The sequence below is a fragment of the Macaca thibetana genome, chromosome 1 (genome assembly GCF_024542745.1).
Source record: "Macaca thibetana thibetana isolate TM-01 chromosome 1, ASM2454274v1, whole genome shotgun sequence".
NCBI lineage: Eukaryota > Metazoa > Chordata > Mammalia > Primates > Cercopithecidae > Macaca > Macaca thibetana.
In genome coordinates, this window is record NC_065578.1 from 150,661,748 (window position 1) to 150,950,105 (window position 288,358).

Here is a 288,358-nt window from a genome sequence, read left to right on the forward strand (position 1 = left end):
CCTCCAGGGAGTGGTCTTGGCAGGAAGCAGACAGTTTTCTAGGGCCCATGTTTGACCCAGGCTCAGCCCGTGGGGTACTCAGGCTGGGAGCTTTGACTCTAGAGGGAGAGAAAGGTAATTAGAGATGGTGCACATCTGTAGTCCCCGCTACTCAGAACTCTAAGGTGGAAGGATTGCTTGAGCCTGGGAGGTCAAGTCATGGCAATGGGGTTGAGAGTCCAGCAGTCCATGGCAACCAGTAGCTGAACTCACACGGGCATCCTGACCCCGAGGCTGAGTGGCTGTGACTAGGTTCTTAGCTACCTGGCCTTCAGGGTGTTCCCTGCCCATTTTCCCAACCCTGGTTTGCCAGACACTAATCAATTCTGTAAACCATCCAATATTCTTTCTCATCAGTTCGTTCCTAGCTTTGAGTTAGCCAAAGTGAGTTTGCAGCAAGAGCACTCACAGATACGACCTACATACAGGTTGTCACACTTCACCCCTTTCACTCACTGCCCCGCTCCTTGGTGATGTTAAATAAAATGTATAGGAGCCCATTATTTTGGACTGAGGTCCTGCACTAGGCCCCAACAGACCAAGCCAAAATGGAGTCACTCATGCTAAGTGCTGCATAATCAACCTGAAACTTTATGAAGCAGGAAAATCCCCTAACAGATCACGTTTTCCTAAAAACAGGAGATTTACGGCAACCAATTGGAAAGAGCCCAGTCAATCTGAGCTGGCAAGATAAGACAGTCCTCTTTCCTTTAACCCTTATAAGGAAAGCAACCTGATGTTAACTCATCTGCTTTTTTGTGGTATTCTGTTTCCTTGTTCCTGCTCAAGCTACCTTACAATGGATCTGTCGTGCCGAGTGGAACTCCCTCTATTTTGGAAGAGATGCTGTCTGATTCCTGGATCCCTAATAAAAGCCAATTAGGGCTGGGCACAGTGGTGCATGCCCACAGTCCCAGCTACTCAGGAGGCTGAGGCAAGAGGATCACTTAAGCCCAGGAGTTCAAGATTGTAGTGAGCTATGACTACCCCATTGCACTGCAGCCTGGACAACAGAGTGAGACTTTGTCTCAATTAAAAAAAAAAAAAAAAAGGTTGGGTGTGGTGGCTCACGCCTCTAATTCCAGCACTTTGAGAAGCCAAGGCTTGGCAGATCACTTGAGCACAAGACCAGCCTGGGCAACATGGCAAAACCCCTTCTTTTACAAAAGAAATAGCTGGGCTTTGTGGTGCACACCTGTAGTCCCAGCTACTCAGGAGGCAAAGGTGGGAGGATCGCTTGAGCCTGAGAGGTCAAGGCTGCAGTGAGCCGAGATGGCACCACTGCACTCCAGCCTGGATGACAGGACAAGATCCTGTCTCAAAAAAAAAAAAAAAAAAAAAAAAAAAGCCTATTATATGTTTCACTATGTTGAAATTTTATTTTTTAACAGAGCCCTTGGCTGGCCAGCTTAGTGCATAAAAGTGAAGATAGCGTGGCAGATGCCAAGAGACCCGCAAAGGGACTGTGCAGATTCCGGAAGTGAGATGTGGCGGTGGCGGTGTCGGGAAGGGCAGAGCAAGAAGAGCAGGAAGTCTGGGGTTTCCCAGGCCAGATGCTTGTCTACCCTCTACTGCTCTCTAGTGGTCAGAGTCGGAAGCTGGGCAAACCTTTCAGCTTTCCTCCTTAGAACAATGTCAGAGCAAGTGGGGAGCACAGAGAAGAAGCTCCCAGCTCTACAGGTCAGAGCACACTGAGCGTCATAATTCTTTATAATGGGGCCAGACCAGCTGGCAGGGCGGTGACAGGCAAGGCGCAGGGAATGGCATGGGCAAAAGCATGGAGACTTGAGATTATATTGCACCATCAGAGAATGCAAACTATTTGGTAGGACCAGAAGGTAGGGTATGGAGAGGATGGTGAAGAATGGGTCTGAGACCAATGGAACAGAACAGAAGCCTCAGAAATAACACCACACATCTACAACCATCTGATCTTTGACAAGCCTGAAAAAAAAAAAAAAGAAATGGGGAAAGGATTCCCTATTTAAATGGTGCTGGGAAAACTGGCTAATCATAGATACAAAGCTGAAACTGGATCCCTTCCTTACATCTTATACAAAAATTAATTCAAGATGGATTAAAGACTTAAATGTAAGATCTAAAACCATAAAAACCCGAGAAGAAAACCTAGGCAATACCATTCAGGACATAGGCATGGGCAAAGACTTCATGACTAAAACACCAAAAGCAATGGCAACAAAAGCCTAAATAGACAAATGGGATCCAATTAAACTAAAGAGCTTCTGCACAGCAAAAGAAACCACCATCAGAGTGAACAGGCAACCTACAGAATGGGAGAAAATTTTTGCAATCTACCCAGCTGACAAACGGCTCATATCCAGAATCTACAAAGAACTTAAACAAATTTACAAGAAAAAAACAACCCCATCAAAAAGTGGGCAAAGGATATGAACAGACACTTCTCAAAAGAAGATATTTATGTGGCCAACACACATGAAAAAATGCTCAGCACCACTGTTCATTAGAGAAATGCGAATCAAAACCACAATGAGATACCATCTCACACCAGTTAGAATGGCAATCATTAAAAAGTCAGGAAACAACAGATGCTGGAGAGGATGTGGAGAAATAAGAATGTTTTTACACTGTTGGTGTGAGTGTAAACTAGTTCAACCATTGTGGAAGACAGTGTGGCAATTCCTCAAAGATCTAGAACTAGAAATATCATTTGACCCAGTAATCCCATTACTGGGTATATACCCAAATAATTACAAATCATGCTACTATAAAGACACATGCACACGTATGTTTATTGCAGCACTATTCACAATAGCAAAGACTTGGAGCCAACCCAAATGTCCATCAATGATAGACTGGATTAAGAAAATGTGGCACATATACACCATGGAATACTATGCAACCATAAAGAAGAATGAGTTCATGTCCTTTGCAGGGACATGGATGAAGCTGGAAACCATCATTCTCAGCAAACTAACACAGGAACAGAAAACCAAACACCTCATGTTCTCACTCATATGTGGGAATTAAACAATGAGAACACTTGGACACAGGGCGGGGAACATCACACACCGGGGCCTGTCAGGGGTGGGGGGCTGGGGAGGGACAGCATTAGGAGAAATAGCTCATGTAAATGACGAGTTGATGGGTGCAGCAAACCAACATGGCACCTGTATGCCTAGGTAACAAACCTGCATGTTGTGCACATGTACCTTAGAACTTAAAGGTTAATAATAAATAAATAAATAAATAAATAAGAAGAGTGGGTCTGAGAGATGGCCTGAGGCTTTGCCTCAAAGGGAATGTAGAATGCATCATAGACCATGGAAAGCCTTCCAAAGGTTTAAGCAGGGGTATAGCATAGGGATTCCTCCTAGAAAGAAACATTATCAAATTTGCACTTTAGAAAGATCATTCTAGCAAGAGTGTGAAGTATGGAATAGAGAGGCTAGTAGCTGAGGCCCTGCGCTGAGTAATGTCAGTGGGGACAGAGAAAGGAGAACCCATTCATCCTTTATTCATTCATCGAAGACATATGCTGAGCATGCTGGAGTTGCAAAGCTGCACCCGGAAACTCACATTCTCCCCTTTCTGCACAATGTGGAAGAAAGCCACAGACCTGCCCACATACTTGGAGCCCCAAAATCTTGACCGTCGCTGGCAAGGGTTGAGCCTGATTTGTGTGGGCAGTTCAGCTGCTTTCTTTTTTAGCATCGATAACTAGCATACTGATTAGGTAACAACTCTAAGAATTGAATACTATTATATTGCCATTTTATAGGAATAAGGAAATTGAGGCATAGCAAGGCAGATTCCACCCAAGGCCAGCTGGCTCCTGAGTCTATCCTCTTAACCATTTGCTATTCCTGCCTCTTTGTGCCAGTCACACAGCAATGCTCACAATGCTCAGAACAGCTTTGGGGAGTGTTTTGCCTCTAAGTGTCCTCTACCTTGTTCTCTAGCCTCATTCAACCTGTTTCCTGTTCCCTGAAAGTCATTTTATGGCTAAATAAATCTCAACAAAATGTTAACTCTGAAGACAGGCACCTCCTACCTTCTCCCCTAGACCCCTCATTCTGATTGGAGTCCTGGTGTTTGCCACAGTGTCTGTATTTTCAGAAGGTTCATGGGTGCAGGATCCCACATTAGGACTCACAGGGAGGGCTCAGCCTCTGACCTCAGAAAATTCAGGTCCCAGGGGGAGTCAAGACAGATGAACTATTCAGTCTGTTCCTTACTCTAACGATCAGCATCTTCAGCTAACCCGATGTTTTTCAATGTAGTTTGAGATTCTCTAAATTGATTTCATGACCCACTAACTAGCATCTCTAATCACATTTTATTTAAATGAAATTGAATGAAATACAAAATATGAAGTGTATTGCATATAGTAAATTAAGAATTGTTTCAAGAAAATTTCTGTTTTAGTTGTGTGTATCTGAGTGTATATGTGTGTGTGTGTGTGTGTACATGCTTGATTACAATATAAAATACATTTCTTACTGTGAGACCAGTCAAAAAGTTAAAGCACTACATATCTTCATGTTTTCTCCCTCTGGCTTCGCAATAATTGTTTGCAGCAGTTTTACAACCTATGGTTTGTTAAAGGAAATATGAAAAAAGAGTTTTGATCCGAGGACCCGTGAGGAGGAGCCAGGCTGAGCCAGCACACGAGGGAAGCCCTTGGCTCCAGACACTGCAGCAGAGCCAGGGCTGGCCAAAGGGCTGCATGGGCAATAACTGGCTCACACTGAGGGCCCCGCTCCTCACCTGCCTATCTTAAGCCACCTGTTCTCTCTCTCTCTCTCTCTCTCCCTCTCTTTTAATAGAGATGGCATCTCACTATGTTGCCCAGGTTGGTCTCAAAACTCCTGACCTCAAGCAATCCTCTAACCTCAGCCGACCAAAGTGCTGGGATTACAGGCATGAGTCACTGCACCTGGCCCAGTCACCTGTTCATGAAAACCCCAAGGCTCGCTGCTACCCAACCCGAGGTCAAGACTGGCCAGAAGGCGTGCAGATGCCCTCTTGCCTATTCAGCTGTTGCCTACTGGAGCCTGGTCTGCAGCTCCCACTGCATCGCTCAGGCTGCCAAATGGGGAGGAAAAACCACGGAGTGGTCATAAGCTGTTCTTCCACAGGCTCTTAAGCATTTGTCTCTAACCAACCAGGCCTGGCATATGTATTGACTTTATTTATTTATCATTATTATTGTTACTTTAGAACTGGAGGTCTTGCTTTGTTGCCTAGGCTGGTCTTGAACCTTCTCACTCATTGCTTGGACCAGCTGGCACCCCTCGGGTGTACCCCCAGCAATCCTCCTGCCTCAGCCTGCCGAAGTGCTAGGATTACAGGCATGAGCCACCACGCCTGGCCTTGAATGTATTGAACTTATTCTTCCATGTATCCCCAGCATGCACCCACTTTCTGTGAATGGGAGAGTTGTCTGGCCATGGCTCACTGGCCTGTGGGTTAGCAGGACCCATTTGGCTGCTTCTCAGAGGCTCATCCAACCAGAGTTGCATCTTCATTTAGGGAAGATGACCTTCTCCAACAGGGCCCCTCTCCAGACCTTACAATCACAGGTATGCCTCTGTGTGGAAACCACATAAATGCACTCATCTTTCCTCCACAAAACTGAAATTCCTGACACCCCCCACTCCCCACCAACTGGGCAGGGTGGTTTTATTTTTTTCCAAGAAGCAAATATTCTAGAAGTCAGAGAGAGTGGGGCCCGGAGTCAGGCAGCCTGGACTCTCATCTCAGATCTGCTTGTGAAGGAATGTCTGTGGGCAGGTTGTTCAGCCTCCCCAAGCGTCAGCGGCCTCCCCTGTAAAGCAAAGGATAATAATAGCTCCTATTTCAGCAGGTTGCCATGAGAATAAAATGAGGTAATACAGGGAGGCTGGTATCCCAATACTCAGCATATAGTAAGTGCTCACTAAATCCTACCTACCATCATTGTAATGACTGTGGTTATTATGACAGTCTCCAGGCAGCCCTAAAGTGGCCATAGGTCTGAGAGCCCCACAGGGCACCTCCTGGTTGATTCCCCAAATCCACTTCTCCATCACCCTCACTGACCTTCTTCCACTGTGAGGCCTCCTGCCTCCCACAAGACCTGCCTGCTGTCTCACCTCTTTGTAGCTCACCTTTCTTCTCTACCCCAAGGCTGGCTTTGAGGGATGCTGGCTGCACAGTCCTTGCCACAGTATGCACAAGATAACATGGGGTCTGGCACGAAAGAACCTGGGTTAGAGTCCTTGCTCGGCTGCTGCCTGTAAGGAGGCATGGCTGCATCCTTCAAGTAAATCGGGATGGACCGGAGACGGGTACCAAGTCTGAGACCCCACCAACGAAGATGGTCTCACCCATCAGGCAGGGCCCAGGGCCTAAGGTGTGTGACCATGACTCCTTGCTGCAGATGGAAGTAGCAGCTAGCGTCCGGCAGGCAGAAGGATGTGTCCTGGGACCGGGGAGTGGAACCGGGCGCAGGCAGGCAGCCTCTGTCCATCTCCAGGACCAGGTTCAAGGGACACACAATGGGAGCAGGACCTCAGATGGAGAGAACTGAGGCTGGAGCCCAGACATACAACCTGGGTGGGGAGAGTTTCTGTGATGTCTTGTTTTCATGGAAAAGTCTTGGGCGCACACACTGGTAGGTGAAGGTTCACCATCTGCGGAATCCACATGGGGACAGTCTATGAGCACAGGTGATGATGAGCCCAATGCTGGGATTTGCTGCAGCGACCAACCCGGGCCCTGAGTCCTGGGTCAGCCTGGAGGGGCTGAACCCCTCCCTGCTGAAGCCACTGTGTGGGGAGGGGCTGTTCTGTTCCTGGGGCTTCCTGCCTGAAGATGGGTGTGGGCCAGTCGGAACAGAGCCTGCAGCTGGCTCCGCATTCCCAGAGCCAAGAGGCGGGCATGGGAAATAGGCTCACAGAATACTCACTGTATACTAAGAGATATTTGTCTCCTGAGCCCACTTTTACTCTTCTAGAAGGCGGGAATGGCGATGATTTCCAATACATAAGTTCATAGGCATGTTACGAAGTGAATACAAGGAGTGGTTTGCAAACAGCTAAACTAATGTTCTTATAGTGTTATTAATTATCCCTGGGGTAAGTACACAAACCTTTTTCATGTTAAGGATTTTACAAGAATCACTACCATCTAAAGATAATACAACAAATTGGGAAAGTGACAAAGGTTTCTGAAATCAGAAAAGGCTTCCGAGCAAGAACAGCATTGATTATTACTCCAGCCATGGTGCGGATGAGTGCCTGCATGGGGGAGGAGGGGGCAGAGTTATTTTGGCTCCAAATTGGCAACAAAACAGGGCTTTTAGTTCTTCTGAACCAGATGATTGCTGGCCCCAGGGCTTGGCTAGTGTTCAGGGATGGGGTCTCAGTGGTCAGTCAGAACCACAGCCTGAGACCTCCCTGTCCTGAGCCAATCCTAGGACGTCTGGGGAAGGCCTTCGGCCAACATGGGCAAGGTCAATGGTGGAGCAGGGGAGCTGGGCTCGACACCACCCTTGGGGTTAAATGAGCTGAGGCAGGGAAAACAGCATCAAGACAGCACTTCTCATACGTTGAAGAGATTTTTGTGATGTTGCAGTTATTTTCATATCTCCCCATGCCTTTCACCCTCTCAACAAGTCTGCCTAATTATTATCCTTTTTATTATTATTATTATTATTTTTCTTTTTTTGCAACAGTTTCACTCTGTCGCCCAGGCTGGAATGCAGTGGTACGATCTTGGCTCACTGCAACCTCCACCTCCCGGGTTCAAGCAATTCTCACACCTCAGCCTCCTGAGTAGCTGGGATTATAGGCGTCCACCACCATGGCTGGCTAATTTTTGTATTTTTAGTAGAGACGGGGTTTCGCCATGTTGGCCAGGCTGGTCTCAAACTCCTGACCTCAGGTGATTTGCCCGCCTTGGCCTCCCAAAGTGCTGGGATTCCAGGCGTAAGCCACCGTGCCCAGCCCTATTATCTCATTTTTAACGGAAGAGACAAATAAGACTCAGACAGAGTGATTGGCCTAAGGGCACACAGCAAGCTACTGGCCAAGTTGGGATGAGAACCTCTCCCCGTGGTGTTTGGAAGGACAGAGTCCCAGGACCAGGGCAGGAACAGACGTGGGCTGCAGTTAGGAACTCAGTGGAGTTCAGTGGACCGGGGCCTGGCAGGTCCGCACCCAAAGGCAAATGGAAAATGTCTCACTGGATTAATACAGCATCTGGTGGTGGCAGGTGGGAGATATGTCCTTTCTTTTTTATAGTTTTCTGTATCGATCTGGAACTTTGTACAAGCAAGCTTTCCATTTACAATCAGACAAAATAATCAGATTACACTCCAGGGGTCAAGGGGCTGGAGATCCCACCCACATGTGGCCAAGGTAGGGCCCTTCACCCACCAGCAGCTGCCCTTGTGGGCAGGTCTCCGGTCTCACCATACCAGAGCCCCCTGGAACGCTCTTTTCCTGAGACGACTTCCAACCTCCAGTTCTCTCAGCTCAATCTCCCTCTTGGCAGTCATGGCTGCCCTCCCTCATTCCTCGAGGGTTTTCCAGCAATCCTTTGCACACAGTTCCTTGGCAGAAGATTGGGAGATCACATGGCTGAGTGACGGTGTTTTCTGACTCATGGAATGGAAAGAAACACTACACACAAAAGCGGCACACAGGGCCTCCGTTGCGAGCTGGGCTAACTACTTAGTGTGGGGGAAGTGATTCATCCGAGACTGCCTGGCGAATGCACGTGCTCTCAGGGCAAGGGCAGCGCAGCACTGGGCTTCTCAGGCCAGGCCCCTCCCAGGCAGACCAATGAGACCAGCAGCGCTGCCCGCAAGGGTCCGGGGCTGCCATGAGCTGACCGAGAGGTGTCTGAGGAGGTTGCAGACAGTGGCTGGAGATGGGAGGTGAAAAAGTTAGAAGATCCAGGTTGGGAAAATTTGAGGAAGAAAGTAGTCAGATAGGTGTGAGCAGAATAGGTTCAAACTCTCCTGCAGACCAGGACACAGGCTCTGACTTCTCCACACCACACCCCAGGCCCACCAGGTACAGCAAACACATGCTCGCCATCATTGGAAAGTTTCTAATAAAACATTTATTTATTTATTATTATTTTATTTATTTATTTATTTGAGACGGAGTCTCACTCTGTCACCAGGCTGGAGTGCAGTGGCATGATTTTGGCTCACTGCCACCTCTGTCTCCCAGGTTCAAGCGATTCCCCTGCCTCAGCCTCCCGAGTAGCTGGGACTACAGGCGTGCACCATCATACCCGGCTAATTTTTTTGTGTGTTTTAGTAGAGACGGGGTTTCACCATGTTGGCCAGGATGGTCTGGATCTCCTGACTTCGTGATCCACCCGCGTTGGCCTCCCAAAGCGCTGGGATTACAGGCATGAGCCACCACACCCAGCCCATTGATTTATTTTTAATACAAAGGCCAGGTGCTATCTAAGTCCTTGACTTGTGCTATCCCACTTGATCATCCTAACATCCCCATGAGAACATCAGTGAACCCATTTTGCAGATGAGAAAATTCTATCCAGAAACACAAAATAACTTGCCCAAGGTCACACAGCTACTAAAGAAAATCCTAACCCAGATCATCTGGCTCCAGAGTCTGTACTTTAAACACAATGCCTCTCCACAATGCCACCTAGAGAGCTCCTACTGTGGGCCAGACACTGTCCTTCACATACCTTACTGATTTAATCCTCACAGAGACAATGCAATCAAAGTATTATTGCCCCATTTTATTTTTTATTATTATTTTATTTTAATTTTTGTTTGTTTATTTGTTTTTGAGACAGAGTCTCACTCTGTCACCCAGGCTGGAGTGCAATGGTGCCATCTCAGTTCTCTGCAACCTCTACCTCCCGGGTTCAAGAGATTCTCCTGCCTCAGCCTCCCGAGTAGCTGGGACTATAGGTGCCCACCACCACACCCGACTAATTTTTTTGCATTTTTTAGTAGAGATAGGGTTTCACCATGTTGGCCAGGCTGGTCTCAAACTCCTGACCTCAGGTGATTCACTTGCCTCAGCCTCCCAAAGTGTTGGGATTACAGGTATGAGCCACCATGCCCGGCCATCCCATTTTAAAGATAAGAAAACTGAAATTCAGGCTGGGCGCAGTGGCTCATGCCTGTAATCCCAGCACTTTGGGAGGCCAAGGCAGGTGGATCACCTGAGGTTAGGAGTTCAAGACCAGCCTGACCAACGTGGCAAAACCTCATCTCTACTAAAAATACAAAAATTATCTGGGCCTACAGGCACACGCCTCCAGTAATCCTAGCTACTCGGGAGGCTGAGGTAGAAAAATCACTTGAACCTGGGAGGTGGAGGTTGCAGTGAGCCGAGATCGTGCCACTGCACTCCAGCCTGGGCAACAGAGTGAGACTCAAGAAAGAAAAGAAAAGGAAAAAGAAAAGAAAAGGAGAAACTGAAGTTCCAAGAGGTTAGGTATGTTGCGCAAAGCCAAAGCCACACAGCTAGTAAGTAGTGATGGGGAGACTCACCCAACTCAGGTAAAGTCCGTGATCTTCACCACAGCATCTGTGTTCTTGTCACTTTCTGGGACGGTGTTTCTCTCTTCTGAGTCCTCCACCCTGTGGTTTGGATTGGTTGGAGTTCGACTGAGTAGTAATGGCCACTTGGTTGGTTTCCATGGCCTGGCATGTGCTATAGCTGTAGGAGAGGGTTGCCTGTATCCGTGAGAACAAGGAAGCCTTCAGGAGAGAACTCAGCCACTGCCACACCCCAGTCCTTTAGGAGGCAGTCAGGCTGCTGACAAAGGGACCTCACGCTCCTCCCACGCATTGCCTGGACCAGCTGGCAGCCCACGGGGGTGGCTTCAGGCAGCCTCCCCAGCAAGGAGGAGAGGGATGGAGGGCTGGCTGGAGGAGCACATGGGGAGCACTCCTCAAACACTTCCTAGAGGTCATGGAACCAGTGCCAGAAGCAGTTCTTATTAACCCAGAAGAAGAGACTTCTGGCAGGGGAGAGATGCCTCGGGACAGCATGGTGGTCTTTCAAGTCACTTCCTGCTGCACAGTCCTCACTCCAGCTTTCTCACCAATCCTCCACCTACACCAAAAGATCATCTCTGGGTTCAGGTCACCCACCCAACTCCACTGATGGATTTAGGCTCATTTAATTCAAACTCGACTCCATTTCAGCCAGAACCAGGCATCTCCAGAAAGGTAACTTTGCAGCAAACAAAAATGTATGAAACCAAATAATGCAACCCACAGGAAGAGAGCTGGCTTGAGATTACCTGCTGCTTGGGTTATCTCAGTCACTGATGCCCACATTGGTGGAAAATTAACTCCTGAGTATGTGATTTGGACTGTCACCTGGCAATGCATGTTAACAGGCACGCCTACAGGTAGAATGACACTTCAACACAAGTCCTTGGCTTTCCCAAGTTAGGACTTCTTTTACTGGGCCTGGTTTCAGAAGGAGCCAGAGACTGTTGTTGAGCAGGGAGGAGAACTTTCATTTTCTTTGTACATTTGCTGTTTGCATTTTTTTCCCCTGCCAGCACGTATGACTTGTATAATGCAAAGATATTTTAAAGACGCCTGACAGAGACAGCAGCCCTGGGTGCATGTGCGGCCTGCAGCTCGCTGATCTCCAAACCCCTGTCGGCAAGGCTGTCAGGCCTTCTGTAGGGAGGATGGGGGAAAAAGCAGCCTAAGAAGGAACTGCACGTCCACAACTCCCTCCTGGGACCTGCAAACCCGTTCTTTTGCATTCCTTTGCAGGTCACTCTAACTGCCACATCCAGCTCCTGATCTGCCATCTGCTTCTTTTCCATCTCTTGTGGGGCATTTCCCAGCCCACCACTGATGTGAGCTCCTCCTGAGTCAAAGGTTCCCCTCTTGCAGGCCTCCTGCTCGGCTGACATCCTGGACCAGGCAGGCCACCCTCATTCCACTTCCCCTGGGAAGACACCTGGGTCTGGCGCCTGCCCTGGATTAGGGCTGGCAAATTAGTTCATCCAGGACTAGAAGAATGGAAACAAACAGACTCATGTCTTGGGGCTGACTCTGAAAGGTCCAATGTTATGCCCAACAGAAAAGCTCACCTTCCTCCAAAGTTCCTGGAGCCATCTCAGGATGCCCAGGGCAGCCTGTTCCATTCCTGACAAAACCCTAGACGCCCACACACTGCCCAGGTTGGTGGGTCTGGCCATGCTACCGTTTGGATGTGGGTTGTCCCCGCCAAAACCCATGGTGAAATTTGATCCCCAGTGTGGTGGTGTAGTAGGAGGTATTTCTGTCACGGGGCAGATCCTTCGTGAATAGATTCATTGGTGCATTCTGGCTCTCAAGAGAATAGATTAGTTCCCGAAAGCAGGATTGCTAGGAAGAGTCTTGCTTCCTCAGTTTCTCTCTCTTGCTTCCTCTCACTCCATGTGATCTCTGTACACACACTCACTCCCCTTTCTTTTCTCCATGAGTTGAAGCAGCCTGAGTCTTTCACCAATGCAGCTGCCCAATCTTGAGCCTTCCAGCCACCAGAATTGTGAACCAAATAAGCCTCTTCCAAATAAGTCTCGGGGTTTTTTTTGTTTGTTTTTTTGTTTTTTGTTTTTTTGTTGTGAGACAGAGTCTCACTCTGTTGCCCAGGCTGGAATGCAATGGTGTGATCTCAGTTCACTGCAACTTCGCTTCCCAGGTTCAAGTGATTCTCCTGCCTCAGCCTCCCAAGTAACTGGGACTACAGGCACGTGCCACCACGCCCGGCTGATTTTTTGTATTTTAGTAGAGACGGGGTTTCACCGTGTTGCCCAGGCTGGTCGAAAACTCCTGAGCTCAGGCAATCTGCCCACTTTTGCCTCCCAAAGTGCTGGGATTACAGGCATGAGCCACCACGCCCGGCCTCTTTTTTTTATATATATAAATTGCCTAGCCTCAGGAGTTCTGTTATAGCAACACAAAACGGACCAAGACAGGCCGAGACCTCCCAAGCGAACCCTGCCCATGACTAAGTTGGTGACTCTCCCATTCTTCTCAAGCTCAGCCCAGAAGCAACAGGCCAAGGACTGCCCCAAATACCCCAGGAGAGCCCTGGCCCTCCTCCTCAGCTGGGGACTGTGACAAGAGCCACAGCAGCACCTTGCATGTCAACAGCATTCAACAGTTTTCAGAGCACACTGACAGCTTCAGAGTGTATATAACCCAGTGAGGAAGGAGAAGCAGGGGTGTCACCTCCATCTACACAGTGAGTAAACTGGGCCCCGTGGCTGGTGAGTGGGAGCTAGACTCGAGCCCGTGCCTTTGGACTCCCAGGTGAAGGCTCTTTCCTTCAGAAAGTGGCACTTCCTGGTGTATGTCATGCATCTGGGATCCCCAGCCCCCTGGGCCTGAGGCCAGGGAAGCGCCAGGGTCCCAATTCTCCACATTCTTCTGGTGTGGCCCCCGTGAGCGCTTGCCTCCTTGAACTAGGCCTGAGCACTGCCTTCTCCAACTAGCGACAAGCAGAGGCTCAAGGCGGGATTCCTGCAGAGACATGGCCACTGGTGTCCCAGCTTCCAGAAGGCGAGCATGGGCTCCTCCCTCCAACCCTCCAGCCCCTGGTTGACAGCTGTGAATATGGCAGGAATAGAAGAAGGCTGTAGGTTTAGGATAGAGTGAAGGTTTTCTTTTTTTTTTTTTTTTTTTTTTGAGACAGAGTCTCCCCCTGTCGCCCAGGCTGGTGTGCATTGGCCGGATCTCAGCTCACTGCAAGCTCCGCCTCCCAGGTTCACGCCATTCTCCTGCCTCAGCCTCCCGAGTAGCTGGGACTACAGGCGCCCGCCACCTTGCCCGGCTAGTTTTTTGTATGTTTTAGTAGAGATGGGGTTTCACCGTGTTAGCCAGGATGGTCTCGATCTCCTGACCTCGTGATCCACCCATCTCGGCCTCCCAAAGTGCTGGGATTACAGGCTTGAGCCACTGCGCCCGGCCAGAGTGAAGGTTTTCTAAGCTTTGAGGCCACAGAAGCACATTTTTCAAGTTCAACTAAGCACAACAGCCTAAATAAAATTGGAGGAGCTGCTTGACTGATGTAGGTTTGGGGCTGGGCCCTGCCTCCCCCACCCCAACAAGGCACCCCCTCACTCCCCAGGCCCTGCAGTCACCTGCAAGGAATCCCTAGACCACGTCATTGCATAGTTTGAAAACCATCCCAAAGTCCTCCTGGCCGAGAGCTCCCTGCCTTGGGGGAGCTGTGTTTTGTTTAGGTTCAGCAGCTCCTCTCTGCCAATCAGAGTCCTTGAAACCCCATTTGGGGTGACCTCCTTGGGCAAACCAGGCCGCAGTGGGAGAATGACAGAAAGTCAGGGGGTGCAGAGGGGGTAGTTCGCTAATTGTTCTCCCCCATAAATCCTGCCTGGGGCCCAAGGTGTCCCTTCAGCCATGACTTCAGGACAGTCAGACAGGACCATAGATCAAAGGTCCAGAGGGAGGAAAAGAAATGATGCTTGTCCCTAGGAAGCTCCGATGATGATGGAGAGTATGCGCAGGCACAGGCACGCACGCACACACACACCAGTTCAAACAAGAAATCCCACAGAAGCAAGCCCAGAACCCAGAGCCTGCAGGGCAACAAGCCTCCGAGTGGGCTGCTGACGCGAAGGCAGGGGCTGAGCCGGTGAGGCGATTGGAGAAAAGTCTTCAAGGAAAGGGCATAAGGTAAGAAAAAAAAAATGCCTGAGGCCGCCCCAGCTACCAGGAAGGCAGGTGCTACACATGGCCGGGGCCAGAGCATGCCAGGCAGAGCGTGCCCTGTGCCGGAAGTGAGGTGGAGCACTTTCCGGGAGGTGTCCAAGATGATCCCGGTTGGGATGTGTGAGGGGCAGCAGTGGGAGACAGGGCAACTAGGCAGAAGGGACCACAAGCCAAGGCATTTATCTGGGGGAGAAATCCACTTGCACCCAGCCCCTGGCATGTAGCAAATGTAAATGAAATTATGTTTGAATGGGGGAAAGCAGAGAGGGAGGGAGGGAGTGGATCCTTTAGCCAGATAATCCTTGTCCTTGAGGGAGGGAAGGAGGAAATTAAACCATTATCAATGAGGATTTATTTTTTGCTGAATGACTTTACTGAATAAGCTGTTTGGAGCTTGTAAAGATTAAACCCTTTAAAAGAGACAGAAGGGAGAATTCTAGAGAGATAGTTCAGGGAGTTTCCGTTTTGGTGTCAGTTCCCTGCAGCTTCTGAGTAAACACCTCACCCTCCCCAGAGGATAACCATAACCCAGTGACAAGGGCTTCCCAGATGAGCCACCCCTTTCCTCCCACACAGGTAGCTGGGGGCCCAGGAAACTGGAAAGGTAATCTGACAGGAATCTGAGCTTCCTAGGAGGACAGGCCGCGGATGTCTCCAGAGGCACTGACTGTCAGAGCTGGCATGCATAGAGCAGCTCAGAATCCCCCTTCCCCAGCTCAGCTCTGGGGCCTTCTTACCCTCACACCTCCTTCCTCCCCAGGGCTGAGAAGGCCCTGGTCCTCCTGGGAGCCAGTCCTCAGCACTGCCTGGCCAGGACCCATGACCTCCTTTGAGCTTCCCAAAGCTTTCTCCTTTGAGAAAGAATGTTCCCTATGAACTCTGTTTATCTACTTTCAGAACAGGCTGGATCAGGTAGAGGATGAGGAGTCAAGTCAAACTTGGGGTGTTCCTAAGGGCAAGAAGGCTGCACTGTGCCTTACAGAGAGCGTCCGTGGGTTAGGTAAGCTTAGATCAGGCATGAGTTACAGCCCAACGTTCATGAGCCAACAATAGAGAGTAAATGAGGTTTCTTTACATGGAAACACACAAAGCAAGGTTAGGTATTGATGAGTAGTCAGTATCTTCTGGGCCCCAAACCACAGGCTGTGCCTCATGCTCCTTCTGAGCCACTCTCCATCCTCACTGCAGCTGGACCTGTGGGGACAGGGCAAACAAGAGTGTCTGAGGCAGGCGCAGGGTGTTCACCCACCTGTCAGCTCTGGGTGGGAGAGGGCATCCCAACGATATAGTGTCCAGCTCCAGTGGCAAGAGTTAGCAAGGCCGTGAAGAGTTTGGCCTCAGCTTCGGGTCTTGTGTGGATCCAGATTTGCAACCTGGGAAACTCCTACAGAGCTGCCCTGAGGCTGGGGCTCCTCTGCCCGTGCCATGACTTTAGACGATGTGCACGGCCAAGTAGGGCAGCAGGTGGAGAGAGGCTTGTGGCTGCAGAAACCTTCCTTTCTTCGGCCCCTCCTCACATATTCCTATCCACTCCCCACCGCCCTGCCCCAGATGCCTGTAACCCCTCCCCACTGAAACCCTGACTTTGGCTTCCACCCCATCTTCCACTGCCTGTCCAGTACTCTTGCCCTCACCTTTCCCTAGAGATTCCTGGAGGAACCCCTCAGTCCCAGGACTGCAGGAGAAGCAGAGGGCGCCCCTCCTTCTCGCAGCCTGAGCCTGAGCCCTGCGGGGGAGGCTTGCTGGGGTGGCTTCAGGTGTCGTGGGTCCCACAATGCCTCACTGACACGTGAACCGGGTATGACTGGGCCTCTGTGACCCAAGCTGAGGACTAACCCACCACTCATAACACGGTTTCTATGGGAAAACCAAGCTCTGATTTTTGAATCATCAACCCACTGAGGGTGGAAGTCCAAGATCTATGGTGATTTGCGTGCTGATGCAAGGGCAGAAGTCACAGCCCAGAGCCCATAGCGGCTGCACCGCTGGGTCCCCAGTCCTCGATGGCACCAGCCAACCTGCCCTCTCGACCCTCCACAGCAGCTCAGGCCCCCACTCCACGGCTCCCCCGCACCATCCTCATGCCCGGCGAACTCCTGCTGCCAGTTGCTGTGAGACCAGCACACCGCTGGGCCAACAGCTTGCAAAATGCAGCCCATGCTCACCATTCATGGATTCTATACATACAAATTCACCTACTTGCAAAATTGTATCTGTGACCCCAAAATCAATACTGGCTGCACTTTTGGGGTCATTCTCAGAAACACACAGAGTGGGGAAGAATGAGGGCTGCTCAACACGCACATTCCCAGCGGGGATGGAACAAGGCCCGCTCAGCCTGCTGGCTTCAGCTCCCACAATGCAAACAAGAGTCTTTTTTGCAGGCTATTTGGTACCACATTTTTCATGTTTTTGTGCTTTGTGTTGGTGATTTCACTGTTTAAAATGTCCCCTGAGCATATTCGAAGCAACCTGGATGAGGCTGGAGACTACTGTTCTAAGTGAAGTAACTCAGGAATGGAAAACCAAACATTGTATGTTCTCACTCATAAGTGGGCACTAAGCTATGAGGATGCAAAGGCATAAGAATGACACAATGGACTTTGGGGACTCAGGGGGAAAGGGCGGGAAGGGGATGAGGGATAAAAGACTACAAATTGGGTTCAGTGTACCCTTCCCAGGTGATGAGTGCACCAAAATCTCACAAACCACCACTAAAGAATTTACTCATGTGATCAAATGCCACCTGTTCCCCAATAACCTATGAAAAAAAAAATTTTAATGTCCGCCAAGCAGAGTGCTGGTGTTTGTTCCTAAGCACAAGAAGGCTGTGATGTCCCTTACAGAGAAAACACGTGTATCAGACAAGCTTCTTTCAGACACAAGTTATGGTGCTGTTGGCCATGAGTTCAGTGTCAATGAATCAACAGTAGAGAGTAAAGAAGGTGTCCTTAATAGAAACATACATAAAACAAGGCTATGTATTGGTTGTAACCAGAGGCAGGCAGGAATCTAACCCTGTGTTTCCCCTAGGAGCAAAGGTTCAGTATCTGCTCATTTAATGTTCAGAGACTTCATAAAACATAACTACCATGAAGAATAAGAATTGACTCTACAGATACCTGTGCACCTGAGCCCACCTGGATTTAGTGAGTCAGAATTCCCTGGGCTTAGGCCCTGGCACTTGAGTTTTTCAAAGTTTCACAGGCAATTCTGATGCTGGGCCTACATGGGAACCACCACAGTCCAATGTCAAAACAGCCTGCGGGTCCCTGGACAGAGCCAGGTGACAATCTCAAAGCATAACTTTTGGCCACAACCGTGAGGTGGCGTGTAACACAATGTTGTGTGGTGAGCATAGGGCTGACTCAGTGTGAGGGATCTGGAGACTCTGAGTGACCTCAGGCAAGTCATCCAACATTCAGTCATCCAACACTCAGTTTCCCCATCCACAACATGAGGATAACAACACCTGTGCACAGTGGGGTGTTTGCGTAGGGAAGATTCAAACACGTCTTATGGGCTGGGACCCCAGGAGTACACTGGTGTGAGAGACTAAGGATGAGAAATAACTCATCCCAAGAGAAAGACTAGAGGTCTTGGCCCGAGAGTGATGAGCACCTTGCCGGGGAGGTCCAGGAGGAGGGACAGCTTGGAGGACCACTTGGTGCTGGTCACTCAGGTCAGCCTCTAGCCTGATCCTTGAAGGCTTGAGCCTAAGGAGTCTACAGGGAAGGCTGCTCGCTCAAGAATCTTGGTGAGACCCAGGAAGTACACGTCCACGCAGCGTCAGAACTGACATGTGGCCGAGGGCAGGTGCACACGTCTCCCCTCCAAGGAGGGCGCCATGCACCACAGCAGTCCGGGACACTCTGTGGGGGAGGAAATCTTCACAGGCAGCATCCCTCCCTCCACCTGTGATGTGGCACCTTCTCTTTGGAGGCACTGAGGGCAGCTGCTGCAGATCACCCCAGATGGCTGGAGTTGGGCAGGTGAGGAGTGAGCTCAGGTGGGATGCTTGCTGGGACAAGCCCAAAAGGGAGACCTGGAGACGCTGCTGAGAGACTGGGACAAGTGCAAAGCCTGAGAAAGGCTGTAGTTCCTGTTTATGTGACCGGTTTCTACCCCAGACATGTATGGCTGGGGAGTGGGGGTCAGAATCAGACACCTGTCAGCTCTAAGTGGCTGATTTCCACCTGATGCCTTTAATAACTGCACTGATCGCTATTGAAGAGTTTTAAAATGGTGCAGAGAGGGCCACACATCGGGGCATTTTGTATCAGTCCTTTCGGACACACCCCTGGCAGAACAGGCAGAATTGACAGCAGGCTCCGAACTCCCACTGGTGGGCCTGGGTCCCACTGCCTTCCTCTACAAACCAGAACCAGGTGGGACCTATGGGTCTGCAAAGCACTGACAAATTCCCCCAGTGAGGCTAGTGCTGGCAGAAGAGGTGTGCCCAGGGCGTCACGGTTCTCTCAGAAGCCTGATCTGTACTGTATGCCAGCCATTGTTTACCCTCCTAGCCTGCCTTTCTGTCAACACTTATATTTTGCACAATGCTTCTTTGTTTGCTTTGGGTTGAGAAACTGTATTTTTTTTTTTTCTTATTCACAATAGCCAAGATAGGGAAACAACCCAAATGTCCATCAACAGATGAATAGATAAAGAAAATGTGACAAATACATACAATGGAATATTATTCAGCCTTAAAAAAGAAGGAAATCCTGCCAATTGCAACAGCATGAGGAACCAAGAGGGTATTATACTAAGTGAAAAAAGCCAGACACGGAACAACAAATACTGCATGATTCCACTTAAATGGGTATCTAAAATAGTCAGACTCATAGAAGCAGAGAATAGAAGGGCAGTTTCCAGGGGTTGGGGGAAGGGGAAATGGAGAAATGTTGCTCAATGGGTATAAAGTTTAGTTATATGAGATGAGTAAGTTCTAGAGGTCTGCTGTACAACATGGGGCCTGTAGTTAACGATACAGAATTGCACCCTTTAAAATATGTTAAGAGGCTAGATCTCATGTTTAATGTTCCTACTACCAAAAACAAACAAACAAACCAAAACACAAAAGAACACAAGAAAATTTTTGGCGGTGGTTTTTAGTAACTAAATTTTGGTGATGCTATCACAGGTGTATGCATATGTCCAAACTCATCAAGATGTACTCTTTATATGTATGCGATTTTGTGTGTGTCTATTATACTTCACTGAAGCTTTAAGAATGATCAAAACAAAACGAAACTGTGTTCCCACACACACACACACCACCCCCATACAAACACGGAAGAGCTAGGCAAAAAGACAATCTATAATGGCAGGAAACTGCTCTGATCCTACCTGGTGGGCCACCTGCTTTGTGGAAGTTTTCACCTCTAGTGTTCATTATTCTTTCTTCTGAGACTGTCCTCCTGGCCCCTCCCCGCCTCCTCCTCAGCTGCGCCCCCATCAGCCAGAGCTGCTCAATCAGTCCTCAAGGGCCATACATGTGTGCAGGGCTCCCAGCACTTCCTGCCACATAGCAGGTCCTCTGTGGATGTTGGGTTCCTTGTCCTTTCTTTTCTTTTCTTTCTTGGGTTCACCTTGCAAAGGGGAACCAGTCAAAGACTCAGTCAAGTTACTTCAGGGAAAAGAGATTTTCTCCGTGAGAAAGACACTAATGGGGAAGGAAACAGAAACCCACTCTATCCGAGGCAGCCACCTTCTCTGTACCCTCTCCCAACGGCCCCAAGTTCTCCCACTCAAGTTTCTCTCCTTCCTTGGCCCAGCTTCTCCATCAGTTCTGCTCACACTTGAGCGGGGGCATGGAGAAGGCCATGGCCTCTCCTCCTGGGAGCATTTTGAGGCCAGGCCAGGCCACAGGTAAGGTGCAGATCAGCAGGGAGGCAGAGTGGGAGGTGTGTGCTAAGATGACTGGAACTGAGATGGCACCTGTCCTTTCTCCCTGAGATGTGGAGGCCCGCACATGGAAGAGCTGAGAACAGAATTACTCGCCTCTCCAAGGATAAGCCAGCCCTTCTTTCTCAGAGTAGAGCAGTTACTAACCACCAAGGGGTTATACAACTGCTTTTGATCTCCCTAGGGCTCACAAGGGCACAAAAGGCCCCCGTAGTCCAGGAAATTCATGTTAGGGGTTGGGATCCCTTAACACTAATGTCAGAGAATGTTAAGAAGGTATCATGGAGGAAGCATTACCACCCCAAGGGCGAGGCAGCAAAGGGGTGCATTTGCAATGATTAAAACTTAGAGACAGGAGCATCTTGTGGGGCTGGAACCAGACATGTGGTGAGGTAGGGGGTGCCTGCCGGCTGGTGTTGGCCTCTGAGTTGGGGGTGATGAAGTTAGTTCTACAAGTGTTAGAAAGATTGTAAACTGAATCTAGCTGCTGCTATGGTAAGGAACTGCTGCTGCCAGGGTGAAGAAGTACTACCGAAGCCGCTTACAAGAACAGAAGTAAACAAGAAATAGAAGGTTTCCCTCCAGCCTTCCAGTACCCCTTCTAGCGCCCCCTACTGGCTGAATCCGATAGGAAGCTGCCGCCAAAGCCGAAAGTGGTTTGCCAAGTCCCAGCCCTACCATCACAGAAAAGAGAAGAAAGACTAGTGTGACCAGGAGCTGAAGCCTGAGCCTGCTCCCATGCACGTGTGTGTGTGTGCACACATGCCTGTGCTCACAGGTATACACCCACACCTGGATCACAAGCGCCCTCCCCACAGATTTCATTGTGGGTCCTATGCCTTGGGTGTCACACAAAGTCAGCAAACCTCAAGGCCCTGACTGCAGAGACTTTACTGATTCTCAAACTCCAGACTCAAACATCACCCATCATCGCCCCACCCCCAAACAGCCACCAGTTTGAGTCCTTTCTGTAAAAAGGAAGCTCAGAGTTCTCCATCTCTAGAGAGATACATGGGCTCTCAGGGAGAAAATGTCAACAGCAACCACCCCATGTCCTGGAGGGGACTCCAGCAGAGGCCCGGGGAAAAGCAAGCTCTGCACCAAACTGCCCAACACGTAGTGAACACAACAGAGCTCATTTACCAACAAGAGGCACACACTAAAAACATTCTTCTGGTCTCTGTTTAACCCAGGTCATTCTGTCTTATTAGGTCCCTCTGCTGTCCTGTTGTTTTCCACCACTGTGCATTTCTGTGTCTTTCAGAGCATGTGTCACAGTGTGCATTTTTTTTCATCATGTGCTGACTGCCTATCTCCTCCTCTATATTGCCAACTCACAAGAGTGGGGCCATGCCAGCTTCTTCCACCCTTATAGACTCAAGGCCTGGCACATCATAAGACTCAAGTGTTTGCCAAGTGAGTCTATTAAAAAATAGAAAATGGCTCTAGAGGCATTGAGATAAATGGACAGGTGATGGACCTGTAGATTGGGGTGTATGTGACATAACAAACTCTGAGGAATGTTGTGGAAGGCAATTGCTCTCCTGTCCTACAAACCATCTCCAGATCAAGAGGACAGCAGGCAGGAAGGCAGGATGACTGTTCTGCCATCATGGTGTTTCTGCTGTGCTGTGGCCCTGTTCAGCCCTGTACACCTGTAGAGATTAGAGCCTGAACCCAGGCTTCTCAACTCATCCCAACTTCACCTCTGCTTCTTGGAAGGCATGGGGCTCATTGAGTGTTAGAGCTGGTGGGACCCCATAGATTACAAAGGTGGCTCCACATCACCATCACCCGGGGAACATTTAAAAATATCAGTGTCTGGACATTACCACTGGTTTCAATTCTTTGAGGTCCACAGTTCAGTGTAGCATAGTGGATGCCCAGAAACATGAACTCAAGTCCTAACTCTGCCACACACTGTATGATCTTGGCCAAGTTACTTGACTTCTCTCTACCTTGATTTCTGTAAAGTGGAGATGACAGCAGCATCAATCTCATAGGCTTGTTGTGAGGATCAAAGTCAACAATGTATGTGAAGCTCTTGGTGCAATGTCTGGCTCAGAGTAAATACTGAATAAATGTAGCTATTATTGAAATTATTATCTCACAGCTACTTAGCGGCTGGCGTGGGACGAGCCTCCTGATCCTGGATCCAGTGTTCTTTCCGACACGTCACTCTGAATGTGCACACAGCCTGAGGTCAGACTCGGCAAGGCAAACATATAGTTGCTATCCCTGGGATCCTTTAATTAAACTGTATGGAATAGAGAACTGCCCCTGAGAACCAAGAGCAGATCTGACCCCGGGAAGCAGAGAGCTGGAGAACACAGGAGTTTGGCAGTGCAGCTTTCAGGTCCTTTGGGAAGCCATTTGGCTGCCTCTGTTAGCATTTCATTATGGAAATACTGGGAACCAAAAATAGAAGTTCTTGAGGGAGCTTAATCCTCTGGGCTTTACAAAACAGCTGCTGGAGAGTTCCAGGAATTGACCACCAGGGGGCACTGTCGTCCCATGCAGGCAGCTGCTGGTGGGTCGGACCAGGACAGAAGCTTCCGAGAAAAACCCAACACTCTTCCGCAAGCTCCTACCCCAGCCTGCCTTGCTCAGGACTCTATGGCTGGGATCCCTGTAGATCTCCACAGCTCCTGGTCCTAGAGAAACCACTTTGCAACTCAGCCCACTGCTCTCCTCTTTGGGGACCCTTAAGAGCAGAGCAGGTTCCTACATTTACTTAATCAATCCTTCCTCCCCCCACCCCAAAACCAGGACCTAGGGCAGTGCTGGACATATAATAAGCAAGAAATATGCATCTTCTTTGTTGATTAATGGATATGTGAAATCAGGTGTAATTGATAAATTGTGGGACATCTCAAGTAACACAAGTTCAATAAATTGAGCTGTAAAGGTCTAGTTTGCCTTTATTAGCAATTCATGAACTGGGCAGCATCCAGTCCACAAAATAAAAAGGAACTCCCATGAACTGAGCTAAGGGCTGAGCTTTACAGGCAGAAAAGGCTGAAGAAAGTCAAAACAAGGAATAAGATGCAGATTGGCCGCTTCAAAGTTACTTTCCTTATTGAGGATCTTGTTAGCTTAATGGGATATGACTATCAACTCTCTCCTGATTTCTCAGAAGCTCAGATCTTACAAGTAAATGGCTTTGTTTTTGGTTTCGTGGTGTGGAACCTTAGCATGAGTGACTCCATTTTGAATGGGTCTGTTGGAGCCTAATGCAGGAGGTCAATCCAAATAATGGCCTCCCATACATTTTATTTAACAGAAGGAAACTGCTTGATCTTTGAAGGAATGGCAGAGAGAGTGCAGTGGTATGAATCAGACAGAGGTTATGAATGACATTTAAGGGGAGGGTCACGGATAAATGGGAAAGGGGAAGAAGTGAGAGGGCTCAGGTAGGAAGGCAACAGATGTATTTCAGGGATCCTGAGTAGTAAGAGATTCCTCAATGTGGAGGCCAAATCCAGAAATCTGGGGGAGATTAGACAAAGGAGTCCCAGCCACAGCTCGCATGGCCTCCAGGTGGGCATCACCGGCCACCACAGCCACTATTACCTCTCGTATCTTTGGGGTGGCTTGCAGCTGCCACCAGCAGGTTCTGAGCTCCCACAGATGGGCCTGGGTCCCACAACCTCCCTCTGGGTGATGCCATGGGGCTTAGTACCCTGAGCCTGTATCACACATCCTTAGTCCGAGAGAACTTCTCTCAAATGACAGCAGATCTTGTTCACCACAGAATTCTGTGAAGACTAGAGCACAAGAAATACTTGTTAACTAAAGGATTAAATTATGTGTTTAAAAAAAACCAAACAAAACAAAACAAAAAAAAAAAGCAAGGCTGGGTGCAGTGGCACATGCCTATAATCCCAGCACTTTGGCAGGCCGAGGCAGGAGGATTACTTGAGGTCAGGAGTTCAAGACTACCCTGGCCAACATAGTGAAACCCCGTCTTTACTAAAAATACAAAAATTAGCCAGGTGCAGTGGCAGATGCCTGTAATCCCAGCAACTTGGGAGGCTGAGGTAGTAGAATTGCTTGAACCCAGGAGGCGGAGGTCGCAGATTGTGCCATTGCACTCTAGCCTGGGAGACAGAGAGACAGACAGACACACAACACACACACACACACACACACACCACACACACACACAGAAGTAGAGTCTCTCTCCACAGAACCTCCAGGTACCTTCCCTTGCTACGATTTTACAATATCTGCCACCAGCTCAGTGTGCCACATTCTAATTCCAATGGCCCTGGGGTGGGGCTCCCTGGAAGTCTCAATCTTCAGGCACAACATGGCAGAATGGAAAGTGCCCAGGCTGGAAGGAAGATTTGCCTTGGAATCTCAGCTCCAGCACCTCTCCTCTCAGTTGTCAGAGGTGTAGTTTCCATTGCAAGTTACTTATGCTTCCTAAGACCCAAGCAAATGTTAGTACCTCCTTGAAGAGAATCAAATTAAGCCGCAAACATGGCATGCCAGCACCTGGCTCATGCTAGCCCAGTGCCACTATTGCAATGACCATCAGCACCGACTTAGACGAGAGGCAGGGGTAGGGGCAGTGAGGCAGGAAGTAGGCTTCAGCTGGGAGAGGCAAGGACAGGGTAGAGGTAACCACAGCCAAGGGGAGGCAGCGAAACTCAATATTCCAGGAGGTTGGGGGATGGCAGGGGAGCAAAAGCCTTGCTCATGCACAGGGAAAAGACAGCAGTAGCCTGGCTGATCAGGCTACTCTGAAATAGCTGCACCCACCAGCCACCCACTGGAGACCTGAGGCTTCCGCTCCCTGACACCTCAGGGTCACACCCACTCCAGGTTCTGCCTCCAGCCCCGCTTAGTGTCTCAGCTGCTGGATTTTCCCTCTCTCAGGATCTCCTAGAGCCTGGCTTCCTGTGGACAGTTTGCAGCCAGCTTGGCAATGCTTTCCAAGCACCCTCCCAGCCCGTGCTCCCAACTCTCACCCCACAGTTTTAGCATGCAGAAGCCCCATGCCCTCTAATAATCCCAGAGAGGAGGTGGTGGTGACAAGATCCGGGCCTTGGGCAGCACCTAGAGTCAACCTTGGTGGAGGGGTAAACTTGCAAGAGCCAGGCCACGAGCCCGGCTGGAGGGCAGGGAAGCTGAAGACCTGGGCAGAGGCCAAAATGTCACGAAGGGGCTTGGTCAGTCCAGCACAAGGGGTCCACACAGGCACACATGATATTAGACCCTGGCAGCAAGGCTGAGTCTCCCGCTGGCAGCTTCTGAAGCCCTCTGACTACCCAGATAAGGTACTGGACAGGGCAGGGCAGCCAGAAGAGGCCCTTGGTGACCCTACAGAGAGGGCACAGGGGCAGCAGCCCAGGAACTGATGGGGCAGATGGTCTGGCTGATGGAGCAGCTCCTCCAGTCCGTTATTTCCCTTTGGGCTTCAGAGCAGGTGGTCTCCAGGAAGCCATGAGACTAGGCGAGGCAGCTCAGAGGGCACGCTGGCCAGCCAAGATTCGGTGAGTGAGCAGTGAGGGCGGAGTTTGTTTTCCTCCCAGCCTCGAGGCTTTCCTGGACCGCCCACCGTGGTTACCATTTGCTGTGGTGGTTGCCAGGGGAACCACTTACTATTTTTATATATTCCCCAGATGATGAGGCTGCAGAAATGCTCAGGCGAAGTTGGTCCAGGAGTAATCCTGGAAGCGATGCCCAAGCAGGCTCTGCTGGAAACTTGGCTGGAGAGTGGGAAGCCACTCTGATGTTTCAGGAATCAGATGCGCATCCCTGAGTAAGGGGTGAAGGAGGGTTGCAAGGAAGGCACGTGCCCTGGGTGAGGGAGCACCAATCCATTGACTCATTCATTCATTCACTGCTTGTCCATTTGCCCATCCATTCACTTTATCTCACATCAAAGGTGCTGGGCTTGTGCTACATGATACAGCAGTGAATAGGGCAAGTGTGTCCTAGCCTGGTGAGGAGGAAAACACAAAGTAAATACAATTACGGTTCACTGGGATCTGATACCAAAGGGGCATGTCAGGTACGTGTGCCCACCTTGGCAGAGAGGGGTCTGAGAAAGCTTCCTCAAGGAAGTAATATCTAAGCCAAGATAGGGTTTTACATGCAATGAGAGCAAGTAGAAAGAACATTCCAGGCAGAGGAACAACAGCATGTGCAAAGGCCCAGGGGAGACTGTGAATACAGCACGTTCTGGAACAAAAGTCACTTAACTTCTGGAGTCAGGGCTAGGGCCCAACCCAGTGGGAGGAGGAAAGCTGTAGAGACCCAAACCATCAGGGGGTTGGGGGTGAGACAAACTGCACCACAGTGGGACCCCCAGGCACACCTGCTATTAGGCCTCTGGCAGCAAGACTGCAGTCCCAGCAAGGCCCCTGGGGGAGAGGAGCAGGCTTCCCCATTGCCCTTGGGACTCTGGGAGAATCTATAGGGCATCAGGGAAACCTGAGACCCTGAAGGTGTACAAAGGAGGAGCTGGGTTAATGCTCTCAGTTCTTGGCTGGGCGGGATGTGTCCAGGGATGAGGAAGAGAGGGGGCGCTGTTCCTCATCCGGACTTCTTAGCCGGACTTCTTCCAAACTCCAGCCTGTTGTCAAGACCCTGGACACATGCCTAAATGCTTTCTGCTCACTTACATCCCTGCATCTGCTGGGAAGTCCAAGATGCTCATTAGTGTAGGAGGTGGGAGGTGGGATGGAGTAGAAGAGGAAGAAACAGAGAGAGGCTGATCCCGCAGGTGTCAGTAGCCTGCTGAGCATGTTACACACACAACTGCATCAAATTCTAGCACCAGCAAGGGAAATGAGTATTTTGGCTTCATTGTAAAGATTGGGAAACTGAGGCTTAGAGAAGCTAAATTAGTTCTCCATGATCATACAGGTACTAAGTGATGAAACCAGGATTCAAACGTAGATCAGTCTGACTCTAAAACCTGTCTCTGTCCACAAGGCAAATGTGATTTACTGCATGCACACCTGCTACTTGACCTCAGCACTGCAGATTCAAAGATTAGATACAGTCTCTTTTGTGAGAATCAAAGGAGATAACATGGGAAGTAACCATGGTGGATTGTATTTTCCCAAAATGGCCCCCCGCCCCCTGACCTGAGGTGGGACTTTGTGCTTACCTGCCTTGGTGAATAGAAATGATGCTGCCTGACTTCAGAGGCTGAGGAGGGACAGTCCTGCCGCCATGCTGTGAGAAGTTACTCATGGAGAGGAGTAGAGCTTCCGGCAGCCAGCATCACTCACCAGAAATGTGAGTGAGCCCTCATCATTCCATCTGACACCTGCCACAGACATCAGGGGCAGAAAGGCTATGCCCACTGCACCCTCTCAGTCCCCGGCACACAAAATCTCTGAGCATTATGAGTGGCTCCATCCTGAGTGATGTCATCATAGTGATGCCACTGAGTTCTGGGGCAAATGGTTACACATCTGGAATGAGAACTTTGTAAACTGTAAAGTGCTATACACATGTAAAACGTTATTAGTAAACCTGAGCTTGGCACAACAGGATTGTGTCAGTATCTGAGGAAGTAATCTTGTGTCTCAGGCTGAGTTCTTCCCAAAAGCAGAAACTGCAACAAAGGTTTGTGTGCAGGAACACACATTTAGGAAGTGATCCATGGGCTCAGGCATAGGGGACTGGGAAGAATGAAACTGGGAAGGAGGCTCAGCCAGTCCAAGGCTGTGTTGTTGAGCTGACACCACTGTGGGCAGCTGAGGCTCAATATCACTGGAGGCCTTCTGAGGAACCTGTAGAATGAGCCTCAGGGCTATGGGGAGACTGTGTCTACCCATCCGCTATCAGCTGTAGGTTGCGCCCAGAGGATGTTAATTCCTTGCACCTGCCGGTTTGCAGATGTCCCAGAACAACTTGAGCAGCTCTGCCTGGCAGGGAAGCCCAGGGAAGAAAGCTAAATCAGGCACTGAGAGATTACAGCTGGACTGACAGGCTGTGAAATGGAGCATAAAAGATGACCAGCACAATGTGGCATTAAATAATCCTTCAGGCAATGATTGCATATGATGTCCTGGACAGAGGCTCACAGGGATAACTTCTGCCTGGTCGGTCACTTTGCCCACTGGTCTGCTCAGGCCTCTCCGGTTAAGCCTGTGCAGTTCCAGGCCTGCCTGAGCAAGGCCCTAGTGTGGCCCTAGTGTGCTGGAAGCCACCATCCATCGGAAGGGCCAGCTGCCTTCTCTGGGCCCTGTGGGCGATCTCTGGTCATCACAGTGATCCAGGGGAGGGCCTGGAGCCAGGGCATTCGCTCCCTGTCAGGGGCCAGGCTCCAGCGACAGATTTCCAGCTTCAGCCCCTCACAGCAGCATCTCGTGAGGCTGGCGGTGCCCAGTGGACCATGCTTTTTGGAGATTGGGGCTTGAAAAGCAGCCTTCTGAAGGAAGTCAATGTAGAGGATGAGTTTGCTTTGTTCAGACCCTTGGGTAGTGGTGGTGAGGAAACCCCCTGGAGCAGGTGCCTAAAGTAGGGGGTGAGCGTCTTGGGTCCAGGATAGGGCTGAGGCCTGGGCCAGACCTTAGATCAGGCAAACTCTGCACAGCCTCCACCTCTAGGGACCCGGTCTGCCGATCAGACCCCTCTGCCCTGCTCTTCTTTGGGATAGTCAACTCCATCACTTACCCTCTGGGGCATTTAATTCTTAGCAGTCTTTGTTTGCTTGTTTGTTTGTTTGAGACACAGTCTCATTCTGTTGCCCAGGCTGGAGTGCAGTGGTACGGTCTCAGCTCACTGCAACCTCCGGCTCCTGGGTTCAGGTGATTCTCATGCCTCAGTCTCCCGAGTAGCTGGGATTACAGGCACGCGCCACCATGGCTGGCTAATTTTTTGTTGTTGTTTTGTTTTTTGTTTTTTGTTTTTGAGAAGGAGTCTCGCTCTGTCGCCCAGGCTGGCATGCAGTGGTGCGATCTCGGCTCACTGCAAGCTCCGCCTTCCGGGTTCATGCCATTCTCCTGCCTCAGCCTCCCAAGTAGCTGGGACCACAGGCACCCACCACCACACCCGGCTAATTTTTTATATTTTTAGTAGAGACGGGGTTTCACCATGTTAGCCAGGATGGTCTCGATCTCCTAACCTCGTGATCTGCCCGCCTCGGCCTCCCAAAGTGCTGGGATTACAGGTGTGAGCCACCGCGCCCGGCCTAATTTTGCATTTTTTAGTAGAGACAGGGTTTCGCCATGTTGGCCAGACTGGTCTCGAACTCCTGACCTCAGGTGATCCACCTGTCTTGGCCTCCCAAAGTGCTGGGATTACAGGTGTGAGCCACTGCGCCTGGCCCTTAGCAGTCTTATTTCAATAGTCTGAAATACAGAAACGGGCTCCACGCAGCAAAACCTTGTTTCCTTTTCTCCTGTTACATGGCATGGGGACTGGCCCCCAGTCATCTGCAAGGGGGAAGGCTCTGTGCCCCAGGCCCCAGGAGCTCAGAGAGGGAAGGGTACTGATCAGCATTCTGGGTTCAAGGAAACACGTTTCCTCTGAGAGGTCAGGGAGGGGCTATATCTCAGCAGAAGGAATTTAAATGTAGAGAACTTCACAAATTACACCAATATCAACAACACTCCAATGCACCGAACACCTACTGCAGACAAGGCATTGGGCTTCCTGTTGGAGATGCTGAATTGGAACTTGTCGGAACTGGCTAAGAACCCAGCCCCCTGCGCTCTCCCAACGTCCTCCCTCCTTCTTCATCCCAGGGTGGCACGTGGTCGCCCTGGAGCCCCCCAGCTGGGAGGAGGCTTTGACTCTGCTGCTGGTGCCGGTCAGTCCTCGGGTTTGCCCAGGACAGAGTGGTTTTGTTTTCCGGGATGCAGGACTTTCAGTGCTAAAACCAGGAAAGTCCCAGGCAAATCAGAAAGTTTGGTCACTGTAGGAGAGTGTGCTGGGCCTGCAAGATGCCCCTGTTTGAAGGAGACAGGCTCACAAACAGGCAATCACAGCAAAGCAGGTGAGTCTAGGCTAAGGGGATCACACAGGAGGGGGAGGGCTGCCTGGTACACATGCACCTAGGCTGAGTCTTAAAAGGAGGATATGAGCCTTCAGAGAAAAGAAACCATTATAGACATAGGAGCAGGAGGTGCATGAGGCAGAGACTTCAGGCCTCCCAGGATCTGTGCGAGACTTTCTTTAGGCCCTGCAGACCTCAATGATGCAGATTCTAAGGCTGATCTGTGCCCCCTCCCCTGGGGTTGCACCCACCCTTTCTGGAGCCCACACAGGCTGTCGATTTCTTACACACGGTCCTGGCTGGCTGGCAGCCTTTGATGTGCACTCAGGGAACTGGGCAGGGTTATCCTGGGAGAGGTGGTGAGCCTGAGACCATGAGGGAAAACTGCCTTCATGGGGGCAGAGTTCGGGAGTGGAGCAAACGGTGGTGTTGGAAAATTCCCAGAGCCTGAATTTGGAGACCTTGACCCACTGCAGAAATCCGTGTCTAAGGAGTGGAATTCTACCCACCCTCCCGCCCCCACATTACATGGTGATGTAGGGAGTGGTGGGCACGTAAGTAAAAGAAGTCATCTCTCAACTGTTCCCAAGGACTTGTACACTATTTATTTGTACATCCTGTTTTGGGGCCAAATGTCCTGATACAAACAACTTTGGCTTCTAGAATTCTAGGCCAAAAAGTCCTATCTGATAAGATCCAGGCACGTTACTCTTGGATGACCATCAAGCTCCCACCTTCTTGAGTGCGACCCAGAGGTTTACCATTGGACTCCCCAGCCCTGAAACACATTAAAGGTCAAACCTTGTCCTCAAAGTCTCTTGAGTTCTCCTTGTGATGACTGATAAGGCAATAAGGTGGTGTCTCAAAGTGTGCCTGGGCCCGTTTGTATCACAACTTCCTGAGCGGCTCACTACAAGCACTATTCCAGGCCATGTTCTAGAAATACTGAATCATAAGCGCTGGGGGTGGGGCCCAGGAATCAACATTTTGAACAATCACCTTAACAGATTATTCTGCTTAATGTGAAAATTCTCTCTTGGGGGCAGTTGCTATTTATTTTAATAAAATACAAGTTTTATGTCAAGGAAATTCATCTCCACTGTAAAATGTCCAGGATCCATCTAACACAGCATTTCTCAGCCTCAGTATGAATGAAATTTCGAACCAGATAATGCTTTGTCAGGTGCATTACAGAATGTTGACCAGCATCCCTGGCCTTGAGATGCCAGCAGCATCCTGCAGTCATGACAACCAAAAATTTAAAAAAAAAAAAAATGTTGCCAGACATCACCCAATGTCCCCAGAGGGAAAAATCCACCCCCTCTAACTAAAGGGGCTTCCTCCTAAAATCTGACGTCAGTCCAGCGTAAGGAATATGCCTCTCCATTCTTGGAATGACCTCCGCCAGGCTCCGCCCACACTGACACCGGTCCTCCTCACCAGTCTCCAGCTGCACATGCGCTGAAGCCAGTTCCCATCCTCACTCCAGCCGGGTTTCCTGCCTCCCTTCCCATTGCCCACCCTCCCACCTCACCACTCTCCTTTCCTGCCCCATTGCCAAAATGCCCCACCATCCAGCCCCGTAGGACTATGGAAGAACAACACAGCCCACCCACTTACGTGGGGTGCTGACGGGGCTCCAAGGAAATGGCCTCTGGGGAAGAATTCTCCTTTTGTAAAAATGGAGAATGTTTATTTTTGTTTTGATTATAAAGTGAACATGGTCACAGCTGAAAATTTGGCAAGTACAGAAAAGTATAAAGGTCGCTCAAAATCCCACTGCCCAGCCAGCTGACACTGATGTCTAGGAGGTGTCCCACTTTGGCTCTTATTGGCTCCTGGTGTACGGACAGGGGTCCCCAGGTAGACAGAACCTCTGACCAAGGACAAAAGGAGGCATTTATTCTTCCAGGGTAAGCATCTGTTTTATTCAGATCTGTGTGGCTCAGGGGCTCCAGGCAGCCCGTTTTGCAGGAGATTCAGCACCTAGTGTCTTCCTGACTCATTCTTCCAAGAACCTGCTCCTGCAGGTGGAACATCAGAACTCGTCCTTGATGTCAAAATGGGGCTGGTCTTCAGGCTTGAAGTCCAGGTTAGGGCTGCCATCCTCATTGAGAATTCTCCGGGCTGTGTAGCCAACGATGGGGTATTTGGCTTTGTACACTTTGGTGAAGACCTCATCCAGGGCCTCCAGTTCCTTGGCCGTGAGACCCGTCTTGGGGAGAAAAGCACAAGAAACACAGGAGATGGGGTAAGGGGATGGTGTTTGGCACTGGCCTTTCTCCATCCCTGCCTTGCCCACATCCCTAATGCAAGAGAAAAGGTATCTCAACAAACCAAATAATGGACAAATGGCTTAAGAGACATTGCTGTGTGGGGCAGGTGGGAGGGTATAACATACGGGGAGCAATGCTTCATCACACTTTGCAGTTTGACTGATGCAAGGATGAAAGACTCCAAAGAGCACCATGACCATGCTGGGGTGGGGCAGGGCGTGCCCTGCTGCATCTGCATCCCCTTCCTTCCCCGACTTAATTCTCCCTCTCTCTACACTCCTCCCATTATACATTTGGCACCTTCCCCTTTCTTAAGTTCTTCATTCATTTTTGTAATATTGTTACATTCATTTTGTTATAAGTTTGGCTCATCTCAATTTATCTCAATGTCAGTTTGATGTTGAGCACTGTTGGGGGAAATTCCAGCCTTACTGTTGGGATTATTTAGACCTTGAATAGGTTTTAAAAAAATTTTTTTTTTTTTTCTTTGAGATGAAGTCTCACTCTGTTGCCCAGCCTGGAGCACAGTGGCACGATCTCAACTCACTGCAACCTCCGCCTCCTGGATTCGAGCAATTTTCCTGCCTCAGCCTCCCAAGTAGCTGGGATTACAGGCATGCACCACCACACTCAGCTAATTTTTGTATTTTTAGTAGAGATGGGGTTTCTCCATGTTGGCCTAGCTGGTCTCAAACTCCTGACCTCAGGTGATCCACCCACCTTGGCCTTCCAAAGTGCTAGGATTACAGGCATGATCCATCACTCCCGGTCTAAAAAATGTTTTAATGCTATCTTCTCCTTCACAGAAATATAAGCATAGAGGGAGACCTTTCTTCCCAGTCTAGATCATCCACAAATCTACCAAGCATGGCCTGGGGAATGGGTCTCAGAGACTAATAGCAAGACTGTAAGGGGCTGAGGGGACGGGGTGGCAGGTACAGATCATAAGGAGCATTAGGTTGCCAAAGCAGGTTGGGGCCAAATTGTGATGATCACTGAGTTGGATCACAAGTTCGTAAGAGTTTGGACTTAACTCTAGGCAACAGACAGCCACGGAAGGTTTCTGAGTCAAGGTGACACGGCAGGATAATCTATTTCAAGAAAATGCCTAGCCACCACACCAAGCGGACCACAGGGGTAAATAAGCCAGTTAGGAAGCCTTGCTCCTGCCCAGAGGTAAAAAAAAAAAAAAAAAAAAAAAGAAAGAAAGAAATAAAAAAAGAAAAAGAGAAAAAGGCATGGACAAGGAGGTAGAGCATTTTAACAAAGGCTTATAATCTGGCTCACAGTGTCATGGGTGAGGTCTGCAGGATCCAAGGACATCTTGGCTACCCCTCTAGTGGAGTCCTTCCCGGTCAAGGCATTGTAAGGGGCTCCTCGTCCATAAAACTCTGTAGTGGGGAGGAAGGAAGAGACGTGAGTGTGGGTTTACATGCAGAGTAACCTGGAGCCTGCACGTGGGGGGCTCCCAAGGCCCCTACCCAATCCTAAAAAAGGCTCCAAGCTCACAGAGAGGCCAAACAATGGCGACATAAAGTCCAGTAAGCCACCCCAGCCATCAGGTTGGATTCCATTCATTCTAAATGTGAAATAAGTCACACATGCAGGCTGAGCAGGGATTTTCAGAAAATACAAAATGAGAATAGTCCCCCTAAAACTTTTTTTTTTTTTTTTTTTTTGACAGGGCCTCACTCTTGTCCAGGCTGGAGTACAGTGGCACGATCTTGGCTCACTGCAATCTCCACCTCCCAGGTTCAAGCGATTCTCCCACCTCAGCCTCCAGAGTAGCTGGGACTACAGGCATGCACCGCCATGCCCAGCTAATTTGTGTATTTTTTGAAGAGATGGGGTTTCATCATGTTGCCCAGGCTAGTCTTGAACTCCTGAGCTCACATGATCCACCCACCTTGGTCTCCCAAAGCGCTGGGATTACAAGCATGAGCCACTGTGCCCAGCCCCACTCTCGCTCTTTTTTTTTTTTTAACCTAAGTGTTAATACTGAGAAAATAGTCTCTTAAAAATATAAGAGACGCAGGCTGGGTGTGGTGACTCACGACTGTAATCCCAGCACTCTGAGAAGCCAAGATGGGCGGATCATTTGAGGTCAGGAGTTCAAAACCAGCCTGGCCAACATGGTGAAACCCCAGCTCTACTAAAAATACAAAAAATTAGCTGGGCATGGTGCTATACACCTGTAATCCCAATAACTCGGGAGGCTGAGGCAGGAGAACTGCTCAAACCTGGCAGGTGGAGGAGGTCGCATCACTGCACTCTAACCTGGGCAACAGAGCGAGACTCTGTCTCCAAAAAAAAAATTAAAGATGCAAACAAGAAAAATGTTCCTTCTTCTTAAATGTTTGTGGAAGCCAAATCTATTTCCATTCAGCAGTGTTTGTTATCAAATAATAGATGAACCAATATAAAACTACCTCCAAGATATCATTAGTAGTTACACTAAATGGCACTAAAATGTTCTGTAATGTACTATAATGCCAACTCTTTACTAAAGAACACTTCTCGGCCGGGCGCGGTGGCTCACGCCTGTAATCCCAGCACTTTGGGAGGCCGAGACGGGCGGATCATGAGGTCAGGAGATCGAGACCATCCTGGCTAACACGGTGAAACCCTGTCTCTACTAAAAAATACAAAAAACTAGCCAGGCGAGGTGGTGGGCGCCTGTAGTCCCAGCTACTCGGGAGGCTGAGGCAGGAGAATGGCGTGAACCCGGGAGGTGGAGCTTGCAGTGAGCTGAGATCCGGCCACTGCACTCCAGCCTGGGCGACAGAGCGAGACTCCGTCTCAAAAAAAAAAAAAAAAAAAAACATTAAAGAACACTTCTCTCATTGCTTCAACTAGGGTAAATCATCAAGTTTGAATTTAATTCTACAGGCAATGGAAAGCCATGGAAGGCTTTTGAGTAATATCATCATCAGAGGAAAAAACCCCTACTGAAGTAAAACACTGACAAAGATTAACTCAATCTGCTCATTTAACATGGAAGGAAGGCCAGGTGTGGTGGCTCACGCCTGTAATACTAGCACTTTGGGAGGCCAAAGCGGGTGGATCACAAGGTCAGGAGTTCAAGACCAGCCTCGCCAAGATGGTGAAACCCCATCTCTACTAAAAATATTAAAAAATTAGCCGGGGGGTGGTGGTGAGTGCCTGTAATCCCAACTACTCAGAAGGCTGAGGCAGAGAATTGTTTGAACCCGAGAGGCGGAGTTTGCAGTGAGCCAAGATCGTGCCACCACACTCCAGCCTGGGTGACAGAGTGAAACTCCGTCTCAAAATTAAATTAAATTAAATTAAAACTAAAAAAAATAAAATGGAATGAAACAGACTTACCTAATGTTCCCTCCCTTTCCTCACACCTCCAAGTGCTGCTCACTCTGGCTTCTGTGCTCCCTGGAAATGAAGATTCAAAATGCCACACCACTTACCCTTTCCGGAGGTGACATCAAACACCACTCCCTTCACTGCCAAGTAGATGGGCTGATCTTCCTAGAAAGCAGGGGAGAAGCTGTGAATAGGAGGGGAAGAGCTGGCTCTTCCAGTGCAACTTAGTTAAATCTTCTCCCATCACAAGCTGAGCAAAGAGCAGTGGGTCAAGTCCCAATGGCCTTCTGTTAAGCCTGGTCCTTGGTGAGCTTGCCACCTGCCTGGGCAGCGTCATGCCCATGCACAGAAATTTGGAAAAGTCATAAAGTCTCATGACAAGAATGTGGCAATCCTCTCCTTTATAAAGAAAATCAGGGGCCGGGTACAGTGACTCCCACCTGTAATCCCAGCACTGTGGGAGACCAAGGCGGACGGATCACCTGAGGTCAGGAGTTCAAGACCACCCTGGCCAATATGGCGAAACCGTACCTCTACTAAAAATACAAAAATTAGCCGGCCATGGTGGTGCATGCCTGTAATCCCAGCTGCTCGGGAGTCTGAGGCTGGAGAATCACTTGAACCCTGGAGCCAGAGGTCGTAGTGAACCAAGATCATGCCACTGCACTCTAGCCTGGGCGACACAGTGAGACTCCATCTCAAAAAAAAAGAAAATCAGGAACTGAAGCAACTTCATGGAGATGAAAATTCAAAAGAATAGTAAATGATGAATTACTTATCAGTCCAAATTTCCTTTCCTCTTCATCAATAGTCATACATTGATGTAACTGATACGAGCGATCTATTTTATATTTTGCTTCTTATAGGTAACATTCCTTTATATAAACATTCCCACCAAAATGACTGTCCCTTAACCAGCTCCATGGGGCCCCATCTTTTTTCTTTTGAGACGGAGTTTCGCTCTTATTGCCCAGGCTGGAGTGCAATGGCGCGATGTCAGCTCACTGCAACCTCCGCCTTCAGGGTTCAAGAGATTCTCCTCACTCAGTCTCTTGAGTAGCTGGGATTACAGGTACCTGCCACCACACCCAGCTAATTTTTGTATTTTTAGTAGAGACAGGGTTTCACCATGTTGGCCAGGCTGGTCTCGAACTCCTGACCTCAGGTGATCCACCCACCTCGGCCTCCCAAAGTGCTGGGATTACAGGCATGAGCCACTGCACCCAGCAATCTCCTCTTTTTTTTTAACAATAAAATCTTTATCTCCTCCTTAAACTACTTACTTGAAGGTGTAAGTGCTAAGAGGAAGTCATATTAAAGGGGAAGAAAAGAATGTTTAGTGTTTTTGAGGCCGCAGAGTGACATAGATACCTCACACACATGCCACACAGAGGAATGGTCTTATCAGTAAACAGAGCATGCTGTGGTGGTGAGTTCTGACCCGGTATAGATGGACATCCAAGGATAGCAGAGTCCCCAGGGACAGACTCTCAGGCCCAGGAAATGGCAACTGAGAAGGTGGAGGGTGGGTGGAAGGCTTGGGAGTATAAATGCAGACGCAGGAATAGAAGTGACACAGAGACAGCCAGGCACAGTGGCTCCCAGCACTTTGGGAGGCTGAAGTGGGCAGATCACTTGAGGTTAGGAGTTGGAGACCAGCCTGGCCAACATGGTGAAAACCTGTCTCTACTAAAAATACAAAAATTAGCCGGGTGTGGTGGTGGGTGCCTATAATCCCAGCTACTGGGGAGGCAGAATTGCTTGAACCCAGGAGGAGGAGGTTGCAGTGAGCCAAGATCACATTACTGCACTCCAGCCTTGATGACAGAGCAAGACTCTGTCTCCAAAAAAACAACACACACACACACACACACAAAACAAAATAAAATCAGCCACTGCACTGTAGTCTGGGTGACAGAGTGAGACTTTGTCTCAAAAACTAAACATAACTAAAATAAAATAATCTTGTGAGGCAGGTATTACTATACCCATTTTATAGGTGAAGAAACTGAGGCTTAGAGTTTACATAACCTGTCAAAGGTTTCTCTGCTGGTAAATAAAAAGTCAGGAGACTCATACCTGTCTGATTCTAAGCCTTTGCCCTTCCTAGGGCAATTCTTCCTTATTGAAAACTTGAATGCCAATCTCTGGCCTGCAATTTGTAGACAGTGAAACCCTGCTATCATAACAGGTGTGTGACAAGGCAAAAGCTACCGGTGAACATGTGCAAGCGATATCTCTACCTATCGGGGCAATTTTGACAAGAGTTGAAGAAAACAAGGTCCAAAGAAAGGCACTTCGGAACACACTACCTTTTTTTGCCTATTTTCATTTTTGTTCAACACACTCACTCTGTAACCTGTTATCTACAGGAGAGGTCCTCAAAATCACTTCCTCTATACAACCCTTACTAGAATTACTGGGAGAATGGAGTTTTAAAGAAGCACCAAGGAGATGCTGTCCAGATTTTTTTTCTTTTTTAAAATAGAGACAAGGTCTCACTATGTTGCCCAGGCTGGTCTCCGACTCCTGGGCTTCAGTGATCTTCCCAGCTCGGCCTCCCAAACTGCTGGAGGTGTGAACCACCACACCCCGCCCAGATTTGTAGCAAGCATTCGAAGAGAATATATACCAAAGATTTTTCTATTCCCATATGTGAATGATTTAGGGAGCCATGCTATGGGATCACTCTGAGGCCCTACGATGCCTAAAAGGAAAGAACTGGCTCTTGGTGTGGTAGATCCAGAAGACAGTGTGGTTTGTGAAAGACACCAGCAGCCAGGACACCCATGCTTCACGGATTTCCCATCTGAAGCTGCCACTGGAGAACCACACAAGCCCCTGCATGGGTGTCTGAGCTCTCTCACCTTGAACCACACAGCAGGATGTGTGACTGATAGAGGCAGGTCTGCCTTGGCTCTCATCCAAGAAAGAAGGTTTTATATACAGTAGAAACAAGTCACTCATTGCTAGATGTTTCAGAAAGACTTGTTACGCAGTCTTGTTATACAATCCACAATCCCACAGCAGAAACTCTTGGGATCAGATATGTTTTCAATATGAGAATTTGTCAGATTTTAGAAAGGTGTTATGGGGAACATACCAAATATGACGCAATACCTCTAGGGAGGTACAAGGCAACACCCATAATCAAACATGTTAGTATTTCTCCAGTGAAACATGAACATTCACACTAAATGGGATAAAGACTAACGTAGACTCGTAGCAGCTCCAACAAGGTTCTGTCATCAAGTGATTTTAGATCAAGTTGGGTTTTGCTGTCAAATGACTTGTGAAAAACAAAAATGTCTAGGTTTCAGAACTTACTAGATTTCTGTAGTGCATGAAAGGACTGCGGACCTGTTATAATGACTCTTGCTTGTATCTTTAAAAAGATAATAAAACTAATAGTAGCTAACATTTATTAAGGCTTACAGTGCTGAGCCCTATTCCAGGCCTATGCTAAGCCTGTGCACACCACCATCTCATTTAATGCGGCACTCACAAAACACCTGCTTAGAGGAGGAACTCTTTTTTTTTCTTTTGGTAGAGGTGAGGTCTCGCTATGTTGCCCAGGCTGGTCTCAAACTCCTGGCCTCAAGCAATCCTCCTGCCTCGACCTCCCTAAGTAAGTGCTGGGATTACAGGTGTGAGTCACCGCTTAGGAACTCTTATTATAACCATTGTGATTATTTATTTTATGTGTCAATTTGCATAGGTTACTGTACCCAGTTATTCAATCAAATACTCACCTAGATATTGCTGTGCGGGTATTTAGAAGTGTTTAACATCTACAATCAATTGGCTTTATATAAGGAGATTATCCAAGATGATCTGGGTGGTCCTAATCTCATAGTTGAAAGACCTTAACAAGGCTGGGTGCAGTGGCTCACCCCTGTAATCCCAGCACTTTGGGAGGCTGAGGTGGGTGGATCACAAGGTCAGTTCAAGACCAGCCTGGCCAAGATGGTGAAACCCTGTCTCTATTAAAAATACCAAAAAGTAGCCGGGCGTGGTGGTGGGCGCCTGTAATCCCAGCTACTCGGGACGCTGAGGCAGAGAAATGCCTGAACATGGGAGGTGGAGGTTGCAGTGAGCTGAGATTGCACCACTGCACTCCAGCCTGGGAGAAAGAGCAAGATTCTGTCTCAAAAAAAAAAAAAAAAAACACAAAGACCTGTGGGCTACAGCATCTGCTCCTGCCTGAGGGCTTCCAGCCTGCCCCTTCTGATAGCCTACCCTATATATTTCCAACTTGCCCAGCGAGCCCCCGCGATCGTGTAAACCAATCCTTATTGATAAACCATTTCTCTATCTATATATAGTTGACCCTTGAACAACACAGGGTTTGAACTGCATGGGTCCACTTATATGTGGATTTTCTTCCACCTCTGCCACCCCTGAGATAGCAACACCAACCACTCCTCTTCCTTCTCAGGATGCAGACCTTTATAATGATCCACTTTCACTTAATAGTAAATATATTTTCTCTTCTTTATGATTTTCCTAAGAACATTTTCTTTTCTCTAGCTTACATTACTGTAAGAATACAGTATATAATACATATACAAAATATGTGATAATCAACTCTATTCTTGGGTCTTGTGGTCAACAGTAGGCTATTAGTAGTTAAGTTTTGAGCCAGGCATGGAGGCTCACCCCTGTATTCCCAGCACTTTGGGAAACTCAGGTGGAAGAGTTGCTTGAGCCCAGTAGTTCGACACCAGCCTGGGCAACACAGGAAGACCCCATCTCCACAGAAAATTAAAAAGATAGCCGGGTGTGGTGGTGCATACCTGTAATGCCAGTAACTGGGGAGGCTGAGGTAGGAGGACTGCTTGAGCCCAGGAGGAGGCTGTAGTGAGCTGTGTTCCTGCCACTGCACTCCAAGCTTAGCAACAGAGTGAGACCCTGTCTCAAAAAAAAAAAAAAAAAAAAAAAAAAAAAAAAAAAAAAGAAGAAGAAAAAAGAAAAAAAATTGTAGCTTTGGGGGTAGTCAAAAGTTATACATGGCTGGGTGCACACCTGTAATACTAGCTACTTGGGAGGCTGTAACAGGAGGATCGCTTGGGCCAAGAGTGCCAGGCTGTAGTGCACCATGACTGTGCCTGTGAAAAGCCACTCACTCCAGTCTGGGCAACATAGCAAGACCCTGCCTCCAAAAGAAAAAGTTATATGCAGATTTTTGACTGCATGGGTGTCGGTACCCCAAACTCCTGTATTGCTCACGGATCATCTGTATAGATATAGATATCCAAATGGTTCTGTTCCCTAGTGAAACCTTGACTAATGCAAGTATCTTACAGATGAACAAAGTAGAGACTCAGAGAGGTTTAGTAATTTGCCCCAAATCACACAGCAGAACAGGAACCCAAAACCAGGTATGATCCAATGTATTATACAAATTGTGACACTTCTGAGTCAAAGGGGGTGTTATTAATAATTATCCCTGGATAACAGGCATAGACTAGAACAATCTAGGTCAAACAACAGCTCAGCATAGCTTGAACCCACTGCACTCAACTGCCTCTCTCATCCCACACTCCCCTCCTCTCTCTGGCTCCTTCCTTCCACCTACAGAGATCCTCAGGCTCCACTCCCAAAACAATTGTTTCCTAACCCTGTTTTCATCTCAAGGTCCTCTCTCTGTTTCCCTCAGTTAAATTTCAATCTATAACATCAACATCAAAAAACCAAGGGTCTTTTCTCAGTCCTCATCTTGCAGTTCTGGCACTCTTGCTGGAACCTCAGTGGTGAACTCTCTCTTTCCTTAGATTTTGTGCCAGCGGTCCCAAAGATCATCAGGTCAGTTGGAGAGTCCCTAGAAGGAAGATTCCAAGAACTCAGCATATAGTTCTACTCACAGCTGGCAAGGAAAAACACAGAGGTAGAATCTAGGGGAATCTATGTGTAGGTTTCCTATGCTCTCTCCCTCCCATGAGGAAAAGCACTCTTCCCCCAGCAACAAAACTTGACAACGTGTGCCATTCTTCTGACAGAACATTCTTCTGCTAGAGATGCCCATTAGACTCAGCACAAGAGGTTTTCAATGGGGGCTGGTCACATAGGGCACACTCTGCCTAGCATATACAGTGTTCAATACTAACCTCACCATCTGTATATACAGCCTAGGCAAGTGAGCCCACTCTTATTGGGTGAGAAATCTAGACACCAGACAAGTCCCACCCTTGCAAGCAGGATTTTCTAAGGAGAGCAGGCCTGTCACGTTAACTCTTTTCTGCACAGATGCCTGGACTCTGAACCATCTGGTTCCCTCTACTAATGGCAAAAAGGCATCCCTTAACATCCTCACATCCCAGCCATGTCTCCCTCCCTCGGTGTCCTCACTGACTCATGGTTCTAAACGGCCTCTTCACAAATGACGCCCAAACTGGCGTCACTGCCTAAGGGCCAGGTTTCTGACACCCCCTTGCAATCCCAGTCCATATAAGGCCAATTAACTCAGGAATTAGGGAGACCAGGCCAGAGGGTTTTGAAAAACATCAGGCCCCTTCCAGCTCTACCACTACCAGGTGGCAGGCCTCAGTTTTCTTATGTGTAAAAGCAGGAGATGGGTTCCTGCCAGCTCTGAAATGCTATGGTACTATGACCTCACCCCAATGCCGTTCCCCCGCTCGGCATTTAATATCAGCACCCCAGTGGTCCTTGTCATGAGCAGCATCTTGCTGCCACACGACACAGCCATCGCACCAGTCCCAACCAACCCAGGTGGACAGGTGGTTGTGAGTTTTCTGGACGCCTCTAGACTATTGATTGACGTGTGTGGGTGTCTGTGTGTGTGGGTCTCTATTGACTTGTGTGGGTGTGTGTGTGGGGGGGGGGGGTCTCTAACCTGCAGTTCACCCTCTACGCTCGCTTTCAGCTTTGGGTGAGCCCCAGGGGCACAGGCATAAAAGTGGGTTTGAGGAGTCCGATGCAGAGGAGGCCTGGGATACAGGAGCAGGAAAAGGAAGTGCAGGCAAAGACTGGCTTATCCCAGGACCTGTCCCAATTCCTACCTAACCCAGGGAGCAGACTTTGCTTCCCTCCCTCCGTCCCCCGCCACTCCCCACTATGCATGGGCACAGTAAGCACCTCAGCTGATGCTAATATGAAAACCAGAAAGTTCTGAAGTCTGTACGCAGATCATCAACGAAAAGGCGGCTAGAGGGGGAATCTCCCGGGGACCGAGGGGGAAGCTCAGGGTGGGGTATGCGGGCAAAGCGGGGCGCTCCGACCGTTGAGGACTCGCCCTCAACCCTCGGCCATCCGTCGGGGCCTAGATATAGGAGGCCCCGCCGGCCCGGGCAGAGCGCGGAGCCGGGTCTCCGGAAGGGGGCGCCCGCCGCGGGCCGCGCGTCCCCCAGGCTTCCTGGGCCGCGGGCGCCTCCTGGGTCCCAGCTCGGCTCACCGCAGACCGGACGCGATCCCGGGTCTCTCGGCCGGTGCCGCCCCGCCTACCTCCTCCCCGCCATAGCGGGCCAGCTCCTCCTCGGTAAAAAGACGCACTGGGGGCCCCCGCTCGGCAGGGCGCGGAGTCTGCCCAGCCCGGGCTGTGGGCAGCCCCAGGGCCAGCGCTAGGACCAGGGCCAGCGCTGCCAGCGGCCGCAGCCGCCGCCCCGGCGCGGGGCCCGCCATGGTGAGCGCGCAGCGCTTGGCAAGGCCAGCCAGGGCAGCGGGGTCTCAGCACGCCCGCCCCGCGGCCGGGAGTCCCAGCACGCCAGCCCAGCTGCCCGGAGTCCCGCCCCGCGCCCAGAGCCGGCCAGAGGGCGGGGAACCGATAGCCCCCGCCCTCCGCGCGCCTCCTGCGCCTCGGGGTGGGGCTGGCAGGGCTATTCGGGCGGCGCAGCTGGAAAGCTGGGAACTAGGATTGTAATCCTGAACTCCTAAATCCAAACTGCAGACTGGAAGTTACCAAAAAATGTCACAGTGGTTCCTTGATCAGATACAAAGATGACAGAGCCCGACATACCAGGACCTGGAAAGGTGTATTTCTAAAATAAGACCCCTGCTTTTATTTTTGGCTGACTTTTTTTCTTCCTAGTTGTGTTTAAGTTTCTGGTTCCCAAGAAGATTTTTGCAAAGGGTAGGGTGCTGTCACCGATATGCCCTGAAATAATAATAGCTAACATTTGTGCCAAACTTTGCTCATTACTTTATGCAACAAATATTTTTTGAGTACCTGCATGTACCAGGTCACTGGGGACTCATCACTGAAGAAGACAGATCCATGCCCACTTGGAGCTTACATTGTGTGGGCAGATAGACAATAAGATTCTAAGTATTATGTTAGATGGTGGTGAATACTAGGGAGAAAAAGCAGGGCAAAGAGATAGGGAGCACTGGGATGGCCATTTTATTTTATTTTATTGTTATGTATTTATTTATTTTTGAGACGGAGTCTGTCACCTAGGCTGGAGTGCAGTGGCACCATCTCGACTCACTGCAACCTCCACCTCCCGGGTTCAAGTGATTCTCCTGCGTCAGCCTCCAGAGTAGTTGGGATTACAGGCACCCACCACCATGCCCAGCTAATTTTTTTTTTTTTTTTAATTTTTAGTCAAGATAGGGTTTCACTATATGCTGGCCAGGCTGGTCTTGAACTCCTGACCTCAAGTGAACCATCCACCTCATCTTCCCAAAGTGCTGGGATTACAGGCTTGAGCAACGGTGCCCAGTTATGGGATGGTCATTTTAAATAGGCAGGTTAGGGAAGTCCTCACTGAGAACATGGTATTTGCCTAAAAATCTACAGGAGAGGAAGGAGGCGGTCTAGAGGGAAGAGCACTTTGGTCAAAGTAACAGGCTCATAAATGCGGAGGAATGAGGATACCCGGCTTGCTGGAGGATCAAGGGAAGGTAAGAGGGATAGATGAAGTCAGGAAGGAAGTGGGTAAGGGAGTCAGGGTGGATCTTGGAGGCCTCACAGGTTATTTTCCAGACTGGCTTTTACTCTGAGTAAATGGAATAGAGGAATTAACAGAAAAGGGGTCTCATTCCAGACCCAAGAGCAGGTTCTTAGATGTCCGCGGCAAAGAATCAGGGCAAGTTGCAGAGTATAATAGTTAAAGTAGTTTATTAGAAACTATTCCATTTCTAAGCCGGGCGTGGTGGCTCACGCCTGTAATCCCAGCACTTTGGGAGGCTGAGGCGGGCGGATCACAAGGTCAGGAGATCGAGACCTTCCTGGCTAACACGGTGAAACCTCGTCTCTACTAAAAATACAAAAAATTAGCCGGGTGTGGTGGCGGGCACCTGTGGTCCCAGCTACTCGGGAGACTGAGGCAGGAGAATGGCGTGGGCCCGGGAGGCAGAGCTTGCAGTGAGCCAAGATCGCGCCACTGCACTCCAGCCTGGGCGACAGAGCGAGACTCCGTCTCAAAAAAAAGAAACTATTCCATTTCTAATAATAGTACTACTCTATTTCTGAGTAGTATACTTGCTTGCAAGTAGTAGTAAGCAAGTATTGCTTATATAGGAGCACCTCTGCCTTCAATGTAATGCTTGCTTTTATAGGGCTACAACTAGTGTACTTTATTACAAAGGCCTATGATCAGCTTGTGACAGACTATTAGTATTGTTATTCTCTTGTGTAACTATTGATTTCAGGGAAAATTTATGGGTGTACTGTTATCTTTAGAGTGAAACTCTTTTTTTTTTTTTTTTTTTTTTTTTTGAGACGGAGTCTGGCTCTGTCACCCAGGCTGGAGTGCAGTGGTGCGATCTCTGCTCTCTGCAAACTCCACTGCCTCCCGGGTTCACGCCATTCTCCTGCCTCAGCCTCCCTAGAAGCTGGGACTACAGGTGCCCGCCACCACGCCTGGCTAATTGTTTTGTATTTTTAGTAGAGATGGGGTTTCACCATATTTGCCAGGATGGTCTCCATCTCCCAACCTCGTGATCCGCCTGCCTTGGCCTCCCACAGTGCTGGGATTACAGACATGAGCCACAGCGCCTGGCTCTTTTAAACTAAGAATACCTTTTTTCCATTATCTCATTTCCTCAACCATAAACATCTTGTGAAGAGTGCCTATCTTCCTGGGAAAGTCACCCAGCAGATTTGGCTTTATCTGACCTTTATTCAAGATGGAGTCACTCTGGTTAGGACACTTCTGACATAATTCCGTCCTCCTTTCTACAAGTAGACCCTTAATCCTAAGGGGTGTAGGGGGACAGAAATCCATCTTTAGTAACTTCTTCAAGCTGAACAGAAGTGATGATATTCCTGCCTAACCATTAGGATCCCTTTGCCTAAAGTAGAGAGCTAGCCAGTCAGAGAGCATCTGTATAGTGAGGACCAATCCTACATAATTCTAAGTCCTGGAAAAAGGTGAAATCTAGAAAATTAATGTGTTGAATTTAAAGAAGCATTGAGTAAGCATAACTTTTATTCCTACATAAAAAGTACAATGCAATATATTCCACAGCACAAAACAGAATGGATAGAATTATCCCAAGCATGCTAAACAAAAAAGTTTTCGAAGGACTAGGCAGCTGTTAGAACCAAGCTGATATGGGGTCAACTGACAGCATGTCAATGGCAGAGATATGGGTGTCAAAGTCTTTTGTGGCCTGAGTAATATTATGTGAATAGTCTGGAATATATACATAACATTCTGTTTTGATTATAGTACAAGTTCCCCCTTTGAGCTGCTGTTAACATGTCCAGAGCCATAGGTTCATAAGGCTGTCTGTCTAATTTGAGATGTTTCTTCAGTCCAGAGGGTAAGGGCATGGGGTATATTATTGAAAACTGCAGCTGTGTTTAGCTACGGCTTTGACTTGAAGCTCCGTGTCAATTGTGGCTGCCTGTGGGGAGAAGATAGTGTCAGACCTCTGAGCCGAAGCTCAGCCATTGTAACCCCTGTGACCTGCACATATATGTCCAGATGGCCTTCAGGAGCCGAGAAGTCTGGAGTAGCCAAAAAAACACAAAAGAACTTAAACAGCCAGCTCCTGCCTTAACTGATTGACCAATCTTATGACATTCCACTGTTGGGAGCAAGCCCCTCAAAATCTGCCCATAAACTGGCCCCAAAACTGGCCATAAACAAAATCGCTGCAGCACTATGACATGTCCATAATGGCCCTAATGCCCAAGTTGGAAGGTTGTGGGTTTACGGGAATGAGGGCAAGGAACAACTGGCCCGCCCAGGGTGGAAAACTGCTTAAAGGCATTCTTAAGCCACAAACAATAGCATGAGCGATGTGTGTCTTAAGGGCGTGTTCCTACTGCAGTTAACTAGCCCAACCTATTCATTTAATTCGGCCCATCCCTTCGTTTCCCATAAGGGATACTTTTAGTTAATTTAATATCTATAGAAACAATGCTAATGACTGGTTTGCTGTTAATAAATATGTGGGTAAATCTCTGTTCAGGGCTCTCAACTCTGAAGGCTGTGAGACCCCTGATTTTCCACTTCACACCTCTATATTTCTGTGTGTGTGTCTTTAATTCCTCTAGCGCCGCTGGGTTAGGGTCTCCCCAACCGAGCTGGTCTCGGCAAGTGGCGCCCAACGTGGGACCTCAAATCCAGGCCAAAGGGTCACCGGAGTAACGGTTGGAACGGAAAACTAGCTGGAGGACACCCAAGTACTCTTAAAGTAATCCCCGTGGTGAGTAAGAAGGGGAGCTCAGAAGCATCAGGGTAACAGTGGGACAGGTTTGTGTTCTGGTTCGTTTCACCTTTGAACTTTTTAACACTGATAATGAAGAGGAACAAGAGTATAGCAAAGTAGCAGAAGAGATTACAGAGCATGTTTATTTGCCAGCTGAAGCTAAAGTGGCAAAGGAAGGAGAGGTTCATCCCTACCCTTCTGCACCCCCTCATTATTATTTTGAAGAAAATGACCCCCCAGATCTTTTTTTCCCAGAGGACACAGGGCAAAAAGTAGTTGCCCTAGTGACTGTTTGAGCAGCACCTTGAGCAACTGCTCTTAGTTCTATTCAGGCAGCAATTCAGCAAGCTAGACGAGACGGTGATTTAGAGGCCTGGCAGTTCCCTATTAGAATACACCCCCCAGATCAAGAGGGAAATATTATAGCTACATTTGAGCCTTTTCCTTTTAAATTACTCAAAGAATTAAAACAAGCAATAAATCAGTATGAACCAGGTTCTCCTTTCATCATGGGACTGTTAAAGAATGTTACTGTTTCCAGTCAGATGATTCCTACCGACTGGGATGCTCTTACTCGAGCTTGTCTAACTCCTGCTCAGTTCTTACAGTTTAAAACTTGGTGGGCAGATGAAGCTTCCATTCAGGCTGCTTGCAATGCCCAGGACCAACCTCAAATTAATATAACTGCAGACCATCTTTTGGGAGTTGGTGGCTGGGCTGGTTTAGATGCACAACTGGTCATGCAGGATGATGCCATAGAACAGCTTAGGGGGCTGTGCATTAGAGCTTGGGAAAAAATCACTTCAGGTGGAGAACAATACCCTTCCTTTAGTGCTATAAAACAGGGACCCAGAGAACCATATGTTGATTTTATAGCTCGGTTACAGGAGTCTCTTAAAAAGATGATTGCAGATTCAGCTGCTCAGGATATAGTGTTGCAGTTATTAGCTTTCGACAATGCTAATCCCGATTGCCAGGCTGCTCTGCAACCTATTAGAGGGAAAGCACATTTAGTTGATTATATCAAGGCCTGTGATGGTATTGGAGGTAATCTGCATAAAGCTACTTTGTTGGCACAGGCAATGGCAGGACTGACAGTGGATAAAGGAAATACTCCATTTCCTGGAGCTTGTTTTAACTGTGGGAAGCATGGTCATACTAAAAAAGAACGTAGAAAAAAATTAGCAAGTCAGGCCACCAGATAGGGGAAAAAAGAAAACTGTTGAGCCTGAGATATGTCCAAAATGTAAAAAAGGAAAACTCTGGGCTAGTCAGTGTCACTCTAAGTTTGATAAAGATGGGAACCCGATTTTGGGAAACGCCATGAGGGGCCTGTCCCAGCCCTGTTCTAAACCAGGGCATTTCCAGCTAAGGCCATTCCCTCACCCCTGAACAACGTCTGTCCTCTGCCACAGCCTGTAGTGCCACAGTAGATTTATGCTGCACAAAAGCTGTGAGCCTTCTGCCTGGGGAACCCCCGCAAAAGGTCCCAATAGGAGTCTGTGGACCCTTGCCAGCAGGGACAATAGGATTACTTTTAGGAAGGTCTAGTGTAAGTTGAAAAGGCTTACAAATACATACAGGAGTCATTGATTCAGATTACAATGGGGAAATTCAAATTGTTATATCTACTTCTGTTCCCTGGAAAGCAGAGCCAGGAGAGCACATAGCATAGCTCCTGATTGTGCCATATGTGGGAATGGGAAAAAGTGAAATTAAATGAACAGGAGGATTTGGAAGCACAAATAAACAAGGCAAAGCAGCTTATTGGGTAAATCAAATTACGGATACACATCCTACCTGTGAAATAACTATTCAAGAAAAGAAATTTTGAGGTTTGGTAGATATGGGAGCAGACATTTCAATAATTTCTCTGCAGCACTGGCCGTTCACATGGCCAATTCAATCCACTCAATTTAACATAGTTGGAGTTGCTAAAGCCACTGAAATATATCAAAGTAGTTACATTTTGCATTGTGAGGGGCCTGATGGACAACCTGGGACTATTCAACCAATTATAACTTCTGTACCTATACATTTATGAGGAAGAGATTTGTTACAACAATGGGGAGCACAAGTTCTAATTCCAGAACAATTATATAGCCCTCAAAATCAACATAGAATGCATGAAATGGGGTGTGTCCCAAGGACTAGAAAAAAGTTTGCAAGGTTTGAAAGAACCGCTTCAAGCGGAAAAACAAAGTTCCCACCAAAGATTAGGAAATAATTTTTAATGGCAGCCACTGTTAAGCCTCCAGAACCTATGCCTTTAAAATGGTTAACAGATAAGCCAATTTGGATAGAACAATGGCCGCTAAGTAAAGAAAAACTGGAGGCTTTAGAGAAATTAGTTGCTGAACAATTAGAAAATGGGCACATAGCTCCAACATTTTCTCCTTGGAATTCTCCAGTTTTTGTAATTAAGAAAAAAATCAGGTAAATGCAGAATGTTAACTGACTTAAGAGCCATCTATTCAGTTATACAACCTATGGGAGCATTACAGTGAGGATTGCCTTCTCCTACTATAATTCCAAAAAAATGGCCTTTAATTGTCATGGATTTAAAGGACTGTTTCTTTACTATCCCTTTAGCTGAGCAAGACTGTGAACGGTTTGCATTTACAATTCCTGCTGTAAACAACCTGCAGCTGCTAAGCATTATCATTGGAAAGTGTTGCCACAGGGCATGTCAAACAGCCCAACAATTTGCCAGAGGTTTGTAGGGCAAGCAGTTGAACCTACTCGTAAAACATTTTCACAGTGTTACATTATTCACTATATGGATGATATACTTCGTGCTGCCCCCACTCGAGAAATATTATTCCAATGTTATGATCACTTGCAAAATTTGACTTCTCGTGCTGGTTTAATTATAGCTCCTGTCAAAATTCAGACTACTACTCCCTACTCCTACTTGGGGACCTTAGTAAATGACACTACCACCATGCCACAGAAAGTAGCCATATGTAGGGATAAATTAAAAACATTAAATGATTTTCAAAAATTACTGTGGGATATTAATTGGATATGACCTGCTCTAGGCATTCTTACCTATGCCATGAGTAACCTGTTTTCTACCCTTAGAGGAAATCCTAGTCTCACTAGCCCACGGCAATTAACAAAAGAGGCTGAGGCAGAGTTACAACTGATTGAAAAGCAAGTCCATAAAGCTCAGATAAATAGAATAGGTCCAGAGAAGACTCTAGATTTGCTAACTTTTTCAACTCAGCGTTCACCTACTGGTGTTATTGTCCAAGAAAAGGGCTTAGTAGAGTGTCTTTTTCTTCCACATATTACTTCACAGACTCTAACTCCTTATTTAGATCAAATCGCTACTATGATAGGGATTGGGAGAACTTGGATTGTTAAATTACATGAACATGATCCCGGAAAAATTATTGTCCCTCTCATGAAAGCACAAATACAGCGAGCATTTATAAATAGTCTTACTTGGCAAACCCATTTAGCTGACTTTGTGGGTATTCTCGATAGTGGTTTTCCTAAAACGAAGCTGTTTCAGTTTTTGAAATTAACTAATTGTATTCTCCCTAAAATAACTAAATTTAAACCAATTGAAGGTGTTGAGAATGTTTTTACAGATAGGTCTAGTAATGGTAAAGCTTCTTATTTTGGCTCAAAAAGTAAAACTTTCCAGACATCCTATACTTCAGCTCAAAAAGCAGAGCTTGTAGCAGTGATTGAGGTATTGACTGCTTTTTATATGCCTATTAATGTGATTTCTGATTCTTCATACGTGGTTCATTCCACACAGTTAATTGAAAATGCTCAGTTGTGATTTCATACAGAAGAACAATTGATGACAAAAACAAAAAAGGAGGAGAAATAGGGATTATAGGACAGCCCATACACAATTGAATCTAGCATTATTTGGTGAAAAGATCCAATAACGAAAAGGCCCAATAATAAAAAAAGTTAAGAAATAGGTAAAATAATAACTTGGGGTAGAGGTTTTGCTTGTATTTCTCCAGGCCAAAATCGACAGCCGATTTGGATACTATCCAGACACCTAAAACCTTATCATGAGCCAGATGCCGAGGAAGAGACTCTGGGAGCATCCCGAGGACCCCCCAGTTGCAGCCATGTTGAGACTAACGCTGAGGAGGACCCCCAACTGTCACGAGCAGCATGCGTCGAATACAGCCACCTACCTGGGACAGATCAAGAAGCTGTCACAGATGGCAGAAGAAAACCTAAGGAAAGCCAGACAACCAGTCACAATGACCTTGAGCATTCCTTCAATAAGGGCTGATAATAATGCCTGAATGCAATCACTCTGACACAGTTACACATGCTTTCTGATCTCAGTATTTACCATAATAAATCTGCTCCTATAATTGAGGCATACTGCCCTTAAAAATCTGTTTTGTAAACAGGATTGGACCCAGTTGGAAAAAATGAACATACTTGTTTAGGAAGATTGCATCGCAGAACAGGCAGACTTGTTGCAAAATGATTCCTATGGAATCATTATTAATTTGTCCCATAAGGGGATGTTTAGCTTGAATTGCACCTCTCAGTCTGCATGCCACGGTCACACTATGTTCAGATGATCTGAACAAAATGGTCAGATGGTAGAAATGATAAGAAGTACAGCAAAAGTTCCTATTATCTGGAACCATGGCGATATAGTGGTACCTCAACTTCAAATGATATGGCCCGCTCTAGGAGCTTCACATAAGGATTTGTGGAAACTATTAAATGCTCTTAGTAAGATCAAAATTTGGGAAAGAATAAAAAAGCATCTAGAAGGACACTCTACAAACTTGTTTTTGGATATAGCAAAATTAAAAGAACAAATATTTAAAGCATCCCAGGCACACCTGACCTTAATGCCAGGAACTGGAGTGCTTAAAGGAGCTGCAGACAAATTAGCAGCTAGTAACCTGTTAAAATGGATAAAAACACTTGGAAGCGCTGTGATTTCCATGATGATGGTGCTTTTAATCTGTGTTGTTTGTCTTTGTATAATCTGCAGATGCAGATAAAGTAGCTCACCATGACAAAGCTGCCCTTGCTTTTATCTCGTTGCAAATCAAAGAAGGGAGACATGTTGGGAACAAGCCCCCCAAAACCCGGCCATAAACTGGCCCCAAAACTGGCCATAAACAAAATATCTGCAGCACTATGACATGTCCATAATGGCTCTAACGCCCAAGCTGGAAGGTTGTGTGTTTACAGGAATGAGGGCAAGGAACACCTGGCACACCCAGGGTGGAAAACTGCTTAAAGGCATTCTTTTTTTTTTTTTTTTTTTTTTTTGAGATGGAGTCTCGCTCTGTCACCCAGGCTGGAGTGCAGCGGCCGGATCTCAGCTCAGTGCAAGCTCCGCCTCCCGGGTCTACGCCATTCTCCGGCCTCAACCTCCCGAGTAGCTGGGACTACAGGCGCCCGCCACCTCGCCCGGCTAGTTTTTTGTATTTCTTAATAGAGACGGGGTTTCACCATGTTAGCCAGGATGGTCTCGATCTCCTGACCTTGTGATCTGCCCGTCTCGGCCTCCCAAAGTGCTGGGATTACAGGCTTGAGCCAAAGCCACAAACAATAGCATGAGCAATGTGTGTCTTAAGGGCATGTTCCTGCTGCAGTTAAGTAGCCCAACCTATTTATTTAATTCGGCCCATCCCTTTGTTTCCCATAAGGGATACTTTTAGTTAATTTAATATCTATAGAAACAATGCTAATGACTGGTTTGCTGTTAATAAATATGTGGGTAAATCTGTGTTCAGGGCTCTCAGCTCTGAAGGCTGTGAGACCCCTGATTTTCCACTTCACACCTCTATATTTCTGTGTGTGTGTCTTTAATTCCTCTAGCGCCGCTGGGGCGAGCTCAGCATTGCACCATTATGACTTGTTCCTGCCCTGCCCCAACTGATCAATCGACCTTGTGACATTCTTCTTCTGGACAATGAATCTTATGATCTCCCCACCATGCACCTTGTGACCCCCTCCTCTGCTAACAATAGATAACCACCTCTAACTGTAACATTCCACTGCCTACCTCAGTCCTATAAAGCTGCCCCTCTCCTATATCCCTTCGCTGACTCTCTTTTCGAACTCAGCCCACTTGTACCCGAGTGAATAAACAGCCTTGTTGCTCACACAAAGCCTGTTTAGGTGGTCTTCTATACGGACACACATGACAGATAGCCAATGGGTAAAACAACCAAGAAGTCTGCTTTTGTCACTTATGATTAGCTCTTACAGTTTCCCAGTTAAATGGGAGAGATTATAATCTAGTGAGGATACATCCTGGGAGATGAGGATGACCCTATGTACATCTTCCAGTCCAATTATAAGGCATGTATGGTCAGCCATGTGACCCACATGCCCATAACCAACCCCAAGGAGAATTATAAGCACCTAGCCATAAAGACTCATCTTGCCATCCCATCCACATTTGGCTAGTTACAAGAAGTGTGCAATTATAGTGTTGGGGTAGTAACCATTCCATATTACAGGTTTCAGTGTGGTGATCACTGCTATTGTCTTTCAAAGCATAGGGGCACTCTGCCTAATACCTGAACTTATACAGCTGTCATTCATTCATCATGTACAGTATAACCTAAAGTCAGAGTGGAGTTTAATTTTCTGATCAAACTAAAAAGAGGCTTCTTTGTTTCACGGTGGGAAGGGAAAGGGCTGGGCCCTGTTTTTCAGTAGAAGGGAAAAAGGGTTGTCCATTTACCCCAATCATAATAATTTCCCCATATGCTCATAGTGGCTGGCAGGATGTGCCAGGGCAGCCTGAGGTGGAGGAGGCATTAATTCTGTGCATACCCAGCAATCAGTTTTGTTGTGTAGGGAGGCTAAAGTTTGTGCCCATTTGGCAAAGAGATTGCTTCTTAGCTGGTTCCAATACGTGTGCAGAATTAAGATGTTAATCCACATCTTTAAGTTACTCATCCTTCTTGTTTCTCCTGAGCAGGCACCAGAGATCAGTGGTTGGTACACAGGAATAAGTGAGATCAGTCTCTTATGTTCCGGCAGCCTGTGGGACTTCATAAGAAATGGGTTTAATTCAAGATAAATGAACCCAGCTGCTTATTCCTTGAAGTTTAATTGCAGTTGGGGTACTTTGTACAAGTACTTTGGGGAAAGTTGATCTAATGGAGACCCTTCCTTCCAAGTTTTTAATAGAACCCAGTTTCCTGGCTGAATTATAACATGATCTTCTTTCTTAGTTGGGGGAGGAAGTCTCTGATTTCCATATTCAAGAGCTTTTTGCAACTGACCTAAGTTAATAACATAGTCTGTAATTTGAAAGTATCTATATCGACTGGGTGCAGTGGCTCATGCCTGTAATCCCAGCACTTTGGGAGGCCGAAGGGGGCAGATCATGAGGTCAGCAGTTCAAGACCAGCGTGGCCAACATGGTGAAACCCCATCTCTACTAAAAATACAAAAATTAGCCAGTCATGGTGGTGGACCCCTGTAATCCCAGCTATTCCAGAGGTGAGGCAGGAGAATCGCTTGAACCCGGGAGGCAGAGGTTGCAGTGAGCCGAGACTGCGCCATTGCACTCCAGCCTGGGCGACAGAGTAAGACTCCATCTCAAAAAAAAAAAAAAAAAAAAAAAAAGTATCTATATCTACTAGGAAATCTGCAGTTAAGAAAGGACTTCCATACATTTTTTCGAAAGAGCTGAGCTACAAGTTTCCCTTAGGGGCAGCCAAAACTAGCAACAAGGTCACGGGCAATAGAGACAAATAGGTTTCTGATGTTTCCTGGCATAACTTGGCAAGAGTTCTCTTTGAAGTTTGATTGGCCCTTTCTACTTTTCCTGCAAACTGTGGCTTCCATGCTGAATAAAGGTGATACTGAATTCCTAGAGCCAATGATATATTTTGGGTTCTTGTTGCTGTGAAAAATGGGCCATTGTCACTCTATAAGCTTTTAGGCAGCCCAAACCTAGGGATTATTTCCTTTAATAAAAATTTAGAAATGTCAGTTGCCTTTTCAGACCAAGTAGGAAAACCTTCAATCCAACAAGTAAAGGTATCAATGAATACTAATAAATATTTGAATCCTTCCCATGGGGGTATTTGAGTGTAGTCTATTTGCCAGTCTTCACCTTGGTGTGTTCCCCTGTGCTGAACAGGCTTTGCTAAAGGAGGAGGTAAAGGTTGATTATTTGGGTTATTTTGGACGCATAGTTCACAGGCCCAAGTCCCTTGTTTTACTGTTTTAAGAAGGTCTTTTCCTATAAAAAGACAAGACATCAATTGAAATAGGGAATCTCTTCCCAAATGAGTAGAGTCATGCACATGTTTAACCACTTTGCATTGATCAGTCTTTGTACATACAGCATGTCATTTTCATTAATTAGCCATCTGGAAGGGTTTCAAGTTAATCCATGGGTTTTAGCTCATTCCTGTTCTCCTTTAGTATACTCTGGCTTTATCATCACCAGGGCAGGGGGTACCGACATGCCCACAAAGTTGATTGGCTCCCTTAATGCAGCTGCCTTGGGTATAGCACCTGCAAAAGAATTTCCTTTTATTATAGTGGAGTCTCCTTTCTGATGCTCTCTGCAGTGACTCACAGCAACTTCCTTTGACAGCAGGACAGCATCTAGTAGATTTAAAATTTCCAAGTGGTATTTTTATATGGGAACCCTTAGCAGCAGTTAGGAATCTCCGTTCCTTCCAAATGATAACATGAGCGTGAAGACCAGAAAGGCATACTTGCAGTCAGTGTAAATGTTCATTCTTAAATCATTTCCCAATTGAAGGGCTATGGTAGGAGCCACTAACTGCTTCTTTTTTTTTTTTTAGAGATGGGTCTCACTCTGTCACCCAGGCTGGAGTACAATGGTGCAATCTTGGCTCACTGCAACCTCCGTCTCCTGGGTTCAAATGATTCTCCTCCTCAACCTCCCGAGTAGCTGGGATTACAGGTGCCCACCACCATGCCAAGCTAATTTTTGTATCTTTAGTAGAGACTGGGTTTCATTATGTTGGCCAGGCTGGTTTCAAACTCCTGACCTCAGGTGATTCACTGACCTCGGCCTCCCAAAGTGCTAGGATTACAGGTGTGAGCCACCGCACCCAGCCAATTAACTCCTTTTTGAGCTGAGCTGGAAGCTGTTAGAGCCTGGGCTTTGTTTACCTCATGCTGACTGGCAACAACCTACCTGGCTCTTCAGTTTCCCTGATACATAAAACTGCTCCCATTTGTAAACCATTCTATTTCAGGATTACCTAGTGGCTCATCTTTTAAGTCTGCCCAGCTGGAATAAATTTGCTCCATAACTTGCATGCAAGAATGATCTAGAGGGTCCATAGCCTCAGGCAGATAAGTAGCCAGGTTTAAGGTTTGGCATCCTTTAAGAGTAATAACAGGAGTGTCTAAACAATAAAGCCTGATACTTTAATAAGCATATCTTGGTTATCTATAGGTATCCTTTGGCTTCTAGAACCTCTTATACTTGGTGTGGTGTCAAAACTTCCAGATCTTGCCATAAAGTTAGCTTCATCTACCAGAAAAGCAGTTGCTGTAACTGCTCTGAGACATCTGGGCCATCCTGAAGCCACATGGTATAATTGCTTAGAAAAGTATGCCACCATTTAAGGGATATCTCCTAGTTTCTGGACAAGAATGCATAGGGTTGTTGATTGTTTTTCAGCCACTTAAAGGAAGACTGGTTTGTCAAGACTGGGGATTCCTAAGGCTGGAGATGTACTCTTAGAGAGTATTAAAAGCATGTTTATAATTGTTACCCCATTCAGAAGGATCTGAGTCTGCTCCTCATAGAGCCTCATCTAAAGGCTTGGCCATATGCCCAAATCCGGGTACCCGTAAATGGCAGAATCCTGCCATCCCTAGGAAAGCCCATAATTGTTTTCTAGTTTGGTGTTCTGGAACACCAAAAATAGCTTCTTTTTGTACCAGGGCTATTGCCCTGGTGCCAGGAGTTAAGACGTATCCCTAATACTTAACTTTTGGAGTTGAAATCTGGGCCTTGGCTGGGTATAATAGCTCACACCTGTAATCTCAACATTCTGGGAGGCTGAGGTGGGAGGATCACTTGATTGAGCTCAGGAGTTCAAGACCAGCTTGGGCAACATGGCAAAAGTGTCTCTAAAAAAATTAAAAAAAAAAAAATTATCTGGGTGTAGTGTGTGCACCTGTGGTCCCAGCTACTCGGGAGGCTGAGGTGGGAGGACTGCTTGACCCCAGGAGATGGAGGTTGCAGTGAGCTGAGGTCACACCACTGCACTCCAGCCTGGGTGACAGAGCCAAACCCTGTCTCAAAAAAAATAAAAAGAAAAGAAATCTGGGCCTTGTACAGCAAGAGTCTATATACCCATTAGTTCTCAGAAAATTTAACAATGTAATGGTGTTATTGTCTGAGTCCCTTTTGGTTGGGCTAGCAATAAGCAGATCATTAAGTACTGAATAATGGTGCCCTTATCCAATCACAACATTTTAAATTCTTTTAGCCAGCACATTTCCAAATAAATGAGAGGTATCTCCAAACCCCTAGGGAAGAACTGTCCAAGTTAATTGAGAAACTAAATGACTATGTGGGTCAGTCCATTCAAAAGCAAAGATGAATTGCAAGTCAGGGTGCACCAAAATACAGAAAAAGGCTTCCTTAAGATCTAAGATTGTAAACCAATTAGCATCCCCAGGGACCTGGGCTAACAGCCTATAAAGATTGCATACTATAGGATGTATGAGAACAACAACCACATTGACAACAAGGAGGTCTTGAACAAATCTATAGTCTCCACTTGTCTTTTTAACTGACAAGATTGGATTATTACAGGGAGACTCAGAGTCTCAGCAAACCAAATTGCAGAAACATATTTATTAGTGGCTGGATTCCTCTTTATGCCTCTGTTCGCAGAGGGTATTGTCTTTTCCAGGGAATATGAGACACCAGGTTTAAGTTAAATACAAACTGGAGGGGTATTTAATGCCCTCCCCAGAAGTTAAATGTCCCAAACCATAGGATCTATTTGGGAGGTTACTACAACATGCAAGCTAGCTGAATCTCTATTAATTTTTCTCCATTGTTGTGGAGAGAAGTAAAAGCAATTCCTCATCCACCTTGTAATTTCTGAAAGAGACTACAGTTTGAAGCTGAGTTAATAAATTTCTTCCCAACAGAGAGGCAGGGCATTCAGGCATTAAAAGAAAAGCATATGAAGTTGTGAGCCGAGATTGTGCCACTGCACTTCAGCCTGGTGACAGAGTGAGACTCCATCTCAAAAAAAAAAAAAAAAAAAGACAAGAAACGCATATGAAAAAACAGTCCCTGAAGAGCAGCTTAGAGGATGCTAAAACAGCACCTATGAGCTTGTCCATTTATCCCTGTGACCATATAGTCTCGGGATGATAAAACCTCTTCATACTGCATCAAAACAGAGCAAGCAGCCCCTGTATAGAGAAGGAAATTAATATTGTTACCTGCCACTTCAAGGGTTACCCCAGGATCCTCCAGATATATGGTTTTGTTGCCCAATGAGAGCTGTAGTGGAGGGTCTTGAGCCCTGTCAGTCTTGGTCTTCAGCACCTAAACCAAGGATGTCTGAGCAAACCCAAGAGTGAGTGGTGCGCATTCGCTCTTCCCAATGGCCAGTTTTCTTACAGCAAGCACATTAATTTATATTCAAGTTGTGGTGATCTGGAAGCCCAGATTGGGGCTTTCTGCCTTCTAGCTTCCCTTGCCAAGGCTGAGAAGTGTAAGGGCAATCCCCATGTGGGTGGCAAACTGAAGGCCACAGCTAAGAGCTGTCCCTTTTGAGAAAATGTCTTAAGTTTTCCTCCTTTCTCTGTGTTGTCCTTGTTATTAAAAACCATAAATGCCATGTCCCAAAACTGGTTCATAGTAGTCTGGGTACGCAAGGTTGCTTTTTGCAGTTTCCAGTGGATATCAAGAGCAGACTGAATTATAAAATGTACCCCCAATCAGGTTTGCCCTTTTGAAGTGGGATGAGTATATTTCCTAATTACCTCAATTGTCCCTGAAACAAAGCCAGATTCTCATCTTTACCTTGGGTAACTTCCTTCACGTTATCATAATTAACAGGTATTTTTCATACATGTGTTTATCCCTTCTAATAAACAAGTGATCATGTGATCTCTCCTCTCTGTCTTCACTATTCCTTTGATCATTCCATCCTGGATTTTGATCAGAAACTGCAATACCCCAGGCCCTGTAGATAGTATGATTAGAATTGTGGGATAGCATTTCATTTGTGTGTGTCCTAGCTATTCCCAAAATCCATTGCTTTTCTTCCACTGTACAGCAGGTGAATTACAAAATATGCAAATCCTGCCAGGCTAAATTATGTCAGAGTTAGTTTCTCAAATTCATCTATAAATTTTCCTGGGTCTTCAGAGAAACAACCAAATTTTTCTTTGCATAATGCCAAATCAGACATAGAAAAAGGGACCCATACCCTTATAGTGCCCTATTCCCATTTGCCACTTTTCTAAGCAAAGATTTTCCTTTGAAAGTTGCTAAGAGGCTCCACTATGGGTAGTACTGGTGGGGCTGGGTTCCTCAGGGAGTAACGGGTACAGAATAGGACTGAGCCTCTCAGAAGGAGGTAGATGTAAAATAGGGCTAGAGGGTAAGGAGGAGGAGATGAAGAGGTCTCAATAGAACTACTAGAAGGGCTAGAAGGGACAGGGGCAGATACACCTGAAGCATTGAAACTGACTGAGGCTTGCATTGAAAGATCATCTAGAATATCTAATTATTTTTCCTCTTTTGTTTTCATTAAACATGCACATGCTTGTTGTAAAGTTTTAGCCTGACTAAGCAACAAAAATGTTTGAACGTATGGTATTTCACCCCATTTTCCCCCCTGCTTGCAAAACAAATCAAGTTGAAGTATACTATTAAAGGCTGTAGTTCCATTAGGTGGCCATTTTTCTTGACTTTCCAAATAACATTATTATTATTTGGAATAATAACATTATTATTTGGCCCTATTAGGGCCAAACAATATTACATAAAAATAAAAATTTCTTTTTCTTAAGCCCACCTAATTTAAAATGGTCCCAGTGCTCTAATATGTTACCCTAGTGGCGAACTTTTTAGGATTCAGGCTGTGTTACCCACGAGGGGAGCAGGTAAAGGCGAAAGTAGAGATCATCATGAATGAGATTGTACTGCCACTGGCCGAGCTCCGCTAAAAAGGATGAAAGAGCTTTCAGAGCCAAATGAGCAAGGGAAAATGATCCTGTGGTCACTTTTTTTTTTTTTTTTTTTAATGAAAATAGAGACAAGGTCTTGCTGTGTAGCCCAGGCTGCTCTTGAACTCCTGAGCTCAAATGATCCTCCTGCTTTGGCCTCCTAAAGTGCTAGGATTACAGGTGTGAGTCACTACACCCAGCCCCTGTGGTCACTTTAATTCAGCTATTCATATTACCCAAATAATGAGTTGAGCCATTTGCACTAGAGAGACCACAATAGGGGACTTGACAAAAGAAATGTCTCACTAAGCAAGGGAAATGACACAGACCCAGAAAGGAATGTCCAGGCTCAGGACAGTGATGGCAAACAGGAGGAGACTTACATGGTCTTGCTGTCTGTAACCAAGAAGTAAAAGTCATTTGATTAATGAGCAGATGAAGAGGAACTGCTAAAACCGAATCTCCAATTCCCTATCCTAGAGCTGTTTGTCTACAGGGGACTGGCATAACTGCTGCCTGGCTCAATCATATTACCCTGGAATTTTTCATTTAAAATGTGTAAGTACTGGCTGGGTGCAGTGGCTCACGCCTGTAATCCCAGCACTTGAGGAGGCCGAGGTGGGTGGATCACTTGAGGTCAGGAGTTCAAGACCAGCCTGACCAACATGCCAAAACCCTGTCTCTACTAAAAATAAAAAAATTAACCAGGCATGGTGGCACACACCTGTAGTCTCAGCTACTCGGGAGGCTGAGGCATGAGAATCGCTTGAACCTGGGGGACGGAGGTTGCAGTAAGCTGAGATCACACCACTGCACTCTAGTCCGGGCGACAGAGCAAGACTTTGTCTCAAAAAAAAAAAAAAAAAAAATTGGAAGTACCAAGTTTCAATTAATCTTTCGAGATAAGGGGAGGCGATAAATAATCCATGTAAATGGGCTACATATAGGGAAAGTAAATCTTGCAGAACCGTTCATCCCCAACGTATCTTAACAGTATGCGGGAGCAGACAGGCGAAGAGCCGATAATCCGAAGGCAAATGAGGAAAGTGAAAGTAAAAAAAAATCACGACTGGTCAAGTGAGGCCTCTGAAAAGCAGCAGTAAAACACAGCAGTAAAGCATAGACAGCAAGCAGGAAACTGGCAGGTAGCAGCCTTTAATGAGCAGCCACGTGTTTGCAAGGAGGGCTAATCTAAAGGGAGTAATGGTTAATATCCCGTCACGCTGAATCCATATCCAGCTATGAGGATGTGGAGGGCCTCCAACCCTTCCTAGTTGGACCTCTAACTCAGTTTTAGACAGATGCCCCTGTCCTTTACCAGTATAAAAACATATTCCGGCCGGGCGTGGTGGCTCACACCTGTAATCCCAGCACTTTGGGAGGCCGAGACGGGCGGATCATGAGGTCAGGAGATCGAGACCATCTTGGCTAACACAGTGAAACCCCGTCTCTGATTGTCATTTTCTACTTGAACCGAGACATATTTTTCCAAAGCACTTGGAATCAGTCACCGGCAAGAAAAATGGAAAGTATTCTTTTTCAAAATATTTTATTTTATTTTAAGTTCCGGGATACATGTGCAGAATGTTCAGGTTTGTTACATAGGTAAACGTGTGCCATGGTGGTTTGCTGCATCAACCCATCACCTAGGTATTAAGCCCCGCATGCATTAGCTATTTATCCTGATGCTCTCCCTCGCAAAATAGAAACTATTCTGAACAGAACAGAATGGCTGAATACAGGGAGCCAGTTACACAGGTGATGAAAGAAGTTAAGACAATAACCCTGAGGCAACCCAGAGAGTATCAACAGCAGTAGTCACCATTCCAGCCAATGGAAGGGTAACAGTGGCGTTTATTTATTTTTATTTATCTTTCTTGAGATGGAGTTTTGCTCTTATTGCCCAGGCTGGAGTGCAGTGGCACGATCTCGGCTCACTGCAACCTCCACCTCCCGGGTTCAAATGATTCTCCTGCCTCAGCCTCCCAAGTAGCTGGGATTACAGGCATGCGCCACCACGCCCAGCTAATCTTTGCATTTTTAGCAGAGACAGGGTTTCTCCATGTTGGTCAGGCTGGCTTCAAACTCCCGACCTCAGGTGATCCGCCCACCTCAGCCTCCCAAAGTGCTGGGATTACAGGCATGAGCTACCACGCTGGGCAACAGTGGTGTTTATTAGAGTCTGCGGGCCTGGGTTAACCTGGCTGAAGCTAGGACCACAAAAAGCCTTTGTATCAGAGGCTGGAGCCATGGAAGGGAAACTGCAAGAGGCAGAGAACAGGGAAAGAAAAGCCCCAGCTTCTCCCTTGCCCTGACTCCTGAAAGTGCCTCCTGCTAAGGTATAGATGTAAATGATTGCCAGCCATTATTCTAGAGGTCACAAGACATTGCAACTTCCCCAATTACTCCTGCAGATAACATCACTATTGTAGAACCTCAGTTTGGCTTTTTGAAATGTCTTTTCCGGGGCCGGGCGCGGTGGCTCAAGCCTGTAATCCCAGCACTTTGGGAGGCCGAGATGGGCGGATCACGAGGTCAGGAGATCGAGACCATCCTGGCTAACACGGTGAAACCCCGTCTCTACTAAAAAAATACAAAAAACTAGCCGGGCGAGGTGGCGAGCGCCTGTAGTCCCAGCTACTCGGGAGGCTGAGGCAGGAGAATGGCGTGAACCCGGGAGGCGGAGCTTGCAGTGAGCTGAGATCCGGCCACTGCACTCCAGCCTGGGCAATAGAGCGAGACTCCGTCTCAAAAAAAAAAAAAAAAAAAAAAAAAGAAATGTCTTTTCAGGTTTTTTGCATGTCTGACACTGATGGCTCTACCTGGACCCACCAGTCACTCCTGTGGCCCCACCCAGCAGTGAGTAAGCTCACTGGAAGACCATTTCCCACACCCCTATGATTGCAACCCCAGCCAATCAGTAGCAAGCACCCATGGCCTAGCCACCCGTACCCCATCCCACAAACTACCTTTGAAAACCCCTGGCCCCCAAATGCTCGAGGAGATTGATTTGTGTAATAACTCTGTCTCCCTGTGGCCTCAGTCAAACTCTTTCTTTACTGCAATGCCATGGTCTCAGTGAATTGATATTGTCTATACAGCAGGCAGGAAGAACCCATCAGGTGGTTACACTACATGACCCCAGTTGTCCTCTCCACTGACACTGCCTTCTGCTTGTGCTTCAGCCTAGAGCCTGTGTGTCGTACCTGTGCCTTCTGCCTGTACCCACACAGACTATCATGTGCTGGTCCCTTCTTGTCATTCAGGCCTCAACTCAAAAGTAACTGCCATCAGGAGGCCTCTCTTGACATCCCCCAGATATATTAGCATCCTACCACCCTGGCCCATGCCTTCTATCTTTTTATAAGGACGAGTCATATTGGATTGAGAGATCACCTTACTCCAATATGACCTCCTCCTAATTACATCTGCAATGACCCTATTTCCATCTAAGGTCACATTCTGAGATACTGAGGTCTAGGTCTTCAACATATTTTGGGGGGACACAAGTCAATTATAACAGGAATCTTTAGGGTATAGATGATAATTCAAGCCATGAGGCTAGAGGTGACCACTTCACTAGCCCCTACGGAGTTCACAGAAAGGAGATGGAAAACTAGCTTTGGGGCTGGGCATGGTGGCTCTCGCCTATAACTCCCCCAGCACTTTGGGAGGCTGAGGCAGACAGATCACTTGAAGTCAGGAGTCCGAGACCAGCCTGGCCAACATGATGAAACCCTGTCTGTACTAAAAATACAAAAATTAGCCAGGTGTGGTGGCAGGTACCTGTAATCCCAGCTATTTGGAAGGCTGAGGCAGGAGAATCACTTGAGCCCAGGAGGCAGAGGTTGCAGTGAGCCAAGATCGCCGCACTGCACTCCACCCTGGGTGATAGAGCGAGACTCCATCTAAAAAAAATCAAAACAACAACAATAACAAACTTAGCTTTGGGAAAGGCCACCCTATAGAGTTGAGGTGAGGAGAAGCCAGCAGAGAGGCTGAGAAGGAGCAGTAACTGTAACTGTAATAGGCCTGTTGCCTGATGTGTGCAGCAAGTCAATATGCCAAGACAGGGGGTTGCAGTAGAAAAAGAGGCTTACTAATAGGGCCTCCAATCAAGGAGATGGAGGGAAACCTCAAATCCTCTCTCAAGGAGTTTGGGGCTTTTCTAAGTGTTTTTAAGGAGTAGGCTGAAGTATGGAGACTGCTGATTGGTCAAAGAGAGCAGGACGAAATCATGGGACAGAGAAAGAAGCAGCTGTATTCTCATGCTGATTCCATTCCTCTGTTGGTGTCTTCAAACTGGTTGGTGTCAGCTGTTTCACTGGAATTTGTGATCTGAAAAACATCTTAAGCAATATATTTTTTTTTTTTTTTGAGACAGAATTTTGCTCTCGTCACCCAGGCTGGAGTGCAATGGCATGATCTTGGCTCACTGCAACCTCCGCCTCCCAGGTTCAAGCGATTCTCCTGCCTCAGCCTCCTGAGTAGGGAGGCTAGGGAGGCTGGGATTATAGGTGCCCGCCACCATGCCTGGCTAATTTTTGTATTTTTCGTAGAGATGAAGTTTCACCATGTTGGCCAGGTTGGTCTTGAACTCCTGACCTCAGGCAATCTGCTCGCCTCGGCCTCCCAAAGTGTTGGGATTACAGGCATAAGCCACTGCGTCCAGCCTTAAACAATTCTTAAACAAAAGCCTTATGATTCTAATGTCAGAAATCCTACCTATAGGAGCAGTGGAGATGCAAATGGTCAGTATCTAGTGCCACATGACTTTTGGTTACAAGGAAGTGGGTCAAAATACAGCCTGATTAATGCTTAATTATAACTCTATTTCTCTGCAGAATTCATGTTAACCCTGTGAGGAGGGCTTCAAAGTGAGGTAGGAGCAGGCTGGGAGTGTGTGGTGTCCTGGAAGCCAGGGAGGAACATGTATCAAGGAGGAGGGAGGATTAACCAAGTCCACTGTGGCTGATAAATCAAGAAAGAGGAGAATGGGAAAATGGCCATCTGATGTGACAACACTGAGGTCACTTGTGACCTTGACAAGCACTGTTCCAGTAGAGTGGAGGGGAGTAAAGCCTGACTGGTGTGTGCTCATGAAGGAATGGGAGAGAGGACCTGGGGGAAGCAATGACAGAACACTATTTACATTTTTATGGTCTGTCTCTTCACACTTGCGTGAAAGAGCCACAAAAGCTAGGACCCAAGGGTATCTTATCCATTTCTGTATCCCAGTGCCCAGCACATTGTATTTGTTAAGCCATATTTTATAGTTTATTAACCAGTATCTCCTTCAAATGTGGGAGCCCATAATCTTCCAGTTTGGTCACACCAACAAAGACTAGAGAGGAATGATAGGGTTGGAATAGAATTCTCTGGTTCCTTCCAGCTCTAATATTCTATGATTGTGTGAACTTGTTCTATCAAGTACCATTGTAATTAATAGAGTAAGGAATTTAATTAGTGGTCTGCTGTTGTTAATTTGTTTGGTAAGCAACTGTTAAATGAAATGACTGGAATCAGTGTTCCATTCATAAATTCAACAAACATTTGTCGAGTGCCTACAATGTGTTAGGCACTATATATATTGTCCCATATAACAGATGTAAGAGCAGAAGGCCTGGGATGGGGTGAGTGGTCAGGAGAGGTGATGGGGACCTCCCACTGCTAATTCTGCAGGAGGTCCAGGGTTCTTTGATGTGGCTGGTGCTAGTCTGCTTATCACTGAGGAGAGAAGAGGCTCCCAGTGGCCTGAGTGGAGGGGTTACCAAGCTGCAGCTGCAAGGGACACAGAGCAGCATTCACCAAGGCACAACAAGCAGCCTCTATCTGCTTCACGACTGAGGAGCTGAGGGCCCCCACACAACAGCTGTTTCAGGCAGTGGGAGGAGAGGAAGATGTGGTCTTCAGGTCCACCCTGCCACAGGACCAACACCAGATTTTACGCCACATCTAGGGCTTGAGGCTTCTTCTGTGGCTGAACAGCGTGTTTGGGCTTTCTCTGCACGATCCTTTCTTTCTGCTTTCATAGGCCTTGTCAGGCAGGGCAGGGTTTAGCAGTTGCATTCTAAGGCGAGGAGGGGAGCATTGCATGACCTAAGAGGGGCAGAGCCAGGACAAGAACCTAGGGGTACTCCTGGCCCTGGAATAACGGAGAGAACATGGGCTCCGCAGTCTACCCCTGGATGAAATGCTCTTCATTTGATTACCGCTCCACCAGCATCCTTTCTGAAACAAAGTACCTCAGTTTCCTCATTTGTAAAATAGGGAGAAAAATGTCCTCCTTACAGGGTTCCTTGCAGAATCAAGGGCATAATGTGAGTGAGAGCGCTTTGTAACTAACATACAAAGTGCTCTCCAGACATTTGTTACGGTTTTAAACCGCCAGGAAAAGCTTCCTCTTGCAGTTACAGATTAGGGGCTCCTACTCATCTGACTTTGTTCCACTTTCCACTCCTCTTCTCCGTCCCTCCCCTTCCAACAAAGAGAGGAAGTGAGAGACGCAGAGGCACGCGTCTAAGGACCAGTTTAGCTGGCCCAGGGTCACATGCAAGATTTGCCGCCCCACGGGGTGAGAGCCGGTGTGAGGGGCGCCCCCGTCCAGAACTACATTACCCATCAACCCTTTCGCGGCTCCCGGGCGGCAGCGACCAGGCGCATGCGCCGAGTACCGCCACGCCTGGTCTCCGGGACACCCCTCCGGACCGGATTCGCCTAGCTGTGCCGGTAGGTCCAGGTGCAGCTGCCGCAGTGCTGCCTCCCGGCGCCGCGGGCTGTGGCGGTCTCAGGTGTGCCGAAGCTCTGGTCTGTGCCATGATCCGGCAGGAACGCTCCACATCCTACCAGGAGGTACGAGGTTGTGAGAGACGGAAGGGAAGTTTGAGGCGGAGGAGCAGGGTCCCGGGGGTCTGGGCGGATGCGGGCCGGGGTTGTCGGGGCTGCGCGGCAGAGGGCTCTTCCGAGGGACGGGCGGGTGCGTCGAGGGAGGGCTCCGGGGGTGCAGAGGAGCGGCCCAGGGGCAGGAAGGAAGCGGGGCGGCGGAGCGGGCGCCCAGCCTCCTCCATATGCTGCGGGTCTCATGGCCGAAGTCTAGAGTAGGGTCCCCGGCGCCGCGACCCGTAACCAGCAGGTGAATGATTGAAGCTACCTGAGGCCCAGCCTTCCGCGCTCCGGGGCGGAGCGGCAGCCCGGTGGCCCCGAGAAACCTGGCGTTCTTTGCAACAAGTGGAGCGCCCGCGCCCTCCTCCCAGCGAGAGCTGATGCGCGGTCGGCATCGTCGGCATCCTCCCCCTCCAAACCTAAGGCCTCGCGGTCCCCGCGGCTGGTGACAGGATTGATTACCTGTTTTTTGGTGACCGCCTAACTTTGAAAAAGTGCCTTCATGGACTTCGCTGGTTCTCGCTCTTCTTCGTCTCTCCCTCCAGCCTCACCTCCTCCCACGACTTTATCACTTTCCAGTTCTTTGTCTCTACCCTGTCCTGCGCTGCAGGCTGTGCGTCCAGCGCTTCCTCCAGGCAAGCCCTGCCTCCTGACTTCTCCAGCTATGTTAGCGAAACTGCCCTCCTCCTCCTCCTCCTCCACTTCTCGGGCCCCAAACCTTGGTCATCTTTGGGACCCATCCTCTTCTGTGCCCCTCCACCGTGCCCCCTCAGTGGCCAAGGTCAGGCAGTTCCAGATCGGTCCTCCTCCAGTTTGTGTCCTTGTGTTTGCTGTAACCTCTGAGTGTGATACTGTGTTACCATCGCTCCCTTCAGTCTCTTATACTCTCCAGATTTACCTTGAGGCCCTGCCTTGACCTCGGAGCATTCCTTTTTTCTCAGACCTGACGCTGCCCTTCGTCTGCCCAGAAGAGTCCAGACTTCTCAGCAAGCTCCCAAAGCTCTGTACAGCACAGCAGCCATGTCTACCATTACCTTTGCCACCTCCTTACCCACCTAGGGTCTGGCCACAGTGGAAACTCAGTTTTAAAATGTGCTTCTGCCTCTGTGCATGCACTCACTCCATTTCTTCGTCAACCCTTCGCCAAGCTCCATTTGGTAAAATGCCCCCAGAAGTCAAGGGCTACCGCAAGTTCCATGTGCTTCATAGGGGTCCACTTTCCAGACCCGTCTGGCATTTCTGTCTGTCCTTCTCATACGAACCTGCTGCCTTCAGTCTTAGTCAATAGTTACTGCTGTACATATCTCCCTTTGTAAAAGACTGTGATTCACAGAAGGGCTGTGTGGACTATATAAAGCAGGTGACTTAGCCCTACAGTGGAGGGAGAAGCCAAATTGAAGGTAGATAAAATCTACCTAAGGCTTGCCATTTTTTAGTGTAGGATCTCGGCTGGAACCTGGCCTTGGACAAATTTCTATATTTCTCCTCCCATCCCCTTTATTCCATCTGTTTTCTTTGTCTGAAAGGAGTCTGAGGGATTTTAACCAGTGCTGTGGATTCCATGGCCCCTAGATTCTGTACCCTGAACAGCGGGGGAATCCTGGGGAAAGAGATGTGTCTGAAAGTTTTTAGGTTTAGAGGGTGTGGAGCACAGTGGATAAATTAGGGATTTCAAGTCAGAAAGCCCATGTTCGTGTCCTGGCTGTGCCTCTTGCCATTTGTGTGACTTTTATTGAGTCACATAATTTTCTGAGCCTCAGTTTCTTTGTCTGAAAGATGAAGATAATAAAAGTCCCTACCTCTCAGGGTTGTTTGGGGATTAGATAAGTTGGTGTGGAAAGTGCTTGGCTCAGTGTCTGGCAGATAGTGACCCCACAGTGAATGATAGCTCTTTTTAACAGGGTGTGGGCAGCTCCCGCGTCTAGGGTGCTTTGGGGGTCCTGGCTTAGCAGGAACATGTGCCTCACTATCCACACATAGCCGGCCTAGCAGGGCTTATAAAATGTTTATTAAAATATAGTCACTTATCCCGCTTGCAGGGCCAAGGCCCAGGGTAGACACAGTTTCTCTTTGGAGGCATTTTCAAGGTGGAAGGCACTGGAAGGGTGCCCTCCCCTTGCCTTCCTCAGAGGCCTGTTCTGTGGTGCCTGTCTCTCCCTTCTTCAGAGAAAGGGGCCACCCAGAGAATGGCCGGCATCTTTCTTGCCTGAACCGTTCTGTGAGTGTACCTAGCTCTGAGTAGGTTTATTTGCTGAGAGGGGATTTTTCCCTGGGGAGGGTGGGATATACTGAGAATTTGGCCAGGGGCAGACAAGGATGCAGGCTCATTATGGCTGCGGGTAGTCAAGAAGGGAACTCAGTGGGAGTGTGTTAGCACCTGGGTCAGGGTCGACCTGGGTGAGGCTTGGATCAGGAAACTTTGAGACTTCCCAGGACTAACATCCTCCTCTCCCTTTGGCCAGTGAGACCTCTGGGACCCCTTTATCTGTGCTCCCACTGGTGGCTTATATCTCTTGGTGCCTTCACCAGCTTCCCTGCCCTTTCCCACTGGTTGCTTTTCTTTTCTTTCTTCTTTTTGAGATGGGGTTTCACTCTTGTCACCCAGGCCGGAGTGCAATGGCGTAATCTTGGCTCGCTGCAACCTCCGCCTCCTGGGTTCAAGAGATTCTCCTGCTTCAGCCTCCCAAGTAGCTGGGACTACAGGTGTGTGCTATCATGCCCAGCTAATTTATATATTTTTAGTAGAGATGGGGTTTCACCATGTTGACCAGGCTGGTCTCGAACTCCTGACCTAGGTGATCCGCCCACTTCGGCCTCCCAAAGTGCTGGAATTACAGGAATGAGCCACCGTGTCAGGCCCTGCACCTGGCCTTTTCTTTTGTGCTTGGAGTGCTTTAAATTGGAGATTTTGCCTGATTCTAAGGGGCAGGAATGGAGTCGTGGAGAGGGAGATAGAAGAATAGATGCATAAGAGCTGTTTTTCACTTGTCTCTTGGAGGTGAGTTTTTAATGAAAATGTCTTGAAACCTTAAACACTAATGCCGTGAACCTGAGAAAATGCTTGGGAAAACTGTCCCCTCTTCCTCCCAATTCAGGGATGGCTTCTCTTCTAAGCTCTGGTCTTGACCTCTCTTGCCCTCCTCCTTAATCCTACAGAGACTTGTTGATTATCATGGTATCCTTTCCGTCCTTCTACCCTTCTCAGTGGCATAATTGTCCCCATTTGACAGGTGAGACCATTGATGAAGTGAGGTTGAGATTGCTGGCTACCAGGCTGCTGATTGTAATTAGCACCTGTCCCTGTGATGGATTGCCTGCCTGTCCTTCCTGCTGTGTGTTGCCATTTGCAGCCCAAGTCAGTGGACTTCAGCCAGAGTGCCACAGAGAGCTCTGACACCACCTTCACTGTTCCCTCTTTTCTCTCAGCAGACTCTAAGCCGCATTTCCTCTTCCTTTGGGAAGTGGTTAAGACCGTGGGCTTTGGAACTAGACCAACTTGGATTTGACTCCTGGCTATATCTTTCCCTTTATGGCCATGAGAAATATTGTGAGTTGAATTGTGCTTCCTTAAAAAAGATATGTTGAAGTCCTGACCCCAGGTACCTCAGATTGTGACCTTGTTTGGAAATGAGGTCATTGCAGGTGTAATTAGTGAAGATGAGGTCATACAGGAGTAGGGTGGGCCCCTAATCCAACATGACTGGTGTCCTTAAAGATGATGACCATGTGAAGACACAGAGAGAGCACACCTTGTAAAGATGGCAACGGAGAGTGGAGATTGGATGCCTCTACATGCCAACAAACTCCAAGGATTGCTGGTTGTCACCAGAAGCCAGGAGAGAGGCATGGAACAGATTCCCTCACCACTCGCAGAAGGAGCCAACCCTGCCAACACCTTGATTTCAGACTTCTAGCCTCCAGAACTGTGAGAGAAGACATTTCTGCTGTTTTCAGCTGTTTGGTTTGTGGTACTTGGCTACGGTAGTCCTAGGAACATAGAGGGCAGACAGTTTCTTGAGCTTTCTGAGCTTCAGTGTCCTCATCTGTAAAATTGCTGTAACGCATTCTACATCATGTGGTTTTTGGTGACGATAAGTGAGAAGCAACTTCTGCTTTCTTATTCTAGTCTAGAAAAGCAAGGCTGACATAGCTGACCCGTCTTTGCTCTCTTTGCTTCTCCCTTTAGCTGAGTGAGGAGTTGGACCAAGTGGTTGAGAACTCAGAGCTGGCAGACGAGCGGGACAAGGAGACGGTCAAAGTCCAAGGTCCGGGTGTCTTACCAGGTGAGTGGGTTTGGTGCTTTGCTGTGCTGTTGCTGCAGCCAGATGCCCCAGTCCAGGCACCTTGCCAACTGTGGGAGAGGAGGACCCCCCTTCCCTGCACCCTGGTGTCAGGTCTTAAGTATTGCCCTAGTTTTAAAGCCATACATATTTAACCAGCCTTGGAACAGAGGATATGTCTAGGCTGGTATCCGCTCTTAACTCCAATTTGAGCCACTTCCTGAGGCCAGGTCATTGCATACAATGGCAAATGTTTTGGATCGCTGCTCTTCTGTTCCTCTTTCCCTGGAAGCTGCTAGCAGGTGAGCCTCTAATATCCAGGTCAAAGAAGGTCTAATAGGCACCCCCTTTCAAATACAAGGCCTATCCAGTAATGCTGCTCAGTTGGGTAAGCAGGGTCCCATCAGTCAGTTGGCATCTTATGGAGCCCTATGGCAATGTTTGACACCGCTGACTACTTCTTCCTCCCGGATACACGCGACTGCCTTAGCTTCTGTGATGCAACACTTCTCAGGCCACTCCTTCCAGGCTCCATTGCGGTCACTCTCCAGCTCTTGGACATGGAATGTTGGTTGCAGGCCCCTTTCTCTCAGTCTCATAGGCAGTTCCACCCAGGCCTGCTCCCCTGCTTCAGCTACTGCTTGCTCACACATGACTTCCATATTTACATCTCCAGCCCAGAGATTACCTACAAACTCCAAATTTATATATCTTGTATTTCCAACTGCCCATGTGATAGTTCTGCTTGGATCTCTCAAAGCTTCCCTCAACTCCACATGTCCAAAATTGACTTCATGATCTTCTCAGTCCCAGCTTGGTCCTCTTCCAGTATTTCCTGTTTGCAGGAATGGTACTACCACTTACGCAGCTGAACTTCAGAGCAGCTCTCCATTCCTTCCTTCCCCTTATCCCCTTTTTCTCTGGCCCTCAGTCATGCTGATCTTTTTTTATTTTAGGCCTCATTCCCTCTCACCATAGGGCCTTTTTGTTGTTTTATTTCTCTGCCTGGAATTCACTTTCCTTCATCACGTAGTTAATGCCTAATCATTCTTCAGCTTTCAGCTCACTCATTTTTTTCTACAGAGCCTTCTCTAACCTTCTGGCCAGATTACCTCCCACCCTCCAGCACTGTCTCATAGTCCACACGCCTCTCCTTTCCAGCTATTGCTGTTGGAATGGTGTGTTTGTTTGTCTGACTAATGTCTGTCTGTTCTACTACAGCAGTCCCCGACTGTTTGGCACCAGGGACCGGTCTGGGGAAGACAGTTTTTCCACAGATGGAAGTTGGGGGATGGTTTCAGGATGAAACTGTTCCTCAGATCATCAGCCATAGTTAGATTTTCATAAGGAGGGTACAACCTAGATCCCTTGTATGTGCAGTTCACAATAGGGTTTGCACTCCTATGAGAATCTAATGCTGCAGCTGATATGACAGGAGGTGGAGCTCAGGCGGTAATCCTCACTCACTGCTCACCTCCTACGGTATTGGCCCAGTTCCTAACAGGCCATAGACCCATATTGGTCTGTGGCCTGGGATTTCACTAGAATGAAACTCCCTGAGGGCAGAGACCAGTCTGTTTTGCTCACTACCCTAGCCTTGACCACACCATAAAGATTTGTTGAGTGAATGAATGAAGCCCCAGCCTGACTTCAGCTTCTTGGGTGGATCCCATCTGTTTGTGGGAGAGGGGAACAAGACAGGAACTAATGTGATTCTGCCTGCTCCTTAGAGAAGACTGCATGGAAGGGACTGGGCATGGTGGCTCATGCCTGTAATCCCAGCACTTTGGGAGGCTGAGGCAGGTGGATCACCTGAGGTCAGGAGTTCGAGACCAGCTTGGCCAACATGGTGAAACCCTGTCTCTACTAAAAAATACAAAAATTAGCCAGGTGTGGTGGCACGTGTCTGTAATCTCAGCTACTCGGGAGGCTGAGGCAGGAGAATCGCTTGAACCCAGGAGGCAGAGGTTGCAGTGAGACGAGATCATGCCACTGCACTCTAGCCTGGGTGACAAGAGTGAGACTCTGCCCAAAAAAAAAAACAACAACAAAAAACTGCCTGGAAGGAAGGAAGCTGGAAGGGCAGCTAACACTTCCTGACTGCTTCCCCTGTGCCAGGATCTGTCCTACCCCATTGCCCCATTTAATTCTCACATCAACCCTGTGAGGTGGTTATCCTCCTTTTACAGATGAGGCCCCCAACCTTAGGGAGGTTGAGTAAAGCATGGGGAGGTCATATAGCTGGTAAACACAGACTGAATCAAACTCTGCCCGACCCAGTGGTGTTTTCTTTTTTTTTGAAACGGAGTCTCACTCTGTCACCTAGGCTGGAGTGCAGTGGCACAATCTCGGCTCACTGCGACCTCTGCTTCCCAGGTTCAAGTGATTCTCCTGCCTCAGCCTCCCGAGTAGCTGGGACTGCAGGCGCGTGCCATCACACCCGGCTACTCTTTTATTTTTAGTAGAGATGGGGTTTCACCATGTTGGCCAGGCTGGTCTCGAACTCCTTATCTCAGGTGATCTGCCCATCTCGGCCTCCCAAAGTGCTGGGATTACAGGTGTGAGCCACTGCACCTAGCCTACATCAGTCAGTGGCTTATAAAAACTATTTTAAGTGGTGGTAATCCCAAAACTTTGGAAGGCCAAGATGGGAGGATCTCTTGAGGCCAGGAGTTTGAGACCAGCCTTGGCAACAAAATGAGATCCTGCCTCCACCAAACAGACAAAAACCAAAAGCACTCAAACAAAACAATATTTTAAGCATTCTTTTATTAAAGCCCAATATGTAAAAGATAGTGGCGTGGCTAACCCTGCCTCTGACATGAGGCATTTCCTCTAAAGCCCTAAGGCTCCCGGGAGAACAACTTGAAAGACCTGTATATTAGTTTTCCATTGTTTCTATAACAAATTATCACAAACTTAGTGACTTAAAGAAGCACAAATTTATTATCTTACAGTTCTGGAGGTCAGGAGTCCAAAATAGATCTCACTGGGCTAAAATTAAGCTGTCTTGGCAGGCCTGAATTCCATTCCAGGGGCTTGAGGAGAGAACCTGGTCTTTGCCTTTTCTAGCTTCTGGAGGCCTCCTGCATTCCTTGGCTTGTGGCCCCTTCCTACAGCTTCAAAACCAGCAGTGGCTGGTCGAATCTTTCTCACATCACTTCACTTTGACGCTGACTTTCCTGCCTCCTTTTCCCATGTTTAAAGGGCCTTTGTGAACACATCGGACCCACCCAGGTAACCCAGGATAATCTCCCTGCTTTAAAGTCAGCTGATTAACAACCTTAGTCCCATTTGCTGCCTTAATTCCCCTTTTCCATGCAACTTGACATATTTACAGGTTCTAAGGATTAACACTTGGACATCTTTGGGAGCCTATATTCTGCCTACCACACCATGCACTACCCTGTTGCCCCCAACCAGAAGTGCATAGATGGAGGTAGGAGGAAGAAGAGGAGGGGGGCCAGACTTGGAAAGATGAGGCTCGCCTTTGTGTTTCCTTTCATAGAGAAGTGCCCAGGTAAATCAGGAGGTGGCCCTAATGACCTTGGACCTTAGCAGCCTCTCTTTTGCCTCAGATTCCTGAGGCTGCAAAGCCGGGGGTCAATCAGAATAGGAAGCCAGGCCTCAGGCAGAGCAAATTTTGGGAATCATTTTCATGATTATTAAGTAAGTCTGTTATGTTTACCTGTGACTAGCGATCTTGGATATTACAACTGTAAATGTTTGGGAAGTTCAACTGGCAAGAGCATTCCCACTTGCTTTGGGGGAACCAGATGGGCTAGGCTCATTCCTTTCTAAATCACGGAAGATCCAGGTCTCAGGAGTCTATTTGGCTGGGTCAGTAGTGAGTTGGCTCAAATTTGATGGACTGATACAAAACTCTCAGAGCTCATTTCTTGCCTCTGAGTCTTTTTTTTTTTTTTTTTTTTGGAGACAGTCTCGCTGTGTCAACCAGGCTACAATGCAGTGGCATGATCTTGGCTCACTGCACCCACCACCTCCTGAGTTCAAGCATTCCTTATGCCTCAGCGTCTCGAGTAGCTGGATTATAGGCACTTGCAATCATTCCTGGCTAATTTTTGTATTTTTAGTAGAAATGGGGTTTTGCCATGTTGGCCAGGCTGGTCTCAAACTCCTGACCTCAAGTGATCCGCCCTCTTCAGCTTCCCAAAGTGCTGGGATTATAGGCGTGAGCCACCATGCTCAGCCCCTTTGAGTCTTATAATAATAATAATAATAATAATAATAATAATAATAATGGTAACGATAGTGGTTGCCATTTTGAGAGTGCTTTCATGTACTAGGCCTGTGTAGGGCTTTTTTTTTTTGAGATGGTACCTTGCTTTGTGGGCTGGGCTACCGTGCAGTGGTATGATCATGGCTCATTTCAGCCTCCCAAGTAGTTGGGACTGTAGGTGTGTGCCACCATACCTGGCTAATTTTTAAATTTTTTTTTAGAGACAGGGTCATTCAGTCTTGCCGAGGCTGGTCTCAAACTCCTGGGCTCAAGTGATCCTCCTACCTTGACCTCGCAAAGTGCTGAAATCACAGGTGTGAGCCACCGCTTCGAGCCTGTAGGACTTTTTATATACACTTTATCCTGTAATCTTCACGGCCACTCTGTGAGGTGAATGGTTAGTCCTAGTTTATAGATGAGGAACCCAAGGCACAGACGTTAAGGAACATGCTCAGAGCTCATAAGTGGCAGGGCTCAAATCTGCACTCAGGGCTACCTCCGAAGGTGTCTTGACTCTGGCTCAGTTGTTCCTAGATGAGAGCTTTCCTGCTCCAAATTCTCCCTTCCCTGTAGCAGATCACTTCAGGACTGCTTCACTTGTTATGCCAAGTGCTAACACCACAGAGAGGGTGAGTAAGTTCCTCCAGGAGCTCAGACACATAGAGACAGAAGGCCAGTTACCAAAGAAGAACTTGTCCCTCCTTCTGAGCCTTCCTTGACTTCCCTGATGAGGTCCCTTTCTCCCTGTGATATGCTTTCCTTTGTAACAGTTAACACAGTTGATAGGTCACATTTATTGAGTTTAATTATTCAGTTAATTGTTATCCACCCCTTGGCAGTGCCCCACAAGTTCTGTGAGGCACACAGATTTTGTCTTCTCCTCCTTTACTGTTACTCCAGTGCCTAGTGTGGAGTGTAGTGGTAGTGTGGAAGTATGACTCCGTAGAACTCAGACTTCTATGGAGTATGAGTACTGTAGGTACTCAGTACTTATTTGTCCTATGGGGGAGAGCAGTGGGTATTTAGAGCAGGACAGCATCTCATCTAGGAGCAAGTGAGCCAACTGGAATGAATGAATGAGGGCCAAAGAAATGGTAGAGTCAGATGCTTCAGAATGAATGAAGTGGCCTGGCCCTGTGGCTCACACGTGAAGGGGCTCACGCTGTGGCTCATCCTAGCACTTTGGGAGGCCAAAGCGAGCAGAACACCTGAGATCAGGAGTTCGAGACCAGCCTGGCCAATGTGACGAAACTACGTCTCTACTAAAAATACCAAAAAACTAGCCGGGCATGGTGGCGGGTGCCTGTAATCCCAGCTACTCGGGGGGCTGAGGCAGAAGAATTGCTTGAAGCCGGGAAGTCAGAGGTTGCAGTGAGCCGAGATTGTGCCATTGCACTCCAGCCTGGGTGATAGAGCAAGACTCCATCTCAAAAAATAAAAATACAAAAATTAGCCAGGAATGGTGCACGCCTGTAGTCCCAGCTACTTGGGGGGAAAAAAAAAAGGAAGGAAGGCTGGCTGGTTTGTGAAGGTGGGATTACTCTGAAGGAAAGGTAACACGTAGGTGAAAAAGAAGAGACTGGCTAGGGAAGGGAGATTACATGAGCAACTGTATAGAGATGGGAATAAAATAGGACATGTTGGAGATCATGAATAACACGGTGTGGTTGGGGCAGAGGGCTGGTGAGCGAAGTAGAGGGAGGTGAGGTAGGAAAGAGACTTGGTCAGATTGTGGAGGGGTCTGAGTGTCAGGGTCTGTACATTATCTAGTAGGGAGCAGGGGGTATTTAAAAGGATTGGAACAGGACAGTAAGAGGAGTAAAGTGGGGATTCAAGAGATGAATGTGGCTGGTTTAAGGCAAAGGGAGACAACCATGCTGCGGCAAAGGCTGATGTGAGAGGCTGCTTTGCTGTAGCGGAGGGGGAGAAGGAAAAATCAAAGAGCATTCTTAATTTTGAAGCCAGGCGGATGGGAGAATGATACTGCATAGAGATGAAGCCTAGAGAGGCAAATGGCTCAGAAAAGAAGATGGCCAGGTGTGGTGGCACGCCTGTAATCCGAGCACTTTGGGAGGCTGAGATGGGTGAATCATTTGAGGCCAGGAATTCAAGACCAGCCTGGGCAATATGGCAAAACCCCGTCTCTACAAAATCACAAAAATTAGCCAGGCATGATGGCATGCACCTATAATCCCAGCTAATTGGCAGGCTGAGGTGGGAGAATCGCTTGAGCCCAGGAGGCAGAGGTTGCAGTGAGCTGAGATTGCACTGCTGCACATCAGCTTGGGCAACAGAGTGAGATCCTGTCTCAAAAAAAAAAGCCTATCTGTTGTTGGCATACTGTCAGTTGAAGTCGAGATGGCCCAGAGGCAATGACAGATGCAGGATGGACAGGAGAGAAGGGAGGGCTGGAGTTGTGCAACCTGGAGAAATCCCATGGGGGCAGGGTCACAGGAACAGATGGAAAATGAGCAGGGGGGCTGTGAAGACTGAGCCTCACAAACATCCCCATTTGGGGGACAAAAGAGGAGCTGGGGCTGGAAAAGGAATTGAATGGAGGGCCTGGAGGTAGGAGCTGCAAGAAAGGAGGACAGTGCAGCAGAGGTTCAAGTTAAGCACCCAAACATGCGGGGTTGTAAATCAGTTTTATTCTCTGGAATACATAATTCCCTACCAAAATGCACTAAAAGCTTTAGTCTATTCATTTCCTGTCTATCAACTGAATCAGAACCAATTAGTATTCTGTTCAAAGGGAGAAATGACATCAGACATGCTAATAGAATAAGCACTTTCTTACATCAGAGATGTAATCAAACTGAGGAAAACCCTCGGTTAATTAGTCATTACAATCAGTTCTCCATGAAAACAACTGTATATAATGGGATAGACAAAAAATTCATACATTGGACCTTATCAAAATGAAAACCTTAGCTGGGCATGGTGGATCACGCCTGTAATTCCAGCACTTTGGGAGGTCGAGGCGGGTGGATCACCAGAGGTCAGGATTTTGAGACCAGCCTGACCAACATAGTGAAACTCTGCCTCTGTTAAAATACAAAGTCAGCCAGGTGTGGTGGCCCATGCCCGTAATTCCAGCTACTCAGAAGGCTGAGGCAGGAGAATTGCTTGAATCTAGGAGGCGGAGGTTCTAGTGAGCTGAGCTTGTGCTGTTGCACTCCAGCCTGGGTGACAGAGTGAGACTCCATTCCCCTCCCCCACAAAAGAAGACCTTTTGTGTATCAAAGGACACTATCAAGAAAGTGAAAAGACAGCCCACATAATGGGAAAAAGTATTTGCAAATCGTATATCTGATAAGGGACTGATATTTAGAATATGTAAAGAACGCCTACAATTCAACAATAGAGACAAATAAAACTCAGTTTAAAAACGGGCAAAGAATCTGAATAGACATTTCTCCGGAGAAGATATACAAATGACTGGGAAGCACATGAAATAATGCCAACATCATTAGTCATCAGGGAAATGCAGCTCTAAATCACGATGAGATACCACTTCACACCCACTAGGATGGTTATAATTTTTAAAAATGGATAATAAGTTTTGGCAAGGATGTAGAGAGATTGGAACCCCCATACGTTGCTGGTGGGAATGTAAAGTGGTGCAGCTGCTGTGGAAAATAGTCTGGCAGTTCCTCAAAAGGTTAACTACAGAGTTACCATATGGGCCAGCAATTCCACTCCTAGGTGTATATTCATGAGAAATGAAAACTTACGTCTACATGAAAACTTAAATCTCCCAAAAACGTGTACCTGAATGTTCATAGAAGCTTTATTTGTAATAGCCAAAAAGTGAAATAAGCCAAATGACTATCAGCTGATGCATGGATAAGTAAAATGGTACATTCACACAATAGAATATTATTTGGCAATAAAAGAATGAGGAACTGGCTGGACGCGGTGGCTCACACCTGTAATCCCAGCACTTTGGGAGGCTGAGGTGGGTGGATCACTTGAGGTCAGGAGTTCAAGACCAGCCTGGCCAACATGGTGAAACCCCGTCTCTACCAAAAATATGAAAAATTAGCCAGATGAGGTGGTGTGTACCTGTAATCCCAGTTACTCAGGAGGCTGAGGCAGGAGAATCACTGGAACCCAGAAGGTAGAGGTTACAGTGAGCCAAGATGGTGCCACTGCACTCCAGTCTGGGTGACAGAGGGAGACTCCGTCTCAAAAAAAAAAAAAAAAAAAAAAAAGAGAATGAGGAACTGATGCATGCTGTAACTTGGATGAATTTTTTTTTTGAGACAAGATTCTTTGTTGCCCAGGCTGGAGGGCAGTGGTGCCATCTCGGCTCATTGCAACCTCTGCCTCCTGGGTTCAAGTGATTCTCCTGCCTCAGCCTCCCAAGTGGCTGGGATTACAGGCATGTGCCACCATGACCAGCTAATTTTTGTATTTTTAGTAGAGACGGGGTTTTGCCATGTTGGCCAGGCTGATCTTGAACTCCTGACCTCAGGTGATCCTCCCACCTCAGCTTCTTAAAGTGTTGGGATTACAGGCGTGAGCCACCACGCCTGGCTGTATCTTGAAAACATTATATTAAGTGAGAGAAGTCAGACACAGCCACATATATGATGCCCTTTATGTGAAATGTCCAGAACAGGCAAATCCATAGGGACAGAAATTAAATTAGTGGTTGCCAGGAAAGAGGAAGTAACCACTCTCAGGTATGGAGTTTCTTTTTGGGTAATTAAAATTTTCTGTAATTAGATAGTGGTGGTGGTTATACATCTTGTGAATATACTAAAAACTGCTGAATATATTTACTTTATAAGGGTAAATTGTATGGTATGTAAATTATATCTAAAAAAGAAGACACAAAATTGACCACACTAAACAACAGAAAAAAAAGGTAGGCAGAAAATTCAGAATGCCTCTTAGCTCAGTGCTCCCTGCAAGGTGGAGTTTCACAGGATTACAGCAGACAGCCAAGCCCCTTTCCTCTGAATAGAGGTTCCATGATATTTTCAAGAACTGAATTGCCCATCACAGATCCCCTTAGTGGATAAACTTGCATTCTGGGACAAGTTCAGGGTTTTTGAAGGAATTCTGTCATGGGTTTTACAAAGCATATAAACTACCTTTCCCTGGGACATCTTGTGCATTATTTTTGTCTTCCTACTACCCTGAGTTTGCATTCATTTAAAGGATGTGTACTTTTAAAGCACATTCATCCAGTTTGCCACAAAAAGCCAGTGTTCAGTTTTCTCACTACAGAGTGCGTGGGACATTTTATCAAATAACCAGCACCTTTTTTTTTTTTTTTTATGATAAAGTATAATGGTGTCTAGTTTTAGAATTGGAGTGTTACTTATAGCAAGTGTGGAGGATAAGTAAATAGTTTTACAGTTTTTATTTAGATCACACTCCTATTTGTGGATCAAGAAGAGCCCTGTAAAGAAGCTAAACTTGGCTTCTGTGAGTAAAACAGAAGAGAAGACTTTTGGTCAGTGTTCCCATGAGAGTAATTTGTTCCAAGTACCTCTACCAGATGAGTTGCAGTGATGGAATTGGCATGTGACCTTTTTGTTTTATTCCTATTTTTAGAATTTTCAAGGACACGTAGGGAGAACTTCATCTCTTTCCCTAGCCAAGGCCATCATGAAGGCAAAACATTTCAAATCATGTTTATCTGGCTTAATGCAGAGTGGATACACCTGTCCACAAATGCCAGTTATTGTTCCTTTTTATTATGTTGTTCAGCCTGGATGTAGTATAGAGTTTGTCTTAGAAGTTTTCTGGGCCAGGCGCTGTGACTCACCCCTGTAATCCCAGCACTTTGGGAGGCTGAGGCAGGCAGATCACCTGAGGTCAGGAGTTCGAGACCAGCCTGGCTAACATGGTAAAACCCTGTTTCTACTAAAAATACAAAAAATTAGTTGGATGTGGTGGTGCATACCTGTAATCCCAGCTACTCGGGAGGCTGAGGCAGGAGAATCGCTGGAACCCAGGAGGCGGCGGTTGCAGTGAGCCGAGATTGCACCATTGCATTCCAGCTTGGGCAACAAGAGTGAAACTCCATCTCAAAAAAAAACAAAAAAACAAAAAAAGCAAAAAAAAAGTTTTCCAGGTCAGGTACAGTGGCTCGTGCCTGTAATCCTGGCATTTTAAGAGGCTGAGGTGGGTAAATTGCTTGAGTGCAGGAGTTCTAGACCAGCCTGGGTGACATGATGAAACCCCATCTCTACAATAAATACAAAAATTAGCTGGGTATGGTGGCACGTACCTGTAGTCCCAGCGACTCAGGAGGCTGAGATGGGAGGATTGATTGAGCCTGGGAGGTGGAGGTTGCAGTGAACCAAAATCATGCCATTGTACTCCAGCCTGAGTGACAGAGCCAGACCCCACTTGAGTCCAGGAGTTCAAGGCTGCAGTGAGCTATGATCATACCAGTGCACTCCAGCCTGAGTGACAGAGTGAGACCCTGTCTCTTAAAAAAAAAAGAGAAAAAGTATTTCAGACTTCTCTACTTGTTACGAAGTTATATTATTTCAATTACATCTTTTATTATTGATGACTGTAATTTTAAATATTATTGCTCACAGTTGTATAGGGAAAGAGCATTGGGCTAGGAGCCAGGACTCTAAGACTCTCTCATTCCGATTGTGCCAGTTACTGGCTGTGGGATCTGGATTGTTGTACAAAGAGTAGAGTTGGGCCAGATGGCCTTTTAGGTCCCTATCAACTCTTAAAAATTAGATTCAGATGTTATGCAACAAATCAGTCACTTCAGAGTTCCTTCAGTTTTATCTTGTGATCTTTTCAAACCCCATTAGAATGTAGTCGGCTGGTACTCATTGCCACTGCAGTTATGAGCAGCTCATGACAGTGGATGTATTTTCACCCACCAGGTTTTGAAGGATACCCATGGTCCCATTTGGACCGTGGGAGTTGGTTGTACCTTCCAAGCTAAATAGCTATGGGTGGGTTCCTGTGCATAGATCCTGTGGCCCTGCAGCCCAGCTACAGCTGACTGCTCAGGGGTCAGCACTCAACAAAGGGAGGCCATCTATAGGCTGGGCATGAAGGAGGTCAGTGTCTTGTGAGGTATCTGGTGGAACACCCTATACAGGATACTCTCTGGGGGAGAATTTGAATGCAAGACTCATGGAGAAGGACTTAGTAAAGTGGAGCAGGGTCATGAGAGAAACATGTAAAGAAGGCAGAGAGCAAAGGCATGAAGGAGCAGAAACTGACCAGTGTCTGTTAGCAATAGGTAGAGGCAAAAGTGAAATCAAACACAAAAGAAGCTGAGATGAGAAAGAATTGCTTTAATTCCTTTTGGACAACTAGAGCTGCTGTGGACCTTGGTGGCTTAGCTCTCAGCTATCCATTGGGTTTCCTGGGCTCTCACTTATCCTTGTACCTGTAGGGTAAACCTCCACTGCCCATAGTAACTTATTCCTTAAAACCTAAAGGGGCCTCACAGACGGTTCTGGAAATTGGCATTCCTGTGTAAAGTAAAAACTTTAAGTATTTTGCCAAAAAACAGCAAGGAACATTCATTGGTTTATAGTTTTACATGCTTAATTGCACTAATGTTCTCTGATGGATTGAGTTAGCATGGCAAGACTTAGTTCATCTATTATTTGGGTTATTTATTCATTTGACAAACATGGAAACATTACATGCCTACTATGTGAAAGACACTACATTCTGCCCTGCCTCCGTTTTATTTTCAGCATATATCTTTTCAGATTTATTTTTCAAAAGAGATTATAGTTCTATGATCTTTATTTTTGCTATTTTCATAATTGAGCACTTCATTGTTTGAAGGGTAGAGGGTACATTCTGTTTCTTTGGTACCAATAATTGTTACCATTGAGCAGGCCCTATGTAATGCATTTTGCAACATTCTCTCATTTACTTCTCTCAAAAATCCTGTAAAATGGAAATGATAAAAATGTAAGGCTTTAAGAGCACTGAGTAACTTGTCTAGGATCATGGAGTAGTTAGTAGCAAAGCTGCAGCTGGAGCTCAAAACTCTGACTCTAAAGCTCATGCTCTTAACCACTGCACAGTATATCTGCTCTTTCAGTCAGAAAATAAATGAATAATGGAAACCAAATTATTTCTTCCTTAAAATTCTCCTTGTGGTTTAGGTGCAGAACTAACATGACCCCCTCCACAGAGTCTTTGCTGATAACTGCCCCTCTCCCTGTGCTTCCCATTCTTCCTCCAGTTGAAGGAAACCTAATGTTTTATACCCTTACATCTTTCTGAATTCTGTAGCACTTTGGATCAGAGACCATCAGTCCTTCATTTGGTGTCTCCCTGAAGCACCTAGTACAAAATCTTGCATGTAGAGTTGGTGCTTGATCTTGTATAAGTAAAGAATGAATTATTTCCTTGTCTTTAGCAATCCAGGAGGCTTGGATAGTTCTGTGCTGCGCCTGCTTTTGTGCTTTAAATAAAGTAAAATGAAATAGTTATGAGCAGATACTCTTTTGTGTCTTTGTATTTGAAATCTGCTATCAAAGCATATGGTTGGGTTTTGTTGTTAATCCAGACTGACAGTCTCTGCTTTTTAATTGGATGGTTTAGTCCATTTACATTTGATGTAATTATTGATATGGCTGGATTTGACTACCATTTTGCTGTTTTCTATTTGTCTTGCTGGGTTTTTTTGTTTGTTTCTCTGTTTTTTCTTTATTGCAAGTTATAAACCTTACAATATTGTTGAGTAATTTCTGCTGTAGGCAGTCTTAACCTTTTTTTAAGTAGCTTTTTGTTTTACTCACTTATTTAACATTTTCAGTGCTCTTTACATCTGAGAGTTACCATCTAAATGTCAATTCCTTTTAGCTTTCAGAATTTTTGTTAGCATGCATTGTAGTGCAGGTCTGCTAGTGATGAATTCTTTCAGCCATTGTGTTTCAAAATATCTTTATTTCATCTTCATTTTTGAACTTTTGCTGGTTAGAGAATTATACTGGTAGACGAAAAATATTTTTTGTTTCAGCATTTGAAGATGTTCCGTTGTCTTCTGGCCTCCATTATTTCTGTTCAGAAATTGGTTGTAGTTAGTATCAGTGCACTATATGTAATATATATCTATGTATAGATATATATATATATATTTTTTTTCCCTCACTGCCTTCAAGATTTTTCTCTTTTCTTTACATTAGCAGTTTGACTATGATTTGCCTCGCAATTTTTTTTTTTTTTTTTTTTTTTTTTTTTTTTTTTTTTTTTTTAGTTATCCTGGTTGGCATTTATTGAGCTTCTTGGATCTATAAGTTGATGTCTTTCTACAGTTTTGGGCCATTGTTTTTTTCAGATTTTTTTTTTTTTTTTAGATGGAGTTTTGCTCTTGTTTCCCAGGCTGGAGTGCAATGGCGTGATCTCAACTCACTGCAACCTCTGCCTTCCGAGTTCAAGCGATTCTCCTGCCTCAGCCTCCCAAGTAGCTGGGATTACAGGTGCATGCCACCATGCCCAGCTAATTTTTGTATTTGTAGTAGAGACAGGGTTTCACCACGTTGGCCAGGATGATTTCGATCTCTTGATCTTGTGATCCACCTGCCTCAGCCTCCCACAGTGCTGGGATTACAGGTGTGAGCCACGGTGCCTGGCCTCAGATATTTTTTGTGACCTATTTTCTGTCTCCAGTTACATGTCATTACACTGCTAGATACTGTAACAATTATCTGGGCTCCATTTTTTTTTTTTCTTTCAATATTTTCTTCAGATTGGATAGTTTCTATTGATTTAACTTCAAGTTCACTGACTCTTTTTCTGCCATCTTTTGCTATTAAAATATACAGTGAACTTTTTACTTCATTTATTTCTTGTCAGATCTGGAATTTCCATCTTTTTTTTTAAATTTAATGAAACATTTTTACAGTGGTTAGATACATATAATGTAAAACTCATCGTCTTACCTATTAAAATGTATAGCTCAGTGATACTAAGCACATTCATACTGCTGTGCAACCATCACCACCATCCATCTCTACAAAGCTTTTTCATCCTGCAAAACTGAAATTCTATATATTTGGCTGTTGTTATTAGTTTCTGTTTCTCTATTGATCTTGTCTTTATTCCTTATTCAGATATTTTCCTTTAAGTGCCATAAAGTTCCTCTCTGCTAAATTGCATCACTGGGTTATCTTGGTGTTGGTTTCTATAGATTGCTTTTTTCTTGAGTATGGGTCACATTTTCTTGTTTCTTAGCATGACTAGTGATTTTTGATTGAACACTGGACATTATGAATGATGTAGAGATTCTAGATTCTGTTATGATCTTCAGAAGGGTATTTTTTTTCCTTGGCATATAGTTAGTATGGCAAGATTTAAGCTCAGCTCTAAACTCCTATCTCCACTGCATTAGCCGTAGTTGAAATCTCCATGCAGTTCTTTCAATTTCCAGTTGTTACTTTGTGCTGGCCCCCTTGGGTTCTCCAGCCAAGGATCTGAACATATATTTAGTTGCCGATTTGGGAGTTTCACCCCCTATGTGGCTCCCTCCCTTTCAAGGTTTCGTCTGAACTTTCTGGCTGCCCTTCCAGCCCTGAATTTTGTCCCTGTCACTCTGAACCATGCCTTATAGGGATTGGCATGTATTCTTAGGCAAAAAGCTACAGATGTATAAATCTCACCAAGTACAGTTCTCTTTCAAGGGTAGCCTCTCTTTCAATTTCTACCTGCTTTTGATCATTCTCTTAGTGCCTTCAAATAATTTAAAATATGTTGTCCAAAGTTTATAATTGTTGTCTGTGGAAGGGTGATGTGACACTGCTACTCTGTCACTGTTGGAAGCCAGATGCCAAGCAGATACCTTTTGGGGCCTATGTTCAGATGCTTCCCTTGTTCTCAGCCTTGTGCAAACCTGGGCTGTGGAGGAAATAGGGCTGCTTCTCAGGGAGTTCCATTTTCAGCTGAGGAGCAGAGAGGGCACAGGGAACCCTGTGGGAGTATCTTAGTCAGCTCGGACTGCTGTAACAAAATGCCACAGATGAGTAGCATAAACAATAGAAATTTATTTCTCACAGTTCTGGAAGCGAGAAGTCCAATATCAAGGTGCCAGCAGGGTTGATTTCTGGTGAGGCCTCTCTCTTTGGCTTGCAGACAGCTGCCTTCTCATTGTGTCCTCACATGAACTTTTTTCCTGTGTGCTTGTGCTCCTAGTGTCTCCTCCTCTTATAAGGATTCTGGTCCTATTGGATCAGGCCTCATCCTTATGGCCACATTTAACCTTAATTATATCCATGAAGGCCCTGTCTCTAAATATAGTCACACTGAGGGTTAGGGCTTCAACCTGAATTTGAGGGTAGGGGATACAGTTTTGCCCATAACAGAGATTAATCTAGCTTCTAGTCTCAGGATTTTGTGAGGGAGGTAGGGGAGACAGAGTTGTGTTGTACCAATGGCATCAGGACGTGTTTAATCAGTCACCATGTAAATGCAGAATGTTCCAGGCATAGCATGAAGGGCTAAGGATTCAGTTATGGATAAGACTGGCCCCCATCCCTGCCCTCATGGAACTCACAGCCTAGGGGGAGAAAAAGATGTATAGACATGACATTGCAGAGTGATGAAGTAGGGGACATTCAGGAAGAGGTGCCCAAATAAAGGTTAGGGGTCAGGAGAGGCTTTTTCAAGAAAACGTCTGTCTTTCTTTTTTTTTTTTTTTTTGAGACAGAGTTTCGCTCTTGTTGCCCAGGCTAGAGTGCAATGGCACGATCTTGGCTCACTGCAACCTCCGCCTCCTGGGTTCAAGCGATTCTACTGCCTCAGCCTCTTGAGTAGCTGGGATTACAGGCATGTGCAACCATGCTCAGCTAATTTTGTATTTTTAGTAGAGACGGGGTTTCACCGTGTTGGTCAGGTTGGTCTCGAACTCCTGACCTCAGGTGATCCGCCCGCCTCGGCCTTCACAGTGTTGGGATTACAGGCGTGAGCCACTGCGCCTGGCCTATAAAATGTCTTTCTAAATTAAAATGCTTCCATGGAAGGATAGCGTGACCAAGCTACTCTGTCACTGTTGGAAGCCAGATGCCAAGCAAAAAGCTTTCGGGGCTTAGGATGAGTGAGGCGTCAGCTGTGGAAGAAAAGAAAATCAAGCAGAGGCAATGGTAAATGTGAGAGGCTCCTGGGTTGAGCAGGGCACGCCAGAAGAACAGAAAGTCGATGAGGAGAGGTAGAGCTGGGAGAATTGGGGAAGTGGAGTGGTGAGGCATAAGGCCAGAGAGGTAGGCTGTTGGATTGTAACTGCCTATCCCTCTAGAGAGTAAACTCCTTTTTTCTGTTCTGTTTTTTGCTTGTTCTTTTAAAATTTTTATTTATTTTTTTATCTTTTATCTTTTTTCCTTTGAGAGTAAACTCCTTAAAGACAATGAATAAGTCTCCTTCAGCTTGGTGTCCTCTGCCTGGCAGAGAAGCTGTGTAGTAAATGTTTACAGGTGCCCTTTGTTAGGATTTGTGGGGGTGAGGTGGAAAGGTTGGGCGTGCAGGTGACCTCACCTCCTTGGTGAGGTAGGCAAGGGCCTGGAGGTTGCTGACCATCTCTGGCTGTACCTTGTCCCTGTGTCCTGGGTCACGTGGTGTTTTGTTGTTGTCAGGCCTGGACAGCGAGTCTGCCTCCAGCAGCATCCGCTTCAGCAAGGCCTGCCTGAAGAACGTCTTCTCGGTCCTGCTCATCTTCATCTACCTGCTGCTCATGGCTGTGGCCGTCTTCCTGGTCTACCAGACCATCACAGACTTTCGTGAGAAACTCAAGCACCCTGTCATGTCTGTGTCTTACAAGGAAGTGGATCGCTATGATGCCCCAGGTAGAGCCTGCCCCTGGGCCAGGCATCAGGGCCCCAGATCTAGGGTGTCGGCTGGCAGATACTCCCTGAGCTGCCATTGTATTTGTGGCACTATGGGCAGGGCAGAGGAGTCCAACCAAGCATAGTCTAGGTATAGCGTCTACACCCAAAGAGCTGCTATTGGGAGTGTGGTACATGCTGAGGAGAGAAATGAACAGAGCCTAGAGTAGCTATTGCAGGCTACTAGAGGGGTCAGGGAAAGTTTGGCAGAGAGGTAGGATTTGAGCTGGGCCTTGAAAAGCACATAGATGGGAAGAGAGTGTCTTTGGGATGGGGATCAGCAGAGCGAAGGGGTGTCTAGGGAGGCAGAGGGCTTCTCTGGAGAGGATGAGACTAACTTGGCTGGGGCCAGAGGGCAGGGATGAGGAGAAGCAGGAGTCAAGGCTGGACTGTGGGGTGGGGAGGGTGATAGGGGAGGTGAGACCATTCAAGGTAGACAGGAACCCTGCCTGGAGAGGGACTCCCAGGCCACACTGGGTATACCTGTCCCACTGGGGTGTCTGGTCCCTGAGTGGGAGTCCGCTCTGCTACAGACCAGGCTGTCTGCTCTGGGCTACAGGCTGGCACTGGATGCTCTGGGGGCTGTAGAGTAAATGAGGAGGCATGAGCTGTGTGACTTTGGCCCTGTCTACCCAGTGTGTGCCACCTGCTCTGTCCACAGATGCCCCTGAGTGACCTGCGGGAGGGCCTGCTCACATGGCAGAGTCAGAGTCCAGGTGCCCTCTCTCTGGGGCTTCCTGCCAGCCTCCAGCAGAGTCAGTTGTGCTGGTCATGGCTCCTCTGCCCATCTCTTCCTGTCTTGTGTTTGTCCCTCTTCTCTGTGTGTCTGCTTGAGTCTTCTTTATCTGTAGGTTTTACTTTCTCTGTGTGGTCTCTTAGTCTCTCTGAAGTCTGTCTCTGATGCCGTGTGCTGCCGTCTTAGCATTGCTGCCCTTGAGGCTGGACAGCTACTGTCCGTAGAGGTGCCTGGGCTGGGAAGAGGGAGGGACTCTTGGGATGTGACTCGCACACTTGGGGCTCCCAGTCTAAGAGACAAAATGAGTTCTGAGGAATTCCACAGCTTAGAGCCTCCCAGCGATTCTGCAGGTGGGTGTTGGCCCAGAGGGATGGCACAGCGGGGCTGAGTCAAGAGACACTCCCTCGGAGGGTGTGGAACAAGGCTCTGAGGGGGACCGGGTTTTGATGTGGGCATCAGGGTGGCTGGATCCCAGGTTGGCCAGGGGCTTACTGAGGAGGGGCTTGTGCCCTCTGCTAGAGCGGGGCTTTCTGATGCCAGGGGATGTGGCTTCTCACCCTCTGAAACCCTTTTCTTCTCCCTTCCCTGCAGTCATCCAGGAAGTCCAGAACATAGGTTGTTGGTAGATGTGAGATGATTTCAGGGATGTGGTCAGGACTGTGATTTCTGACACTTGCTTTTCCTGTTTGTGCCCCCAGGTATTGCCCTGTATCCCGGTCAGGCCCAGTTGCTCAGCTGTAAGCACCATTATGAGGTCATTCCTCCTCTGACAAGCCCTGGCCAGCCGGGTGACATGAATTGTACCACCCAGAGGATCAACTACACGGACCCCTTCTCCAATCAGACTGTGGTAATTCCTGTCTGCCTGAGCTGGGTCTGGGCAGCTGCTCCGTTAGCCCCACACCCCTTCTTCCACTCACTCAGTGTGGGGCCTTGGTCCCCAAGCAGACATGCGGCTGTGCCACGTGGACACTTGGCTGTGGTTGGCTCGTTTGCATTCAGGGAGGACAGTGAGGCCTCCAGCCTTTGCTGAGTAATGCTCAGGGATTCCTGACAGTGCGGTGAGACCCTGTCCCCGATGGAAGAATGACAGGGCTAAAGGGTGGGGCTGGTGGGATATAGCGAAGTGGGTCCCATACCTGACCGCTTGACAGAATTGCCAGGATACTTTTTGAAAATACAAATTTCCAGGTTCCATGTGAAGCCAACCGAATTATAATTCCTTAGGTGGGGCCTGGGAATCCGTAGTTTGAAATAAATATGCCAGTGTAAAGGAGTGCTGGTCTGGGGACAACGACTCCTGGGCCCTGGGCTGGCCGTATTGTCATATACAACAGCATGGCTGGGAAGGATGACTAAGGGATGGGGTTCGGAGTGCCCTGGAGGAGTGGCACTGCACAGGGTTTCAAAGGCAGGGTAGGCGTTTTTGATTTACATCTCATTTCCTTGCTTCAGAAAGGATTGAAAGGGGCTACAATAAAGTTTTCCAGATGAAATTGGGAAGGAAAGGTTTTCTAGGCAGAGGAAATTGCACCATGACCTAAAGGGAAGAGACGACATGTTGTACTTGCGCCTCTGGGCACAACTGCAGTTGGTGGCGAGATGTTTCATAGGGTCAGGAGCGCTGGAAGACTAATGGGTGATGAAGCTGTGGACAGAGTAATGGCCAGATGAGAAAAGAACATGCATCGTGCTGTAGAGCCTCACTTGCTCCCTTGGGTAACAGGGAACTGTTAGTGGGTTTTAAGATGAAAGAATCACACTAATATTTTTTCGTTAGTATGTGTACGCTAGGCCCCCTCCTAAAATTCTGCTGAAATGATTCTGTAAGGAACGAGCTAAAACGGACTAGAACATTAATAATAGCTTTGCACATAAGGAAAGGATATCACCAGTGGACCAGACATTTTGAGGAACTGGTATAAAGTATGAAAAAGAGCTTGGGCCAGATTGGTGGAGCAAAGAAATTAGAGAAAACCCTAACCCAAAAGAGATGCAGGAGAGACCTGCTGGAGAGGTACAAGCTTTCCTGCCAAACCCCCAGCTTGGAATCAGCGCTGTTAGAAAGCAGGGTAGTCATTACTGGACTGCCTGTTGGCTGGGCCAGACACACCCTGTACCCTCCCCAGGTATGCAGAGCCGCTGGGGATGGTTGCTTCTGGGTAAAAGACCCTGGAACCATTCTCTACAGAAGCTAAGGGAAGATTCTTTGCTTAGGCATAGGAAACAGAGCAGACTTCTACAATGGAAAAGGAGAGAGAACTAAAGGAAAGGACTCTTCCCAGAGTAAAACACACTGGAATACTCAGTGTGCTTCCACAGAGCATACTTAGCTTTCCCATGCAAGGGAGAGGCCTATTAGAGAAACAGAAATTTACTACTTTGGAAGAAATCAAAACCCAGACCTATACTAGTCAACCTAATCCTTCATTCATAAATAAGAATGGAGAATTAATGGTCACTAGACATTTGCATGAAACCAATGACAGAAAAAGACCAAGATGGACAAATAGAATGGACTCTAGAATAGGGAAATGGAAGCTAATTAAAACAAAAAGGAAAACAACTTTTAAACAATTCCAATGTGGAGTTATATGTATAATAGAAGCTCTCTGTCTGGATTCCCATCTCCCTTCATCCCTCTGTAAAACACGCTAATGAACACTCGTGGCTGCTTCCGGCCCACCAAGTGCCTGTTCTCTGGATGCCCTCTTCTCCTCCCGCAGTTGAAGGGTACGCTTACGAGGAGTTAGTGAGGGTCAATTCCAAACCCGTGTAGGCCAGTTGCACTTGTTACAATAGTTACATGATTCGACTAAATAGTGTAAAAACCCTTGAAATAGGGGCACAAAGAGAGAGTTGTTTTTATGGAAATGAAGTTGAATGCAGCTACTAGCCCCCGGCTCTGAGTGATGGTTCGTCTCCTCCATCAATTCCTTGAAGTCCACAAGCTATAAACTAACAGAGAAGTTATCTCCTCCCTATCCACCAAGTTTCCTACCCAAACCAGCGTATAGCAGTGGAGGAAGAACACGATGAGAGCAGTAGAGCTCCCGTTTGGAAAAGGACGAAGGGGAAGGGGAAGGGCTGCTCTGCAGCAGTGCTGGAACCCTGCGGGGTGGGACCGGGGAGAACGCCTTCTTGGCGTGAAGTAAGCTCCTTGGTTTGAACCTGTTGCTGCCCTCAGAAAGAGACTCCTATGTGCTCTGGCCTTGTCCCTGGAACTTCTGCCTTGGTGGTAATGCTCTGTGGCCATATCTGAAGTGGATATTAGAAAATACGCCCTCCCTGGTGGCTGCACAGCTTGTGCCACTCACTTCCTGATTGTGTGAGCGGCTTTAGGGCTAAACAATCACAAACTGGGAGGGTGGCTTCTTACCCGCCTCCTCCTCCCATTGCCTTTGTTTGCAGTGAGATTTCAGAAACGTGTAGGCTTCTGGCTGTTCGCATCTAATCAAGTCCATGTGAAAGTGACCCTAGTGGAGGGTCTCATCCTGTTATATTTGTAACACCTTTGGAATTTTGTGATTTTCTGGTGCTTTCTTTCATGCTCTCAATTTAATGGTAGTTATTTTTTATCAAATGCTCTGTCTGGCACAATAAGGTTTGCCACCTTTCCAGCCTGCGGGATCCTTATCTATTTCCTTACTGCCCGCCATTTTCCCACCGCCCAAATGTTTGGCTGCTGCCTCATTTTTAGATTTTTTTGCAACCATGAAACATTCCAGTGTCAGTTAACAAATTGTGTATTAGTCAGAGTATAAGCTAAGCTACCGAATAAAAACAAAACCTGCAAATACGGTGGCTGAGATGAGGGAGAAGTCTCCTCTCTTTGAGAACAGTCCTGGCATGCAGGCTGTGTGGCATAGTGGCCAGTGCTGCCTCATAGGATGGTCCAGCCATGACTTTTGTCTTGTCACTGTGCTGTCCCCTGGGCATTGTTCTGGTCCATGTGGGCAGTGTGTGTGTGTGTGTGTGTGTGTGTGTGTGTGTGCGCGCGCGTGCACATGCCCACGCCTGGGAAGGTGAGAAGTGGAGGGCAAGCAGTTCCCTTTTCAGGAAATGGCATGGAGTTGAATGAGTCTCCTTTTCTTCCACACATTAGGAACTTCATCACATGGCTACATTTGAGGGCAGAGATGAGGCTCCAGCAGGGGGAGTGGATTCTGCTGAAACCTGGGTTGGGAAAGCTGTTCTAGTACTAAAGGAAGAAATGGGTAATAGAAACCAGGGACAGTGCTCTCTGTTGCATACTTAAAACGAAATGGCACAGAAAGGTTGAAAAATAAGTAAGATGGACAAAGCTGTCTTTGGAAAATGCAACGAAGACCAGAAGTGGCAATATTAATAGTCAGTGTGGAATTCCATATGAGTTGATGTAAAAGACATTTTTTTCTAAAGTTAATCTACAAATTCAGTTTCCATCACAGTTAAAAGTCCCAGTGGATTTTTTTGTGGAACTAAGCAAGCTAGTTTTAAAGCGTACTTAGGGGAACACGTGTTCAAAAATAACCAAGACAAGTTTGGGGATGGGGAAGACTAGTGGGGAGGGCACCGGCCCAGATCTGGGAACAGTGGAAAACCACAGGAATCAAAGCAGCATAGTACTGGACAGAGACAGACAAATGTGTGGGCTCTGCTAGGGCCAGGAGCAGACACAGATGTTGGTTCTATATTGAATTTAGTATAGGATAAAGCAGGGAGGGGAAGAGGCTTTAAAACCTGTCTCTATGCATTGTTTGGGAAGTAGGAGTTAGAGCCCTATTTCACACTATATGCAGAGCTTAAAGCCAGATATATAAAGTATGTAAATGTAAAAAAGGTTAAAAAATGCTATAAAGAAATAGAGGAGAATATTGGCATAATTTTGGCTTTCGTCAGCAAGCAAAACCCAAAGCTATAAAGAAAAGGTTTCTTTATGGTTTATAGGTTTATAAGTTTCCCTATAGTGCCTTCCCTACCAGTCTTCCCCATCCCCAAACTTGTCTTGGTTATTTTTGAACACGTGTTCTTCTAAGTATGCTTTAAAACTAGCTTTCTTAGTTCCACAAAAAAAATTCATTGGGACTTTTAACTGTGATGGAAACTGAATTTATAGATTAACTTTAGAAAAAAAGGTTCATAGGTTTCACTACATTAAATTTAAAGTTTCCATAGGACAAGTGACATTGGAAACAAAGTTGAAAGAAAAATGGCAGACTGGAAGAAAAGATTGGCACACGTAACAGATGAAAGTGAACATCCTTGCTAAATTAAGGGCTTCCATAACTCAAACAACCAATGAGAAAAGTGGACAGAGAATGAGCTGCATTCAGCTCTGGTTGGGCATCGTGTGGGGGAAGCTCCCCAGGAATGAGCATGAGTCCCAGCCCGGGCCTGTTCTCGCCTGAACAGGAGGGTCTGGCTAGTGGTCCCTTTGGAGACCACTGGGCAAGGAGCTATGGGCTTTCCAGTCAGTGCTTCTGCCCTCAGACCCAGAGACCTCTGTGTGCTTTCCCAGGACTGAGACTCTGTCCTTTGTCTCTCTGCAGAAATCTGCCCTGATTGTCCAGGGGCCCCGGGAAGTGAAAAAGCGGGAGCTGGTCTTCCTCCAGTTCCGCCTGAACAACAGTAGTGAGGACTTCAGCGCCATTGATTACCTCCTCTTCTCTTCTTTCCAGGAGTTCCTGCAAAGGTGGCCTTTTAGAGTTCACAGTGGGCTTATTGTCTACTTTTGATCTCATTCCAGCCATGTACATCCCTGGGCTAGAGATGGAGGGCTGAGGGCAGGGAAGGGAAGGGACATTCCCCGATGACTCATTGGCCCAGGAAGGGACCTCATGAGCTCGGCTGGTCCACTCAACGTCTTATCACAAAGTTAAGCGAAGCTGGTGTGGAGGAGCACGCTGGCTGTCCATGCACATAGTGCTGACTGGTTCTGGAGAGATCGTTTGGTCTCGCCATTGCCTGGGGCTGCTGAGGAGTAGGGGAAGTTGCCTTTGATTTGTAAGTCCTCTTGAGGGCAAGTTCTTGTGTGGTTCCTTGGTTCCAGTCCCCACCCCTCCAGTGTGCACAGGACCCATGTCTTGCCCCTAGGGCTCAGTGTGTGTTTGCCTGAAATACAGTTGGCCCTTGAACAACTTGGGGTTTGGGGTGACCAAACTTAACCACTCCTGCCTGTGCAGCCAAAAATTTGTGGATAACTTTTGACTCCCCCAAAACTTAATTACTAACAGCGTACTATTGACAGAAGCCTTACCAATAACATAAACCACACATATTTTGTGGTTATATATATCATAGACTATATTCTTATAAAGTAAACTAGAGAAAAGAAAATGTTATTAAGAAAATCATGGCCAGGTGTGGTGGCTCACACCTGTAATCCTAGCACTTTGGGAGGCGGAGGTGGGCGGATCACAGGGTCAGGAGATTGAGACCATCCTGGCTAACATGGTGAAACCCCGTCTCTACTAAAAATACAAAAAATTAGCCAGGTGTGGTAGCATGCACCCGTAGTCCCAGCTACTCAGGAGGCTGAGGCAGGAGAATTGATTGAACCCAGGAGGCGGAGGTTGCAGTGAGCCTAGATTGTGCCACTGCACTCCAGCCTGGGCAACAGAGCGAGACTCCGTCTCAAAAAAAAAAAAAAAGGAAGAGAAAATATACTTACTCTTCATTAAGTGGAAGTGATCATTGTAAAGGCCTTAATCCTCGTCGCCTTCATGTTGAGTAGGCTGAGGAGGACGGGGATTGGTCTTGCTGTCTCAGGAGTGGCGGAGGCGGAAGAAAATATGTGTGTGAATGGACCCGCCCAGCTCAAACCTGTGTTGTTTAAGGGTCTACTGCATCTCTAGTATGATGATGGAAGCTCCGCCACCTCTCTTAGTCTTTGATTTACAGGGATGAATGTCCCCTGACCATCAGAAAGTTCCTGTCTGCTCCACACACACTGCGTTGGGGTCACACCGTGGAGCCTAGAGGGCAGGAGAATTTTCTTCATGTGCCTGAGCTGAGAGAGACTCAGTTCCAGGTCCGGCTGACCACAGAGGCTCCATTCAGAGCAAGCGGGGAGGCAGCTACCGGGGCAGCAAGGCTGCTCCCCAGTGGACGTGCAGCGAGCTGCCTCCATTCCACACCACTGCTGCTTTGTTCTTCCACCCCAGAGCCTCTGCCTTAGCATTTTTCCCCCTTTCTGCCACCTAGAATTCCTCCCTTCCCTGCTTCAAGCTGGCCATCTTGCCTTCCTCCTGGAAGGCTTCCCCCGGGATCCCCCCCGACTCCACACTCCTTTTGTGAGCTTCCTCAGGACGCTGCTGCAGTTTTTACTTGTTTTTACGTTCGCTTTGATTTTGCTGCATCTGCACTGTCTTGGGGCTGATGCTGTAGGTGTCCCACCTGGCTGAGAGCTCCCCAAGGAACCCTCTTCCCCTCTTTGGGCTTTCCAGAGGGAGCTGACAGGCCAGTGAGGGCTTCCTCAGGCTCTGCTCAAGTCCAGAGTTCTCTGAGGAGCTGCGAGCGCCGTGTTCTGAGGAGCTTCTGCGAACTTCATTGCCGACAGCTTTGGTAGCAGTAGATAGGAATGATGGGAGGAGGGAGGAGGATTTCTCCCACTGGGAGCTTCAGGGATCATGTTCCTGCCTTGAGGCCAGTGACAACTCCCCCTCCATTTGGAAATGAAACGGAGAGAAAACTGGGATGGGCCTTGCTTTTGCTGGTGACTGACAGCCCTGCTGAGGCAACCACAGTTTGGAGAGGAGGCAGGGAGTGGGCAGCATCCTGGTTGTGCCAGCAAGGAAACCAGCTTGCAGTGGGGGCTCCGACTCCTGCTGCCAGACCTGGATTGACGTGCATCTTCCTTCTCCTTCCTTCCTCCAAGCCCAAACAGGGTAGGCTTCATGCAGGCCTGTGAGAGTGCCTATTCCAGCTGGAAGTTCTCTGGGGGCTTCCGCACCTGGGTCAAGATGTCACTGGTGAAGACCAAGGAGGAGGATGGGCGGGAAGCAGTGGAGTTCCGGCAGGAGGTAGGTGGCTCTGGCTTTGCTCGAAACTGCTGGTGACTTTTCCACATTCAAGTCTGAGGTGGAGGGAAGCTTTGCAGAGAAGGGTCCTTTGAGCAGGGCCTTAAGGGTGAGTAGGCCTTGGTCAAGATGAGAAGGGACCCCCATGGAGGGCTTCATACGCTGTGCCAGAGAGTCTATGTGTGCTTCTGCAGACAGCGCACATACCGGCCAGTCCTCACAGAATGCATGTGTGGGGCAGAGATCACTGCGGCTTGCAGAGAGGTCAGTAACTCGTCCAGTCGTGTCTGATGTCCTGTATCTAGCAGCACTGTGAGGGGCTGGCAGTGGCATAGCAGATTGATTATTTGCAGGGAAGAGAGACTAGACACAGTAGTCCCAAGTGTGCATGTTGATCCTTTTCCTAAGGTCCTCTTCAGCTCTCATGGGTGTCACAGCAAGAGATGCCAGCTGTATCTCCTGGCTGCTAGGCCAGTGGGCTGAAAGCTTTTTGTTCATTTTTGCCATTAGTAAAGACTTTTTGAGCATATACTCCATATACATACAACTTTGCAGGTGATATAACATACTATTATTGTCCTAATGTTATATACATTTTAAACATTCAAAAACAGAAATGTTAAAAGGATGAGATAAAAATAAATACTAAAAAAGCTAGTCTTTTCCTCCTGTATCCCAGTGGCTCATGATGCTCATTTGGAGCAGAAGGACACACTCCAGCCAACTAGGCTGTCACTGGCCAGAAGTCAGGCAGGAGGGGACTGTCTTGGATTAGTGGTAAACAGGGTCCTTTCATGAGCCCTAGCTCCTCAAACTAGTCCAGGCTGGATACTTGGAAGAGGCTCAAAGCCAGTTTTCTTCGAGGAAGCAAGGCTATTTTTCCTGCCTTGGGAAGTGGCAATCCCTCCCGGTGATTGGACCTTACAGTATTCCTGTTTTGTAAGATAACTGTTATCTCCCAGATTTTTGCATCCAAATTTGCTCCAAGAAATTCAAGTCCTTTCTTATCTGGCCCCACAACAGCTCTGAGGAAGGAGACTGTGTTCACTTACCTAAGTTCAACCCCACCTACCCTGGCTCTTCTGGTAGCTCCCACTGTGATTTGAAACCAAAGGGTGAAAACCCCAGTGAACCTTTACATTTAAGAAATTTTAGTGTCTTTTATTACTGTCTAAATTGGAAGTCTTTTGTTGGTGTTATGAGCTCCTTTGAACACAACTAACTAATGTGTTTTAAAATCACATTTTAGAGTTTAGAATGCTCTCACATAGGCATGCCCCCGTACTGTAGTGACGTAGGCATTTTGTTCACCTTTGCGGGTGGCAAAGCTGAGGCTCAGCTTCGATGATGGATCCGAGCCTCTGGGTGGAGCTGGTTTCTGCCTTTGCTACCTGTCTGCTCTCCGTTACGCCACACAGCCTCTTTAGTAATTGACTACCAGATCTCACCAAGCACCTCTACTCAGTATTTACAGGGAATGCTCAGCTGTGTGGATCTATGCGGCTGTGCTTTGTCCCTGTAAACTTGAAGGGTTGAAACAAGGGTTGAAAGTTCAAACAAATACTTGGTCTGAAAACCAAGTATTTTGAAATTTGGGATTTTTATTGCTTTTAATTGTGAGTCTTACATGGTAGTTTGAATATGGTTTATTTTTTATTTTTTTTTGGAGACAGAGTCTTGCTCTGTCCCCCAGGCTGGAGTGCAGTGGCCCGATTTTGGCTTACTGCAACCTCTGCCTCCCAGGTTCAAGCGATTCTCTTGTCTCAGTGTCCTGAGTAGCTGGGATTACAGGCGCCCACCAATACGCCCCGCTAATTTTTGTATTTTCAGTAGAGACGGGGCTTAACCATGTTGGCCAGGCTGGTCTCAAACTTCTGACCTCAGGTGATCTGCCTGGCTCAGCCTCCCAAAGTGTTGGGATTACAGACATGAGCCAACATGCCTGGCCTGAATATGGTTTAATTGTGAGTACGGATACCTAGTGACAAATTTCAGTGACAATCCCAAACACCTATTGTACATCACAGATCCCATTTCCCCAGAGAACTGTGGAAACCAAGGTAAAGCCTTGGCTCTGCTACCAGTGTCAGGATCTTGTATATATGAGGTTTTTGCCACTCTGTCTCCAAAAGATAGTGTGAGGAGAACCACAGTCTATGATCCCCTGCCTACTCTCTCTCCTTTCCCTGGACACAGGCGAGGAAAGGGCACACAGAGGTGGTAACACTGCTTTCTCTCCTCCATATCTAGACAAGTGTGGTTAACTACATTGACCAGAGGCCAGCTGCTGAAAAAAGTGCTCAGTTGTTTTTTGTGGTCTTTGAATGGAAAGATCCTTTCATCCAGAAAGTCCAAGATGTGAGTATTATTTAAGATTATGATAGCAAAACTCCTGCCCTGAAGCATTTTGGCTCATTCTTGTAGACTGATAAGTCTACCTACCTGTCCTCATCTTTTTTTCATAGTACAAATCGCTTGTAATTTATATGTATGGCATCAGTGTTACGTATTCTTTGTGTTTGGTCTTGTCTTCATCACTAGACTTTCTCTGTAAAGGAGGGGGACTTTAATTTTGCTCATCATAGTTTATCTGGGATATAGTGGAGTGCTTAGCGCAGAGTAGCTGCTTAGTAGTAATGTTCATTGAATAAATTGAGTAGAAAGCATTAAGTTGCTACTATACAGGTTACTGCAGTTGCAAGTTATTCTTTTTCTTAATGGTTCTCTGTAGGATAAATACTACTTGTAGTAAGAACAAAATGGTACAAATAATTAACAAAGCATTAATTAATGCCATATTTTTAAAAAATTGATAAATGTACATATTTATGTGGTACATGTAATATTTTGATAGATGCATACAAAGTCTAATGATCAAAAATCAGGGTAGTTGGGTTACCCATCTTCTCAAACATTTTTAATTTCCTTGCATTGGGAACATTCTTCTAGCTATTTTGAAATATGTAATACATTCTTGTTAACTATAATTGCTCTACTGTACTATCATGTCATCTATCTTACTGTATTTTTGCACCTATTAACCAATTTCTCCTCATCTCTGCTTCCCCCAACCCCTCCCAGCCTCTGGTAACCACCATTTTACTCACTACTTCCATGGGACTCACTTTTTTTTAGCTCCCACATGAGTGAGAACGTGTGATATTTGTTTTTCTGTGCCTGGCTTATTTCACGTAACATAATGTTCTCCAGTTTCGTTCGTGTTGCTGCAAATGACAGGATTTCATTATTTAATGACTGAATAATATTCCATTGTGTATATATACCACATTTTCCTTATCCATTCATCCTAAGTGTTGATGGACACTTGAGTTGATTCCATATCTTGGCTGTTGTGAATAGTGCTACAGTAAACATGGGAGTGTGGACATCTCTTTATACACTGATTTTCTTTCTTTCTTTTTTTTTTTCTTTTCTTTTTTGATTTCCTTTCTTTTGGATATGCACCCAGCAATGAGATTGCTGGATCATATGGTAGTTCTAGTTTTAGCTTTTTGAGGAACCTCCATACTGTTTTTTCATAGTGACTTTAATAATGTAAATTATTACATTAATCATAGTGTAAATTATTACATTAGTCATAATGTAAATTATTACATTCCTACCAACAGTATACAAGCATTCCCCTTTTTCCACATCTTCACCATCATCTGTTACTTACTGTCTTTTTGCTAGTGGTCATTTTAACTGAGGGGAGGTGATATAACCTTATTTTGGATTTGGTTTGCATTTCCCTGATTGATTAGTGTTGTTGAGCATATTTTCATACGCCTTTTGGCCATTTGAATGTCATCTTTTGGGATAAATGGCTATTCAGATCTCTTGCCCATTTTAAAATTGGATTATTTGGCTTTTTTTTGCTGTTGAGTTGTTTGAGTTCCTTATATATTCTGGTTACTAATCCCTTGTTGGATGCATAGTTTGCAAATAGTTTCTCTCGTTCTGTAGGTTGTCTCTTAACTTTGTTGATTGTTTCCTTTGTTGTACAGAAGCTTTTTAGCTTAATGTAATCCCATTTTTCTGTTTTTGCCGTTGTTGCCTGTGCTTTTGAGGTCTTCCCAAAAACATCTTTGTCCAGACCAATGTCCTAAAGTATTATTCCAGTGTTTTCTTCAAGTTTTATAATTTCAAGTCTTAGATTTGAGTCTTTAATCCATTTTGAGTGGATTTTTTTATATAGTAAAAAATAGGGTCTAGTTTCATTCTTCTGCATATGGATATCCAATTTTCCCAGCACCATTTATTGAAGAGACTGTCCCTTCCCAATTGTATTTTCTTGGTGCCTGTGTCAAAAATGAGTTGGCTGCATATACATGGATTTATTTCTAGATTCTGTGTTCTGTTCCATTGGTCTTATGTGTCTGTTTTTATGCCAATACCATGCTGCCTTGTTTACTATAACTTTGTAGTGTATTTTGAAGTCAGGTAGTGTGATGCCTTCAGCTTTGTTCTTTTTGCCCAGGATTGATTTAGCTATCCGGCATTTTTTGTAGTTCCATACAAAATTTAGGATTTTTTTTCTACTTCTGTAAAGAATGTCATTGGTATTTTATAGGAATTGCATTCAATCTGTGGATTGCTTTGGGTAGTGTGGACATTATACTAGTTCTTCCAATCCATGAACATAGAATATTTTTCCATTTTTTGTGTCCTGTTCAATTTTTTCATCCCTATTTTACAGTTTTCATTATAGAGATTTTTTACTTCTTTGGTTAAATTTATTCCTAGGTATTTTATATTTTTAAAGCTATTGTAAATGGGATTGCTCTATTTTTTATTTTATTCTTGCATTGCTATAAGTTTTTTAGATTGTTTGCTGTTAGCATATAGAAATATTCCTGATTTGGGTGTGTTGATTTTATATCCTGTGACTTTACTGAATTTATCAGTTCTGCCAGTTTTTTGGTGGAGTGTTTAGGTTTTTCAAAGTACAAGTTCATGTCATCCACAAACAAAGACAGTTTGACTTCTTTTCAATTCGGATGCCCTTTATTTCTTTCTCTTGTCTAATTGCTCTGGCTAGGACTTCCAGTATTATGTTGAACAAAAATAATGAAAGTAGGCATCCTTGTCTTGTTCCAGATCTTAGAAGAAAGACTTTCAATTTTTCCCCATATGATGTTAGCTTTGGGTTTGTCATGTATGGTCTTTATTGTTTTTAGGTATGTTCCTTCTATACTCGGTTTGTTGAGATTTTTTTTTTTTGGACACAATTTCATTCTGTCTCCCAGGCTGGAGTGCAGTGGCATGATCACAGCTCACTACAACCCCTGCCTCCCAGGTTCAAATGATTCTTGTGCTTCAGCCTCCTGAGTAGCTGGGATTACAGGTGCACATCACCATGCCCAGCTAATTTTTGTATTTTTAGTGGAGGTGAGGTTTCGCCATGTCAGCCAGGCTGGTCTCAAACTCCTGACCTCAAGTGATCTGCCTGCCTCGGCCTCCCAAAGTGCTGGGATTACAGGAGTGAGCCACCGTATCCGGCACATTGAGAGTTTTTATCATGACAGTATGTTGAATTTTATTAAATGCTTTTTTACCATCTATTGAAATGATTACATGATTTTTGTTCTTGATTCTGTTAATGTGATGTGTTACATTTATTGATTTGCATATGTGAATCATCCTTGCATCTCTGGGATGAATCCCACTTGATCATAGTGAATGATGTTTTTAATGTATTATTGAATTCGGTTGACTGATTTTGTTGAGGACTTTTGCATCTGTGTTCATCAGGGTATTGGCCTGTGGTTTTCATTTTTTGTTGTGTCTTTGTATCAGGGTAATGCTGGCCTTGCAGAATGAGTTTGGAAATATTCTTCAATTTTTTGGAATAGTTTGAGTAGAATTGCTATTAATTTTTTTTTAGTGTTAGATAGAATTTAGCAATGAAGCCATCAGGTGCTGGGCTTTTCTTTTGTCACTGCCTCTATCTTGTTACTCATATTGGTCTATTCAGGTTTTCTGTTTCTTCATGGTTCAATCTTGGTAGACTCTGTATCCAGGAATTTTTCCACTTCTTTTAGGTTTTCCTTTATTGGCATATAGTTTTTCATTAAGTCTCTAATGATCCTTTGTATTACTGTGGCATCAATTGTAATGTCTTTTATTTTGGTCTGATTTTATTTATTTGGGTCTTCATTCTATTTTTCTTAGTCTAGCTGAAGGTTTATTGATTTTGCTTAACTTTTCAAACAACTAACGTTTCTTTTTTTTTTCTAAAACGGCGTCTTGTTCTATCACCAGGCTGGAGTGCAGTAGCGCAATCTTGGCTCACTGCAACCTCTGCCTCCTGGGTTTAAACGATTCTCCTGCCTCAGCCTCCCGAGTAGCTGGGATTACAGGCACCCGCCACCATACCCGGCCAATTTTTGTATTTTTAGTAGAGACAGGGTTTCACCATTTTGGCCAGGATGGTCTTGATCTCTTGACCTTGTGATCTGCCCGCCTTGGCCTCCCAACATGTTGGGATTACAGGTGTGAGCCCCTGGCCTGGCGTCAAACAGCTAACTTTTCATTTAAGTTTCAGTTTCATTTATTTCTGCTCTGATCATTATTATTCTGGTAAATTTGGGTTTGGTTTGTTCTTTTCTAGTTCTTTGAAGTGATCATTAGCTTATTTGAAATCTCTACTTTTTTTGATGTAGGCATTTATTATAAACTTCCCTCTTAGTACTGCTTTTGCTGTATCTCATAGGCTTTGGTATATTGTTTCCATTTTCATTTGTTCGATGAATTTTAAAATTTCTTTCTTAATTTCTTCATTGACCTTTGGTCACTACGGAGCATCATGTTTAATTTCCATGTATTTGTACAGTTTCCACAATTCCTTATTATTGATTTCTGGTTTTATTTCATTGTGGTCAGACAAGATACTTAATATGCTTTTGATTTTTCTCAATTAGTTGAGACTTGTTTTGTGGCCCAACATATGGTCTCCCCTGGAGAATGTTCCATGTGCTGATGAGAAAAATGTGTATGCTGTAGCAGTTGGAGTTTTGAGATGGAATCTTGCTCTGTTGCCCGGGCTGGAGTGCAATGGCGCGAACTCGGCTCACTGGAAGCTCTGCCTCCCGGGTTCACGACATTCTCCTGCTTCAGCCTCCTGAGTAGCTGGGACTACAGGCACCTGCCATCATGCCTGGCTAATTTTTTTGGTATTTTTTAGTAGAGACAGGGTTTCACCGTGTTAACCAGGGTGGTCTCAATCTCCTGACCTCACGATCCGCCTGCCTTAGTCTCCCAAAGTGCTGGGATTACAGGCGTGAGCCACCGCTTCTGGCCGGATGAAATGTTTTGTAAATGTCAGTTAGGTCCATTTGGTCTGGAGTATAGTTTAAATGCAATGTTTGTTGATTTTCTGTCTAGATAATCTGTCCCACTGTTGTGAGTGGGACGTTGTGTCCCCTACTATTATTGCAGTCTGTCTCTCTCTTTAGATCTTTTAATATTTGCTTTATATATTTGCTTTCTCTGATATCGGATGCATACATATTTACAGTTGTTATATCTTCTTGTTGAATTGACTCCCTCATCATTACATAATGATCTTTGTCTCTTTTTCCAGTTTTTGACTTGAAGTCTATTTTATCTGCTATAGGTATAGTTAAACCTGTTTTTTTATTTACATTTGTGTGGGATGTCTTTTTCTATCCCTTCATTTCTTTTTCTTTTTTTTTTCTGAGATGGAATCTTGCTCTCTTACCGAGGCTGGAGCACAGTGGCATGATCTTGGCTCACTGCAACCTCCACCTCCCAGGTTCAAGTGATTCTGCTGCCTCAGGCTCCCGAGTAGCTGGAATTACAGGCATGCGCCACCACACCTCGCTCACTTTTGTATTTTTAGTAGAGACAGGGTTTCGCCATGTTGACCAGGCTGGTCTCAAACTCCTGCCATCAAACAGTCTGCCCACCTTGGCCTCCCAAAGTGCTGGGATTATAGGCATAAGCCATTGCGCCTGGCCTATCTCTTCACTTTCAGTCTGTGTGTCTTTCTAGGTGAACTATATGCTGTATGGCAGCATACAGTTGAGTCTTGTTTTTTAATAAATTCAGCAATTATGTCTTAAGAATTTGGTCCATTTACATTCAATATTATTACTGATAGAGAAGGACTTACTACGGCTATTTTGTTTTTTGTTTTTTGGTTTTGTAACTTCATTCTTCTCACTGTCTTTGTGGATAAATGATTATCTCTTTAAATTCCTTACTTTTTATTTTTATTATGTCCATTATAGGTTTTGGCTTTATGGTTGCCATAGGGCTTGTAAAAAAACATCTTGCAGTTAAAACAAGTTATTTTAAACTGAGGACAATTTAACTTTGATCACAAAGAAACAAAAAACATTTACAACTACACTTCAACTCCATACTTCTCACATTTTGACTTATTATATCTATTTATATATTATTATATCTATTTTTATTTTTGTATTGCCTGTCTCCTTTTTTTTTTGAGATGGAGGCTTACCCTGTTGCCCAAGCTGGAGTGCAGTGGCCCATCTCAGTTCACTGCAAGCTCCGCCTCCAGGGTTCACGCCATTCTGCTGCTTCAGCCTCCCGAGTGGCTGGGACTACAGGTGCCTGCCACCATGCCCAGCTAATTTTTTGTATTTTTAGTAGAGACAGCGTTTCACCGTGTTAGCCAGGATGATCTCGATCTCCTGACCTTGTGATCTGCCCACCTTGGCCTCCCAAAGTGCTGGGATTACAGGCGTGAGCCACTGTGCACGGCCTGTATTGCCTGTCTCTTAACAAATTGTATTTTTTTTTTTTTTTTTTTTTTGAGACGGAGTCTTGCTCTGTCGCCCAGGCTGGAGTGCAGTGGCCAGATCTCTGCTCACTGCAAGCTCCGCCTCCCAGGTTCACGCCATTCTCCTGCCTCAGCCTCCCGAGTAGCTGGGACTACAGGCGCCCGCCACCTCGCCCGGCTAGTTTTTTGTATTTTTTAGTAGAGACGGGGTTTCACCGTATTAGCCAGGATGGTCTCGATCTCCTGACCTCGTGATCTGCCCGTCTCGGCCTCCCAAAGTGCTGGGATTACAGGCGTGAGCCACCGCGCCTGGCCAAATTGTTGTAGTTCTTATTTTTGATCCATCTTTTAGTCTTCATACTAAAGATATGAATGGTTTACACACCACAGTTACAGTATTACAGGATTCTGAATTTGTCTGTGTACTTATTTTACCAGTGAGTTTTATACCTTCAGATGATTTCTTGTTGCATGTTAGTGTCCTTTTATTTCAGATTAAAGAACTGCCTTTAGATTTTCTCATAAGAGAGTTCTAGTGGTGATGAATTTCCTCAGATTTTGTCTGGGAAAGTATTTCTACTTCATATTTGAAGAGTTCAGTAGCTTTGCTGGGTACAATATTTTTGGTTGGCAGTTATCTTTCTTCCCCCTTCAGCACTTTGAATATGTTGTCCGACTTCCTCCTGACATGTAAGGTTTCCACAAAGAAGTCTGCTGCCAGATATATCAGAGCTCCTTTATCTTGTCTGCTGCTTTTTTCTTACTGCTTTTAGGATCCTCTCTTTGCTTTGACCTTTGAGAGTTTATTATATATTTTAGTGTGGTAGTCTTGCTTGGGTTGAATCTACTTAGTGTTCTTTGACCTTCTTGTACCTGGATATTCATATCTTTCTCTAAGTTTGGAAAGTTCTCTGCTATTATTTCTTTGAATAAACTTTCTACCTCTGTCTTTTTCTCTACCCCCCTTTTAAGGCTATTAATTTTTTTTTTTTTTTTTTTTTTTTGAGATGGAGTGTTGCTCTGTTGCCCAGGCTGGAGTACAGTGGTGCGATCTCGGCTCACTGCAGGCTCTGCCTCCTGGGTTCATGCCATTCTCCTGCCTCAGCCTCCTGAGTAGCTGGGACTACAGGCGCCTGCCACCACACCCGGCTAATTTTTTGTATTTTTAGTAGAGATGGGGTTTCACTGTGTTAGTCAGGATGGTCTCAATCTCCTGACCTTATGATCCACCCACCTCGGCCTCCCAAAGTGCTGGGATTACAGGCGTGAGCCACTGCACCCGGCTAAGGCTATTGACTCTTGATTTAGCCCTTTTGAGGATATTTTCTAGACCTTGTGAGTATTCTTCATTCTTTTTTTTTTTTTTAATTTGTGTATTTTCAAATAACTTGTCTTTAAGCTAATTCTTCTGCTTGATCAATTCTGTGTTTGAGGCACTCTGATGCATTTTTCAGTTTGTTAACTGTACTTTTCAGCTCTAGGATTTCTATTTGAATTTTTAAAAATGATCTTAATCTCTTGAATTTCTCTGGTGAATTTCTGAATTGAGTCTTTGTGTTTCATTGAAGTTCCTGGAGTTTCCTCAGAACAGCTATTTTGAATTCCCTGAGTGGTCACGCACCTCTGTCTCTCCTGGATTGGTCACTGCCATCTTATTTATTTAGTCTGTTTGATGAGGTTGTATTTCTCTGAATTTTTCTGGTGCTTGTGGATGTCTGTCTATGGGCATTGAAGACTTAGGTGTTTATTTCAGTCTTCACAGTCTGCCCTTGTTTATACCTATCTATCTTCAGGGGATTTTCTACAAATTGAAAGGTGACTGATGATGAGTTCCCTAAGCATGTAGTCACTACAGCTGTTTCAGCACTAGAGGGCAGTCTAAGCCAAGTTACACTGTGACTATTTTGTAGACTTCTACATGTCCAGCCCTCATGTACTTGGGAAGAAGGATCAGAGAGAATGCCCTGGGGGTTCCCAGGCCAAGTCCCTTGCTTACTTTGATCTCTTTCCCTCAAGGGGAAGGAGTCTCTCTCTGCTCTGAGCTGCCTGGAGTTGGGGAGGGTAAGGCAGGTACTTTCATGGCTGTCACAGCTGGCACCACTTTGGGTCCCTCCTAGACCAATGCAATACTGGGATTTGCCTAAGGCCACTTTAGTCAGCCAGTGGTGAAGCTGGCTGGGGTTTGGATCCATCCTGCTAGGGTGGCAGATTGCCTTTTGGCCAGGGTGGGTTTAGAAGTGCCATTTGGGAGCAATGGCCTATAATTAGGGGATTCAGGATTCTTTCTGGTGCTGTGTTTTACTGTGGCAGGACTGGTACTAGATTCCAAGGCAAAGTCCCTCATACTGTTCCCTCTCCTTTGCCCAAGCAGGAGTGTTCCACCATGTTGCACTGCCTGGAGTTGAGGCAGCTGGTGTCATGCTGGATCACACCCCAAACCCACAGACTCCCAGCCCAGTGCAGTACCAGGGCTGTGGTTACTACGGCCTGGCTGCCACTGAAATTATTTGGGGCCCAAGGCCACTTTAGTTTATTGTAAAGTGGGCCCAGACTTGGTTTCCTCCCACCGGGGTGGCAGATGCCTCTCTGATCTGGGGTGGGCCTAATACTCTTTTCACGGGCTCTAGCCTGGAATCAGGGCCTCAGAATTCTGCCTGGTGCTCTGTTCCCCTGTGAAGTTCCAATGCAAAGTCTCAGACTCGCCTCCCTCTCCCAAGCTCACAGATTCTCTCTGCTGCACTGCCTAAGTTCGGGGGAGGGGTGGATAGGCAGCGTGAGACCCTCCTTTCTACTCTCTTCAGTGTGTCTTTTCCTGTTATTGTACTAAACCAGATACTGGGATATCTCACCTGATTTTTTGGCTCTTGTGTAGATACTTTTTTACATGGATAGCTCAGTTTGGTGTTGCTGCAGAGGACTATTGCTGGAGGGTTCTCTTTAGCCATCTGGCTCCACCTCCTCTAATGTCAAATTCTGACTCATGACCTTGGAAGGGGAGAAATAATTGGACAGCTTTGCTAAAGGAACATTTAAGACACACCGTCCACCAGAGCCAGGCCCAAATCTAGTATTAATTGGCATTCAGGTCATCACAATATGTCCTGATGTGATCGTGGTTTATAGGAAAGTTTCATAGCTGAGACCCAAATGTGTAAGCTTCCAACCCCAGGTGGGGATTCTGTGATATGGATGTGCTTGCTCTGCTATCACCCACTACCACTATTCATTATGGACTGGCAAGGCTTTGTATGAAGAGGGATGTGCAGAGGCTTATTGCATCAAGACAGGGGAGAAGGGCTTGCAGCTCGTTGGGTAAATGTGTGATAAAACATTTTTTAACCTACTATATTCAGTATGAGGTACCTATTATGGGCCAAGTGGAGCCCAGTACCCAAGGCATGCTGTACTCAGCTTCACAACAGTCTTTATATATAAACAGTGGTGGTATCACCATTTTTACATGTGAACACTGAAGTGCATACTAAAGTCACCCTGCTAAATTGAGCTTGAAAGTATTTTATTTGGGAGGCTGAGGCAGGCAGATCACAAGGTCAAAAGATCGAGACCATCCTAGCCAACATGGTGAAACCCCGTCTCTACTAAAAATACAAAAAATTAGTTGGCCATGGTGGCACGTGCCTGTAGTCCCAGTTACTCGGGAGGCCGAGGCAAGAGAAGTGCTTGAACCTGGGAAGCAGAGCTTGCAGTGAGCCGAGATCGTGCCACTGCACTCCAGCCTGGGTGACAAGAGCGAAACTCCGTCTCAAGAAAAAAAAAAAAAAAGAATCAAGACTGAAGCAAACCAGTAATCCTATGTTTGTTTCTGTTTGCTTCACAGATAATCACTGCCAATCCTTGGAACACAATTGCTCTTCTCTGTGGCGCCTTCTTGGCATTATTTAAAGCAGCAGAGTTTGCCAAACTGAGTATAAAATGGATGATCAAAATTAGAAAGAGATACCTTAAAAGAAGAGGTCAGGCAACGAGCCACATAAGCTGAAGTCACCTCGCGTTGTTTATAGAACTGTCCACATCAATGGGAGTTGTCATCACTTCCACTTTGTAAACTGAGCTATCAACAATCCTGTACTCACTTGAAGAAATGGGGCCTTGCTGAGAGGAACAGCATGTCAAACTGGAACTTCTAACCTCGCCCCAAAAGAGGCCGTGTAGAGCCTAATAGAAGAGAGCTAATAGATAACCTACACGTTATTTAAATATTTAAATTATTAATAAACTTTCTAAAGAGCTGGCCAATGACTTTTTGAATAGGGTTTGTAGAAGATGCCTTTCTTCCTGTTTGGTTCATTGTATTGTATTAGGTTAAGCTCTACTAGGGTAATGAAGGCTCTACTTTTCACTTGTTAAAAGTAGACAAAAGAGTGTGATTTTCTTTTTCTAAAAATCCTATCAAGACGTGCAAGTCATGCTTCGGAGCCTATGCACTGTACACAGAGGCAAAACCCTATGACTTTGGCGTCATCTGCTGTTGATGTCTAGCTTCTGACATGCTCTTTGATACGTTAAATGTTAAATGAGACTTTAAAGCTACTAGAAACTAGTAATTAAGTTTCTTAATGGGCTGACTAGCCACCTACTTGTCTGGCTAGAATGTTTGTTGATGTATGAGTTTAGATTAACACTCAAAAGCACTAAGGACAGATGTACATACTAGGTGCCTACTCAGTGTATTTTGATGATTTCATTAACAGGTAAATAAAAGGTTAATACAAAAGGAATGAGTGTGACAGTATGCATATCTGCTCAATCATCGGGCACAATTGTTTTCATTTGGTGACTTCCAAAGACAAAAAGGTAGTATGAGTCTGGACTCCCAAGATGGATGGATCTGACTCCCAAGGTATGTTCTAACTGCTTCCAGGGAAGGGTTTGTTAGGCATGGTGACTGATGGCAGGTGTCCAGGAAGAGTGACCTGATGCCCCCGAGTAAACTGGGTTAACTCTTTACTGTGTCCACAAAACTACCCATCACCTGAGGAAGGGGCACACGCAGTATGACTCTCAAACAGCTTTTAGCCTAGCCTTTGACAGAGATGAGTATGCATTAAAAAAAAAAATCTATTTTTCACATTAAGGTTCTAAAAATTGTTTCTGGAGTTTTAAATTATCTCTGTGCCTGTTGCTTCATAGAGGACTTGGTAGCATTTTTTAAATTTTGTAATCTGGCTTCTGATAATCCAAAGGGAATAACTCAAATGTTTGAACAGGCATTTTAAATGGGAAGAAACTGTTTTTTGATTGAATGATTAAAAGTGAACTGTATAAAGAAATATTCCCTGCCACTTTTCTGCTCCACAGAAGCATGAGAATTCAAGTTTTAGCCTAGGTCTCTTTATAAAATCTTATTTTATTGCAGGGCAAATGCAAAGCCAGGCATAAAAGCTTACATTAACAGTACTGATAAAAAGGGGGGGTATGTTTTTTTAAAGCATGTCTAACAATCTGTCACTTTTATTTATTTTTTCTTTCTTTTCTTTGGAGACAGAGTCTCACTCTGTTGCCTAGGCTGGAGTGCAGTGGTGCTATCTCAGCTTATTGTAACCTCTGCCTCCCAGGTTCAAGTGATTCTCCTGCCTCAGCCTCCCGAGTAGCTGGGATTACAGGCACGTGCCACCTCGCCTGGCTAATTTTTGTATTTTTAGTAGAGACAGGGTTTCACCATATTGGCCAAGCTGGTCTCAAACTCCTGAGCTCAAGCAATCCACCCGCCTCAGCCGGCCAAAGTGCTGTGATTACAGGCGTGAGGCACTGTGCCCGGCCAGTCACTTTAATATTACTTAAATATCTAATAAAATTTGTTTCAATGAACATACTATATTCTCTATATTGTAGAAAGTTGAGGTCGGGCATGGTGGCTCATGCCTGTTATCCCACCACTTTGGGAGGCTGAGGCAGGTGGATCACCTGAGGTCAGGAGTTCGAGATCAGCCTGACTAACATGGTGAAACCCCATCTCTACTAAAAATGCAAAAATTAGCCGGGCGTGGTGGTGCGTGCCTATAATCCTAGCTACTTGGGAGGCTGAGGCAGGAGAATCACTTGAACCAAGGAGACCATGCCACTGCACCCCAGTCTGGGCAACAGAGCAACACTCCATCTCAAAAAAAAAAACCAAAAAACAATAGTCGAGAGACCTATTAAATGTGCTTTCATGTAAGCACATAATTAGGAAGTCAACGATTTTACCTTTTCAGAGAGAAAAACCTTTATTAGCTGTAACCTGTCAAAATCTACTCTGGTTGCTCTTCAGTAAAAGAAATATACCTTCTACAGAATAAGACATTTAGACATAACCTTCACTTTCTGGAAAGGCAGGTGCTTGCCTTTTCCTTCTGTTTTGTGTAGGATCATCATTTTTAACTGTGCTGTCTCCCAGCTGTCAGCAATACTGGCTGACCCTGGGTGAGTGTAGAGAATCTGGAAGGAACACCTTAACCTGATGGCCATGACAAGATGACTCTGCAATACCTACTACTTGAGAAAAATAAAATATGAGCTATTGTTGTAAAAGGAAGAATTCTGGTGTTCTTCCTTTTGGTACAGTGCTTTCATGATGACCTGGGAGTAGTGTACACACCCTGTACTAGAGTTTATATTAAAGCAGAAGTAAACATCAATAGTGGATAACACTTTATTACAATAATGTCTGATTTCTTTTTTTTATGAGACAGAATCTTGCTCTGTCACTCAGGCTGGAGTGCAGTGGCGCCATCTTGGGTCATTGCAGGCTCAAGCGATTCTCCTGCCTCAGCCTCCCGAGTAGCTGGGATTACAGGCGCCTGCCAGCATGCATGGATAATTTTTATATTTTTAGTAGAGACAGAGTTTCACCATGTTGGCCAGGCTGGTCTTGAACTCCTGACCTCAGGCGCAGGTAATCAGCCCGCCTCGGCCTCCCAAAGTGCTAGGATTACAGGCGCGAGCCACTGCGCCCAGCCAATAATATCTGATTTCTAACTGTGCCACAGGCTCCCTGCTCTTCACTAAAAGTGCTATTTATTATGGATTATGAAAAACTAGCTTCAAAGTAAATTAAACCTATCCTGTTAACATACAAGGACATGAAAGATGATGGAAGGATATCCTAGAACTTAGAATTTTATGCAAATGTTCTGTAAAACATATTTTGGTAAAGGGCTAGAAGACTCAACCTTGGCACACAATCTTCCTATTTTTAAATTAGACTTCATCCCACAATTTGTCTTAAAAGTTTCTATAAATATACGTATGTATGTAAAAAGGGGGGCAGGCTTCTGTATGCCTAAGCTTAGAGCTAAAAGAAGCAAAGATGACATAAGGCAAAATACAAACATAGACTTTATTAAATGCTGCTCAATCCCCCAATGAAGATCTTTCATTACAAAACAGTTTTCCACACAACTGCAAGTTAAGAGATTGGAATGGTACTCTGATAACAAAAGATGTGAGAAATACTTGACCAATTAAAAACATACAAGACCTCTATATAGTCAACCTTTTCAGAGCTCTACAGAGGAAGCCTACTGCATTTCCTTTAAATAAAGCCAGGCAGTGACAACTAGTGCTCTGTATCACCACACTGTGGGACTCAAAGCCTCCATCCCTGGGTCAGGAGGGACTAGGTGAAGGGCTGGTCGTGAGGACTGGAAAGGCCCTGCCTTCAGCCTTTGAGAGGAAGAGGAGGAATGAATTGAGAGGCAAGCTGGGTAATTCACCTGAGCTGCCTCTACCCATCTGTTACCACTCTGGGGAATTGCAGAGGAAGGGGGATATTCGTGAGGAACAATCTGAAGAATTTTGGTTTACTTTCCCAGCTTTTATTTATATTTTGTGCTTTAAAAAGCCTGGAGATTTAAGGTTTTGCCTAAATTCCAGAGTACAGTAATATATTTATTGAGGGAGGGGTTAGGGCAGGTAATTCCCCCCATCATATTTCTGGGTGAGACAAAGAGAAGGGTAAGGATGATACCTTAGTTTTATTTTAGGAAGTATTCTTTTTCCTAGGATGTAACTAAGGTTTGCAGCAGTGTGAAAAGCACATTATAAAAGGGAAAAATATACAGAGCAGACTACCATATCTATGTGCAACACAATCAAAGAAGAATTCAAGTCATAATTCTTACCACTCCCATAATTATCTCACTCATATCATAGATGATAAAATTCATTCATTTCTGTGAAACTTCAGAAGTGACACAATAAATCCAATGATTAGACAATGGTTACAATATACTGTGGCCATGATACAGCACAGGGCTACGTTTAGTCCATATATTTTTCCATTTACAGTTGCCAGAAAAAATTGGCCTTTTAATTATATTATACTGATGAGGTTTGTTTTGTAATTTTTACATATTTCAAAAAAGCATACAAAACTGTGCCTATCCGGCAGAGGTGGGAGGCTTTTTTTTATTCGGCACTTGTATTGCTGAGAATACTGTGCATGTTGTAAGCACTATTCTGTTTTTCTAGAGCTTTCTTTAGCTTTAGCTCCTCTAATTTTTTCCATAATTCTTCACGTTCCAATTCCTTCTTTTTCTCTCTGTAGATAAACCAAAAGTTTTGTAATCAGAAATTATTTCAGAACCCAAAGAGAGGTGCTGTTTGACAGCTTACTGGAGAACACATTACTCACCCACATTTCACTTAAATCTGTCTGCTAAAGCTTTGGAGTCCACTTACCTGGAGCACCTAATTTCTTCTTGTCACTCTCCTAAATGTACGGAGTCTGCATCTTCTGTACCAGCTAGACATTACTACTTGCTTTCTGTCCCCTACACATTATCACTACAACACTGTGCTTTATAGTCAACAAGGTACTTACACGTTAATTTTCTCATGTTAACATCTTGCAGTTGTAGTAGTCCAATCACTATTACAAAGGCTGAAGGGGCTGGCCACTAGGTCAGTAGGAAGCACTTCCTTCACACCAGGCAGAAGCCACATCATTTTTGCCACTAACAGCCACATCTCTAGCCACTAACCAGTTTGTATCTTACTATGTCCTATGTTTTACATGTCAAATGAAAATTTTAGTTTCAGTAATCTCTCTATAAAACAAAATGAAAGTCAAAATATTTCATACGTCGTTTCAACTACTTAATTTCAGTTCTAAGGAAAACATTTCCGAATAACTTGGACCAGTCTATTCTGAAAGGCTACATGAACATGTAAAACATAGGCTTATAATTCTGCAGTTATGAGTTAAAAGGACAAATCCTTTTAAAGGATTTGCTGATTTATGCAGATAAGAAAAATTGATTATATTCTTAGTCATGCGAAATATGTATTTTTCAAATACAAGTTTCCTATGATCCTAGTCATCTTATTTTTCTTCCCATTGCTTCCTGAGGCTCAAAACATGTACTTAATTTCTATTCCTGCCTGAATGCTGCTATTTAAAGCAAATAATGCATAGAGTTAGTTATTAATGGGCTAGATGGCTTTGAAGAAAGGCTATCCATTTTCTACTTTAAGATAACCATAACTAGGAACTTGTCAAAATAGATGAGCTTTTCTAAACAGAACAGGTAATATGCTTACTAGAAGTAAATGGTAACTATTATCCTCAAATGATGGGTGGGCTCAGGTACACTGGTTACTAACCACTTAAGTTTAAGAAAGCGCTTCTTGAGTTTGAAGTAAACATATGAGAAGAAAGTAATTTTTGAAAGATTATCTTATAGTAATTTATGAAATTCTCAAAAAGAAGTAATCACTAAGCCATGTTCCTAAAGGCTGATATATGCTAACATTTATACTCTAAAATATGTATTATTGCAAGGAACAATATATTAATAGTACCCTAAGCCATATCATTATGTGAATTCCCTCTTCCCAAAGGAGAACTATGCTGACATTAAAATACCACCTTCTGATAATCCATAGCCTAAGAATTACCTACTGCTAACAAAGAACACTTGAAAAGTAAAGCTCACTCTGGAAGCCCACGTGGACAAAAAGGATTTCCGTAAATGCATGGATTAAAAAATCAAATTGTACAAATTGATATTTAAAATTCAGCATAAATTATATTTCATATGCAGATGCTAACAGACTGAGGAAATCTAAGGCTCAGAATGAGATAAACAGGATTTATGATCCACATTAAAATCATAATCTAACCATTAGAGGAAGTAAATTATGTAACTACCCTCAAAAATAGATGTTACTGCTTTTTCTGCTTTAACAAATTTATAAAAATACTGGGGCTAGTTTATCTGGAAATGACTTATGTGTTAAGAGACTTTCACATTGTAATTTTTACTATAAGGTAATTAACTTCTTAAATATCAAAATCTGAACTGAGAGCAGATACCTTCCTGAACTGAATCACATTCAACTAACATAAAATGTAGAGAAATTTTGTAATTCAAAATATCAAATACCTCTGTCTTTCAGCTTTGTATGAGCTAGTAAGGTCATCGAAAAGCTTGCCATTCATTTCCATTAGGGTTTTCAGCACATTGTATACCAGTGCTACAATGGTCCTGAAATGAAAATGAGCCAGTCCTGAGTTATGATACTGCTAACAGAGAGGAAATGTTAACACTATGGTCTCTAAAATGGTTTAAAGGTTGGCTGATTCATTTAATCCATTTTAGAGATGATAAAACTGAGGCTCAAGAGGTTTGTAATATGCTCAAGGTCATACAGCAAGTGGTGGTAGAGAGAGTCTAAGAAAAATCTTTTCCACTTTATCATGCTTAAATTGTAGTTAAAAATGTTCACTATAGTTATCTTCATTTCTGCTTTACAGTCTCATGTCTGAAATCCTGAGTAACAACATTAAAAGATGAAAAAGATCCAATTACCAAAACTTATAAGAAAAGTAGAAAGCCAGATAAGGATGTTAAAGAAGTTAGAATATATTACCCTTAGCACTTCGGCTTTCCCCTAGGACAGTGCCACTTATAGAGGTGAGACTATACACTGGGAGCAGACCAACACAACTCTGCATTAACGAAGTAGTTTGTGCATCCTCTGCAAATGTTCAGTTGGTCTCTCCAACAGGGTTTCACCACACTCTGGTGCAGAATGGTATACCAGATAGTCCACCCTCCAGGGAGATTTGCAATTTTAAATTGATATGAAGGCTGGGCACAGTGGTTCATGCCTATAATCTCAGCACTTTGGGAGGCCAAGGTGAGATCATCACTTGAGATCACGAGTTTCAGTCCAGCCTGGGCAATATACTAAGACCTCAAGTGTCCAAAAAAATAAAAATAAAAATTGGCTGGGTATGGTGGTGTACACCTGTGGTCCTAGCTACTCGGGAGGCTGAGGCAGGAGGATTGCGTGAACCCAGGAGTTTGAGGCTATGGTGAGCTATGATCACACCATTGCACTCCGGCCTGGGCAACAGAGCAAGACTGTCTCTAAAAAAAGTTAAAAAATAAATTGACATTAAGACCACATAGTGAAGAACATACACACACATTTATAACTTGATAAAGGTATATGTATATAAAATACAAAACAGAATACAACTGATGTTAACCTTGGAGTAACTTCCAAATCTGTAATAGGTTTCAGGTATGAGTTAGGAAATCAATGACAAAAAGGTTTTAAAAAAAATAAAGAAAGAAAAATAAAAATACGACCTATATAAAAGATACTTACGGATTCCAGTGTTCTTTGGAAATTTTGTACAAACTGGCAAACATAATTGGCAGAATTTTATCAATGTTCTCCTCAATCAAACTAAGAATATATTCATTATTCCAGAAGTACAATGCCCTTTCTGCAACCTAAAAAAAGACATTTAGAGAAATGTCAAAACTAAAATAGGAAAGAAATACTAGTGTAAAGTAAGGGCTTCACTGAAAACATCATACCTGAAAATGAGAACTGGATACACACTTGGATATCTGCTTGAAAAGTGGCTCTTCAATTTTTTTGAACTGTGTTGGTTCAATGACATCTAAGATTTCTTCAATTTCTCCTAAAAACATCACCTAGGTTAAAAAAATTTTATTTTAAGAAACATGATAAATTATGTGAAACTAATATAGAAACCATACAAATGAGAAGGTTAATCTGCAGAGTATACAATGGGCAAAAAAAATGTCTGGGTGGCACAGAGTTTATTATAGCACAAGTCTTCTACCAAGTCTGTGTACATCTCCCGCTCGTTAGCAACAGCAATACAGCCAGCCCAAAGCAGCATAGCCCTGGGATTGACAAGTTCTAGTAAAATGCACTACATTTAGTGAACAAAACCCACCTCTTTCTGACTGCAGGTTTTTGGCCAAAATTTCAGCAGTCCTCTGATCACCTGCGAAAAAGAAAAAGTTTAGCGTGAATTTAACAATGAAGCTAGTTAATCCCAGGGTATTTTCCATAGCTATGATTATATCAACACTCATTCTGAAGTAAATCAATATTGCTTAATATATAAGTGTATAAGCAGACTTTCTGCTCAGCTTTAGAATTTTATTAATTCAACAAATATTTACTGAGTGCCTACTATGTACCAGATACTGTTCTAGATGCTAGGGACACACTGATGTATAAGATAGATGAGGTCTCTGGTTTTCATAGAGCTTACATTCTAATGGAGCAAGACCAATGCAAGTGATCAATTAAACACATAAAAATTTAATAGTATGTGCTGCTACTTTTTTTTTTTTTTTTTTTTTGAGACAGAGTCTCGCTCTGTCGCCCAGGCTGGAGTGCAGTGGCCGGATCTCAGCTCACTGCAAGCTCCGCCTCCCGGGTTCACGCCATTCTCCTGCCTCAGCCTCCCGAGTAGCTGGGACTACAGGTGCCCACCACCTCGCCCGGCTAGTTTTTTGGTATTTTTTAGTAGAGACGGGGTTTCACCGTGTTAGCCAGGATGGTCTCGATCTCCTGACCTCGTGATCTGCCCGTCTCGGCCTCCCAAAGTGCTGGGATTACAGGCTTGAGCCACCGCACCCGGCCAGTATGTGCTACTTCTAAGAAAATAAAGGAAAATACAAGTTGGTGGGGTAAGAGGGAGGTTATTTTAGGGAGAAACCTTAAGGAACAGATGATTCCTGTTATTTAAACCAGTATGAAGCACAAAAAAGAGCCGGACAGCTTCCCAGTCTATTTCATGGCTAGTACAATCTTTATAACCAGAATACAATGAAACAAAAGAGACTATTCTTATTTATTTATTTATTTTGAGACGGAGTCTCACTCTGTCGCCCAGGCTGGAGCGCAGTGGTGTGATCTTGGCTCACTGCAACCTCAGCCTCCTGGGTTCAAGCAATTCTCTGCCTCAGCTTCTCGAGTAGCTGGCATTATAGGCGCCTGCCACCGCACCTGGCTAATTTTTGTATTTTTAGTAAAGACAGGTTTCAACATCTTGGCCAGGCTGGTCTTAAACTCCTGACCTTGTGATCTACCAGCCTCGGCCTCCCAAAGTGGAGACTATTTATTTAAATAAACATAGTTGAAAACATTTGCATTAAACTGAATCACAATAGAAGAATGCTATATGCCTAATTATAACTTATTCCAGAAATGCCAGGATGGTTCGATTCATAGGTTAAAGGGGGAAATAAAAAACAGATCATTTTAAAAGATTTTCAAGTCATTTGACATTTTTAATTAACTATATATTCTGATAAAAAAATTAGTAAGCTAGAACTAAATGAATTTATCAGAAACCACCAGTAATCATTCTACACAATGATTTATTAGAGACAGGCTGTAAAACCATCTAGTCCTGGTGGTTTTGTGGAAGTAGATCTTTGATAGCTTTTTAGGTTACTTTATAGTCTGTCTGGTTCAGTAATGTGGAACACTAATTCAAATTAAAATTGAGAAGAATATTGTTTTGGAGATAATCCAGTAAGATAACAATGTGATGAATAATGTTGGAAAGGAATACCAGAATTACAATTACTTGTGTAAATATATATTTATATATCCCCTAAAACTTAAAAAAAAAAAAAAAACCTGCAAGTTACTAGAGTAGGAAAATTCAGTATGTGGCCACATTAAAAAATATGTATATAAAAATCAATACCTTTAAAAACATCAGTAAAAATCAGATGAATAATAAAAAAGGTACTTTTCATAAGAACTGTAATGTGCATAAAGAATAAATTTGCAAGAAATATTTAAGACATATGAAGAAAAGTATAAAACTTTACTGAAGATCATAGAAGATTACAAATACAGTTATATGTCATTTAATGATGGGGATACGTTCTAAGAAATGTGTCGTTAGGCAATTTCATCATTTAAACATCGTAGTGTGTACTTACACCTAGATGGTATGGCCTACTACACACCTAGACTGTATGGTGTAGCCTTTTGCTCCTAGACTACAAACCTGTACAGGATGTTCTTGTACTGAATACTGTAGGCACTGTAGGCAGTTGTAACAACAGTATTTGTGTATCTAAACACAAAAGGTACAGTAAAAATATAACATTATAATCTTATGGGATCACCATTTTTCTTTCTCTTTCTTTTGGAATCACCATTTCTCTCTCTCTCTCTCAACATTTCTCTCTCTTTTTGATGAGGCCTCACTCTGTTGCCTAGACTGCAGTGCAGTGACATGATCAGAGCTCACTGTAACCTTGAACTCCTAGGCTTAAGTGATCCTCCTGCCTCAGCCTCCCAAGTAGCTGGGACTGCAGGTGTATGCCACTGCACCTGGCTAATTTTAATTTTTTACTTTTTGTAGAGACGAGGTCTTGCTCTGTTGCCCAGGCGGTCTTAAAGTCCTGGCTTCAACCAATCCTCCTACCTTGGCCTCCCGAAGTGCTGGGATTACAGGCATGAGCAACCATGCCCAGTTCCATTTTTCTTTTTTAAGAGACAGTCCAGTCTTGCACTGTCAGCCAGGCTGGAGTGCACTGGTGTGATCACAGTTCACTGCAACCCCCTAGGCTCAAGAGATCCCCCTACCTCAGCCTCCCAAGTAGCTGGGAATACATTCCTGAGCCACCACGCCTGTCTCGGACTGCCATTTTATATGTAGCCTGTTATTAAACCAAACATCATTATGCAGCACATGACTGTAAATAAGTGAGGTGGTTCAATAATGTGCAGATATTATTTTTCCTGTACTTGATTTATAAGTAAATTTAATATAATTTCAATCAAATGCGAATTGAATTATTTTTTGGAACTAGAAACATTTATTCTAAAATCCATAAATATAAGCAAATGACAACAATTGTTTTTTTGGTGGAGGGAGTTAATAGAACAGAACCTATATTATGGATATCAGCAACTAAAACAAGATGATATTGGCAAATAAATGGAGAGAAAAGATATATATGAGTATCTAGACATACTCATGTATATATGAGTTTTAATATATGACAAAGGTGGCCTTTCAGTTCCATGGGAAACAGTGGTGGTCCTGGGACAGGTAGTTCACTATTTAGAAAGGAAAAATGTAACAGGCTCCTTTGGTTGGCAGCCTTTTATGATGACCTCGAGGATGAGCTTGTTTCCTGTCCTCACACCCTTGTGTAATCCCCTCTCCTTAAGTGTGAGCTGTCTAGTGTGACTTGCTTCTAACCAACAGAATGTCACTTCATGAGTAAGTTACAAAAGATTGTGACTTCTGTCTTACTAGTAGACTCTTGCTGTCTTGGCTTTGATGAAGTAAGGTGCCATGCTGGAGAAACCTAGGTGACAAGGATCTGAGGGCGGGCTCTAGCCAACAGCCAGCCAAGATCTGAGGCTCTCAGTCCAACATAACATGACAAACTGAATTCTGCCAACATACATGTGAACTTAGAAGCAGATCCTTCCCCATCTGACACTTTATATGAGACCCAATTTCTGGCCAACACTCCAACTGAAGCTTTGTAAGAAACCCTGAAGCAGAGAGCCCACCTAAGCCATGACCAGATTCTTGATTCACAGCAACTAAGGCAACAAATGCTTGTTATTTTTCCTCCCAATGGAACTATATTTTCCCAAAATGTTGCAGATCAGTTACAGCAAACAGAACTGTGACCATCACGGAAAACTGTCACTCTCGGCTTCTTTTTGACCACAGCAGCTACATGGAAGCAGCTGCAGCTTTGATAAAGGCCATAAATGCTTGCTATTTTAAGCCAATAAATTTTGTGATCATTTGATATGCGTAATTGAAAATGAATGCAGGCCAGGCATGGTGGTTCAGGCCTGTAATCCCAGCATCGATCCTGAGATCGATACCAGCCTGGGCATCATGGTGAAACCCCATCTCATCTCTACCAAAAATACCAAAAAAAATAGCTGGGCGTGGTAGTGCATGCCTCTAGTCCCAGCTACTTGGGAGGCTAAGGTAGGAGGCTCACCTGAGCCTGGGAGGTCAGGGCTGCTGTGAGCCACAATCATACTACTGCACTCCATCCTGGGTGATGCAGTGAGCTCCTGTCTCAAAAAAAAAAAACAACCCAAAACACAAACAAAAAACCCAAATGCAGTTCCTTACCCTCATCATACACAAATTTCAATGTCGGATAGTACTAAATAATGAACAGTGGGTTGACTAGTTGCCCCCAAAAAGATGTCAATGTGGGCCAGGTGCAGTGGCTTACAACTATAATCCTAGCACTCTGGAAGGCTGAGGCAGGCAAACTGCCTGATTTCAGGAGTTCGAGACCAGCCTGGGCAACATGACGAAACCCCGTCTCTACTAAAAATACAAAAAAAAAAACAACTAGCCAGGCGTGGTATTGCGCGCCTGTTATCCCAGCTACTCGGGAGGCTGAGGCACGAGACTGCTTGAATCTGGGAGGTGGAGGTTGCAGTGAGCTGAGATCGTGCCACTGACTGCACTCCAGCCTGGGCAACAGAGTGAGTCTCTGTCTCAGAAAAAAAAAGAAAAGAAAAAGATAAAAAAATTATTTTGGGGCTCAAGTTAGATTTTCTTGGAATAAGAAAGGTGTTTTGTTTTGTTTTGCTTGTTTTATAAAAATGCAGCTTTGCGTGGAAGGAAAGGTTTACACTGCCAAAAAAATGAAAGTTTTGAAAGTCATGCCGACTCTTCATTTTTTTCCTCTTTACATGGAAACTTAGCTGTAATGAATATTTAGTTAATTCTTTCACCCTGTACTTTTTTTTTTTTTTTTGAGATGGAGTCTCACTCTGTTGCCCAGGCTGGAGTGTAGTGCTGTGATCTCCGCTCAGTGCAACCTCCGCCTCCTGGGTTCAAGCCATTCTCCTGCCTCAAGCAATTCTGCCTCAGTCTCCCAAGTAGCTGGGATTACAGGTGCCCACCACCATGCCCGGCTAATTTTTGTATTTTCAGTAGGGATGGAGTTTCATCATGTTGGCCAGGCTGGTCTTGAACTCCTGATCTCAGGTGATCCGCCTGCCTCAGCCTCCCAAAGTGCTGGGATTACAGGCTTGAGTAATAAATGAACAAAAGCTCTGAGCTAGTTATAACTTGTAGAAAGCTTTGATATGAATGCTTGCTTTCCAGAAAATTAGTATTAAGGCTCAAACCCAAGTAATATGGCACTGGAATGGCCTATGTTAGAAACTGCAAGATCTCTGTATCGAGAGATCTTTATGAGTTGGAAAATATTTTCCTTTCTTAACCCGGGTATTTATCTTCCTCTCTCCCCTCATCCTGCTCCTATTTTCATTAACCCAGCTCAGCCAAGCCAGATAAAAGCTGAGTAACTGGCCATCATCCCTTGCCCTAATCGTCAAGTGCTTTTGTGTTTTTTTTTGGTGCAATCTTGGCTCACTGCAACCTCTGCCTCCAGGGTTCAAGTGATTCCTGTGCCTCAGCCTCCCTAGTAGCTGGGATTACAGGCACACACCACCATGCCCAGCTAATTTTTTTTTTTTTAAGTAGAAATGGGGTTTCACCATGTTGGTCAGGCTGATTTTGAACCCCTGACCTCAGGTGATCCGCCTGCCTCAGCCTCCCAAAGTGCTGGGATTACAGGCATGAACCACTGTGCCCAGCCTCTATCTTCCAGTCTTTAAAAATAAATCACCTGTCTTACTTGTCCACCCCAAATTAATTAAAATTTTATTTGTATACTATTTACCAAGCATGAACCATGACTTTTCAATATGTGTTATTATGGGTTTTCTTTTTCTCAATTCTAATGGGAGTTATCATGGATTTGTATTAAGGTTTTACTTTTTTCTTTTTTTTTTTTAAAGACAGTCTCACTCTGATGCCCAGGCTGGAGCACACTGGTATGAGCTCAGATCACTGCAGCCTACGCCTCCTGGATTCAAGCAATTCTTGTGCCCTCACTATCTGAGTAGCTGGGACTGTAGGCCCGTGCCACCATGCCCAGCTAATTTTTGTATTTTAACTAGAGACAAGGTTTCACCATGTTGGCCAGGCTGGTCTCAAACTCCTGGCCTCAAGTTATCTGCCTGCCTCAGCCTTCCAAAGTGCTGGGATTACAGTTGTGAGCCACTGCACACCCAGCCAAGTTTGAATCAACTTCAGAGGTTTATGTGGTTTCATTTGTAAATATATGATTTTTAATTCTCCTGAATTGTCTTTAAAAACTGTTTACAGCTAGCTGGGCGTGGTGGCTCATGCCTGTAATCCCAGCACTTTGGGAGGCTGAGGTGGGCGGACCACGAGGTCAGGAGATGGAGACCATCCTGGCTAACACAGTGAAACCCCGTCTCTACTAAAAATACAAAAAATTAGCTGGGTGTGGTGACGGGTGCCTGTAGTCCCAGCTACTTGGGAGGCTGAGGCAGGAGAATGGAGTGAACCCAGGAGGTGAAGCTTGCAGTGAGCCAAGATCACACCACTGCACTTCAGCCTAAGTGACAGAGCGAGACTCCGTCTAAAAAAAAAAAAAAAAAAAAAACTGTTTACAGCGGTTTCTAGAAAACACTGTAAATCTAGAAGTAAAAAAAACTAAAAAAATTAAGGAGTAGAAAAATGTCTTTTGTTCCATTACACAAAGTTCAAGTGAAAGGGAGAATACTAAATATATAATTTTTTCAAGCATCCCTAGGGATAGCCTGAGAAGGCTCATAATATAGTAAAAATACATATATATTTTAGTTTTAATCCTTCAAACCCTTTGCTATTTACTAAATATTCATTAGGCTGCTGCTAAAGTGATTGTGGCTTTTGCCATTACTTTTAAATCTTTTAAAAGCACCAACCTAATACTAGGTAAATATTTAGATTTAACATGCCTAGAAAGCACTCTCTCAAAATACTTATACTTCACACCAAGGTTAAAAAGTTTTCTATGCTTTTATACTTTTCTGTTTCCCCCTACTTCATCTTTTGTTTTTCTTGAATCATCAGTAAATTTTCATAACTAATTATGTTTTCACTCCTGAATTTTCATTCTAGAGGCAAATAACAGTAGAATTAAAAGACTAAGTTGCCTTGCTGGTTCATAAACAACTTTTATTCCAAGATTACATCTTAAATCACCAAAAGCAAGGAAATGTTTTCTATCCCTATCAAGTGGTTTATCGTTAATGAGTGGCAAAAATTCTATTATTAAAAACAAAACAAAATTCAAGGGAGTAGTAGTTTTGGGACCCTCGAAGTATGCTTTAATTCCAGAAGGTGAATGAAGATTTAAAAGATTATTGGTGAAGACAGTATGCATATAAAATTTCACTGTGGTCATCTGATCCTATCATTGTACATCTTAACTACTACATATTAATAGTAGTCTATATTTTGGTTATTCAAGACATATAACCATGAGAACTCTCCCCTCCTAACCCCTTCTTTGAATGCAGATTAATCTCACATTTCTTCTTCTAAATGATTTTAGCTTAAGGTACATTATTTTACTTAATAACTATAAAGGCTATAAAAAGAAAGCTACAATGAAATGCTATTAATGCAGACCAAAAACATGAAAATACATAGAACACTTACTGGCTCTGTTAGTGTTGTATCTTTCTCCAGGAACTGTACGACACAATATGCTAGCTAAAAGGTAAGGGACAGTTTATAAATATTACTGAGTGAGATAACATTTAATAATGTAGGATTTTTTTATATTTAGCCAATATTTTTTAGACTACCTCATTTTGACAAATTATTTTGATATATAAAAATATACTCACAATTGTGAATGAAATTGTGAAATACCTCAGTCATGAAACTATACTCACAATTGTGTAACTTTTTAGCCTTGAAAGTAACTTCAAGTTTAAAAAAGATTTTTTGCAGTAATTTCTGACTATAAAGTTAACTGAAGTAAGACTAGAGCTAACAATTTAGTTTTTCAGCATGTTTCTACATATATACCTATGCTGATATATTATTCTCTAAATATTAATAGAAGAGACCAAAATCTCTCTAACTAGGTCTAGGTTATTGCAGCTGGAAGAAACATTCTGTAGATATGTGGGATTTATTGGAAGTCACATATTAGGTCAAGGCCTGGACTAAAATATGAGGAAAGTGTGTATCTTACACTTAAAGTGTAAGTGTAGATACAGAAATTAAATAATTGGTCTTAACAACTAAATATTTTAAAATGATAACAAAAATTTGCTTTGGGTAATTTTGTAAGCAAACTGCTTATACTTAAAACTGTCATCTCAGTATTTCTCAATTTCTCTGCCTTTATATTTGCCTTTGAAATAATATTCATTTCATTTGAAATTTTTCTGAAACTTACCTGAGCATGAAACAAAGCTAATCCTTTTGCAGTATGCATAGGAATAAGAACCTTCATTAGAAATTGTTTATGTTCTGCTTTCAGTGGCAATGCAAAGCCATTGATAATACTGGAGGGAAAAAAAGGCAGGGGAAGGGTTAAGTAGTTACTACTTTGTTTCTAAAAGCTGTCATATCCATGAGTACATAAGGAACAGTGCTCTGTTTCAATCCTGGTGTTGTATGACCGTTCATCTTCAAACTACTTTAGGAAGACTATTACTATGAAGTCTGTTCCTCTAAGTCATTTGATGATTCCAAAAGAAAATTAGGACTGTCAGTTAATTCCCAAGTAATTTCTATCTTTATTTTCTATCAAACCTGTCACTTTATGCGATGTTGCCTTTATTTTTCCCCCCAAGGCCCCAGGAGAGTCAGTATCATAATATTGTTAGAACGTTCAATATTTTCTGAAGTAAATGGGTAGTTTTTCTTACTTTGTTGGATAATCTGAAATTAAGAAGTAGTTCTCTCCACAATCATTTTCTACTATTAATAAAGGAAACTAAAATCATTCTCTAAATAGTAACAGAGGCCGGGCGCGGTGGCTCAAGCCTGTAATCCCAGCACTTTGGGAGGCCGAGATGGGCGGATCACGAGGTCAGGAGATCGAGAGACGATCCCGGCTAACACGGTGAAACCCCGTCTCTACTAAAAAATACAAAAAAATAGCCGGGCGAGGTGGCGGGCGCCTGTAGTCCCAGCTACTTGGGAGGCTGAGGCAGGAGAATGGCGTAAACCCGGGAGGCGGAGCTTGCAGTGAGCTGAGATCCGGCCACTGCACTCCAGCCTGGGTGACAGAGCAAGACTCCATCTCAAAAAAAAAAAAAAAAAAAAAAAAAAATAGTAACAGAAGGGTCTAAAATTCTCTTAATACTAATACGTAGTGAATAAAGAAGGCAAAATGTTATGGCAAAAGGTAATAAGAATTCAGTTGAGGCTGGGCGTGGTGGCTCATGCCTGTAATCCCAGCACTGTGGGAGGCTGAGGTGGGTGGACTGCCTGAGGTCAGGAGTTCAAGACCAGCCTGGCCAACATGGTGAAATTCCATCTCTACTAAAAATAAAAATACAAAAATTGGCTGGGCGTGGTGGCAGGCGCATGTAATCCCGGCTACTCAGGAGGCTGAGGCTGGAGAATTGCTTGAACCCGGGAGGCAGAGGTCGCAGTGAGCCAAGATCGTGCCATTGCACTCCAGCCTGGGCAACAAGAGTGAAACTCCAACTTAAAAAAAAACCAAACAAACAAAAAAACTTCAGTTGAGAAACTATGGGCTCTACATTTAAACTCTAAAATATGACATAATTTCTTCAACCCCAGCTAAGATTTTAATACATAAAACATTCAAAGTTACTTCTTAGAACAAAAAAACCTGACCTACCTTCCTAATATTTCAAGAAGTTCAGCAACACCATTGAAATGTTCTGTTTCATATATAAACCTGAATTTAAAATAAAGACAGATGTAATCAAAATCAAACTTCAGAAAACTAAGAGAAACAGGCAGGAGGGTGAAGAAATCAATCCAAAGGACAGCTATTAGAAACACACAAGCATGTTTTGGGTCTTATCAGCTCTTTTGCCCCAAACCAATTAATTCATATCAGTCTTACAAAAGATCTGTTTCCTAATGAACTACATATGCCTTTGCCAAAACTTGCCATATGTGAAGATAACAGATTGTCATTTCACCTGGAATATTCAACTTAATTTATAAGAAAGATAAGTTTTCTCAAAGAAATACTTTTTAAAATAAGAAACCTCTAATTATAGGGAAATCCAAGAGAAAAAGGCCCATATGTAATAAAGCCATTTTTAATCAGAATTTCTTTAAACCTGTAACTATACAGGCTGCATAGCTTTCCAAGATTAGGGTTGCCTTTAAAGCAGGGAGACATAAATAGAATAGGGTAGATATTTGAAATGGGCTTAGGAAGTGATGACAGAGAACTGCAGAAGGATACTCACTCTAGAGAAGGCAGGTGTTACTCATCTCTAATTGTTGCAATGTGGGAATAGTAACCAAATTTTGCCAGATCTTCAATTAATTAAAACAAACCAAACCTTAAATGTGGCTGTTGTTATGAAATCTCCTGATCTGAAGCAACTACTTAACAGATTAATATTTATAAAGTACACTTGGCTCTCTGTATCCACAGGTTCCATATCCGTGCATTCAATCAACTACAGATCAAAAATATTTTTTAAAAATAAATACAAATTTAAAATATAGAATAACATATATTTGCATAGCATTCACACTGTATTATTATAAGTAATCGAGAGATAAAGTATACAGGAGGATGTGTGGACGTTATATGCAAATACTATGCCATTTTATATAAGGGACTTTGGATTTTAGTATTAGCAGGGGCCTTGGAATCAGTCCCTCACAGATACTGAGGGATGACTACAAGCAAATGATAGGCCCCACATAAGAGGATTGCTTGAGTTCAGGAGCTCAAGACCAGCCTGGGCAATATAGTATACAGACCTTGTCTCTACTAAAAGTCAAAAAAAATTAGCCAGGCGTGGTGGTGCACACCTGTCGTCCCACTACTTGGCAGGCTGAGAGAGGAAGATTGCTTGAGTCTGGGAGATGGGGGCTACAATGAGCTATGTTCTCACCACTGCACTCCAGCCTGGATGACAGTAAGACCCTGTCTCAAAAAACAAAGACAACTTGAATACAAGAAGATATGTAGGAGGAAGAAGTGCAATATACAATAAATGATTAATTTACCTGAGGAAAATGTTGTTAATTTGTTTTCTGATGAATGCTCTTAATCCAAGAAATTTCCCATAAATTCGGTGCAGAACAGTCTTCAGGAAGTCACGTTCTCTGGGATCTTCACTATCAAAGAGCTCCAGGAGCTTTAAAAGAAATCTGAGAAATTACTTTTAAAAAATAATTGAGCTAAAGCTTTATTCTAATTTTGATTTGAAAGATTATCCATGACATCTTTCAAAAATTTTTTAGAGTTCTGCCTTACCACACTGACTTTATTCTTGCTAAGTAATGAAGTTGAGGAAAAGCTTAGGGAATATTTCTTCTCACTTATTTCACTTCAAAATATGACATTTACAATAAATATAAATATTTCAAAAAGTGGATTTTTCTTTACCTTCCCACTGATTTTAAAATTCCATCCTACTCTTGAATACTAAACAGGCTCACAATTTTGGAGTGTTAAAATTTGGGATTTTTAATGCTTTTTGAAAGTCAAAACTACATGGAAAATCTTTTAAGTTTTTAGATTGCAAGTCATCAAATAGTTTAAAAAAATCCATGTGTAAATGTATATTTCTAGTTTAATAGAAAGATGTACACATACTAAGACTACTTTTTGTGAATTTACAATAAATTCAAGATAGTTACCATGCCAACAGTTGAAAAATTAACGTTCAGTTATTAGGATAAAATATTGGCAGATACATACTAATAGAATAGAAATCAGATATAAAATAACACTAGAATAAAAGATGAGGCCAATTTTTTTTTTTTAAAGACAGAGTTTTGCTCTGTAGCCCAGACTGGAGGGTAGTGATGCAATCACAACTCACTGCAGCCTCGACCTCCTGGGGTCAAGAGATCCTCCTGCCTCAGTCTCCCAACTAGCTGGGACTACAGACGCATGCCACCACGCCCAGCTAATTTATATATTTTGGTAGAGATGGGGTTTCACCATGTTGCCCAGGCTGGTCTCAAACTCCTAAGTTCAAGCAATCCGCCCTCCTCAGCATCCCAAAGTGCCAGGATTATAGGCGTGAGCCACTATGACCAGTCTATAGCTTTTTCAGCTTAGCAAATAGCTAAAAAATTTTAAACCAGTTCCACAATCAGCACTCTCCTATACCTCAACTGGCCCAATCAGCGCACTCCTATATTCTGCACAACTTTTCAGCAAAACCTGAGAGAAGAGACTTTTGAAAAAGTTAAAGTCAAAATCTCAAATTTCCATTTACAATGGTAAAGAAACTTAATTTCTTCTGTCAAACCAATATTATATTTTAAACATTGAATTTTCTTAGAAAAATATAAAATACTCTCTTTAGAGTACAAGTATCTGTAAAGCTGTCAAGGAATTTTATGTTCTGAACTTTCGTGTTTATAATTACAATAAAGATAGCAAGCTCTAAACCTCATCAGAAGTTCTTATTCCATTTTGTTTTGAATTATATATAATTGCTAACACATGCATCTGAAACCACAGTGGATGACTTAAGTCATATTTATATCTCCCAAAACAACTGACATACTTATAGTTTCCATTCTTTGTTTGCTAGGCTGTTGAGGCCCTCATGAGACTCCAGCAAAAAATATCTATGGAATATGAGAATTTTTGTTACTATACCTAATAAGTTCAGATCAAATTATTCTAATTAAAAATGGCAGCCAGGCAAAGTGGCTCTCAACTGTAATCCCAGCACTTTGAGAGGCCAAGGCGGGCAGATCACTTGAGGTCAGGTATTTGATACCGGCCTGACCAACATAGTGAAACCCTGTCTCTACTAAAAGTACAAACAAAAATTAGCCAGGCATGTCGGCACACCTGCAGTCCCAGCTACTTGGGAGGCTCAGTCAGGAGAATCGCTTGAACCTGGGAGGCAGAGGTTGCAGTGAGCCAAGATCCAGCCACTGCACTCCAGCCTGGGCAACAAGAGAGAAACACCCATATAAACTGCTAAAAGCAATTACTGGGCCCTAGCTTCTCAGATAATTCAAACATTTAAAGTAGAAGGTAGAAATAGATCCTGCTCCACCAGTTTTATTCTTGCTGCCCTCACACCACAAAATAATACAGCAGCCTAAACACCTCAAGCTCTAGACTAACAAAGCACTAAGGCAACTGTTCCCCTCAACCTGTTATTGTATTAAATACAATTTCTTTTTTTTTTTTTTTTTTTTGAGACGGAGTCTCGCTCTGTCGCCCAGGCTGGAGTGCAGTGGCCGGATCTCAGCTCACTGCAAGCTCCGCCTCCCGGGTTCGGGCCATTCTCCTGTCTCAGCCTCCTGAGTAGCTGGGACTACAGGCGCCCGCCACCTCGCCCGGCTAGTTTTTTGTATTTTTTTAGTAGAGACGGGGTTTCACCGTGTTAGCCAGGATGGTCTCGATCTCCTGACCTAGTGATCCGCCCGTCTCGGCCTCCCAAAGTGCTGGGATTACAGGCTTGAGCCACCGCGCCCGGCCTAAATACAATTTCATATGGCATTACTAGACCTCCCTACTGTATCCCACACAAGAGCTGCACAAGGAAATAAACAGGCGTTCATTTACAATTACCAAAATAACATAACTCCATTTAATCTAATTTTAGTCATGATTAAAATGTATATGTTACTGTTAATACACACCTAATATTTCTTTATAGTTTATGAATAGCTACTTCAATGGTTCAAGGAAATATTTTAGGCTGACAATGTTCTTCATTTATCAATCTTTCACAGCAACTGCTCAGAATACTTTATATGAGGTCAAGGGTAGTTACGAATGACCAAAAATGAGCTCTAAACATACCAAACTCACATTCGTAGAATCTTTATCATAGGGCACATACAAAGTAGTCTGAAGGATAGGAAAGGTCCTTGCAATGATTTTAATCCTGGCCTCAGCATCAAATTCCTAAAGAGGCCTGCATACTCAGGCCTAGAAAGGCTTAGTCTACTTCACAATTTTCTTTGGGGCCGGCCAATTCTATATAGTTAAAAAGGGGCCTTTAGGCCAGTGCAGTGCCTCACACCTGTAATCCCAGCACTTTAGGAGGCTGAGGCGGGAGGATCCCTTGAGGCCAGGAGTTCAAGACCAGCCTGGCCAACATGGTGAAACCCCATCTCTACTAGAAATAGAAAAAAAAAAAAAATCAGCAGGGCATACCCGTGGTGCGTGCCTGTAGTTCCAGCTACTTGGGAGGCTAAGGCAGGAGAACTGCTTGAACCTGGGAGGTGGAGGATGAAGTGAGCTGAGGTTGCACCACTGCGCTCCAGTCTGGGCAACAGAGCAAGACTCCCTCTCAAAAAAAAAAAAAAAAAAAAAAAGAGGCCTTTAAATTTTTGAAAAGGTTTTGAAAATATATATTCTTAGAAATTGTGAATATGTAGGTTCTAAAAATAACAGCTAATAACCAGTTTATATAAAGAAAAAAGGCATCACAATTAACTTTACCTCCTTATATTCTTAATGATTCCATTTTATCTGTGGTTTAGAAATTGGGTGGTGGGATGCTTAGGTGCAAAAAGGAAAGAAAAAGGGAAAGGTAATTGATACTTAATGACAGGAAAGGAGCCTAAAGCCCAAATTCCTCACAATGATTCTATTCCTTTTTTCCCCTGTCATTTCAAAGTCCCAATGCTTAAAATATATGTCAAGTTCAAAGACTTACAAATGTAAAACAAAAGATTTCCCTTGGATTGAATGGTCATACCAAATTTTCTTAGATACTGCAGAAAGGCTTGTTTTTCTGGTATTTATAAAATAACTATGATACTTTAGGATTAAATAGGATAATCTGATTGACTTCATTAGACGCTTACCCTTGATAAAAATACTCATATTCTCAGAGCTACTTCACTTTTATTCTAATTGTTTGGCAGTAATATTAAGTGCTGTCAAATTAAAATAAACCATTAAAGTTTTGAAAGACTACTCTATTTTAATCATAAGTTAATAAATCATTGCTAAGATGAATATAAGAGAATCTAAGACAAAAGAGTTCCTTACCTGTTGTACGAATTTCTGATCAATGTATCGCTTTGCAATGCTAGGCTGGAAATCAGGGCTCTCCAAAAATCTCAAGAAGAATTCATATACCAACTATGAGAGAAAGTCAAATAAAAGCTAAGATGATGGCTATAAAATATGACCCTAAATTATCACTTCATATTAAAAACACACCTGTTCTTACCAACTTAGTAGGGAGATTTCAGATCTCATAATGAGATCTGAAAATGTAATGAGTTGATAAAAAAATTTTTTAAAAAAAATTCATGCCTGTACTCCTAACATATTTTAGGAAGCGGAGGTGGGAGAATCACTTGAGCCCAGGAGTCTGAGACCACCCTGGACAACATGGTGAGACCTCTGTCTATACAAGTAATCAAAAAATTAGCCAGGCATGGTGGCGTGTGTCTATTGTCCCAGCTACTGGGAGGCTGAGGTAGGAAGATCCCTGGAGTCTGGAGGTCAAGGCTGCAGTGAGCCGCGATTGTGCTGTGTCACTGCACTCCAGCCTGGGCAACAAAGTGAGACTCTGTCTCAAAAATAAATAAGTAAATAAATAAATAAATAAACCCAGAAACTATATATTCACAATTTGGTTTCCTAACATGATAAACTTTGAGATTTATTTATTGCTTTACATAACTTGATGCAAAATGTTAAATTACAGGAGCTAGAAAAGAAGGACAATGCCTATAAAATTAAATATTTCTTAATGAAATATATTCCTATTTTGTAATCCATACTCACTAGTAACAGGCTCCTTCCCAGTGGACTACTACCTATCTCAATTTAATCACTACAGAGTCTCTTAAATGCAGAGTCAACAACCCCCAGATAAGACAGGCAGTGTAGCCAGGCGCGGTGGCTCACGCCTGTAATCCCAGCACTTTGGGAGGCCGAGGTGGGCAGATCATGAGGTCCGGAGATCGAGACCATCCTGGCTAACACGGTGAAACCCCGTCTCCACTAAAAATACAAAAAATTAGCCAGGCGTGGTGGTGCGCGCCTGTAGTCCCAGCTACTTGGGGGCTGAGGCAGGAGAATGGCGTGAACCCGGGAGGCGGAGCTTGCAGTGAGCCGAGATCGCGCCATTGCACTCCAGCCTGGGCGACAAAGTGAGACTCCGTCTCAAAAAAAAAAAAAGACAGGCACTGTATTATTAATTTTTAAAAAGAAAGGAAAAGAAAAACTTCTGGTCTTTCTATAAAACCACAGTAGGAAAACTAATTAAATCAAAACCAGCATATCCTATCCACACTTGAGAAATAATGAACCAAATTACATAAGTACAGGGCTAGAGAAGAAATGTCTGTGTACCAACCACAGCAAATAAACTAGAAGTCACAGCAGGCCTTCTATAAAACTGCTAAGCAACCTACAAGTAATAGGAAATGTGCATTTGCTACCACAAATCAGAATTAAATACTTGGTTGAGCTTGTCACTATCACACCTGCTTTCAAGGAGAAAGGCAAATATGACTAAAGTTTTTTTTATTGTAACCTAATAGCTATAAAAAGGCAGAAACTTAGACCAAAATGTATCTTATTAGCTATTAAACAATATTATATCAATTTAACACCCTAAAAATTAAAAAGGAGGATTCTATCCCAAAGCAAAAACAGTCATTCAATAAACATTTAGGTAGCCAGTTAGATTAGATGCAGAAGGAAGAAAAGGGAAAAGAAAGATTGCTACGCTAAATTAATAGACGTTATAGCAAACAAAAGCACTACCAGATCTAGGCCTTATCATTCACCAAGTAACAACACATTTTTATTACAGTGAGTTCAGTAACATTCTATGGCTAACAATGGTTTGGGGATCTGAGCAAATACAGTTTTGCCTGATGTATCTCTGCCCAACTGTGGAAAAGGAGTGATGCTTATCTGGTCTAATGTTACCTAATATTTTGTGTTTATTATAAATTAAGGATATAACAAGAAATAAAACTTGATAGCAATTTAAGTTTTTATTCATAGACAATTTTCTAATCAAACAACAATAAAGATAACAGATAATTTTGCTTTGGGGTATACACATGCAAAAAGATACACAAAACTGATCACGGAGTGCTCTGAAAAGTCGGCACAGTCTCATGGACTGCTATGCAGTTTCATTAATGGCACAACTTACTCACTCAATGCCTATTTTCATGTCCAGTACTGGGCTACGTATAGTATGAACAGACATTAGGGATAGTATGGCTTAAAAAGCCCATTCACTACACAATAATTATATTACGTGGCACAGACTATAAGTGCAGGAGCTATTTAGAAAAGGGCTGTATCACTGTGGAAAAGGTAGGAAAAGCTTTAAGGAGGATATGCAACTTGAGCCCTGTATTTGTTTCGATTCTGGATCCTCAGGAAGAGGATGGCTTTTATTTTATAGAAAGGTAGCAGCATGTCTTGATTGAAAAATATATATATTTATTTATTTTTAGAGACAGAGTTTCACCATGTTGCCCAGGCTGGTCTCGAACTCCCGGGCTCAAGCTATCCACCCGCCTCAGCATCCTAGCGTGCTGGGAAATCAGGTGTAAGCCACCATGCCTGGCCTTTTTTTTTTTTTTTTGTCTTTTTAAGCAGCATGTCTTGAGATCAAGAGAGTGCAGAGTACAGGTTGATGGTATGGAATTATAGACTCCAAATCTTTATGCAAATCCCTGGAGATTCCATCATAAGGTGGGATCAGGTTAAACATGAGCCAAATGTAGCATGTATTAGCCTATCTACTCTCCCTTCTTAAGATCTTCATCAGAAATATAGGGCCTAAGGCTTAATAGTTTTCAGAGTAATAGCCTGTCCTATGGGAGACTTTTATGACATCAAGCTACAAATCAAACTGAATTCTCTAAACCATATATATAAATTGAAACCTGTGCCATTCACGAATACCACATATAATTTCTTTCATAGTTTTCATCTACATTATTTACCTGACACAGTGAACATTAGGTGATCAGTCAAAATTAGCAGCAAAATGCTGTTATGCTGCCAACTTAGCACCACTAAAGAGATGATGACAAAAAGTTACTTAAATACATATTGAGGGCCGGGTGCAGTGGCTCACACCTGTAATCCCAGCACTTTGGGAGCCTGAGGCGGGTGGATCACCTGAGGTCAGGAGTCCGAGACCAGCCTGACCAACATGGAGAAACCCCATCTCTACTAAAAATACAAAATTAGCCAGACATGGTGGCGCATGCCTGTAATCCCAGCTACTTGGGAGGCTGAGGCAGGAGAATCGCTTGAACCTGAGAGGCAGAGGTTGCAGTGAGCCGAGATCACTCCATTGCACTCTAGCCTGGGCAACAAGAGCAAAACTCTATCTCAAAAAAAAAAGAAAAGAAAAAATTATTGAATAGTTATCCCAAATAGAGGTAGAAGACACACTAGTGACCTACAGAGCTGGAAATCTTCAAAATGGAATAATCGAGATTATGCTTCTATAAAATTTATAAAATTTATCCTGTCCCAGTGTCACTCTCTATATACCCCATCCTACATTTTAAAAAATGTATCACACCCTAACATAGAATGTATGCCAGTTATTTTATTATTATTTTGTTCTTCTCTGCTAGGATGTAAGGGATTTTGCTTAGTTCAGTACTTTACCCTCAATGTTTACAAAAATGCTTGACGCACAACAGATGCTTACTGAATGAATGGAAATCACATTTGTTAAGAGGTTGTGTTTCTATGTAGTCACTGAAGTTTTTCTATGGTCTTATTTTCTTTTTTCTTTTTTTTTTTTTTTTGGAGACATAGTCTTGCTCTGTCGCCCAGGCTGGAGTGCAATGGCGCAATGTTGGCTCACTGCAACCTCCACCTCCTGGGTTCAAGCCATTCTCCTGCCTCAGCCTCCTGAGTAGCTGGGATTAGAAGCGTGCACCACCACGCCTGGCTAATTTTTGTATTTTTAGTAGAGACGGGGTTTCACCATGTTGTTCAAGCTGGTCTTGAACTCCTGACCTCATGATCCACCTGCCTCAGCCTCCCAAAGTGCTGGGATTACAGGTGTGAGCCACTGCGCCCAGCCTTCTATGGTCTTCTATACAAATAACTTGCTCCAAGAATCTAAGAAACAATGTTGCAAAGAAAAACACACATTTCACCAATGAATTCAGTTCACTAATAAAAAGGACAAACTTCACCAATGTTCAATGTATGGCTAGTCCTTCTACTTCTGTACACCAAAAATACCCTAAAAAATGAAAGCTAACTAAAAAGTATAGGGAATTGAAGAGTGTAATCTTACCCTCCTACTCAGTTCTGACCATGTCTTTCCTAAAGGAGTTAAAATAAAACATAAAATTCTGGTTTTCACCATTAAAAAGACTTGGGAGAAGTTCCAACAGAAAACAGCATGGATGATTAAAGTATCTGAAAAATAAGACCTATACAGAAAGCGAAAGGAATAGAAATGTTTGGTTCAGAGAGGCAAAGACTGAGAAGCAAACTTTAATGATCTACAAGTACCTAAGAGGCTGCTTTCAAGTAATACAGGTGACCAATGTTTTCCAACCTCTATTAAGAGGAAACTAACGTAAATAAGGTTTTTAACTGATTTAATATATAAAAGAATTCATATAAAAATTAATGCATACTCAACTATATATTACATATTAAGCACCCAAAAAGAACATTGCCTGGGATAAGGTAAACATTAACAAAATCTTAGTTTTTTAAGAATCTGTTTTTCTCTGTAATCCTTGTGAAAACAATAGATTCTGCATAAACCTTGAATAGTTTAAATACAGTCAGCCTAGGTTTTTTTCTTCTGCTCTTTCATTCATAAGAACTAAAAAGATAATAACTATTCACAATTAAAAAGGCCAAAGCAATAAAAGTATTTCTTAACCTTATATAAAAGATATTCCTTTTTATTTTTGTCCCTATAAAGTTAGTGCATTAGGCTATGATTCCTACCATTTTGGATTCTTAGCCCGTGAAAATATTTAAAATATAGTATATGGCTAAGAGTTATCTGAATGTAAAGGTGTACACTGTAAAACATGTATGTTGCCAGTTTAAATTTCTAATTATATTGCCCAAACAGAAAAGCTCTCTAATCCCTAAAACACAAGTTATTCCTAAAAAGATCTATGTTCTAGGCACTATCCTACACAATTAAATCTTAATTATCTGTGCCACTAAAGTAATTAATAAAAGAAAGTGAAAATACACAATCTGCCTGTATTCCAGGCTAGTACAGCAGCCAAGTGTCCTAATTATCTAAAAGTGCAGAAAATTAATATATTGTTAGTCCTCAATAGAAAGCAATAATACTTAGGAAAGAAATGAGAAAATAATTTAAAACTGTTGTACATTAATAGTTACCATATGATACGACACTTAATAAATTAGAAGATATAACCTATCCCCTAATACTGAAATGACCTTCCTTGTGTTCCTTTATCTCTTTTTATTCCATTATTTCATTGCTCATTAGTATTTCCATTACAGTGTAAGAATAAGTAAAAAGAGATAAACTTTTATTAGCACATGTTTAGAAAATTCATGAAAAGGGTGGGGAAAACAAAGGCTTGAAAGGTTTTGAGATTACTTGTAATTACTCTCCCTCATTAACAACTAATGTTTATTTTCCACCATAACAAATTAATTTCTAGTATCTAGGATCTCATAAGCTAAATGTAAAATGTAAACTGTTAGTACAAAACAAAAGAATTCCAGGTGAATTAAGCATACATTATAACAGCAGAAGAAACTTTCATTGAGCAAATTTCTTCAGTGCTACAATTCCCTATAATCTGTCAGAGTAGCTTTAATATTCCATCTAAAAAAACTTAAGATGATTAATAATGTAGCTACATGTACTGACAAATCCTATAAATCAGGTCACTTCAGTATCTACCAGTTTCTGATGTCCTTAGACCATTTAATTGCCAAATTTAAAAACTGTATGCCAAATTTTGGTTTCTAGAAATTTTGGTTTTTGGAAGGATTTTTTAACTATAAACATATATATCTGGGGCAGAGCCTTTTAATCAAGGCACCATAGATGAATGAGAATTTCTTGTATCTCTGGGAATTTGTCTTGAGAGAGAACTACTTCTCAAAAATCATAGTTTGGGATGGACACAGTGGCTCATGTCTGTAATCCCAGCACTTTGGGAGGCTGAGGTGGATGGATCACTTGAGGTCCGAGTTTGAGACATGCCTGGCCAACATCTTTACTAAAAATACAAAAATTAGCTGGGCATGGTGGCAAGCACCTGTAGTCCCAGCTACTCAAGAGGCTGAGGCAGGAGAATCATTTGAACTTGGGAGGTGGTGGTTGCAGTGAGCCAAGATCACGCCACTGCACTCCAACCTGGGCAACAGAGTGAGACTCCATCTCAAAAATAAATACATAAATAAAAAATAAAAAATCATATTTTGAAAGCAACTTAGCACCTCCTAAAATGTTAAGAACCACTGGTTTCAGGGAATTTAAATAAAACCTCAAATCATACCAGTTAAAAATGGAAAGCATATTGTCCACTTGGCTCAATTTCCACTGTTACTTTCCATGAGCATATAAATATATCCTAATGAAAACACTTTCTTTAATTTTAAAAATTCAAAGACCAAGGGGTCTCTTTCAGACCATTCAACTACATCTGATTAAAAAACCAGCTAATGAGAATTTTTCATTATCAGCTTATCAACTTATCAGCTAATGAGAATTTGTAAAACCTTTGCATATCAAATACAGCATTATTAATTTTATACCAACTATGGAACAAAATTTCATATAAACTTGTGTACAGTTCTATTAAAAAATAATTTACCACTTTGGATTTTCTAGTTCTGTAAGCTCTAATGTGCTGACATATCTTAAAATTGTTATCAGTTTTCATTAATCCTAGGACTCCTCTCCATCTTATTTGGATGTATAGGTGCTACACAGAATGAATAAATTAATAAATAATGAGGCAGAATACTGCATAAAGTATCCCAAATGATATAAAATATAATTTTCTTTCTCTCATTTTTTTTTTTTTTTTTTTGAGACGGAGTTTCCTTCTTGTTGTCCAGGCTGGAGTGCAATGGCGCTATCTCGGCTCACCACAACCTCTGCCTCCTGGGTTCAAGCGATTCTCCTGCCTCAGCCTCCTGAGTAGCTGGGATTACAGGCATGTGCCACCATGCCCGGCTAATTTTGTATTTTTAGTAGAGACGGGTTTCTCCATGTTAGGCTGGTCTCGAACTCCTGACCTAAGGTGATCCGCCCAGCTCGGCCTCCTAAAGTGCTGAGATTACAGGCATGAGCCACCACGCCCAGCCTCTCTCATCTTTTTATAATAACAGAAAATGTAAAGGTCACTACAAAATATAAGTACTTGCAAAATTTAAAAAAAAATCAGCAAATTAATTGGCATTAATACCTAGAATCCATATATAAATGAAGAAAATTGAACAGAGCCCCAGAGACCTGTGGGACACCAGCAATTATAGCAACATACACATAAATGGGAGTCCCAGAAGATGAGAGAAAAAGGGCAGGAAAAATATTTGAATAATGACCAAAAATAACTCAAAGATTATGAAACATTAGTTTACATAATGAATTCTAATTGTAACTCAATAAACAACAAGTAGAATAAAGTCAAGAAGATCCACACCTAGATACATCATAATCAAACTGACAAAACTTAAAGAGATAACGTTTATAGCAGCAAGAGAAAAATGACTTTTCACATACATAATGAAATCCTCAGTAAGATTAATGGCTAACCTGTCATCAGAAAACCATGGACGTAAGAAGACAAATGGGATGACATGTTGAAAGAAAAAGACTGTTAGCCAAGAATTCTATATCCAGCAAAACTCTCCTTCAAAAATGAAGAGGAAATTAAGACATTCCTAGATAAACACTGAAAGAATTTGTCATTAGCCAACCTGCCCTACAAGAAATACTAAAGAAATTCCTTTAGGCGGGAAGCTGAGGTGGGCAGATCACGAGGTCAGGAGACAGAGACCATCCTGGCTAACATGGTGAAACCCCATCTCTACAAAAAATACAAAAAATTAGCCAGGTGTGGTGACAGGCACCTGTAGTCCCAGCTACTCAGGAGGCTAAGGCAGGAGAATGGTGTGAACCCAGAAGGTAGAGCTTGCAGTGAGCCTAGATCACACCACTGCACTCCAGCCTGGGCAACAAAGCGAGACTCCATCTCAAAAAAAAAAATTCCTTCAGGCTTTTGAAGAAATAAAAGGACGCCATACAGTGTCTCAAATCCACAAAGAGAAATAAAGAGCACATGTAAAGATAAATACACAAGTAAATATAAAAGACAGTATAAATGTATTTTTATTTATAACTCTTACTTTCCTCCTTTACAAGGCCAACTGCATAAAGCAATTACTGCAAAACTGTGTTGGTGAGCACATGATGTGTAGAGGTATAATTTGTATGACAATATCACAAAAAAGTGGGGAGTGAATAGATGTATACTGCGCCAAAATTTTGTATACTATTGAAATTAGGTTAGTATTAAACCAAACTAGATTGTCTCAGAATGCTAACTGTAATCCCCAGGATAGAGAGAGAGAGAGAGAGAAAGAAAGAGAGAGAGGAAGAGAGAGAGAGAGAGGAAGAGAGAGAGAGAGAGAGAAACAGAGAGAGAGAAGGAAGGAAAGGAAAGGAAAAGGAAAAGGAAAAGGAAAGGAAGTAAAAAAAAAAGTTATATATAGTTAAAGAACAAAGGAATGAAAATGGCACCCTAGAAAACACCTATTTAACACAAAAAAAGTAGTGGAAAAGTGGAGGAATAAAAAAGACATAAGTCACAGAAAACAAATGGCAAAATGGCAGTTGTAAAGCCTACCTTACCAGTAATTACATTAAATATAAATGGTCAAACACTCTAATCAAAAAGGCAGAGACTGTAGAAATTATTTTCAAAACATGATCCAACTGCATGCTGTTTACAAGAGACACACTTTAGATTCAAATAGATTAAAAATAAAAGGATGGAAAAGATATATCATACCAAGAGTAACCAAAAGACAGCTGGAGTGGCTACACTAGTATCAGACAAAATTAACACAGAAATTGTGACTAGAGACAAAGGACCTTTTCAGGGCCATCTATAAAGAATATATAACAATTATAAACTTATATATACTTATCAACAGGGTCCTAAAATACATGAAGCAAGAACTTACAGAAATGAAGAGAGAAACAGACAAGTCAATAATAGAGACTTCAGTCCCCCTTTAAAATAACAGAACAGACAGAAGATTAACAAGGAAATAGAAAACTTAAACAGCACCATAAACCAACCAGACCTAACAGACTTCTACAGAACACTGTACTTAACGGTAACAGAACACACATTCTTCTTAAGCACACATAAAACATTCTCCAGGACAGACTCTATATTAAGCCACTGTATATGTCTCAGTAAGTTTAAAAGTATTGAAATCATACAAAACATATTCTCCATTCTGCAATTATAGAGGCAGTAAAAAAGAAAAACTTTAAGAAAAAAAGTATATCTCTAAACATACTGGAATAAAATTAGAAATTAATAACAAGGAAATCTGGGAAAATCACAAATAGGTAGAAATTAACACATTCCTAAATAACTAATGGATCAAAAGAAAAATCACTTAGGAAATTAGAAAATATTTTGAGCCAGGTGTGGTGGTGCACACCTGTAATCCCAGCACTTTGGGAACCAAGTGGGTGGGCTGCTTGAGCTCAGGTGTTCGAGACCAGCCTGGGCAACTTGGTGAAATCCCGTCTCTACTAAAAATACAAAAATTAGTAGGTGTCGTGGCACACATCTGTAGTTGCAGCTACTTAGGAGGCTGAGGTGGGAGGATGGCTTGCACCCAGGAGGCAGAGGTTGCAGTGAGCTAAGATCACGCCACTTCACTCCACTCCACTCCAGCCTGGGTGACAGAACCAAATGCCGTCTCAAAAAAAAAAGAAGAAAAAGAAAGGAAAACATAATGTATCAAAATTTATTGGTTCAAGCAACAACTTATACATAGAACTGTTCATAACAGCTCTATTCACAATAGCCAAATGATGGAAATAATTTAAATGTCCATCAACTGGTAAGTGGATAAACAAATGTGGTATATCCATACAATGGAATAATTCATCCATAAAAAGGAATGAAGTATTGACACAGATGACATTTATGATCCTTGAAAACATTATGCTAACTGAAAGAACCCAGAAACAAAAGCCCACATATTTCATAATTTCATTTATATGCAGATACCAGAATAGGCAAATCCAGAGACAGAAAGCAGACTGGTAGTTATCAGGGGCTGTAAAGAGAGGGGAACGGGTTGTGAGTGCTAAATGCCAATGGGGATTCCATTTGGGGTGATCGAAAAGTTATAGAATTAAAGAGTGGTGATGGGTTATACCGCATGGCGAATGTACTTTGTGCTACTGAATTGTACACTTTAAAATAGTTTAAATGGTAAATATATATTAAGTGTATTTTATTACAATGAAAAAACATTGAAAAACAGTATTTGCATGAAAGAAAATAATGTTAAGAAAACCATAAAAGTTAAATATTTTACACAGACACTCAGAATCTAAATGAGAAAACCATGATTTCTGCAGAATAGCATAAATATAAAAACTGCCAATATGTAATTATGTTCCATACCTGTATGTGAGGCCAAGAGGCCTCAAGCGTGGGTTCATCCTCTTCTGGATCAAAATCCGGATTATCACTTGGAGGAAGTGTACGGAAGATGTTAGCACTGATCTGTAATGAAAAAATAATTTTATGTTCTTTGTTGTATGTGTAAATGAATTCGACAATTGAAAATGAAATATTTTAAAGATCACTTTAAGAAAAAAGTTATAGCTGTAAGCTTAGTTCAAAATCTATAAACCTCTCCAAGATACAAAGAAGGCAGGTGTTTGTTTCTCTCTTTTCTCTTATCCAATAACTTTGACTTCCTCAGACCTAAGCTCCTGAAGATTAGATATAGCCTCTGGATTAATCTTCTTTAAATCATAAATTGTTCTTTCCGAATTTTACTCAAAAAGAAAGAGGGGGCCAGGCGAAGTGGTTCACACCTGTAATCTCAGCACTTTGGGAGGCCGAGGGGGCAGATTGTCTGAGGTTAGGAGTTCAAGACCAGCCTGGGCAACATGGTGAAACCCCATCTCTACAAAAACATAAAAATTAGCCAGGCATCATGGTGCATACTTGTGGTCCCAACTACTGGGGAGACTGAGGCAGGAGAATTGCTTGAGCCCAGAAGGCGGAGGTTGCAGTGAGCCAAGATCGTACCACTGCACTCCAACCTGGGTGACAGAGCCAGACCCTGTCTCCAAAAAAAAAAAAAAAAAAAGACAGAAGGGAAAGGGAGAATATAGACGAAGGGAGTAAAGGGAATTCGAGGGAAAAAGTTATTAATTCTACTTATCTTTAATTTGATTCATTTCATCTTTCTACAATTCCTCCCATATTCCAACCTGGCCATATTCTATACTTGCCTTATAACTCAGAGTTTGGTAAAATATCTCCATTCTTATACATACCACACTAAGGGAGAGGTGGGCGAGGGTAGAATGCCTTCACTATTATTATAAATGTGTTTATAATACTTCTTGATGATTTAATTTACTGTATTTCATCTCATCTACTTTGAGACTTTTAAAAAACATATTAACCACCTTGAAATCAGGATGTTCTTCATTTTAGATCCAGTGAAATACAGTATTTATAATTTCATGCTTTGCATTATCTTAGTACTAAGGTAATATATATCCTTTTTCTCTAGCAAAGGATAGACTGTGATCTCAATCTACAATTTTTTAAAGAATAATGAACAGACTGATAGACCAAGTAGTTTAATAAATATTTAAGGCCCAACTACTAAGGGGCTGATCATTTTGAGATAAACTATTCCAGAGGTAGAGGATAAGACAAGAAATTGCAAGCAAATTCCCAACTATTCTTATGAAGTTGCATCTTTGGTACACAAATTACTGCTAATAGTCAATTACTATAACCATAAGACTTAATAAGAATAACCTAAAATTTCATCAGCCAGAACTCAAAGCCAGTACTTGAGGGCAAAGTGAATAAACAGTTTGATGGACATCAATTTCACAAAGAGTAGCAGCAAGCCATCGATAAAATTTGAAAACAAATATATCTCACAAGAGCATAGAATTTGTCCTTGAGATCACACTTATTATTGTCAGTAGTAAAAGAAAAAGTTAACCTTGTAGCTACTAATAAAATTAACTGTATATAACAAATATTCAGAAGAGCTTCAAGAGTCTAAATGGGTAAGATGACTCAAGTATTACTTAGATATTAAATTAAGTACTCATAAATTTTTTTTTTTTTTTTTTTTTTTTTTTTTTGAGACGGAGTCTCGCTCTGTCACCCAGGCTGGAGTGCAGTGGCCGGATCTCAGCTCACTGCAAGCTCCGCCTCCCGGGTTCGGGCCATTCTCCTGTCTCAGCCTCCTGAGTAGCTGGGACTACAGGCGCCCGCCACCTCGCCCGGCTAGTTTTTTGTATTTTTTAGTAGAGACGGGGTTTCACCGTGTTAGCCAGGATGGTCTCGATCTCCTGACCTAGTGATCCGCCCGTCTCAGCCTCCCAAAGTGCTGGGATTACAGGCTTGAGCCACCGCGCCCGGCCTAGTACTCATAAATTTTTAAGAAACCAACAATATATACCTACTATGTGCATACAGAAATCAAAATAAATTTAAGAAAGCAACAACACACAACTTTTTACTTGGGCAAAGAAATTAAATCCCATAATTTATTAGTATATAGCAAATTTGACTCAAATATTTGAGACTTTCAATATCTGTCAACAATTTTAGAGATTAATTCCCGACTCTAAAAATTCTTGAATATAAGCCATTTGAAATCAGTAACAGTAGGAAATACTGCTTTTTCTCCCTGAACTTTTTAAATGATTAAAAAACAAAAAAAAAACCTTGAAGAAGTCCACCAGTAATTAATATTTATGTTCTCAAACTATCACTTCCTTTTATTGTCTGTGGGAGTTTAAGCCAATTTCATTTTGATTAATGCTCTCTCTATACCCAATCTTTAAATTTTTTTGAGGCTGGACATGGTGGCCCATGCATGTAAAACCAGCACTCTGGGAGGCCGAGACAGGAGGACTGCTTGAGGTCAGGAGTTTGAGACCAGCCTGGGCAATAAGCAAGGCTCCACCTCTAAAAAAAAAGAAAATGAAAAAATTAATCAGGTATGGTGGTGCATGCTTGTAGTTCTACCTACTCAGGAGGCTTAGGCAGGAGGATAGCTTGTGCCCAGGAGGCCAAGGCTGCGGTGAGCTATGATTACGCCACTGCACTCCAGCCTGGGAAAAGAGACAGACTCTTATTTTTTTTTCTTTTTTTTGAGACAGGGTCTCATTCTGTCGCCCAGTCTGGAGTGCAGTGGCACAATCTTGGCTCACTGCAATCTCCGCCTCCCAGGTTCTTCAAGCAATTTTCTGGCCTCAGCCTCCCAAGCAGTTGGGATTACAGGCATCCACCACCACACCTGGCTAATTTTTGTATTTTTCGCAGAGACGGGGTTTCACCATGTTGGCTAGACTGTTCTTAAACTCCTGACCTCAGGTGATCCACCCGCCTTGGCCTCCCAAAGTGCTGGGGTTACAGGCGTGAGCCACTGTGCCCAGCCAACTCTGTCTCAAAAAAAAAAAAAAAAAAAAAAAAATTGAAGGCTTTTATTCTCTTTAAAGAAAAAAAAAAAAAACTCTGTAACAATCGAAATTTCCTAATTCCTTTTGAGAGGTCTTCTACTACAGAGTGATGAAAGAAAACCCAACTACTATATTAGGGCCAAACTTATCTTTCCTACTACACATTTGGTTCTTCCCTGAGAACATATATTAGGCAAGGGGAAAGAAATGAAGGCAACTGTAGGTTATATTTATATTTGCTTTTAGCTTCAATACCCTGATATAAGTTTAAATTATATACTCAGTGACAATCTAATTAGTCCAACTGGATTTATTTATTTATTTAGAGACAAGGTGTTGCTCTGTCAAACCAGGCTGAAATGCAGTGGTGATCATGGCTCACTTCAGTCTTGAACTCCTGGGCTCAAGCAATCCTCTCACCTCAGCCTCCTGAGTAGCTGGACCTAAAGGCTCATGCCACCATGCCTGGCTAATTTTTTTATTTTTATTTTTAGTACTTTTAGTAGAGATGGGTCCTTGCTATGCTGCCCAGGCTGGTCTTGAACTCTTGGCGTCAAGTGTTTCTCCCACCTCAGCCTCCCAAAGTGCTGCGTTTACAAGCATAAGCGAGCCACTGCACTGGACTAAATGTTTGTATTTTGTTAGTATACAATAAAATACAAAAAAAAAAAAAACTCACAAATACTAAACAAAATCCTACTGTTTGATAGAAAATAAGGTTGAATTACTAATAAACAGCAAGAATCCTAAACAATCTTACTTCAAAAAAGTTGGCTGTAGTTTTTTTTCACATCAGATATTCCATTTATTTATCTTCTTAAAGATCCTGACTTTCAATTAAAGTGTTATACCTGACTCCCTTACCCACTACTTAAATGTGGAGATCCCTAGTCTTTCATCGGTCTTCCCTTTCCCCTTTAAAAGTTCTCAGTAATGGCCAGGTACAGTGGCTCACGCCTAAAATCCCAGCATTTTCGGAGGCCGAGGCGGGTGGATCACGATGTCAGGAGTTCAAGACCAGCCTGGCCAAGATGGTGAAACCCCATCTCTACTGAAAATACAAAAATTGGCCAGGCATGGTGGTGATGGGCACCTGTAATCCCAGCTACTCAGGAGGCTGAGGCAGAGAATTGCTTGAACCCGGGAGGCAGAGGTTGCAGTGAGCCGAGACTGCACCACTGCACTCCAGCCTGGGCTACAGAGTGAGACTCCGTCTCAAAACATAAATAAATAAATAAATAAAAATAAATAAAAGTTCTCAGTAACTATTCACCTCCATGACATTAATTACCTATCGATCTGTATAATCCCAGGCCTAAATCCTTCTCTTAAGCTCTAGATCTGCACTATCCAATATGGGAGCCACCAGCCACTGTGACTCTCTCAATTCCCAAACTTGTATATGCAATGATGGTATCATTGGAATGGATGGGATAATCTTTCAAATGAACTATTTTTTAAAATTTGGGGGATGTATTGTACATTTATTTAAAATCAGTCTCATTAATCCATTATTATACCTCAGATCTTAAATTTACATACATCTGAGGAACATAAGTCTAGAGGCTTACCATTTTTACTATATCAGAATACGCTGATTCAACAATTACACCACGATTAGTTGAAACATACTCAACCAGTTCATTCAGTGTTGCTCTTTTAATTTCTTTGCTCTTCAAGTCTGAAACAGAGTCCATGAAATCAAACAGTATACAACACTGCTGCAACTTCTGACAGAAAAGATCTTGTTGTTCATTTGAAGTGGCATCTATAAATAAAAATAAAGAAAAACTTAGAAATAACCTACTCAGAAGTTACTTTTATATATTTATTAATTTTGTAGAAGCTATTCACATATGTAAAACTTCTTCCAAAAATCTAGTGAGAAATGTGCCCATCTAACCCCATCATTCAGGGATTCATACTGGACCCTTCTCTCTCTCTGATTACTCACAATCAATCATTAAAAAAATTGTTTTAAAGAAATGTGATCTTGCTACGTTGCCCAAGATAGACTCAAACTCCTGGGCTCATGTGATCCTCCTGCCTCAGCCTCCAGAGTAGTGGAGATTATGTGCCACCATGCCCAACTAATCATTAAATGTTATTGATTCAACGTCTTTAACATATTTGAAATCTATCCTTGTCACTCCCATTGTCATTTCAGACTCACACCATGCCTCATCTGGACTACAGCAATGATATTCTAATTGCTCCTCTTATCCCATAATCATTACCACTCCTGACATACCCTCCAAACTACTTCAAAATGAGAGTCGGTGTGCTCAAGTTCCATGTTTTTCAACGATACTCCAATAATTAAATAATAAAGTTCAAACTCCTCTGGGCTGTATACAAAGTGCAGCTGTCTACTGTCAAGAGTCATCTCTTAACCTTTCCAACATGCCTTTTCATTTTCGTTAAACCATACTCTATGCAGTTCCCCGAAGGTTACACAATGTTTCCTCTGTCTGGAATGCCCTTCTTCCCACATTCCCACCCCAGGAACACTACCTACTTATAAAGTTTCAGTATAAGTCCCTTCTTTTTTTTTTTTAATTTTTATTTTTTTGAAACAAAGTCTTGCTCTGTCGCCCAGGCTGGAGTAGTTTTCAGAAGCTTTTCTTATGGTACTGAAGCTAAATTGGTTGGTTTATCCACTTTTACCCAAATATGTTTTAGGTGCATATCCCTATTATAGTATTTACTGTGCTTTACAGCAATTATATTTTACATATTCAGCACCCCTCAACTAAAAGCAGGAACCAACAGCCAGGCACAGTGGCTCACACCTATGTAATCCCAGCACTTTGGGAGGCCAAGGCAGACAGATCACTTGAAGTCAGGAGTTCGAGACCAGCCTTGCTAATATGGCAAAACACTGTCTTTACTAAAAATACAAAAATTATCAGGGTGTGGTGGTGCGTGCCTGTAATCCCAGCTACTCCGGAAGCTGAGGTAAGAGAATCACTTGAACCCGGGAGGCTGGGGTTGCAGCGAGCCGAGATCGCACCACTGCATTCCAGTCTGGGCAACAGAGACGACGTCTCAATCAATCAATGCAGAAACCAAGTTTTATTTATCTAATTATTTCTGTCTTTCTATCTCTCTACTTCTCTTTATCTTTCTAGTATCTAATACAATACCTGGCATATAATAGGTACTCAAAAAATGGGCCGGTGTAGTGGCTCATGCCTGTAATCCCAGCACGTTGGAAGGCTGAGGCAGGCGGATGACTTGAGGTCAGGAGTTCAAGAGCAGCCTGGGCAAATGGTGAAACCCCATCTCTACTAAAAATACAAAAATGAGCTGAATGTGGTGGGGGGCACCCGTAATCCCAACTACTGGGAAGGCAGAGGCAGGACAATCACTGGAACGCGGGAGGTGGGGGTTGCAGTGAGCCGAGATAGTGCCACTGCACTCCAGCCTGGGCCACAGAGTGAGACTCAAGTCTTGATTTAAAAAAGCTTATTGTTTTATATTCTACTTATTACAAAAATACGGACACATCGTATCGATTTGATTCTAACAAATGTTAAATCCTTTTGTATCTAACCTTCAAAACCATAAAACTTCAATTCTGAACTTCCATATCTATAAACAAGGACTTCAATTAGCTCAATCACTTAAGATTATTGAACTTCTGAGAGTAAAATTTAAAAATTCAACTCTGATATTTAGCTCATAATATACAAAACTATTCTTCCATTCAAAACCAGTACATACTTTATATAAAGATACAGGCAAAAATCTTCGTAAAGATGGTAACCTAATCAAGAATGCCTATGCTTTGTAATTAACTCCAGGGCAGGAAGCTAAAAGGTAAAATTACCTTTCAATTATATTCAAGTTGCTGTCCTTAAAAAAGCTGATTTAGATAAGGTACTGCTGAACCGTAGTAGGTCAGGTATTCTAAGCATGTTCACACAAAGTCACAAGACATAAGGCACATTCTTTTCATTGGTCAATTATTATTAAATAATTTTACAATAAAACAAATGTGGATATATTATAAAGAACAGCAAAAGTCACATGATTTTTGAAGTAAAAATATGAAGACTTGAATTTGCTGCAGTTCATTTGTGGCTATGCCAGTAAAATAAGATAGCTCCACACTTACAAAGAACTTATATTTAACACTTCCTGTTCCAAAATCAATAATGACTCTCTGCTTTATGAAGGCTAAAGTCTATAATCCTAAGATTGGCATTCAGAGTCCACGTAATATTGACATATATGACATTTTTCACTACCAATTTGGTAGTTTTTGATTCAGGGTCACTTTTTTTTTTTTTTTTTTTTTTTTTTTTGAGACGGAGTCTCACTGTGTTGCCCAGGCTAGAGTGTGGTGGTGTGATCTCGGCTCACTGCAACCCCCGCCTCCTCCCAGGTTCATGTAATTCTCCTGCCTAAGCCTCCCAAGTAGCTGGGATTACAGGCCTGCACCACCACGCCCAGCTAATTTTTGTATTTTCTTTTAGTAGAGATGAAGTTTCACCATGTTGGCCAGCCTGGTCTCAAACTCCTGACCTTGAATGATCTGCCTGCCTCGGCCTCCCAAAGTGCTGGGATTACAGGTGTGAGCCACCACATCCTGATTCAGGATCACCTTTTATGAAACTGTTCTTAGGTGGGAATATTTTGATTTTTGATTAAAAAATATTTGATTTAAAAAAATTAAATTTGCAGCTATTTTTAATACTAAGTAATATGTCAAACAGTTGTCTTTATCCCAGAATTAAAATTAATTCTATTGGGGGTGAAAATGAAGCATGAGCCAACATACATGCTACATATAACCAGCAGTCTTATGTTTACTACCTTTTTTTATCCCAAAATGGCCATTAGTCATTCTAAGCAGAATCTGTTGCTTCTCTGTAAAATCAGTTGTTTCTTGAATGGCCCTTTTCTTAAATCTTCTGGGGCTTTTTACCCTTAAAGTTAAAATGGTTATGTGCATTTAATTTCCATTAATAAATGATGTCTCCTAATACTTAATTTATTTCAACTAACAAAAAGATGTCTGCTTGATATTACCACTTAGTTTGAAAACTAGAGATGGACACCTCTGCTTATGTACGTACTACACACTAAATGAGATACATGTTGACTATGTGGGCTATAAGAATCCTTCTCGATCCATAGTGTACAGGAAATCCCTATAGTTTTGTCAGTTATTCAGTAGTATCTTTATAGTTATCTATTTTCAAAGATATCTATATCCTTAATATATGGCTTTATTTTATAATATATATCTTTATAATTAATATAAATTCCATAATGATGACTTGGTGAAATAGTTGCCATACCTTGAGAGGCTGCATTCTAACAGAGTTTTAAGATATATTTTAACTCTTTCTCCCTAACGCTAATAGTAATACAAACTCACACAAGATCCCACTTCAATTATGTGAATACCTTATATAGCCAGTCCTCTTCTCTCCTTCCTCCCACTACCACCTCCTCAATGTGAAACCAGCTCTCTTAATCTCTAAAGGCCGTGTGTTTGTTCAAAGTCTTTTCCCTACCTGAAATACTTCACTAGATTTCCTCCCCTATCTTTCCATATCCTACTTGCCCTTTAAGAACAAACTTAAATCTCACATTCTCCACAAAATTTCCCTTAGGTAGGTCAGGATATAATGATCTCTCCCACCTCTCATGATCTATAGTGTTCACAACCTCAATTATGTATTTGAGTACCCATTATCTTTAGGCCTATATTCAACAGATGTTTCTTTCATCAACCACCAAAAGATTTCAGGCTCCTCAAGGGGAAGGATTATTCACTGAGCAGGGTTTCCTTTTTATTTCTTTTTTATCTAGGATAGGGTATATAAGGAGTTAATAAATACTTACTTGATGCTTCAAAAAACTCTCTGAATTTAAAGAATAAAGATACTGCACTGAAAAACAGTCTACTGAACAAGGAGAAGTTCAAAATTGGTGCTGGCTATTAACAGTGACATAAATAATGAATTACTACAACATGCCTATGTTTAAGAATTAATAATGCCACGTGCGGTCGTGCCTGTAATCCCAGCACTTTGGGAGGCCTAGGCGGGCAGATCACAAGGTCAGAAGATCAAGACCATCCTGGCTAACATGGTGAAACCCCGTCTCTACTAAAAATACAAAATATTAGCCAGGCATGGTGTTGGGTGCCTGTAATCCCAGCTACTCGGGAGGCTGAGGCAGGAGAATGGCATGAACCTGGGACGCAGAGCTTGCAGTGAGCCAAGATTGCACCACTGCACTCCAGCCTGGGTAACAAAGTGAGACTATGTTTAAAAAAAAAAAAAAAAAGAATCGTAATGACCATTTTTATGAACAATCTACCTTGATGGTAGAATTAAATGGATTGAGATAACAATCATGAACATGAGTGCATATATTTCAAGGTGAAATACAAATGGAAAGTCTGTTTTTCTAACACTACAGGCTAAGTAGCCTGTGGCTAGCACAAAAAAAGACACAAAATAACTTTCAGGATTGGAAAATACAGTCATGCACCGCATAACAAAGTTTTGTCAACAACAGACTGCATATGTAATGGTGGTCCCATATAAACCGTATTTTTACTGTACTTTTTCTTGTTTAGATACACATATACTTACTTTTCAAATTGCCTACAGTATTCAAACAGTAACATGCTGTGCAGGTTTGTACACAGCCTAGATGTGTAGTAAGCTATACCATTTAAGTTTGTGGAAGTATACTCTATGATGTTTGCACAATGACAAAACTGTCTAATAATGAATTTCTCAGTACATAGCCCCATCATTAAGCACAATCATAGTAGGTTTAAGAACATGTTACCCTTTTTTTTTTTTTTTGAGACGGAGTCTCGTTCTGTCACCCAGGTTGGAATGCAGTGGTACAATCTCTGCTCACTGCAACCTCCGCCTCCCAGGTTCAAGAGATTCTCCTGCCTCAGCCTCCCAAGTAGCTGGGATTACAGGCGCTCACCACCACGCCCGGCTAATTTTTGTATTTTTAGTAGAGATGGCATTTCACCGTGTTGGTCAGGCTGGTCACCATCTCCTGACCTCGTGATCCACCCGCCTCAGCCTCCCAAAGTGCTGGGATTACAGGGGAGAGCAACCATGCCCAGCCCCATGTTACACATTTTTTATTTTATTTTATTTTTTTTTTTGAGACAGAGTCTCGCTATGTCGCCCAGGCTGGAGTGCAGTGGCCGGGTCTCAGTTCACTGCAAGCTCGGCCTCCCGGGTTTACGCCATTCTCCTGCCTCAGCCTCCCGAGTAGCTGGGACTACAGGCGCCTGCCACCTCGCCCGGCTAGTTTTTTGTATTTTTTAGTAGAGACGGGGTTTCACCGGGTTAGCCAGGATGGTCTCGATCTGCTGACCTCGTGATCCTCCCGTCTCGGCCTCCCAAAGTGCTGGGATTACAGGCTTGAGCCACCGCGCCCGGCCTACACATTTTTTAAAAAAGACTTTTTCTGGGCACCTAACTCTTGGGTCTCCTCCTCCAGAAAGAAATTAATGTTTTTCCATAGCTTATCCATTCAGTAATCCATTTCTTAGCCTGAAGATGCATTTAAATTTGTTTTTGTGTTTTCTCCCCCAGAACTATATCCCAGCATTACATAATGCTTGGGTGGGATAGGTCACATCTGAATTCTCCCAAACATCAGAAGTATTTAGAAGCAGTTAATGTTACAACTCCACTGGCTCTGGGTTAAAACAGAAGTTTCCAATTCTTGATTATTTTTAGGTATTATGATATAGAAAGATCTTTTCCTACTAAACCCTTCCCATTAAGTACATAACGTCTATTGAGCAGTCTGCTGTGCTCCATATTAAAATACAGTACTACTGCTAACGTTAGTACTTCATTCCAAAGACAATTCTAAGTGTTTTATATGCACTAATTTCACTCTCACAACAATCTTTTGAAGCAAATTCTGAAAGAGATGATTTCCTGCCTTCAAAAGACTAGAAGCAAGTTGAGAAGGGAAGATACAGAACACAGAAAGTAATGCTATCAGGCAAAACGGAAAAGGTACTACCACAGTATATATTTACCACATCTATACTGACTACTCTCCACACAATCTGGAATCAAAAAGAATTCAAGAGTGCTTACAAGATTAAATATAAACAGAAAAATTAAAAATGAAATCAGAGGGCCGGGAGCAGTGGCTCATGCCTGTAATCCCAGCACTTTGGGAGGCTGAGGTGGGCGGATCACGAGGTCAGGAGATCGAGACTATCCTGGCTAACACGGTGAAACCCTGTCTCTATTAAAAATAAAAAAAATTAGCCGGGCGTGGTGGCGGGAGCCTGTAGTCCCAGCTACTCAGGAGGCTGAGGCAGGAGAATGGTGTGAACCCGGGAGGTGGAGCTTGCAGTGAGCCCAGATCCTGCCACTGCACTCCAGCCTGGGCAACAGAGCAAGACTCCATCTCAAAAAAAAAAAAAGAAAATAAAATAAATTTAAAAAATGAAATCACAATTAATTAAATGCAAGAAAGCTTTACAAGATATTTGACTGCTATATTTAAGGGCTTTTGTTTTTACTAAGTTTCTTGGCAGCTAAAGTAAAACAGTTGTGAAGAGTAAGCCATACTGTAAACGGTTAAATGAGAGAAGAGAAGCTGCTATTATGTACTGCTGGTTGGCCTACTTGTAGGTTCAAGACATGCAACATTTTTATATAGGTCAAAAACATTTTTATGGTAGTTATCCTGTAAGAAAAGATGGTAATCATAGTTTTCATTATTTAAAAAATTGCGAAATATTTTGCATTTGTAGATGCTTAATATGTCCCAACTCTAGTACATTTGTGAAACAGTAACACTGAATTTTCTCATAAGAAAAAAGAGCAGAAAATATAAATAGGTTGAAAAAAGATCAGCCTATCTTCTTGTTATATTTCATAAACATGAGTAACAATCTGTAAGAAAAAGAGCACATAGGCCAGGCATGGTGGCTCACGCCTGTAATCCCAGCACTTTGGGAGGCTGAGACGGGCGGATCACCTGAGGTCAGGAGTTTGAGACCAGCCTGGCCAACATGGTGAAACCCCACCTCTACTAAAAATACAAAATGTTAGCCGGGCGTGGTGGTGCACATCTGTAATCCCAGCTACTTGGGAGACTGAAGCAGGAGAATCACTTGAACCCGGGAGGCAGAGGTTGCAGTGAGCTGAGATCACACCATTGCATTCCGACCTAGGCAACGAGAGCAAAACTTTGTCTCAAAAAAAAAAGAAAAGAAAAAGAACACATAATAAATCTGTTAAATGTCAAAAGCACAGACAATATCTGCACTGGCCACTTTATTCTTCAGCTTCTCCGTTTTAAGAATTCTTGCAAATGAAGTCTGTCATAATGATGTTTCAGTCTGGCAATTGGGCTGATGCTGATTATCCATTTGCCATTCTCACTACGGATGATAACATTCATTCTGATTCCTATGGTGACAGCTTGCTCACCTGGCATTCTCCCTGCAAGAGATGCTGATATTTTCTATCAGAATTTCACTTAAAGGTTTAAAAATGAAAACGTCTTTAGAAACAAACAAGTTCACAGGAAAAATTCACACCACCTTACAGCGCTGCATCATCAGCAACTAGAGTTGTGGCTGACAAGGTAACTTTTGGATCATGCCCTGAGTACTACAACACAGTAGTTTGCTCAGTCACTCTGAATTTAATTATTATAAGAGGTCCAAGTTTTGTTGGGACAATTTTAACCAGGTTTTCTTGAACCGATGACATATATCTGTTTCAAATGGATGCTGATTTCTTCCAAAATGTATAAACAAATGAGTAAATAAGGGATGCGTATTTAAGGTCCTAGTGACCTCTATTTAAATGAAGAGAATGTCCTACATGTAAACTTATAAGTATACAGTTGATCTGCATTATCCATGGGGACAAGTTCCTGGACTCCCTTGGATACCAAAATCTGAGGATGCTCAAGTCCCTCATGTAAAATGGTCTAGTATTTCCATCAACCTATGCATAGCCTCCTGTATACTTTTTTAAATCATGTCTATATTACTTACACCTAACACAATGTAAATGCTATGTAAACAGTTGTTATACTATATTATCTAAGGAATAATGAGCTGAAAAAAAGTCTGTACATATTCTGTATAGACTCTTCCTCCCTCCCCTGGAGTATTTTTGATCCAAGGTTGGTTGAATCCACAGATGTGGAACCCACAGATATGGAGGGCCAACTGTATTTTGGTCTTCCCAAGTATTTACCAAGGAACAATTCAGACTACTATCTACTATCATGGTATATCATATTTAACCATTTCCAATGCCTTAAGTCTTTGTGTTGCCTCAAGGAAATTTGACTACGCACTTACTTAATATATGTAATAACCTGCAGCATCAATTTGTGGTCATCTCTTCAGCATCAGAGTTAGGATTTATTAAAAGCATTCTTCCAAAAATAAAAAATAAAATTTAAAAACAGCATTCTTCTAGAAAATATCACTAAATCCACAATATAAAGAGCTCTGCATGAATATTATGAAAGGTACAACAAACTGCACAATCTAGGAATTATCTTTTTAAAAAAACAGATATGCTTTGCTTTGCTAAATACATAATTAATTTAAATTTGGCTAAAAGATGTGTTTTTAAAGCACATTTTAAACTGTATTTCAATTTATTATGACTGCCACTTGATCTCACTAAAGATAATTCTCAACACTGTAAAAATCCCTGCATGGCCTCAAGCCAAGGGTGACTCAAGATAACTCTAGGGAAGGGCAGAATTTCACCTTTGGAGGATTATTAACACACCTTTTAAAACTCAAAAAAGCCCTGCTAGGTTTTTCCTAAATTCTTACTTTTTTTCAATACTCAACTTGAAAATATATCTGGCTCACACTTTTTTTTTTTTTTTTTTTGAGACTGAGTCTCAGCTCACTGCAACCTCTGCCTCCCGGGTTCAAGTGATTCTCCTGCCTCAGCCTCCCAAGTACCTGGGACTACAGGTGCCACTACCACGCTCAGCTAATTTTTGTATTTTTAGTAGCGATGAGGTTTCACCATCTTGGTCAGACTGGTCTCAAACTCCTGACCTTGTGATTCGCCCGCCTTGGCCTCCTAAAATGCTGGGAATATAGGCATGAGCCACTGAACCTGGCCCTGGCTCACATTTTTAAGAAACACTGCTCTAGTATACTGTTTTTCAAAGGGTAGGTTGCACACCATTGGTGGGCAGTAAGATCAAGTTAGTGGGTCACAACCAGAGTTTAAAAAAAAAAAAAATCAGAGTGCATTGCACGTAAGGATATTATGTCATGGAATTATGTAAGTTGTGAAGTAAAATGTATTTCTCACTATAGTTTACAGTCAAAAAGAGTTTGAAAACCATTGCTTTACAATATGTGAAGTACTTCAGGTTCCCACACTACACAGCATGCCCAAGATCATAAAGCAAATTTGTACTGAAGCTAGGACTTAAACCACCTAGAATGTAAGGTGAACAAGTATGAGAATACTGTTTTTGAAATATCAAATGTTCCTTTAAAAGCTGTATCCTAAATCGTTACCCATTAGAGATTCACAGTACATATCAGTTAAAAATGGCAATTTTGTTTATTTTCTCTCCTTCTCTCTAAAATAAAAGTAGACCCCCCCACCAAAAAAAAAAAAAAAAAAAAAAAAAGATAAAAACCCACAGTAACAGAGAACAGAAGAATAGGCCCTTAGGCAAGAGACTTCAACAAATTTCAGGGAAAACTCAAAGTAGGTGGAGAAGTGGTAACTGGCAAAACTAAGAGGAAGTCATGTCCTAGAATAAAAAGAAGGGGGAATACAGACAAGGGTCCTACAGAAACTTCAGATTAGCGGGAATACAGACAAGGGTCCTACAGAACTTCAGATTAGTTCAAGATTAAGAAATATCTAGTGAAACAGAGGAAAGGATCAAGACATGAACTAAAATGGGGGATTAAATAAAAGTCTGGATTTGCTGAAGAGTCTACCATCCCATTCCAAAAGACAGTCAAGCATTCATGCTTCAGGCAAGAAAATTAGAAGGTTCTTCCCTACAGAAACTGAATAGTGCCAGAGGAGGATTCCTACATTCCAACATTTAACTAGTTCCCTAACCAATTACTCTAAACAAAACCAGATAATCAATAAACCCCAACCAACTCTTACAGTAATTTTTTGTTTATCCATACATATTAATGGAAAATAAAGGATCACCAGACATTCAAGGAAAAACTACAACATGACATAAAACCAAATACAGAGAAAAACATGATCCCAAAGGGATAATTCAGCACATCACTGAAAATTCAGATGCCCAGGAGAGAAGAATAAAAGCTTTCAGATTAAAAAAAAAAAAAAAAAAAAAAAGTCATCCACAAAGGAATCAGAGGTTAAATATTTATGGAATTTTTTTTTTTTTTTTTTTTTTTTTTTTTTTTTTTTTTTTTTTGAGACGGCGTCTCGCTCTGTCGCCCAGGCTGGAGTGCAGTGGCGCGATATCGGCTCACTGCAAGCTCCGCCTCCCGGGTTTACGCCATTCTCCTGCCTCAGCCTCCCAGTAGCTGGGACTACAGGCGCCCGCCACCACGCCCGGCTAATTTTTTGTATTTTTTAGTAGAGACGGGGTTTCACCGTGTTAGCCAGGATGGTCTCTATCCCCTGACCTTGTGATCCACCCGCCTCGGCCTCCCAAAGTGCTGGGATTACAGGCGTGAGCCACCGCGCCCGGCATGGAATTTCTTATCAGCAAAAAGTCATGCCAGAAGATAATGGGGCTATCCTATTAGAAGTCTAATGCCAGTCTAGAACTCTATAACTAGTCAACTATCAATTAAGTACAGAGGTTCAGGAAGGGCATTTTTAGACATGTTCTGGATTAGGCTTTGGCTTAAGGAAATGTTATGGCTGTTTGATCTTCTATTCAGACCACTCAAACTTTCTCCAAATCAGCAGTAAGACTGTTCTGCTTTCCTATCATGCATGTGGTCACTGGAGTAGCACTTTTAATGTCCTTCAAGAGTTTTTCCTTTGCATTCACAACTTAGCTATTTGGTACAAGAGGCCTAGCTTTTGGCCAATCACAGCTTTCAACATGCCTTCCTCACTAAGCTTAATCATTTCTAGTTTCTGATTTAAAGTGAGGTGTGAGACTCTCCTTTCACTTCAACACTTAGCAGCCATTGCAGAGGTATTTCATTGGGAATAGGGAGGCCCAAGGAGAGGAAGAGAGACCAGGAAATGGCTGGTTGGTGGAGCCATCAGAACACAAACAATACCTACTGATTAAGTTTGACATCTTATATGGGTATGGTTCATGATGCCCCAAAACAATTACAATAGTAACATTAAAGATCACTAATCGGAGACGACCATAATAGATAGAATAATGCAAAAGTTTGTAATATTGCGAGAATCTCCAAAACGTGACACAGACACACAAAGTTAGCACATGCTATTGGAAAAATGGGACCAACAGACTTGGTCAATGCAGGTTTGCAAAAACCTTCCATTGTTTTAAAAAAATAAAACCCACAATATCTGGGAAATGCAATAAAGTGAAGCACAATACAATGAGATGTATGTATACTTCATATTTACATAAAATGAAAATATCAGAGAAATAATCTATATAGTTGAGTACATAGCCTGGCTTATTTCAATGACTCATTCAATATTAGCAAACTTTGTGAGAATTTTTTGAAGTAAATTAGAATCTTTAGGAAAATGCTGCAAAGAAGTTTTACATTATGTTCTTGAATGTCAATTTATGAAACCTACTTAGGAAGACTGTACAACTAAATTAAGAGGTCTTCAAGACAAGTTTGGGTGTTTTAACTCTGTGTAACATATATCTGACTACAGAAATGTCACGCAAAATGAAACCTCATTCTCAACCATGCAGGGATGTTAGTATACCCTCAAAAGAGAGTAAGTCCAGTTTCCCAAGGAGCTTAGTGTTCATGATGAATTTTCAATGTCTGAGTCTATTCCTCTGCCTTACAAACTCAGCTGTTTTTTAAAATCATACATAACACAAATTCCCCAAGCTCACAAAACAGTAATAAATACCAATTTATTAATCCAGGATGAGAAACTATTCCCCATATACTATATTAGAATATTCTGATTATGTGTTCCCATAGGAAACTTATAAAACAAGCCAAATCATAAGCATAATGATGCCTGGGGTATTCATTTTCTATTCTTAGTAACAAATTATCCCAAAACTCTGCGGCTTAAAACAATTAATGGGCTGGGCGTGGTGGCTTATGCCTGTAATCCCAACACTTTGGGAGGCTGAGGCAGGAGAACTGCTTGAGCCCAGGAGCTGAAGACCAACTTGGGCAACATAGCGAGAACTTGTCTCTACAAAAAATTTAAAATTTAGCCAGACTTGGCTGGGCACAGTGGCTCATGCCTGTAATCTCAGCACTTTGGGAGGCTGAGGCGGGCAGATCACTTCAAGTCAGGAGTTGAGACCAACCTGGCCAATATGGTGAAACCCCATCTCTACTAAAATACAAAAAAAAATTAGCCAGGCATGGTGGCATGTGCCTGTAGTCCCAGCTACTCAGGAGGCTGAGGCAGGATAATAGCTTGAACCCGGGAAGCGGAGGTTGCAGTGAGCAGAGACTGAGCCACTGCACTTCAGCCTGGGCATCGCAGCGAGACTCCATCTCAAAAAAAAAAAAAAATTAGGCTTGATGGCACACACCTGTAGTTCCAGCTACTTGGAGGCTGAAGTGGGAGGATCACTTGAGGCCAGAGGGTTGAAGCTGCAGTAAGCTGTGATCATGCACTCTAGCCTAGGCAACAAAGCAAGAACCCATCTTAATTTAAAACAAAACAAAACAAAACAAAACACTACCTTTCTCAATTTGTGTCAGGGATTCAGAAAGGACAGAACAGGAATACCTTATCTCTGCTCCATGATGTCTAAGGCCTCAGCTAAAGGACTAGAAAGCTAGAGGATGGAATTCTGAGAAGGCTAAATCACTCATATGTCTGGTAGTTGATGGCTTTTGACTGACAGACTACCTGGGGCTAGTACCAGAACCTCCAACATATAACCTCTCCATGCGGTCTGAGCTCCCTCCTAATATGGTGACTGTGTTCCAAGGGCAATGAATCTGAGAAGTCTAATGAAAAACAAGCAAGGCTCTTATGAATATAATTATAAAACATTCTTGAAATGTATTAAAGAGATAAATAAATGGAGATATACTATATTCATGGGTGAGAAGAATCAATGTTTTCCCCCAATGAATCTATACAAGGAACACAATTCAGATTAAATTCTCAATAGGGTATTTTGGTGGAACCATTAGAGTTGTTCTTAAAAATGCGCCTGGAAAAATAAAGTGAAAAAGAATAGCCAAGATGATTTTTAAGAAGATGAAGAAGGGAAGAGTCATCTTACCACATTTAGTAATTAAAACCACATGGTATTGTGCAGGAATTTACAGACCACTGAGGAAAAAAAAATAAGGCACTTAGAAACATGCCAGCATACACATACAAAAGGTTAGTATATAATAGGGTTGGTGTTTTTAAAAAAAAAAAAAAAGGCAGTAGGAAATATTTAAAATTCAATAAATTATTCCAACTACTCATATGAAAAAAATTAAAATTAGACCCTTCACACACAAAAATTAGTCCCAAGAGAACTAAAAAATTAAATGTGGACAAGAAATTGGTATACAGAGTGTACAAAAGAACACCTACAAATCATTAAGAAAAAAAACAAAATCTATAGGAAAAAAAGGTCACATGAAACATAAATGACTGATAAGCATATGAAAAGATATTCAACCACACTGAAAACCAAAAAAATGTAAGTATGTATGAATGGTATACATGAATTTATACATGAAATGTCATACATCACTTTATACCTATTGGGTAAGAATGACAAAAAGTGTGGGCAAGACTTCTTCCAGAAGACTAACCTTCCCACTGTAAACTACTAAAAACTGAACAAAATATATAAAACAATAGTTTTCAGATGCTGGAAACAGGCAGTAGAGGACTGTGATCCCTGTGGGAAGGAAAACAAAGCCCCACAATCACACCAGCTTCCTACCTGCTAGGGCTCTCCAGAAGAGAGAAGGCACAGGAAAAAAAAATCCCTAAAAGAACAAGCAGATTTAATGAGCAAAATAAAGACTACAGATAGGGCTACTGAGGTGGCTAGGATTTGCATAGAAAAGTATTAAAGAGAAGGCAACTATACAGAGAAGGAACTTTCTATTTTCTCTATTTATGTTGAAGTGATACTTTTTATTTTATTCTATTTATGTAACAAAACTTTTTTTAATGTAAAACCAGCCTTGCATTCCTGGCATAAATCCCACATGATCAAAATATTGCATTCTATTTATATATTTCAAATTCAATTTGTTAATATTTTGTATACAACTTTATTGTTCAAGTTGGGCGTGGTGGCTCACGCCTATAATCCCAGCACTTTGGGAGACAGAGGTGGGTAGATCACGAGGTCGGGAGATCGAGACCATCCTAGCTAACACAGTAAAACCCCGTCTCTACTAAAAATACAAAAAAATTAGCCGGGCATGGTGGCGGGCACCTGTACTCCCAGCCACTCGGGAGGCTGAGGCAGGAGAATGGCGTGAACCCGGGAGGCGGAACCTTCAGTGAGCCAAGATCACGCCACTGCACTCCAGCCTGAGGGACAGAGAGAGACTCCGTCTCAAAAAAACAAAAAACAAAAAAAAAGACAAAAAAAACTATGTTCATAAGGGATGTTGGTCTATAATTTTCTTGTAATTTCCCTCTTGGGGTTTTAAATTAGGAATCAGTCCAATAGGTATACAACTATTCAGATTTTTGTTTCTTCTTGTGTCCGTTTCAGAAAGCTGTTTATTTCAAGGAATTTTCCCATTTCCTCTTAGGTTTTCAGATTTATTCGCATGATTATGTACCTGAAAGCTATGAAGTCCTAAATAAGGCGAAAGTACTAATTATTACTACAAAAAAAAGCTAACATTGTAGTCCAGAGGGATATCAACTTCTGACAAGACAAGGTGAGAAGTTCCACAGACCTACTCACCAGGGAAACTGATAGAAGTTATGTTTAAAATAGCCATTTTTATAGCCTCTGAAATGGTCCTAAGGGCAAACAGCAAAAAAACATTTATTCAGGAATATCTATGAAAATTTGGTTAGAATAGCAAGAGCTAGTGGTACAGTCATGCATCACTTAAAACGACAGAAATACATTCTGAGAATGCATCCTCAGGCGGTTTCATCATTGTGTGAACATCACAGAATGTATTACACAAACTTAGATGGCACAGCCTACTACACGCCTAGGTTATATGGTAGAACCTACGACTCCTAGGCTACAAACCTGTAAGCATGCTACTATACTAAATACTATAGGCAATTTGTAAGTGTATCCAAATATAGAAAGGTATGATAAAAAATATGGTATAAAAGATTTAAAAATGGCACTTAACATGAATAGAGCTTACAAGACTGGAAGGTGCTCTGGAGGAGTAAGTGGTAAGTGAATGTGAAGGCCTAGGACATTATTGCACACTACTACAGACTCTATAAACTGTATACTTAGGCTACCCCAAATTTATTTAAAACATTTTCTTTCTCCAATAATAACCTTAGCTTACTGTAACTTTTTTACTTTATATAAACTTTAAATTTTTAGCTTTTTTACTCTTTTGCAATAACATAGCTTAAAACACACACACTGTACAGGTGTATAAAAATATTTTTTCTATCAGTAGTCTATAAGCTTTTTTCTATTTTTCAGACTTTTTAACTTTTTCAAACTTTTTTGTTAAAAACTAAGACACAAACACATATTGGCTTAGGCCTACAGACGATCAGGATCATCCACATCACTGTCTCATCTCCACATCTTCTAGAAAACCTCCTGAAGGGCCTGCCTGAGGCTGTTTTACAGCTAACTTTTTTTTTACTTTTTTTTTTAATAAGTAGAAGGAGTACACTCTAAAATAATGATAAAAAATAGTATAATAAATACATAAGCCAGTAACATTTATTATCAAGTATTATGTATTGTACATAATTGTATATGTATATATACTTTTATATGATAGTGCAGTTGGTTTTTTTAGACTGGCATCACCATAAACACGTGAGTCACACCTTGTTCTATGAGCTAAAGCTACATCACTAGGGGATAGGAATTTTTCAGCTCCATTGTAATATTATGGGACCACCATCCTATATACCACATCATGGACCAAAACATCGTTATGCAGCACATGACTATATTTTAACCAAGACTGCTCCTTCCCCCTTGGCTCTGCTATGTAGAAAGGCAGCCGAGAACACAGGGATCCTCCTCTACTTCTAGCTCCCAGACATCTTTAGGTAAGGAGTAGGACATATCAGCATTTCTCATCCTTTCCACAGCTACTTATTGTTGCTAAGGATAAGTTCTAGACAAGTGCATCTGAAAGGCAGGCCTCCTTTCTTCTGCCCAACCTCCACGCATGGGGCAGAGGCTCTAACTTTTGTGCAACACTGCTAAAAAATACTGAGGCCTCAATTACCTTTGCTCTGGCCTATAAAGTGGTGATTCCACACTGGAAGAGGCAAGCCAAAAAGACCTCAGGCTACTGCCCCCACTTTCCCCAACTGCTCCTAAAGCAGGGTTTCAGAGAGAAGCATACTATTGTCCCCACCCCTAACTCAGAGCCTTGACTCTAGAGATTTTGCCTGGGGGGAGAAGTAGGCCATAAAACAGTTAGCTCTTCACCTTTTCTCAGAACAACTGACTTCTTTACAACAGGGCATTAAAAAAAAAGTTCAAGCCTAAGGGTACTCTTAAAAACAGTGGAGGTTTTGGTGAAAGATAATGGTGAAATTTGTAAATTCAATGAGGATACAGACTAAACTGTAGGCTATTTTTCAGGAGAGACCAAAAAAATAAAAAATAATAAAAAATAAAAATAAAACCCAGCAGTGTGGATGTTAGAACAAATATCACCACACACTGACCTTGGGAACTATTCCTTCAAAGGAGCCTGGATTTGATTGGATTAATCCATAGAACAATGTGTGCCCCAAAGCATTATTGAAAACAATTGAGAATCAGCTGAAAATCAATGGAACTTAACAGCTGGCAGTATGGTCAGGAAAAGACAAAGAGAACCCTGCCAAAACCACTGTCATCCCAAGGTGCCTGGGCATATCCAAAGCTGTATCTCTCTGAGGAACAAGATCAGAGGCTTTACAACGTATGGGGGAAAACTACACCCAGTCACTAAACAAATAAACAAGTGACAATAACAAGGTTGATACCCAGACTTGCTACCATATATTATTTAAAACAGCCGAGTCCAACTCTTAGGATGCGAGGAACTTTTTGCTTATCTGTGGTGGTGGGTATCACAAAAATTATGCATGGACTGTTTTTTTTCTTTTAGCTCGTCAGCTATTGTTAGTGTTAGTGTATTTTATGTGTGGCCCAAGACAATTCTCCCAATGTGGCCCAGGGAAGCCAAAAGGTTGGATACCTGTTATTTTAAATGTCCAGTTAATAACAAAATGGACAAAGAAACAGGAAAAGTATAACCCATGTGCCAGAAAAAAAGAAGGTTGTAGAACCTGCTTGTGAGAGTGACCATATGTTGGATTTAACATAACATATGACTTTAAAGTAGTCATTATAAATATGTTCAAAGAACTAAACTATGATTAAACAGTAAAGAAAGGTACGATGACAATGTCACATCAAATAGAGCATATCATAAAGAGATAGAATTTACAAAAAAAAAAAAAAAAAGGAATCAAATGCAAATCCTGGAGTTGAAAAACATAACAGCAAAATAAACTAAAGGGACCCATGAGGAGATGCGAACTGGCATTAGAAAAATTGGGGAACCTGAAAATACATCAATAGAAATTATGCAATCTGAAGAACAGAAAGAAAAAAGAATGAAGAAAAATGAACAGATTCAGAGACCTGTAGGACACCACTAAGTGTAACAACATACAGCCGGGTGTGGTGGCTCACGCCTGTAATCCCAGCACTTTGGGAGGCCAAGGCGGGAGGATCACCTGAAGTCAGGAGTTTGAGACCAGCCTGGCCAGCATGGCAAAACCCCATCTCTACTAAAAGTACAAAACTTAGCCAGGCATGGTAGCAGGTGCCTGTAGTCCCAACTACTCAGGAGGGTGAGGCAGGAGAATCACTTGAATCTGGGAGGCAGAGGTTGCAGTGAGCCAAGATCATGCCACTGTACTCCAGCCTGGGCAACAGAGCAAGACTCCATCTCAAAAAAAAAAAAAAAAAAAAAGTGTACCAACATAATGTATTGAATAACACAAACCTAACACAAGAAACTCCAAGAAGGATAAACTCAACAAGATCCACAAATAAACATCACGGTAAAAATGATGAAAGTCAAAGACAAGGAGAAAACCTTGAAAGCAGCAAGAGAAAAACAACTAGTTACTTTCAAGGGCTAAGATTAACAACTAACTTCTTAGCAAAAACAACTGAGGCCAGAAAACAGTGGAATAACATACTCAAAATGCTCAAAGAAAAAAAAACTGTTACCAAAAATCCTGTATCCAATAAAACGATCTTTCAAAACTGAAGGCTTGGGAGCTGAGGCAGCTGGACTGCTTGAGCTCAGGAGCTCAAGATCAGCCTGAGCAACAGTTGAGACCCTGTCTCTACAAAAAATACAAAAATTAGCCAGGTGCGGTGGCAGATATTCTGAGGCAAGAAGATAACTTCTTAGAGGCTGAGGCAAGAAGATAACTTGAGCTCGAGAGGTAGAGGTTGCAGTGAGCCAAGATTGCACCACTGCACTCCAGCCTGGGCACTAGAGTGAGACCTTATCTCGAAAAGTATTTAAATCTTTAAAAAATGAAGGCAAAGGCCGGGCACGGTGGCTCACGCCTGTAATCCCAGCACTTTGGGAGGCTGAGACGGGCGGATCACGAGGTCAGGAGATCGAGACCATCCTGGCTAACACGGTGAAACCCCGTCTCTACTAAAAAGTACAAAAAACTAGCTGGGCGTGGTGGCTGGCGCCTGTAGTCCCAGCTACTTAGGAGGCTGAGGCAGGAGAATGGTGTGAACCCGGGAGGCGGAGCTTGCAGTGAGCCAAGATTGCGCCACTGCACTCCAGCCTGGGCGACAGAGAGAGACTCCATCTCAAAAAAAAAAAAAAAAAAAAGAAGGCAAAATGAAGACATTCCTAAATTAATAAAAACGGAGAATGTTTTGCTAGCTGGTCTACCTTGTAAGAAACACTAAAGGATTTCCTTCAGACTCAAAGCATATGACCACCAATGATAGTTTGAAATCTATATTTAAAAACATAGAGCACCAGTAAAGGTAATTATGTAATTATAAAGTACATTATAAATGCCTAGTTTTCTTTCTTCTCTTACCTGATTTTAACAGCCATTACATAAAATAGTATTATATAATGTATCGTTGGACGGTTAATATATAGAAATATAATGTATTTGCTAATAACAGCACAAACGAGGATATGGGAGGAAAGTTGTGCTACATTAAAGAAATATCAGGCCGGGCGCGGTGGCTCAAGCCTGTAATCCCAGCACTTTGGGAGGCCGAGACGGCGGATCACAAGGTCAGGAGATCGAGACCATCCTGGCGAACACGGTGAAACCCCGTCTCTACTAAAAATACATAAAAAACTAGCCGAGCGAGGTGGCGGGCGCCTGTAGTCCCAGCTACTCGGGAGGCTGAGGCAGGAGAATGGCGTGAACCCGGGAGGCGGAGCTTGCAGTGAGCTGAGATCCGGCCACTGCACTCCAGCCTGGGCGACAGAGCGAGCCTCTGTCTCAAAAAAAAAAAAAAAAAAAAAAAAAAAAAGAAATATCTACTGGCCGGACGCGGTGGCTCACGCCTGTAATCCCAGCACTTTGGGAGGCCGAGGCGGGTGGATCACGAGGTCAGAAGATCAAGAGCATCCTGGCTAGCATGGTAAAACCCCATCTCTACTAAAAATACAAAAAATTAGCTGAGCGTGGTGGCGGGCACCTGTATTCCCAGCTACTCCAGAGGCTGAGGCAGGAGAATGGCGTGAACCCAGGAGGCGGAGCTGGCAGTGAGCCGAGATCGCGCCACTGCACTCTAGCCTGAGCAACAGAGCGAGACTCCGTCTCAAAAAGAAAAAAAAAGAAGAAATAACTACTGATGGTAAAGTAATAATTATAACAATATATGCTCGGGGTTGTAACATTAATAGATATTATATAACACTAATATCACAAAAAAGGAGGAAAGGAAATAGAGGTATATAGGAATAATGATTCTACATCTCACTGGAACAAAGCCTGTATAAATTTGAAGCTGATTCTAACAAGTTAAGATGTATATAATAAACCTAAGGGCAACCACTAAAAAAAAAAAAAAAAAAAAAAAAACTCTCAAAAGTATGTAGTGAAAAATAATCATTACACAAGTTTAAATGCTGCATTAGAAAACATTCACTTAATACTAAGGAAAACAGAAAAAGAATACAGTAAAATAGAAAAAAAAATACAGAACAAAAAAAGACATGAGGTACAGAGAAAACGAAAAGTAAAATGGCAGACATAAATCCAACTATATGAACAACTACATTAAGTATAAATGGATTAACCGGAGGGGTGCGGTGACTCACACCTGTAATCCCAGCACTTTGGGAGGCCCAGGCAGGTGGATCACGAGGTCAGGATTTCAAGACCAGCCTGGCCAAGATGGCGAAATCCCGTTTCCACTAAAAACTACAAAAAAAATGAGCCAGGCATAGTGGCAGGTACCTGTAAGCCCAGCTACTCGGGAGGCTGAGGCAGGAGAACCGCTTGAACCCTGTCGGCAGAGGTTGCAGTAGCAGAGACTGTGCCACTGCACTCCATCCTGGGAGACAGAGCGAGACTCCATTTCAAACAATAAATAAATAAATAAATGTAAATGGATTAACCAAGCCCATCAAAAGGTAGAGACTGTCAAACTGAATTTTTTAAAAATGATCTAAGTCTCCAGAAGATACAATTTAAATTTAAAAATACAAGTAGATTGAAAATAAAAAGATGAAGAATATATCATGCAAACAACCACAAGAAAGCTGGAATGGCTATACCAATATTAGATAAAATAGACTTTAAAAAATAGGTAACTGTTTGACATATACAGACAAAACAGACTTTAAAAACTTTTGTCTCTTATATCTTACACAGACATGGATATATATCAAACTATATATATTTTTAAAGTCTGTTTTGTTTAATATTAGTGTGGGATATGATGAGGTTTCTCTTCAAATAATCCGATTAATCTTTTATTCTTTAATTCATAGTTACCTCCCACTCAATTTTTCTCCTTTTTTCTTCTTTTCCCTTCTTGCCTTTGTTAAATGCCCAGGCCCTCCACACTACAAAGAGTTATCAGTACTAGCTCACATTCCTTTCCTTATTTGGAAGGAGGACTAACTTTCTGGCTCATTACAGACACCCCTTCCCCTGTTCCCTCCACTTTCCTTTACGTGCCCACCCTATCTAAAAAAAAATAAAACGTTTAGCCAACCAGGATTAGTTTAGATTGTACGACCCAACCCCGGCCAATGGGGAAAGGGTACAGGGGCAGGACTTGCGTCAGGAATAAAGGCTCTTTGTTGCCCCTTTGTTCAGGTGTGCTCTCATGGCAACTGGCCAGGGAGCCACCCCTCTGCACATAAGTAAAATTGCTTTGCTAAGAATCCTTTGTTCAAGTATTCAATTTCCTTAGGATTTTGAGCATTATTCCTAACATTAGTATAGCCACTTCAGTTTTCTTGTGGTTGTTTGAATATATATTATTTTTCATCCTTAGATCTTACTTAGATATAAATATCATTATATAAATATACTCTTTATCTCATATCTAAAGAGCATCATTTTGTAATGATGGAAGGGTCAGTCTCTCAGGAAGAGGGTAACAATTATAAACATATTTGCACCTACTAACACAGTACCAAAATATATGAAGAAAGACTGACAGAAACAAAGAGAGAAACAGAAAATTCAAAAGCAATAATAGTTGAAGCCTTCAACACCTCCTTTCAATAATGGATAGAACAATTAGGTGGAAGATCAATGAAGAGACAGAAAACTTTGAACATACATGAATTAAGTACACCTAACAGGTGTCTATGGAACACTATAGAATTTATACTCACTATATAACACTCCACCCAACAACAGGAGAATATATATTCTCAAGCGCATATGGTACATTCCCCAGGACAGACCAGACCACATACCAGATAGTAAAACCTCAAAAATTTCAAAAGAACAGAAATACAAACTATGTTCTCTGACCACAAAGGAATAAAGCTAGAAATCAGTAACATTAAAAAATTGGGGGCGGGGCATGGTGGCTCACACCTGTAATCCCAGCACTCAGGGAGGCAGGGGTGGGTGGCTCACGAGGTCAGGAGATTGAGACCAGCCTGGCCAACATGGTGAAACCCCATCTCTACTAAAAATACAAAAATTAGCCAGGCATGGTGGCGTGTGCCTGCAGTCCCAGCTACTCAGGAGGCTGAGGCAGGAGAATCGCTTGAACCTGGAAGGTGGAGGTTGCAGTGAGCCGAGATCATGCCACTGCACTCCAGCCTGGGCAACAGAGACTCCATCTCAAAAAAAAAAAAAAAAAAAAAAACCTGGGGCGGGGCTTGGTAGCATGAACCTATAGGCTCAGTTACTTGAGAGGCTGAGGCAATGAGGATCCCTTTGAGGCCAGGAGTTAAGAGGCCACAGCGTACTATTATAGCATCTGTGAACAGTCACTGCACTCAAGCCTGGGCAACATAGTGAGACCCCATCTCTCTCTTTTTTTTTTTGAGACAGAGTTTTGCTCTTGTTGTGCAGGCTGGAGTGTAATGGCGTGATCTCGGCTCATCTCAACCTCCACCTCCCGGGTTCAAGAGATTCTCCTGCCTCAGCCTCCCAAGTAACTGGGATTACAGGCATGTGCCACCACCCCAGCTAATTTTGTATTTTTAGTAGAGACGGGGCTTCTCCATGTTGGTCAGGCTGGTCTTGAACTTCCGACTTCAGGTGATCCGCCTGCCTTGGCCTCCTGAAGTGCTGGGATTACAAGCGTGAGCCACCGCACCCGGTTAACCCCTTCTCTTAAAAAAGAGAAGTTAAAACATTTTTGGGAAATTCAAAAATATTTGGAAATTCAATGATTCTTAAACAACTAATGGGTCAAAGAAGAAACCTAAAAGAAAATAAAACATACATTAAGACAAATGAAAATGAAGACATAACAACCAAAATTTAAGGGTGTTTAGAAAGATATAGCTGTAAATGTCTATATAAGAAAGAACAAAAGATCTTAAATCGGAAACCTAACCTTTGCAATTATAAGTAACCCAATAACAGCCAAAACAATCCTGAAAAAGAAAAACAAAGTAGGAAGATTCACACTATCACATTTCAAAACTTACTACATCAAACAAGTAGTCAAGACAGTGTGGTACTGACACAAGAACAGACATATAGATCAATGGGACAGAATTGAGAATCCAGAAATAAAACCATCTGCTAATTTTCAACAAAAAGGCCAAGATCATCTAATGGGGAAAGAAGTATTTTCAACAAGTGGTGTGGAGATAAATGTGATAACTACATGCAAAAGAATGAATTTGAATCCTTACGTCTTACTCTATATAAAAATTAACTCAAAATGGCCAAAGACCTAAATGTAAAGGTTAAAATTATAAAATTCTTAGAAGAAAAATAGGGGTAAATCTTCATAACCTCATATTTGGGAAAAGATCCTTAGAAAATGACTCCAAAAGCATGAGTAACAAGAAAAAAGAGAATTTAGACTTAATCAAAATGTAAAACATTTGTGCTTCAAAGGATACCACCAAGAAAGTGAAAAGACACAAGGGACTTATATCAAGATATATAAAGAATTTTTACAACTCGATAAAAAGACAAATAACAATTCAAAAGTGGGCAAAGGATCTAAAGAGCCATTTCTCCAAGGAAGATATACAAATGGCCAATAAGCACGTTCAAAGACACTTGACATCATTAGTAATTAGGGAAATGCAAATCATAACCACGAGGAGATACTACTTCGCATTCATTAGGATGGCTATAATCAGAAAGTCAAAATAAGAAGTACTGGTAAGGATGTGGAGCAATGAGAACCCTCATATACCACAAGTGGGAGTGTAAAATAGTGCAGCCACTATGGAAAAAACTGTGGCAATTTCTCAAGTGACTAAGCCCAGAATTACCTTATGACCAAGCAGTTTCACTCCCACATGTATACTCAAGAGAAATGAAAACATATGTCCACACAAAAACTTGTATACAAATGTTCACAGCAGCATTATTCACAACCAAACAGTAGAAAGAACTGAAATGTCTATCAACTGAGGAATGGATAAATAAAACATGGTATAACCATACGATAGAATATTATTCAGCCATAAAAAGGAATGAAGTCCTAACACATGCTACAACATGAATAAATCCTTGAAAACATTATGCAAAGTGAATGAAAGAAGTCTATTATGAAAGACCACATACTATAATACTCCATTTACATGAAATGTCCAGGATAGGGAAATCTAGAGACGGAAAGTAAATTAACGGTTGCTCAGGGAATCCCGAAAGGAAGAGGGGGTGATAGTTAAAGGGCATGAGATTTCTTTTTGAGATGATGAAACTATTCTAAAATTGACTGTGGTGATAGCTGCACATGTCTGTGAATATACTAAAAGCCATGGAATTGTATACTTTAAATGGGGAATTACATGGTATATGAATTATATCTCAATAGAGCTGTTTAAAAAATTTAGTCCAGTTCTGGTCTCTAAAATACTTTCATATCAAATATCCAAAACATTGCTGAGAGACAGTAAAAGTTTAAAGATCAATTGCAGCAATGCCACTGACCAATAATCACATAAACTTCATTCCACCACCAATGTCTACACAACACATACATAGACCACTAGTTTTGTCTTTATGCTGCCTATAACTTATAATACTAAATTAGATTAATAAAAATTTTCAAGGAACATGTAAATGAAATCCCAAAACCAACACATAAAATGAAAAAGAGGTAGTAATAATAACTTATTAAGATGACCACAGAGGGCTGGTTTTAAGAACAGTTAACCGAATTTTTTTTTAATACCATACAGTAAGATAATTTGTAGTTTTCCCCCTGTAATGCGGTTTTGCTTGTACTGTTTCAAATGCATCTTTCCAGAAAACCTAATCTCTATTCATTTCTCTCAAGATTTCAAATACCAAGTAGAACATTGAAATTTTAATATATTCATTATCATAAAGCCTTCCTTTTCTTGCCCATCTTCATTAAGTCAGTGATAAAATAAACTTCTGAGGTGACAACCAAGTTATTTCAAGTTGTCCATTGTTAATTCTCTACATTTAATGATAAATAATTCGAAGTAGCAGGTATCATTTGTAACAAATAATAATTTTATAGCTATAATTTTCCTTAGAAGAAAACATCCCTAATTACTGCTGCTAACATACTTGAAATCTAAAGTAAGATCTCATATAGGATTCATGCTACAAATTATAGAACAAGCACTGTATCATAGCAACCCAGCAATACCACTACAGTGACACGCTGAGGATGCAATCCAAGATTCTAATTTAAGAAACTGGCACAGAATATAGGACATGTAGCTTTTTTTGGCAATACCCCTAGAACATTAATAACTAAAAATCTAAAATCAGCTTTTATTTGAAACTTTAGAGAGCAGGCTATTATAAAGTAACAATGGAAATGTTTATTAACAAATGATTCACAGCACTGTGACTAAATATGACTTATTAAGGTTCTGTGATTTCATTAAAATTGAAAATGGTGGGAAAAAAATTGTAGACATCACATTTTAGGAAATTTGAACACATACGCACTACCAGTTTGATAATGTTCTAATATATAAATGTATGCATTATTTTAAGAAAACCCCTACAATACTAAAACTTTCAAGAACATAAATATTTCCATGCTTTAATCAATTACCATTCAAATGCAAGTATATCCGCAACTACTGCTATTTTTTATTTCAAAAAATTAACTGGGCTGGGCATGGTGGATCACGCCTGTAATCCCAGCACTTTGCGGGGTCAATGTGGGCAGATCACTTGAGGTCAGGATTTCGAGACCAGACTGGCCCACATGGCGAAACCCTGTCTCTACTAAAAATACAAAAATCAGCCAGGCGTGATGGCTCGCACCTGTAATCCCAGCTTCTCAGAAGGCTGAGGTAGGAGAATTGCTTGAACCCAGAAGGCAGAAGTTGCAGTGAGAAGATTGCACCACTGCAATCTAGCTTGGGTGACAGAGCGAGACCCTGTCTCAAACAAACAAACAAAAACAAACAAGGTGTTCAATTCTCTAGAGCAGAACCTAAGCTCTACAGATGTCCCACTTCCTTCTACCATCAGCATAGATGGGCTTTGGGATGGTGGTGGTGGGGAAATCCAAGAACCCTGAAAATTACATAAAGTATTATATACATATTTTAAAATGGCACATTCTTTAAATTGGATTTTCCAAGAGATTCACACATAATCTCCATGAAATTAAATACTAGTACTCTTAGAAATTATTTCCTTTCCTTTAAACATAAGAAACTTATAACCAAGGTTTCAAATGAGCTGGTTCAGTATTTCCAGAAATAAAAACTTTATTCACAAACAATTCTAAATTGATTCTAATATTTTTCATTCAGAAATTTGCTATTTGTAATATTCTATTAACAGAAAATAATAGGCTATTGAACAATACACACAGTATGATCCCACTCATGGGTAAATATAAGAAGATGCTCAAAAATTTAAAAGAGATTTCCTCTGGGTGGGAATTTTTACTTTCTACCATTGTAAGATTCTCCTTTGAGTTGTTTTAACAGTGAGTCTATAAGTTTTTACAAAAATAATACATAATGGGGTAGTTTAAAATATGACACTTCCCATTACATATTCTTTAAATGAGTTTATTTTAGAAAACCATGAAAACTGAGATTCGCTTATGACTCACAGCAAGTATTGTATTATAACCTAAAATAGTCATTTCTGTTCTATAGAAGTTACTTCTCTAGATCTTAAACAAATTAGTTCTTAAAAATATACAGAGAGTATCCAGGTGATCCAAATTAAAAATAGATTATCAAAACAGATGAAGTACCAAAACCAATGACTAGATACATGGCAGCTAGGTGAAGGCTGAGTTATTTTTACCTTTCCTACATGAATAATCAAAATTTCTTATGGGCCGGGTGCAGTGGCTCACACCTGTAATCCCTGCACTTTAGGAGGCAGAGGCAGGCAGATCACTTGAGGTCAGGGGTTCGAGACCAGTATGGCCAAAAGGGCAAAACCCTGTATCTACTAAAATACAAAAATTAGCCAGTTGTGGTGGCAGGAGCCTGTAATCCCAGCTACTCAGGAGGCTGAGGCAGAAGAACTGCTTGAACCCAGGATGTGGAGGTTGCAGTGAGCGGAGATCAAATCACTGCACTCCAGCCTGGGGGACAGAGCAAGAGCCTGTCTCGAAAAAAAAAGACAAAAAAAAAAAAAAGTCTTATGAAGGCAATATGACTGTGGGAAATAAATGCATCTTAAAAGCACTTCATTGTTATATTTGCTACTTTATGTTCACTCTGGATTCAAAATTAGGTTGGTTCATTCACTGGAAGCACAAATGCATGTGGAAAACTATTTGAGGAGATGATATCTAACTTTAATTTCAGCTTGTCTGGAAGTTTTAGTGGAAGAATAAAATCAGTCAAGTGGTAGATTAACCCAATTGACTTTTATTTCCAAGTCTCTGTTATCTTTACCTAACTTTTTTCCTCTCTCAAATTGAGAAGAAATGATCAGAAAGATAGTACTATGCTAACGTGGAAGAGTATTTTAAAAAGTTTTCAAAAACTTTCTGTAAAAGGGGACCACAATATGCCGAACATTTCCAAAAGAGGCAAAAATAAGTAGATTCTAATGAGTTCTTGATAATCTACAATAATTTCTTCAAGTTAATTACAGATCATTATAACTTTGAGTGGTGACTCCAAAATCTAACTGTGACACAAATGTGCTGAATGATTAACAATTCACTTCATCTTATTTCTCAGTACTCATTCATAAAACAAATGCTCTCATATTTTTTTGAGAAAAACTTTAGGTTACCTAAAAAGGAGAGAGAGGACAGTGCTAAAAAGAAGACCTCAAAGAAGATCAATGAAGCATTTTTATATCAGAAGAATTTAAGAAACAAAAATCCCTTGCTTTAACGGGTCTTAGAAAAATCTACATTCAATACTGGCTTACTTGCCCAGCACCTATAGTCTAAAGGTCTAAAGACTATAGTCTATAGATTTAGTCTTAGTCTTTAGTTAGACTAAAGACTATAGTCTAAAGACTTACTCATTCAGCTTTTACAATTTCTACTCACCTTACACAAATCTCATCTCAAGTTATCAGAAAGAAACGTACTGGCTGGGTGCCGTGGCTCACACCTGTAACCCAGCACTTTGGGAGGCCAGGGTGGGTGGATCACGAGGTCAGGAGTTTAAGACCAGGCTGGCCAACATAGTGAAACCCTGTCTCTACTAAAAATACCAAAAAAAATTAGGGAGGCGTGGTGGCAGGTGCCTGTAATCCCAGCTACTCGGGAGGCTGAGGCAGGAGAATCACTTGAACCTGGGAGGCGGAGGTTGCAGTGAGCAGAGATTGTGCCACTACACTCCAGCCTGGGCGACAGAGTGAGACTCGGTCTCAAAAAAAAAAAAAAAAAAAAAAAAAAAAAAAATTTCTCTTGATAAGGTTCTCAATTATAAATATTTATCAGTTGCACTCTAAGGAAATAAGGTACTAAACTTTGCTTCAGTCCAGGCAACAAACATCTTCCATTTAACAGAGGAATCAGCAACCAACTGAGAAGAGCAAGTCATACATGACCGGCACAAGACTATAACCTACCTAGGTTTTGGTGTTTTCATCTATAAAATGCTAACCAGTTTAGTGTTGCAGGTAAACATTACTCAGTTATAAATCATCCTAAAATTGTAAATTATTTTATGATATAAAATGATGTTTTTCTTTCAATCAATTTAACAGCTTTTGCTTCATTCTTTCATTCAATAAATATAAAACAGCACTGACTATCTAAATGCTGTGTAGGAAGATATGGCTCTTGGGTCTCAAAGCACTTATAGTCTAAACACAAAAAGCAGGCACTTTAAGTAATTCATGCAACTTGTCCCAGCAAGATTTTGTGATCTTCTTCATGCACATAACAATGACATCTTCTCATGCAGTGTACACAGAAGACGTTCTATTGAGTAGGGAATAGATAATCCCAATTTGGCCAGGAGACTATGTGGCCAGCAACCCAAACTATCAGTGCCTTCTTATAAGCAAATCTGAAAGTCTTGGCAGGCCATTAAAGAATATAGTTAAAGACTATACATAAAGAAACATTAACTATATTCTTTATATTATTTATATATAAATATATATATTTATATATAAATATATAAATAAATATTTATATATAAATATATATTTATATATTTTTATATATATGTTTACAAGTCATAGAAATTACCAAATGGGCACTCTTTGATTCACATATGCAGTGGTCTATTTTATATTTACAACTGGGTTTCTAAATGGCATCTCAATTTTAAAATTTCCAAAATACAACTCTGGATTTTCCCTCTATACCTGGTTCCCCCTCCAGTGTACTCCTTTCTCGCTGGTGGGACACATTCCTATCTACCCAGGTGTCCAAGCTAAAGCATCTGAGAGAGTCATCCTTGACTCCTACACCTCTGCCTTTCCATCTCCTCCCAAACAATTCATTAACAAGGTCCTATTTAAGATATATCTCAAATGCATCTTTCTGTCTCTATCTTGGGCTACTACCCTAGCCCAAGTCACGTAATGTCTTACCTGGCTTATTAATCTCGTAACTTGTCCTCCTAAAAATCTTGTTCTGCTACAATGCATTCTCTACCCAGTAGAGATAGTAATTTTTAACTGCCAAACTTTCCGAAAGAGTTGTCCATACTTACTCATTCAGCTTTTACAAGTTCCACTCACTATCCACCTTACACAAATCTCATTTCACGTTATCAGTCCTCCAAACGCCTCTCATGTCACCAATGTTGCCTAAAGACTAACAAACCCATGGAAACTTTTCAGTTCTCATTGGGCTCGTCCACAGTTATCCACTGTTACTACTTTCCCCATCCATCCTCCAGTTTGTAAAGACTCTCTTCCCCTGACAGCCTCATCTCCACTCTCTCCTGTCTTCTGTGGCCTCCACTCCAGCTGTCTCTCTTGGCTCTTGGTTGTACCTTTTCCCCTTACCCATTATCTCAATGTTGGTATTCCTTGGCGTCTTCTCATTCTATCCATTTTCAGTGGGCAGTCATTTCTACTTCAGGTGCTTCAAATGCCACGTATAAGCCAAAGACTCTCAAATTACCTCTAGCACATTGCTTCATATCCAAATAATCCACCTTCCTACTAGGCAGCTTCACTTCAATTTCCCATGGACACTCGACCTGTCCAAAAAATAACCATTATCTTCTCCTCCCAAATCTAATGTCTCCCCCCTTTTTCCCTTTCAACTGCTATTATACATCCAGTTGCCCAAGTTAGAAATGTATCATCGATGATTGTTCCCTCTCACCAGATTTTGCCTGTGATACCACCCCATCCCCACTTGGACAAGCACCTTTATCTCTTGTCTGAATTACCGTGTCAGTATCCTCACTAGTGTTACTCACTCTCATTTCCCAATACACTCTTCATGGTACTGTAAGGTATAAATGCAATAAAGTGCCTACATCCATTCTTCAACATAGCAACAAGACTATGCACTAGGCCCTAAATGTTGTTCCACTTCTCTAGTGATATAGAATGTATCACATAGAGATATAGAATGTAACCTATATTCTAGATCACAGCCATGTAAACCGCTGGTAATTCCCAAAATATACTACGCTGAATTACCTCTGGGTCTTCATATATTGTCTTTTGGGTGGACCTCTTAGCCCATCTATCTTGGCTTAACACCTTCTGGCCTTTTAGATGGCAGTTTACCTGTCACTTTCTCCAGGAAACTTGCCCTGATCTCTCCCCTACCACACCAAAACAGGACTGAGTCCTTCACCTACTCCCTTAACATTTTAGAGCTTATTCTTATCATGACACTTATCACATTACTTGAAACTGCCTGCTTACAAGTCTGTATTCGCCACCAACTATAAACTCCTAAAGACGTTAAATTTGAAAAGAAAAAGCATTCATAATTTTATTCACTTTACTAAGCTTTAATCTCTGCAGTGGTTCACCAAAATTTTATGCACTATGGAAAACCAAAGAAAGGAAAAGATTTCAGTACTAGATTTTTGAAAATAAAGTGTGTGTCTAATTTCACAGCAAACAAAATCTTTTGCCTCTGGTCAATTTAAAGAAAAATGGTAGGGCAACTTTGTTGTTGTTGTTGTCGTTTGTTTTAATAAACTCAGAAACATATTCCTACAGAAGTTATGTCTTATTTTACTTTTAACTTCAATAGATATTTTTCTTTAGAAAAGCCTGTCTGAAAAGTTGTTTTAAAAATCTACTCAGTTTTGCTAATCAAAATTCAGGAGTTATAACAAAAACTGTCTCACCTTTTTCACTTTTATCAATTTAGAGGCAGGGGATTAACAATGAGTTCAAACAATCATTGACTTATGGTAATAGCTATAATTATGGAATATCCTTGATACAATGTGAAACGAAGGCAAAACCAATTAGACAAAATATACAATTTTTTAAAATCTGCGTTCTGCTGAAAAAATACACAATTTTAGATTTGATACTTTCCTCCCTACCTTAAAGAAAACTTCTCTGATGAAATGGCAAGATATTTATTAGAATAACAAGAGTGAAATCAATCCCCAAGGGAGGCTAAACCAGAATGACTTCTGAGATCCCATTCAGCACTGGAAAGCTCAACTAGATATAACACACAGTCAGGTTATAGTAGCTGCAATTAGCATCACCATTCCAGTAGGAGGAGTGTGTTTCCAAGAAATCCCTTGTCTTCAGTATCCAAGTTAGACTACCCTCACCAAAAAAAAAAAAAAAAAAAAAAAAAAAAAAAAATCCCAGTATGTTTCTTCAGGAAACCCAATCAAAATTACGGGATTTCTAAAATTCTTCATTACTCACTTAAAAGGCCCACATAAATAAAATCCTTCAGGTAACAGTTCAAAAAGACAGATATAAAAACGAGGCTTGAAACTGCTTATTAGTCAACATCCTGCTCAGAGAAGTAGAGTTTATTTTGCATAATCCCAGTCTGTCATGTACAACTCTTTCAGCAAAGCATTTAGATTCCTTGTTACATAATAATACACTAAAAGTAATTATATATTTCAAATCTGTTCCTTTTACCTCCCTTCAAGGACATCCTTATAAAAAAAGATTGCATCTCAAACTTAGAAATTACAGCAAACAAATTGTTTCAGTTATTTTATATACACATGTCCACCTCTAGGAGTCAACCCAGTATTACTTTTCCTCACACATTTTATACAGTAACTTTCATAGCAACAAATCACTCAATAATGTTACATGTCACTCATACTGTTCATTGGCAAAATACAAATAATCTTTTGTTTTAAACCTACATTTACTATTTACTGCCAAGATATTAAGGACCCAGAATTCATTTACTTTAAATCAAGCTTGTCCAACCCACCTTATTTTGCTGTTGTTGTTCTGTTTCATTTTGTTATAGGCTTTTAGCATCCTGAAGACATAGTTTTTAGTTTCTGTCTCTAGTGATAAGCAGAAAAGAGGGATGAGGAAGGGGCTTTACTGGCACAACCAAAAACAGAAACTAAGAACCCATGACTGTATTCTCTCCCTTGGATACCCCTGTTTTAAATAATCCTGAATCAGTTTTAGGCATAAATATATTAAAACCAAAAAACTGGGTGAGGCAGTGATTCACACCTGTAATCCCAGCTTTTGGGAAGCCAAAGACGAAGGATCACATGAAGTCAGGAGTTCAAGACCAGTCAGGGTAACATAGCGAGAACCTGTCTGTACAAGAATAAAAATAAAAAACAGCTGGGTGTGGCAGCACACACCTGTAGTCCTAGCTACTTGGGAGAATTGCTTGATCCCAGAAGTTTGAGGCTGCAGTGAGTTATAATTGTGCCACTATACTCCAGCCTGGGTGATAGAGCAAGACCCTGTTTCAAGAAAATACAGAAAACCAAAAAACAAAACAGAAGAGAATCAATCTCTGGTAGACAGCACCAAACATCACTAAAAGCAGCACAATCAACAAAGGAGAAGGGGTGACTAGAAGAAAACCAACAGATAATTTCTTCATCAAAACCGTGATTCTGTCTCTATGACCACATTGTGCACAAAATACTGTATTTGGTACCTTAACAGGATTTGAAAAAACAGATAATAACTTCTGCTTTCATGGAAAAATTCACCATCTCATTCTGGAGAGAGAGCATCACAACACAACAGCTGAACACCCACCCAAACAACAAATCAACTAACACAAGTATCATTCAAACTGGTTATCAGAAAAGACAAAGACAAAATAGGAATATGGAATATAAGCAGCCCTGAGTTCTCACTGCCCTACCTTCGATAAAAAGCTGTGGTCAAGATTAAGTTAGAAGATAGACACGCAAAACACTCTGGAGAAAAACATTTCTTGATGTGAAATAAAAATAAGGCATGACCAAAATGAAGTAAAGTTGAAGAATAGTTCCTTTGTTCAATATCTTGTATTTAACACATACAACAGTAGTATCAGGTCTAGATCTTCAAGAAACAGAACAGTGTTGTGAGCATACAGAGGAAACTAGTTTTACATCCCAAAGTGGTTGAAATCATTACTTACTATCCTGAACGATGGGATTAAAATTAAGCAAACCTGTATCATATGTTCTCAGTTTTATTGCCAGCTCCAAAAATCACAGAGAAAAGAAAACTGACGACCTTACATCAAATAATAGTTGGGCTTTAATTATGGTAATGACAACAAACCAACAGAATCATCCCATCATACCTAAAACTCCAGAATCTAATGGCACTATCTCCCCTTCAGGAAAGTACTTAATAAGCCATAGGGGGCAGCAAAGTTAAGAGAGTGAAATGTAAATAGCAGGAGGTGAAGCCAGGGCAGGAAATGTTAATAGGCTGGGTAATGAACCATGAGTATCAGAGAGAAAAGGACAAAGTCTCAATTAATGAATTAAATCAATAGAAAGACAATGCTAACCCAGTGATTCTCAATCCTGGCTGCACGTCAGAATCACCCTGGGAACTTTTAAAAATACTGTAAGTGGATTTTACCTTAGGCCAATTAATTTACAGTCTCTTGGGGATGTGCCTAGGTATTGATTTTTTGTTTTGTTTTGTTTTAAACTCTCCAGGTATAGGCCAGGTGCAGTGGTTCACGCCTATAATCCCAGCACTTTGGGAGGCCAAGGCAGGCAGAACACCTGGCGTCAGGAGTTTGAAACCAGCCTGATCAGCCATGGCGAAACCCCCATCTCTACTAAAAATACAGAAAATAGCTGGGCATGGTGGTGCATGCAAGAGAATTGCTTGAACCTGGGAGGCAGAAGTGGCAGTGAGCTGAGAGATCGTGCCACTGCACTCCAGCCTGGGAACAGAGCGAGAACTCAGTCTGAAAGAAAAATTAAAAAATAAAAAAAAAAACCCTCTCCAGGTATAGCCAGTATTGGGAACCACAGTGCTAAACACATAAAAACAAACTAGTCTTTATCTCCAGCTTTTTACAAAAAGCTAACTTTTAAAAATGAAGCACAAAAATCTAAATGTATTATTTTTGTTAGTAAACCTGTCTTTGAAATCCAAAGCAGCAGTAACTCCTTAAAGACTAATTCATCTTTGTAATTTTATCAAGAGAAAAATGTTATTCTTGCAGGTGAAAATGGCTAAACTGAAGCTAAAAGGAATGAGTCATCACTCATGCAGGAAGACAACTTAAATCTACTGTTTACATGACAGTAACATACTACAATGGTTACATTATTTTGCCAAATACATTTTATTGGATTAGCACTTTATTCAATTAGACACTTCATAAAATAATCCATAATTAACAATTCGATAAGATAATGAAATGGAGGGAAGGAAGAGATGATCCTAAACAGGAATTCTAAAGATGTTAAAATAGGTTTAAATAGGAAAGTTTTTCCTGTATGTGACGACTAGCAGTGAACACTTTATTTAGCAATTTCTCTTAAATATATCCTAAAAATGTTTTAAGTTTTTTAAAAATAAATCTTCCAGAAGAGATATCTCAGAAAATAGTCCTAAAATGACTAAAATGTTATTTCCCTTTGTAAACAATTTTCTTAACATCTTCAGATGAATCTGAACTCTCCTCTAATGGTATCCCAATTGTGTTTAGATGGAATGACAGTAACTTTGAGAAGATCTATAAACCTTAAAAGTTGAGTGAGTAGTACTATTTTCTCTCCACGAAAAGGTTTAGCTATAGAACTTAAGATAATGTCAGTGTTCTTGTTCCACAATTACCTTAGATCACCTACTCTGGAAAACACACACATTTTACTCCCTAAAGATAAGGAAGCACTGCAATCAACACCACTATTACTGGCCTCAATACCTCCAGTGGGACCCAGTTGTTAAGAAAGAACCAACAAAGAATCTGAGTGCTACTGTGGAAAGTTTTATCTCTTCTGAAGGGGATTTCAATCTCAAAGCCAGTTTCAGCTTGATCTTGCTATTTATTTCCTGGCTGTCTCCTATGAGGACTGCATATCTATACAATTCTACTGGTTAGTCGGATTTCTTCGCTTGGTAAAAAAAATCTTACCACAGCTTTTAATATTTTAAAGAGTCTGACTTAATCCTAGTTCCATTTCTACACTCATGCTGAAAGATGTTACAGCTGCACTTCACATAAATCATATCTGAAAACTGATTATAAATAAAATCACACTTTAAATACACTAGGAAAGTTTACCATTTAAGTAAGTAATCCTATTAATAATCCTTCATTTAAAGATATTTTTAATCTGGATTTTCAAATATTTAAGAGAATGGGAACTAACATTCTTTGCCTATTTTTAGGTACTTAAATTATTTCCCTTAATCCCCACAGACCTGGGGAGATTGAAGGTATTATCCCCATTTTATAGATAAGGAAAACGACTTAGAAAGATTAAAAATTTACCTTTGACCCAGGACTAACCCCAAAGACCCAACTCTATCACACTGCTTCAAATTTACGTAAAACAGTTAACAGCACAAATACTGAAATCGTTTAACCTAGGTCCCAGTGTCAGTTGCAACATCATCCAGATAAGTAATCACAGGCCAGAAAACTTCTTTTTAGGCCTCACCTTTCTCATCAATAAAACGGGACTACTGATCTTGCAAAAAGTTCAGGGATGACCCAACGAATAGGATGTTTGTAAAAATACATTGAGCCACGGATTATCAAATAACAGTATTACCCTTAATAGGTGTGAAAAAGCAGGAGATACACAGGTATTAAGGGTTACACATCTTTGGATTGTTTCACTTGGTATGAACAATACTGTTCTATAATTTAAGAAAATGTTTTAAGGTAAAATAATTTTAAAATGCTAAAATGTTATATGAATGTAAGGCATCAATATAAATGTAAGGCATCAACTACTTTACCAAACCAGTCCTTCCAGAATCTTAAACAAAATAGGTTAAACAGACTGAAAAGCCTTTTAACAAGGCTTGTTTATTAAATACTTTCAATTATAGAACAATTTATTCTGAACATTGTTGCCATTAAAATCCTACAACCCACTTACCAAATGATTTTGCACAAATACTTCTTACAGGTGAAAAGGTTGGATTATTTTGTTAATCCTTACTATGCTTTGAGGAAAACTAGATGGCACTTTTCCAGTTCAGATGCATGTGGTCAAAGTGTAACACAAGCAGGCTGGTATAAACACTTAAAAGATCTTGGAGTCCATGGATATCTGAATCACTCCACAGTAAGATGGTATTTCAGAGGAGGAAGAAAATTCTCTTTCATACACATACTAAAGGGCTTTCCACTGGTTTTGTGAAGGCCACAAATGGAAAAAACTACCACTCACAGAAAAAACACAACACTGCGGTATCAAGTACACTGCCAAAGTTCCAATTGAAGCAATTGAATGTCTTTTTTTTTTTTTTTTTTTTTTAATCACTTTCAAGCATTTTGGCATCTGGAGTAAAAGAAGTTGTTCTTATTAGTTTGTAATCCAAGTAAGGGTCTTATTTCCTCAATTAAATTTGCATAAATTTATCCTGAATACATAATTTTCCTTATGATGAATACTGTATTTTCAGGCAAATATCTACAATTAAAGTTCCAATTTACTTTTTTCTTTACTAGTGACCAAATACTATATGGCACCTTCAACCTGTTGAACCCTACATCATATAACTTAGATGATTACTGACTCTATCCATATTTTTGCCAGGTTTTTAAAAGCAAAATGTGGCCAGGCGCGTTGGCTCACGCCTGTAATCCCAACACTTTGGAAGGCTGAGGTGGCCCAATCACCTGAGGTCAGGAGTTGGAGACCAGCCTGACCAACATGGTGAAACCTCATCTCTACTAAGAATACAAAATTAGCGGGCCGTGGTGGCCCATGCCTGTAATCCCAGCTAGTTGGGATTAGTTCGGAGGCTGAGGCAGGAGAATTGTTTGAATCCGGGAGGCGCAGGTTGCAATGAGCCGAGATCGTGCCATTGCACTCCAGCCCAGGCAACAAGAGTGAAACTCCGTCTCAAAAAAATAAAATAAAATTAAATTAAATTAAAAAAAACAAAATTAAAAAAAAAAGCAAAACGTATCAAAGCTGCATCTCCTGGCCTGAAAACAACCAAATGTTTAATATTCAATTATTTTTATTAAAGTATACTATTAAGAAGTACAATACTAAGAAACTAGAATATCTTACTAAAAAGCAAATTAAATAACTATGAAATAACCCTAGCACGAAACCTTTAAACTACATAGTTTGACAATTTAATGAGGAAAAAAAATCAGTAGTGTAAAAAAACTATGATATTTTAAATAAGTGTAAAATTTAAAATCTATGAATAGCAAAGACGATATTCTTTTATAGCTATGACATCATTCAAGAATTAAAGTCTTGGCAATGCCTATCATTACAGTCTACCATTTTGCTATGTAAATTTTAACAATTTTTGTATGCTAAAGAGCAATCAAATGATAAATTCGATAACACAGACTAATCATATCTCTAAACCTCTTTTCAAAAGCCAGTTTGATTCTAACGGTGAGATGTCATGATTTAGAACCACTCCAAGAGTCAGGGCAAGGTAGGGTCTCAATAGGGTTCTGGAGCTGTTGTAGGTCAGCTGTGATTTGATCTGGGTTTTCTTTAGACTCCTTGCCAAACTAAGGCTGGATTCACAGGCCCAAAGACAAATGAGAACCAGACTGGCCTTGAAGGAGATGCTGTAGCTTTTTCAAATGAATTGAAAAATCTGAACATCTGATGATATGGATCTCCGTCAGGTTGCAAATTTTATTTAAAAATGTAGGAGCATTATCATCTTGTTCCATCATTTCTATCTCATAAAATGCAAGGACATTATTAAACATACTGAGTAATACACAAAGAATAAACTAGAACACCAGAAAATAACATCGAAAATCCTCTAAACCTAGTGGGAAAAGTGAGCCAAAAAGAGTGCCAAGTTCTCCTGCAAGGCATTAGGCACGGATACCAATTTGAATTCCTGTACAAACCTACAAAGTCCCTGGAATCACTGCCTGGCAAACTAAGTTCCCATTCGATTGCAAAGCAACACTACCTACTTCTTTATATTTCCAAATAGACCGTGTGTATCATCTCAGACAACAGAATATTTTAAATATTTCTGTTCTTTGAGCTACAGGATACCATTTAAACCTAACGATCCAGTGAATAAGATACTACACTGGTCAAATTTTTAGGCTTTTTCTTTATAAATACATCCAAAGGCCAGCTAACTCTTCGCCGATGTTTGCATTCGGATTCCTGGTTTGATGACTCTTAAGGGCAATCAATGGGAAGTGGAGTTGAGAAGAGGGTGGGTGCACACGGCTTTATAACTGTAAAAGTAAAGGACTAGCTAAAAGTGGCTGAACAGAGGAGCTGACACTCGGGAAAGTGAAGGTCGGGGAAGGTTCGTGCGGTTGTTAAAGCAAGACCGGGAAAGGGCAAACCTGGAAGAAGAGTGAAGGGCTCTACCTCGCGGGACGCAAAATAGGAAGTGCAGGTTAAGCAAGCGCGCAGGTGGGGAGGGGTGTTGGCCTCCCCTAGGATGGAAAGAGTTCAGGTGGAGAATTAGAAGGAAAGAGCCAAGACTTCACAGAAAACCTGTTTGAATAAGGAGGAGGGGGTGAGGGGACGCCAAGGCATCGTGGGGAACTCGGCTCACACACTAGGAGTCCCAGCTGAGAGAAGCCCAGAAGGAAATGGCTCTGCTTGCGCAGAGGCAAGCGTTGCCAGCCCCTGCGCTCGCTCCCGGGGCTGCGCCCTCGGAGGTTACCTTTGAGCTGGGGCAGCGGGTGCAGCTCTGCCTGGCTGCCCTGGCTGCGAAACTGCGACGAGCCCTGGGAGCGCTTCTGCCTCTGCGCCTTGCGGACCGATTTCCGGGTGAAGCCGTCCACTTTCTCCGAGGCCGAGATGGCGGCGCTGGCAGCCCCCGCCGGCGGCGACGACGACGACATCTCCGCGGCCCTGGCGCTTGGCAGCTCCGGCTGCTGCTTGCAAGGCACGGGCAGCGGCGGAGACGGCAGGAGGAGGCGGGGGAGAGGCGCGGGGTGCTCGCGCCCCTGCGCCCCGGCCCCACGGCCCTCCGGCCCCGGGACGCCGCCGAGCTTCTCCTCGCCGCCCGCCAACGCCTCACGGCCACATCTCAGCGCCGGAGGTTCCTGGTCCCCGGCACGCGGCGAGCTCCCGGGGCTGACGGAGGGAAGGGCGGGGGCGGAGGGGGGTGAAGAAGTTGTTGACTCCGGGCGCGCAGGGCGGGTGGAAGAGAACCCGAAGTTTAGACAACTGAGGCGAGGGCACGGGGGTGCGGGCGCCAAGCGCGCCTCTCGTTGCTTCTGCCCGGGTCGCCAGCCAGCCGGTCGGCCAGCACCTCAGTGGCCGCTGCCGGCGTAGCCCGCCCTGCCTGGAGCCTCCTCCCGGGGCGCTGCCATCGCGGGTCCCCTCGGAGCCACTGCCGCTGTGCCCACTCTTCCCGGTCAGCGCCGGCCCCTCATCGCCCGGGGCGCTGCCCCGTAGCCCCGGCCCTGTGCGTGCACACACTCCTCCTTGCCGCGCTGGGCGGCCCGAACCCCCTCCCCCACGCGCCCGTCGGCCGCCCACGGAGAACCCCCGGCGAGCGACCGCTACAACTTGAGAAGGTGGTTGGTACAGGCGAGCGGGGAGTGTGTGCGCGTGTGCGCGTGTGCGCGCGCTAGGGCGCGCGGCCCGGGGAGGGGCCTCGCGAGGGGTGGGGAGGGAGGAGTTTGACTGACAACTTCCGCGGGGTCCCGCCCGCCTCTCGGTGCGGCGGCGGGGGAGGGGGCGGGAAAGCATGCCAGTCTTGTTAGCCAATCGCACGGCTAAGCGGCAGCGACGGCGTGAGGTGCGGCCTCTTGAGGCAGAGGAGTGGGGCGGGCTGTGTGACGGGCTTTGGCCACAGCCAATCGTAAGTGAAGAAGGCGAGCGGGGTGCCCCTGCGTCACAACAAATGTGGCAAATCTCTTGGGAGGGAGGGGAAGCGCCCCTCCGCCAGCTGGCACTTTTGCGCTCATGCGCGACTGCTCCAGGCTGTCATTGCTCTCCGGGCCGTCTGCGAGAAGACCGGGAAATTTGAGAGGGTGCGTTCAGAGAGCAAAATTGAGCGCCCCTTCCCTTCGCTCTCCTCTCTGCTGGCCAGTGAGGAACTGAAGCGATTGGTGGGGCGCCGGAGGGCTGGGGCGCGAAAGAGCGCCAGGTGTTATGCCACTGAAAGGGGGCGCAGCAAAGGTCGGGTGGCGAGCAAGCAGTGTGATTGATGGGCGAGGGAGCCCTGGGGGAGGCGAGGAGTTGAGCTCGTCCAATCGTTGCGAGGTACTGGACACCTGGGCGGGTCTTGGCGCCTCACTGGCCCCCAACCGCGTAATTGATAGTTGCGGAATAAATTTGTAGTTCTTGGGAGGTTCGGACTCCGCAACTCCAGAGAGCTACTCTCGTGTGGGGTTTGAGCAGTATAGCATCTACTGCTTCAAAGAGTTCTGCAAGTCCACGCCCTCTAAAAAGAGAGTTCTCATTCCCAATTTAGTATCCTGCTAATTTTCACCCCTCCTTGAGCCAAAGGCCCTCGACTACTCCAATGAGAAGAGTACAAATTCATTGGTCAGTGGTGTGTAGATATGGAAGCTTGCCATGTACTCTTACTGGAATCTCTTTCTTGGAGATTCCGTCTAGATTTTGAATTTCTTAAGGATAAGGACTGGTCATCTTAGTTTTTTTTGTGCAGTGCTTTCCATACAGCGGCCGTTAATAATTATTAATCTGAACAGTCTGCCTCCCTTTGCGGCAATAGACCGAAATCTGTAATCCCCTCCCTGGAACTCCAGACCTTTTCCTTTCAACATAATAAAAGTAGTTGTCGTATATTTAAACGAAGCCACCTGATGCATATGTACAGAATATTTCAAATTTGGTAGGAAGTTGAATTCTAGACCTAGAACCAAACATACTATCCTCAAAACGTTTCCTCCTTCAGATTTGCTGGTTGGTGAAATTGTACATAATCTTCCCAGTCAAGGAGGTTCAAACCTCAGCAGCGTTTCTGACACTTTTCGCTTTCTCACATAGTCAAGCTCCAGATCATGTTAAATCTACTTTCACAATTGGCCTTTCTCCCAGTGTGTACAAAGACCACCAAACGTAGTTCAGGGCTTTCAAACTCACTGCCACATCAATCTTTTAAGATCACTTTTATCTTACCTGCGTGTTTGAAGAACCACCCAATACCTGCAGAATAGAGTCCAAACCCAAGGCTCTCTGCAATCTGACTCCTGTCTTTCCAAGTGTAAATTCCTACGTGTGCCCACACAAACTCTTTTTAGTTCAGGCACATCGTTCCACATATTGATCCCCTAAAAGAAGTTATGCATCCTCAACACTTAGTCTTTGCTGTTCCAACATCTTGAAATAATCCACTCTTTTTTTTCTTTTTCTTTTTTGAGACGGAGTCAGCTCTGTCACCCAGGCTGCAGTGCAATGGCGGCACGATCTCGGCTCGCTGCAAGCTGCGCCTCCTGGGTTCAAGCGATTCTCCTGCCTCAGCCTCCTGAGTAGCTGGGATTACAGGCACCTGCCACCACACCCGGCTAATTTTTTGTATTTTTAGTAGCGACGGGGTTTCACCATGTTGGCCAGGCTTGTCTCGAGCTCCTGACCTCGTGATTCGCCCACCTCTGCCTCCCAAAGCGCTGGGATTACAGGCGTGAGCCACCGCGCCCGGCGCACTTTTTTTTTCCATCTTTTTGAAATTTCTTTTCTTAAAACCCCCTATCTTTTACGAAGCATGACAATCCAGCCAGAAGTGATGCCTCCCTTTTTTGTATTCGTATTGTATTTAGTGTCCACACCGCTCACAGCTATCATCACATACTGTCTGACATGGCAGACAGTATCCCTTTCTCCCCTGAAAGTTTGTCAACACCAAGAGAGCAAGAACTCAGTTATTTTACACCTCTGTTTCCCCCAGTGAACAGAGGATAACAATCACATTTTTAGTTCTCAGCAGCAGAATTTCTGAAAGTGTGGTTACTGGATCACCTGCATCAGCATGCTCTGGGGGGTGCTTATTGAAAATGCAGATTCCGGCCGGGCGCGGTGGCTCAAGCCTGTAATCCCAGCACTTTGGGAGGCAGAGATGGGCGGATCACGAGGTCAGGAGATCGAGACCATCCTGGCTAACCCGGTGAAACCCCGTCTCTACTAAAAATACAAGAAAATTAGCCGGGTTAGGTGGCGGGCGCCTGTAGTCCCAGCTACTTGGGAGGCTGAGGCAGGAGAATGGCGTGAAACCGGCGGGGCGGAGCTTGCAGTGAGCCGAGATCGCGCCACTGCACTCCAGCCTGGGGCACAGCAAGACTCCGTCTCAAAAAAAAAAAAAAAAAAAAAAAAGAAAATGCAGATTCCTGGACCTCCCCCCGGCTCCCCCCCCCACCACACAGAATTGTAACCTATGGGAAAAGCACTGAGAAGTCTATTTTTAATAACTTCCCTAGGTTATTCTTATGTACACAAAAGTTTGGAACTACTATTCTCTAGTCATCTGGAAGTTATTAAAAATAGATTGTAAATGTCTATAAGTCAGGAGTAGTATTATTTATAATAATTTACATAAAATAAGAAAGCGAGACAAATAGTAGAAAGAAAATCAGTACAGGCCGGGCGCGGTGGCTCACGCCTGTAATCTCAGCACTTTGGGAGGCCAAGGGGGGCGGATCACGAGGTCAGGAGATTGAGACCAACCTGGCCAACATGGGGAAACCCCGTTTCTACTAAAAAAATAAAATAGCCGGGCGTGGTGGTACAAGCCTGTAGTCCCAGCTACTCAGGAGGCTGAAGCAGAAGAATCACTTGAACCCGGGAGGCGGAGGTTGCAGTGAGCCAAGATTGCGCCACTGCACTCCGGCCTGGGCGACAGAGTGAGACTCGGTCTCAAAAAAAAAAAAAAGAAAAGAAAAGAAAAGAAAAAATTAATACAATAAAGCAAATTCTGTAAGTCAATACAATAAATCATATTCTATGTTCATACTGGAATATGATATATAATAGATACTGGTTAGAATAGATAGAAAATACTGGAAGCAAGTTTTGGGGAGTCTTGGAACCAGCAAAAACCATCTGGACTTTGTCTGAAACAGCCTCTTGGGGAATAATTTTGAGCATTATTTTATTTTATTTTATTTTATTTATTTATTTATTTTTTTTTGAGACGGAGTCTCGCTTTGTCGCCCAGGCTGGAGTGCAGTGGCCGGATCTCAGCTCACTGCAAGCTCCGCCTCCCGGGTTTACGCCATTCTCCTGCCTCAGCCTCCCGAGTAGCTGGGACTACAGGCGCCCACCACCTCGCCCGGCTAGTTTTTTGTATTTTTAGTAGAGACGGGGTTTCACCATATTAGCCAGGATGGTCTCGATCTCCTGACCTCGTGATCCGCCCGTCTCGGCCTCCCAAAGTGCTGGGATTACAGGCTTGAGCCACCGCGCCCGGCGAGCATAATTTTAAAGATCAAGTCAAAACCTGAAAAGAGAGGCTGGCGTTCCAGATCAAGTCACTATGCATTTTCCAGGGGGAAGAACAATAGCCCAAGAATCAAAATGCCTGACTCTGTGTTACTTATCAATAGAATGACCCTGTCCATTGACTTTTTCCACATGTGTACATCAGAACAACAATAACAAAAAAGACAACCTGCTTCACAGGGCTGGCATGAGTTTTAAATATGACCCGAGAAAAAACACTCGGGGAAATAAAAATTATGCAGATGAAAATGTTATGCATACATGTATATCAAACATTTATTTTCCGACCACTATTTTGAGTAAATAAGGTATCTGAGTCCTAGACAGAGATTTGGTCACTAAGAATCATTTAACAGAAAACTGCAATGACAGTACTAATCTGTATGTGCCCCTGAAGCAGAAGAGTGCCTTTGATTCCATGTCATAGAATTTCTGATCCTTCCCATATGTGAAGCTCCTTGGTCAAGAGCAATTTAGAGGCCAGGACTGCATCACTAACAAATTCCTTGGATGGTTTGTGCTCACATTACTTGACTTCCTTAGTTTATAAACGTATATACACTTACCTTATTCTTTTGTTGAGAAAAATGATGCAAGAAACAGTAATATCCACAACATCAAAATAGTGGTTGTGTAATGGTTTTAAAGAGTACATCCTGTACAGAGAGTGTTCTTTTCAAATCACTGTGAAATTCTCTAAAGCATATCCAAGCAAAATTTCGACTGTCAACATTCTCTTTCCTTAAGAGTCATGATTCCCAAACTGCTCCAATAGAACACCAGACCAAGGTGCCAGATCTACAGAATCAAAGAGTAGTAGTATTTTCCAAATTTACACAGAATTTCTCACATGGCCAGGCACAGTGGCTCACGCCTGTGATCCCAGCACTTTGGGAGGCCAAGATGGGAGGATCACTTGAGCCAGGAATTCAAGACCGGCCTGGGCAACATGGCAAAACCCCATCTCTACTAAAAATACAGAAAATTAGCTGAGCGTGGTGGTGTGCACTTGTAGTCCCAGTGACTCAGGAGGCTGAGGTGGGAGAATCACCTGATCCCGGGAAGTCGAGGCTGCAGTGAGCACTGATGGTGCCACTGCAGTCTAGCCTGGTCAAAACAGTGAGACTTTATCTCAAAAAAAAAATTATCTCATATCTCTTTAAAATGTTTGTGTCTTACTACCACTTTACTAGAATCAAAATCAAGATACTATCTGACTTATAAAAATACGCTAATTTTTAGTGCCTCATTTCTCTTTATTTAAATACATTCACATTATTTAAAATTCAAAAGGAGTAAAAGGGCAACAGGAAACATCTCACTCCCACCCATGCTTCCCAACATCTAGTTCCCCACTTTGGGGACAACCACTGCTATCAGTTTCTTATATATGTTTCCAGAGATATAATGTGTTTAATTGCTTAAGGCTTAGCAAATTCACACTTCAAGAAGCTGCAGGAGAGAGCACCAAATCCTAACTGCTATTCCAGCAGAGAAATTAATATTGTTAAAATGTTCATACTATCCAAAGCAATATATAGATTTAACCCAATCCCTATCAAAATTCCAATGGCATTCTTCACAGAAATAGAAAAAGCAATAAAATTCATTTGCAACCACAAAAATTCCCAAATAGCCAAAGCAATACTGAAAAAGGAAAAGTTAGAGGTATCATACTTCCTGATTTAAAAGTATATTACAAAGCTATAGTAATCAAAACAGAATAGTTCGGGCATAAAAATGGACACATAAACCAGTGGAACAGAATAGAGAGCCCAGAAATAAATTCAACTGTATATGACAGTCTCTTCCATAAGGGTGCTAGGAAAACCATACATCTACATACAAAACAATGAAATTGGACCTTTATACCATACACTAAAATCATCTCAAAATCAGCATAGGAAAAATGCTCCTTGACATTGGCCTTGGCAATGATTTTTTAAAAAAATTATACCAAAAACTCAGTACAAAAGCAAAAATAAATAAATGGGACACATCAAACCAAAAAGCTGCATGGCAAAGGAACAATCAACAAAATGAAAAGGTAACCTATGGAATGGAAAAAAATATTTGCAAACCACATATCTGATAAGGGGTTAGTATCCAAAATGTATAAAGGACTCTTACAACTCAATAGCAGAAAAACAAATAACCTGACTGAAGGCTGGGCACGGCAGCTCACATCTGTAATCCCAGCACTTTGGGAGACCGAGGCAAGCAGATCACTTGAGGCCAGGAGTTTGAGACCAGCCTGGTCAACATGGCAAAACCCTGTCTCTACTAAATATGCAAAAGTTAATCGGTTTTGGTGGTGCACACCTGTAGTCCCAGCTACTTGGGAGGCTGAGACATGAGAATCACTTGAACCCAGGAGGCAGAGGTTGCAGTGAGCCGAGATAGTGCCACTGCACTCCAGCCTGGGTGACAGAGGGAGACTCTGTCTCAAAAATAAATAAATAAAAATGGACAAAAGACCTGAACAGACATTTCTCTAAAGAAGACATAAAAATGGTCAACAGGTGCCAGGCACGGTGGCTCATGCCTGTAATCCCAGTACTTTGGGAGGCTGAGGTGGGTGGATCACCTGAGTTCAGGAGTTTGAGACCAGCCTGGCCAACATGGTGAAACCCCGTCTCTACTAAAAAAAAATACAAAAAATTAGCCAGGCATTATCGTGGGTCCCTGTAATCCCAGCAACTTGGGAGACTGAGGCAGGAGAATCCCTTGAACCCAGGAGATGGAGGTTACATGAGCCGAGATTGCACCATTGCACTCCAGCCTAAGAAACAAGAGTGAAACTGACTCAAAAAAAAAAAAAAAAGGTCAACAGGTATATGAAAAGGTACTCGACATCACTATCATCAGGGAAATGCAAATTAAAACCACTAAAGATATCAGTTCACATCCATAAGGACAGCTATTACTAAAAAGACAATAGGCAACAAATGTTGGCAAGGGTATAGAGAAAAGGGAACCCTAGTACACAATTGGTGGGAATGTAGAGTAGAATCATTATAAAAACCGCATGGAGTTCCTGAAGAAATTCAAAATAGAACTACCTTATGACCCAGCAATCCTTCTAGTAGATGTATGTCTAGAGGATATGAAATACCACTTGGTAAAGATATGTGCATTCCCAATGTTAAGTGCAGCATTATTCACAATAGGCAATACGTGGAAACAACCTAAATGTCCATCAATGGACAAACATACAAAGAAAATGGTATGTACGTGTGTGTATAATGGGATATTATTTATATATATAATATATATACACACATGCATTATATGCATTATACAGACACTTTATATATGTTTTATATATATATATGTATATAAAATGGAATATTATTCAGCCCTCTAACAAGAGATCCTGCCATTTGCCACAACATGGATGGACCTAGAGGATGTTATGCTAAATGAAATAAGCCAGACACAGAAAAATATTGCATGATCTCATTTATATGTAGATTTAAAAAAAGAGTTCAAATACACAGAGAATGAAACAGTGGGATGCAGTGAGGAAGAGGAAATGGGGAGATGTAGGTCAAATGATGCAAAATAGCATATATGTAAGATGAATAAGTTTAGAGATCTAATGTAGAAGGAAAGTTAATAAAAACTATTATATTCAGGGTTTTTTGTTAAATAAGTAGATCATAGCTGCTCTTGTCACAAAAAGGTAACTATGTAAGAGGGTAGGTCTATTAATCTGCTTCACTAGAGTAACCATTTTACTCTCTACTTTTCTAGATTTTTTTTTTTTTTTAAGAATTCTAATTCCATATTGTCTATCTGGCCATTTTACAAGTACAAGAACATATTGATATGATTAGAAGTCGTGGTTTTCAATTGCTGCCATTTTTGCTTTTTAACTTTAAACTTACTTTAGTTAAGCGTATTATGATTCACTTCATTTGTTGTGGGCTACTGTACAGGCTATTGTGTTGGTCAGCCAGGAGCTTAGACTAGGCCAGTGGCAGTAGAGATGGCTAGACTGGAGATTTATTTTGGACGAGGAGTATATAGGATTTGCAGATGGACTGAATGTGGGCTGTCGATACAGCAGAGGTATTATTAAATACCCAAAGCCTGCTCCTGTAGTTACACTTTCTGATTATCACGGAATCATCTTTCCGTAACTATGAAATCTTTTGCCCCATCTAAATGGGCTATAGTCATAAATGTTCAATAGCCCCTGGTCTACCCAGTTCTTTACCTGTATAGATGAGGAACCAGGACATAGTTTGAAGGGGCTCAACTCATGCCAATATACCCTTGCCCTTGCAGAGTGGGACGAAAGAAACTGATGTTAGCAAACTCTCCACACTTTAATTCAACCCTGCAAGCATTTTCCAAGTGCCTTCTGTTTGTCAGGCAATATGCCAGTCACTAGGAATGAAGAGGTAGATAAGGATGGGCCTTAAAATCAATCTAGTGAGGAGGGACAACATAAACAAATGAACAAACAATTATCAGAAATATTTTTTGTGGTGTGGTGGCAAAACAGTGGAATAAAGGATCTAATTTTATTTGGGAAGAAAGAGAAAATTTAACAGAAAAAGTAATGTTTGAAGTCAGTCTTGAAACAAAACAAAGGCCAGGCTTAGTGGCCCATACCTGTAATCCCAGCAGTTTGGGAGGCCGAGGCATGCGGATCACCTGAGGTCACGAGTTTGAGACCAGCCTGATCAACATGGTGAAACCCATCTCTACGAAAAATATAAAAATTATCCGGGTGTGGTGGCATGTGCCTGTAATCCCAGCTACTCGGGAGGCTGAGACAGGAGAATCGCTTGAACCTGGGAGGCAGAGGCTGCAGTGAGCTGAGATCACGCTATTGCACTCCAGCCTGGGCAACAAGAGCAAAACTCCATCTCAAAAAAAAAAAAAAGACCTGTAATCCCAGCACTTTGGGAGGCCGAGACGGGTGGATCACGAGGTCAGGAGATCGAGACTATCCTGGCTAAGACGGTGAAACCCCGTCTCTACTAAAAAATACAAAAAACTAGCCGGGCGATGTGGCGGATGCCTGTAGTCCCAGCTACTCGGGAGGCTGAGGCAGGAGAATGGCATGAACCCGGGAGGCGGAGCTTGCAGTGAGCTGAGATCCGGCCACTGCACTCCAGCCTGGGTGACAGAGCGAGACTCCATCTCAAAAAAAAAAAAAAAAAAAAGAAAAGAAAAGAAAAGAAACAAAACAAAATTTTCATATGGAGAAGACCAAAAAAAGAAGAAAAATGCCTGCCATTCAAGAAATTAGCTTACCACATTTCTCCGTCACTATGAAGATTTCTGTATCTCAATGAATTTACTTATTCCACACAACTATTACCAAAAAGTAAAATTTCGTTGCAAGAAGAGAATATATTATGCCACACCTTGTGTCGGAATTTGACCTGGAAGTTGATGGGCAAAGAAAAAGTAGAGATTAACTTCAACACATAACTGTCCTCTGGGCATATCATAAAAAGCAGTGATTGCAAAAGTGCTATATGGTTCCTTCATGTTCCTCTAATATGCATGTTTTATGTAAATCTATAAGTGGTCTTCTGCTTTCATCCATCTGAAGGCAGCATCTAGTAGGTTTTGAGGCAGTCCCTGTCTTAAAATACCTAGCTGCTGAATGTCAGCAATGTATTTTCTCTCATTGGCTTACTATTTTGGATCAAATTACTTTGAAAATCCTACAAACTCACTATTGTCTTCTATGTAAGGTGTTGTCTACAGTTTGATAAAATAATACTGGTAGTACTAAGAGTTTTCAGGAATTATTAAATTGGAAATTAATGTTTTCAGACCCTATGCTTTGACTTCTATAGCAAACAATATGGCTTTTTCAAAAATGTGTGTGTCTGTAGGTAAGTGTAAATATAATCTTGGCCAGGTGCAGTGTCTCACGCCTGTGATCCCAGCACTTTGGGAGGCCAAGGTGGGTGGATCACCTGAGATCGGGAGTTTGAGACCAGCCTGGGCAAGATAGTGAAACCCCACCTCTACTAAAAATACAAAATTTAGCTGGGCGTGGTGGCGGGTGCCTGTAGTCCCAGCTACTTGGGAGGCTGAGGCAAGAGAATCACTTGAACCCGGGAGGTGGAGGTTGCAGTAAGCTGAGATCGTGCCACTGTACTCCAGCCTGGGGGACAGAGGGAGACTCTGTCTCAAAATAAACTAAATACATGTATAATCTCTAACATAAATTTAACACCTATATGCTATATGCTAGGCACCATTCATATAAAGAATCTGGCAGAAAGAGATCAAATGAGATCCCCACTTAAAGTTTCTCTCATCTATGTGACACTCCTCTTTTTTCCCTTAGGAGTTTGGTCTTGGTGACTTCTGCCATGTTCAGGAGCAATTTTTTGTATTCTAGGATCTCTGGAGTTCTCCATTCTTATAAACATCAGTGGAAATTCAAGGCTGTCTTTATTCACTCTGTACAAAGACATTTACAAAAAAATGAAATTAGAATGGATTAGCATAAGATCATTATTCTTACCTAGCACTTTAAAAATTTTGTGTTTATGGAACTTTGGAGCCTACTACCTAGAAGGAAAATGAGATTATCAAGAGATGTAAAGGTGCTTAATGTTTTCTTTTCATTCCATCAAAAAGCATTAATTAACCTCCTATAATGTGCCTGGCCTGTTCCAGGTGCTTGGAGTATAGTGGTGAATGAGATGAAGTCAGCCTGCATGGAGCTTGGCTCCAATGACGAAAGCGCACGTCAATTAAAGTTCAGATGTGGAAACAAAGCAGGGAATATGTACCAGAGGAAACACCATGTGACTGCACACACAGACCTTCAAAGCTGCTTAGGAGAACCTCTAGGGTGACCAACTCATCCTGGTTTGCTAGAGACTTTTCCAGTTCTAGTACTGAAAATCCCATGTCCCAGGAACCCCCTCAGTTTTGGGCAAACGAGGATGATTAGTCACTCTATGAACTAAACATGCAGCAACACATTTATTCAAGGCCCACTATGAGAAAGGCCCATGGCTAAACACTGTGGCCGCCACCCTAAGAGAGCACAAGCTCTAGGGGAAGAGATGAGATGAGGCATGCATTCACAAAAAGATAACTTCTCATTCAGAACACTATTTGATGAGAGCCAAGATAGAACATTTGGAAGGAGGTCATAGGTGGTGTATGTGCTCAGGTGGAGAAGACAGAATTCAAGCTGGACCTGGAGGTTCAGGCATAATTACATAAATAGAGAAAAGGATAAGAGAGAAGGGAAAGCACTATCCAACTGCTTACTGCATGCCTCTTAAACTCGAAGTTTTCGAATTACTATGTTGACCTCCTCCTCCCCTCTCTGTCTCACTGTATCGCTGTCCACCAGTCCACAACGGGAGAAATGACATGGAGGTGTGGAAGTGGAAAGAACAAGTATGTAGATGGGAGATTAAAAGATGTATTGACTGGAGAAGATGGTTTTTGGAGGTAATAGTGGGAGGGAAAACTGGAAAAGGTACAATTATGTACTTATTCAACAAATGTTCAGTGTTTATTATTGGCTGTTTTCTGGTCTAGGTTCTGGGTATAGAAAGGAAAAAAAAATACAATTCTTTCCTTCAGAGAGTTTGGAGAGGGAAAGAAAAAGCCCTCCAAACCCCATACCCACCACAGATAGTATCATAAATGCTGTGATAGAGATAAGCACAGAGGAGGAGTACAGAATCTCTGGCGTGGAGAGCAAGAAAGGCTTTCTAGAGGAAGATGCTCTAGATCTGAGAATTGAAAAACCAGAAGCAGTTAGGAAGACAAAAAAAGAGGAAATCATTCCAAGCAGTGGGAATATAACTTCTAAGGTGCAGAACCCTGAGCGAAGGGGCTACACATGGAAATCAAAGGAATTTGGTATAAGCTTTCTTCAGTGGGCAGAAGTTGTGTCTATTGAGGAGGGCAGAGTGGGTCATGAAGGGCTTTGTGTGCAGTTATTGGGCTTTATCCTCAAGTCAGTGGGGAGACACTGAAGGATTTTAATAAGCAGGAGGGTGGCATGATCAGATTTGCATTCTAGAAAAATTACACTGTTGGCAGTGTGGAGGATGAACTGATTACAGAGGGCAAGGCCAGAGAAAGGGAGACCTGTGGGCCAGAAGACAAATAGTAAGAGTCTGTGTCAGGCATCTGAGATGGAATGGCAAGATCAGACTCAGGAGATATTGTAAATAAATAAAACGACTTAGTGACTTATTGGGCATAGATAAGGGTATGGGACACAGAAGAGCAAAGGATGATTCCCAGGTATCCAGACTGAGTGACTGGTGGGCAGCAATGCCATGTAGTGAGACAGGGAAGGGAGGAAAAGGTGGACATAATAAGTTGGACGCTTTGAGAATAAGCAGCTGGATAGTACAGGCTTGCAGGAAAGGGATCTGTACTGAAGGTAGAGATCTGGTAGTCATCAGTATACAGATAGGAGATGGAACTCTAAGAATACCCTTGTTCTTCTGGGTGGAGTATATAGAATAAGGAAAGAGGGTGAGAAAACCCCTGGGGTACCCTTACTTGAGGACACTGCAGAGAAAGAAGATGGTATCAGATTATGGAGTGTCACCAAGTTTGGGCCTGATCCTGAAGTCAGTCGGGAGATGCTGGAGACTATTTGAATAGAAAGTGTCATGTTGAAGTAGTGTTTTAAGATCACCAGGTGAAGGCAATAGAAGCCAAAGAGATTGGCTGGAGATGATTACAGGTGTCCAGGCAGCCAGAGCTTGAATGAGTGGTGCTAAACAGTGTGTGTGAGTGGCACCCATGGAGTTTTCCAAGCTATAACTTCCTGGCTCCCCAGTGGACATGAGAATCTTGGGGTAGAAGAGGCAAAACGTGTAGTTTGAAAAAAATCCCAAGTGATACTCCAGTCCCCTCCCACTATCCTATCCTCCATTCCTTGGTGATGAGTGGCTTGAACTGAAAATGGCCTTGGGAATAGATGTGAGAGATACTACAAAAGAATACTACACTAGAAAGATTTGACTAAAGGTGGAGGAGGGAGGTGGCAGGTCAAAGAGGAGAATTACAAATGATGCCAAGGTTTTGAATTGGGTGACCAAATAAACTGGGGGCCTTTAACAAAAGTCCAGTAGCTAATCCAGTTTTCTTTTGTGGGAGGAGGTAGAGAGGGGTGTCAGAGGAAGGAAGGGAAAGAGAAGCAAACATGAGTCTGAGGTTAGAAATGTTGAGTTAAAAGAGCTTTTTAAGGTCGTTGAAGCTGAAGAGCTGGATCTTTATTTTTAAAAAGAGGTGATGACATGTTGTATATTAATTTGGAGAAAGAAGATGACTAGAATGGCTGACAGCCTGGCATAGGCCAAAGCAAAGAAGGAAATTACACAAACAACACAAGCCTCTTTTTCCTCTTTAAGGAAAAAAAAATCATGACAGAAACAAATGGTCAAAAGATGGCCTGTCATGTGCCTCTGCGTTCTCCAGTGCCAAACTGGTCCTCTGCACTGGAGAGGACCAGACCCAGGGCAACCCCTTATATCTGCTGTGGCTGTGGGCCAAAGATCAGGAGCAATGCAGCCCTCACTCTGGGCACACCATGTGCACACACACAGACACACACACACTCACCCTGTGTTCTAAATTCTTAACCACCTTCTAAGCAAAACTATACCTAGATCTTTTTATGATGCCTTTAGAGAGGAAGAAAAAAAATCAATTTACCAACTGAGTACCTCCTCCTAGTTTCAGGCAAGATCTATGCAAAGTCTTCCAGCTTTCCCAGCTTCTTGATTAGTTAAGGCCTCTTCTTATACTCAGCAGATAAGTCCAACTCCCTCACACTGAATTACAGTGATTGTTTCTCAGCTTACTTTGGGTCAAGGATATGGGCTAGGACTGGAGAATGACCTTAGCCTTTCAGACTGAAAGATGCAGTTTCAGTCCTTATACATATTGGGCATGTTTCAGTGCGAATTATTTGCATATTGGCCTTAAGAGAGAAAGTACCACATCAATTCAGTGATTTAATACAGCACTATATCCTTCTGGGTGCTAGGGAAGCAAAGTTGAGGAGGACACAGCTTGTGCTCTCTTGGAGTTTACAGTTTCATGATGAAGAAAAGTCAAGCACACAGAGAATCACTGTATAATTCAAGAAGAGAAGAGATGTACCAACAAAATGCAATTGGGGCTAAAGGAGGAAAAATAATATTATGATTGGGAAATGAAGAACAAGGGACAGGGAGGAGCTGGAAATTTAAAATTGACTTTGAAAAGTGCACAGAATTTCAGTGGGTAGCTAGGTAGAGGAAAGGAGAATATTCAGGTAAGGGAAACAGCATGAGCAAGGTCACGAGAGAGGAATATGTGTGGCATATTTGGAGAAAAGCAAATAGCTTGGTTTGGCTGGGGTATAGGAAAAAAGTAGGAGATAAAGCTAGGAACATAGGTCGGGGACCTACTGCAGAGGACTTCAAATGCCAGGGTGAGGAGTTTGTACTTAATTCTTCAAGTAGTGGGAAGCTATTGAAGACTTTGGGGCAGGACAGCAGTTGATTAGACTTGGATCTAAGAGGTTTTAATCCCACATCTGTTAACTGGGAGTAAAAGAGGGGAGAGTCTACAGACAGGACAAAATTTTAGACATGTGTTTAACATGTCTGTGCACTCTCTGAATAAAGATGCTCATTAACACTTGGAATGAGGGTCTGAGATTCAGGAGAAAGGTATGGTTAAGGTCTTTGTAGCCTTAGTTTCTTTACTCTGAGGATTGTTTTGGGAATCAGAAGATAATGCTTTGAAAAACACATATAACAGTTCCTGACTCGTAATGGGCACGTGAGACAGATGTGATGGTACTTGTGGCAGTGGTAGCGTCGGTAGTAGTTGTACAGTTAGTTCTTCCTTGTAACCCTTTTGTTCTTCCCAGAATTCTGCCATGAGTTCAGGAAACAAAACCAAATGGCAAACTCTTGCTGTAGCCAGAATTGCTCTTCTCCTAAGATGACCATGGCTGTATATTAATTGAGTCAAGCAGTTGTACTGGCTCCTTTTCCGCCACCCCCCCACCTCCCAAGATAACCCACTCTACTGGGAAAACAGTTAGCCTCTGGCAAATAGAGTCCTGTTGAGTGTCTCTGGTTTGTCTGTTGCATTCAGACACAGAAGCTCAGAAAAGCTATAACCCTGGATGGAAGAATGAGTGGAGCTAAAAACATGTAAAATGCTTTTTATTGTTTAGGGATATATAGCTCATATAAATATATGCATACACACACAATTATATATATATGTATATATTTCTAAACATTCCTGTATATATAATGGGAATTGAAAACACCAAATTGAGAAAACTGGTTACTTCCTAGAAGGCAGGCAGGAAGGAAAATATAAATGAGAGGGATACACTGAAGGCTTCAGCTATATCTGAATGCTTTATATTTTTTTCAGCTAGGTGTTGGATTGATGTGTGTTTATTATATTATTCTCTAGAGTTTGTATGTAAGAAATGATGTGTATATATAATATATATATTTTTAATTTTGGAATGAGAAAAGTAGGGTCTCTACATTTTAGAAATGATGAGCTTGAGCTGATATTTGGGCACTTACAAAAGGGGAAATTGAATATGGAGAGAATCCTTTTCAGCATGCATTTGATCCAGCCAGCAGATGACTGCCAAGCCTCATGCACCACAGTAGGAATCCCCAAAAGGAGCTGAATAACGGAAAGCCTCAAGCCCTACCCCTAGAGGTTACCCACCACAGGAAAAGTGACACTGAAGTAGCACCAGCAGAGGAAAAGCTAGAGGAACAGATGGTTGCTATAACAAAGCAAGGGAAATGTAATTCCTTAGATGCTTGAGGGGAAAAGCATAGATTAGAAAGTAATCTGTCAGTAGCAGCAGGGAAGAAAGAAAGAGAAGATATTTGGACTTCTCTGGAAAATACTTGTATTGACTTATCAAGAACAATTCTAGCAGTGCAAAAACCGATTACTATGAAAAAACTTCTACTTCCAGACGTGAAAAGTAACTGGAATTTGACTTGCCCTCTCACTGGCAACAACTAGAAAATTGGCCATAATATACGAAACAGTTGTTTTCATTGTACAATACACAGTAAGGAATTGTGATCCCTGAGAAAAGAGAAAGAAATGAAAAGATCGCTACAATATTCCTGGCTTTCTGCCTGGAGGCACTTTCCAGACCACAAAGAAGGGGACCCAAGTAGACATGACAATCCTGCTATGATGAGGACAAAAAAGATCAGAGTTTGAGGAGACTGAGGAGGCTGGAATTTGTGAGGCAGAGTGCCAGAGAAGACAGAGGTATGCAGAGAAAGAGCTCCAGAAATCTTGAGCCCCCTTGAGTCCATGCAACTCCATGACACTGGGCAAAAATAAATAAATAAATAAACTCTTAGGGAGCTGTAAGCTAAACAATTTCCTGAGCTCCCACTGGGCTGGGAAACATTCCAGTTCCAACCAGGGAGAATGGAAAGACCTTGTTGAACCTTTGTGGCATTCAGAAAAGACCCCAGAAGGGCTTGGTTATGCAGTAGGGCTAAACTAGCCCTAAAGTAAAGGCTACTCTAGACCTTCCCTAACCAATCTTAAAAGCAAGCATCAAAAAAGATCAAACTGATCTGCTAGTTTTGACCAGACGCCAAGCCATATAGAAATCCAATATCCAACATGCAATCAAAAATCACTAGATATCCAAAGAGAAGGAAAATGTGGTTCATAAACAAGAGAAAAAAAAAATCAGTCAACAGAAACAGACCCAGAAATAATAGAAGAATATGCGATTGGGTAACAAGAGCTATAAAAAAGCTATTGTCAATATGTTTAAGAATTTAAGGGAAAACATAAAAATGTTGAGCAAGACAAACTATAAAAAAGAATACAATGGAATTTCTAGAGCTGAAAAGTACAATGTCTGAAATAAAATATTCATTGAATGGGCTTAACAGCAGCTTAAATAATGAAGAAGAAAAGATCAGTGGACTTGAACATATAGCAATAGTAACTGTCCACATGGCAGAGAGGACGAAAACGAGAAGAAGAAAAAAAAAAGACAGGTTGGGCACATTGGCCCATGCCTGTAATCCCAGCACTTTGGGAGGCCGAGGCAGGAGGATCACTTGAGGCCAGGAGTTTGAGACCAGCTTGGCCAACATGGCGAAACCCTGTCTCTACTAAAAATACAAAAAAAATTAGCTGGGTGTGGTGGCATGCACCTGTAGTCCCAGCTACTTGGGAAGCTGAGGCATGAAAATCGCTTGAACCTGAGAGGTGGAGGTTGCAGTGAGCCGGAGGTTGCAGTGAGCCAAGATTGCACCACTGCACTCCAGCCTGGGGGACAGAGTGAGATAGCCCATTCGATGATTTTTTAATTTCAGATATTGTACTTTTCAGCTCTAGAAATTCCACTGTATTCTTTTTTATAGTTTCAATTTTGCTCCTCAACATTTTTTATGTTTTCCCTTAAATTCTTAAACATATTGACAATAGTTTTTTTAAGGCTGGGCGTGGTGGCTCACGCCTGTAATCCCAACACCTTGGGAGGCTGAGGCAGGTGGATCACGAGGTCAGAAGATCCAGACCATCCTGGCTAACATGGTGAAATCCCGTCTCTACTAAAAATACAAAAAATTAGCTGGGCGTGGTGGCGGGTGCCTGTAGTCCCAGCTACTTGGGAGGCTGAGGCAGGAAAACGGCGTGAACCTGGGAGGTGGAGCTTGCAGTGAGCCGAGATCGTGCCACTGCACTCCAGCCTAGGCGACAGAGCAACACTCTAGGAAGAAAAAAAAAAAAAAAAAAAGTTTTTTTATAGTTCTTGTTAGCCAATCGCATATTCTCCTATCAAAAAAAAAAAAAAAAAAAAGACAAATAGAACCTCAGTGACCCATGAAAAAATGTCAAATGTTCTAAAATAGTGTAACTAAAATCCTAAAAGAGGGCTGAGAGAACACAAATACTATTTGAAGAAATAATGGCAGAACATTTTTCAAATTTGATGAAAACTATAAACTCATACATTCAAGAAATCCAACAAACCCCAAGTAGAATAAAAATCAATTTAGGTAGAGAAGGCATTCTGAGTATTTTTAATAATGGAGTGATTTTCTGAATGGACTGGACCTAAAGGCACTAGTGCAGGGAGGAGAGGGAAAGGTTTGCAAGATGGAGGGAACTGTACAACTTTTGAAAAAGTGGAAACCCACCTACAAGGCACAAACACTAAAAGATAATAAAAGAGAAGAGATGGACCATCTGGAGGAATCAAATACTTCGAAGGTGCAGACAAACTGCAGAGTAAGGAGAGAAAGTCATGAGAATAAAAGAATAGAGTGGCATCTCCAGCTTTCAGCCTTTCCTTGTTCCCATACCTCATTTTTGGACAACAGTCATCTCAGAACTGAACTTGAAGCTGCATTCTTTTCTGCTTTTTCTTGCCTTCATTGAGCCTAGGTCTTTGTCTGTCTTTGGACCACAACAATTAGAAGTGGTTTATGCTTCACTTGTCTCCTTTCACTTCTAAGTAGACCCATGCCTCCCCTTTCAGCCTCTTACTTGCCTGGAGTCTTGGTGGGATCTCTTGACCCAGTTTATAGACCTTGAACCTGGTAGGCCACAAGGATATCTCCTAGCAGCCAGAACGCCTTGTTTGAGAGGCAATGAGGGGTTGAGGAAGGGATACTGACTTAGAATCAGGATTTGAATGATAGCTCCTCAGCTTCTGCCGCTAAGAGACATTCTAGAGCTGTGTTGTCAAACATATGTTAGCCACTAGACAAATGTAGCTACTGAGCATTTGAAATGTGACTGTTGTGACTGAGGAATTGAATTTTATATTTAATTTTAATTTAATTTTAATCAAAAACCGGAGACACTGAAAATCATTTTTCCGTTAAACACAATGTGGAAAATATTGTTATATTGTAACAATAATATAAATAATATAAACAATAATATAAATAATATATAACAATAATATAATTAAAATGCTTATTTTAATTTTAATTATATAATAAACTAGGTTTTTAGTTTAAAAAATGAGTATGGAAAATTTTTAATATTTAAAATGAAGACATTCTACTGATACAGAATTGAATAGGGATTCAGCAGCTAGTAAGTACTATGACTGGACCATAAAGAAAAGAGACTGGGCTGTGCACAGTGGCTCACGCTTGTAATCCCAGCACTTTGGGAGGCTGAGGCGGGCGGATTCCCTGAGGTCAGGAGTTCAAGACCAGCCTGGCCAAAATGGTGAAACCCCGTCTCTACTAAAAATATAAAAATTAGCCAGACATGGTGGTGTGTGCCTGTAATCCCAGCTACTCAGGAGGCTGAGACGGGAGAATCCATTGAACCCAGAAGGTGGAGGTTGCAGTGAGCCGAGATTATGCCGCTGCATTCCAGCCTGGGTGACAGGGCAAGACTCTGTCTCAAAAAGAAGAAAAAGAAAAGAGACTGGCTGGGTGCAGTGGCTCACGCCTATAACACCAACATTTTGGGAGGCTGAGGCAGGAGTTTGAAACCAGCCTGGGCAACATAATGAAACCCCATATCTACAAAAAAAAAAAAAATACAAAAAATTAGCCAGGCATGGTGATGCACACTTGTAGTCCCAGTTATTTGGGAGGCAGAGGTGGGAGGATCACTGGAGCCTAGGAAGTTGAGGATGCAGTGAATCATGATTGGGGCACTACAATCCAGCCTGGGTGACACAGCAAGACACTGTCTCAACAAAAAAGAGACTGGAAGAAGTCAAGTCACAAATTTACGAAGCGAACAGCAATTGCAATTTGCTGCAGCAGAGCAAAATTTAAAAGCTATTTATTTTATTTAAAAAAATAAAGATAAAGTAAACAGGCCGGGTGCAGTGGCTCACGCCTGTACTCTCAGCACTTTGGGAGGCCGAGGCAGGTGGATCACTTCAGGAAAGGAGTTCAAGACCAGCCTGGCCAACATGGTAAAACCCCATCTCTACTAAAAATACAAAAATTAGCCAGTCATGGAGCACACGCCTGTAATCCCAGCTACTCGGGAGGCTGAGGCAGGATAATTGCTTGAACCCAGGAGGTAGAGGTTGCAGTGAGCCAAGATGGCACCACTGCAATCCAGCCTGGGCGACAGAGCAAGACTCCATCTCAAAAAAAAAAAAAAAAAGTAAACAATAGTACAAGACATTTTCAGCAAATATATAGTGAACTTGATAAGACATTTGCTCTCAACAGTTAAAAGAGAACCAATATTGGTTGCCTGAAATTAGAATTATATGCCCAACAAATATTTTAAACAATTTTTTGCGGGATCTGAGCATATAATGTTGGCCTACTATAAGATGACTTAGATTCTTACACAAAAAAGAAAGTCATTTTTAGATAGAGAGGTAATAAAAGAAATTATTTTAGTCATGGATATATTAGTAGAAGAGTATAAGAAAAAATGTAAAATACATTTTACAAGAAGTTAAAGCATGGTATAGCCATTATGGAAAACAGAACAGAGGTTCCTAAAACAATTGAAAAACAGAACTATCATATGATCAAGCAACCCCATTTCTGGGTATATATTCAAAGGAAATGAAATCAGTATCTGAAAGAGATATCTGCACTTCACTCACTGCAGCATTATTTACAACTTAAGTGCCCATTGATAGAGGCATTGATAAAGAAAATATGATACACACACACAGGAATATTATTTAGCCTAAAACATAAAAGAAAATCCTGCCATTTCTGACAACATAGATGAACCTGGAGGACATTATGCTAAGTGAAAAAAGCTAGCCACAGAAAGGCAAATAATGTGTGACCTCACTTATGTGAAATCTAAAAAAGTCAAACATAGAAACAGTGAGTTGGCCAGGCATGGTGGCTCACGCCTCTAATCCCAGCACTTTGGGAGGCTGAGGCTGGTGGATCACCTGAGGTCAGGAGTTTGAGACCAGCCTGGCTAACATGGTGAAACCCTGTCTCTACTAAAAATACAAAAATTAGCTGGGTGTGGTGGTGTGCACCTGTAGTACCAGCTATTTAAGAGACTGAGGCAGGAGAATCGCTGGAACCTGGGAGGCGGAGGTTGCATCGAGCCGAGATTGCACCACTGCCCTCCAGCCTGGGCAACACAGCGAGACTGTCTAAAAAAATAATACTAATAGGCCAGGTGCGGTGGCTCACGCCTGTAATCCTAGCACTTTGGGAGTCCGAGGTGGGTGGATCACAAGGTCAGGAGTTTGAGACAAGCCTGGCCAACGTGGTGAAACCCTGTCTCTACTAAAAAATACAAAAATTAGCTGGGTGTGGTGGTATGTGCCTGTAGTCCCAGCTACTCGGGAGGCTGAGGCAGAAGAATCGCTGGAACCTGGGAGGCAGAGGTTGCAGTGAGCCGAGACTGTGCCACTGCACTCCCGCCTGGGTGACAGAGTGAGACTGCATCTCAAAAATAAATAAATAAAATAATAATAATTAAAAATAAATAAAATAAAAACAGTGAATTGAATGGTTGTTACCAGGGATGGAGGGTGAGGGAAATAGGGAGATACTGGTCAAAGGGTACAAACTTTCCTTATAAGATGAATAAGTTCTGAAGATCTAATGTATAGCATGATGACTATAGTTAATAATAATGTAGTGTATACTTAAAATTTGCTAACAGAGTATATCTTAAGTGTTCTCACCACACACACAAAAAAGGTTGTTATGTGAGGTGCTAGTATGTTAGCTTGATTGTGATAGTTATTTCACAATATATATCAAATCATCGCATCGTGTATCTTAAATATATATGATTTTTGCCAATTATACCTCAATAAAACTGGGAGGAGGGGAATGAAAGCCCTTCAATTAACCTGCCAAACAATTGCCTATTGAATACAAAATTTTTCTAACTATATCAAAGTTCAATTGATTTAAGTTTTGGAAAATTACAAGGACTTTCTTCTACTTTGAGAAGTTATATAAGAGGCACTGCCCAACTAATACTTTGAATGTGTTTTGTCTTAAAAGGACTTTCAAACTTATAAAAAACAAGTATTATTATTTTGCAGCCTTTTTAGTGAACTGACTGGTGTAGATGTTTTTGAGTTTTTTATTCCTGTCAAAGAAAACAGTCAGCTAGGCCGGGTGCGGTGGCTCAAGCCTGTAATCCCAGCACTTTGGGAGGCCCAGACGGGCGGATCACGAGGTCAGGAGATCGAGACCATCCTGGCTAACACGGTGAAACCCCGTCTCTACTAAAAAATACAAAAAACTAGCCGGGCGAGGTGGCGGGCGCCTGTAGTCCCAACTACTCGGGAGGCTGAGGCAGGAGAATGGCGTGAACCCGGGAGGCGGAGCTTGCAGTGAGCTGAGATCCGGCCACTGCACTCCAGCCTGGGCGGCAGAGCGAGACTCCGTCTCAAAAAAAAAAAAAAAAAAAAAAAAAAGGGAAAACAGTCAGCTAGATAAAACACAGATTCTATCACAAAGAAGGGTGCTCTAGCTATGTTAAGTCAAAAGTCTAGATTTATTATCATTTTAAAGCAAGAAACTGATATTTCTTCTATGACTTTGTTGCTCTTATACATATTGAAGATATTTATGTTCAGTTTTCTGAACAGTGTCATGATACAGTTGTTAAATATATGTGCAAATGCTATGAATCATCAGCTTGTGGAACTGTAGAAATACATGAAAGAAAATAAATGTAATGATCTTGTGCTCTTTTCCAATGCCCATTGGTTGACTAGTGGGGAGATCTTTACAAAGGTTTAATGTACTGTTAATTCTCATTTAAAATTTTCTTGAAACAAAAGGAATACTCTCCAAATATTTAATAATAAAAGACCAAAAACAGCAGTGTGATTTTGTTTTCTCATTGATATCACACAGCATATGAATGAGCTAAATTTGAAGCTTCAAGGAAAGGAAAAGTCTTATCTGTGACCTAGCTAGACAAGTACAAAAATCTATGTTTAAACTGAAATTTTTCATAATACAAATCAATAACAATCTTATACATTCTTCTAACAAATTAACATGCAAATTTTCATTATAATAAAGAGCATTATGCAAATTTGTTGCAAAACTAAGAAGATATGAATATATTATAATAATTGATGAATGTATCATTTATTTTCAACTTATGTAATACCCCTTTGAATTCAACTTTAATAATACTGAGTTGACACAAGAGTTACTGAATTAAATAGACATAATTTGAAACTGATAATAGTTTGCTTCAAAGTCAAGTTAATTCTTCTAAAAATAAAGAAACCAGATTTGACAATATGGATGCAAATGTTAAAATTATTTTTGGTACTCAACTTAGTTATTGGAAAACTTTTAAGTATGTTTGGAATAACTTGGGTATGTGAATCTATTTTTTCAACTATAAAGTGTATGAAATATACAGATCAAATATTTCTGATGTAAATTTAGCATTTGAATTGAAATATGCTGTAAGTTTAAAAATACTCAATTCAGAGATTTCACATTAAAAAGAATATAACATATATTTAATAATTTTTAATACAGATTACATGTTGAAATAATATTTTGGTTGGGCATGGTAGTCCAAGCTACTTGGGAGGCTGAGGTGGGAGGATCTCCTGAGCCCAGGAGTTTGAGGCTGCAGTAAGCTAGGATTGCACCATTGCACTTCAGCCTGGGTGACAGAGCAAGACTGTCTCTAAAAACATAAAACATAAAAACGAATTTTAAAATACTTTGGAGATATTTGGTTAAATAAAATACATTATTAAAATTAATTTTACTTGTTTCTTTTTATTTTTTAATGTGGCTACTAGAACATTTAAAATTATGTATATGCCTCACATTTGTGGCTCACAGTACATTTCTATTAGCAGCTTTGCTTTAGAGGCTTCTGAGGCTGGGCTCTGAAACTAGACTGCCTGAATTCAAATGTCTAGTTTCTGACATTCCTTAGTTGTATACCTTAGGCAGGTGTTTTATCTCCACACTTCAGTTTTTCCCATCTAAAAATGGGGTTAACAAGAGTTTTTACTTCATAGAGTTGTTATAAGAATACTTAAATAGTGTCTGGCATATAGTAATTACCATGTGTAATTGCTATTATTATTATTAACTATGTGATCTTGAGAAGTTCCTTAACCATTAATTTACTCATATGTAAAATGGTGATAACATTTACCTCACAAGACTACTTCTTGAATTAAGTGAGATATGATATATGAGATTGCTTGGCAGGAGGTAGGTGATCACAACATTGCTGAAACTTCCAGATCTTTGATGGTATTCAGAAGGTTCTGGAATCTGGCTCATCTTGCCACTCTTAAATTCAATTGTGTTTGTGTGTTTGTGTGTGTGTGTGTGTGTATGTGTGTGTGAGAAAAGTTGTAAATTATAAGGTGCTCTTTAGTTGTTAAACATTATTTTTATTATCCCCTACCATAAAACTCTCTCTCCAAGTATATGTTCCCTAAACTTGCCTTACTTAAAGCCTTCCTAGCCGCACTCGCTTACCAGCTAGACTGAAAATTTGCTTTTCCATGAGGCCCTCACCGTGAATTACAGCCCCAGTATGATCTCCTAACCCTCTAAATTCCTGAAACATTTCCCACCCATTGTATATTGTTGTCAGTTAATCCTATACTACTTTGTATTATTGTTTAATATTATCATATGTATGTCTCCCTGGTCAGGCTACAGTGACTGTTTTATAACTTGTGAATTTCCCAACAGCATATGATCATTGCTCAAAAAAATATTTGGCCACCAAGTGGGAACATTTGGAAAAGTTAGAAGGAAAAAAGGAGTTTTGACCCTGGAGATCTGGTTATACTCTGCAAAGGACAAAAAGTGTCACGGGATAGAGGGAGTTTTATGCAAAAGTTTGAGATAAGCTTGAAAGGGCTGAATACAGCTGATATGGAAAAAGAAGGGCGGAGGTGGTGGTTAAGGACAGAGCAGAGATTAGGAGCAAAGTGGACACCTGCCTTGCAGGACAGTCCTGGAACTCAAAGCAGAGCTTTCCCATGGTTCCCCCAACAGCTATTTCCAGCCACACCCAATTTTAGAAGGTGCCACAAGACCTCATCCAATCAATTATCTTGCCAATCTCAGGCAACTTATTCTGAGAGTTACCTTCCTCTTGCCCTGGGAGCTTTCCCCACACTCAGGCATTTAAAATGTTTTGAAATTCTTTCTTCTGCATGAAGGTTTTGCTGACTGCCTGACAGTGAATGAAAGCAGGTGCCCTACTCTACTGCCTTCTGAACTCATAAATTCCTCCTGGTACTCTATCAGGAGAAAATACCCTACCACCTGAGTCACTGCAGAATCTACCATCTCTAAACACAGTGCCTACTCCATAACATGATGAATTGATGTCACCAAGTTGATGCTTGTTTGGGCCACAGTGAAGGAAAAACACAGCTAACATGGAGAAAAAGAAACTGCTGTTCAACCGTGACTCATGGGCTTACCTCACAACACAAGGTTCAGGTTTGTTTTGCATTTTTGTGGCTCCAAGGCGATAGTGAATTGGCAAGGAGAAAGGGAGACAGCATGGTGGAAGTCAGGAGAGGTGTGATTCAGTTCTTGTCACCAACTGCAGTATGAATTGGGCTGGGTATGAACTCATTTGAGTTTCAAAAATACAGAGTGCCTTACCGCCTCAAAATTTTATTATTCAAAGTTAGTCTGTTCCCACTAGGCATGCTGCCCCAAAGACAATCACACCTGAAAGGGTCTGACACGATCCTTGGGAAAGGATCACTAATTTCTGGGGAAGTAGGACATGCCAAGTCTGGTTACCTTGGCCACCTGGCTCAAGAATGTGGAACTAACAGAGACCCAGCATACATGACTAGGGACCCAGCTGGCTTGATCTTTCACGCTGCTCTTTTTTTTTTTTTTTCTTTTTAAATCCAACCAGGTTCAGCCAGACTCCTCCTCTCTCCTTCAAACTTTATTCCCAGCCCCAGGTCAAAATCTGATGACATAATTAGGCACCCAGTAAGTGTTCTCTGATGCTGATTTTTAATGAACTTGGACAATGCTGCTTCCTGTTTTGAAAGAGACAAACACATTTGAAAAGCTAGCCTGTGCCCCCAGTACCCACAGCATCTTGGAAATCAAATGGGCATTTTAATCACTTTAGAGGCAAAACAATCAGATATAAATAGGTTAAAGTTCTTACAACTTTAAGAGGGCGGCTGTTGAAAAATTTGGTAGCAGGATACTATTGTGAAGCCAAAACTAGTACTGGCTATGATCTATCTATCTATCTATCTATCTATCTATCTATCTATCTATCCATCCATCCATCCTACCTAGTCACAGATTGTTCTGGGCTAATATCAAGATTATGAGGCCTGGTGAGGTAGCTCATGCCTGTAATTCCAGCACTCTGGGAGGTCAAGGCAGGAGGATTGCTTGAGCCCAGGAGTTTAAAATCAGCCTGGGCAATATGGTGAGAACCCATCTCTACAAAGAATGAAAATATTAGCTGGGTGTGGTGGTACATGCCTATAGTCCTGGGTACTCAGGAGGCTGGGGTGGGAGGATTACTTGAGCCCAGGAGGTTAAGGTTGCAGTGAGCTGTGATTATGCCACTGCACTCCAGCCTGGGTGACAGAGCAAGACCTTGTCTCAAAAAAAAAAAAAAAAAATTATGACTATGCTGACTGTAGTCTACCATTTTCCTGATATTTTGGAATGGCAGATAAAAGATATTTGTAAGACTTCGGATGGCATCTTCCTAACAAATCACTTCTCGGTCTCCTGGGTAACTTTAGAGGGCACTTTGGAGTTAATTCTAGGCCGTTTTAAGTGCCACACCAGGCCTGGTGATGTTCCTTAGTGGAAGTAGAATTAGGCTGACTTTCCCAGTATTTTTGGTATGTGTTCAATAGTACAAGAGGCATGAGGAAAAGGAAACGTTGGAGGTAGTAGGCTTACTGGGAGAAAGGGTAGACATTGAGAAGGGGTGTGGTAGTTATTTGCCATAAAAGCTGTTTTATCCTCTCACCCTATATCCATGACTACAACTCAGGATTAAATGCTAACACTATTATTTCCTTGCTTAAAACCTTTCATCTGAACAATGCTTCCCACTGCATCCTTGGTCTGACATTCAAATTCAAATTGGGTTCTGCCTGTATCTTCAAATTCATTTCTCAACACTCCCTGTCACTAAACATTACTTACAGTTCCCAGTGAGATGGGAACTCTCTTTTATGCCTTTCAGATTGAGCTCTAAGGTTGCCTTTTTCCCACCTTCTTTACCATCTATTTTCTATGTGTTCTTTAAGATAACTCAGGTGCCACCATCCGTGACACCCTCCTGAGCTCAGTCTCCCTCCTCTGTTACCTCTGAGCACCGCAGGCAGATCTCTATCATAGTCACAGGATACTGTAATCATCTCTTTGCTTTTTTGTCCTCAACTAGACTGGATCATAGACCCTTTGAAGGTAAAACTATTAAGCATCATTATATTTCTGTGACTTGTACAATGCCAGTCACTTGTAGAAACTCAATAAATGTTGATGAATTAATTAATTTGGTATAGATTGGGGGGTAGAACCATCCCAACCAACTGGCGTTGCACAATGCTATAGACTAGAGCTGGCCTCATCTCCAGTTCTCTCCTGGGCACTGGCCTGGAGCTCCACTGGCACCCTAGGAGCTGGGTCCTGTGTCTACATACAGACTCACATTATTCTCTCCATCTAGACTTGGAATCTCCAACTCCAAGCTCCATGCTCTCCCTCTTTCCTCTTTTGGAAATTTGTTTCTTTTTCTTTTTCTTTTTTTCTTTTCTTTTCTTTTTTTCTTTTTTCTTTTCGAGATGGAGTTTCGCTCTTGTTGCCCAGGATGCAGTGCAATGGTGCGATCTTGGCTCACCGCAACCTCTGCCTCCCAAGTTCAAGCGATTCTCCTGCCTCAGCCTCCCGAGTAGCTGGGATTACAGGCATGTGCCACCATGCCTGGCTAATTTTGTATTTTTGGTAGAGATGGGGTTTCTCCATGTTGGTCAGGCTGGTCTCGAACTCCCGACTTCAGTTGATCCACCTGCCTCAGCCTCCCAAAGTGCTGTGATTACAGGTGTGAGCCGCCACGCCTGGCCAGAAATTTGTTTCTTGTTTAAATCCACTTGGTTCTTTTCCCTTTGTCTCTCTGCCCTCCCACCATTATGTACACAATGTTTTGATTGCATGTTTTTGTCTGTTTTTGCATGCATGCATGTGTGCCGTCTCCTCCAAAGTTCAGGCCAAAGTTCAGGGCTTGGCCATGGCTTTCCACCAAGCCCACTGCAGTGCTGTGTGCACAGTGGAGGTTGCCTCCTTCACTGGCCCAGAGCCTGTTTGGGATCATTCACAATCCCTACAGTCTGTAGCCATCTGTACAAGAGGCCAGTTTGTATAGCTTTTCCTCATAGTATTCATTTCCACTGTATTCTGTGTCCTGTACTGGATCTGTGCTGAGTTACTGAACATAAAGATTTCACTTCTGTCTCGGAGATGTCTGATGAGAAGGTGGTGTGTCGTGACCTCAAACAGCTCAGAACAATTAAACAAAATGTGATATCTCAACTGGATTGGAACACTTCTACCATTTCCCAGGAATACCTTTTGGGAGAGAAGGAGTAAATTTGGAGCTGGGCCTTTCAGGGATTGGGATTCACTGAGATACCAGGTCTCTTCTATTGCAAATAGAAAGCAGTTTTCATATAAGGGTTGTAACTCTTGCCCATCCGTCTGCAGAGCACATGCTTTTATGGGTTATTTATTAAAAAAAAAAAATTAAAGAGTTGTGTTAAACCTTTTTCTTCTCTTTTTTTTTTTTTTTTTGAGACAGGGTCTTGTTCTGTCACCCAGGCTGCAGTGCAGTGGCACAATCTTGGCTCACTGCAGCCTTGACCTCCTAGGCACAAGTGATCTTCCCACCTCGGTCTCCTGAGTAGCTGGGACTATAGGTGCACACCACCATGCCCAGCTAATTTTTAACAAATATTTTTTGTAGAGATGGAGTCTCACTATGTTGCCCAGGCTGGTCTCAAACTCCTGAGCTCATGCATTCCCCCTGTCTCAGCCTCCCAAAGTGCTGGGATTACAGGCATGAGCCATCACGCCCAGCCTAAGCCATTTTTGTTCTCATCCAATGGTCTGAAGTTGAGAACCGTTGGTCAAAGTTAGGAGTGCTGCCTGTGACACTGGAGTAGATGGAAGTACACTGGCCCACAAAGGAATCAGATTCGTGACCTTGGCCCTATTACCACTAAACCAACTAGGATGCTGGCCCAGAGGCCTGGCAAAGATGGAGCTTGGCCACAACTCCCTTGAGAAACAGCAGGCTACTCTGCAGATGACCAGTTCCAGATCCCCATGGTTTCTGGGCAGTCTTACCCCAGGTCCCTGTTGACCAGCTTCCCCTCACCCCAAATGGCTTCCTGTTTGAAATGGTCTTCCTACTTCATCAAGTGGGAATAAGTCAAGATAAATGCCACTCAAGCATATGTCAAGACGGTTAAGAGGAGGGGACTGGGAACTAGGTACATCTGAATCTGCACCCCAGTGCTGCTGCTTGGTGCTACCTGGTCTTGGGCAAGTTGCTTCACCTGTCTAAACCTTATTTCCTCATGTGTAAAAAGGGGATTGTGATAGCTGCTACTTCATGTGTTTGCTGGGTGATTAAATGAGAAAAGGCATGTAATGTGTGGAGGACTATGCTTGGAAGACAGTAGGTACTCACTTGGTGGTAGCTCTTCTTCATACCTTCATAATATTGTGAATAGTGATAAGAAGAAGCCATATTGAAAGTGATTACAACAAGATAGGGCCACGTTGGCCATGCTCTCAGGACACAACCCCAGTCACTCCTGCCTGCTTTCTCCCAAGGTGACCCAGTTAGACAGTGGCAGCTTTGTTGGGGGCTGCTGAGTGAGGTGAAAATCCTGGCCTGCATCAGGTTGCCTGGGCATGACGCCTGCGCCAGCAGCCATGGGAGGGGAGCAGAAGGGGCAGGGGAGAAAGAGGGTGCTAGTGGGAAGGCTGGGACTTTGAGGAGGAAGTGGGTTTGTGGTAGGGAGAGGGTGGGGTAAAGAAGAGGGATGGGCAGAGCTTGAGAGATTTTTAGCAGGAAGGAAGGCAGTTGAGCAAAAAAAAAAAAAAAAAATCCACTTGTGTCTTATTGGCCTCTTGCTTCATTTGCTGAAAATGAGGACTCAGATAAACCAACACAAGTCTTCTCGGGTATCACAAAACTCAGGCCTTTCTCTTTTTGTGTCTTTTGTGGGGCATAAGAGAGGTGTGGTCTTATCATTGTCCTATATGCAGCTCCAAAAAAGAAAAAATGGGCTGTGTTTTTCAGATGGTCAGACCATCAGACCAAGATCTAACATGCTTTTTTCAGCCTAAAAGTCTTGTTGCACAACCTGGTGGTATTTCCACAGGCAATTGAAGTAACTCTGCTCTTGAAATCCTGCCCCATGTGACTTTTTCTTGTTTGTTAGCCCAGTAACTAAATAGTCATGACAGGAAAAGAATACCCCTGTTCTGTGAGGCAGGGACCTGGGAGGTCAGCAGCACCCCGTGGACATCTCCAGGGAGGGCACATTACATCCTGTGTACTTGGGACGGGGAAACAGAGCTGCTCCCGACTCTCGGGGGCCTAGCTTAATGCTCCGTGTCGTTCTTCAGCCACACAGTTATCCAACCGAGAGGCAGCTGGGTGTAGACAGAATGACTCTAGAGCCATGCCCCATGGAACACTGAGCAGGTTCTCCTATCACAACAGGAAGCAAAGTCACAGGAGAGCAGGATGTCAAAAGCGAGGTTTCTTCAGCACCTGTGGAGACACCAAATTGCCTCCTCACCCTCCCCCATAGTTTCATCTTTGCTAGACCACTCACTTTCCCAGATTCATTTTCAGACCTTCATCCTCAAACTTCAATCAGGTTTTTATGGGGAAGGGGCCGGGGTGAATGATTTCACCCCAGTGGATCTATTTGATTCCTCATCTCCTCATCTCACCCCTGAAATGGCCTATTGTTTGGAACAGTTTATTGTTTGAAATATCTCAGCTTGGCTGCTCTGTTTTCACCTCATTTTGCACGTTCAAAATCAACCCCTAATCCTCATCTCCCAAATCATCTGAGTTTCCTTATTTCCATTAAACAGGACTGCCATTTATCCTGTTGTTCAAGTACTACTTTGCCTCACCCATACTAGCTTCATAAATGGTCACCAGCAGATTCTGCTGATTCTTGATTCATCTGAAATGTCCCTTGTCACTGTCACTCCTATACAATGCAAGCTTTTATCACTTCCTCATGCCTGGACCTGGGTAACAGCCCCTTACCAGACCTCTCGGACTCATGCCAGCATTATCCACATTAATCTGCCTGGAACACAGATTGCATCACTCTCTTTGCACGGAAGCGTCATCATTGACTACAGTACAAGGTCCAGCTGAGCACTCAGCCTGGCATTCCCTACATTCTTCTGCAGTCTGGCCACTAACTTCCCCAGGCAATATCCCACCTCCCCAAAAGATACCCACACTCCTGCCATGCTGTTTTAATACCACGCCCTACCTGGTATGGGAGATGCTAACACACAGGAAGGGAGAGAGGGAGGGAGGGAGGAAGGGAGGAAGGAAATGCACAGCTCCATCTCTCCCGCAAATCTTTCTGCAGTGGCTGTAGTCCTTGCTACTACCCCTTGTCTGAACTCCACCATTAGTGTCTATGCCATTCATTAAAAAACAGACAAGCTACAGGTGATGCGCAGGTGTGTTTAAAAAAACAAAAACAAAAACAAAAACAAGCAAACCACTTTTATTATAAAAATTTCCAGACTGACATAAAAACCCCTATGACTCCATCGACCAGTTTCAATAGCCATCAAGTTTGCCATACGTATTTAATCTATCCTCCCTTTACCTCCCCACCTTTTTGCTTTTTGGCTGAAGCTTTTTTTTTTTTTCTTTTTTTTGAGACAGAGTCTCACTCTGTACCCCAGGCTGGAGTGCAGTGGCACGATCTTGGCTCACTGCAACCTCTGCCTCCTGGGTCCCAGTTCAAGCAATTCTCCTGCCTCAGCCTCCCGTGTAGCTGGGATTACAAGAACGCGCCACCTTGCCCAGCTGATTTTTGTATTTTTAGTAGAGATGGGGTTTCACCATGTTGGCCAGGCTGGTCTTGAACTTGCCTGACCTTGAGATCCACCTGCCACGGCCTCCCAAAGTACTGGGATTACAGGCGTGAGCCACTGCGCCCAACCTGCTGAAGCATTTTAAAGCAAATTATAGGCATTATGTCAACTTACTCCCAAATACTTTAGCATATATCTTAGAAAGGGTATTTTCTTCTATCACCACAATGCAAAATTGGATAATACCTTCTTATGTACAGTCTATATTGAAGTTTCCCAAACTGTTTTTTTTTAAAGTTCATTTTCAGAACCCAGTGCAGTGGCTCACACCTGTAATCCCAGCACTTTGGGAAGCCGAGGCAGGCAGATCACCTGAGGTCAGGAGTTCCAGACCAGCTGGCCAACATGGAGAAACCCTATCTCTACTAAAAATACAAAAATTAGTCAGGCATGGTGGCGGGCGCCTGTAATCCTGGGGACGGTGGCTCACACCTATAAACCCAGCACTTTGGGAGGACTGTACTTGGTTATGTCGTTGAGGTCTCTTTTAAACCACCTCCGCCTTTTTTTTTTTTTTTTTTGAGATGATTTCTTTTTTTTTTTTTTTTTTTTTTTTTGAGACGGAGTCTCGCTCTGTCTCCCGAGCTGGAGTGCAGTGGCCGGATCTCAGCTCACTGCAAGCTCTGCCTCCCGGGTTCACGCCATTCTCCTGCCTCAGCCTCCCGAGTAGCTGGGACTACAGGCACCCGCCACCTCGCCCAGCTAGTTTTTTTTGTATTTTTTAGTAGGGACGGGTTAGCCAGGATGGTCTCAATCTCCTGACCTCGTGATCCGCCCGTCTCGGCCTCCCAAAGTGCTGGGATTATAGGCTTGAGCCACCGCGCCCGGCCGATGATTTCGTTCTATCACCCAGGCTGGAGTGCAGTGGCACAATCACTGCTCACCGCAACCTGAACCTCCCAGGCTCAAGCGATCCTCCCACCTCAGCCTCCTGAGTAGTTGGACTACAGACATGCACCACCATGCCTGGCTAATTTTTGTATTTTTTGTAGATACCGGTTTGTTGTTGTTGTTGAGACAGAGTCTCATTCTGCCACCTGGCTGTGGTGCAGTGGCATGATCTCGGCTCACTGAAGCCTCCGCCCTCCAGGCTCAAGTGATTCTCCTGCCTCAACCTCCAGAGTAGCTGGGATTACAGGTGCACACCACCTAGCCCAGCTGATTTTTATATTTTTAGTAGAAACGGGGTTTCACTATGTTGGCCAGACTGGTCTTGAACTTCTGACCTCAAGTGATCCACCTGCCTCGGCCTCCCAAAGTGCTTGGATTACAGGCCTGAGCCAACATGTCTGGCCCAGGATTTTGCTATGTTGCCCAGGCTGGTCTCTAAGTCTTGTCCTCAAGCAGTCCTCCCGCCTCTGTCTCCCAAAGTGCTGGGATTACAGGTGTGAACCACCACGCCCAGCCCTTTAACTCCTTTTAAGCTACAATAGTCTCTCCTCTACTTTTCCCCTCAAGTTAATTGTCCTGTAGAATGTCCTGCATTCTGGATCTGCCCTGTGGTATCATTTATAGCCTACTTATTACAATCCTAATACCTTGTCTTGATCTTTTTTTTTTTTTTTTTTCGAGACAGAGTCTCATTCTGTTACCCAGGCTGAAGTACAGTGGCAGGATCTCGGCTCACTGCAACCTCCACCTCCCAGGTTCCTGCCTCAGCCTCCTGAGTACCTGGGATTACAGGTGTGCGCCACCATGCCCAGCTAATTTTTGTATTTTTAGTAGAGGCAGGATTTCACAATGTTGGCCAGGCTGGTCTTGAACTCCTGACCTCAGGTGATCCGCCCACCTTAGCTTCCCAAAGTATTGGGATTACAGGCGTGAGCCATCGCGCCCGGCCTTGATCTATCTTTGATCTAACTTTTGTATATGTAATTATAGACTCCCAAAGAAAAAGTCTCGTGTGTGAGTATGTGCAAATGAATGCATATGTGTGTACAAAGAGTTTTCCACATACTACATCCTCAATAAACACCCAGTGAACAACATTTATTAAGTCTACTACCTGAAGAATTGTGTACTAGGGAGAAATATAGAGAAAAAAGGAGACAGATTCCTAACCTTGGTGTTTCTAGTCCTGTTTATACAGGACAGTGGTTCTCAAACTGAAGAAGGCTTATTACAAACACAGACTGCTGGGTCCTACCCCCAGAGCTCCTGATTCAGTAAGCCTGGGATGAGTCCTGAGAATCTGCGTTTCTAATAAGTTCCCAGATGTGCTGCTGGCCTAGGGGTCAATCTTTGAGAACCGTTAATATCAGACATGAGCTTCAAAAAGTCTCCCACAGCCCCTGGTGCCCAGGCCACTTATACAGTACTGATTCCCTAGGCTGCCACTTCTGAGGTCTCTCTGAACTCAGTGAGTGGCCTGATTGTCCAAACTTTCTGGTAAGGAGCTACTGTGAAGATATGTCCTCCTGGTGGAGAGGGGTAAGACGATGGTGCTGATAGTAGGGTAGAAAAGTGGCTTCCTGATACAGATGAAAAGGGTCAGCTACGTTTTTTGAGTCCCAAAAAGTCTGAAAGGCATGATGGGCAGCAAAAGCCTTTCCCAGGCCAGATCCTGATAGCTCTGAGCAAGGGTTTCAGGGCATAAAGGGTATGCCTGCTCCTTTGCCTCCTACAGTAATTCATGCCATCCCTCCACAGGACTACTGCAGGGCAAGATGTGACTCAGGCTTTTTGCCACTGCTTCTGCTCCAGTATCTGCCATCCAGATACGGAACAAAAAGATGTCCTTTAGAAGCAGTGGGCAAAATGAAAAAAACTTTAAAGTCTTTTAAAAGCATCCTATTAAATTGAATCAAAGTGACTAAGTAAAAAAATGTTGTTATTTTGCTCAATGCTCCCAACTAGACTTTTTTTCTATCTCAGGCTTATTTCTTTTCCTGTAGACAATAGCTGTTTCTTAGTTTTCCTCATAATTCCTGTTATTCTTTCTATCCCCTACCTTATTACTGGGGGGCAGATTCCTTTTCCTTTCATCCACCCCTTATATTTGGACATTTCCCATGTTCTAAACTCAACCTTCATCTATTCTCACTAATAGACTCTCTTTGAGAAACATTATCTACTTTTTTGTTTTTGTGCTTTTTGTTTTTTTTTGAGATGGAGTTTCTCTTCTGTTGCCCAGGCTGGAGTGCAATGGTCTAATCTTGGCTCACCGCAACCTCTGCCTCCCAGGTTCAAGTGATTCTTCTGCCTCAGCCTCCCTAGTAGCTGGGATTACAGGCATGCGCCACCACGCTCAGCTAATTTTGTATTTTTAGTAGAGATGGGGTTTCTCCGTGTTGGTCAAGCTGGTCTTGAACTCCTGACCTCAGGTGATCCCCTCGGCCTCCCAAAGTGCTGGGATTACAGGCTTGAGCCACCTCACCCTGTCCATTATCTACTTTTATAGCTTCAGCTTTGCACTCATATGTTCATGGCTCCCCAAAAAAAAATCTCCAGCCCAGAACTCTCTCTTGAGCTCAGATCATCATGCTAACTTCCTGCTGGATGTCTCCACCCGATGACCCACAGGTACCTCCAACTCAGTACATCTAATCCAACTTACTTTCTCCGTCCCAATACTTACTTCTTATCCCCTTGCTTTATATCCTATCCCTGTTCCTCCAAACTCAGTGATGGCATCAACATTTCTCGAGTTGTTCAAGCTTGAAATCATGGAGTTCTCTTTTCCTCACCTACCCTCTACCTAATTGTTCATCAAGACCCCTCTTTTCACTCTTGAAATATCTGGATAATTCATAATCTTCTTGCAATCTCCCCTGCCTCTGACTTAGTTCCAATCCTTATCATCTCTTTCCTGAGTAACGGCAGTGTAATAATGATAGCTGCTATATATTGAGTGCTTACTCTGTGTCAGAAACAGTGCTCAAGGCCGGGCGCGGTGGCTCACGCCTGTAATCCCAGCACTTTGGGAGGCCGAGGCGGGCGGATCACAAGGTCAGGAGATCGAAACCACGGTGAAACCCCGTCTCTACTAAAAATACAAAAAATTAGCCGGGCGCGGTTGTGGGCGCCTGTAGTCCCAGCTACTCGGGAGGCTGAGGCAGGAGAATGGCGTGAACCCGGGAGGCGGAGCTTGCAGTGAGCTGAGATTGCGCCACCGCACTCCAGCCTGGGCCACAGAGCCAGACTCCGTCTCAAAAAAAAAAAAAAAAAGAAAAAAAAAAGAAACAGTGCTCAAATCCTTACATACCAACTACATCTGTTTTCTGCTGCTATAAAAGGATACCACAGACTGGGTAGTTAATAAAGAACAGAAATTTATTTGGTTCATGATTCTGGAGGCTGGGAAGAGCAAGAGCACGGCACCAGCATCCAGCAAGGGCTTTGTGTTGCATTATCCCATGGCAGTAGGGCAAGAGAGTCTGTGAGACAAAGAGAAAGATGGGGACTGAATTTATCCTTTTATAAGGAGCCTATCCCTGTGATAAATAGCCCACTCCCATGATAACAGCATTAATCTATTTACAAAGGTGGAGCCATAACTCAATCACCTCTTAAAGGTTCTATCTCTATGAGACCATCCTGAGCAACGTAGCAAGACCCTGTTTCTACAAAAAAAAAAAAAAAAAAAAAAAGAAAAAAAAGAAAAAAGAAAAAAAGAAAAAAGAAAAAGTGAAAAAAAGGCCGGGCGCGGTGGCTCAAGCCTGTAATTCCAGCACTTTGGGAGGCCGAGGCGGGCGGATCACAAGGTCAGGAGATCGAGACCATCCTGGCTAACACGGTGAAACCCCGTCTCTACTAAAAACACAAAAAACTAGCCGGGCGAGATGGCGGGCGCCTGTAGTCCCAGCTACTCGGGAGGCTGAGCCAGGAGAATGGCGTGAACCCGGGAGGCGGAGCTTGCAGTGAGCCGAGATCGCGCCACTGCACTCCAGCCTGGGGGACAGAGCAAGACTCCGTCTCAAAAAAAAAAAAAAAAAAAAAAAAAAAGAAAAAGTGAAAAAAAAAAGTGAAAATTAGCCAGGTATAGTGATGTGCATCTGTGGTTCCAGTCTCAGTTGGGAGGCTGAGATGGGAGAGTTGCTTGAACCTCGGAGGTCAAGGCTGCAATGAGCCATGATTACACCATTGCACTCCAGCCTGGTCAAGAGAGTGAGACCCCATCTCAAATAAATAAAAAATAAAGGTTTTACCTCTTAACCCGTTTAATTGCAATTAAACAGATATTTTTGCCAATGGCAATTAAATTTCAACATGAGTTTTCAAGGGGATATTCAAACCATACATATACCTTATATTTTTCCTTTTTGTTTGACTGTTTTACAATAAATATTATACCATAATTACTAATCAATGGGGTAACTATTATCATCCCCATTTTATAGATGAGAAAACCGAAGGCTTAAAAATACTAAGTAACTGGCTGGGCGCATTGGCTCATGCCTATAATCCCAGCACTTTCAGAGGCCAAGGTGGGCGGATCACCTGAGGTCAGGAGTTCGAAACCAGCCTGGCCAACGTGATGAAACACCGTCTCTACTTAAAAAATACAAAAATTAGCTGGACGTGGTGGCGCACACCTGTAATCCCAGCTACTCAGGAGGCTGAGGCAGGAGAATCGCTTGAACCCAGGAGGCGGAAGTTGCAATGAGCTGAGATCACGCCATTGCACTCTAGCCTGGGGGACAAGAGCGAGACTTCGTCTGAAAACAAACAAACAACAACAAAAAAACAACTAAGCATGCCTAAGATCTCCTGCTTTCTGGTAAGTTGTGGAGACAAGAGCTTGTGTTTTTAAGCTCTGCCATGTAGTGATGTGGTCCCGACCTTGGTGGCACTCTAGAATCCCCTGGGGAGCTTTTAAAGACTACCATTTTCCCAGCCTCAACCCAGACTAACTGAATCAAAATCTCTGAGGATTTGGCCTGCACTTGGGTATTTTTTAAAAACCTGTTTAGGTGATTGTCATGGGCAGTCAATACTGAGAACCCTTGTATGACTCTTTGTGTGCAGAACCACTTTCTCTACTCCAATCCCACTCCACTCTGAATCTTCCTCCAGACTGCTGTCTAATTGTTCTTTTAAAGCACCGCTATGATGATGCAACTGTCCTGCTCAAGCACCTCCAGTGGTTCCCTTCTGCCTGTACGATAGGGACAAACATCCTCAGTGGAGCAGCCAGACCCTTCTCAGTTTACATGCCCATCTGTGAGCCACTCTTCCCTTACTCTTTTTTTTTTTTTTTTTTTTTTTTTGAGACAGAGTCTCACTGTCGCCCAGGCTGGAGTGCAGTAGTGCAATCTCGGCTCACTGCAACTTCCACCTCCCAGGTTCAAGCGATTCTTCTGCCTCAGCCTCCTGAGTAGCTGGGCTTACTGGTGCCCACCACCACACCTGGCTAATTTTTTGTATTTTTAGTAGAGATGGGGTTTCACCATGTTGGCCAGGCTGGTCTCAAACTCCTGACCTCAGGTGATCCACCCGCCTCGGCCTCCCAAAGTGCTGGGATTACAGGTGTGAGCCAAAGACTTTCCCTTACTCTTTACCTGCATCTACACCACACACTTGAGATTTTCAATACCCTTGTACATGTTATTTGCTCAGCCTAAAGTGGCCTTTTCCCCTTCCTTCCCATCCCACCCAACCTTAACTCCCTGACAAACAGCTCCTCCTTTTCCTTTGAGACACAGTTACAATGTTATCTCTACAATTTCCCCAGGTAGTATTAATGGATTCTCTTTTGTTCTCTTTGTAATTTGCCTAATTGCTCTGAATTGCAATCATGTACTTACACATTTGTCTCCTTCAAAAGACGAGCCTCAAGAAGATCTGTGTCTTGCTCATATTTTTACCCCCATGGCCTAGTCCATGTCAGGCACTCAGTAAATGATGAAAGAATGATCCTTGCCCAGCTGTGCTGCCTACTGTCACCTGGTTCTATCAAGCAGTGGTCAAGAACAGAGTCCCCAGAGTAAGATGAGTCCAAATCCCAGTTCTGTTCCCTTACTAGCTGTGTGGCCACCCACTTGAGACTAACCTTATCTACTCCTCTCTGGCTTAGTCTTCTCATCTGTAAAATGGGAATAGTGATAGTACCTACCTCATAAAGCGGCCATGAGAATTAAGTGAGGTTAATCTATATCAAGGGACAAGGGACCAGCACAATACTTAACACACAGCAAGCACTCACTCTCCATTGTTATTATTATTAGCTTAGAAAACAGCCTTCTAATATATTGATACCACTTATGGAAAATTACATCTCTCTCTGTGTGTGTGTGTGTGTGTGTGTGTAGAAATACATGGGAAAATGTCCACTAAAGTGATACTTTATGGTTTTTTAACTTATATTTTTCTTTACTGTTTGACTGTTTCACAATAAATATCAATTTTTATATATACACTTAGCCACTTTAACTCCCAGAATACACCCATACATACACACAAACACTCCAACCCATAATATGCATATACAAACTGCACCAACACACAGACACAACCACATATACTCCCTCAGGAGGCAGAAACTCTGAATTCAGATGTGACCCAAGCTCAGGGACATTGAAAACATGCCTACATAGTGGGAATGTTTAGACTTTAGGCAATCTCTGGCTCACAGCCAGTAGCGGAGCAGGCACTCCACCAGCTCTGGAATAAGAAAGTGGCATTCCTATCCATCCAAGCCTTCAAGTAAACACCCAACCTGGATGTCTGGAGACAGACCCCCTTATGAAATGCAGGTCATGGAAGAGAGACCCATCTAGGCTGATTTCTCTCGCTGGGTGGAAGTGTGGAGGTGAGCAGTGGAGGGCTGGACCCACCGCACAACACACAGAAGAATGCTGGGAAGTTAACTATCTTTCAGACCGTGCTGTTCAGAGGAAAAGGAACTGTCTAACTACTGTCAGAAAATGATTTACTTTTAATCCTAAAAGCTTAGGAAATGCTAGAAGAACTGGATGGATGGAGCTAAATCCTACATTTTAATTAGAACTTCCTTTTTCTTTCACTGAAAAAGAAAACTTGTGATGACTTTTGAACTGGCCTTAGCGCTTAGACTGCAATTTCACTATAGTTTTACATCAAATGTATTATCATAATTAGCCTACTCCATGTTAAAATGTATTGTGACCAAGAAATATCAGATGCCACAATGACTTCCAGAAATCAAACCTGCTTCTGTTGCCTCAGAAATGAGGCAAATCTTTGGACCCATGTACCAACCCTGACATTTGGAGAAGAATCTGGGGAGATCCGTAGCAAACAGAACAGAACCCTATCCAAGGTTGAAGACTCTCATAGGTGAGCACCGGTGCCAGGCCCCTGTTATACACCCAGTTTGGAGTCAGGTAGGGAGAGTACAGCATCGGGAAGAACTTATAGCTCCCCGACTTAAGGCAGCAAAGAAAGGGGGAATCCTTTTGCTTAAAAAGACAGGGTCTCAGATTGGGTGTGGTGGCTCATGCCTGTAATCCCAGCACTTTGGGAGGCTGAGTCGGGTGGATCACTTGAGGCAAGGAATTCGAGACCAGCCTGGCCAACATAGTGAAACCCTGTCTCTACTAAAAATACAAAAAAATTAGTCAGGAGTGTGCCTATAGTTTCAACTACTTGAAGAGGCTGAGACAGGAAAATTGCTTGAACTCAAGAGGCGGAGGTTGCAGTGGGCCAAGATCTCGCCACTGCACTCCACTGAAACAATTAGAAGAACGTATCTAGCATTCTTTCTTGGTGTGTGGAGATCCTGTGTCGAAGTTTGCAGAAATATGTAACTGACCAGGACTACCATGTACAGACACAGAGATTGTACAGTATGTGATCTATACAACCCACCTTCCACACTTAGAATGTGTGCTGCACAACTTAGCACTGAATTATATACTGTCTCCTGTAACACAGATGATCCTAATCATTACCAGGAAAATGAGAAACAATTCAGGCAATAAATGAAGAGAAAGTAGCATTAATAATAAATATTTTACTAACTTGCAACTTCCTCATGTGAATCGAGACCTCAGCTTTTCTTCTGCCACCTCAAATTTCCCAGTTCTTTCTTTTCTAAAATTGAGGTTTATGTATGTAATTACACATCATAAAATGTACCATTTTAAGGTGTACAATTCAGTGGCTTTTAGTATTTCACAACTCTGTGCAACCATCACCACTATCTAGTTCCAAAATATTTTCATCACTGAAAAAGACACCCCTACCCATGAAATAGTCACTTCCCATTAATTCCCATCTCCTCCCAACCCCTGGCAACCATTAATTTGCTTTCTGTCTCCATGGCTTTGTCTGTTCTGGACATTTCATATAAATGGAACCAAACAATATATGGCCTTTTATGACTGGCTTCTTACCTTAACATGCTGTCAAGGTGCATCTATGTGGTTGTATGTATCAGTGCTTCATTCATTCTTCCAGTTATTTCTGGGCATCCCAGATGATGGTTCTCATGCGCTCAGGCCTAAGTCTGCTCATGCATATCTGCCCGCCAGAAACCACCTGGAAGAAAGGCCTCAAAGCTGCTCCCTCTGCCCCGAGGATGACATCTCAGAGGATGTCATTTACCCACATGGGTTTCCTCTCCTGGTATTCTTCAAACTGCAAACCCTGAGGTGTCAAATGATATTCAGTTCCCATCAGTCCTCTCCTCTCTGCACTAGAGATACATTCTATGCAGACGTGGGGACACTGTCTCTCCCTGCTTGAGTGCTGCCCTCAAGAACGGCATTACGCCATTCTTGCATTACTAAACAAACAAACAAACAAAAAACCAACCAACCAACCAACAAACAAAAAACCTGAAGCTGGGTAATTTATAAAGAAAAGAAGTTTGATTGGCTCACACTTCTGCAGACAGTACAAGGAGCATGGTGCTGCCATCTGCTTCTGGTGAGGGCGGCAGGAGGTTTACAATCATGGTGGAAGGCAGAGCGGGTGCAGGTGCCTCACATGGCGAGAGCAGGAGCAAGAGAGAGAGCCAGGGGAGGTGCCACACACTTTTAAACAACCAAATCTCGTGAGAACTCTCTATCACTAGGACAGCACCAAGCCATGAGGGATTCTCCCCGATGACCCAAAGACCTCCCACCAGGCCCCACCTCCAACACTGGGAATTACATCTCAACATAACATTTGGAAGGGACGCCGGGCGCGGTGGCTCACGCCTTAATCCCAGCACTTTGGGAGGCCGAGGCGGGCGGATCACAAGGTCAGGAGATCGAGACCACGGTGAAACCCCATCTCTACTAAAAATACAAAAAATTAGCTGGGCGTGGTGGCGGGCGCCTGTAGTCCCAGCTACTCAGGAGGCTGAGCCAGGAGAAGGGCGTGAACCCGGGAGACGGAGCTTGCAGTGAGCCGAGATCGCGCCACTGCACTCCAGCCTGGGCAACAGAGCGAGACTCCGTCTCAAAAAAAAAAAATTTGGAAGGGACATCCAAACTCTATCACCTGGGTCCTTAGGAAGGCACCATCTTCAGTTTTTAATTATGTCTCCTTCTGGTGTCTGAAGACAGGTCTGCACTTCCATTCCCCCATCTCTCTCACTCACTCTGATCCTAGAGACTTGGGTTGGGAGGGAGCCCAAGACAAAACAAACTCCCTGTCTTCAGCTAGGTTCCCTCAGAAGCACTTCTTAAGACAAGAATTGGTGTGGAAGTGATTTTTTAAGGATGTGTTCCCAGGAAAAACCAGTAGGGGTATGGGAAGGTGGAATGAGGAATATGTGGAATCCAGAAAAGGATGTGGAATCCAGAAAAGGATACGGAATCAAGTGAAATCCCACAGAGGGTAACTTGAGCTCAGTCCCACAGGGCAGTGACAGTGTAAGTGAGACCTCAGAGTGGGGTGTCTACTCACTGCACCTGTCAGTCAGTGGGTAAGGGCTTCTCTCTGGATGTGTAAAATCCAGACCCTTCAGCTCTCTGTGCCTTCATGCAAAGGGGATCCTGGCAGCCTGAGATCAGCCCTTTGACATAGAGATGCAGGTGCTGGCTGTTAGAAGTGAAAGCACACATTTCTGCTATGCTGATTCTCAAGGTTTCTTTTTCCAACAAATGTATCAGAATCTCCTACATCACAGTGCTGAGCACTTAGTATCTGTAATAGATAGACGGACAGAGAGAAAGAGAGAGAAGGAAAGAGAGAGAAGCTCCACTAGAGGCCTAAAAGTAACTTTTTACAGTCATAATTTTCTTTTGAATCACTTGAAAAAATAAGAGCACATTATATACATCTCTGGCTAACTCTTCCACTTACTGTACATACTTTGGCATGTGCAAAAGAAAAGGAAACCAGTAGCTGCTATATGGTTGACGTAAAGAAAGGAAACACAGGCCAGGTGCATTGGCTCAGGCCTGTAATCCCAGCACTTTGGGAGGCCGAGGTGGGTGGATCACCTGAGGTCAGGAGCTGAAGACCAGCTTGGCCAACATGGTGAAACCCCATCTCTACTAAAACTACAAAAATTAGCCATGTGTGGTGGCGCACGCCTGTAATCCCAGCTATTTGGGAGGGTGAAGCAGGAGAACTGCTTGAACCTGGGAGGTGGAGGTTGCAGTGAGCCGAGATTGCACCACTGCACTCCACTCCAGCCTGGGTGACAAGAGCAAAACTTCATTTCCAAAAAAAAAAAAAAGGAAACACAGACACTCAGGGAAATCTGCTTCATGAAGTTCCAGGTGACGAAGTTGATTGTTTCACTTTGTTAGTGTCCAGTGTTTGATAAGCCAGGGATGCATGGTAATGTTGTACTTCTCACCCTGGGTATTGGAGGAGGCTCCCTCTCTGGTGTCTGGAATGAATCTTATTTTCTTTCTTCTTCTTCTTTATTTTTTTATTTTTTTATTTTTTATTTTTTAATGGAGTCTCGCTCTGTCACCCAGGCTGGAGTGCAGTGGCACGATCTTGGCTCACTGCAACCTCTGCCTCCCGGGTTCAAGAGATTCTCCTGCTTCAGGAGAACCCAGGGAGCAGAGAACATAGCTCTGTAATTAACTTGGGATTGCTGCCGAACTTCTTTGTTTTTCTCTTTCCTCAGTTGCTTTGCCTCCCTCCCAAGGTTGATGTAAAGATGATATCAACGGATATAAAAAGACTTTGAGAAACAAGGTGTAATGTATTATTTTAAATAGTTTTTGGATTTTTACAAAGAAATATCAGGTAATGGAGAAGAAAACATTCAAAGAATGAGACTGAGAAGGTTCCCTTGAGTCCTCAATGAAGTCTCAGTCTCAGTGGGAATTCACCATGACCCCAGATCTGGCCTGTGACTGTACATTCATTAACCCCACCATTAACAGCTACTTTGGACCTTTCAGGCAACAGCTGGACTAATCAATAAAGGTCCATGAAGGGTCTGTGGCAGAACTAAGGTCAGGAGAGAAGGCAAAAGGGGAATACAAGATAGAGTGAGGGGGGAAAACAGAGGAAAACGGATGAGAGAGAGAAGGCAGCGGTCTGGGTGAGGTCTGGGGGAGGTAAATGCATTAAGAAGTAAGGAGTAAAGAACAAAGAGGAAACAGAGGTGACCATGCTGGACAAGGACAGATACCATTAGCAGCTCTTCCTGTGACATTCACAACCTGGGCTTCTATAGTAGAGGCCACATCAGTCACATACTCTTCACAGCCCTGTTCCCAACTCTCAACCTGCCTTTCTAAATTATTTAAAGGGAAAAGAGTTGGGGAGGGTCTCCAAGAAAATCTGACCTTGACCCCCACAGTTCTCCAGCAGGTTTGGGCAGAAGGTGGCTAGGAGAGCCCGGAAGCAGAGCCCTGATCCGGCTGGTAAACAGAGGGCCCTCAGTGAGCATGCCAGCCTGTAAATTGTCCTTTTGTTTTGCAGGCTTTACCGAACACGGTTTTATTTCATGTGACTGTGCTATTTCAGGAGGAGTAAATATTGCCGGCGGTCTGTTTAAAAAGACCAATGACCTGAAATGTTGTGGGTTTTTTTGTCTTTTCTTTTCCATTTGAATTATCTCCAACAGGCAGGCTTGCCCAAGGATCGTGCAGTTTTAACTCACTGGCTTTTGGTTATAACTTTCCCTTTTTGTCTCGTGATATGCTGGACTGGCAAACAAGAGAGCAAAAGATATGAAGATAAAGAGGCGAAGAGCTGACCTAGGCTCCAGGAAAGAAGTGGGAGATGTCCAGGGTGTAACCCGGAAGAGGGTAGGGAGCCATAGGCTCTCTGCTGCCTTCACTGTTTCCGGAGCTGGTATTTGACCTATAATTATAGTCTCTTTCCTCTGATTTCCTCTGTGAAAATAGCAACATTCAGACTAAGCGCAGAGTAGAAAAAACGCACTGCATAAAGGATCAAGGATTTATAAATACGGTCAAAATTACAGGATTGTTACTCCCGTGGTTTAGTTCTCTGAGAGAAGGTTGGGAAGAGACAGCACAGTTCTTCAAACTTGACTCAAGTCCTAAAATACCTAGGTTTGCCTCTTTGGGGGCCAAGTCAGGGAGAGATTCACTGCAATTATTTTTTCACTGGATGTCAAAACATTGTAAAAATGGATGTCCCTGGCCAGGCACAGCCCACTCGCAGGATTTTTATTTTCACTTCTTAAGAATTCTCACTCATCATCTAATTGTTCTCCCTCCTCATCAAACTTATTATCTCTAAGGAGTAGCTAGGGGTGAAGGATATCCTGGTCTTAGCCCACTACCTCCCAATCTTCTAAGACCTGCTTTTCCCCTAGACAGTGTGTTCATGTTGGAAACATCATGTTCTTAGATGACCCAGAACCTGGTCACAGCTGGAACACACATTGGCCCTCCCATTGGGATTTCTTAACTTAGAACAAGTGAAAGATCAGCTAAGTTCATCTCTGATGATAGAAACTGTCCTATGGAAATATGGCCATGGAAATGGAGACAGCCTGTCTGCAGTAAAAGAGAAATGAAGCAACCACGAGTGAGAAAGAGATGCACAGCAGAGACAAAGGCCGGCACAGTGAAGTCCCTGGTGCTTGTGGTTCCTGAGGCCCAGCTCCATGTTCTCCTGACCTTTTCTTAGTTTGGATACTCAACCTTTCTATGGACTCCATAAGCTAATACATTCCCTCTTTTACTAAACTAGTTCAAGGGGAATTTCTGATGTGTGTAGCCAAAAGTCTTAACTGATGCAATACAGTTAATGCCAAGGATTCTCCGGGAGAGTTGACAAAGTAATATGATCAGTGCAGCATCTCAAAACTGGTTTCACAAAAGGGTTAAGAGCGATGTTTATGGTATGCCGGCTTTGAACAACTATCACTACTCTACTTTTCAGAAAGATAAATGTTTGGAAGAGGAATGAAAATATTCCAAGCAGCATTTATGACCCAACAGCTGAAGAAGAGGAGGGGACATGGAAAAACCCTTGTGGCCTGGCCTCTGCCTTCATGTGGAATCACATATATGATTTCTAGGTAGGAGACTTCTAGCAGGGACTGCAAGAATTATTTTCCCAGCACCCATCACAATGTCGTAACTCTCAACATTGGATCTGCAATCAGTTAAAACCCATGTTTTCCTCTCAGAAGAATAGTGACTGAAGCAGAGTAACTGGTTAGCATGACAACCTTTTCTACTCTTAGAGTTGGTACCTCCACGTGAAATGATTCCAAGCCTCACTATGTGTCAATGAGGCAAATATAACAGCTTGTCATGATGGTGTAGAAAATGCCCTGGACTGGGCCGGGTGTGGTGGCAGCCACGCCTGTATTCCCAGCACTTTGGGAGGCCAAGGCGGACGGATCACCTGAGATCAGGAGTTCGAGACCGTCCTGGCTAACACGGTGAAACCCCGTCTCTACTAAAAATATAAAAAATGAGCCAGGCGTGGTGTTACATGCCTGTAGTCCCAGGAGAATCACTTGAACCTAGGAGGCGGAGGTTGCAGTGAGCCGAGATCATGCCACTGCACTCCAGCCTGGGCGACAGAGCGAGAGTCCGTATCAAAACACACACACACACACACACACACACACACACACACACACACACACACTCACTCTCACACACACACAAGGAAAGAAAAGAAAAAGAAAAAGAAAAGAAAAGAAAATGCCCTGGACTGTGTCCTGGGACCTGGATTCCTACCATAGTTTTGCTACCGAGCATTTATAGAACTAGCTAAGCCTCTTGGTCCAGTTTCCTCATCTGCTAAATAAGGAATTGGGCTAAATGATCCCTAAAATCTCTTCCAGCTCTCATATGCCATGGCTCTAAGGTAAATTACTAGCCTAGAATCATTCTCCAGAATGAATACTATTTGCTTTCCACCAAAAACAAGGGGAAAAAAGGGAGAAAGAACAAGAAATTCAGATATTTTGTTTTCTCGTATTTAAGGTGAGATGATTCTTTTTATAAAATTAAGATTATTTCTAACATCATTAGATCTTTTCAAAATAACAGGTTTATTACATAAGAAATGTATATTTACTATAGAAAAATATAAATACACATAAGCAAAAAGAACTTAAATAACCTAAAATCCTTCCTATCAGAGACAACCTCTATTAATATGTTGATATATAAATGAAAATGTTTTTCTATACACACATATACATTTTTCCTTCTGAAAATAGGATCAGACTATTCATTCTGTTTTTCAAGTTGATCCTGACATTTAGCAACATACTGAAAAAACATCTTTCTATGTTAATAAGTATACTTATATAGCATTGATTTTAACAGTTATATGGTAATCTGTTGTTTAGGTATATCACCTATGGCTGGATAGTTACATTTATTTTTCACTATTAACAATCTTATAAATATACTATGTGCAAACATGTATGTTTTTTAAGGCTTCTGAGTGCACAGCCAGCAGCAATTCAGCATAAGTAGGGAGGAGGAGCTGTCACATCCTTCTTTGTAGATCCATGCACTAGGCAATCTCTTCCTAACAATCAGATGGTTGCAGGGAACCATTTGATTCCCCTATGCCACGTGACTCCCACCATCCTGGTCACAACTGATTGGATTGGCATCCCCTTCTCCCCTAAAAGCAACCATCTGGGAGTGGCCCAATGCCTATGAGGGGGCAGGAGACCCCTTCCCTGAGAGGGATTCCTACCTTGGGTGGTGGGTGGACAAGCTGAGCAGATTCTCCCTCAAGTCACTGAATACAACACACACAAGAGGCCTTTAGTCAGCAAGGGCAGGAGCAGGCAATAGTGGATTCCCCACAACCTCAGAGAGGAAGGAATTCTTTCCAGTGTGATTCTCAGAGCCACCCTCCCTGGCTCCAGCTAGTTTAACCTGGAGGGTGAAGGGATGGCCTCCAGAGCCAGAGAACCCAGCTTTGGATCCTGGTTCCATCACCTCTTAACTAGAGGATCTCTGGCTAGTCCCTTTGCCTCTCTGATCCTGAGTTTCCTCTTCTGAAAACGAGGAGATCAACACCTACTACAAAAGGTCACTGTGAAAACTAAACAAAATAATATATTAAAAAGGCTTTAGAAGAATGCCTGGTATAGAATAGGTAGTATTATGCCTCTGCCAGGAAGGTGTGTTTTACCTAGAACCACAGGAGTTTAAAGAGTGCTATAGGTCACTGATACCTGCAAGGACAAACTGGTGACTTCAGATACCCTGCTATTATTAGTTTACTTTTTAAGTGATTCAATTTCCTGCACCAGCTTGGCAAACTCCTTGAGGGCATGGGCTCTGTCTTCTGTTCCATTCTACCCTCCACTGCGCCTTCGAAGGGTATAAGCTCCCAGTCTGTGATTGATTCTGCTGATTGGTGAGAGTGTCTTTTCCTTTTTGAGCCAGCACAGCCAGGTTGAACCAGCATAGTGGGCAGCTGGCCCGGCAGCCTAGCTGTCCTCCCTCCATGACAGCCTTCCAGAAGTAACTCTCCCTGGAAGGCAGGCAGAACACAGCGGCCCTCAGCAGCAAGCGGAAGCTTTGTGTTCAAAGCAGAGCCAGCCAAATTCTTGGGACTGGAAGTTGTCACCTATTTCAGTTTGCAGGCTTCAAAAAACATCCCCATCGAAGCTAACCCAGAACCTCCTATAGCATGTGCCAGGGCTGACAAAATGTAGAGGTGCAAGTCTGTTTTAGGGACTCCTCCCTTCAGGAAGGCCTGCTTCCTGAGAAGGCCTGAAAGTCACACGCCCTGGCTTCCCCCTCTGGTATGTCCTGAGGCTAGAACCCCAGGCAAATAGGTAATGAAATCATGAAGTCAGTGAAAGTTGTAGGTACTTCTCACCCCTTCCGCCCCGCCGAACTTGCCTGCTGGCCTACCTAGGCCACCAAACATGGGCCCTGAAGGCCTAATTGCCCAGCAGCTACCAAGACCTGGCTTCACACAAGCTGGAGAGAGGCTCAGCTAAACAGGACAACTAGAGAGGAAGGAGATCCTGAGTAGCAGCAGCAGCAAGTTTGGAGCTAAAGGTGTCAGAGCACAGGGATTCAAACTTTTTTTTTTTTTTTAATATTCCTCTGTGCTGGGTATTAGACTGGGTGTGTGGCGTAATAATATGAAAAGCTAAAACATAGTACACACCATCTGCTGATTACTATGCCAAGCATTTTACACATATTAACTCATTTAATCATTATCAAATCCATTGAAGTAGTATTATTATCTCTATTTTACAGATAAAGAAACTGAGGCACAGTAATTTGTTTAAGGTCTCACAGCTACTAAATGGCACACCTGGACATGCACATAATTCTACTGTTATGGTTTGAAACTGTCCCCTTCGAAACCCCCCTGTTGAAACTCACTCCCCAATGAAACAGTATCAGGAGGTGGGGCCTTTACGAGATGCTTGAGTCATGAGGGTTCCGCCCTCATGATTGGATTGACTAGTCCATTCCTGGGTTAATGGATAATAGGTTATCATTGTGTGAGTGGGTTAGTTATCACAAGAGTGTGTCTGTTATAACCAAGTTGGTTCTCTCTCATGAGCCCCCTCACCACATGATGTCCCAAGCTACCTTGGGACTCTGCAGAGAGTCCCCACAACAAGAAGGTCCTGACTAGATGGAATCCTTTGTCCCTGGACTTCTCAGCCTCCAGAACTGTAAGAAATAAATTCCTTTAAAAAAAAAAAAAAGTACCTAGTCTCAGATATTTAGTTATAGCAACAGAAAGTGGACTAAGATACCCACTGGAAAGCTTTTCAGTTAAAGTATAAATATGATCATCTACACATCTATACATTTAATTCTCATAGTAAGTCTATAAGCTAGGTTAATGTGGTCTCATTTTACAGATGAGAAAACTGATGGTCAGAGAGGTTAAATATGTTCAAGTTCCATAAGCAACAAGTGGTGAGTATCATGCCAGGCCTGTGTGGCTCCACCACACCCTGACACAAAGAGAACACCTTGCAAAAGAACAGGAAAACGCTTAATGGGCTTAGGAAAGGAGGCCACTGCAAAACCACAAAAATTGGGAATATGCTACCCTGCTGGAGGTAGCACCCAGGCACAGCAAAGGGTGGAGGCTCTGGAACCAATCTGATTACTTGCCCCATTGCAACTTTCAAATCACACCAATTAGCCATATTGGTGAACTGATTTAAATCTGATAGTGGCAGGTTTCTAAATGCCTTTTAGAAAGGTGAACCTGGCAATGCTTAAAAACTGGCTCTAAATGCAGCCATATCTCAAATAGAAAAATCTCCAAGCTTTACACTTTCTGCTCACTTTCTAAGCCATCTAATTTTTGTTTTTTCTTTTCTTCTCTCCTTCCCAGTTAGGATAATTAAGATCTTAGAATCATAGACCTGGAAGGAAGTTTAGAGATGACTTAGTACCCCTCTGCTTGCTTTAAGGCTACTCACAGCAACAGTTACCTCCCTCTGTATGTTTAAACCTTTTCTCCCTGCCAGATGAAGGTTTGCCCTTGTGAATGGGGTTGAGTGATCAGCTAGTGGCAGAGCTATTTTAAGGCACCTGCCTGGAATCCCACAATGAAGGCTGATGCAGAAGCCACCTGCTTAAAGATGGCTTTGTCTACCGACCCCCTACTACCACCACCACCCGCCCAGGTCCTCACTGGGGAAGGCCAGAGGTCTACTCTGCCTTTTCCAAACCTAAAGGAGCTCTTGGAAGGGTCATCAGGAATACAGAAAGAAATAGGATCTATTAAGGAACTAACATGCAAATAATGACAGATAAGATTGTGTTAACAGACTCTTGTAAGAAGTTTTATATGAGCACCCAAACCAAAAACTACCAGTGCCTTCAGGGATCCAGAAACTTCACCAAGGAGGATGCCCAGGAAAGGAACTGAGGCCCAGGGAAGCTGCAGGCCTGGGAGGCTACATGGTTTCTCCACTGAAGGCAGGCAGCGCTGGTTTTGCAACCTGACTTTCCCCTTGCTAGCGTGGGACTACAACCAGTGACACACTTTGGCATTCCCAGCCTTTATTTTCATTGTGCAGCTGTCTGATTGGGTGGGTCCCTACACTAAAATGGAAAAGATAATGACTACAAAATTGAATTACACCATAGACAGATTCTTTATCACCACCATCAAGCACTCACCGATTACCCAGCTCCTTTTAGATTGAGTGAGTTTGACCAATGGAGTGGAGGCATATACTAAGTTCAGCATCTCTGGGTCCCTCCCCACTGTAGCTAAGTTCCCAGCCATGGTACTGTTGAGGCCCTAAGTTCCCAGGGTGAAGATCTGACTGTGGCACCAACAGGCACATCAGGATAACAATAATCTTAGTCCCATACCAGTTGTTTCTCAACAGAAGCTAACAACTTACATTGATTAAATGTCTGCTAAGCATCAGGCACTCTGAGGAGTGCTATACATACATTGTATATATACAATGAATCAGGTACATTATTATGCCAATTTTTTTTTTTTTTTTTTGAGACAGAATTTTGCTCTTGTTGCCCAGGCTGGCATACAATGGCTCGACCTCGGCTCACTGCAACTTCTGCCTCCCGGGTTCAAGTGATTCTCCTGCCTCAGACCCCCAAGTAGCTGGGATTACAGGTGTGTGCCACCACATCTGGCTAATTTTTGTATTTTTTGTAGAGACAGGGTTTCACCATGTTGGCCAGGCTAATCTTGAACTCCTGAGTTCAGGTGATCCACCTGCCTCAGCCTCCCAAAGTGCTGAGATTACAGGCGTGAGCCACCATGCCTGGCCTATTATGCCTGTTTCACAGATGAGGAAATTTAAGAGATTAGGTCACTTGCTTAAGGTTCCCTCACTGAACCGTGAACTCCAGGAGACTAAGGACTGCTTTATTTCTGGTGCCTCCCTCACACCCAGAATGGTGCTAGACACAGGGAAGATGTTCAATAAAAAAAATGCTAAATGGATGAATGAACAAGTACTAAATGCTGAAGTAAAGAGGAATGTGTTCTCCAGAAAGAGAATGAGAAATATAAATGACCAAGCAGAGAGGAAGATATTCTCTAGGCTAACTAGAAGAACTGTAATTACAGCTCTTTTAACCTTCCCTTTCTCCGTGTAGGTTTCCCATTGAGTGTTTTCAATGGGAAATGTCTAACTGCACTGTGGGTGTACACCACGGCCGGTTACTATTTTTGGAACACTTGTGAATCCTGGGCCCAGAGTCATGACCAATACTAGTGAGTCATACTCCCCATACAGAGCTCCCTACACACTGGCTGTCAGAAAAAAAAAAAAAAAAAAAAAAAGCAAAACAGAAGTTGCCATCTCGTCCTGTGCTCCAGCTGTCTCATTTTACCTTCTGAAATGATGGAGGAAGTTCTGCTGAGGATGGGGTCAGGGTAACAGCAGACTTCTGAATAACTCTGCACCCCCAGAAACCTGCAAAGGACACAGGCCCTCTTGGTGGTCTCCTCCTGGATACCTTGCTTTCTCCTGGAAGAGCCCTCCCTTCCACCCCGGATATCACTGTGAACCTGTAAGTGGCAGTACCTTCTTTCTGATAGGCAATGTCTACTGTGCCATCCTAGGCAGGTATAATACATAAAATAACCTGTCACCTGGGACCATTAGCCTCTTTAACAAAGGACAAATTTCATTCCATACTGGAGAGAAAGTGTCCTGGAGAGAGGAAACATGTTGACTTAAAGTCACACAAAGGTGCAAAGACCTGACGGTAGTCCTTTTTGGGGCAGAAAGAAAGCAGAGAGTTCAGGAGGATAGAACTCTCGATCACAGACTTGGGTACTTGTGGACTCTCATACAGGTTGGGGGTTATTAATTTTATTTTTTATTTTTTGGAGACGGAGTCTCACTCTGTCCCCCAGGCTGGAGTGCAGTGGCGTGATCTCGGCTCACTGCAACCTCTGCCTCCCGGGTTCACACCATTCTCCTGCCTCAGCCTCCCAAGTAGCTGAGACTACAGGTGCCTGCCACCATGCCTGCCTGGCTAATTTTTTTGTATTTTTTAGTAGAGACGGGGTTTCACCATGTTAACCAGGATGGTCTCGATCTCCTGACCTCGTGATCTGCCTGCCTCGGTCTCCCAAAGTGTTGGGATTACAGGCGTCAGCCACCGCGCCAGGCCTGGTTGGGGGTTATTCAGACTCCTTTGCTTAGCTATGGTAGATGGCTAAGTTTTTGCTTCCAAGTTCTCTTGACCATGAGACATGTAGAGCCAGGGAGGAAAGAGAAAACCCAAACCAGGTCACTGTTACCTGTGAATAAACACCTTGATCGAGTTCTGAGAAGAGGAGTTATGATACTAAAGGTTAAGTGGAGGTTTTCACTCCTCTTCAGATTTTGACTTTCATAACTCTGCCATCCCTTTACTATAGAGAACTGAGAAAGAATAGTATTTGGGCATGTGAGGAGATTCCAGCTGCATAAGCAAATCATGAATGTTCCCAGTGCCAAGTCCTCAGCGAAGAGTGCCCCAGGAGTTTCATTCCTACTGACCGACCTGGGTAATGCAGGCATAAGAACAGAGAGAGAGGTGGTGCTTTTAAAAATAGATCTGACTTAGTAGTCTTTAAATAACTAAGGATTATGATATGGGAGAGGGCTACTTTGCATCTCTATCTCTGCTAAGAGGAGAACTTGACAAAATGGGCATGAAACTAAAGGGATTTGGGTTTGCTAAGTATAATGACTTCTAAAAGGTAAGAAAGCTGCTGAAGAAGAGTATTTGCTTCTCTGTAGCAGGATGGACTCTTACTTGACTGTGATGGTCACTGAAATGTAGCCTACCTTGACATAGAGTAAATTCTTGCTCTTCAAAGTGTGGTCCCCAGATCAGCAGCAGCAGCATCACCTGGGAACTTGTTAAAGATGCTGAGGCCCCACCTTGACCTCCTGAATAAGAATCTCCTCTCAGCCGGGAGCGGTGGTTCACACCTGTAATCCCAGCACTTTGGGAGGCCGAGTTGGGCAAATCATGAGGTCAGGAGATTGAGACCATCCTGGCTAACATGGTGAAACCCTGTCTCTACTAAAAAAATACAAAAAAATTAGCCAGACTTGGTGGCGGGTGCCTGTAGTCCCAGCTACTTGGGAGGCTGAGACAGGAGAATGGCGTGAACCCGGAAGGTGGAGCTTGCAGTGAGCCGAGATCGTGTCACTGCACTCCAGCCTGGGCGACAGAGTGAGACTCCGTCTCAAAAAAAAAAAAAAAAAAAAAAAAAAAAAAAAAAAAACTCCTTTCTAACAAAGTTCCCAGGTAAAATGCCTGAACCTTATGAACTGAGAAGCACTGGGCTAAATGATCTTTGCAGATTCCTCCTGTGATGGTTAATATTGAGTTTCAACTTAATTGGATTGAAGGATGCAAAGTATTGTTCCTGGGTGTGTCTGTGAGGGTGCTGCCAAAGAAGATTAATATTTGAGTTAGTGGGCTGGGAAAGTCAGACCTACCCTCAATCTGGGTGGGCACGGTCTAATCAGCTGCCAGTGTGGCCAGAATAAAAGCAGGCAGAAGAATGTGAAAAGACTAGACTGGTTTAGCCTCCCAGCCTACATCTTCCTCCTGTGCTGGTTGCTTCCTGCCGTCGAATATCAGACTCCAAGTTCTTCAGCTTTGGGGCTCGAACTGGCTTCCTTACTCCTATTATGGGACTCATCTTGTGACTGTGTGAGTCAATCCTCTTAATAAACTACCCTTTATATATAAATCCATCCTATTAGTTCTGTCCCTCTAGAGAACCCTGACTAATACACCTCCTATTTGAGGATTTCATGAGCTGCCACTAGTTGAGAAATGGTGCAGCCCCTCTGGGGAGGGAGGCCTGGCTGCTAAGGAAGTGGGAGGCACACTGGTATTCTCCTCCCAAGCCACAGCTCTCCACATGCCTGTTGTACAGGGGAGAAAGTACACCTTCCTCCTCAGCCTCAAGGGTACCATAGCTTCGGGTCCTCTGAACACACGAGACCCCCTGTAGCAAATACCTGGGAGCCCAGACAGCTTGTAGAGATGATCTGTGCCTCCCTCAGACCCACGGAAGACTCCCAGAGCAAGGAGGGAGGTAGGCAGTCCAGTGGTCTCTGCAGATCCCAGCTCTCCTCTCACTTGTAAAAGCTATCTTCTTGCCTCCCTGGGGGCCACAGGTGACAGGGAGTGCCCAATTTCTCATCTATTGAAGAATCATAAACCAACTAATATGTTTTTTCCAGAAGGTTTTTAAAAGTCATTTTTATGTAAATTGTTCATAAATACCAATGAGAAAAAGAACACCCAAAACTAATATAGAGAGTGAAGGGTCTCAAGACACAGTCAACAACCCTTTTGACTAAGAGGATCTAGTTCACAGACACACACACACAGAGTGTAATCACCCTGCTGCTGATATTAACTACTGCCTTAGTCAGCTCAGGCTGCTGTAACACAATACCATAGACTGGGTGGCTCAAACAACAGATATCAATTTTCTTACAGTTCTGGAGGTGTCTTATAGTCCAAGATCAAAGTACCAGCAGATGTGATTCTTGGTGAGGGCTCTCTTCCTGGCTTGCAGATGGCTGCCTTCTTGCTATGTCCTCACATGGACTTTCCTCGGTGTATACCCATGGAGAGAGAGAAAGAAAGAAATCTCTAGTCTGTCTCTCTTCCTGTTCTTATAAGGGCACTCATCCAATCATGGGGCTCTGCTCTCAGGACCTCATCTATTAATAGTACCACCAGGTTGGGGATTAGGTCTTGAACTTACGAATTTTGGAGGGACACAAACATTCATTCCATAACAACTACCAAAGTAGTAGACTTCAGAGCAATTATTTTCTAATCCATATTTTTCCCCTTAAATCATATGTTCCTGGCTAATACTGAGTGTCCTAAGACTACATGTTAGAGAAATAGAAAATTTTAGATTATCCATCTTCATAATAACTAGTAGTGCTGTAGAAATGCAGTTTGTCAGTCTCTAGGGTCTCTCTATTCTACCGTTTCAGGTAGGCTGTGGTTCTATGGTCAAGTCAAAGAGAAGCTGCACTGAGTATTTATTCACAGTAAGAACAGCAGTTGAGATCAGGGGCTCTAGAGCTAGAATGATCTGGGTTCAAATGTGATTCTATGACTCCCTACCTGTGACCTTTCTAAACTTTGATTTCCCCATCTATAAAATGGAAGGAATGATAATATCGTTTATCATTGTATATCACTATGTAGTTGTGAGGGTTGAGTAATACATGAAAAGCCCTGCCACAGGGTAGAGACTAAATACACAGTGGCTATTACCATTGTTGCAGTTGGTATCATCGGATGTGATACTTATGTTTTTCTAGCTCATATGTGCTTTTCTACTATCACGCCGAGATCTCCAAAGAGCAGGGATTAAGCTTCCCTCAACAGAATTCTTCTTGTCTTCTTGAGGTTATAAAAGGTCTCCTGCTTCAAGTAACTCAGGGAGCTGCCAATGTAAGGCTCTGCCCTTGTGGGGCATAAGAACTGTTGTGGTCACTTGCCTGTCTACTGGCCCAAAAACTCCTCCAGAGTCCTGGGCATAGCACAAGTTAGGCCTTCTTTTTAGGAAGCCAAGAGTCCTCCTCCACCTCCCCAAGCCTCTTTGCCCCACTCTAGTGAGCAGTGATCTTCACTCACACCTTGACTACCCACCGCCCATTTCCCCTTACATGACTCTTCACCCCTGAGCACATATATGTCATGTACTGGCCTTCAAGAGTGATCTTTCATTTCAGCTTTCATTTCTTCCAGGATTCCCCAGGATCAACCATCTGAGCAGATACCTTAGAATGTCCCCAGATTTCAGAGGTAAGTCACTAGTACTTTCCCAGAGTAGTAGACATCATTTCTGCCCTGCCCCTGTGGTCCTAACCATATCCAGTGACATCAAAATCTGGTGTCATATCTCATGGAAGACCCACACCCCCAAAGCCCTTCATCCTATTATACTGGATCCCTTTATCCAGTGCTCATAAACCACGTGAATGGCCTGGCCTGCTTGGTAAAGGCCTTGAGCCCAGCTCCTCTTTCAGCCACTCCCAATCAATCTGCCAATCATCTCTTCCAGGAAGCTTCCTGCCTTCTCTTCCAAGCCAAGCTGGATTAGGGACCCCTACATTGAGCTCACCCTGTACTTATCTCTGTTGTTAACCACAGTACTGGAATGATCTGTGTCTCCATCTGCCTCCCACACTAAACTGAGTTCCAGGAGGGCTGGGGCCATGTGTTATTCATCTCTGCATCTCTGGCATTTAGACTGTGCCTAATATATAGTAAGCATGCAGTACATGTTGAAAGAAATAAATAAAGGTGGGAGGAGGAAGGGAGGAGGGAAAAAGAACGATAGAAAGCAAGGAAGAAAAAAAGAAGAGGCCGGCCGCGGTGGCTTACGCCTGTAATCCCAGCACTTTAGGAGGCTGAGACAGGCGGATCACAAGGTCAGGAGATCAAGACCATCCTGGCTAACGCAGTGAAACCCCATCTCTACTAAAAATACAAAAAAATAGCCAGGCGTGGTGGCGGGCGCCTGTAGTCCCAGCCAGTCGGGAGGCTGAGGCAGGAGAATGGCGTGAACCTGGAAGGTGGAGCTTGCAGTGAGCCGAGGTTGCACCACTGCACTCCAGCCTGGGCGACACAGCAAGACTCCGTCTCAAAAAAAAAAAAAAAAAAAAAAAAAAGAAGAAGAAGAAGAAAAAGAAGAAAGGAAAAAGGAGGAAGGAAGAATAAGGAAAGAATCAAAGTCATAGGAAGAAGGAAATAATGAGAATAGGCTGGATCGAATTCTGTAGAATAATTCCCAATGGCCTTGAACAGTGAAGCTAAAGCCCATCCTCCTCTATATTTAATCTTCCAACATCTCCTTCTCTGTTATTAATATAAAAACAGAGTAAGTTTATATGGGCCCATTAAAATCATTGGCCAAATAATCATGATGGTACCTGGAGCCCTAGGTCATCAGAAACCCCTATAAAGTCCTATGTACTGACAGCAGGACATAAAACTATCATCAAACACAAACACTGAACCTTTTCCTGGTCACAAATACATGCTCCACTCAGCGGCCAAGGTCAGTCACTTCTTGTGTACATGAACCCTCCCTGGTCCGCCCCTGCTGACAAACATTTCCACACACATCCAAGGAGAATGGGAGAGGGACCAAAAAGCTCTTAGGAATTCAGTGACATAATCACCTTACAGGTATCACCACAAATGGAGAGGGGCAGGAACCCAGAAAGGCAAAAGGCAAAACAGAATAGCCGGATAATCAAGAAAATATTCACATGTGTACACACACACACCTACTCAACAGTTTAACTTCCCTAATAATGTTTTGCTCCGATTAATAATTAAATGGCCTGTGTACTTTGAATAGACGCCAACTACTTCTCAGCACGGAGAAGTGGTAGAGTGGTAGGACAGCCTGGAATGAAAATGAGCCAGTCCACCACATAGATAATCAAGAGCTTCTTGCATTCATTCCCTATATCTGCTCAAAATTTTTGACTCAAATTTTGTTTAAGTCAAAATTTTAGAGATTAGAGATGAGATGTGGAGAAAGTTCACTTTACCAACTTTGGTCTATTCCAGCCAATTCAGTCATTGTTCTCTCCACACAGAATAGAAGCAATAGTTTGACCCTTAAACCTGAGCTGAACTCTGTTGATTGTGTTTGGAGGACAGCTCCCCTTGGCTTTGTAGGCTAACCCCCATGTGTCCACTCTCTCCCTTCAGCAGATGCTCCCTTATGGATACCACTCCATCCCTCTGAACACAGTATATATTCCTCATGATTCATTGTGGTCAGGAATTTAATTACTGATCATAAATTATGTGGGAATTACCTTCCAAGGAATTGGGAAAATGAGTGTGATTGTAGGAAAAGATAATCTATTATAGATTACTTTTAAAATAATGTCAAATGTTAATCTTGTATATGGGAAGAGAGGAAAAGACTAAGTTAAAGTTAGCAGAAGGTCTGAGGGATCCCAACTAGTGCTCAGGTAAGGAGGGTGGGAAAGAGGGAAAGGAGAATGTGAAGGAAGAAGGCCTATTTGGACAAAAGGCACATCCCACATGGAATCATCTTCCCCAAATCAAAGGAGGGTGGGTGCTTCCCAGGAGGGCACAGTGTGACTCTCCAAGCACCCACTGGGCATGGAAGAAGGTGCCTGCCAGTGCCTGCCTCTTTCCCATTCTCCTTTTTCTTCCTTCTTCCCCTCGCCTCCTTTCCTTCCATCCACTTTCTTTTTCTTTTTGAGATGGAGTCTTCCTCTGTCGCCCAGGCTGGAGTGCAGTGGCACAATCTTGGCTCACTGCAAGCTCTGCCTCCCATGTTCAAGCAATTCTCCTGCCTCAGCCTCCCGAGTAGCTGGGATCACAGGTGCATGCTACCATACCCGGCTAATTTTTGTATTTTTAGTAGAGATCACCATGTTGGTCAGGCTGGTCTCGAACTCCTGACCTTGTGATCTGCCTGCCTTGGCCTCCCAAAGTGCTGGGATTACAGGCATGAGCCACCGTGCCCGGCCCCTTCCATCCACTTTTATTGACCACCTGTGTGTTAGGTGCTGTGAAGGTGGTGGGAATATAAAAATAACAGAAAAGTCTCTAATGTCCAGTCATTAAGCAGTAAAGCTAGTAACCAACAAGTTCAGCAAAGCAAACTATGCAACCATATCACAGAGCCTGTGTTAATAAATGTGGCCCAGTGTGCCTCAGTGGAGGCAGCAGCCATTTCCACCTGGCAGCCAATAGCTGATTTCAGTAACAATGTTGTTCTCAAAATTTCCCCACACCTACTGCTCTAGAATAAAATAAAATAGAGACATCACAACCAAATGCAAAGTAAGAATTTTGATTGGATCTGTTTAAAAAAAACATCCAAAGTGCATTGACTTTGGAGACTCACAAGGGGGAGGATGAGAGAGGGGTATGGGATAAAAACTACATATTGGGTACAATGTATACTACTTGGGTGATGGGTGTATGAAAATCTCAGACGTCACCACTATATAATTCATCCACGTAACCCAAAACCATTTGTACCCCAAAAGCTACTGAAATTTTTAAACACACACACACACACACACACACACACACACACACACATATCTGTTAGAAGACATATTGGGAAACATTTTGGAAAATTTTATATGATTTGGGAATTGGGAACCAGGGGATATTAGGTAATTATCATTAATTTTCTTAAGTGTAATAAAGGTTACTGTGAGTACATCAAAGGATGTTCTTATTTTCAAGAGATGTGTGTTGAAGTATTTAGGGATGATGTCTGTATCTTACATTGAAATAGTTTAGTAAAAAACATATATTTGGTAACATGTATATAACTGTAGAATCTAGATGAGGGATTTCAGTGTCAACTGTACTATTATTTCAACTTTTCTATACATTTGAAATTTTTTATAATAAAAAATTTGAGGCCGGGCACAGTGGCTCACACCTGTAATCCCAGCACTTTGGGAGGCCGAGGCAGGCATATCACGAGGTCAGGAAATCGAGACCATCCTGGCTAATATAGTGAAACCCCGTCTCTACTAAAAATACAAAAAATTAGCCGGGTGTGGTGGCGGGCGCCTGTAGTCCCAGCTACTCGGGAGGCTGAGGCAGGAGAATGGCGGGAACCCAGGAGGCAGAGCTTGCAGTGAACCGAGATCGCACCACTGCACTCCAGCCTTGGCGACAGAGCGAGACTCTGTCTCAAACAAAAAAAAAGAAAAAAAAAGTCTGAATAAAAAATTATCTCCACTTGCTAGCCTGTTGTAATAAAGCCTTTAGTAGAATAAAGTCTTCTGTGTGTCAATTAGCTAATAAATAATCATAACTAACATTTGTCATGTGCCAGGCAATGCTGAGAGCTAGCGTGCAATAACGGCAGTATGAGCTTTGCTTTACAGAGAGGGAAACCGAGGCTTGGCAAGGTTAAGTTCTTATCCCAAGACACACAGATAGTAACTGTCAGAGCCAGATCCCAGCCTGGCTTTGATCTGGTTCTAAACTACCCACTCTTAACTGCCAGCTTCTACTGACAACCTTCTAGAAAAAACGCTGACATGCAATGTCTGGGTGAAGTAATGGTAACAGGAATCATTGCCATGAAGGGCAGTCTGTCAACTTGTGCGTGCAAACAACCATTCTAAGAGCCTTTCTTGCTTTGATAGGGAGAAAAAAGGCTTCGGGTGCTGCCAGAAGAGAAGAGGCCATCAGTGAGTGAGGAAAAGGCATGGAAAGAGGAAGGGGGGAAGGGAAACAGCCTCACCTTATAGACCTGCAGTTCTGTGGGGCAAATTAAAGCTGTAAAGCAGGTATTTTTGACTGGAGCAGCAGACAAATGTTTCTGTTTAGTAGAAAAGTTACTGCAATCAATGCTGTTCCACATCACTAATGAAGGCTGAAAAAAGTCACAGCTGAAAGGTATAATGGTGCTTTCTTCCAGAGGGCTGCTTAAGCAAGGTCTCATTGTGCCTGAAGTCTGTATTGCTTACTGGCCATTCGGGACGTGCAATGCGATTTAAGAGAGTGGTGCTGGACTGCACTGAGCCAGCTATACGCCCTTACTCAGTCCCCTGTAGAACAGGGCCAGAGAGAGTGGAGGGCAGGGTGTGCCCAGCCAATTGGCCTCTATAGGAATTTCAACCATGACCTCAACCTTATTTGCTCTCTGCTCCAGTCTCCTGACTAACCAGCCTGTGCACGGCAGAGCCTGAGTTCCACAGCCAGCCTGGCAGGGCCACCATGTAACAGTCCAGGGTCAAGTTGCATTTTGCTTTTGGTGTATAAAATGCAAGAACTGGAGAAATCATGTAAAAAGTCAGGAGGAGGTAAGCATTCCAAGCACCAGCCTCCCTGGAATTCAGCATTAGAACAAAAGCCACTTCCTTCAGTGCCCTTTTCTTACAGAGCAGTTTTTCCTGTGAGGAGAGAGTTACCGCATAACACCTCCGTTAGTGGGATGTTCTGAGTTGTCGGGATTAACCATCGAGGCGGTGGGGTGAAGGGTCCCATTATGCAGAATGTGGGGACTGCCCCTGAGATGTTTTTGTTTTTAAAACAAACACAATTGTGCCAGCTGATCTCAGAAAATGTTTCTAGAAAATGTGCAGCCTGTGACATCACAGACCTTCCTTTCAGCCTCGGACCAGCAGCAACACACTCTGAAGTAGGTCTCAGAAGACAAAAAGCTGAAATCAACTCATGCTTCCTGCTACACAGAATCCACTGAGAGGAAAAGGAAATTTTACCCAAACTTCAGAAAGCTACAGAAATGACACCCATTTTCACAATCCCAGAAGGAAAGTTGCATCTGAGGGGAATAAAAACAGAGCAATGGAAGAGTATTTGTTAAAATAAATGGCTTTCACAGGGCATTTTCTCTAAAAGTCTCCCTCGCCTCAAAGAGTACTCCTGTCTGCAGTCCCTCTTGCACGTCACACAGCTGTGGGCTTCCTGGGAGCTGCTGCCATCTCCTTGCCTAAAAGCCTCAGTGCCCCCACCCCCAGCCAACCCACCTGCCCCACAGCTGGTCTCCCTTTCTCTGGCTTCTTGGAGCAATAAGACCCCCTTCTCCCAGTGAGGCATCTTTCTGAAAGGTAAGTATGAACCCACTCCTCTCCTGCTCAAAAATAGTGGCCGGCTCTCGATCTCCCAAAAGATAGAAATGCACACTTTGGTCTGGTGTGGCGGTTCATGGTTCATGCCTGTAATCCCAGCACTTTGGGAGGCCAAGGCAGGCAGATCACCTGAAGTCAGGAGTTGAAGACCAGCCTGACCAACATGGTGAAACCCTGTCCCTACTAAAAGTACAAAAATTAGCCAGGCATGGTGGCATACACCTGTAATCCCAGCTACTTGGGAGGCTGAGGCAGGAGAATTGCTTGGACCCAGGAGGCAGAGGTTGCATGAGCTGTGAACGTGCCATTGCACTCCAGCCTGGGTGACAGAGCAAGACTCTGTCTCAAAAAAAAAAAAAAAAAAAAAAAAAAAGAAAAGAAAAGAAAAGAAAGAAAGAAAAGAAAAAGAAATGCATACTTTATTTGGTACCCGGGCCCTCATGACCTTTCTCCTGCCCACTTTTCCCAGACTGTCTGCTACCACATGGTATGTACAGCCTTTCTCCCAGTCACACGGACTCCTCTGAATGCTTGCCTGTCTTTCCCGTGTGGCATCTGCCTGTGCCTTTCTACTCACTGTCCACATGTCTAAAATGCTCTTCCTCTAAACCCACAGAGAAAACGTAACCCAAATGCCACCTCCTCGGTGGAGCCCCTCTGGAAGTTTCTTTCTCTGTCTCTCTCTCTCTCTCTCCACATACACGCTGCTTACCTTCCCAGCCACACAGGTATCACTCCCCTTTTCAGGGCTTTGCTCTGTTCTCTGTTCACAGATCTGCTACCCACACTAGTCTGTGAGCACTCCTTTGGGGACAGAGCCCATGAAGTGCTCATCTTTGTGTTTCCAGTTCTTAGCCCAGTGCCTGGCACCTAGTAGGTGCTTCATAATCTAAGTCCCCCAACCAGCAAGACCAAATTCTGCTATTTCCAAGTCATCCTCAACACTCCATAGGAAAGAGTTCTGCTACCACAGAACAATGTATTCTATATTGCCTATAAATTATTACATTTCTCTCTTCCTGGAGATACACACACACACACACACACACACACGTATATATAGATATATAGGCGCCTGGCCTATACAACCTAAATCTTATAGAAACTCTTGGCTTCTGTGTGAGGGACAAATGGAGTCAGTCTTTAGGCTAATATTTTTTCTATAAACTAAGATTTTAAAACAATTGATGTTGATATCTTAAAGGGTCAGTCAACAAATTAATCAACATTATCTCCTAAACAACAGCCAAGGACCAGTGGAAGGGTGGGAGAGAATAAAAAATGTGACTTCCCTAAAGTATATTATAGTTTAGCAGGACAAAATTTTTTTAATTCGATAATTTAAAAATTTTTTTAGAGACAGGGTTTTGTTCTGTCACCCAGGCTGGAGTGCAGTGGCACCATCACGGTTCACTACAGCCTCAAGCTCCTGGACTCAACACAATCCTCCCACCTTAGCCTCCCACCTTAGCCTCCCAAGTATCTGAGACTACAGGTGCACTGCAACTGCACCCAGCTAATTTTTAAGAATTTTTTTGTAGAGGCAGGTGTCGCTATGTTACCCAAGTGGGTCTCGAACTCCTGGGCTTAAGTGGTCCTCCTGCCTTGGCCTCCCAAAGTGTTAGGAATACAGGCAAGAGCCACTGTGCCCTGCCTGCATCCTAGAATATACTCTATATATACACATACACACACACACACACACACACACACACACATTGCACTCCAGCCCAGGTGACAGTGTGAGACTCCATCTCAAACAACAACAAAAAAGATTTAGGTTGTATATTCAGAAGTTGCAGGAATGCTGTGGCCTAATAGGATAAAAAGTCCTGGCACTGTGCCCTGGCCTCCTTCCCCATTGTCTGTCCTCTTGTTCGGCCTCTTTTCAGGCTGGGCTCTGCTCTCCCTTCCCAGGGCCAAAGGATTCAGAGGCAACCCAAGATTTACACATCGAATTCCTCGCCAATTTTCTTGCCATCACCCTTGTGGGGTCTGGCTCTCTGCTGTTGCAGCAATTTATTTATTTATTTATTTATTTATTTATTTTTGAGACGAAGTCTCACTCTGTCACCCAGGCTGGAGTGCAATGGCATGATCTTGTCTCACTGCACCCTCCGCCTCCCAGCTTCAAGCGATTCTCCTGCCTCAGCCTCCTGAGTAGCTGGGATTACAGGTGCCCGCCACCACTCCCAGCTAATTTTTGTATTTTTAGTAGAGACGGGGTTTCACCATGTTGACCAGCCTGTTGCAGTAATATTAATACTTCATCAGCAGGACCTGCCACTCTTTAACCTGCCATGGTTCAGTGGCTGTAAGGAGAAAATTAATATACATTGCTTCTTCCAAAGTAACCCTGGAGAAACTTCTTTCCCCCCAGCTGTCACTACTTCAGAAATTCTAAAATGAGATTGGGGAAGATGAAGGATGTGTGAAAAATTCTCCCTTGGCTTCCACCTGCCACTTGTTATCACCAGCTATCTGAAGAGTCCAGTTGCCTGGAGGCCTTCAGCTGGGATAATGGTAATTTTTTTTTTCCTTTTTCTTTTTTTTCTTTTTTTTTTTTTTTTTTTTTGAGACAGAATCTCGCTCTGTCGCCCAGGCTGGAGTGCAGTGGCGTGGTCTCGGCTCACTACAACCTCCACCTCCCAGGTTCAAGTGATTCTCCTGCCTCAACCTCCTGAGTAGCTGGGATCACAGGTGCATGCTACCACACCCGGCTAATTTTTGCATTTTTAGTAGAGATAGGGTTTCACCATGTTGGTCAGGCTGGTCTCGAACTCCTGACCTTGTGCTCTGCCCGCCTTGGCCTCCCAAAGTGCTGGGATTACAGGCATGAGCCACCACGCCCGGCCTGGGATGGTGGTATTCTATGCAGTGTCTCCAGGCTGCCAAGTAGAGCAGTTTCAGAATGGCCTCAGGGTTGATGTCAACCAAAGGAAAGCAGCTGGTGTCTTTATCCATGACCCTCCTTCCATCTCCATGACCCTGCATTATCCTCCCATGGCCATCCTGCCACAAACTCCCCCTCAAAGGCCTTAGCAGAGGGCCAAGTATTTGTTAGTTGAGGGAAAAAAAAACTTGTTTCAATGTCAAACTGACATTCCTAAGGGCTCCTGCAGCCTCCCCTACCGGAATCCTTCAGATCCTGGGCTTGAGTGTTGGTGAGATGGGAATCTAATCTGTGCAGCTGTGCAGTCAAGGAGTGGCCAGGTGTTCAGGACATGAGGACAGGGTCAGAGACTAGTTACTGGAGAGATGGACACACACGGGCCCAGGCCAGCCTAAGGCCATTAAAAGTCCTGGTGTTGTGCCCCAGCCACCTTCCCCATTGTCTTTCTTAACAACGACATGATCACTGTTAACCAATGGTGGCCCAAACTTTTTTTTTTTTTTTTTTTCTTGAGACGGAGTCTCGCTCTGTCACCCGGGCTGGAGTGCAGTGGCCGGATCTCAGCTCACTGCAAGCTCCGCCTCCCGGGTTCACGCCATTCTCCTGCCTCAGCCTCCCGAGTAGCTGGGACTATAGGCGCCCGCCACCTCGCCCGGCTAGCTTTTTGTATTTTTTAGTAGAGACGGGGTTTCACCGTGTTAGCCAGGATGGTTTCGATCTCCTGACCTTGTGATCCGCCCGTCTCAGCCTCCCAAAGTGCTGGGATTACAGGCTTGAGCCACCACGCCCGGCTGATGGTGGCCCAAACTTAATTCAAGGTCCTGAGAACCCCTTCAAAGAAGGGGAGGAGCCAAGCAGGTAACAGCATCTCAGGGGTTTCAACAGCAGGGATTAGAAGTCAGACTGGGAGTGTCTGAGTTTTGGGGCAGGAAATAAAATACTGAATCTTAGATGGGAAATGCTGAATTATTAGGCAGGTGTTTGGTCAGAGCAGAATATCATAAAGCAGACTGGGAACAAGGACTCAGGATACTGAAGTCAAACCATGCTTATGAGCTGCAGAACTACCTTGTTAATGGGCTACAGGCTGAGAGTATCTCCTTCCTCCTACCTGGAACCAGGTCTGCTCCTAGACCTGGAGGCACAACTGACTTTGCAGGTGGAGCCCTCCCTATGCTAGAGGTCAGCACCTTAAGGATCAGAACCACGCCTGGCTCACTCTCCACTCAGTGAGTGCCTGATACATGGTAGGCACTTGATGAACACTTACTGAGTGAATGACCATTATGTATGTTTTTGGGAAGCTGGATCAGGATGTAGGCACAGCCTCTCTCCCCTAGAAAAGCAGAGTCTGTTCATCCTGAAAGTTTCACCATTACCAGATATCTGCCTGGACCTGTACAGCTCGAGCCGCTGGATTTATCCTGTTTTAACAAACGCATCGTGCTTGCCATGTGCAGCAAAAATACACCAATTTAATGTTCAACAATCCTTTGAGGTAGGTATTTTTATTTTATTTTATTTTATTTTTTTTTTTTTTCTGAGACAAATTTTCTCTCTGTTGCCCTGGCTGGAGTGCAGTGGTGCGATCTCTACTCCCTGCAAGCTCCGCCTCCCGGGTTCCCGCCATTCTCCTGCCTCAGCCTCCCGAGTAGCTGGGACTACAGGTGCCCACCACGGCGCCCGGCTAATTTTTTGTAGTTTTAGTAGAGACGGGGTTTCACCGTGTTAGCCAGGATGGTCTTGATATCCTGACCTCGTGATCCACCCACCTCGGCCTCCCAAAGTGCTGGGATTACAGGCGTGAGCCACCGCGCCCAGCCTGAGGTAGGTGTCTTTATTAACCCCGTTTAATAGATGAGACAACAGGCACAGAGAGGACAAGTAACTGGCCAAGGTTACACAGTGATGGAGCCTGACTATGACCCCAGGCATTCTGGCTCTAGAGCCTATACTCACAGAGACAAGCATAAAGGCCAGAGGGTCCAAACCCACCGCTATCCATGGTTTAGAATTGAATTTTGCAGGGTGGATCTCTACGACCTTCTAAAAGCCATTCACTATCCCTAGACATCCTGACAAGTCTGAGATGCTGGCGGTGACTCCGAGATATGGAAACAATTCCCACTGCCTTTGCTTGTCTCTGAAATGCAAACAAGACATGCATTGGTAGAGCATGACCTTGTAGGACAACTACCTGGGGACTCCTAGACTCAGCCACCCATTGCACAGGGCCAGTTTCACAAAGGCAGGCATGTAACCTGTGGAGTCACACAGGTCTCTGTGCTTTGAAGGGCCTTCTGCTTGGTTTGATGCACTGCTATTGCCATCTTGAAATTCCCAATAATTTTTGAACAAGGGCTCTGAGATTTTTATCTTGTACTGGGCCCTGTAAATTAGGTCCTGCCTATGCTTGTGTGTTGTCCATTAGATTCATCCTGATTTCCTTTCTCTTGCCTTTCCTCTCTTGCCCACAGGAATCAGCCTCTTATAATCTCTGTAAATTCTTGACATTCTTAGGTGTTAGGAGAGCATGCAGGTCAACTCCAGTTCTTAAGAGTCTCTTATTCTAATCTGTTTCTTCTGAAGCTGATTAGGATTTTTTTTCATAACATCTTAGGCATCTGATACTCACTCCATCCCTCCCGTGCTCTCCCCATGTTGACTTCATTCCTCCTGCTTCTGATCTTTCAGCTCCCTGCCAATCCAGGAGCGAGATAAGGACTGTGAGGGCTGAGGCAGGCTGTTGGTAAAGGAAGCCCCAGCTGAAAGAGAACATCCACAGTCTAGATTAAAAGAGATTTAAAAGATATTAATGTGAGGATCTTGTTTAGATTCTGAGTCAAAGAAACCAACTGCAAAAAGACATTTTTTTAGACAATCAAGAAATTTTGAATATGAACTAGGTGTTAAAGAATGTTGACAAATTATGCTCTATTTTGTTGGGTATGAAAAGGTGTTGTGGTTACATAAGATATGCCCTTATTTCCTTTAGATGTCTGTATTGAAGTACTTAGGAGTGCTATAACATGGTGTCTAGGATTTGCTCTAAAATGCTTTAGGAGAAAAAAACTTAGGGTTGAGACGGAGAGACATGAAACAAATGTGATGAAGCATTGATGTTTTTTGAAGTTGGTGATGGACTTTCTTAAACTCTTTTCTTCATGTAGGTTTGGATGTTTTCATAATAGTTAAAAGCAAAAGAGCAGAGGAGTGACAGACAGAGCATCCAGACCACAATGTTTCCAGAAGAGTAGAAGCAGATGTTTACTGTTGTTCTGTTTCAGTGGCTCAGAGGAATCTCTCTGGTCTCTAAATGAGCCGTTTTTTGCTTGTGTGGATGACACAACTTTGCAGTTTCCTCTGAAACATAACCTTTTGGAGCTGTTTCAGTAACAGTAGGACTGGCTCCACTGAACCATCTCCCCTTACTCTCCTGCCTACTTTCTCTTATGATAAAGAGCTTATGAGGATTTGAGTAGAATAGGAACTACAGATGAGCAAACTCATGACCTTAATATATTAGCCTCCCTACAAACTGCCTCTAAATCCTGCTCCTCCTCTAAATCCTTGCCTCTAAATCCTGCTCCTCCTCTGGACCTCACTCAAGTGCTACCCGCTATGACCTTCTGTGACCACCTGATTTATCCTAATCCCTTCTTCCCAGTCGCCATGGCATTTGCAGCCCAGCATCTGGTATTTCACCCTCTATTTGGTTCTGAGTTGTTCTCAATCATTTTGTACGACCCAGTCTTCACTCCCCACCAGGTTGCAGTTTTCCGTATCTGCTACTCCAACAGGTTTTTAAGCAGGCCTATTCCATGCTGAGCACATTGCAGGCCATTCATTCATAGGCTCATCCATTTATTCCTCCAATTCTGAGCGCTTACTCCATGCTAGACATTGTACTAGATGCTGGGAATTCAGCAGTGAACAAGAAAGACCCAGTCTCTGCCCTGGAGCTCCTTTGGTTGAGGTTGAGAGAAAGAGAGAGAGACTGATATTAAACAAATAATTGTACAACAAAGTAATTCATGACAGTGGTGGTACGTGCTGTAAACACAGCATCTGTAGTGCCCTGAGTGTGTAGCACAGGAGACCTGGCCTGGTCTGAAGAGTCAGGAAAGGCTCCCTAAGGAAGTGACTTTAGGAAGGGACTTAAAGGAAATATAATAATTAGCCTGGCACGGAGAGGGGAGGAGCATTCCAGGCAGAGCAAACAGCATGGGAAAGGCTCCTGGGGGAAGTAGCCTGGCATGCCAAAATAAGTTAAGTTTTACTGGCATGCAGAGACCATAGTTGAAAATGAGCATACTTTTTGAATTGAGATGAATGTTGAGATTTCTAAGCACGCTGGAAGCTGGATTCTTATTATCAGCTACATTAGGTTGTTACGGTAATACCCTCCAATTTATCTTGTCTCTGCATGCACGCTCCTTTGCAATGTGATTTTGCCCCTCTTCTCAAAAAGCAGTAGAGTCTGTTTTTCTACCTGCTGAATCTGGGCTTGGCTATATAACCTTCTTTGGCCAATGTGATGATAGCAAATGTCATGCAAACAGAGGCTCTTGCTTGTGGGAACCCTTGTGGCACCATGTCAACAAGCTGTTCCTGGCAGTACTACTTGAAGACGAGAGGTACTACACAGAAAGAAGCTCCAGCCATACCCACAGTCCTGGGATTCCACTGAGGCCAGACATATGAGCGAGGCCGTTCTAGACCATCCAGCCCCAACCAAACCAGTTCAGACCAGAAGAGTCACCCAACTAGCCACAGAATCAAGTAGAATAAACATTTGTTATTGTTAAAAACTGAATGCTCTAGGCTTCCCAAAATTCATGTATTGAAATCCTACCCACTAATGTGACGATAGTGGGAGATGATATTTGGGAGGTAATTAGGATTAGATAAGGTCCTGAGGGTAGAGCCCTCATGAATGGGATTAGTGTCTCCGTAAAATATGCCCAAGGGAGTTCATTCCTCCCTTCTACCAAGTGAGGACACAGCTAGAAGGCACCATCTATGAACCAGAAATCCCTTACCAGACATCAAATCTGCTGGTGCCTGATCATGCACTTCCTAGCTTCCAGAACTGTGAGAAATACATTGTTGTTTAAGCCACCCAGTTTATGATTTTTCGTTATAGCAGCCCAAGCTGACTAAGACAGCTTTTTTTTTTTTTTTTTTTCAGATGGAGTCTCGCTCTGTCACCCAGGCTGGAGTGCAGTGGCGTGATCTTGGCTCACTGCAAACTCTGCCTCCTGGGTTCACGCCATTCTCCTACCTCAGCCTCCCGAGTAGCTGGGACTACAGGCATCCACCACCACGCCTGGCTAATTTTTTGTATTTTTTAGTAGAGAGAGGGTTTCACCGTATTAGCCAGGATGGTCTTGATCTCCTGACCTCATGATCCGCCTGCCTCGGCCTCCCAAAGTGCTGGGATTACAGACATGAGCTACCATGCCCAGCCCATTTTAGAGACTTACATAAACAAACTGTGGTATAGTCATATGACAAAATACTATATTGCAATTAAATTGGATGAATTAGATATTTACATGTCAAATGGATATTCTCAAAAACATCAGGTAACTGTAGAAAATACATAAAACAAAATTATCTTCTGTATTTCTGTGTCTATCCAACTAGTCCAAGTAAAAAACATGGAGGCCAGGCATGGTGGCTCACATCTGTAATCCCAGCATTTTGGGGGGCCGAGGTAGGTGGATCACGAGGTCAGGAGATCGAGACTATCCTGGCTAACATGGTGAAACCCCGTCTCTACTAAAAATACAAAAACAAAATTAGCCGGGCGTGGTGGCAGTCGCCTGTAGTCTCAGCTACTCAGGAGGCTAAGGCAGGAGAATGGCATGAACACAGGAAGGGGGGCTTGCAGTGCCAACGCTCTCCAGCCTAGGCAACAGAGCAAGACTCCGTCTCTAAAAAAAAAAAAAAAAAAAAAAAAAAAAAAAAAAAAACATGCATGGAGCAAATGGAAACTCACCCAACTCACTGTATTAGTTTCCTATTGCTGCTGTAACAAATCAGCACAAATGTAATAGTGCGAAACAACACGGAAGTCTACAGTTGGTAAGCAGGGCTGTGTTCCTTCTGGAGGATCTAAAGGAGAATACTTGCCTTTTTCAAATTCTGGAGGCTGCCTGCATTTCTTCGCTTTTGGATGCATCTTACCAGCCTCTGCTTCATCATCACCAACCTCATACAACACCATGACATCTTCTCTGCCTCTGACTTCCTGCCTCCCTCCAATAAATGCCCTTGTGATTATATTGGGTCCGGCTGGCTAACCCAGAATAATCTCCCCCATCTCAAAATCCTTAATTTAATTACATCTGCAAAAATCTCTTTTGCCATGGCAACATATTTACAGGTTCCAGGGGTTGGTAAGTGAACATCTTTTGGGTGGGGGAGTTGGGGGCAGGCATTAGTCAGTCATGATAGCGTTTAACTGAAGAGAGAAGGAGGAAAATAGGATTAGAGTGATGAACTAAGAGAACTTCATCTGCCAGGTTTTCTTTACTTTAAAAAAACTCATCGGCTGGGTGCAGTAGCTCACACCTGTAATCCCAACACTTTGGGAGGTCGAGGCAGGTGGATCACCTGAGGTTGGGAGTTCGAGACCAGCCTGACCAACATCGTGAAACCCCGCCTCTGCTAAAAATACAAAATCAGCCGGGTGTGGCAGTGCATACCTGTAATCCCAGCCACTCGGGAGGCCGAGGCAGGAGAATCGCTTGAACCCGGGAGGTGGAGGTTGTGGTGAGCCGAGATCGTGCCATTGTACTCCAGCCTGGACAACAAGAGCAAAACTCCGTCTCAAACAAACAAACAAACAAACAAAACTTAGCCAGGTGTGGTGGTGTGGGCCTGTAATCCCAGCTGCTCAGGAGGCTGAGGCAGGAGAATCACTTGTACCCAGGAGGCAGAGGTTGCAGTGAGCCGAGATCACGCCATGGCACTCAAGCCTGGGCAACAAAGCAACACCCTGTCTCAAAAAATAATAATAAAAGTAAATAAAAAAGTTATCTGAGACAAATATGTCAAATTGTCATTTTATGATTATGGGTGGTGTTAGAAAAAAACTGCCCCCAAAAGTTTCTTGGTACTGCCGACACTCCTCCTCAAACCTCACCAAGCTGCCCACCCCTCCCTGTAATGCTCTGCAACTCTTCTCCTTCCCACAAGCCGCTTTACATTTCTAAGCCCTTATCTAGGTGCCTTGGTGAAGCCCGCAGACTTCACTTACCAGACCTTGCCACGTCCTGGGAAGCATAAACAAACTAACTACACCCTCCTGTAATAAACGTCACAAGGTGATATGTGGCAAAATTAACCAGCAAACAACCCGGGGATGTGGCCACACCAAAGAACTCCGTCAAACTCCCCTCCCCAATAGAAACCCCTCATTCTGTAAGTTTGGGGCTGCCTCCTTTCTGACTGTTAAGCGGGCAGCCGGCAGGTTAATAAACTTCCTCGCCTAACCTCGGGTCTCTCTCTTGTACTTTGTCTTGGCTAACCTTACAGGTGGTATGAGTTGTATTATTCCCCGTACCATTCACTATCTTTTTTTCTTATTTACTTATTTATTTTTTTTCAGAATTCCAAAGAAGATAGAAACGGGGTTAGGAAGGGAATTTTTGCCCTCCTGGTTCTTGTCATCCTTCTCCACTTCAAGGTATGTTGTGTTACTGTGTGAATCCACAAGGGAGGAATCAGACTTTCTTTTTGATAAAGGCAGAGCAAGACTTTGTGTTTTAGATCTACAATGCCTTAGAGAGCAGCTAGGTCAATGGTTATCAAATTGCCCTGGGAAGCCCCACCTGGGGCCATACTTCAAGAGGCTGCTGTGGCCAAAGATAAGGATTTCAAAGATTCCTCCTGCTCTTCCTCCACTCCTTCCATGCTCACCTTCCTTCAGTTAAAGCCCTTGCCTTGACCTGTTTTTATGTTGAAGTGCCACATAAGATGTCAGCATTTGAAATAATGTTCTGTTGTTTAACATGTAATAGCTCCCACATAAAAGGAGGAGAGGCAAGTCCTTTAAGCTAGATGCCTTGTAGGGAGAAGAGACTGTACTGAGTCAGGTGCCCCTGTGCGGCAGGGAAGGAGCTAAGTCATTGCCAAGGGGACAGAGCCCCTGTGAAGGAGGGTCATATACATAAACTATATACAATGTGCATAGTTTAATATGCATGTACATACATACAAACGTACATACACTCAAAACCACAAATCCATTCCAACCTTCACCATTATGAGCCTGAGGAGCCTGGATTGAGACGGATAAAGTGACTTGCCTCACGTTGAGTACATAAAAGGTGTTACTATCACTTAGTAAATCTCTTTTACTAAGTCAGAGGCCAGGGTCAGAGGCCAGGCTGTTGTAAACCCACAGAGGAAAGCCTTGCAATTTTCCAGTAACTGGAATTGTTTTATCTGAAAATATTTCCTGGAGTCATGGATTCCTAGGGCAGGGGTGTGGAACTGAGGAAGGAGGGGGTGTTTCTTGAGGAGGAAAGATCCTTTGTTCATCCTCCTGCCTCAAGACGAATAAAGCAGCTGCTGAAAAGAGGGCTATCAGGAAGGAGAGGATAAGTCATAAATCTTTACATTTTAAAAAATAGCTTTAGAGGCCAGGCATCGTGGCTCAAGCCTATAATCCCAGCACTTTGGGAAGCCGAGGTGGGTGGATCACCTGAGGTCAGGAATTCGAGACCAGCGTGGCCAACATGGTGAAACCCCTCTCTACTAAAAATACAAAAAAATTAGCCAGGCATGGTGGCGGGCGCCTGTAATCCCAGCTACTTGGGAGGCTGAGGCAGGAGAATGGTTTGAACCCTGGAGACGGAGGTTGCAGTGAGCCGAGATCATGCTATTGAACTCCAGCATGGGGGACAAGAGCGAGACTCTGTCTCAAAAAGAAAAAAAAAAATAGCTTTAGAAATTCTGATTCCTCAGAGCTCCAGTGGACAGAGAGATGTCTGCCCTTTGCCTCCTTTTGTTCTCCCTTGCTTTTGTGAGCATATATGTGTTTTCTCATTCTGTCTTTCTGAGTCTGCTTTTTGTCTGCCTGTCTTTTGTTTTCCTTTCATATTTATTATATTTCATTTGAAGCGAAAGGACAGGGCCGGGAGTCATGCCTCCCCAGGCGTGAGGCGTGTGTGGGCTGTATCCCAGAGGAGATTTTCTTTGCCAATTGTGGAATGAAGACTGTATCAAAGTTCAGAGGATCCGCCAACACAGAAGAGAGAAACACCAGATGCTTGGGGCCTCTAAGCAGAAGGAGCAACCCACCAATCCCAAGATACCTGCTTGGCAACGTAATGTGCTGTGCAATGTGCGGCAAGTTGTGAAGAGCCAGCATCTACTTCTGGAAGCTGTCCATCTGAAGTTTCTGAAAAAATTTTCATCGGCACCTGTCAGATGACTTGATTTCTGAGTGAAGAACTGCATGAAGATGTGCCTTCACATCAGTCTTTTACATCACATTCAGGTGTCACTGAGAAAAGTGATGACTAACATTTCTTGGACATATACCTGCTGGGTATTAATCTTTATACTGGGCATTCGCAGATGATAGTGGAACCTATGGGTGGCCTACTCAACTTCTACTTCTCCATTCTTCCTTTTTAGCTAACAGAACCCCAATTTTGTGCATCTATTATTTCCTTTTGAAACCCAGAGAAAGGTGACCCCATTCCAATTCCAAAAGTAAGTATTGATTAGTCTAAGCCAGTCATGATATTTCCATCTCCCTTGCCAAGCACTTGTTGAGGAAAGGTCAAATAACAGAACACTGCCCAATGAAGCATGAAGGAAAGTTCTGGAAAAGAAAGGTTCTGTGAAAGAGACACAGAAAGAGATGACCTTTCTCTCTGTTTTTTTTTTCTAGATGAAATTCCTGAAATTCCTACAGTTATCTTGTTATCAACCTAAGGATGAATGTAACACCTACAGGAGGGTGGAACTGAGTATTCTCCCCTGGAGCCTGAGATATCTCTGGACTTCCTAGCATGTCATATAATAATTTCTTATTGTGTTATATCATACTAAGTTGGGGGCTCTGTTACCTGCATCAGAAATCTTCCTCATAGCCATAGGTTGGTTCATTTAATCTTCACTGCTGTCCGTGTGGTATGTATCTCCATTTTATAGGTTAAAAAATGCATTTATCTTAATACAGCTAGTAAGCAGCAAAGCCCAAATTCAATCCAGTTCTGAGTTTTAAAAATCCCTAACATGTGGCTGGGTGCGGTGGCTCACACCTGTAATCCCAGCACTTTGGGAGGCTGAGGTGGGCAGATCACGAGGTCAGGAGTTTGAGATCAGCCTGGCCAACATGATGAAACTCCATCTCTACTAAAAATACAAAAATTAGCTGGGCATGGTGGCATGTGCCTGTAGTCCCAGCTACTTGGGAGGCTGAGGCGGAATAATCACTCGAACCCAGGAATCAGAGGTTGCAGTGAGCCGAGATCGCGCCACTGCATTCCAGCCTGGGCGACAGAGCAATACTCAGTCTCAAAAAAAAAAAAAAAAAAAAAAAAGAAAAAAGAAAAGAAAAGAGAAGCCCTAACCTGTGTGTCTTAGTCCATTTTATGCTGCTATAACAGAATACCACAGGCTGAGTAATTTGTAATGAACAGAAATGTATTTGGCTCACAGTTCTAAAAGCTGGAAAGCCCAAGGTTCAGGGGCTGCATCTGGTGAGGGCCTCCTTGCTGCATCATAACACAGTAGAAGACATCACATGAAGAGAGTGAGCGCTCAGACTGGCAGCAGCGAGTCTTTTCACAGTCAGCATTAATCCATTCCTGACGGTGGAGCCCTCATGACCTAAACGCCTGCCATCAGGCTGCACCTCCCAACACTGTTGCATTGGGAATCCAGTTTCCAGCATACGCTTTTTAGGGGACATATTCAAACCATAGCAATGTGCTCATTTTATATCTGTAGGAGAGTCATGATTTTATCTTTTTTTTTTTTTTTTTTAAAGTTGCTTTTTTTTTTTTTCTGATAAGAGTCTCACTCTGTTGCCCAGGCTAGAGTATGTGCAGTGGCATGATCTTGGCTCACTGCAACCTTCGCCTCCTGGGTTCAAGTGATTCTTCCACCTCAGCCTCCTGAGCAGCTGGGAATACAGGTGCACGCCACCACGCCCGGCTAATTTTTGTATTTTTAGTAGAGATGGGGTTTCACCATGTTGGCCAACCTGGTGTTGAACTCTTGACCTCATGATCCACCTGCCAAAGTGCTGGGATTACAGGTGTGGGCCACTGTGCCCGGCCAAGTTGTTCTTAAATAAGAAGTATAGGCCAGACACTGTGGCTCATGCCTGTAATCCCAGCACTTTGAGAGGCCAAGGCAGGCGGATCAGCTGAGGTCAGGAGTTCAAGACCAGCCTGGCCAACATGGTGAAACCCCATCTCTACTAAAAATACAAAATACAGGCCAGGCGCGGTGGCTCAAGCCTGTAATCCCAGCACTTTGGGAGGCCGAGACAGGCGGATCACGAGTTCAGGAGATCGAGACCATCCTGGCTAACACGGTGAAACCCCGTCTCTACTAAAATACAAAAAAAAATTAGCCGGGCGAGGTGGCGGGCGCCTGTACTCCCAGCTACTCGGGAGGCTGAGGCAGGAGAATGGCGTAAACCCGGGAGGCGGGGCTTGCAGTGAGCTGAGATCCGGCCACTGCACTCCAGCCTGGGCAACAGAGCTAGACTCCGTCTCAAAAAAAAAAAAAAAAAAAAAAATACAAAATACAAAAAAAAAAATTATCTGGGCGTGATAGCACACACCTGTAGTCCCAGCTACTAGGGAGGTGAGGCGGGTGGATCACCTGAACCGAGGAGGTGGAGGTTGCAGTGAGCCGAGATCGCCCCACTGCAGTCCATCCTGGGAGACAGAGCGAAGTTACTTAAACATTCTGTGTCCCAGTGCCCCCATCTGTAAAGTGAGGATAACACCAGATCCTACCTGGTGGGATTCTTGTAAAGATTAAATGAGTGAATATATATATAAATCACTTGGAATAGTGCCTGGCCTATTTGTAAAAGCAAGTTTTAGCTGACACTATTCGTTTTTTCCTCCTACAACACCTATTATTAATAGAATAGACACTGATAATTGAAATCACACAGTCTCCATGATCCATATGTTGCTTCGACAGAGATCATATTTAGTTAATTGTCTCCCAGAGTTGGTGGCCAGTACCATTGGGTGCAAATGAGGACAGCCCAAAGAAGGGAGCCGTTCACAGACTGGCCTGGGGGTGTCCTGAAGCCAAAGGAGGATGCCTTCCATGTTACTTCAAACTTAAAAAGATGAAAGACTTTGGGCTGTTTTCGCAAGAGAAGCACCTATGACACCCCTGGGGGTGGGTGCTGTCTATGAATGGCTCCCTTCTTTGAGCTGTCTTCACACCACTCCTTTTACATCTTGATTATGTACTTCTTGAAACACCTCACACTGTGCCTAGGACATAGTAGGTGCCTAATACATTTGAGCTACAATACTATGAACTCACCAAAGAAATCACTTTATGAAAAATAATAGCTGTCATTCACATATTTCTTTACAGAGCATTTTCCAAAACCTTATTTCTTAAATTGTCACAGCTTCTTTGATTATAAGGCAGGAAGGGAAAAATCTTACTATATTTTCCAGGAAACAAATAAATAAACTGAAGTCCAGTGGGCTTGAGTAGATGGCCCAAAGTTCATCCAGTTAGTAGAAGTTTGGTCTCCTGAATGCAGGTTTCAGGTTCCAAATCCCAGGTGTTTCCTATTGCCTGGGGGAAAAACTGGGAAACTGTTGATTCCTCTCCTCCCACCATCCCATTTGCCCTCTGTTCAGTCAAGCCAGATATGGACAGAGCCACCTTTTAGAGAAACCATAACAAAGCCACTCTTCTTTAAGTGAGTCTCACTGCCAGTGCAATCATAAGCCACTCCACACAGTCAACAATCATGGAGGAGATGCCAGGAACTGTGCTAAGTACTGGGGATATAAAGAGGAATAAGTCAGGCCAGGAACTACATTCTAGCACACCTGAGAGACAGAGGTGAGGCGTGTGCTCCCAGAGACAGGGTAGGAGGCAGCAATGGCCAGAATAAAGGCAAAATGTCAACAACAGCTCAGAAACAAGGAAACTCATAATGTAAATAACAAGGAAACAACTGCAAAGAAAGCTGAACTTGATTTCCAAGCCTCCCTCCTCTGTCCCCATTCCCAGGATCCGCTGTTAGAATGTCTTATGGCCAAAAAGATCTTGTAGTTTGACCATATCCTGAGCTAGAAGCAGCAGGGGAGATTTCCTCTTTGAGGTCTTCCTCCTCACCTGGACAGATGGGGGATTACTGCAGGGTATTTGGGGGTGGAATATGGGAAACAGGGAGGAGAGAATCACTGTGTCTGTCATCTCTGTAGACTAAGTCTCAGATCTCTTCTGGCTTGCCTGTGAATTATTGGTTTTGTATAATGTGTGTGAATCTGTGCATTTAATGCTGAGAATTAAATTGTTCCATTACAAGACTGTAAATCAAAGATTGAATGGAGGGAGATTCCAAAGTGATTCTTCCTCCTGATGGGGTGGGAGGGACCACCAGCACCACCACCACCACAAGGCCCACCACTCATAGGACTCATCCACCTCTTCAAAAGGGTGCAGCCTACGCGGGAGATTTTTATTCTACTGGCATGAAGGGAATACTCCTTAGGTTAATATGAAGGGTTCTAACTCCCAGAAATAGAAGGAGTTTATTCTGTAGTAAACAAGAAGCCAATGGACCCCTCCCTATGGCCTGTCTCTGTTCCAACCAGCTTCTCCACTACTGATATCTCTGAGCTGGCATCAATCCTCAGTGACCAGCTTACCAATGACCTGGCAGCTGTTCCTCCTGTAGAAAATTCAGTTCCATTCAGTGCCAGCTGGACAGCCCAGTTGCTCCCAAGGATGCTCCCAGAAGCTCTATTTCCCATGTTGTGAGAGACCTTGGTGTCAAACGAAGTGAGGGCTCCATCCTGATCACACTGGCTGACCACTGGGCACTGCTGGCCCTAAATTAATCCTTGCCACAAGCAAAAAGACAGCTATAATGATTTCCATCGCACAAATAGGGAAACTGAGGCTCAGAGAGATGAAGAGCCTTCCCCAAAGTCATATAACCAGCAAGGGACTGGGCCGAGTTTCATCACAGACCTGTCTGACACTGAAGCCCGTGCCTTTCCCACGACATCACTTGGCCTCTTGGTATTTTTGGCACCACATGGCTAAGGACTTAATATTCTGGTACACCAATGCCAGCCAAGGCAAGGGACAAATGTTGCTTGTTTGTAACCCTTCCCCCTCTTGGGAAAATAAGCCTGGGTCCTTGTATTTTAATGAACTCTCCTGGTGATTCAGTGGTTAAGGACCACTAAATTGGGCATTCATGCTATTGCACCGTAAGATTAGAGCGCTGACTCTTCAGGAACTTTGTATTCCTCATCTTGTTTAATCATCCTGAAAATCCTATCATGTAAAACTAGTTTTATATCCAATTTATTTATTTATTTATTTATTTATTTATTTATTTATTTTTTGAGATGGTGTCTCACTCTCTCACCAGGCTGGAGTGCAATGGCGCAATCTTGCCTTACTGCGACCTCTGCCTCCCGGGTTCAAGTGATTCTACTGCCTCAGCCTCCCAAGTAGCTGGGACTACAGGCGCATGACACCACGCCCAGCTAATTTTTTTTTTTTTTAGTAGAAACAGGGTTTCACCATGTTGGCCAGGATGGTCTTGATCTCTTGACCTCGTGATCCGCCTGTCTCGGCCTCCCCAAGTGCTGGGATTACAGGCGTGAGCCACCATGCCTGGCTATATCCAGTTTTTAGATGAAGACTCTGAGGCAGAGAAATTTCAGTAAACTGTCCAAGGCGGCTCATCTGGAAAGTGGCAGGGCAGGGTGTCAAACACAGGGAATACAGCCCCACAGACTACAGGCTCAGCTGCTATTCCACCTGGCCTCCCCATTAGGCCTGCTTCATTTCAATGCGGTCTTCTGGAGAAAACGCCTTTCCTCTGGTGAAATGAATTACCTGGTGGGAATAACTCACTAATTACAGGACTGAGGTTGATAGGATATTTTGAGACAAACAAAATGTGTGATATTTCCCTCCTCTTCCATCCCAGATCAGATGCCACATTCAGCCAACTCCTATACAGAGAGCCAGCCCTGCTGATTTCTGGCATTCACCTCCTACTTCTTTGCTATCTGAGTCTCCCATTTTCCCATACAGTTTTGCTCCCAGGAGTCCACCAGAAATAGTGGATGGGTGAAAATGAATAGCAAAAAGAAAGATTAAGAAGCAACCAACTGTGTTGGGAAGGAGTGATACTGTTTTAGATGGAAATTTGCCTGAAAATAGACCATTCAGTCACATAGACAGTAATAAGTTGTATGTAACCGCCAAACAATCATGCACATTTTATGCAAAAGTTCATATGCCCTCTGTGATATATGGAGATGGCATCAGAATTTCCTAATATAGCCCAGTGGTTAAGAAATAGGTATTGAGGCCAGGTGCGGTGGCTCACGCCTGTAATCCCAGCACTTTGGGAGGCCGAGGAGGGCGGATCACCTGAGGTCAGGAGTTCGAGACCAGCCCGGCCAATATGATGAAATCCCTGTCTCTACTAAAAATACAAAAATTAGCCAGGCATGGTGGCAGGTGCCTGTAATCTCAGCTACTCAGGAGGCTGAGGCAGGAGAATTGCTGGAACCCAGGAAGCAGAGGTTGCGATGACCCAAGATCGCACCATTGCTCTTGAGCCTGGGTGACAACAGCAAGACTGTCTCAAAAAGAAAAAATAAATAAATAAATAAATAAATAAATTGGTATTGAAGTCCATCAGACCTGAGTGTTGAGCACTAGCTTTGCTGATTACTAGCTACATGACCTCAGGCAAGTACATGACTTCTCTGCCTGGGTTTCCTCCTCTATAAAATGAGAATAGTATAGTACGTGCCTCATGGAGAGGCTGTGAGAACTAAGTGAGTAAAGCACCATAGACCCTCCTTCACAGGGACTTTGGAGGGAAATCGTGACCCTAAGGAGAACCATTTCTCTTCTCTGCTTTTCTCTGTCCCCTTGGCAATGACTTATCTCCTTCCCTCTCACATAGGGGCACCTGACTCAGTACAGACTCTTCCTTCAAGGCATCTAGCTCAAAGGACTTGCCTCCCCTCCTCCCCTCGTGGGGAGCTATGTTCTTGGCTTTGAGACAGATTTCTTAAATTGTCTTCCACAGTTGCAAGTGACTCAACCGTTGCTTAGGGATTTAATTAACCAACAATAGAAGGCTTGAAAGAGGCAAGCCTCTGGGAACTTTGTCCCTTCCCTGGTTGGTTGGGAGTAGGGTGAGAATGAAACAAGGAACCTTCTAGAACCACACTATCCAATATGGTAGCCACTGGCCATATGTGGCTATCAAGCACCTGAAATGTGGCTGTCTGAATTAAGGTGTACTATAAGATACTCACCAGATTTGAAGAGTTCTATGAAAAAAGAATGTAAATATCCCATTAATAATTTTATATATTTATTACAAGTCAAAATGATATTTTTGATATATTGTTTTTATTTATTAAAACGTTTCTACTAAGTCATTTAAAATTATGTATGGAGCTGTTGAATGTCACTGTTCTAGAGTGTTCATGATTTAATAATGAATTAACAACATATTAACACTTTTTGAAAGTGACTTTAACACAGATCTATGTCTTAGTTTTGTGCTGCTATAACAGAATATTTGAGACTGAGTAATTTATAAAGAACATAAATTTATTTTATCACAGTTCTGGAGGTTGGGAAGTCTAAGATCAAGGCACTGGCATCTGGTGAGGGCACTCCTGCTTCATCCTTTCAAGATGGAAGATGGAAGGGAAAAAAGTTGGGAGTGGGGGATGGGGAGAGAGGAAAGAGAAAGAAAGGTGAGAGGAAGAATCTAATTCCATGAGCCCTTTTTATAACAGCATTAGTCCATTCAAAAGGGCTTGAAAGAGACAAGCCTCTGGGGCTAAACACAGCCCATTATGCCCCGCCTCCCAACACTGTTACATTGGGGATCAAGGCTCCAGCACATTAATTTCTGTGGCACGTATTCTAACCATAGCAATCTACTTTTACCTTTATGAAGTAGCTATTGTTCAGGTAAAGGCAGCAAAGCCACAACCTATTCAGTGTTTAGACAATCAGCAGGCTTGCTTGCTGGGACAGATCTGAGCTGAGAGATAACCAGATGGAAGAACACTGACTGAGAGAGCAAAGCATCCGGCTTCTCAGGCTTGCTGTACTACTAAATTGCTGTCTGACCTTGGGCAAATTACTGTCCCTCAGATTCTTTACTTAAAAAATGAAGAGATAGGCTGAATTGGAATTTAAGGGTAGGAAACTAGTAGCCTGCAGGCTAAATAAAGCCAGAGATTTGTCTGTGTGTTTTGGCCACCTTTATTTATTTATTTATTTATTTATTTATTTATTTATTTATTTATTTATATACTTTTAGGGAGGAGACAAGCACTCTCCTACAGACTGGGGTTCCTACCACTCCCCTCAGGTCCCACCTACAGTACCAACCTCAAAACCCTGGAGGCATTTGAGTTTGCAACCTTTGGCTGCCAATTTTAAACTCCAGGTGAATATGGAGCAATTGCTGACTTACTTCCACTTATGCTAATGCAGACCATTCAAAGACCTGTCCAGACAGAAAAGGGTCTTAGATGGTAGTTGCCAGTCTACTCCAGAACAAATTTCTATTTCTCTGTCTAATCCTCTTTTTATATGCTACCATCTTGAATTTCCAACAAAAGCAGCACCATATCCTCCTGTAGGACCAAGGAATATTAAACTCGAAGGAAACTTAAAAATAATCTATACAGGGCAAATCTTCCATTGTACAGATAAGGAAACCAAAAGAAACAGGGTGTATAGTGCTTTTATACTTGCATATGTCAGTGATTTTATCATCTTTTGGAAAATAAGATAAATAAGATAAAATACAATTATTTTATGCATATGTGCAATTCTTATACTTATCTGCAACTCCTTCATGTAAAATTTTTTTTACATCCAGGTAGAATTTTTCTTAATAAAAATTCAATGGGATGACTGGTTAGAAAAAAGAAATAGTAGTATAGAACTGCTTCTTTTTCTTTGTGATTAAGCTATATAAAACTCGCAGCAAAAAATAGGTAAATGTAACCCACGCAATGAAAGTAAATAGCAAAAGGATTGTAAAGCTCTGAAAGAAGTCTTTTTGCAGGGATAATAGCAATTTGGATGTAAGCTACTGCTTTTGCATATTAAACACAAGTCTTTGTCTCTGTCACCTCAGTAATGGGAGAAAGCAAAATCTGATTTGATGGGGGGAAAGGAAAGACCATAAATAAAGGGTGTGTTGTTTCCTGGGGGACAACCTTCCTAATGGCATTTTGCCCAGATGCCCTTTCTTCTTGGCTAAATCTCTTGGCCAGGATAAATTGAGTAATCAGATGAATGGTTGAGACCCCAGAAGCTCAAGAGAGACCAGAAAGTTGATCAATGCCTTCAGGGTCCAGACTTGAGCCAGTTCTGACTCTGTGGCCAGACTGGTCAGTGTTGCTGTTGAATAAACACAGTCATGGAAGCCCCACATGTGATCTCTTTCTGGAGAAACTCAAGGTCAGTGATGGAAGACAGTCGCCAGCAGGAGTTAGCTAGTCAGGAGTATCCCAGAAGTGTTTGAAGATGGGATCACTGCCGAAAACTATCCCCCACAATCTCTTGCCATGAGGAAAGTCTAACCTTAGATGCAAGGAGTAACTCCTTTTATTTTTCCCAGGCATACTGCACATCACAGTCATGACTTCTACACTCAGGAAGCCAGTGCCCCAAAAGGCAAAAAGACAGATCTGTTTCTTGTCACAGAAATAAAGAAAGATTGCCCTGGAGACTTAAGGAGTGACGGCAAAATGGCAAAAAGCAATCCAACCAACTGAAGTTCAGGAGATGATGAAAATCAATAATAAAATAGCCTGGGAGATATAGGTTTTCCCAACATGCTGAGTTCCATTTTTCCTCTGCTTATATACAGTCTCTCTAGCAGTGGGACCTTAATTATCTCCATTTCTCCAACAATCTACCCATCTTTCAGGATCCATCGGGAATCCTACTTCTCCCACGAAGCTTCCTCTAACCTTCCAACTCACGGGATTTCTGCTTTTATTATCTATATTGTTCACTTGCTGATATATTTAAATGTGGCCTCAAAATGCTTTTTAATATATTTATACATATGTACCTTACCTTCTCAACTAGACTGTAGGCGCTTCACAGGCAGAGCTGAGTCACAATGACTAGCTAGCTGAGCATAAGAACTTTCAAGAGGAACCTGGAATAGCAGGCTCTCTAGCAGCCACGGTCCCTAGGCTTTTCCATTTCCCCTTCCCTGCATGCCCTGGGCCTCTCTGCTTCCTTCCCAGCATGCCGTGGGTCCCTCTGCTTCCCTTCCTAGCATGCCCTGGGCCTCTCTGCTTCCCTTCCCAGCATGCCCTGGGCCTCTCCATATTGGCAACTTCTTTTTGGTTCTTTCTTATCCTGAGAACAGCCTTTCTCTGTGCAACTTCTTTCCTCACTAGAAGGCAAACAGAACCAAAGAGATGTTTATCTTTTTATATGAAAGATAAGGTATCAGAGAAATAATGCATTGTCAACTATGTAGGGAGGTTTAGACAGCAATTATCATTATTCAGATTATTGGAATTTTCTTAGAAAACTAAACCTTTTCCTGAACAGAGCTGAGCCATTAAAAAAAAAAAGAAAAAAAGAAAAAAAGAAAAACAACAAAACGTTCCATAGCTTTCCTTTGGGTGTGGTTACCAGGCATCTGATAACTTAAAAAACAAAAACAAAAAACAAAAAACGCTGGGCGCAGTGGCTCATGCCTGTAATCCCAGCACTTTGGGAGGCCAAGGCGGGTGGATCACCTGAGGTCATGAGTTCCAGACCAGCCTGACCAACATGGCAAAACCCTGTCTCTACTAAAAATACAAAGATTAGCTGGGTGTGGTGGCGCACACCTGTAATCCTGGCTACTCAGGAGGCTGAGGCAGGAGAATTGCTTGAACCCGGGAGGTGGAGGTTGTTGTGAGCCGAGATCGTGCCATTGCATTCTAGCCTGGGTGACAGAGTGAGACTCCGTCTCAAAAAAAAAAAAAAGAGAGAGAGAGAGATATGTACATGTGGTGTTTACATAGTCCACAAGTGAAATGCAGGTGGGCCCATAAAACAAGCATTAACAATAAAAATACAGCCTGTACTGAATTGTACACTTAAAAAATGGTTACAATAGTAAATTTATGGTATGTGTATTAGATGAGGAATAAAATGACCATTAAAATTAACGATGGAGTAAAGGTAGGCATTTGTTAGAAATTAAAATTGTACTTGGAACTCAAATGAAATTGAATATATAACTAAGTGCTGTATTTACTAGATGTCTGCTTTTATTTACATATTCTCTGCCTCTGAAAAAGAATATGAGGTGGCACTGAGAACAATAATATTATATAGTTGAATGTGTAACTTCATCTTTTTTCCTTAAGTCAAAATCAGAACGTGCGAAGTATTGTAGCCTGACTAATGAGGTAATGAACAAAGGAAGGAAATGGCCAACTCTGGCTGGGTGTCTTTGATGGGCACATCTGCAGAGAAAGTAAAACACTAGAGGCAGACCCTCCCTACTCAAACCCTTTTTAAAAACTTTCCCATTGTTTGTTGCAGCATTTCTCAGGCATATCTGACTTCACAACACTTTTTGTGTAAAAAGAAAAATTCTGGTAGAAGCTCATGAACTACATCATAGCAATGATAATAGCTAGCATTCACTGACTGATATTTACATGCCAACACTGTTCTAAGCACTTTATATACATTGCTGCACTTAATCCTTAAGGCAATCTGCAAGGTGGGCATTATTAACATCTCTCATTTTATAGATGAGGAAATGGAAGCACAGACAGACACAAAGTAAATTGTTCAAAGTCACAAAACTAGTAAGGGGTTAAGGTAGGATTTGAATCAAAGTAGTTTGGCTCCAAAGCCTGGGGGTCTTCACTACTATTATGGACTTAATGTTTGTTCCCAAATATAGCTTTTGTTCCCCAAATTTATATGTTGAAGCCTGAACTCCTATGTGATGTTATTTGGAGATGGGGCCTTTGGAAGGTAATTAGGGTTAGATGAGGTCATTAGGCTGGGGCCCTCATGATGAGATTAGTGCCCTTATAAGAAGAGACACCTAAGAGCTCTCCCCAAACCCTGCATGTGCACTTAAAGAAAAGGTCATGTGAGCACAGTGGGATGGTAGCCAAGAGAAGAGGACTCAGAATGAAACCTTCCTTGTCAGCACCTTCGTATCAGTCTTCCCAGGCTCCAGAACTATGAGAAATAAACTTCCGTTTAAGCCACCAGCCTATGGTATTTTGCTGTGGCAGCCAAGTGAACTCAAATAACCACTATCCCACACCCTCTTTCTACCCATCATGGAATTTCAGGGAATGGGTGTGTAAATATTTAGTCTACAACAAATCCTGACTAGCATAACAATACATGCTGAAATTGCACAACATAATGTGATTGACAAATACTACCCAGTCAGGTGATCAGGGAGAGATGATCACTGATTGGTAAGTGTTGCCCCCTCCCTTAAAGTTCCCACTATGCACAGGCATGGATACTTACTTCACTCACCATGCTTATATGGACATACCATTTGTTTTTCTTTTTTTTTTAAGATGGAGTCTGGCTCTGTCACCCAGGCTGGAGTGCAATGGCGTGATCTCAGCTCACTGCAACCTCTGCCTTCCGGGTTCAAGTAATTCTCCTGCCTCAGCCTCCCAACTAGCTGGAATTACAGGCACCCACCATCAGGCCCAGCTAATTTTTGTATTTTTGTAGAGACGGGTTTTCACTATGTTGGCCAAGCTGGTCTTGAACTCCTGACCTCAGATGATCCTCCCTCCTCCACCTCCCAAAGTGCCAGGATTACAGGCATGAGCCACCACACCCAGCCGTGGACACACCATTTCTAAAGGCAAGTGGATACTGTAGGGTAAAAACCATTTAAGTGTATGCAGTATCTTTTAAAAAAAATATATCATTTTTAAGAATAATTTTAGATTTACAGAAAAATTACAGATAGTATAGAGAGTTCCCAGGCCGGGCGCGGTGGCTCAAACCTGTAATCCCAGCACTTTGGGAGGCCGAGATGGGCGGATCACGAGGTCAGGAGATCGAGACCATCCTGGCTAACACGGTGAAACCCCGTCTCTACTAAAAAAATACAAAAAAACTAGCCGGGCGAGGTGGCGGGCGCCTGTAGTCCCAGCTACTCGGGAGGCTGAGGCAGGAGAATAGCGTGAACCCGGGAGGTGGAGCTTGCAGTGAGCCGAGATCCCGCCACTGCACTCCAGCCTGGGCGACAGAGCAAGACTCCCTTTCAAAAAAAAAAAAAAAAAAAAAGAAAAGAGAGTTCCCACATATCCACACTTAGTTTCTGCTATTAATGTGTACATCAGTATCATACACTTGTTACAATTAATGACCCAACACTGATATATTGTGATTAACTAATGTCCATACTTGATTTGTATTTTCTTAGGTTTTACCTGATTTTTTTTTTTTTTCGGTTGCAGGGCTTATCCAGGATGTCACAAGACATTAGTTGTTGTGTCTCCTTAGGCCCCCCTGCCCTTTTTATTTTTATTTTTTTGAGATGGAGTTTTGCTCTTGTTGCCCAGGCTATGGGGCAATGGCGCAATCTCGGCTCACTACAACCTCTGCCTCCTGGGTTCAAGCAATTCTCTTGCCTCAGGCTCCCGAGTGGCTGGGATTACAGGCATGTGAGACCACACCCAGCTAATTTTGTATTTTTAGTAGAGACAGGGTTTCACCATATTGGTCAGGCTGGTCTCGAACTCCCAACCTCAGGTGATCTGCCTGCCTTGGCCTCCCAAAGTGCTGGTATTACAGGCATGAGCCACTGCCCCCGGCCCCCTTAGGCCCCTTTTAACCATGATGGTTCCTCAGACTTTATTTGTTTTTTGTTTGTTTGCTTTGTTTTGAGATTTTTTTTTTTTTTTTAGATAAGGTCTTGCTCTGTCTCCTAGTCTGGGGTACAGTGGTGCAGTCACAGCTTACTGCAGCCTCATCCTCCCAGGCTCAGGTGATCCTCCCACCTCAGCCTCCCAGCTAATTTTTTTTTTTTTTTTGAACTTTGTATGGGTTCACAGTATATTTTTGACGACTTTGATTGACAGTTTTGAGGAGTACTGGTCAGGTATTTTGTAGAATGTTTCTCCATTGGGATTCGTCTGATGTTTTCCTTTTTTCTTTTTCTTTTCTTTTTTTTTTTTTTGAGATGGAGTTTTACTGTTGTTGCCCAGGCTGGAGTGCAATGGCGCGATCTTGGCTCACTGCAACCTCTACCTCCCGAGTTCAAGCAATTCTGCTGTCTCAGCCTCCCAAGTAGCTGGGATTACAGGCTCGCACCACCACCCCGGCTAATGTTTGCATTTTTAGTAGAGACAGGGTTTGACCGTGTTGGTCAGGCTGCTCTTGAACTCCTGACCTCGTGATCCGCCTGCCTTGGCCTCCCAAAGTGCTGGGATTACAGGCATGAGCCACAGCGCCCAGCAAAATTAAATTTCCAAGTGAATTCCTCCCTAGCACTTCCGATAAATACTGTTGAAGGACAAGCTGGGGTCCCTCAGAGGTAGAGGCCACTTGAAACTTTTATTCATCTGCTCACTCATTCATTCAGTATGTGAACTGCACCTCTGTGCCAGGCCAGCTGTTGTGTAAATACTTTATCTGCATCATTGTGTCGTTAGATTTTTTTTTTTTTTTTTGAGTCTCACTCTGTCGCCAGGCTGGAGTGCAGTGGTATGATCTCGGCTCACTGCAACCTCTGCCTCCTGGATTCAAGTGATTCTCATGCCTCAGCCTCTCGAGCAGCTGGGATTACAGGTGCCTGCCACCACACCTGGCTAATTTTTTTGTATTTTTAGTAGACATGAGGTTTCACTATGTTGGCCAGGCTGGTCTCAAACTCCTGACCTCATGATCTGCCCACCTTGGCCTTCCAAAATGCTGGGATTACAGGCGTGAGCCACCACACCTGGCCTAAGTTTTGTATTTTTAGTAGAGACAGGGTTTCACCATGTTGGCCAGGATGGTCCCCATCTTCTGACTTCGTGATCCAGCTGCCTCGGCCTCCCAAAGTGCTGGGATTACAGGTGTGAGCCACCGTGCCCAACCTTTTTTTTTTTTTTTTGAGACAGAATCTCCCTCTTTTGCCGAGGCTGGAGTGCAGTGGCACGATCTCAGCTCACTGCAACCTCCACCTCTCAGGTTCAAGCAATTCCCCTATCTCAGCCTCCTAAGTAGCTAGGACTACAGGTGCTTGCCACCATGCCTGGCTAATTTTTGTATTTTTAGTAGAGACAGGGTTTCACCATATTGGTCAGGCTGGTCTTAAACTCTTAACCTCAGATAATCCATTCACTTCTGCCTCCCAAAGTGCTGAGATTACGGGTGTGAGCTACCAAGCCCAGCATAATTTTTGTATTTTTAGTAGAGGCAGGTTTCACCATGTTGGCCAGGCTGGTCTCGAACTCCTGACCTCAGGTGATCCATCTACTTCAGCCTCCTAAAGTGCTGGGATTACAGGCGTGAGCCACTGTACCCAGTCTGTCTGATGTTTTTCTTGTGTGACTGAGATCATGGGTTTTTTAACAGGAAGATCACAGAGATAAGGTGCTATTTTCATCACATCATATCAAGGGTATATACTATCAACACAATTTATCACTGTTGATTTGGACCTTGATCACCTCCACTGTAAAGTTACTCCATCTCCTGCTTTTCATATTGCATTCTTTGAAAGAAAGTCAGTACAGTTGACCCTACAACAATGCAGGTTGGGGCACCAGGCGTGATGGCTCACGTCTGTAGTCCCAGCACTTTGGGAGGCTGAGGCAGGCGGATCACCTGAGGTCGGGAGTTCGAGACCACCCTGACCAACATGGAGAAACCCCGTGTCTACTAAAAATACAAAATTAGCCTGGCATGGTGGCACATGCCTGTAATCCCAGCTACTCGGAAGGCTGAGGCAGGAGAATCGCTTGAACCTGGGAGGCAGAGGTTGCGGTGAGCCGAGATCATGCCATTGTACTCCAGCCTGGGCAACAAGACAGAAACTCCATCTCAAAAAACAAAAACAAAAAAACAAAAAAACAATGCAGGTTGGAACTTCACAGGTCCACTTAAACACAAATTTTTAAAAAATAAATACAGTCAGCCCTCTGTATCCGCAGGTTCCACATTCACAACCAAATGTGGATGGAAAATACAGTATTGGAGAAATTTGAAACCAGCAGATAGGGAAGGCTGACTTTGTGTATGGCTGAGTTCTTCAGGGCCCACTTTGGGACTTGCGTATGTGTGGATTTTGATATCCGTGGGTATTTTAGGCCATTCTTGTGTTGCTATGAATAAATACTAGAGACTGGATAGTTTTTAAAGAAAAGAGGTTTAATGAGCTCACAGTTTTGCAGGTTGTACAGTCATGGCACTGAGATTTCTCAGCTTCTGGAGAGGCCTTAGGGGGCTTTTACTCATGAGAGCCAAAGCAGAAGCAGGGGAATCCCATGGTAAAAGGAGGAGCAAGGGAGAGAAAGAGTTGGGGTGGGGTGGGGATGTGCCACACACTTTTAAATGACCGAATCTCATGAGAACTCACTATCACAAAGACTGCACACAACGACAGTACCAAGCCATGAGGGATCCACCCTCATGATCCAGACACCTCCCACCAGGCCCCCCTCCAGCATTGAGGGTTACAATTCAACATGAGATTTGGGCAGGAAAAAATATCCAAACCATATCATTCTGCCCCAACCTCTCCCAAGTATCACGTCCTCACATTGCAAAATATAATCATGCCTTCTCAACAGTTCCCCCAAATCTTAACTCATTCCAGCATTAACTCAGAACACCCAAGTAAGTTCAAAGTGTCATCTAGAGATGAGTTCCTTCACCTATGAGCCTATAAAAATCAAAAAATTATTTACTACCGTGATACAATGGGAGTATAGGCATTGGGTAAACATTCTTATTCCAAAAGGGAGAAATCAGCCAAAAGAAAGGGGCTACAGGCCCCTTTCAAAACCCAACAGTTCAAAACTCCACAGGGTAATCATTAAAAGTTAAAGCTCCAGAATAATCTCCTTTGAATCCATGTCCCACACCCACGGCACAGTGGCGCAAGGGGTGGACTCGGAAGGCGTGGAACAGCTCTGCCTCTGTGGCTTTATAGGGTTCAGCCCCCATGCCTGCTCCCATGGGTTGGAGTTAAATGTCTGCAGCTTTTCCAGGTGCAGGGTGAAAGTTGCCAGTGGATTTATCATTCTGGGGTCTTAAGAATGGTAGCTGCCTTCTCACAGCTCCACTAGCAGTGCCCAGTGGGAACTCTGCTGGGGGCCTGCAACCCCATATTTCCCCTCTGCACTGCCCTAGTAGAGGTTCTCTGTGAGGGCCCTGCCCCCATAGCAGGCTTCTGCCTTGACAGCCAGGCTTTTCCATATATTCTCTGAAATTTAGGGGGAGGTTGCCAAGAATCCACCACTCTTGCACTCTGCATCTGCAGGCTTAGCACCATATGGAAGCTGCTAATGTTTAGGGCTTGTATTCTCCAGAGCAGTGGCCCAAGCTATACCTGGGCTCCTTTGAGCCATGCAGGAGCTGGAGTGGCTAGGATGTGGGGAGTGGTGTCCCAAGACCATGCAGGGCAGTGGAGCCCTGGGCCCTGTCCATGAAACCATTCTTCCTTCCTAGGCCTCTGGACCTGTGATAGGAGGGGCTGCTACAGAGGTCTCTGAAATTCCTTCAAGGCCTTTTCCCTCATTGTTTTGGATATTATCAATTTGCTCCATTTTATTTATGCAAATATCTATAGCAAGTGGTTGCTCCATAGCCTGTTTGAAATCCTCTCCCAAAAAAGCTTTTTCTTTATCTGCTGCATAGCCAGGTTACAAATTTTCCAAACTTTTGTGCTCTGCTTCCTTTTTAAATATAAGTTCCAAATTTAAGTCATTCCTTTGCTCCCACATCTGAGCATAGGTTGTTAGAAGAAGCCAGGTTATATCTCGAACACCTGGCTGCTTAGAAGTTTCTTCTATCAGGTATCCTAGGTCATCACCCTCAAGTTCAAACTTCCACAGATCTCTAGGGCAGGGATATGATACAGCAAATTCTTTGCTAAAGCACAACAAGGGTGATCTTTGCTCCAGTTCCCAGTAAGTTCCTCATCTCCATCTGAGACCTCATCAACCTGGCCTTTGTCCCTACCACGCTCAGTATTTTGGTCACAACCATTTAACAAGTCTCTAAGAAGTTCCAAACTTTCCCTCATCTTCTTATCTTTTTCTGAGCCCTCTAATGTCTTGTATTCTCTGTCTGTTACTCAGTTCCAAAGCTGCTTCCACATTTTCCGGTATCTTTAAAGAAATGCCCCACTTCTGGTATCAGTTTTCTGTATTACTCCATTCTTGCATTGCTATAAAGAAATACCTGAGACTGGGTGGGTACTTTATAAGAAAAGAAGTTTAATTGGCTCTTGGTTCTGTAAGCTGTATACGAAGCATAGCACCAGCATCTGCTTCTGGAGAGGCCTCAGGAAGCTTTTACTCATGGCAAAAAGTGAAGTAGGAGCAGGAACATCACATGGCCAGAGCAGGAGCAACAGAGAGCGGGGGTGGGGAGAGGTGCCACACACTTTAAAATGACCAAATCTTGTGAGAACTCACTCACTATTGCAAAGATAGCACCAAGCCACAAGGGATCCACCCCATGACCCAAACACCTCCACCAGGCCCCACCTCCAGCACTGGGGATTACAATTCAACGTGAGATTTGGGCAGGGATAAATATCCAAACTGTATCAGAAGGATCCTGGGATAAGTCCCTCTAATACATCAGAGGATGGGATAACTGTATATACAGCCACACTTAAGAAGCGGGGATTTATGCTCCCCATCCTTTGGGGTGGAGTAACTAATATACATTGTTTGAAATTCTGCATGGGAGATTTGTCTGTTATCCTCCGTTTACTTATTCACAAGATCTTTTGGTCTTAAGTAGATTTTATTATTTAGAGCAGTTTTAGATTCACAGTAAAACTGAGCAAAAAGTACAGCTAGCAAAAAAAAACAAAAAACCAAAAACAAACAAACAAAAAACAACCACAACAAACAACCCCCAACTAAAAGATGGGCAAGGGGTCTGAATAGACATTCCTCAAAAGAAGACATACAAATGGTCAGCAGGTTTACGAAAAGATGCTCAACATCACTATCAGAGAAATGTAAATCCAAACCACAATGAGTTATCACCTAATATCTGTTAGAATGGTTACTATAAAGAAGGCAAAAGATAACAAGTGTTGGTAAGGATGTGGAGAAAAAGGAACCCTGGACACTGTTGGTGGGAATGAAAATTGGTATAGCCATTATGGAAAACAGTACGGAGGTTTCTCAAAAAAATTAAAAATAGAACTACCATATGATCCAGCAATCCAGTTTCTGGGTATATATCCAAAGGAAATGAAATCAGTGTCTCAAAAAGATATCTGCACTTTCATGTTCATTGCAGCATTATTCACAATAGCTAAGATATGGAAACAGCCTAAAGTGTTTGTAGATGGATGACTGGAAAAGGAAAATGTGGGAGAGGGGTATGTGTGTGTATTCCATTGTGTGTATATGCACAATATATGCAATATAATGGAATATTTTTCAGCCTGCCATTTACCACAACATGGATAAACCTGAAGGACATGATGCTAAGTGAAAAAAGTTAGATACAGAAAGATAAATATTGCATGACTTCACTTATATATGGAACCTAACAAAGTTGAATGCATAAAGGCAGAGTAGAATGATAGTTGCTAGGGGCTGGAGGGGTTGGGGGAAGGGTGTTGGCCAAAGGGTATAAAGTTTCAGTTATGCAAGATGATATGTTTTAGAAATCTCTTGCATAGCATGGTGACTATAGTTAAAAATACTGTATTGTATATTTGAAATTTGCTAAGAAAGTGCATCTTAAGTGGTTCTCACCACACAAAAGGTAACTGTGTGAGATATGCATATGTTGATTAGCTTGATTGTGGTAGTCATTTCACAATGTATAGGTACCTCAAAACATCACATGGTACACAATAAATATATACAATTTTTGTCAAGTGTACTTCAGTTAAGCTGGAAAAAAAAATACACAGTTTTCATATACTTCTGTCCTCTCTCCGGCAACATACAGCATTCTCCACTGTCAACATCCCATTCCCAAGTAATATACTGACACTATACCACCACACTGACAACATCATTACCACCCAAAGTTCATAGTTGACGTTTATTCTTGGTTTTGTACACTCTATGGGTTTGGACAAATGTATAATGACATATATTCACCACTAAGGGATCATATAGAATAGTTTTACTGCCCTAAAAATCCTCTGTGCTCCACCTAAACATGACACGATCATTACGGCCCAAAGTTCATAGTTCATGTTTATTCTTGGTATTATATACTCTATGGGTTTGGACAAATGTATAATGACATACACTCACCATTATGGGATCATATCGGATAGTTTTACTGCCCTAAAAATCCTCTGTGCTCCACCTAAAGATTGCTTTCTCTCCCTTCCCCCCGACAATGACTGATGTTTTTAGAGCCTCCATAGTTTCGCCTTTTCCATCATGTCATATAGTTGGGATCATATAGTATATAACGTTTTAAGATTGATTCTTTCACTTAGCAATATGCATTGAGGTTCTTTCATGTCTGTTCGTGGCTTGATAGCTCATTTCTTTTTATCACTGAATAATATTTCATTGTCTGGACATGCCACAGTTTATCCATTCACCTACTGAAGATGTCTTGATTACTTTCAAATTTGGGCAATTATTAATAAAACTGCTGTAGACATACTTGTGCAAATTTTTGTGTACACATAAGTTATCGGTTCATTTGGATACATACCAAGGGCTTCAGTTGCTGAACTGTATGTTAAAAGTACGTTTAATGTTTAAGAAGCCTCCAAACTGTCTTCCAAAGTAGGTGTACCATTTTCCATTTCCACCCGTAGTGAATGCGGTTTCCTATTACTCCACGTCCTTGCAAGCATTTGGTGTTGTCATTGTTTTGAATTTTGGCCATTCTAACAGGTATATAGTGGTATCTCACTGTTGTCTGAATGGCAATTCCCTAACGATGTATGATGTTGAATATCTTTTCATATCCTTATTTGCCATCTATATATCTTTTTTGATGAGGTGTCAGTTCGGGTCTTTTGCTCATTTTTAATTGAGTTGTCTTTTTATTGTTGTTTTAAGAGTTATTTAATATTTTGGATAACAGTCCTTTATCAGATGTGTCTTTTCAAATATTTTCTTCTAGTCAATGGCTTATATTCGCATTCTTTTGACAATGTCTTTTGCGAGCAGAAATTTTTAATTTTATTGAAGTCTAGCTTATCAATTATTTCTTTCAAGGGTTGTGCCCTTGGTATTATACCTAAAATGTCATCTAGATTTTTCTCGTATGTTATCTTCTGGGAGTTTTATAGTTTCAGGTTTTCAGGCACACACCACCATGCCCGGCTAATTTTTGTATTTTTAATAGAAACGGGGTTTCAACATGTTGGCCAGGCTGGTCTCGAACCCCTAACCTCAGGTGATCCACCCACCTTGGCCTCCCAGAGTGCTAGGATTACAGGCGTTAAACAACGCACCCAGCCAACAAATATACTTTTAGAATGACCTGGAAGAACAATTTCAAATGTAAATTCTTGAATTTCTTGGAGTCCTGCCCTGAAATGTGGTGGCACAGGACACAATAACTTCCTTCCTCCACTTCTCTTCCTGCTTCTGGCTCTGTCTAACGGACCTCATGTGCAAGCCTGTGGATACTCCAGAATGTGGTCCAACCTCTGTCCACATGTCCTGCCAACAGCTGCCCCGAGGCCACCTCTCAGGCCCAGAGATCTCATGGTGGCAATGAGGCCATCCCTAAGGGGATGGGCCACAAAAACTCTGGGGGCAGGGTCAGACAGGGCCAATTGTCCAGAGCATTCTGGTGTCCCAGCTACCTGGAGAATGATCTAGAAGGGAAGGTGGGCGCTGGGTGGCCACGTCTCCTTGGCCAGGATCATGCATCCAGTGAGGAGAGACACAGCTGGAGGAAGCACAGTTCTCTGACTTTAATGCACACGTGAATCACCTGGGATCTTATTACGTAGGTATGGGGTGGGGCCTGATAGTCTGCGTTTCTCCCAAGCTTCCAGGTGCTGTCGATGCTGCTGGTACAAGGGCCATACTTTGAATAATTAAGGTCTAAAGCAGAGGCCCAAGGTGGCAGAGGTGAAAAGGATGTGTTTGATAATTTAATCACTCCCGTGGATAAATTACCAATAGAACTTAGTATGCACTTAAAGTTACACAAAAACAATATATGTGCAACACAAATTTGAATGTAGCACCAATGCCTACATGGAGAATACTTTAGCACAACCAGGTGTCTCACAGTCTTTGACCCTATAAGTTATCATGTTCTTCCCCTTCTTGTACCCTCTGACCCCTTCCTGTGTGTGGGTTCACACTGCATGACTCACTGACCAGGTACTTACATTTCTAGTAGTCTTCATTGTTCCTTCCGCAGATCCGTACAAACCCATTGCTTATGTTTCTTTTTGTTGTTTTTTTTGTTGTTTTTTTGTTTTGAGACGGAGTCGCACTCTGTCACCTAGGCTGGCATGCAGTGGCATGATCTCAGCTCACTGGAACCTCCGCCTCCCAGGTTCAAGCATTTCTCCAGCCTCAGCCTCCAGAGTAGCTGGGATTACAGGTGTGCGCCACCAGGCCCAGCTAATTTTTGTATTTTTCATAGAGACGGAGTTCCACCATGTTGGCCAGGCTGGTCTCGAACTCCTGAGCTCAGATGATCCACCTGCCTCGGACTCCCAAAGTGCTGGGCTTACAGGCGTGAGCCACAGTGCCCGGCCGCATTT

At 43.3% G+C, this 288,358-nt stretch overlaps 3 protein-coding genes, 1 long non-coding RNA gene and 1 other non-coding gene across 15 annotated transcripts; 2 read left to right on the top strand and 3 right to left on the bottom strand.

Annotated features, from left to right (window-relative positions):
• Window positions 1–32,532: 32,532 nt before the first annotated feature.
• On the bottom strand, window positions 32,533–44,031 carry NENF (neudesin neurotrophic factor). The gene is made up of 4 exons (XM_050780863.1): window positions 43,700–44,031; window positions 36,343–36,403; window positions 34,190–34,293; window positions 32,533–32,841 (listed from the first exon to the last, which is right to left on the bottom strand). Exons 1-4 carry the CDS (start codon window positions 43,874–43,876, stop codon window positions 32,665–32,667), a joined length of 519 nt encoding a protein of 172 aa, XP_050636820.1. The 5' UTR covers window positions 43,877–44,031; the 3' UTR covers window positions 32,533–32,664.
• A 23,652-nt stretch (window positions 44,032–67,683) lies between these two features.
• On the top strand, window positions 67,684–111,510 carry PACC1 (proton activated chloride channel 1). Of its 7 annotated transcripts, XM_050780801.1 has the most exons (10): window positions 67,695–67,882; window positions 71,342–71,459; window positions 72,099–72,195; window positions 85,753–85,875; window positions 89,017–89,226; window positions 90,700–90,851; window positions 95,533–95,675; window positions 97,860–98,004; window positions 100,252–100,359; window positions 110,610–111,510. In XM_050780801.1, exons 2-10 carry the CDS (start codon window positions 71,442–71,444, stop codon window positions 110,769–110,771), a joined length of 1,158 nt encoding a protein of 385 aa, XP_050636758.1. In that variant the 5' UTR covers window positions 67,695–67,882; window positions 71,342–71,441; the 3' UTR covers window positions 110,772–111,510. The 7 variants fall into 7 exon arrangements, with proteins under 7 accessions (XP_050636778.1, XP_050636807.1, XP_050636769.1 ...); XM_050780791.1 differs by lacking the exon at window positions 71,342–71,459 and having other exon boundaries at window positions 67,690–67,882; XM_050780821.1 differs by lacking the exons at window positions 71,342–71,459; window positions 85,753–85,875 and having other exon boundaries at window positions 67,684–67,882.
• A 2,576-nt stretch (window positions 111,511–114,086) lies between these two features.
• On the bottom strand, window positions 114,087–189,647 carry PPP2R5A (protein phosphatase 2 regulatory subunit B'alpha). Of its 4 annotated transcripts, none has more exons than XM_050780747.1 (13): window positions 189,454–189,647; window positions 149,374–149,570; window positions 144,756–144,857; window positions 134,107–134,199; window positions 130,131–130,261; window positions 128,770–128,829; window positions 127,351–127,459; window positions 126,600–126,653; window positions 118,998–119,048; window positions 118,609–118,728; window positions 118,394–118,521; window positions 117,160–117,261; window positions 114,087–115,313 (listed from the first exon to the last, which is right to left on the bottom strand). In XM_050780747.1, the coding sequence occupies exons 1-13, from the start codon at window positions 189,632–189,634 to the stop codon at window positions 115,181–115,183; spliced, it is 1,461 nt and encodes a 486-aa protein (XP_050636704.1). In that variant the 5' UTR covers window positions 189,635–189,647; the 3' UTR covers window positions 114,087–115,180. The 4 variants fall into 4 exon arrangements, with proteins under 4 accessions (XP_050636704.1, XP_050636734.1, XP_050636724.1 ...); XM_050780777.1 differs by lacking the exon at window positions 189,454–189,647 and adding an exon at window positions 182,585–187,676; XM_050780767.1 differs by lacking the exon at window positions 189,454–189,647 and adding an exon at window positions 180,566–181,453.
• Window positions 122,677–122,811, bottom strand: LOC126945240 (small nucleolar RNA SNORA16B/SNORA16A family). Its single transcript, XR_007722374.1, has one exon. It is a non-coding gene; the product is annotated as a small nucleolar RNA SNORA16B/SNORA16A family (small nucleolar RNA).
• Window positions 189,648–242,881: 53,234 nt separating the features above from the next.
• On the top strand, window positions 242,882–253,044 carry LOC126948675 (uncharacterized). Of its 2 annotated transcripts, XR_007723506.1 has the most exons (5): window positions 242,882–243,186; window positions 247,414–247,470; window positions 251,841–251,885; window positions 252,350–252,500; window positions 252,811–253,044. It is a non-coding gene; the product is annotated as an uncharacterized LOC126948675 (long non-coding RNA). The 2 variants fall into 2 exon arrangements; XR_007723504.1 differs by lacking the exon at window positions 252,350–252,500 and having other exon boundaries at window positions 242,888–243,186.
• The last annotated feature ends 35,314 nt before the right edge of the window (window positions 253,045–288,358 follow it).

What these genes read in the sequence shown, in the direction of transcription:
- NENF (XM_050780863.1), bottom strand. Translation starts at nt 43,876, where the DNA reads ATGGCGGGCCCCGCGCCGGGGCGGCGGCTGCGGCCGCTGGCAGCGCTG. An exon ending in CCCGCTATGGCGGGGAGGAG is followed by an intron (nt 36,404 to 43,699) that starts GTAGGCGGGGCG and finishes CCTGCTTTCTAG; the next exon opens with GAAGATCAGCCCATCTACTT. An exon ending in CAGACCTCACCCATGACACT is followed by an intron (nt 32,842 to 34,189) that starts GTGAGCCAGATT and finishes TTTCTCCCCAAG; the next exon opens with ACGGGTCTCACGGCCAAGGA.
- PPP2R5A (XM_050780747.1), bottom strand. Translation starts at nt 189,634, where the DNA reads ATGTCGTCGTCGTCGCCGCCGGCGGGGGCTGCCAGCGCCGCCATCTCG. An exon ending in ATTAACAACATTTTCCTCAG is followed by an intron (nt 128,830 to 130,130) that starts GTAAATTAATCA and finishes TTTTAAATTCAG; the next exon opens with GTTTATATATGAAACAGAAC. An exon ending in AAACCTGCAGTCAGAAAGAG is followed by an intron (nt 118,729 to 118,997) that starts GTGGGTTTTGTT and finishes TTTTTAACCTAG; the next exon opens with GTGATGTTTTTAGGAGAAAT.
- PACC1 (XM_050780841.1), top strand. Translation starts at nt 68,415, where the DNA reads ATGGACTTCGCTGGTTCTCGCTCTTCTTCGTCTCTCCCTCCAGCCTCA. An exon ending in CCTTCTCCAATCAGACTGTG is followed by an intron (nt 90,852 to 95,532) that starts GTAATTCCTGTC and finishes GTCTCTCTGCAG; the next exon opens with AAATCTGCCCTGATTGTCCA. An exon ending in CAGTGGAGTTCCGGCAGGAG is followed by an intron (nt 98,005 to 100,251) that starts GTAGGTGGCTCT and finishes CTCCATATCTAG; the next exon opens with ACAAGTGTGGTTAACTACAT.